The sequence below is a fragment of the Populus trichocarpa genome, chromosome 4 (genome assembly GCF_000002775.5).
Source record: "Populus trichocarpa isolate Nisqually-1 chromosome 4, P.trichocarpa_v4.1, whole genome shotgun sequence".
Lineage (NCBI taxonomy): Eukaryota > Viridiplantae > Streptophyta > Magnoliopsida > Malpighiales > Salicaceae > Populus > Populus trichocarpa.
In genome coordinates this window covers 13,969,555-14,257,912 of record NC_037288.2, presented here as the reverse complement: position 1 = coordinate 14,257,912, position 288,358 = coordinate 13,969,555, and the positions used below count along the sequence as shown (strand labels likewise).

The following is a 288,358-nucleotide window of genomic DNA, read 5'->3' as shown; positions in this document are numbered from 1 at the left end:
AGTCCGAATCTGTCCTGGCAGCCCAGACACTATTCAGTGTTCAGGCCCATATCTCGAGTTCTAGAAGTTCAAATGATCTCACATTTTTACCCTGGAAAGATGAGAGCAATTTCCTAGACCTTTCATGATTGAAGTCTGTTCAAATTATGACGTTAATCAATGACGTTTTTGGCAGACAAGAAGATAAGAATTGTCACCCAAGTCAAGATGTGCCACCCATTCATCAATTAGTCAACAATTAATAGTTCCGAATTTTGGCCTATAAAAGGAGGCATTTGCCATGTATTTAGGCAATCTTGGTGTTCAGATCAAGATCATGCTCTTTGCTCTCTCGTTTATATTTTCTAATGCTTAAGTTTTGCTTATATTAATTTCTTCTTATGCTTTTCATTTCCTTTCCTTGTTTATTTATGTCTTTCTTTCATTATGTGTTGCATAAGTTAATTATGTCAAGGTTGAAAAGGGTACACTAATGGTGTAAGAATAAGTATAATATAAACTTAACATGGACCTTAATGTTGGATACTAACATGCTTTATATTTGTTATCTTGTTCACTTTTAATACTTTGCTTGTTAAATGGTTAATCTAGATTTATGTTGTATAACACTTGGTACACAAATACTTGGCACTTTCATAGCCCATACTGTATGGTATAACCGACACCTGAGCTATGAAAGAGACTTGATTTGTTGTAACATAAGTTATAATCATGAATGTCCGACAACATTTACAAGTATTAGCATTATTCGAATAAGATAATGTAATCATGTTAACAATTTATAATCTGATTGGAACCTCCTTTGTGTGTGGTGTCCAATTGAATAAAAAAGAGTTTTATACTATACTTGTTTTGAAATACCATTAGTGGATCCTCTACCTTGACATTTGTTGTTATCATTGTTTAATCCTTACATTAATCTTCCATCTCAAAGTTCTCATCAACTTCTTCTTCTTCATCATCTTTATTATTATCATTATTCAATAGTATTATTGTATTATTATTAGTATATTGATTGTTTTGTTGTTGTTGTTGTTGTTGTTTGTTGTTGTTGTTGTTGTTGGTGCTGTATTATTGTTGTTTATAATTTATACAATTAACCTCCCTGTGGTTCGACCCCGGTCTGCCGGGTTATTTATTACTGTCGACACTCCTTGCACTTGGAGGAAGACATCAATCTTTGGGGTCGTGTCACTTTGATTACTAGGGACTAGTAATAAGCTGGTTGGGGGTGTGATTTAGTACTTAAAAGTGCATTTTTATCAAGGTTTTATATCATCATTTTGCCACTTGAAGTATCAATAACTACTTAACGAAATCATGTTTTATAATAACATATCTATAATATAAGATACCTTTAATTTATGGTAAATGTTCATCTTAAAATGCAGTGCCTATCACATAAATGAAAGAATTGATTGATGAGTTGAAGTACTGAATTTTAAAGGACAAAGAGATGGGCCCAAACTTAGAAAAGAGATGTTGGTGCAGTCCACAACTGGAACACTTGTCGGTAATCGGTTCATATCTGGAGCTGTAGATCTCGAATTTAGTATCCACTTTATATGGATGGGAAAGGTAAGACCATAGGCCTACAACTTTCATGAGGAGCCCAAGATTTAACAAGGCCGTTTTCAAGTCCAAATTGTAGCAACAACGAAGAAGTCCGAATCTGTCCTGCAGCCCAGACACTATTCAGTGTTCAGCCCATATCTCGAGTTCTAGAAGTTCAAATGATCTCACATTTTTACCCTGGACAGATGAGACAATTTCCTAGACCTTTCATGATTGAAGTCTGTTCAAATTATGACGTTATCAATGACGTTTTTGGCAGACAGAAGATAAGAATTGTCACCAAGTCAAGATGTGGCCACCCCATTCATCAATTAGTCAACAAATTAATAGTTCCGAATTTTGGCTATAAAGGAGGGCATTTGCCATGTATTTAGGCATCTTGGTGTTCAGATCAAGATCATGCTCTTGCTCTCTCTTTATATTTCTAATGCTTAAGTTTTGCTTATATTAATTCTTGCTTATGCTTTTCATTTCCTTTCCTTGTTTATTTATGTCTTTCTTTCATTATGTGTTGCTAAGTTAATTATGTCAGGTGAAAAGGGTACACTAATGGTGTAAGAATAAGTATAATATAAACTTAACATGGACCTTAATGTTGGATACTAACATGCTTTATATTTGTTATCTTGTTCACTTTCAATACTTTGCTTGTTAAATGGTTAATCTAGATTTAGTTGTATAAACTTGGTACAACAAATTACTTGGCACTTTCATAGCCCATACTGTATGGTATAACCGACACCTGAGCTATGAAGAGACTTGATTTGTTGTTTAACATAAGTTATAATCATGAATGTCCGACAACATTTTACAAGTATTAGCATATTCGAAATAAGATAACTAATGTAATCATGTTAACAATTTATAATCTGATTGGAACCTCCTTTGTGTGTGGTTGTCCAATTGCATAAAAAAGAGTTTATACTATACTTGTTTGAAATACCATTAGTGGATCCTCTAACCTTGACATTTGTTGTTATCATTGTTTAATCCTTACATTAATCTTCCATCTCAAAGTTCTCATCAACTTCGTCTTCTTCATCAATCTTTATTATTATCATTATTAATAGTATTATTGGTATTATTATTAGTATTATTATTGTTGTTGTTGTTGTTGTGTTGTTGTTGTTGTTGTTGTTGGTATTGTTGTTTTATAATTTATACAATTAACCTCCCTGTGGTTCGACCCCCGGTCTTGCCGGGTATTTATTACTTCGACACTCCTTGCACTTGGGAGAAGACCTCAATCTTTGGGTCGTGTCACTTTGATTACTAGGACTAGTAATAAGCTGGTTGGGGGTGTGATTAGTACTTAAAAGTGCATTTTTTATCAAGGTTTTATATCATCAATTTTGCACTTGAAGTATCAATAACTCCTTAACTAAAGCATGTTTTATAATACATATCTAATAATATAAGATACCTTAATTTATGGTAAATGTTCAATCTTAAATACAGGCCTATCACATAAATGAAAGAATTGATTGATGAGTTGAAGTACTGAAATTGAAAGGACCAAAGAGATGGCCAAACTTAGAAAAGAGATGTTGGTTGTAGTCCAAACTGGAACATTGTTCGTAATCGGGTCATATCTAGAGCTGTAGATCTCGGATTTAGGTCTACTTTATATGGATGGAAAGGTAAGACATAGGCCTACAACTTCCATGCGGAGTCCAAGATTTAACAAGGCCGTTTTCAAGTCCAAATTGTAGCAACAACGAAGAAGTCCGAATCTATCCTGCAGCCCAGACACTATTCAGTGTTCAGCCCATATCTCGAGTTCTAGAAGACCAAATGATCTCAATATTTTACCCTGGAAAGCTGAGACAATTTCCTAGAACTTTCATGATTGAAGTCTGTTCAAATTATGACGTTATCAATGATATTTTTGGCAGACAAGAAGATAACAATTGTCACCAAGTCAAGATGTGGCCACTCATTCATCAATTAGTCAACAAATCAATAGTCAAGATTTGGCATGTATTTAGGCATCTTGGTTTTCAGATCAAGATCATGCTCTTGCTCTCTCTTTATATTTTGTAATGCTTGAGTTTTGCTTATATTAATCTCTTGCTTATGCTTTTTATTTTCTTTCCTTGTTTATTTATGTTTCTCTCTTTTATTTTGTTTAGCTAAGTTTATCATGTCAAGGTGAAAAGGGTACACTAATGGTGTAAGGATAAGTATAATATAAACTCAACATGGACCTTAATGTTTGATACTAACATGTTTTATATTTGTTATCTTGTTCACTTTTAATACTTTGCTTGTTAAATGGTTAATCTAGATTTATGTTATATAACACTTGGTACAACAAATACTTGGCACTTTCATAGCTCATACTGTATGGTATAACCGACACCTGTGCTATGAAAGGAACTTGATTTGTTGTTAACATAAGTTATAATCATGAATGCCTGACAACAGTTACAAGTATTGGCATTATTCGAATAAGATAACTAATGTAATCATGTTAAAAATTTATAATCCGATTGGAACCTCCTTTGTGTGTGGTTTCCAGTTGAGTAAAAAAGAGTTTATACTATACTTGTTTGAAATACCATTAGTGGATCCTCTAACCTTGACATTTGTTTTTCTTATTGTTTAATTCTCATATTGATCTTCCATCTCAAAGTTCTCATAAACTTCTTCTTCTTCTTCTTCTTCTACTTTATTATTATTATTATTATTATTATTATTATTATTATTATTATTATTATATTATTATTATTATTATTATTATTAGTATTAGTATTAGTAGTAGTATTAGTATTATTATTAGTATTATTATTATTGTTGTTGTTGTTGTTGTTGTTGTTGTTATTGTGTTACTGTTATTTATAATTTATACAATTAACCTCCCTGTGGTTCGATCTCGGTCTTGCCGGGTTATTTATTACTTCGACACTTCTGCACTTGGAAGAAGACATCAATCTTTTGCTCGTGTTAGTTTCTGTTCGAGAAACCAATCAAAGATTCAAGCTGTTGAATACCCAATGAATATTCATGGAAACTCGAAATCTAATTAAGTCAGTTTTAATCTATACCCAATCAAATTCAGGTAAAAATTTTAAGTTCAAGTTCAGGTAAAAATATTACTCGCTGCCATCCGTAGGGATCTCTTTGTGTGTGGATCTTAAGATCCATGGCTCTCGCTTGAGATATTAGCCGCTTAGGGCTAGCAATATTGGCACCATTTTGTATATATGCCCTTTAAGGAGGTAGTCATGATAAGCTCTTATGATATTTTTTACGGTACAAGAAAATATACGTCGTTTCAGTATATATAAAAAAAAGGTCGGGTCTCAGCCGAGTTTCCCCGGGTCGCCCGGGTTCCGGGTCGATCAGGTTTCGCCGGGCCAACTCCTCGGCGGGTTTTTACTTAGACCCGGACCGGTCCCAAGCCCGGGTCGACCCGCTGGGCAGGTCCGAGTTTCAAAACTATGATCAAAACCCAACAAGAGGGGACAACGAACAAACTCGTTTACCCTAAATGCAACAAACAAAGAAATCTGGGGCAATAGATGAAGAGTACGAGGAGCATCACTATGAAGTTGAGCATTCCTTTCCCTCCAAATATAATAAACAACAGTAAAATAGCATCAATCTCGTAATAACAGAATGAAGAGAGCAACCTCCACTCAAATTAGAGAGCCAAGAAACAGTGCTAACCCAAGAGCAACACCGAAAAGGAATGAAGCATCTAGAGCATAGATCATACCAAATGTGATCAAAGAATGAGCAGTCAAAAAATAAGTGATCAACATCTTTCCTATCACCTCTATATAAAAGGCAACAAATAGAGTTCCAAACACTAGGAATAGAGAAAATACCCCTTGGAGCATCCTTCCAACACACAATGTCACGCCTCCCATCATCCGAGAGAAAAAGAGGTTGGGGGGTACATCGAATAAGCTTAATCCACTCAAGGGATCTAGGAGGAGGCAAAATCCACTCCTTACCAGCAATAAGACAACTCAACCTCGCATCCCTCCCCAAGCTAGAGTCAATAATAATCTTATCCCCAAAAAACTCCACTAGAAGGCCTAAAGGGTTCAAATTATCAAACAATAGAGAAATAGAATGTCCATCTCCTACACAGAAGTCGATGAACTTTCAAACATTACGATGAAGTCTAAGGATCTTCCTCCAACTCCAGAAACAATTTTCAGGGCAAGGAACCTCCCAAATACTCCTACCTTGCAACAAGTAAAAAGATATCTAGGATGACTAAATATTGGCCGGATTACATATAGTCTATAAGTGTTTAACCATACCTCTAGATTTTTTTTATTAAACCCCCCTCCTCCTTAGGCAAACAAACTGTATCCAAGCAACTTTTGCATTACCAGAAGAAAGATCACTACCATTCCATAAAAAAGACCTCAATAAAGAGGTGATTTTCACTATAATAGCTTTAGAAAAAATAAAAAGAAAAGATGGAATTGAGAAGTTGAAGTCTACCCGCATGTGAAAGAGTGCGGTTCATCAAACTCCTAGCTTTAGCCATGATACGGTCCACAAGGATCAAACAATCATGAGAACAAAGCTTTGTAGTAATAAGAGGAACACCAAGATACCTAACCGACAACTTCCCTTCCCTACAGTCGAGAGCATAAAGAAAGTGCAATTCAGTATTAGGATCAACACCACACAAAAACATGCTACTCTTATCAAGATTAGCAGATAAACCCGAAGCAACCCGAAATTGATCAAGGCAATTCCTAACCAAGGAAACCAAGCCCACCTCAGCTCTACAAAAGATCACCAAATCATCAGTGAAGCATTAACGAGTAATCTCTTCCCTTTCACAGCGCCAATGAAACCTGAAATCAATATGTCTATTCATCTGACCCATCAAACCCGAGAACACATCCATAGTAATCTCGTTGTGCTATGAAAGTTGATCTGATGAAGGCTTACGACTCGGTGCGGTGGGATTTCGTTGACGCTATGTTAATAAAAATGGGATTCCCTAGAACAGTCATTGATTGGATCATGGTTTGTGTTACATCATGTCAATTCTCTATCAACGTCAATGGTGAGCTTGCAGGTTACTTTCAAGGGGGAAGAGGGCTGAGACAAGGGGATCCATTGTCCCCATATTTGTTTGTCCTATGTATGGAAATCCTTTCGGGGCTATTCTGCAAGATGAGTGCCAACCAAGAATTCAAGTTCCACTGGAGATGCAAGAAGGACAAAATTTCTCATCTTTGTTTTGCTGATGACTTGATGATTTTTAGCAACGGGGATGTAAACTCAATTCGTATGATCAGAACTGTGCTCACAAAGTTTCAAGATCTATCAGGTCTGTATCCAAATCCAAACAAAAGTGACATCTTCTTGAGCGGTGTGTTAAATGCTGAGAGGGAACAAATTATTCATATTCTTGGGTTTAGAGAGGGGGAGCTCCCTATGAAATATTTGGGAGTACCTCTTCTCTCGTCCAGACTAAAGGCTATTTATTGTAAGGGCCTCGTGGATCGAATCACCTCTAAAGTTCGACATTGGACTTGTAGAACACTCTTGTATGCAGGACAGGTACAACTGATTAATTCAGTCTTATTTTCTATACAGGTCTATTGGGCATCTCTTTTTCTCTTACCTGGGCAAGTAATTAAAAATGTGGAGCAAATTATGAAATCCTTTCTTTGGTCAGGTTCAGATATGAGAACTACTGGGGCTAAAGTGGCTTGGGATCAGGTATGTCTTCCAAAAAAGGAGGGGGGGCTAGGAATAAAAAGGATAACAGAATGGAACAAGATTGCTTTGTTGAAACACATTTGGAACCTGTGCAATGACTCAGATGGCTCAATATGGTCTACTTGGATCAGATCCAATCTGTTGCGAGGTAGGCATTTCTGGACAATCAAGACGCCACAGAATTGCTCTTGGTCTTGGGGAAAGATTCTAAAGCTCAGATCCTTAGCATGGCCGAAGATGAAGTACATCATAGGAGATGGAATGACAACCTCTCTATGGTTTGATAATTGGCATCCTCACAGCCCACTCGCGGATTCTTACGGGGAAAGATTCATCTATGATTCAGGTATGGCCAAGAACGCGAAGGTGAATGTGCTAATTCAGAACTCAGAATGGAAAACTCCTACCACCCAAGCTATTGGCTGGCACCCCATTATAGAAGCTATTCCTTCCAATTCTAATCCTAAGATGGGGCAAAGGGATGAGATAGTTTGGTTGGATTCGCCAAATCACAGATTCTCGGTCAAAGTAGCTTGGGAACAACTAAGACGTCATCGTCAGATGGTTGAATGGCATGACATTGTGTGGTTCAAGAATGCTGTTCCAAGACATTCACTTCTTCTATGGATGGCTGTCCAACAGAAACTCACAACTCAAGATAAACTTCATCGGTTTGGTATACATGGTCCCAATAGATGTTCACTCTATCTCCGCAACAATGAGAATCACAACCACTTGTTCTTTGAATGCTCCTATACTAAAGCGATCTGGTGGGATGTTTGTGACAGATGCGACATTCCAAGAATGACAAAAGGCTGGGATGAATGGATTCAATGGGCCACTGTATCTTGGCATGGCAAGAGTTTCGTCAATTTTTCTCGTAAACTGAGTTTCGCAGCTATAGTGTATCATGTATGGCAAGAACGGAATGCAAGGATCTTTGCTGGACTGTCTAGAACTTCGAATTTGGTCTTCAATCAAATCGAATACATCATTCGTGATAAGCTTGATTTGATGAGGAATGTCGTACCAACAAATGAAAACAAAAGGATCCAACGAGCTTGGAGGGTGAATACCATAGATTCTTAATTTGTTAGTTAGCTGGTTGTTTTGGTTTCCCTAACGAATCTAGTGAGGTTTCAGTTTTATGGTCGGTGGCTAGCCTGTAGCCATCTGTTGTTTTATGTTTCTGTTATCATTGTAAATCTGGGGTATGCCCCTTATAATGTTTGTATCTTCTTTTTTTAATGCATACGTCAATTTACCAAAAAAAACAATTAGGGAGATATAGGATCTCCCTGTCTTAACCCTCTAGAACTAGCAAAGAAACCATGAAGCCATTGATAGAAACCAAAAATCTAGTAGTTTAGACACAATCACCAATTCAATTAACCATGAAAGCAGGAAAACCAACTATCTAAAGAATAGCCAATAAGAAATCCCACCTCACCGAATCATAAGCTTTCATCAGATCCACCTTCAAAAAACACCTAGGAGGACCCCCTTTCGGTAAAATATTATCACTAATATTTCTCCCCTTAACAAACACTGATTCAAAAGGCCTAATCAAATCCAAAATACTCTTTTGATTCTATTAGTGATGCGAACCTCATGATCACATGGTCACACAACTCACACGGAAAGACACTAATTTCCGGAAAGCCAAGTAAATCAGGTTTGATAGGAGTGTGACACAAAGATAAATTGTACTTAGGCGCTAGCATTATCATAAACGGAAACCTCCACCCAACGAATATTGATTCGCGAACAAGTATAAGAACTGAAAAATGACTTATCGAAGAACAACTGACTTCATGGCGTCATTCTTATACTTCTTGTTTGCAAATCAATATTTGTTGGGTGGGGGTTTCCATTTCCAATAGTGGTGGTACCTAGGTACAAGTTATCTTTGTGCCACACTCCTATCAAACCTGATTTACTTGGCTTCCTGGGAATTTGGTGTCTTGCATTTGGGTTGCTTGACCGCGTGTTCCAGAGGTTCACATCATTTGGTATCAAAGCTTGGCTTCATTAATCAGGTTATATCCTTTTATTTCTTGTATTTTTGTTTTTACCTTCCGCATCAATTTTTCTTTGTGTTGACTTTGTTTCAGGTCTGATCGTGTTTCAAATCAATTTCGGTCAGATTGTCTTCTTCCTATATTATTCTTGATAAGTTGTGTTGAATTGAGTCTTTTGGGATTAAAACAAAAACAAAAGGGTGTCATATTGTTCTTTCTTTCCAGATTTTCTTTTAAGAATAAAAAAAATCAGAAAATATTATTTAGGACAAAGGGGTTTGTTTCGCTTCTATTTTGCGTCCACTTATCAAACCATATTGTAATTGTGTCAAAATTGATATTCTGGTTATTTAGGGTGAAATTGCACAATATATCAATTTTCAACTCATTTGGAACATCGTTTGGTTTAGGTTTCAAATTCGGGTTTTAAACATTCATGTCAGTTTCACGTCTATATCAAATCAATTCAAAATTAAATCACACTTGATATTCTGGTATTCAGACGAGGTATTATGGCAAAAGAAGAGGAGGATTCAAAAGAAGAGGTGGTATCAAAGGGAGAGAAATAAAGAGATTAGTGTTCTAAAAAAAGAAACCAAGAGTACATCACGCATTCCAGGGGAGATGCAACAAGAACTTGATGTGTTAACGACATTATTTAATGCCCAACAAGTTTCAGAAAGAGAGGAGCAAAAACACCGTAATGATGATAGACGAAGAGAAGGGGTGCTACCTTCATCCAAAGTTGTTGGCGACTATTGTTGGCAAGCAAAAAACTTCAAAGGCTTCAAAAAGAAGCTAAAACTTTATCCCTTAACCTTGTAAATGATTCGAAGATGATTCATCTTGAAAAGAGAGGGAATGATATGATCCGGGCAACGAAAAAACAATCAGATTCGAATTCTGACGTAAAATACGCAGCTGTCTAGTTTCACGGCAACAATCATAATTCCCAATCCGATCGTTGGATCGAGCTGAATGTTTACATGTAGTCTCCTGACATGTTCCCTACCTTGGGTTAAAATTTCAGGTCAATGGGAGTTCGAGAAGACATCACAATACTATTCAACAGAGGCTGTACGAATTTTGTTATTTACTTTCTTTTGACTTGTGGACTTCCTATTTGGCTAGGATTCTTTTCATACAACGATGTGACAGCTGGTTTTGGGAATTTCCTAGTCTTGCAAGGATATTTAATGGGCAACATAGTTTCCATGTGGGGTATGGACTCCATATTTATGTGAAATCCTTATGGTGTATGGAAACAATTATTTATCCTTATTGTAGTATGAATCTATCATTAAATAAGTCTCCAAGTCATCTAAGAATACTTTGCAAACAAGGAAACTAAAGGCAACTTCAAATTTGATTCTCCTAACTCATATGAGACTTCTAAAGGGCAGCAAATCTGATCCTATAATATTTATGATATTAAATTCAGATTTATTATTGTTATTATTATTTTCTTCTTAGTTTAGGGTTTATTTATATTATTTGGGTGTAATTGTAAGTGGACATCATATAAGTCCACATAAGGGGTTCATTAGGGTTTGTTTCAGTCTAGAGTCAATATAAATAAAGGCATAACCAGACATGTAACTTACACAATTCAGATTAATAAAACTTCTTGTTTGCCGCACTTGTTATGTGTTGGTGTGATATCCCTTGCTTGGTTCTCTAAAGAACTGAAAAACGACTTATCGAATAACAACTGACTTCGTGGCATCATCCTTATACTTCTCGTTCGCGAATCAATATTTGTTAGGTGGGGGTTTCCGTTTCCAATAGTGTTGGTGCCTAGGTACAAGTTATCTTTGTATCACTCTTATCAAACCTGATTAATTGGCTTTCCGGGAATTTGGTGTCTTTGTGTATGGGTTACTTGACCGTGTGTTCAAGAGGTTCGCATCACTTCAACTTCTCAACTCCATCCTCTTCTCTATTTAGGTGTATTGGTCTTCTCTTTTTATTCTTCCAAACGCTGTTATTGAGAAAATAACCTATTTATTGAGGTCTTTTTTTATGGAAGGGTAGTGATCTTTCTTATGGTAATGCAAAAGTTGCTTGGAATACAATTTGTTTGGCTAAAAAGGAAGGGGGTTTGGGTGTAAAAAATCTTGAGGTGTGGAACCGGGCAGCCATGTTTAAACATTTATGGTCTATTTGTAATCCGACCAAATCTATATGGTCCTCCTTGATATCTTCATATTTGTTGTGTGGTATGAGTATTTGGGAGATTCCTTGCCTCAAAAATATTCTTGGAGCTAGGTAAAGATTCTTGGTCTTCGTGGTGATGTTCAGAAATTTATCTACTTTCATGTTATAGATAGTGATGCGAACCTCGTGATCACATGGTCACGCAACCCACACGCAAAGACACCAATTCCTGGAAAGCCAAATAAATCAGGTTTGATAGGAGTGTGACACAAAGATAACTTGTACCTAGGCATCGACACTATTGGAAAAGGTAAACCCTCACCCAATGAATATTGATTCGCGAACGAGAAGTACTAGGATGACGCCACGAAGCTAGTTGTTCTTTGAAAAGTCGTTTTCAGTTCCTTAGAGAACCATGGAAGGGAGATTATCTCACCAACACACACACACACACAAAGTGCGACAAACAAGAAGTTTTATTAATCTGAATTGTCTAACTTACATGTCTGGTTATGCCTTTATTTATACTAACTCTAGACTTAAATAAACCCTAATGGACCACCCTTAGGTGGACTTATATGATGTCCACTTACAATTGACCCAAATAAGAAATAATAACCCAAAGACTAAGAAGAAAATAATTCAAATCCAAAAATTACCATCCTAATATGCTAGAATCAGATTTGTCACCATTAAGAAGTCCCAAATAGACTAGGAAATCTGATATGAAGGTAGAATTTATTCTGAAGTCTTCTTTCCTTTTGTAGCTAGGATGAATAAGGAATCCTTGTAAGAAAAGAATTCTGAAACATTCATGAATCCTTGCCACATATGGAAACTATGCTGCAGCCCATTAAAGATCTTTGAAGAATTAGGAGATTCCCAAAATAAGCTGCCACATCCTTTTAGGAAAAGAATCTTAGCCAAATAGGAAGTCCACAAGTCAAAAGGAAGTAAATAACAAAATTCATACAACCTTTTTTGACCCATATTTCGATGCCTTCGCAAACTTAGATTGATCTGAAATTTGAACCCAAGGTAGGACAACATGTCAGGAGACTCCATGTAAAATTTAAGCCTGATCCAATGGTCGGATTGAGAATTATGACTTTTTCTGTAAAACTGGATAGCTGTACATTTTACATCAAAATCCCATATTGCTCTATGGTTTGATAATTGACATCTGTTGGGCCCCTTAGTGGAGTTCTTTGGGGATAAGATTATTATTGATTTTGGTTTAGGAAGGGATGCGAGGTTGAGTTTTATTATTGCTGGTAAGGAGTGGATTTGGCATTCTCCATTCATCCTGTTCGGGACAAAGTGGATTGGTGGAAACTTGTTTGCCATAAACATGTTATTCCACGATTTTTATTTTTTCTTGTGGATTGCTATTTATGAAGCTCTCTCCACTCAGGATAAGCTCAGGGGTGCTATGGTGTTATTTAGATTATTTGATGCCATTTATGTGGAGGTGATAGGAAAGATGTTGATCACTTATTCTTTGAGTGCCCATTCTCCCATCGCATTTGGTTTGATCTATACTCTAGATGTCTCATTCCCTTTCATTGTTGCTCTTGCGTTAGCACCATCTCTTGGCTCTTTGATTTGAGCGGAGGTTGCTTTTGTCAATCTATGCTTAGGAGATTGATGTTAGCTACTGTCGTATATTATATTTGGAGGGAAAGGAATGCTCGTCTCCATGGTGATGCTCCTTATACTAGTTTGATGTTTTTTAGAGACATTGTTAGTTGTATTATTTAAAAAGTTAATTATATTCATAATATGGCTTCTTCGATTACTAATAGAAGACTTCATATTGCATGGGAATTTTCTGATGATATTTTCAATTCTATTTGATTTGTTTATTGGCTATTTAGGTTTTGAGAACATTTTCTCTTAGTTGTTCCCGGGATATGCCCCTGTTGTTTAGGTTGTTTTTTTGTTTTTCATAGGGTAAACAGGTTTGTTCGCTATTGCCTCTTGTAGGGTTTTGACCCTTTATTGTATTTTGCTATTTTTTTGGTTAATATATTTACCTTATCCAAAAGAAAGGGCCCCTGAGAGCATTATTTCTGATAAAGATGTTAAGTTACTTAGCTATTTATGGAAGGTGTTATAGGAAAAAATTATACTAAATTGATGTTTTCAACTACTTGTCATCCTCAAACAAATGGACAACCTGAAATAGTTAATAGGACCTTAACATAACTTTTGTATAGTGTCATTTAAAAAATCTTAAAGAATTGGGAAGATTGTTTGTCTTTCGTAGAGTTTGCATATAATCATAGTGTGCATTCTATTTTTGGATCTTCACCATTTAAAATTGTGTATGGATTTAACCATTGAACTCAATGGGGATTTGATTCCTTTGCCTGTTGATAAAAGGGTTAGTTTGGATGGTCATCGTAAAGCACAAGTAGTGAAGACGCTTCATGAGAGTGTGCAACAACAAATTGAAAAGAGGAATTGTGTGTATGCAACTAAAGCCAATAAAGGGAGCAAACATGTTGTCTTTTAGCCAGGTGATTGAGTTTGGGTGCATATGCGTAAGGAGAGATTCCAACCCATAGGAAATCCAAGCTACAACCATGAGGAGATGAGCCATTTCAGATCCTTGAAATGATCAATGACAATGCTTATAAAATTGATTTGCTAGGTGAGTATGGTGTTAGTACTCCGTTTAATGTTTATGATCTTACTTTGTTTGATATAGGTGATGATTCGAGGTCGAATCTTTTTGAAGAGAGAGAGGATGATGAGGATCAACCCAGCATCAAGCTTAATCAGCCACAAACCCATTGGAGGTTTCAAGTGAGTTAATTACAAGGAAAAGAAGCTTAAAGAGGCATTGAATGAGCTTATTAAGAGCATATGGAGCAAGATGAACCTAGAGGAGCTTGGGATGCCTATGGAGCATGAAAGACAACCTCTAATTCATTTAATCTAAGTCCAAGAATAGCCCACTTCGTGTGGATCAAAAGGTTGATGTGTCCAGCCCCATAATAACCTTGATAGGCTTGTTTTTTCTAATGTTACAATGATAGAAAAGTCAGCAACTTATTCTCCTAAACAAGCAAGGAAAGTAATTAAATCAACAACAAATGGGAAAATTGGCTTTATTATTTGTCCAAGTTACAGGAAATCCAACTTAATCAAGGAATTAAAGGGGCGGCAACAGAGGAATCCAAATCATATCAGATTTTCACCTAGTCTATAAGGGACTTATAGTGGAGACAACTATTTTTATGCATGCAAGGAAGGTTTATTTAGCTATAACAACTTATAAACTAGGGAAATTAGATGATTTAGCTTTTATTTTCTCTGTTATATGCAACAACAATATTAGACTTTATTTTATTCTTATTTCTTTATGTTTTGGGTTATATTTGGGTTTAATTGTAAATGGGCCTCATATAAGTCCGCATAAGGGGTCCATTAGGGTTTATTTCAATGTAGAGTCAGTATAAATAAATCCATAACTAGACGTGTAGGGCACACAATTCTGATTAATAAAACTTTGTCGCACTTTGTTGTGTGAGTTGGTGAGATATTCTCATTTGTTTTGTTCTTTAAAGAACTGAAAATGACTTATCAAAGAACAACTGACTTTGTGATGTCATCCTTATACTTCTCGTTTGCGAATCAATATTTGTTGGGTGGGGGTTATTCGTTTCCAATAGTGTTGGTGTCTAGATACAAGTTATCTTTGTGTCATACTCGTATGAAACCTGATTTACTTGGCTTTTCCAGGAGGTGGTGTCTTTACGTGTGGGTTGCTTGACCGCGTGTTTAAGAGATTTGCATCATGAATGCTTGTTGTTATGTGCCCTCAACTACATTTATCAACAAAATGATTATGGTCTATAAAACATTATGCAAATGTTAACCTCCAGTGCCAGCATGCACAGATTCATTTGAAGGAACAACATCAGTTTCATCATAAACCAAACTTCCAACAGTTTCACCCAGCTTATGATGTGCTTCTGATCTTAATCAGGGAACACCTTGGCTTACAACGATGAAGCAATGTTATTCATATGTAATCATGCAAGTTCCCACAAGTTATCCCCACCTAAAGCACTTCTTTGCACAAGCACTCCCAAACTCATTACAAGCAAGGTGTTTTTAAGTAGCTCAGGCACCGTTTCCTAAATATTTTCATTATTCTTCCATTTTACTTTTACCTCAGATATGTTTCCATTCAGCAAAGGACTCCCATCCATAATTTGCAGAAAGTTGTGATGCAATCATGTTATTTGATAGTTTTACCCATATTTACCTAGTATTTTGCCTATGTTTTATATAGAAAATGCTTTGATATTCTTTGTTTTATGTTTTGAAGGCACTTTTGAATGTAAGATTCAAAAAGAAGTAAATTGAAGATAATTGGCAGATTTGACCTCTGATCGATGTTTTGTGCAGAGCTTGAGTTTTAGAAGTCAAAACGAAGTGATTCTAGTGGAATTAGAAAGCTAACATCCATACCTTTCTATACATATATGGAAAAAAAAAGAGCATGGAAATCGTAGCCTCCAAAGTCAAATCTCGCATTCTGCCTATTCCGATTTGAATATATGGAGCTACAAAAGTTCATTTGATGTAAAATCAATGTTTTTGGATTCCTGACTCGAAGACCTATCAGCTGACCAAATTTCAGCAGAAATCAAGTTCATATGAGAGATATATGAAGGAAAAGAACGCGAAGGTGAATGTGCTGATTCATAACTTAGAATGGAAAATTCCTACCACCCAAGCTATTGGCTGGCACCCCATTGTAGAAGCTATTCCTTTCAATTCTAATCCTAAGATGGGCAAAAGGATGAGATTGTTTGGTTGGATTCGCCAAATCATAGATTCTCGGTCAAAGTAGCTTGGGAGCAACTAAGAATTCATCATCAGATGGTTGCATGGCATGACATTGTGTGGTTCAAGAATGCTGCTCCTAGACATTCGTTTCTTCTATGGATGGTTGTCCAACATAAACTCACAACTCAAGATAGACTTCATCGGTTTGATATACATGGTCCTAATAGATGCTCACTCTATCTCCGCAACAATGAAGATCACAACCACTTGTTATTTGAATGCTCCTATACTAAAGCGATCTGGTGGGATGTTTGTGACAGATGCGACATTCCAAGAATGACAAAAGGCTGGGATGAATGGATTCGATGGACCACTGTCACTTGGCATGGCAAAAGTTTCGTCAATTTTTCTCGTAAACTGAGTTTCGCAGCTACAGTGTATCATATCTGGCAAGAACGGAATGCAAGGATCTTTGTAGGAATGTCTAGAACTTTGAATTTGGTCTTTGATCAAATTGAATGTATCATTCGCGATAAGCTTGATCTGATGAGGAATGTCCTACCAACAGATGAAAACAAAAGGATCCAAAGAGCTTGGAGGGTCAATAACATAGATCCTTAATTTGAAACAAAAGGATCCTTGTTTTGGTTTCCCTAACGAATCTAGTTGGTCTTTTATTGTCTGTTCGATGGCTAGCCTGTCGCCATCTGTTGTTTTATGTTTCTGTTCTCATTGTAAATCTGGGGTATGCCCTTTATAATTTTTGTATCTTCTTCTTTTAATACATACGTCAACTTACCAAAAAAAAAAGATATGATTTTTCTAAGATGATATATGAATTATGCCAGCAGACAGGTTTTGTGAAGAAACAAGTCCAAATTACATCCCAAAGCATTCAATCCAAGTCTTTATTTCAACAATTTAGCTCCTCTAAGTCAAAAGTCAAAGCTTGAAGATTTTATGCAAGACTATTTCTTCTTTTTTAGAAAAATAGGTATTGAACTACTTAAATATAAATTGTCTACTTAGAAAATGACTATTTTTGTAGAAAAGAGATTAGGGTTTCTTGGGATATAAAAAGAAAGAGAGAAAGGAAAGGGGGGTAGCCAACCAAGAGAGAAAAAACGCACCTTCCTTCAAGAAACCCGAAACCATACATTCTTCTTTCTTTTTTATTAGTTGTTCAATAGACATGCAAGGCTAAACTCTTTTTCTTGGTTAGTTTCTTAGGATTGTTTATTTTAATTGCTAGAGCGGACTCTAAGTTATTATTGTGAACAATCTATTGCTAAGTTTGCTATCAAAATCGGAGTTGTGATATATAAACTTGTAAAGCAACCAAGTTTAATAATCGCAGTGGATCTTAAGAATCTTCATTTGATAGTTGGCTGGTTGTATTGGTTCCCCTAACGAATCTAGTGAGGTCTCAGTTTTCTGTTCGGTGGCTAGCCTGTAGCCATCTATTGTTTTTATGTTTCTATTCTCATTGTAAATCTGGGTTATGCCCCTTATAATCTTTGTATCTTCTTCTTTTAATACATACGTCAACTTACCAAAAAAAAATCTTAGGAAAAAACATTCGATCAAGTCAAACATGAACTGCGAACAGTAATGTTGTCTAGATTAATTAATTTATTTAGTTCTTAAGGCTGCCATTGAATTAAATTACTAGTGCAGACAGTGTGTGATGTGCATCATGGGAATTATAATCCATCTTGTAAGGCTAAAACTAATGTGCAAGAGGATTCAGATGGTCCAATGACAAGAGCGAGAGCGAAACAACTACAAAGGGCCTTGACGAGTCAAATTGGAATGATTGAAGCTGCGTCAGAGTTAAAAATTAGCAATCAGTTTGAAATTGGTTCAAGGATGTTTATTTGCCTACAATTGGAACTTAGAGATGAGAAAAGCCCTTAATTGTTCTTTTGATGCTGGGCTATTCGAATTTGGGTTGATATGCAAATAAGTGAAGGAATTGAAGCTGTTTATGGTCAGAACAGCAAATGAATTTGAACCCGAATTTGAAGTCATCCATTGCATGTGAAAACAAGACTAATCAAGGTGGATTTCAAGTTCAGAACGTGTTCTTTCTAGATTGTCAAACCATGATTGTATTGGACTTTTGTGTAAGAAGATATGGTTGTTTTAAATTTGGTCTGTTTGTGTTAGAAAGGTCAAAAAACGTGTGCTAGTTAATTTGTCTAGGTTAGTTTGTCAAAGTCTGTTTTTTGGGCTTGACTTCTGCCATGTTGAATTATTCCTAACTTTGGAGGTATGTTCCAATTATAAATATAGTATCAGAATATGTAATAAACAACTTTTGGCCAAGATTTGAAACTTAATTCACAGAATTAAGAGTTGTTCTTCCAAATTGATTTTGTGAAGAACCCTACCTGACTTATCACTCTTCAATCACAAAGAGTGTGGCGTCGAAATCCTAGATTGATCTTTGTGGCGTCCAGATCGACTTATCAAAGTATCATTCTAGTCTATCCTCCATCTTATTTACCTTGAAATCACTATAATCCAGCCTAAACACCAAAAGAAAGACAACACAACCAGACCCATCCTTCATCCATTTTCGTCAGATTCATTGTTGCCGATTTTCGAATCATTCACGGCACATCATCTGGTATCAGAGCATCAGTTGCGATCTAAGGCAGGAGCCAAAAACAGAAGAAAGGCTTGCTGGAATTGAGGTTGATAAACTTAATTATGGCTGGAGATTTGTTGGTTGTGCAACGGGTTCTGAATGCACAAATTGACGTTAGTGATGAGCAACGCGAGAACATCTTTCATACTCGATGTCAGATTCGAGATAAGGTGTGTGGGATGATCATTGACAATGGAAGTTGCACTAATGTTGCGTCAACTACCTTGGTGGAGAAATTGGGTTTAACTACCCTTCCACATCCCAGGCCGTACAGTTTGCGATGGCTGAATGAGAATGGGGAGATTCGGGTGACAAAGCAAGTTCGTGTACCTTTTTCCATTAAAACCTATCATGACGAGGTTTTGTGTGACGTTGCGCCAATGTCAGCTAGCCATTTGTTGCTGGGTCGTCCATGGCAGTTTGATAAGGATGTGACCTACAATGGACGAAAGAACACTTATTCTTTTATGCTGAATGGAAAGAAGGTGAACTTGTTACCATTGAGTTCTCAACAGGTTAGAGAGGATCAGATACGAAGCCAACAAAAGGAGGTGAAATCACGTAAGGGGCTGTTGTTAGCCAAAAAAGGAGACATCAAACAAGCATTAGCTTCAGCAGGGGTTGTTTTCATGATCTGGGCAAAGCAATTACTACAAGTAGAAGGATTGGACTTACCAATACAGATTAAAGAATTGCTTGAAGAATTTAAAGATGTGTTTCCAGATGAATTACCTAAAGGGTTACCACCTATTCGTGGAATTGAGCATCAAATTGATTTGGTGCCGGGAGCTTCACTTCCTAACAGACCAGCATACAGATGTAATCCAGAGGAAGCAAAAGAGATTCAAAGGCAGGTTGGTGAGCTCTTAGAGAAGGGCTATGTGCGAGAATCACTTAGTCCATGTTCCGTACCTACTTTGCTTGTACCGAAGAAAGATGGTACCATGAGGATGTGTATGGACAGCCGCGCTATCAACAAAATAACAGTTAAGTATCGATTTCCTATACCCAGACTTGATGATTTGCTTGATGAGTTGCATGGAGCTGCATTGTTTTCTAAAGTCGATTTGATGAGTGGTTATCACCAAATTAGAATGAAAGAAGGAGATGAATGGAAAACAGCATTTAAAACTAAACAGGGGTTATATGAATGGATGGTAATGCCGTTTGGGTTATCTCATGCGCCTAGTACATTTATGAGGCTTATGAATCATGTTTTGAGGAAGTATATTGGGCTGTTTGTTGTAGTATATTTTGATGATATCCTGGTGTATAGCAAGACCTTTGATGATCATATGAAGCATCTTAGAGTTGTGTTTGAAACTTTGCGAGATTCTAAGTTGTATGGGAAACTCACAAAGTGTTACTTCTGTAAAGAAAGTGTCGTGTTTCTTGGGTATATTATCTCTAGCAGGGGAGTTAAGGTTGATGAGGAGAAAATTGAGGCAATTCGGGACTGGCCAAAACCTGCTAGTATCGCTGATGTGAGGAGTTTCCATGGTTTAGCTTCTTTCTACAGGCGATTTATGAAAGACTTCAGCTCTATTGTTGCTCCTATGACAGAATGCTTGAAAAAAGGGAACGACTTTAGATGGAGTGAAGATGCGCAGAAAGCATTTGAGCTAATTAAGGAGAAGTTGTGTACTGCTCCAGTTTTAGCACTTCCAGACTTTGCTAAAACATTCGAAATAGAGTGCGATGCTTCCGGAGTTGGAATTGGGGCTGTCTTGCTGCAAGAAAAAAGGCCGATTGCATTCTTCAGTGAAAAGTTAAATGGAGCACGTTTGAACTACTCTATTTACGACAAGGAGTTCTATGCTTTGATTCGGGCTCTAGAGGTATGGCAGCACTACTTGTTGCCTAAAGAATTTGTTATACATACTGATCATGAATCCTTGAAGTATCTTAAGGGGCAAAGCAAGCTAAATCGCAGACATGCTAAATGGGTGGAGTTTATGGAGTCATTTCCTTATGTCATAAAGTACAAGAAAGGGCAAGTTAATGTGGTTGCTGATGCTCTTTCTAGGAGGTTTGCACTGATCTCTATGTTGAATGCAAAGCTGATGGGTTTTGAACAAGTGAAGGAACAGTATGCTAATGATTCCTACTTTGCTAATGTGGTTGTTGAATGTGCAAAGGGAGCTTGTGATGGGTTCTTTATGCATGAAGGTTACTTGTTCAAAATGGGCAGAATGTGTATTCCTTCAGGATCGTTACGGGAGTTGCTTGTGCGAGAGGCTCATGGTGGTGGTCTTAGTGGTCATTTTGGGGAGAAGAAGACTTATGAGCTGCTGAAAGAACATTTCTTTTGGCCTAGCATGTTACGGGATGTGCACAAGGTGATTGAGAGATGTGCTATTTGCAAGAAAGCTAAGGGTAAAGAGAATGCATATGGACTGTATATGCCATTGCCTATTCCAGAGCAACCATGGATGGATGTTAGCATGGACTTTGTACTTGGGTTACCAAGAACACAGCGTGGAAAGGATTCAATAATGGTCGTGGTTGATCGATTCTCCAAAATGTCTCATTTCATTCCTTGCAACAAAACTGATGATGCAGTACATGTTGCTGATTTGTTCTTTCAAGAGATTGTTCGTTTGCATGGAGTTCCTAAAAGCATTGTCTCTGATCGTGATACAAAGTTCTTAAGCCACTTTTGGAAGACTCTTTGGAGGAAGCTTGGAACGAAGTTACTTTTCAGTACGGCATGTCATCCACAAACTGATGGACAAACTGAGGTAGTAAACCGAACTTTATCTTCTTTGTTACGAGCTGTTATACATAAGAATTTGAAGAGTTGGGATACTTGTTTGCCTATTGTGGAGTTTGCATATAATCGTAGTGTGCATGGGGCTACAAAATTTTCACCATTTGAGGTTGTGTATGGCTTTAATCCTTGTGTTCCTATTGATCTTATTCATATTCCAATTGATGAGAGGACATCTATGGATGGAATTAGAAAGACAGAATTGATGAAGAAACTACATGAGCAGGTTCGATTACATATTGAGGAGAAAACGATAAAGTATGCTAAACAGGCTAACAAGGGGCGGAAAATGGTTAGGTTTGAACCTGAAGATCTTGTTTGGATTCATATTAGCAAGGGCAGATTCCCAAGCAAACGTAAGTCCAAGTTGATGCCAAGAGCTGATGGTCCATTTCGGATTATAGAGAAGGTGAATGACAATGCGTATAAGGTAGATCTTCCTGGTAATTACAACGTATCAGCTACTTTTAATGTGAAAGACTTGACTCCATACTTGGATGACGATGACGATTCTGATTTGAGGACAAATCATTTTCAACCCGGGGCTGATGATGTGCATCATGGGAATTATAATCCATCTTGTAAGGCTAAAACTAATGTGCAAGAGGATTCAGATGGTCCAATGACAAGAGCGAGAGCGAAACAACTACAAAGGGCCTTGACGAGTCAAATTGGAATGATTGAAGCTGCGTCAGAGTTAAAAATTAGCAATCAGTTTGAAATTGGTTCAAGGATGTTTATTTGCCTACAATTGGAACTTGGAGATGAGAAAAGCCCTTAATTGTTCTTTTGATGCTGGGCTATTCGAATTTGGGTTGATATGCAAATAAGTGAAGGAATTGATGCTGTTTATGGTCAGAACAGCAAATGAATTTGAACCCGAATTTGAAGTCATCCATTGCATGTGAAAACAAGACTAATCAAGGTGGATTTCAAGTTCAGAACGTGTTCTTTCTAGATTGTCAAACCATGATTGTATTGGACTTTTGTGTAAGAAGATATGGTTGTTTTAAATTTGGTCTGTTTGTGTTAGAAAGGTCAAAAAACGTGTGCTAGTTAATTTGTCTAGGTTAGTTTGTCAAAGTCTGTTTTTTGGGCTTGACTTCTGCCATGTTGAATTATTCCTAACTTTGGAGGTATGTTCCAATTATAAATATAGTATCAGAATATGTAATAAACAACTTTTGGCCAAGATTTGAAACTTAATTCACAGAATTAAGAGTTGTTCTTCCAAATTGATTTTGTGAAGAACCCTACCTGACTTATCACTCTTCAATCACAAAGAGTGTGGCGTCGAAATCCTAGATTGATCTTTGTGGCGTCCAGATCGACTTATCAAAGTATCATTCTAGTCTATCCTCCATCTTATTTACCTTGAAATCACTATAATCCAGCCTAAACACCAAAAGAAAGACAACACAACCAGACCCATCCTTCATCCATTTTCGTCAGATTCATTGTTGCCGATTTTCGAATCATTCACGGCACATCATCTGGTATCAGAGCATCAGTTGCGATCTAAGGCAGGAGCCAAAAACAGAAGAAAGGCTTGCTGGAATTGAGGTTGATAAACTTAATTATGGCTGGAGATTTGTTGGTTGTGCAACGGGTTCTGAATGCACAAATTGACGTTAGTGATGAGCAACGCGAGAACATCTTTCATACTCGATGTCAGATTCGAGATAAGGTGTGTGGGATGATCATTGACAATGGAAGTTGCACTAATGTTGCGTCAACTACCTTGGTGGAGAAATTGGGTTTAACTACCCTTCCACATCCCAGGCCGTACAGTTTGCGATGGCTGAATGAGAATGGGGAGATTCGGGTGACAAAGCAAGTTCGTGTACCTTTTTCCATTAAAACCTATCATGACGAGGTTTTGTGTGACGTTGCGCCAATGTCAGCTAGCCATTTGTTGCTGGGTCGTCCATGGCAGTTTGATAAGGATGTGACCTACAATGGACGAAAGAACACTTATTCTTTTATGCTGAATGGAAAGAAGGTGAACTTGTTACCATTGAGTTCTCAACAGGTTAGAGAGGATCAGATACGAAGCCAACAAAAGGAGGTGAAATCACGTAAGGGGCTGTTGTTAGCCAAAAAAGGAGACATCAAACAAGCATTAGCTTCAGCAGGGGTTGTTTTCATGATCTGGGCAAAGCAATTACTACAAGTAGAAGGATTGGACTTACCAATACAGATTAAAGAATTGCTTGAAGAATTTAAAGATGTGTTTCCAGATGAATTACCTAAAGGGTTACCACCTATTCGTGGAATTGAGCATCAAATTGATTTGGTGCCGGGAGCTTCACTTCCTAACAGACCAGCATACAGATGTAATCCAGAGGAAGCAAAAGAGATTCAAAGGCAGGTTGGTGAGCTCTTAGAGAAGGGCTATGTGCGAGAATCACTTAGTCCATGTTCCGTACCTACTTTGCTTGTACCGAAGAAAGATGGTACCATGAGGATGTGTATGGACAGCCGCGCTATCAACAAAATAACAGTTAAGTATCGATTTCCTATACCCAGACTTGATGATTTGCTTGATGAGTTGCATGGAGCTGCATTGTTTTCTAAAGTCGATTTGATGAGTGGTTATCACCAAATTAGAATGAAAGAAGGAGATGAATGGAAAACAGCATTTAAAACTAAACAGGGGTTATATGAATGGATGGTAATGCCGTTTGGGTTATCTCATGCGCCTAGTACATTTATGAGGCTTATGAATCATGTTTTGAGGAAGTATATTGGGCTGTTTGTTGTAGTATATTTTGATGATATCCTGGTGTATAGCAAGACCTTTGATGATCATATGAAGCATCTTAGAGTTGTGTTTGAAACTTTGCGAGATTCTAAGTTGTATGGGAAACTCACAAAGTGTTACTTCTGTAAAGAAAGTGTCGTGTTTCTTGGGTATATTATCTCTAGCAGGGGAGTTAAGGTTGATGAGGAGAAAATTGAGGCAATTCGGGACTGGCCAAAACCTGCTAGTATCGCTGATGTGAGGAGTTTCCATGGTTTAGCTTCTTTCTACAGGCGATTTATGAAAGACTTCAGCTCTATTGTTGCTCCTATGACAGAATGCTTGAAAAAAGGGAACGACTTTAGATGGAGTGAAGATGCGCAGAAAGCATTTGAGCTAATTAAGGAGAAGTTGTGTACTGCTCCAGTTTTAGCACTTCCAGACTTTGCTAAAACATTCGAAATAGAGTGCGATGCTTCCGGAGTTGGAATTGGGGCTGTCTTGCTGCAAGAAAAAAGGCCGATTGCATTCTTCAGTGAAAAGTTAAATGGAGCACGTTTGAACTACTCTATTTACGACAAGGAGTTCTATGCTTTGATTCGGGCTCTAGAGGTATGGCAGCACTACTTGTTGCCTAAAGAATTTGTTATACATACTGATCATGAATCCTTGAAGTATCTTAAGGGGCAAAGCAAGCTAAATCGCAGACATGCTAAATGGGTGGAGTTTATGGAGTCATTTCCTTATGTCATAAAGTACAAGAAAGGGCAAGTTAATGTGGTTGCTGATGCTCTTTCTAGGAGGTTTGCACTGATCTCTATGTTGAATGCAAAGCTGATGGGTTTTGAACAAGTGAAGGAACAGTATGCTAATGATTCCTACTTTGCTAATGTGGTTGTTGAATGTGCAAAGGGAGCTTGTGATGGGTTCTTTATGCATGAAGGTTACTTGTTCAAAATGGGCAGAATGTGTATTCCTTCAGGATCGTTACGGGAGTTGCTTGTGCGAGAGGCTCATGGTGGTGGTCTTAGTGGTCATTTTGGGGAGAAGAAGACTTATGAGCTGCTGAAAGAACATTTCTTTTGGCCTAGCATGTTACGGGATGTGCACAAGGTGATTGAGAGATGTGCTATTTGCAAGAAAGCTAAGGGTAAAGAGAATGCATATGGACTGTATATGCCATTGCCTATTCCAGAGCAACCATGGATGGATGTTAGCATGGACTTTGTACTTGGGTTACCAAGAACACAGCGTGGAAAGGATTCAATAATGGTCGTGGTTGATCGATTCTCCAAAATGTCTCATTTCATTCCTTGCAACAAAACTGATGATGCAGTACATGTTGCTGATTTGTTCTTTCAAGAGATTGTTCGTTTGCATGGAGTTCCTAAAAGCATTGTCTCTGATCGTGATACAAAGTTCTTAAGCCACTTTTGGAAGACTCTTTGGAGGAAGCTTGGAACGAAGTTACTTTTCAGTACGGCATGTCATCCACAAACTGATGGACAAACTGAGGTAGTAAACCGAACTTTATCTTCTTTGTTACGAGCTGTTATACATAAGAATTTGAAGAGTTGGGATACTTGTTTGCCTATTGTGGAGTTTGCATATAATCGTAGTGTGCATGGGGCTACAAAATTTTCACCATTTGAGGTTGTGTATGGCTTTAATCCTTGTGTTCCTATTGATCTTATTCATATTCCAATTGATGAGAGGACATCTATGGATGGAATTAGAAAGACAGAATTGATGAAGAAACTACATGAGCAGGTTCGATTACATATTGAGGAGAAAACGATAAAGTATGCTAAACAGGCTAACAAGGGGCGGAAAATGGTTAGGTTTGAACCTGAAGATCTTGTTTGGATTCATATTAGCAAGGGCAGATTCCCAAGCAAACGTAAGTCCAAGTTGATGCCAAGAGCTGATGGTCCATTTCGGATTATAGAGAAGGTGAATGACAATGCGTATAAGGTAGATCTTCCTGGTAATTACAACGTATCAGCTACTTTTAATGTGAAAGACTTGACTCCATACTTGGATGACGATGACGATTCTGATTTGAGGACAAATCATTTTCAACCCGGGGCTGATGATGTGCATCATGGGAATTATAATCCATCTTGTAAGGCTAAAACTAATGTGCAAGAGGATTCAGATGGTCCAATGACAAGAGCGAGAGCGAAACAACTACAAAGGGCCTTGACGAGTCAAATTGGAATGATTGAAGCTGCGTCAGAGTTAAAAATTAGCAATCAGTTTGAAATTGGTTCAAGGATGTTTATTTGCCTACAATTGGAACTTGGAGATGAGAAAAGCCCTTAATTGTTCTTTTGATGCTGGGCTATTCGAATTTGGGTTGATATGCAAATAAGTGAAGGAATTGATGCTGTTTATGGTCAGAACAGCAAATGAATTTGAACCCGAATTTGAAGTCATCCATTGCATGTGAAAACAAGACTAATCAAGGTGGATTTCAAGTTCAGAACGTGTTCTTTCTAGATTGTCAAACCATGATTGTATTGGACTTTTGTGTAAGAAGATATGGTTGTTTTAAATTTGGTCTGTTTGTGTTAGAAAGGTCAAAAAACGTGTGCTAGTTAATTTGTCTAGGTTAGTTTGTCAAAGTCTGTTTTTTGGGCTTGACTTCTGCCATGTTGAATTATTCCTAACTTTGGAGGTATGTTCCAATTATAAATATAGTATCAGAATATGTAATAAACAACTTTTGGCCAAGATTTGAAACTTAATTCACAGAATTAAGAGTTGTTCTTCCAAATTGATTTTGTGAAGAACCCTACCTGACTTATCACTCTTCAATCACAAAGAGTGTGGCGTCGAAATCCTAGATTGATCTTTGTGGCGTCCAGATCGACTTATCAAAGTATCATTCTAGTCTATCCTCCATCTTATTTACCTTGAAATCACTATAATCCAGCCTAAACACCAAAAGAAAGACAACACAACCAGACCCATCCTTCATCCATTTTCGTCAGATTCATTGTTGCCGATTTTCGAATCATTCACGGCACATCATCTGGTATCAGAGCATCAGTTGCGATCTAAGGCAGGAGCCAAAAACAGAAGAAAGGCTTGCTGGAATTGAGGTTGATAAACTTAATTATGGCTGGAGATTTGTTGGTTGTGCAACGGGTTCTGAATGCACAAATTGACGTTAGTGATGAGCAACGCGAGAACATCTTTCATACTCGATGTCAGATTCGAGATAAGGTGTGTGGGATGATCATTGACAATGGAAGTTGCACTAATGTTGCGTCAACTACCTTGGTGGAGAAATTGGGTTTAACTACCCTTCCACATCCCAGGCCGTACAGTTTGCGATGGCTGAATGAGAATGGGGAGATTCGGGTGACAAAGCAAGTTCGTGTACCTTTTTCCATTAAAACCTATCATGACGAGGTTTTGTGTGACGTTGCGCCAATGTCAGCTAGCCATTTGTTGCTGGGTCGTCCATGGCAGTTTGATAAGGATGTGACCTACAATGGACGAAAGAACACTTATTCTTTTATGCTGAATGGAAAGAAGGTGAACTTGTTACCATTGAGTTCTCAACAGGTTAGAGAGGATCAGATACGAAGCCAACAAAAGGAGGTGAAATCACGTAAGGGGCTGTTGTTAGCCAAAAAAGGAGACATCAAACAAGCATTAGCTTCAGCAGGGGTTGTTTTCATGATCTGGGCAAAGCAATTACTACAAGTAGAAGGATTGGACTTACCAATACAGATTAAAGAATTGCTTGAAGAATTTAAAGATGTGTTTCCAGATGAATTACCTAAAGGGTTACCACCTATTCGTGGAATTGAGCATCAAATTGATTTGGTGCCGGGAGCTTCACTTCCTAACAGACCAGCATACAGATGTAATCCAGAGGAAGCAAAAGAGATTCAAAGGCAGGTTGGTGAGCTCTTAGAGAAGGGCTATGTGCGAGAATCACTTAGTCCATGTTCCGTACCTACTTTGCTTGTACCGAAGAAAGATGGTACCATGAGGATGTGTATGGACAGCCGCGCTATCAACAAAATAACAGTTAAGTATCGATTTCCTATACCCAGACTTGATGATTTGCTTGATGAGTTGCATGGAGCTGCATTGTTTTCTAAAGTCGATTTGATGAGTGGTTATCACCAAATTAGAATGAAAGAAGGAGATGAATGGAAAACAACATTTAAAACTAAACAGGGGTTATATGAATGGATGGTAATGCCGTTTGGGTTATCTCATGCGCCTAGTACATTTATGAGGCTTATGAATCATGTTTTGAGGAAGTATATTGGGCTGTTTGTTGTAGTATATTTTGATGATATCCTGGTGTATAGCAAGACCTTTGATGATCATATGAAGCATCTTAGAGTTGTGTTTGAAACTTTGCGAGATTCTAAGTTGTATGGGAAACTCACAAAGTGTTACTTCTGTAAAGAAAGTGTCGTGTTTCTTGGGTATATTATCTCTAGCAGGGGAGTTAAGGTTGATGAGGAGAAAATTGAGGCAATTCGGGACTGGCCAAAACCTGCTAGTATCGCTGATGTGAGGAGTTTCCATGGTTTAGCTTCTTTCTACAGGCGATTTATGAAAGACTTCAGCTCTATTGTTGCTCCTATGACAGAATGCTTGAAAAAAGGGAACGACTTTAGATGGAGTGAAGATGCGCAGAAAGCATTTGAGCTAATTAAGGAGAAGTTGTGTACTGCTCCAGTTTTAGCACTTCCAGACTTTGCTAAAACATTCGAAATAGAGTGCGATGCTTCCGGAGTTGGAATTGGGGCTGTCTTGCTGCAAGAAAAAAGGCCGATTGCATTCTTCAGTGAAAAGTTAAATGGAGCACGTTTGAACTACTCTATTTACGACAAGGAGTTCTATGCTTTGATTCGGGCTCTAGAGGTATGGCAGCACTACTTGTTGCCTAAAGAATTTGTTATACATACTGATCATGAATCCTTGAAGTATCTTAAGGGGCAAAGCAAGCTAAATCGCAGACATGCTAAATGGGTGGAGTTTATGGAGTCATTTCCTTATGTCATAAAGTACAAGAAAGGGCAAGTTAATGTGGTTGCTGATGCTCTTTCTAGGAGGTTTGCACTGATCTCTATGTTGAATGCAAAGCTGATGGGTTTTGAACAAGTGAAGGAACAGTATGCTAATGATTCCTACTTTGCTAATGTGGTTGTTGAATGTGCAAAGGGAGCTTGTGATGGGTTCTTTATGCATGAAGGTTACTTGTTCAAAATGGGCAGAATGTGTATTCCTTCAGGATCGTTACGGGAGTTGCTTGTGCGAGAGGCTCATGGTGGTGGTCTTAGTGGTCATTTTGGGGAGAAGAAGACTTATGAGCTGCTGAAAGAACATTTCTTTTGGCCTAGCATGTTACGGGATGTGCACAAGGTGATTGAGAGATGTGCTATTTGCAAGAAAGCTAAGGGTAAAGAGAATGCATATGGACTGTATATGCCATTGCCTATTCCAGAGCAACCATGGATGGATGTTAGCATGGACTTTGTACTTGGGTTACCAAGAACACAGCGTGGAAAGGATTCAATAATGGTCGTGGTTGATCGATTCTCCAAAATGTCTCATTTCATTCCTTGCAACAAAACTGATGATGCAGTACATGTTGCTGATTTGTTCTTTCAAGAGATTGTTCGTTTGCATGGAGTTCCTAAAAGCATTGTCTCTGATCGTGATACAAAGTTCTTAAGCCACTTTTGGAAGACTCTTTGGAGGAAGCTTGGAACGAAGTTACTTTTCAGTACGGCATGTCATCCACAAACTGATGGACAAACTGAGGTAGTAAACCGAACTTTATCTTCTTTGTTACGAGCTGTTATACATAAGAATTTGAAGAGTTGGGATACTTGTTTGCCTATTGTGGAGTTTGCATATAATCGTAGTGTGCATGGGGCTACAAAATTTTCACCATTTGAGGTTGTGTATGGCTTTAATCCTTGTGTTCCTATTGATCTTATTCATATTCCAATTGATGAGAGGACATCTATGGATGGAATTAGAAAGACAGAATTGATGAAGAAACTACATGAGCAGGTTCGATTACATATTGAGGAGAAAACGATAAAGTATGCTAAACAGGCTAACAAGGGGCGGAAAATGGTTAGGTTTGAACCTGAAGATCTTGTTTGGATTCATATTAGCAAGGGCAGATTCCCAAGCAAACGTAAGTCCAAGTTGATGCCAAGAGCTGATGGTCCATTTCGGATTATAGAGAAGGTGAATGACAATGCGTATAAGGTAGATCTTCCTGGTAATTACAACGTATCAGCTACTTTTAATGTGAAAGACTTGACTCCATACTTGGATGACGATGACGATTCTGATTTGAGGACAAATCATTTTCAACCCGGGGCTGATGATGTGCATCATGGGAATTATAATCCATCTTGTAAGGCTAAAACTAATGTGCAAGAGGATTCAGATGGTCCAATGACAAGAGCGAGAGCGAAACAACTACAAAGGGCCTTGACGAGTCAAATTGGAATGATTGAAGCTGCGTCAGAGTTAAAAATTAGCAATCAGTTTGAAATTGGTTCAAGGATGTTTATTTGCCTACAATTGGAACTTGGAGATGAGAAAAGCCCTTAATTGTTCTTTTGATGCTGGGCTATTCGAATTTGGGTTGATATGCAAATAAGTGAAGGAATTGATGCTGTTTATGGTCAGAACAGCAAATGAATTTGAACCCGAATTTGAAGTCATCCATTGCATGTGAAAACAAGACTAATCAAGGTGGATTTCAAGTTCAGAACGTGTTCTTTCTAGATTGTCAAACCATGATTGTATTGGACTTTTGTGTAAGAAGATATGGTTGTTTTAAATTTGGTCTGTTTGTGTTAGAAAGGTCAAAAAACGTGTGCTAGTTAATTTGTCTAGGTTAGTTTGTCAAAGTCTGTTTTTTGGGCTTGACTTCTGCCATGTTGAATTATTCCTAACTTTGGAGGTATGTTCCAATTATAAATATAGTATCAGAATATGTAATAAACAACTTTTGGCCAAGATTTGAAACTTAATTCACAGAATTAAGAGTTGTTCTTCCAAATTGATTTTGTGAAGAACCCTACCTGACTTATCACTCTTCAATCACAAAGAGTGTGGCGTCGAAATCCTAGATTGATCTTTGTGGCGTCCAGATCGACTTATCAAAGTATCATTCTAGTCTATCCTCCATCTTATTTACCTTGAAATCACTATAATCCAGCCTAAACACCAAAAGAAAGACAACACAACCAGACCCATCCTTCATCCATTTTCGTCAGATTCATTGTTGCCGATTTTCGAATCATTCACGGCACATCATCTGGTATCAGAGCATCAGTTGCGATCTAAGGCAGGAGCCAAAAACAGAAGAAAGGCTTGCTGGAATTGAGGTTGATAAACTTAATTATGGCTGGAGATTTGTTGGTTGTGCAACGGGTTCTGAATGCACAAATTGACGTTAGTGATGAGCAACGCGAGAACATCTTTCATACTCGATGTCAGATTCGAGATAAGGTGTGTGGGATGATCATTGACAATGGAAGTTGCACTAATGTTGCGTCAACTACCTTGGTGGAGAAATTGGGTTTAACTACCCTTCCACATCCCAGGCCGTACAGTTTGCGATGGCTGAATGAGAATGGGGAGATTCGGGTGACAAAGCAAGTTCGTGTACCTTTTTCCATTAAAACCTATCATGACGAGGTTTTGTGTGACGTTGCGCCAATGTCAGCTAGCCATTTGTTGCTGGGTCGTCCATGGCAGTTTGATAAGGATGTGACCTACAATGGACGAAAGAACACTTATTCTTTTATGCTGAATGGAAAGAAGGTGAACTTGTTACCATTGAGTTCTCAACAGGTTAGAGAGGATCAGATACGAAGCCAACAAAAGGAGGTGAAATCACGTAAGGGGCTGTTGTTAGCCAAAAAAGGAGACATCAAACAAGCATTAGCTTCAGCAGGGGTTGTTTTCATGATCTGGGCAAAGCAATTACTACAAGTAGAAGGATTGGACTTACCAATACAGATTAAAGAATTGCTTGAAGAATTTAAAGATGTGTTTCCAGATGAATTACCTAAAGGGTTACCACCTATTCGTGGAATTGAGCATCAAATTGATTTGGTGCCGGGAGCTTCACTTCCTAACAGACCAGCATACAGATGTAATCCAGAGGAAGCAAAAGAGATTCAAAGGCAGGTTGGTGAGCTCTTAGAGAAGGGCTATGTGCGAGAATCACTTAGTCCATGTTCCGTACCTACTTTGCTTGTACCGAAGAAAGATGGTACCATGAGGATGTGTATGGACAGCCGCGCTATCAACAAAATAACAGTTAAGTATCGATTTCCTATACCCAGACTTGATGATTTGCTTGATGAGTTGCATGGAGCTGCATTGTTTTCTAAAGTCGATTTGATGAGTGGTTATCACCAAATTAGAATGAAAGAAGGAGATGAATGGAAAACAGCATTTAAAACTAAACAGGGGTTATATGAATGGATGGTAATGCCGTTTGGGTTATCTCATGCGCCTAGTACATTTATGAGGCTTATGAATCATGTTTTGAGGAAGTATATTGGGCTGTTTGTTGTAGTATATTTTGATGATATCCTGGTGTATAGCAAGACCTTTGATGATCATATGAAGCATCTTAGAGTTGTGTTTGAAACTTTGCGAGATTCTAAGTTGTATGGGAAACTCACAAAGTGTTACTTCTGTAAAGAAAGTGTCGTGTTTCTTGGGTATATTATCTCTAGCAGGGGAGTTAAGGTTGATGAGGAGAAAATTGAGGCAATTCGGGACTGGCCAAAACCTGCTAGTATCGCTGATGTGAGGAGTTTCCATGGTTTAGCTTCTTTCTACAGGCGATTTATGAAAGACTTCAGCTCTATTGTTGCTCCTATGACAGAATGCTTGAAAAAAGGGAACGACTTTAGATGGAGTGAAGATGCGCAGAAAGCATTTGAGCTAATTAAGGAGAAGTTGTGTACTGCTCCAGTTTTAGCACTTCCAGACTTTGCTAAAACATTCGAAATAGAGTGCGATGCTTCCGGAGTTGGAATTGGGGCTGTCTTGCTGCAAGAAAAAAGGCCGATTGCATTCTTCAGTGAAAAGTTAAATGGAGCACGTTTGAACTACTCTATTTACGACAAGGAGTTCTATGCTTTGATTCGGGCTCTAGAGGTATGGCAGCACTACTTGTTGCCTAAAGAATTTGTTATACATACTGATCATGAATCCTTGAAGTATCTTAAGGGGCAAAGCAAGCTAAATCGCAGACATGCTAAATGGGTGGAGTTTATGGAGTCATTTCCTTATGTCATAAAGTACAAGAAAGGGCAAGTTAATGTGGTTGCTGATGCTCTTTCTAGGAGGTTTGCACTGATCTCTATGTTGAATGCAAAGCTGATGGGTTTTGAACAAGTGAAGGAACAGTATGCTAATGATTCCTACTTTGCTAATGTGGTTGTTGAATGTGCAAAGGGAGCTTGTGATGGGTTCTTTATGCATGAAGGTTACTTGTTCAAAATGGGCAGAATGTGTATTCCTTCAGGATCGTTACGGGAGTTGCTTGTGCGAGAGGCTCATGGTGGTGGTCTTAGTGGTCATTTTGGGGAGAAGAAGACTTATGAGCTGCTGAAAGAACATTTCTTTTGGCCTAGCATGTTACGGGATGTGCACAAGGTGATTGAGAGATGTGCTATTTGCAAGAAAGCTAAGGGTAAAGAGAATGCATATGGACTGTATATGCCATTGCCTATTCCAGAGCAACCATGGATGGATGTTAGCATGGACTTTGTACTTGGGTTACCAAGAACACAGCGTGGAAAGGATTCAATAATGGTCGTGGTTGATCGATTCTCCAAAATGTCTCATTTCATTCCTTGCAACAAAACTGATGATGCAGTACATGTTGCTGATTTGTTCTTTCAAGAGATTGTTCGTTTGCATGGAGTTCCTAAAAGCATTGTCTCTGATCGTGATACAAAGTTCTTAAGCCACTTTTGGAAGACTCTTTGGAGGAAGCTTGGAACGAAGTTACTTTTCAGTACGGCATGTCATCCACAAACTGATGGACAAACTGAGGTAGTAAACCGAACTTTATCTTCTTTGTTACGAGCTGTTATACATAAGAATTTGAAGAGTTGGGATACTTGTTTGCCTATTGTGGAGTTTGCATATAATCGTAGTGTGCATGGGGCTACAAAATTTTCACCATTTGAGGTTGTGTATGGCTTTAATCCTTGTGTTCCTATTGATCTTATTCATATTCCAATTGATGAGAGGACATCTATGGATGGAATTAGAAAGACAGAATTGATGAAGAAACTACATGAGCAGGTTCGATTACATATTGAGGAGAAAACGATAAAGTATGCTAAACAGGCTAACAAGGGGCGGAAAATGGTTAGGTTTGAACCTGAAGATCTTGTTTGGATTCATATTAGCAAGGGCAGATTCCCAAGCAAACGTAAGTCCAAGTTGATGCCAAGAGCTGATGGTCCATTTCGGATTATAGAGAAGGTGAATGACAATGCGTATAAGGTAGATCTTCCTGGTAATTACAACGTATCAGCTACTTTTAATGTGAAAGACTTGACTCCATACTTGGATGACGATGACGATTCTGATTTGAGGACAAATCATTTTCAACCCGGGGCTGATGATGTGCATCATGGGAATTATAATCCATCTTGTAAGGCTAAAACTAATGTGCAAGAGGATTCAGATGGTCCAATGACAAGAGCGAGAGCGAAACAACTACAAAGGGCCTTGACGAGTCAAATTGGAATGATTGAAGCTGCGTCAGAGTTAAAAATTAGCAATCAGTTTGAAATTGGTTCAAGGATGTTTATTTGCCTACAATTGGAACTTGGAGATGAGAAAAGCCCTTAATTGTTCTTTTGATGCTGGGCTATTCGAATTTGGGTTGATATGCAAATAAGTGAAGGAATTGATGCTGTTTATGGTCAGAACAGCAAATGAATTTGAACCCGAATTTGAAGTCATCCATTGCATGTGAAAACAAGACTAATCAAGGTGGATTTCAAGTTCAGAACGTGTTCTTTCTAGATTGTCAAACCATGATTGTATTGGACTTTTGTGTAAGAAGATATGGTTGTTTTAAATTTGGTCTGTTTGTGTTAGAAAGGTCAAAAAACGTGTGCTAGTTAATTTGTCTAGGTTAGTTTGTCAAAGTCTGTTTTTTGGGCTTGACTTCTGCCATGTTGAATTATTCCTAACTTTGGAGGTATGTTCCAATTATAAATATAGTATCAGAATATGTAATAAACAACTTTTGGCCAAGATTTGAAACTTAATTCACAGAATTAAGAGTTGTTCTTCCAAATTGATTTTGTGAAGAACCCTACCTGACTTATCACTCTTCAATCACAAAGAGTGTGGCGTCGAAATCCTAGATTGATCTTTGTGGCGTCCAGATCGACTTATCAAAGTATCATTCTAGTCTATCCTCCATCTTATTTACCTTGAAATCACTATAATCCAGCCTAAACACCAAAAGAAAGACAACACAACCAGACCCATCCTTCATCCATTTTCGTCAGATTCATTGTTGCCGATTTTCGAATCATTCACGGCACATCAGTGTGGTTGTTTGATGGTTAGGATTAGTTATACAGCAGATCTGTTAACTAATCAACGTAACAAAAGATAAATATTCAGAGTATAAATTGACGTTTTATTTCCATGAGCAGTTTTGATTTTTGTAGGTGGACGTTTACTTATGACCAAGGTTTGTTTTCTTGATAGTTTTTTTATTTAGTTTGATTGTTTAATTCTGCTATATCCTAGATAACCTCAATCCCCCATAATTACATATCGTGTAGTATAAAAATTTAAACTAAACCTTCCTCATGGGATCGACCCCTTGCTTGCTATGTACAATCTTGTTTATTTAAGCTAGGGTAATTAATTAGTGCGACTGAGACATTACAACAAGTTGTTAGCTGTAAAAGTTCATCAAGCAACTATAAAAACACTTTTGACAAGAGTTTTAAAGCAATGATAAGTATCCCTTCCAAGTTTTGGTAGTCTTTTTGGTGCCCCTAAACAATTTCAAGCGAGTCATCTAGCATAGTTAAGATCACCAGATCAAAACACAGTAACCGGAGACTATGTGGAAGTTTGATTCCATCTACTCCAGTGATGTGAACCTCATGATCACGTGGTCACACAATCCACATGCAAAGACACCAATTCCCAGAAAGCCAAGTAAATCAGGTTTGATAAGAGTGTGATACAAATATAACTTGATGCGAACCTCGTGATCACATGGTCACGCAACCTACACGCAAAGACACCAATTCTCGGAAAGCCAAGTAAATCTGGTTTGATAGGAGTGTGACACAAAGATAACTTGTACCTAACCACCAGCACTATTGGAAACGGAGACCCCCACCCAACAAATATTGATTCGCGAACGAGAAGTATAAGGATGACACCATGAAGACAATTGTTCTTTGATAAGTCATTTTTCAGTTCTTTAGAGAACCATGAAAGGGAGATTATCTCTCCAACACACACACACACACACACACACAAGTGCGACAAATAAGACATTTTATTAATCTGAATTATCTAACCTTACATGTCTGATTATGCCCTTATTTATAGTGACTCCAAACTAAAATAAACCCTAATGGACCCCTTATGTGGACTTATATGATGCCCACTTACAATTAAACCCAAATAATATAAATAAACCCTAAACTAAGAAGAAAATAATAATAACAATAATAAATACGAATTTAATATCCTAAATATGATAGGATCAGATTTGTTGCCCTTTAGAAGTCTCATATAAGCTAGGAGAATCAAATCTGAAGGTAGAATTAATTCTGAAATCTTCTTTCCTTTTTGTAGCTAGGATGAATATGGAATCCTTATAAGAAAAGGATTCTGAAATATTTATAAATCCTTACCACACGAAACTATGTTGCAGCCCATTAAAGATCTTTGAAGAATTAGGAGATTCCAAAATAAGCTGCCACATCCTTTTAGGAAAAGAATCCTAGCCAAATAGGAAGTAAATAACAAAATTCATACAGTCTCTGTTGACCCGTATTGCGATGCCTTCTCGAACTCTGATTGATCTAAAATTTTAACTCAAGGTAGGAAAACATGTCAGGAGACTCCATGTGAACTTTCAGCTCAATCCAACGGTCGGATTGTGAATTATGATTGTTGCTGTAAAAGTGGATAGTTGCACATTTTACAGCAAAATCCGAATTTGACCTTGCCTAGATTGTATCATTCCCTCTCTCTTCAAGATGATTCCTCCTCGAATCACCAACAAGTTGAATGGAAAATTCCTTAGCCTCCTTTTGAAGCCTTTGGAGTTCTTTTCTTGCCAAAAATCGTCGCCCACAACTTTGGATGAAAGTTGCAGCCATTTTATTTTGTATATCATCACTGCAGCCTTTTTTCTCGTCTCTTTCTGAAGCTTGCTGGGCATTGATTGCTGTCGTTAACACATCAAGTTCTTGTTTCATCTCCTCTAGAATACGGGATAGACTCTTGGATTCTTTTTTTAGAACACTAATCTCTTTATTTCTCTCCCTTTGATACCACCTCTCCTTTTGAATCTGCCTTTTCTTTTGCCATAGCACCTTATCAAAATACATGAAATCCCTTCGGTTTATAGGTTGCCGAAAACCTTCCCGATAGCCTATGGTCTCATCCTTAAAACCACCATAAGCAATATCATCAATGTCCTCCTCAAAATCCTCATAATCAGCCCACCTTGGCCTTTCGGCCCCACTGCCATTGTTTGATTTCGGTTTAGCCCCAAACTTTCTCACGTCTTGGGTACATGTCCCAGCCACGTTTCCATGTTTTCCCACCTTCTCAAGTCTGTCACACACGTTCCCCATCACGGAATTCATTCTTTCCATCATCTTCGTCATGGCTTGCATTTGGAATTTAAGTTCTACATTGGGAGGGGGTGGTGTTTTGTTCTGATCTGACATGATAGTACCTGCAAGAATTGGTTAGTGGTAAAAAAAATCCTCACATCGCTCGTGTTTCGCTCAAACACTCTTAATATCCTCACACGCTCACACCTCTCGTCTCACCTTTTTGCGGTTCTTGCGCAACTGAAACCAACACAAAATAGAACCAACTTGGCAGCGCAATCCAAATATATATATATATATATATATACACCAATAAAAACCAGAAAACAAGCAAAATAAAACTGCGATGAATCTCGCGAGTAGCGTGCGAATCTATCCGAAATATAAACGAAACTGAAGACTCGAATAAAAATAGAAACGAAATATGAAAAACGATGAAACAACACCCAAATATGTTGGATATGATGAAAATAAACTGCAAGAATCGAAAACAACAGAAAGAAACCGAATTTTAATAGTTGACGCAAAACAGACTCGTTTACGACGAGTTAAGTCGGAATCTGGAACCTTAAGTAAATAATGTCCAATTGATCTAAAATTTTAGATGTTGTGCTATATCACCCAAAACAACAGAATATAAAGTTTGAGCAATTTATGATAAGGTTTGATACACTGACGCAAAAACGTTATGAATGAGACCTGATTAGACCCGAAATTGAAACCCAAAGAAAACGATATGAAATTAACCCCAAACTTAATATGTGATGTGATTAGGAACCCAGTAATAAGAGTATCAAATTTGAGCTAATTCCTAGTTGATTTAGTCCAATTTTCCCTTGTTTAGTTTTCTGCGGTAGAAACCAATAAACGTCTCTTTGAACGATTTTTTTTCTTTGTTCTTTTCTTTTTTTTATGCTACTGATATATTATTTTAGACAGTAACCAAACAAAATAACTAATTTTTTTCTTTTGATATGCTGCAAAATCAAGGAGAAGAAGAAATTGGACACTAAGTAATTTTTAAGGAAATAACAAGAACAAAAAATTCAAAAGGATATAACCTGATCAATGGAGCCAAGCTCTGATACCAAATGATACGAACCTCGTGATCACATGGTCACCCAACCCACACGCAAAGACACCAATTCCCAAACAGCCAAGTAAATCAGGTTTGATAGAAGTGTGACACAAAGATAACTTATACCTAGGCACCAACACTATTAGAAACGGTAAACCCTCACCCAACAAATATTAATTCACGAATGAGAAGTATTAGGATGAAGCCACGAAGCCAGTTGTTCTTCGAAAAATCGTTTTCAGTTCTTTAGAGAACCATGGAAGGGAGATTATCTCACCAACACACACACACACACACACAAAGTGCAGCAAACAAGAAGTTTTATTAATCTGAATTGTCTAACTTACATGTCTGGTTATGCCTTTATTTATAGTGACTCCAAACTAAAAATAAACCCTAATGGACCCCTTATGTAGACTTATATGATGATGCCCACTTACAATTAAACCCAAATAATATAAATAAACCCTAAACTAAGAAGAAAATAATAAAAATCCAAAAATTACTATCCTAAATATGCTAGAATTAGATTTGTTACCATTAAGAAGTCCCAAATAGACTAGGCAACACCATCATGAGCCACCATCAGCGTCAGTGACCAGTGACCTTCATTCCATGTGACTTTCTTCTGCTTTCTTTAAGCTTTTGTTGCCTGCTTTACTTGTTGTATAATGTTAATTCATGTTCTGCAGCAAGTAACAATTAATTAACCTGGCTACTATGTTTAGCCCAGTAATCAGGTAGTTTGTTCTAGGCAGACCTCTAACCCGGCCTATATGGTTGGGCCGGGTCCAGCCCTCCCCTATAAAAAAGAGTTTTGTTAGGCCTTCGGTCGGCCCAACTCGCTGGGCCAAGTTTGGGTTTCAGGCCCAATCAACTTAGCCCCTAGGCTAAAGGTGTGTTTGACAAACACACTCTTGTGTCTTTCCTTTAGTTTTAAACCTGGAAAGGTCTTAAGATCTGGCCAAATAGGCCCTTAAAAAACCTCAAACAATTTCAAAACAAATCATGGACCATTTTAAATTTATTTGTGGTACTTAACATGTTTTCCTTAATTGTTTCACTTCATATCGGGGTTGTGGACTTATATTGTAAAGATACTGACCCGATATCAAAGTACCTGCTTTTCGCTGAAATTTCAAGAGATTCCAAAAAGTTCTCTAAAACTTTTCTCATTTCAAAAAAATACAAAAATATGTTTTATGGGTATGCATATGGCTAGGTCTCTCAAAAATATAAAAAATCATATCATATTTCCACGCAAAAATTCAAAAAAATACGTATTTGCATGTATTTTTGGATTTAGTAACCAGTTTAGTAAAACCATGAGAACAGCGTCTATATTTCAAAAATACCAAAAACTTATTTTATTTTTTATTAGTATCTGGGATTATGAACTTATACGTGAGATATATTTTCGATATTAAATAAAAAAGATAGTTTCTTTTGTTTTATATTGGCATTAGACGGTTTTTAACCTGATAAGATAAGTATCTCTTAATGGGGAAGACTTTTCTTAAACCTTAGACAGTCCAATGATTAGAAAACACAACAATACTTTAGTTTATATCAGACAAATAAATAATGCATCTTGCCTCAGGTAAGACGTATTAGGGGTTCTAATACCTTCTCTTTATGCAACTAGTCCCCTTACTCGAACTCTAAGATTAATTAGGGTTACTAGTGACCAAAATACTAGGTAGCGACTCTCATTTCCTTTTTTTACTGATAAAGGACAATAATTACTTGTCCTTTCCATTCCCGACCATTCCTGATCTAAGAGGATGATCTCCACGATACCGCACATGTGCTATAGAATGGAGACTCCACTTGGAACTGCTCATGGACTAAGCTTTGTTTTTGTCTGATTATTGAGTTTTTGTGTTCGGTTTGTGTGTTTGTTGTTTACATTCATTTCTTTTTGTTATTTGCTTATATTGTACATATTGCTCATGCATTGTATAATAATGCCTTATGCATCTATTTTAATTTTTGAAAGCACACACATGATTCTAAGTTAGGTGGAGGATTAATAGTTTGCCCTATGACTATGAGCCAAGGTTTAGATTCGTGAAACACCCAACTCATGTATGGGTTGGTAATGGTGAGCATATGTGCCTTCATCATTTCTCGCAATGCCCCTATACTGTCTTTACGAAGATCATCACTGGGCAGATATGAGACTCTTTTGAGACTAGGTAGAAAACTTGAGCTCACTTAATGAATAAAACCTGTCTTGAGGTTGTATGTGCTACCTTCATTTTGCATTATGGCAAACCCTTCTTAAAGCATCTTGAACTCATGACTTGCGGGTGACATAATAGTCGTCACTCAGGAAATTATTGTTGTAGAGTTTGGGCAAGAATTGTGCGATCATGTGTCACCCCTTGAAAGACGAGTTAATCATATAAAAACATACTCATACATTTAACATGCATGCTCCCAAGTTGAAATGTAGGTCCCCCACCTAAGGTTTACTATACCTGACTACGAGAAAAGATGGAACATGAAGAAAAGGCTCATTATCAAAAGGAAATTGAGAGCATCAAGTGTGACATAGCTAGACTCACAAATCTGCTCGAACAAGTGCTGAGTTTCAAGAATGGAACGGGAACGTCTGTACAACCTCTCATGGAAGCTTCGTCAGCCCACGTCCCTCACACATCTCAGAAATTAGGGGCAGACTCCGAAACTGGGTAGCATTTTATCCTTTTTCCCCTCATCTATCTAACTCAAGCTCAAATCACAGTGGATCTAACAGCGGAAGGACCTTTTGACAATAGGTCTCTTGGTCCCATAAACCATGATAAATGAGTTGCTCTTGAATTGAGAGCAGTTAAAGGAAATAATCTGACTGACCTTATATTAGCAGTTGAAGTTTGTTTGGTTCTAAACATTGTGGTGCCAAAGGAGTTTAGAGCACTGGACTTTGTCAAGTATACTAGACTAGAATGCCCAAATACCCACCTCCGGTTATACTACAACAAGATGGCTCAAATGATCTATAAAAATGTTGATATATTTTTTCTAAGATAGTCTCACCGGATCCACTTTGAGCTAGTACATGAGACTAGACAAACCAGAATCAAAAAATGGAAAGACCTGATGGATGCCTTCTTGAAGAAGTATAAATTCAATATGGAAAGTGCTCCTAACAGAACTAGCCTGATGGCCATAAAGAAGGGAAATCAAGAGTCTGTGAAGGCATATACGCAAAGATGATGAAATAAGGCAACACATTGATAGAGACAGAAATGGTGATGTTGTTTGCCAACACCTTCCATTCCCTTATTATGAGCATTTGATGAGAAGCTCAACTCAACATGTCCATGAAGCTGTAGGATTGCCGAAAGAATTGAACAAGCTATCAAGATGGGAAAGATTAAAGGTCCTAGCATGGATTCCATAACAATGAAGAGAGATGAATCAGAAGATGGCTCCCAGGTGAGAAACCTTAGTTATGTGGTCCAACCAGGCTCGCTGTAGCATCAACTACTCAAATGTCTTTGTCAAAGATTGACATTCCTCTGTCATTCGAGTTTATCTACTAGCATCTATTAGACTCGAGACTTATTGCCCCGATGATTAGTACTTAAAAGTGCATTTTTATCAAGGTTTTATATCATCATTTTGCACTTCCAGTATCAATAACTCCTTAACTAAAGCATGTTTTATAACAACAAGTCTGATACTATAAGATACCTTTAATTTATGGTAAATGTTCATCTTAAATGCAGGCCTATCACATAAATCAAAAGATTGTTTGATGAGTTGAACTACTGAAATTGAGAAGACAAAGAGAGGGTTAAGCTTAGAAAAGAGATGCTGGTTCAGTCCAAGTTGGAACACTGTTTAGTATTGGGTCATATCTGGAGTTGTAGATCTTTGATTTCAATTTGGTTTATATGGCTAGAAAGCTAAGACATAGGCCTAAAACATTCATGAGGAGTGCAAGAATCAATTATGTTGTTTGGAAGTCTAAATCTTAGCAACAACGGAGAAGTCAGAATCTGTCCTGCAGCCCAGACATTGTTCAATGTTCAGCCCATATCTTGAGTTCTAGAAGTCCAAATGCACTGATTCTTTTTTTTTTTGGAAAGCTGACAATTTCCTAGAACTTTCATGATAAAAATCTGGTCAAATTCTGATGTTATCAATGATATTTTGTTCAGACAAGAAGATAAGGATTGTCACCAAGTCAAGATGTGGCCATCCACTCAACAATTAGTCATCAAATCAGTAGTTCCAAATTTTGGCCTATAAAAGGAGGCATTTTCCATGTATTTAGGCATCTTGTTTTCCAGATCAAGATCATGTTCTTTCTCTCTCTTTATATTTTTGTAATGCTTAAGTTCTGTTTATATTAATATCTTGTTTATGCTTTTCATTTCCTTTCCTTTACTTAGTTAACTTATATTAATATTTATGTTCTTATCTTGTTTATTTATGTTTCTCTTCTTCATTATGTTTAGCTAAGTTTATTATGTCAAGGTGAAAAGGTTACACTAATGGTGTAAGAATAAGTATAGTATAAACTCAACATGGACTTTAATGTTTGATACTAACATGTTTTGTATTTGTTATCTTATTCACTCTTAATACTTTGCTTGTTAAATGGTTAATCTAGATTTATGTTGTATAACCTTGGTACAACAAATACTTGGCACTTTCATAGCCCAAACCGTATGGTATAACCGACACCTGTGCTATGAAAGGAACTTGATTTGTTGTTAACATAAGCTATAATCATGAATTCCTGACAACATTTACAAGTATTAGCATTATTCGAATAAGATAACTAATGTAATCATGTTAACAATTTATAATCTGATTGGAACCTCCTTTGTGTGTGGTTTCCAGTTGAGTAATAAGAGTTTATACTATACTTATTTGAAATACCATTAGTGGATCCTCTGACCTTGACAATTGTTTTTATCGTTGTTTAATCCTTATATCAATATCACATCTTAAAGCTCTTTTCAACTTATTATTATTATTATTATTTATAATTTATATAGTTAACCTCCTTGTGGTTCGACCCCGGTCTTGCCGACTCTGTAAAATCTTGTGGTCGTGTCACCCGACTCTGTAAAATCTCATGCAACCACCGTTTTCTAAGTGGTACAATCCAAACAAGAGATGTGAATATCAAGGTGGGGTCCTAGGGCATTCAATAGAAGAACTACAAAAATTTAAGTATCAAATTCGGAAGTTGGTAAGCAATGGACGAATTGAGTTTGTGAAGAAAGGTGGTACCTACCATATAGTCACCCTTATCTTCAGCAATGACCAGTAGCTTGTAAAATGCTAAAAAGGCATAGATAATATGCAATTACTTAAAGAATGAGCATTGTATTTTGCTTCAATATGTTTTCATATATCGTGAGTGCATCACATATTTGCAATGAATTGTACTTTGTTCTTTGTCTTATTATTGTCTTAAAATGAAAAGATGTTTCTTTCAAATGGTATTTTGACAAAATATTTTGATCAAACTCCAACATGAGAAATTAAAGCTAATCAATCTTGAAAGATTAAAAACGTTTTAATTGTAGAAATGACTCGATGTTTGTTAAAATATCATGATAAACAATGTGGGGTGACTAAACTAATTTTGAACTCACACATGAAATTGAGTCCCACATCATGTAGTTAAGTTTTAGCAGTATGCATAATGACATGTAGTGGATTCGGTAGTTATGAACTCGTGAATCATGATTACTTGCAAGTCCAAATCATTACAATTTATTCACAATTCTTGATATATAAATATATATATATATCCCTTGCAATCCCATCCATTTTGATCCTCATAGAATATTTCTTTTTAAAAAAGAAACCTTGACATGGATCATACCCCACATTGAGGACAAATTAGGGATCTTCAAAAGACAATAGTATAATCAATGGTAAAAGGAATGTTAAAAATGAAAGTCTAACGATTGAGAAAGAGCTAAGGGTTCAAAAAGCCAGACTGAAGGGCATCCAAGAAAACTTTGAGGAAGGCTATGTGAAAGCCAAAAAGTGGAAATTGTCTGCACTTAAAAGGCAAGTTATAGTTAAAGGTAGAAAAACACCTATCAAGTCTAGGAGGGGCAATAAAGGTTTTTAATTGAGGATAGGCACAATAAATGCAAAACGTAGATACAAAAAAAAAATTAAGCTACAAACATGTCTTTTATTAATAAAGCCTCTTCTGTCTTCAAATGATTGGATTGTTTATCAATCAAAGAAAAAAGTTGGATTTGTCTTATGGCCTCTATTAAGAGAATTTAGATCCTTTAGGTTTAACTATAGCCTGCATTATGTGCTTTTAAAAGCCCTTTTTAATCAAGTACGCAATTAAATACCTCTTGATGATAAACAAAAGAATGAGCACATTCAGATCAATTGAGGGTATTGTTGCTCAAAAGACAACCTATGATTTAATGAACTTCAACATCAGTTGATAGTAACGCTGCACTTGAAAGACATCATCATATCTTCATCTTGGTTTACCCTCTGAAACATGGCTATGACTCTTAATATATGTTATCGCATAGGTGCATTTGAATGAATGTTAGAAGGATGCACACCACTAAGACCACCAAGACTGACTGTGGGACAATTTGCTTTGAAGCTCATTGATTCAAGGTGCATTTCACCAATAAGAGTATGGGTGATAAAAGGAACATCATTGATGATGACAATGCATTTCTTTTCACGATCTGATTAGACGAGCTGAGAGGAATTCATTGAGAAGAACACTAGGTATATAACAATGAGGCTTTACTGCAAGTTATGATATGCATGCCTAGACGACTTGATGGTTCTATCGTGGGGCGACATCGAAATGGTGTGCTTTAAGAGCCTTCAAAGAGGTAGGTTGTTTGGAAAGGAAAGGATTTTTAGTATAATCATAATGTTATGATTATAAAGTTCATGAATTGCCACTAGTATTATGGTTACTAGGAAACCTATGTGAAAGTCTGAGTAATGCATTGCATTGTTATTTGATTGTTTGTTTAGGTCAAGTTTTTATTCACTGGTCATTTTCTAATGTCTAAGGTGGTTCTCTCTTCACAAGGGAATCTGTATATCATTGAGTGAAATCCTAACCGTTCTAAAGTCCAAATTTTAGCATTGCATTTATTTTTCACTTTGTATTTTTAATACTTAAGAGTGTACTATGTAGTTTTTACACCCCTAAATATTAAAGTCTACATCTAAACCCTAATATAAAATGAACAAAATGATTAGTGAAGAGTTTTAGACATTTTGACTAAATTCTAACCAATAATCATAAACTAGTTATAATATCCTCTCTTTTTTTGCATTTTTAAAACATGAGAAAATTGTAATTTTTTGTTTTTTATGAAAACATGGTTGGAAAACTTTTAGGATCTGGTTGTATGCATGAAAACAAAATATATTTTTTCTTTTGAAACGTGAAATTAATTTAAAAATTTTGAGATTTTTTTTAATTTTTTAATTTTTTTAAGAAACCTTTTGGAGAAAACCAGATATTTCGAAACATGCGAAATTATTATGACCCTAGGAATTGGTAGAGAAACATGCGAGAAAATCATAAATATTTCGAAATGACCCTAGGAATTTTTTTCATTTTTTTAATATATTATTATTATTATTATTATAGGGCAGGACTCGGCCCAACCATTCGGGCTAGGTCGACACGGGTCAAGTCCGATCTTCTTTGTTTTTTTTCTCGATGGGCTGGGCTTGGCCCAACCATTTGGTTTTGGCCAAATTAGGTCGGGCCCACCTGAAGAGTTAATTATTTTGCAGAACATGAATCACTATTCACGTTTTGCATGCCACAAAAAAGGATGTAGGTCGCAAGGGCGAAGAGAGGGATGGAAGGAGGAGAAGCTCACCTGACACAAAAGTTTCAGCTGTGATTAGGAGGTTTAGAGGGGGTTGATTGTTTGCCAACTTTCAACTCAAATTTCTCCTCCTTCAGGCCATGAAATTCACCCTTATTTATAGGGGGTGGAAGAGGGTCACTTTGTCTCATATGGTGTCAAATATTGGCCCTTGAATCGACCCATAAGTATACCAACCTTTGGTTTAAAATGGCTATCATGGGCTGTCAAATTTGTTGCAGGAAAAGAGTTGGTTGGGTTTGGCCACTTTAAAGCGGTGCCACAACCATTATGGTGTCAAATGGCCAGAACATACCACACTAGGGTGTAGTCAAATGTTAGGTGATCATTTACGTGTAATTTTTGTCCAATTTGGTGGCTAGAGGAAGCATTAAACGCCTTGGAAATGAGGCTACTTGAGCAGCTTTTTGATGAAAAGCTGAAAAAGAAGATAAATAGTCAACCCCAAAACGATGTTATTTTGGTAAAGTTCATTTTAGTCCTTCGATTTCTGATTTCTCTCAATTACACTCATGATTTGCTTCAAACTTTAAGTTTTGTTTAATTTTGCCCCTAACAAACTTCAATTTCAGCCCTGAATTTCAGTGTCTTTTTTTTATTTCGGTCCTTGGTTTTGGTTTTTTTCAATTTAACCTTTCTCAACCCAAATTAGGCTCCCAAACTTAATTTTCACCAATTATGCCCCTAATAAAATTAATTTGACCCATTTAAAGTATCATTAAGTTCTTGCACCAAATGAAATCCTTCAATTGGATCCAAATTAATTTTTAAATATAATTATTAAACTTTAAATTTGCCGATGATTAAATCAAATTGACCTATGAAAAATCTAATTATATCTCTAGGCTTAATTGTTATGCAAATTCGTCCAATAATCATGTAAGACCTTGAATTTGCATGGTCTCTCTAGTTTTGGGTAAAATGGGGTACAATTAGGCTTCCAATTCCATCCAAAATTGCAACTTGATTTTTTTCTACATGTGAAATCCTCTCATCTTGCTTTTGCCAAAATGCTAGTCTTTATTTTATTTTGGGAAAAAAAGATGAATTTGGAGAATAACCAAGAAATGGGTTGTGACAGTTACCTCCTCTGTAAAATGCTTACGATAGATAGTCTAATAAGATATTTTAGATAATAAGCTTTGTAAAGAAGAAAAAAGAATGAGAGATAATAGACTCACCAAAAGGAGTTAATGTCAACGATCCTGACAACCCCTCAAACCCTGAATTCCACCGAAAGGGAAACTGTTAATCAGTTAGCTATTAAGGCTAGAGACTCTCTAGAGAAAAAGAAAAAGGGTTCAAAAGCCTCTTCAAAGAAGAATAAGAAATCTGGCTCCTCTCCAGGAGGCACGTCAAGGTAATCTTTGTGTTGCTGTTTGCACTCCTCTCTATTTTCCTATGATTATTGGATGTTGGAATATTAGAGGTTTGAATGATCCTATAAAGCATTCAGAATTGCGTCGGCTCATCCATCAAGAGAGGATAGCTCTTTTTGGTCTGGTTGAAACTCGAGTTATAGACAAGAATAAAGATAATGTTTCTCAACTTCTTCTGCGTTCTTGGTCCTTCTTGTATAATTATGATTTCTCTTATCGTGGGCGTATTTGGGTTTGTTGGAATGCTGATACGGTGAAGGTGGATGTTTTTGGAATGTCAGACCAGGCTATTCATGTTTCTGTCACTATATTAGCTACCAATATCAGTTTCAATACTTCAATTATTTATGGAGACAATAATGCTTCCTTACGTGAGGCATTCTGGTCTGATATAGTGAGTCGTAGTGATGGATGGGAGTCAACCCCGTGGATTCTTATGGGTGACTTTAATGCTATCCGCAACCAGTCGGACAGGTTAGGAGGGTCTACTACGTGGGCTGGTACTATGGACAGATTGGATACATGTATTCGAGAAGCGAAAGTAGATGATCTTCGGTATTCAGGTATGCATTATACTTGGTCGAACCAATGTCCTGAGAATCTGATTATGCGGAAACTAGATAGAGTGCTTGTCAATGAGAAGTGGAATCTAAACTTCCCATTATCAGAAGCGAGATTTTTACCTTCGGGTATGTCAGACCATTCTCCTATGGTGGTAAAGGTTATTGGCAATGATCAGAACATAAAGAAACGAAAAACAAAATGGATAAGGCTCAACAGGCTCTGCATACAGCGCATGAGAATCAAATTTTGTGCATGCGAGAAAGGGATGCTGTTCATAAATACGCTTCTACCGTCAGGGCTGAAGAGAGTTTTTTCAAACAGAAGGCAAGGATACAATGGCTTAGCTTGAGGGATCAGAATACTAGCTACTTTCACAAATCAGTAAATGGAAGACAGAATAGAAATAAGCTTCTATCACTTACAAGGGAGGATGGAGAGGTTGTCGAAGGACACGAGGCAGTCAAATCAGAAGTAATTGCATACTTCCATCGTGTGTTAGGAGTGGATCAGATGCCTAGGGTTCTGAACGAGAAAGTGATTGAATCGGCAATTAACTTGAAACTGTCTTCAACGCAACAGCATGTACTCGCACAAGATGTAACAAAGGAGGAGATTAAGCATGCTATGTTTAGTTTGAAGAACAACAAAACCCCTGGTCCGGATGGCTTTAACGCAGGTTTCTTCAAAAGAATGTGGCACATAGTTGGGGAAGATGTAATCAACGCTGTTAGATCCTTCTTTCAGACTCGTAGAATGCTTAAAGAAATGAATGCTACATCCATTTCCCTTATTCCTAAAGTTGCTAATCCTACAAGGTTGACAGATTTTCGTCCTATATCTTGCTGCAATACAGTGTACAAATGCATCGCTAAGATTCTAGCTGGGAGAATCAAAGTTGTTTTGCCATCCTTAGTTGGTCCATATCAGACTGCTTTTATCTCAGGACGGAGAATCAGTGATAACATTGTTTTGTCTCAGGAACTAATGAAAGGCTATCATAAATCTACGGGACCTGCTCGTTGTGCTATAAAAGTTGATCTGATGAAGGCTTATGACTCGGTGCGGTGGGATTTCGTTGACGCTATGTTAAAAAAATGGGATTCCCTAGAACAATCATTGATTGGATCATGGTTTGTGTTACATCATGTCAATTCTCTATCAACGTCAATGGTGAGCTTGCAGGTTACTTTCAAGGGGGAAGAGGGCTGAGAGAAGGGGATCCATTGTCCCCATATTTGTTTGTCCTATGTATGAAAATCCTTTCGGGGCTATTCTGCAAGATGAGTGCCAACCAAGAATTCAAGTTCCACTGGAGATGCAAGAAGGACAAAATTTCTCATCTTTGTTTTGCTGATGACTTGATGATTTTTAGCAACGGCGATGTAAACTCAATTCGTATGATCAGAACTGTATCCAAATCCAAACAAAAGTGACATCTTCTTGAGCGGTGTGTTAAATGCTGAGAGGGAACAAATTATTCATATTCTTGGGTTTAGAGAGGGGGAGCTCCCTATGAAATATTTGGGAGTACCTCTTCTCTCGTCCAGACTAAAGGTTATTTATTGTAAGGGCCTCGTGGATCGAATCACCTCTAAAGTTCGACATTGGACTTGTAGAACACTCTCGTATGCAGGACGGGTACAACTGATTAATTCAGTCTTATTTTCCATACAGGTCTATTGGGCATCTCTCTTTCTCTTACCTGGGCAAGTAATTAAAAATGTGGAGCAAATTATGAAATCCTTTCTTTGGTCAGGTTCAGATATGAGAACTACTGGGGCTAAAGTGGCTTGGGATCAGGTATGTCTTCCAAAAAAGGAGGGGGGGCTAGGAATAAAAAGGATAACAGAATGGAACAAGATTGCTTTGTTGAAACACATTTGGAACCTGTGCAATGACTCAGATGGCTCAATATGGTCTACTTGGATCAGATCCAATCTGTTGCGAGGTAGGAATTTCTGGACAATCAAGACGCCACAGAATTGCTCTTGGGCTTGGGGAAAGATTCTAAAGCTCAGATCCTTAGCATGGCCGAAGATGAAGTACATCATAGGAGATGGAATGACAACCTCTCTATGGTTTGATAATTGGCATCCTCACAACCCACTCGCGGATTCTTATGAGGAAAGATTCATCTATGATTCAGGTATGGCCAAGAATGCGAAGGTGAATGTGTTAATTCAGAACTCAGAATGGAAAACTCCTACCACCCAAGCTATTGGCTGGCACCCCATTATAGAAGCTATTCCTTCCAATTCTAATCCTAAGATGGGGCAAAAGGATGAGATAGTTTGGTTGGATTCGCCAAATCACAGATTCTCGGTCAAAGTAGCTTGGGAACAACTAAGACGTCATCGTCAGATGGTTGAATGGCATGACATTGTGTGGTTCAAGAATGCTGTTCCAAGACATTCATTTCTTCTATGGATGGCTGTCCAACAGAAACTCACAACTCAAGATAAACTTCATCGGTTTGGTATACATGGTCCCAATAGATGCACTCTGTCTCCGCAACAATGAGGATCACAACCACTTGTTCTTTGAATGCTCCTATACTAAAGCGATCTGGTGGGATGTTTGTGACAGATGCGACATTCCAAGAATGACAAAAGGCTGGGATGAATGGATTCGATGGGCCACTGTCTCTTGGCATGGCAAGAGTTTCGTCAATTTTTCTTGTAAACTGAGTTTTGCAGCTACAGTGTATCATGTATGACAAGAATGGAATGCAAGGATCTTTGCTGGACTGTCTAGAACTTCAAATTTGGTCTTTAATCAAATCGAATGCATCATTCGTGATATGCTTGATTTGATGCGGAATGTCGTACCAACAAATGAAAACAAAAGGATCCAACGAGCTTGGAGGGTGAATACCATAGATTCTTAATTTGTTAGTTAGCTGGTTGTATTGGTTTCCCTAATGAATCTAGTGAGGTTTCAGTTTTATGGTCGGTGGCTAGACTGTAACCATCTGTTGTTTTATGTTTCTGTTATCATTGTAAATCTGGGGTATCTTATAATGTTTGTATCTTCTTCTTTTAATACATACGTCAACTTACCAAAAAAAAAGATAATAGACTCACCAAATCAAGAAATGGTCACTCCTTCTAAAAGTGTTTGAAGTGAAGGCTCAAAAGCGCAATTAGAGGAAAAGGAGATAAAGGCTAGAAAGCGCATTATCCAAAGGACGAGGGCTAGAATGCGCACTCGAAGGAAAAGGAGATTGGGTTTGTAAAGAAAAAGATGATCTTTGAAAAACTGAAAGACACTTTTTTTGAAGTAGTATAGTTATACCAGGAAACCTGCCTATTAGTAAAATTCAAAAAAATGAAATGGTTAAAGTATCATGGGTGACCTGCCTAGATGAAGAATACAAAGGTTTTTTCAAAGTGGTCTCATTGTAATTGGGTGACCTACCCAAATAAAAAATACAAAAGTTTATCCAAACTTGATGCGAACCTCATAATCTGGTCACGCAACTCACAATCAAGATTGAGATATGATCTTGAAAAGTCAAAATAGGTCTAATAAGAGTGTGACACATAGAAACCTTCCCTAAGGCACCAACCCTATTGGAATGAAGTAGAATGATGCCATAAAACCAGTTAATCTTCTATAAGTCAAATTTTGTTTGTTACATGAGTTTAAATAGTTCTTGAAAAATTAACCCTAATGGATCTACTATAGTGAATTGATTTGACCCACTTACAAAACTGATCAAAAAACCTTAAACAAAAAAACCCTTAACTTGATCCAAACAAGCCTTGGATCCTAGCTAATTCAGTCCAAACAAGCATTGGGTTGTATTTAACAAAATAAAATAAAGCTCATAATATTAAATCCATGTTCTGCCATGAGAAGAAAAGAAGGAAATAAAATATTACATAACTGATTCAAGGCTTATTTATAGCCTTACATGCAGCCCATTAATCCCAGAAACGAAAGGAAAAGGTAGCGAACCACCCATGTTGTTTCCAAGTTGTTGTAGGATTCTTTTGTTTACTTTGTTCACACCTCATGGCCCAAATCAAGTTGGATTGGGCCCCTCTTGTACATGGATAAGATGTACCAGGGCATTCTCTTGATACTCTAATGAACCCTTCAAATATGACTTGGTTGAAACCTTCAAAACCAATGAATTTAATGTCTTTGTCTTGGACCGAGTCATTGGACCATTTGGAACATGTAATGAGTCCTTGCTGGTGTTTCTGAGCTGGTCCACATCATCCCCTCTCTCATAAAAAAGATTTGACCTCGAATCAAAATCTGTGTCAAACAAAGTAAGATAAACAACATTAAAGGCAACACTAACACCATACTCACCTAGAAGATCAAATTTATATGTGTTGTCATTGATCCTCTCTAAAACTTGAAATGGGCCATCACCACGAGGTTGTAATTTTGATTTCTTTTGGTTAGAAAATCGTTCCTTACGCATGTGCACCCAAACCCAATCACCTTGTTAGAAAACAACCTGTTTATGCCCCTTATTTGCTTTAGAAGCGTACAATCTGTTCTTTTTTTCTATTTACAGTTGAACTCCCTCATTGAGTTGTCTCACAATCTTTGCCTTCTTTCGACCATCTAAACATACCCTTTCATCAAAAGGTAAAGGAATTAAGATTATAGGAGTTAGTGGATTACACCCATAAACAATTTCAAAAGGAGAAAAGCTTGTGGTCAAATGCACAGTTCTTATAAGCAAACTCAACAAAAGGCAAACATTCTTCCTAACTTTTCAGATTCTTTCGAATAACAACACGCAAAAGTTGGGATAAAGTTCTATTCACTACCTCAGTTTGTCCATCTGTTTAGGATGACAAGTTGTCAAAAATAAGAGTTTAGTTCCTAATTTTCCCCACAAAGTCTTCCAAAAGTAGCTAAGTCCCCAAAGAACAAGTCTGCGATATGAGATGCATAATCTATTTTATGGCATGCAATAAATCTACCTTTCTTTGACCTAGGTAAACCTAAAATAAATCTAGAGTATAGTTCATGCGGTTGTACTCTAGATTTTGCCTTTCTACAAGCAATGCGTTGTTCACAGATTCATGGCACATCCCTTTTCATCTTTGGCCAATAAAATGCTCATGCAATGCATCCAAGATTTTTGAAACCCAAAGTGACCCATTAAACCACCCCCATGAGCTTCATGAAAAAGCAAGTCACGCAAAGAACTTCTTTGAACAAGTAACCATTTATAAAAAAAACTTACCTGATGCGAACCTTGTGATCACGTGGTCACGCAACTCACAATCAAGATTGAGATATGATCCCGGAAAGCCAAAATAAGTCTGATAGGAGATGCCACGAAGCTAGTTAATCTTCGATAAGTCAAATTCAATTCGTTCAAGAACTGAAGATTGCAAGAATCACTCTCACACGTTAAAACTGAAAAATTCAGAAGTAATAATCATCAAAAGCTGCCGAAATTTTGGTTACATGAGTTTAAATAGTTCTTGAAAAATTAACCTTAATGGACCCCTTATGTGGACTTATATGAGGTCCACTCAAAACTGACCCAAATCCTAAACTGAAAAGCTCATAACTTAATCCAAACAAGCCTTGGATCCTAACTGAAAACAAAATATCAATTAAGTCTAAACATGAAAGAAAATAATAAAAATAACAAACCTGCCATCAAAAACCACCAACCCTTCTTTTATTTTATAGCTAGGATGAATAATGAATTCTTATAAGAAAAGGATTCTGAAACATTAATGAATCCTTACCTCACTTGGAGATTATATTGCAGCTCATTAAAGATCTTGTACCAAGGCAAGTAAATCAGGTTTGATAGGAGTGTGACACAAAGATAACTTGTACCAAGGCACCAACACTATTGGAAACGAAAACCCCTACCCAACGAATATTGATCCGTGAACGAGAAGTATAAGGATGACACCACGAAGACAATTGTTATTCGATAAGTCATTTTTTCAGTTCTTTAGAGAACCGTGGAAGGGAGATTATCTCACCAACACACACACACACACACACACAAAGTGCGGCAAACAAGAAGTTTTATTAATTTGAATTGTCTGAACATGTCTGGTTATGCCCTTATTTATAGTGACTCCAAACTAAAATAAACCCTAATGGACCCTTTATGTGGACTTATATGATGCCCACTTACAATTAAACCCAAATAATATAAATAAGCCCTAAACTAAGAAGAAAATAAAAATAACAATAATAAATCTGAATTTAATATCCTAAATATAATAGGATCAGATTTGTTGCCCTTTAGAAGTCCCAAATAGACTAGGAAATCTGATCTGAAGGTAGAATTTATTCTGAAGTCTTCTTTCCTTTTTGTAGTTAGGATGAATAAGGCATCCTTGTAAGAAAAGGATTCTGAAATAATTATGAATCCTTGCCACACTTGGAAACTATGTTGCAGCCCATTAAAGATCTTTGTAGAATTAGTAGATTTCCAAAATAAGCTGCCACATCATTTTAGGAAAAGAATCCTAGCCAAATAGGAAGTCTACAAGTCAAAAGGAAGTAAATAACAAAATTCGTACAGCCTCTGTTGACTCGTATTGAGATGCCTTCCCGAACTCCGATTGATCTGAAATTTAAACCCAAGGTAGGAAAACATGTCAGAGATTCCACGTAAAATTGCAGCCCGATCCAATGATTGGATTGAGAATTATGACTGTTGCCATAAAACTGGATAGATGCACTTTTTAGATGAGTTGATGATGAAGGGGTACATTCGTGAGAGTATGTGTCCTTGTGATGTGCCAATGTTACTTGTGCCTAAAAAGGATGGAACATGGAGGATATGGTTGATTGTCGTTTCGTCAATAACATAACGGTAAAGTATCGACTTCCTATTCCTAGGCTTGATGACATGCTAGATGAGTTACATGGATCATGTATTTTCTCTAAGATTGACCTAAAAAGTGGGTACCATCAGATTAGGATGAAAGATGGTGATGAGTGGAAAACTGCATTTAAGACTAAGCATGGTTTGTATGAATGGTTAGTCATGCTGTTTGGACTTATAAATGCGCCTAACACGTTTATACGTTTAATGAATCATGTATTGCGTGCGTTTAATGAATAGGTAAGTTTGTTGTTGTGTATTTTGATGACATTTTGATCTATAGCAAGAACTTAAATGAGCATCTTGATCATTGCGTAATGTACTTAGTGTGTTGCGTAGTGAGCAATTATATGCTAATCTTAAGAAGTGCACCTTATGTATGGAAAAAATTGTGTTTCTTGGCTATGTCGTAACTGCGCAGGGTATCGAGATGGACAAGGAGAAAGTTAAGGCCATCCGGGATTGACCTCCACCAAAATCGGTAAGTGAGGTAAGGAGTTTTCATGGACTTGCTAGTTTTTATAGAAGGTTTATGAAGGATTTTAGTACTATTGTTGCACCTTTAACTGAAATTATGAAAAAGTTTGTTGGATTCAAATGGAATGATGAACAGATAAGGCTTTTAATTTGTTGAAAGATAAACTTTGTTCGGCGCCTGTTTTAGCTTTGCCAGACTTTACGAGAGCTTTTGAAGTTGAATGTGATGCGTCAGGTATTGGTATAGGAGCTGTGTTAATGCAGGATAAGAGGCCCATTGCGTATTTCAGCAAAAAACTTAATGGGGCAGCTTTGAATTACCCTACATATGACAAGGAGCTCTATGCCTTGGTAAGAACTCTAGAGACGTGGCAGCATTACCTGTGGCCTAAGGAGTTTGTGATACATTCTGATCATGAAGCACTTGAAAGTGGTAAGTTGAGTAGGAGACATGCCAAATGGGTGGAATTTATTGAAACCTTTCCGTATGTGATCAAGTATAAGCAAGGAAAAGAAAACATTGTGGCTGATGCACTTTCGCGCAGGTATGTTCTTTTTATCTACTTTGGATGCTAGATTTCTAGGATTTGAACACATAAAAGAATTGTACAAGGATGATAGTGATTTTGCTAATGTTTACAATACTTGTGAAACTTCAGCTTTTGGAAAGTTTTATAGACTTGATGGATATTTGTTTAAAGAGAGTTGATTGTGTGTTCCATTAAGTTCTATGCGTGAATTGCTTGTACGTGAAGCACATGGGGGCGGGTTGATGGGGCATTTTGGTGTTGTTAAGACTTTGGATACGTTGCATGAGCATTTTTATTGGCCTAAAATGAAAAAAGATGTGCAACACATGTGATAAATGCATAACTTGTAGGAAGGCAAAGTCTAGGACTCAACCACATGGCTTGTATACCCCTTTGCCTGTACCTAAGGAACCATGGGTAGACATTTCGATGGATTTCATCTTAGGTTTACCTAGGTCAAAACGGGGTAGGGATTCAATTTTTGTAGTTGTTGACAGGTTTTCAAAGATGGCACACTTTATTCCATGTCATAAAACTGATGATGCCACTAACATTGCTGATTTGTTCTTTAGGGAGATAGTACGTCTTCACGGGGTCCCTAAGAGCATTGTTTGTGATAGAGATGTTAAGTTCCTTAACTATTTTTAGAAGGTGTTATGGGGAAAATTGGGTATTAAACTGTTGTTTTCAACTACTTGTCACCCCCAAACAGATGGACAAACTGAAGTAGTTAATAGGACCTTAACACAACTTCTGCGTGCTGTCATTCAAAAGAACTTAAAGAATTGGGAAGATTGTTTGCCATTTATAGAGTTTGCATATAATCGTAGTGTGCACTCTACCACTGAATTTTCACCATTTGAAATTGTGTACGGATTTAACCCTTTAACTCCAATGGATTTGATTCCTTTGCCTATTGATGAAAGAGTTAGTTTGGATGGTAATCGTAAAGCACAGGAGGTGAAGACACTCCATGAGAGTGTGTGGCAACATATTGAAAAGAGGAATCGTGTGTATGCGACCAAAGCCAATAAGAGGCGCAAACATGTTGTCTTTCAGCCCGACGATTGCGTTTGGGTGCATATGCGCAAGGAGAGATTTCCGGCCCATAGGAAATCAAAGCTACAACCACGAGGAGATGGGCCATTTCAGATACTTGAGAGGATCAATGACAATGCTTATAAAGTTGATTTGCCAAGTGAGTATGGTGTTAGTGCTACCTTTAATGTTTCTGATCTTACTCTGTTTGATGTAGGCGATGATTCGAGGTTGAATCCTTTTAAAGAGAGAGGGGATGATGCGGATCAGCCCAACACCAAGCGTAATCATGCCAACGACCCATTGGAGGTGCCAATTGGGCCAATCACAAGAGCTAGGGCAAAGAAGCTTAAAGAAGCATTGAATGGGCTTGTTCCGAACTTATGGAGCAAGATGGACCTAGAGGGGCTTAGGACATTTAAGTAGCATGATGGACAACCTTTAATTCAACTAGTTCATGTCCAAGAAGAGCCCAATTCGTGTGGAACAAGGGGTTGATATGTCCGGCCCAATACTAGCCTTGTTAGGCTTTTTTTTTTCCTAATGCTATAAGGATAAAAAATCAGCAATTTATTCTCCTAATTAAGTAAGGAAGTTCGCCATATCTTATTTCTAAAGAGGGGAGGACTATTTAATGCTTTTCCTAATATAGAAAGGAAAGTAATTAAATCAGTAACAGAGGAAATTTATTTTCTTATTTGTCCAAGTTAAACAAGAAAATCCAAACTAATCAAGGACATCAAAGGAAAGGGGGTAGCAACACAAATTTTTCAAATCAGATTTTTCCTAGTTTATGTAAGACTTCTTAAGGGTGACAAATCTGATTCTAGCATATTTAGGATGGTAATTTTTGGATTTTTATTATTTTTATTATTTTCTTCTTAGTTTTTGGGTTATTATTACTTATTTGGGTCAATTGTAAGTGAGCTTCATATAAGTCTACCTAGGGGGGGTCCATTAGGGTTTCTTTAAGTCTAGAGTCAATATAAATAAAGGCATAACCAAACATGTAAGGTTACATAATTTTCAGATCAATAAACTTCTTTATTGCACTTGTTGGGTGTTGGTGGGATAATCTCCCTTCCTTGGTTCTCTAAAGAACTGAAAATGACTTATCGAAGAACAACTGGCTTCGTGGCGTCATCCTTATACTTCTCGTTCAGGAATCAATATTTGTTGGGTGGGGGTTTCCGTTTCCAATAGTACTGGTGCCTAGGTACAAGTTATTTTTGTGTCACACTCCTATCAAACCTGATTTACTTGGCTTTCCGGAATTGATGTCTTTGCGTGTGGGTTGCGTGACCACGTGATCACGAGGTTCGCATCAACCATGAGCCTCTCGCACAAGCAACTCCCGTAAAAAACCTGAAAGAATATACATTCTGCCCATCTTGAACAAGTAACATAGAAATCAGAGCATAAAGACAGGTCTGCGTTGAGGTCGACAAATGGTTCGACGAATTCATGTTTTAGTTTGGTAGGCCCCTCCAATTCAACCCAACCCCTATCCCCATCACAAGCTCTTTTAGCACATTCGACAATCATATTGGCAAAGTAGGAATCATTAGCATATTGATCCTTCACTTGTTCAAAACCCATCAACCTTGCATTTAACATAGAAATCAGTGCATACCTCCTAGAAAGAGCATCAACATCAACAACTACATTACCTTGCCCTTTCTTATACTTGTTGGCATATGAAAATGACTCCATAAACTCTACCCACTTAGCATGTCTTTGGTTCAGCTTGCTTTGACCCTTAATATGCACAACAAACTCCTTTGGTAAGAAGTAGTGATGGCATACCTCTAAAGCTCAAATTAAGACATAGAACTCCTTGTCATAAGTTGAGTAGTTCAATTGTGCACCATTAAACATTTCACTAAAGTATGCAATAAGGCTCATTTCTTGCTACACAACCCCAATTCCAACCCCGAAAGTATCACACTTTATCTCAAATGTCTTAGCAAAATCTGGAAGTGCTAAAACAGGCACAGTACATAACTTATCTTTAATCAACTCAAAAGACTTCTATGCATTTTCGCTCCACCAAACTCACTTCTCTTTTTCAAACATTCAGTCAAGGAACTATAGAACTAAAGTTCTTCACAAATCGCTGATAAAATGAAACAATACTAAAGGGTTTCAGCCAATCTTTAATCGCTTTTATCTTTTCTTCGTCAACCTTAATACCACTACTAGAAATGATATAACCAAAAAACACAACACCTTCCTAATAGAATTGACACTTCTCTAGTTTCCCATATAATTTAGCATCTCGTAAAGTTTCAAATACAACCCTAAGATGCTCCACATGAATATTAAAATTTCTACTATACACCAAAATATCATCAAAATACACGACAACAAATAATCCAATATGCTTCCTCAAAACATGATTCATAAGTCGCGTAAATATACCAGGTGCATTATAGCCCAAATTGAATTACCAACCATTCATACAACCTTTGTTTAGTTTTAAATGTTGTTTTCCACTCAACCCCATCTTTCATCCTAATCTAATGATAACCACTCATCAAATCAATTTTAAAAAACAACGCAGCACCATGCAACTCATCAAGCAAATCATCAAGTCTGGTATAGAAAATCGATACTTAATTGTTATCTTATTGGTTGCACGGCTGTCCACACACATCTGCATAGTTCCATCCTTCTTCGGCACAAGCAAGGTAGGCACGGAACATGGACTAAGTGACTCTCGCACGTAACCCTTCTCTAAGAGCTCACCAACCTGCCTTTGAATCTCTTTTACCTCCTCTGGATTATGCCCATAGGCTGGTTGATTAGGAAGTGAAGCTCCTGGCACCAAGTCAATTTGATGCTCAATCCCACGAATAAGTGGTAAACCTTTAGGTAACTCTTTTGAAAACACATATGAAAACTCCTCAAGCAACTTCATAATATGTGTTGGCAATTCCACATTCTTTACTTGCAATAATGGTTTTGCCTATACCATGAAAACAACCCCAATCAACGCTAATGCTTGCTCGATGCCTCCCTTCTTGACCCAATTTCATCTCATTTTGTTTACTTCACAACTGATCCTCTCTAACTTGTTGAGAACTCAATGACAACAAATTCATCTTCTTCCCATCCAACATAAACAAGTAAGCATTCTTTCGTCCATTGTAGGTTTCTTTATCAAATTGCCACGGACACTGCAATAAGACATGGCTAGCTGACATTAGAGCCACGTCACACAAAACCTAATCATGATAGGTTTTGATGGAAAAGGCACACGAACCTGCTTTGTCAAATCTCTCCATTCTCGTTAAGCCACCGTAAACTATCAATTTAGGATTTGAAACAGTAGTTAAACCCAACTTCTCCACCAAGGTAGTGGACACGACATTAGTGCAACTTCCATTGTTAATAATAATTCCACACACCTTATCCCGAATCTGACACCTTGAATGAAAGATGTTCTCACGTTGTTCTTCACTAACGTTAATTTGTGCATTCAAAACCTGTTGCACCACTGACAAATCCCTTTCCGCTGGCTTAAAATCTTCTTCACGCTCATCCTCAACTTCAAATTCGACCTCATCGCTATTGACCAACTCTCCATCTTTCCCATGCACCACCATAACTCTCTTGTTCGGACATTCAAAAACAATATGTATGGCCCCAAACATTTGAAACACTTAATGTCTCGCGACCTCTTAGGATGTTGAGGTTCGATCACCTTTTTCTTTACCCTTTGTAAAGTCTGAACTTGTACTCTCCTTACTAAACCCCACTTTCTCATCCTTTTTAGGAGCATTCCATGTTCGTAAAGATGTGGAAATAGATTTTGAAGCATTCGGTGTTGTTATGCCAGCTTGGAAACTTCCTTTCTTCTGTTGTCTCTCTATCCTTGTCGCAAGTTTTATCACATCCTCAAGGAAGATATATGGCTACAACTCGACAACATTAGCAATAAACCTAGCTATGGTTTGTTCTTGGGGTTCTATCAACATTAGCAATAAACCTAGATATATGGCTGCAACGTATCATTAGTAGCTCCTCCACACTAAAAAAACCTTGTCGTAAGGTCTGAAGTTTTATGTATAACTCCAGTTTGTAGTAATCTAGTACAAACCTCTTCTTAATCACCCTTTTCATAGCCGTCCAAATGGTGATATCCTCTTCATCATCCCTTCTCATCTGAATTTTAAAGTTCTCCCACCATAACAAAGTATAATCAGTAAACTCCAACGCAACCACCTTACACTTCTTTTCGTCAGTATACTCGTACCAATAGAACACCTTCTCAACTTTCTGAACCCACTCCAAGAACTCCTCAGGTGAGCTACTACCTCTAAATGATGGAACTTTAAGTTTAATTCGACTAGGAGGATGATTATTTTGTCTTCTCGATCTACCCCTTTCATCAGCCTCGTCATCTCCATTTGACTCCAATTCAGCCTCTACAACAGCATTTTGTTGCATCCTACAGGCTTGCCTTTGTTGGGGTTGCAAATTGTTCCTTTGCATCATTTGCATGAGTGCATCAATCTAATCATAAATTCCCATCATTTCTTCCTGAATCTCATCATGAGATCGTTGAACCCATTAAGTTGCGCTTGTTCCAAACTGATTTCTCTTGGAATCTCATCTCTTTCACCAGCCATAGTATATCAATTCCCACAATTCACAGACAAATCCAAGCAACAAAGTCTTTCAACTCAGTTCACAAACAGCCACAACAATCAGCAAGTGAAACTCAGATGAGAGAAGAATAACCACAAATCAATAGAATTCAAATCAAACCTTAGCAAAAAAAAAAAAAAGATGTGGCAACTGGTTTTGGGAATTTCCTAGTTCCACTAGGATCTTCAATGAGCTGCAGTATAATCTCCAAGTGTGGCAAGGATTCATTAATGTTTCAGAATCCTTTTCTTATAAGGATTCCTTATTCATCCTAGCAACACAAGGAAAGAAAAGCTAGTGGTATTTAATGACAAATTAGCTATTTTTATTATTTTCTTTCATGTTTGGGCTTAATTAAAACTTTGTTTTGAGCTAGGATCCAAGGCTTGTTTGGATCAGGTTATGGGCTTTTTAGTTTAGGGTTTTTAGGTCAGTTTTGAGTGGACCTCATATACATAAGAGGTCCATTAGGGTTAATTTTTCAAGAACTATTTAAACTCATGTCAGCCAAAATTTCGGCAGCTTGGATGATAATTAATTCTGAATTTTTCAGTTTTAACGTGTGAGAGTGATTTTTGCATTCTTCAGTTCTTGAATGAACTGAATCTCACTTATCGAAGATTAACTTGCTTCGTGGCGTCATTCTACTTAATCCAATAGTGTTGGTGCCTTGGGGCAGGTTTCCATTGTGTCACACTCCTATCAGACCTATTTCGGCTTTCCGGGATCAGATCTTAATCTTGATTGTGGGTTGCGTGACCACGTGATCAGGAGGTTCGCATCAATATTATTGCCAAAAGTCACAAAACATGGTCTGAAACATTATTATATGCTTGGAATAATCCCCAAAGTTTAGGAAATACCAAAATGGAGACCCAAATAAATGACTTTATTCAGAAAACGAGACAAATAATAAATAACACATGTTTTTTACTTATAGAAGACAGAAACAGGCACACAAAACTAAAACAACCATAACTTTTTGTAAAAAACACCAATGCATGCGGTTAGACAATCTGGAAAGATGACATTTTGAACTTGAAAAACATATAGAATAGGATTTAATTGCCCATGCATTATACAGGAACAAATTAGGCTAAAATTGATCCATGGGCTGACAGCAAACCAAAACTCATCAAAACTCCCAAATCATGACCCAAGCATTATTTGTAGACAAGCAAACATATTTGAACCATTTCCATTCAGTTCGCAAGCCCTCAAACTCATCGAAGTTTCAGTCGTGCTAATCTGACATGTTAAGGCACTTTGTAGTTTTTTTGCTTGAGCTCTCGTCATTGGACCATCAAAATGCCCATACGCATTAGAATCATGACGATGAGTCTGGACGGGCATTTTGATGTCACTGCGAAGTCACTTTGTTTTCAGTATACTTATTCATTCTTGAGTCTAAAAATTATAATTGGATTGCACTGCGAAGTCTACTAACTTTGATTTGTTGATTTTAGTTCCTAAAGAACCAAATGAAAGCAAGTTGTGAGCTTATTAAAGTGAAAAGCTTTGATTTTTATGTGAAACACAAGAGGTGTGAGGATATATTTTGTGCTACTAACCAAATTTTGCAGATTGAAAGAATGTTTGAAAACAACAAATCAATGACATAAAACTCTGACGTCGCTTTCCAATTGCAAGCTATAGGCCACCAAATCGAGCTCTTGTCTAGGACATACAAGGATCTGAAAGATGAGGTCAACTCAATAAAGCAACATAATAGTGGGGCTCATCACTGAGGAAATATTGTCTGTAGGGCCGTACAAAATGTCAGATCTGATTTTGACAAGTTGAAGAAAACGCACATACGGGGTGAAGATGACTATGATTTTGAATCTGTTGGCCAAGGAATCAGGTCTATACCAAATAGAGCTAGGAGGAATGTGAATTTTCGTGGCATGGGGAATTATGAAGATGTGGACAAGGACTTGGATTCCATTAAACTTAAAATTCCTAACTTCCAAGGTAAAAATGATTCCATTTGCAGTGGGAGAAAAATGTGGATTCGATTTTTGAATGTTGTAGTTATACAGAGGCGAGGAAGGCGAAATTGGTAGTCATTGAATTTACAGATTATGCATTGATTTCGTGGGATCAGAATGTGATTAGTAGGAGGAGGAATAGAGAAAGGCTAATAGCAACGTGGGAGGAGATGAAAGTGTTGATGGGGAGGCGATTTGTGCCTAACCATTATTATAGGGATTTGTATATGAAATTACAGAGTCTGAATTAGGGTTCTAACTTAGTAGATGAATATTACATGGAAATGGAGATGACAATGGTTTGGGGCAATGTAATTGAGGATAGGGAGGTCATGATGGCTAGATTTCTTAATAGGCTGAATAGGGAGATTGCGAATGTGGTGGAATTACAACATTACATGGAGTTGGAGGATATGATCCATATAGCGATAAAGGTGGAAAGGCAAATAAAGAGAAGGGGCAGCACATGTTTTCAAACCAATTTGGCTTCATCTTCATCAGCATAGAGGCCGAATCAGAGAAGCGATGAGGCTACCCAACCAAAGACTTTTGTCCCTACTAAAGCCGAACCACTTGATGTTAAGGTTGATAAGTATAGAAGATTATTCTAACCTTCAAGCTTCGATGGAAAATGAGGAACAATTTTTTTTTTTTGGTAAGTTGACGTATGTATTAAAAGAAGAAGATACAAACATTATAAGGGGCATACCCCAGATTTACAATGATAACAGAAACATAAAACAGCAGATGGCTACAGGCTAGCCACCGACCGTAAAACTGCAACCTCACTAGATTCGTTAGGGAAACCAATACAACCAGCTAACTAACAGATTAAGAATCTATGGTATTCACCCTCCAAGCTCGTTGGATCCTTGTGTTTTCATTTGTTGGTACGGCATTCCTCATCAAATCAAGCTTATCACGAATGATACATTCGATTTGATTAAGGACCAAATTCGGAGTTCTAGACATTCCAGCAAAGATCCTTGCATTCCGTTCTTGCCATACATGATACACTGTAGCTGCAAAACTCAGTTTACGAGAAAATTGACGAAACTCTTGCCATGCCAAGAAACAGTGGCCCATCGAATCCATTCATCCCAGCCTTTTGTCATTCTTGGAATGTCGCATCTGTCACAAACATCCCACCAGATCGCTTTAGTATAGGAGCATTCAAAGAACAAGTGGTTGTGATCCTCATTGTTGCGGAGACGGAGTGAGCATCTATTGGGACCATGTATACCAAACCGATGAAGTTTATCTTGGGTTGTGAGTTTCTGTTGGACAGCCATCCATAGAAGAAATGAATGTCTTGGAACAGCATTCTTGAACCACACAATGTCATGCCATTCAACCATCTGACGATGACGTCTTAGTTGTTCCCAAGCTACTTTGATCGAGAATCTGTGATTTGGCGAATCCAACCAAACTATCTCATCCTTTTGCCCCATCTTAGGATTAGAATTGGAAGGAATAGCTTCTATAATGGGGTGCCAGCCAATAGCTTGGGTGGTAGGAGTTTTCCATTCTGAGTTCTGAATTAGCACATTCACCTTCGCGTCCTTGGCCATACCTGAATCATTGATGAATCTTTCCCCGTAAGAATCCGCGAGTGGGCTGTGAGGATGCCAATTATCAAACCATAGAGAGGTTGTCATTCCATCTCCTATGATGTACTTCATCTTCGGCCATGCTAAGGATCTGAGCTTTAGAATCTTTCCCCAAGCCCAAGAGCAGTTCTGTGGCGTCTTGATTGTCCAGAAATTCCCACCTCGCAACAGATTGGATCTGATCCAAGTAGACCATATTGAGCCATCTGAGTCATTGCACAGGTTCCAAATGTGTTTCAACAAAGCAATCTTGTTCCATTCTGTTATGCTTTTTATTCCTAGCCCCCCCTCCTTTTTTGGAAGACATACCTGATCCCAAGCCACTTTAGCCCCAGTAGTTCTCATATCTGAACCTGACCAAAGAAAGGATTTCATAATTTGCTCCACATTTTTAATTACTTGCCCAGGTAAGAGAAAGAGAGATGCCCAATAGACCTGTATGGAAAATAAGACTGAATTAATCAGTTGTACCAGCTAGAATCTTAGCGATGCATTTGTACACTGTATTGCAGCAAGATATAGGACGAAAATCTGTCAACCTTGTAGGATTAGCAACTTTAGGAATAAGGGAAATGGATGTAGCATTCATTTCTTTAAGCATTCTACGAGTCTGAAAGAAGGATCTAACAACGTTGATTACATCTTCCCCAACTATGTGCCACATTCTTTTGAAGAAACCTGCGTTAAAGCCATCCGGACCAGGGGCTTTGTTGTTCTTCAAACTAAACATAGCATGCTTAATCTCCTCCCTTGTTACATCTTGTGCGAGTACATGCTGTTGCGTTGAAGACAGTTTCAAGTTAATTGCCGATTCCATCACTTCCTCGTTCAGAACCCTAGGCATCTGATCAACTCTTAACACACGATGGAAGTATGCAATTACTTCTGATTTGACTGCCTCGTGTCCTTCGACAACCTCTCCATCCTCCCTTGTAAGTGATAGAAGCTTATTTCTATTCTGTCTTCCATTTACTGATTTGTGAAAGTAGCTAGTATTCTGATCCCCCAAGCTAAGCCATTGTATCCTTGCCTTCTGTTTGAAAAAACTCTCTTCAGCCCTGACGGTAGAAGCGTATTTATGAACAGCATCCCTTTCTCGCATGCACAAAATTGGATTCTCATGCGCTGAATGCAGAGCCTGTTGAGCCTTATCCATTTTGTTTTTTGCATCTTTCACTCTATCTGAAATATTGGAGAAGTGAGCCATATTGAAAAGTTTCAATTCCTGCTTTAGCTTTCTTAGTTTGCAACACAGCTGATACATTGGACAACCCCTCGAATTCTGATCCCATACCTTCTTCACCGAGGGCATGAACTCGTCATGATCCATCCACATATCGAAGAATCTGAATGGTTTCTTTATGTTCTGATCATTGCCAATAACCTTTACCACCAAGGGCTTGTTTGGGTTTAATTAATTCTTTGTTTTCAGCTAGGATCCAAGGCTTGTTTGGATCAAGTATGGGCTTTTCAATTTAGGGTTTTTAGGTTAGTTTTGTATGTAGGTCAGTTTAGCTCATAAGGGTAGATCCATTAGGGTTAATTTTTCAAGAATTATTTAAACTCATGTAACCTAAATTTCAGCAGCCATTGATGAATATTACTTCTAAATTTTTCAGTTTTAACATGTGAGAGTGCTTCTTGCATTCTTCAATTCTTGAACGAACTGAATCTGACTTATCGAAGGTTAACTGGCTTCATGACATCATTCTACTCATTCCAATAGTATTGGTGTCTTGGGGCAGGTTTCCATTTTGTCACTCTCCTAGGTTTGCATCATTATAAAATAGGATGGCATCAAATTACACAACTACAAACTTACCAATAAATGCACGCAAAACATGATTCATCAATCTCATAAATGTGCTAAGTGCATTTGTAAGCTCAAATGGTATTGACCAACCATTTATACAAACCATCTTTTCAGTTTTATCACATTGTTTCATCAACAGGAATTGAGGTTCACAAATCTAAAATTGAGTTAATTGCCAACTTGTCAACACCAAAATCTGTTAAAGATGTTAGATCATTCTTAGGACATGCTGGTTTTTACAGAAATTTCATCAAAGATTTTAGTGTAATATCAAAGCCATTATGTAACCTCCTAACAAAGGATAATGTTTTTGAATGGACTGAACATTGTGAAGAAGCCTTTGTTAAATTCAAGAACTTGCTTACTTCTGCTCATGTCATTCAACCTCCTAATTGGTCAATACCTTTTGAAATAATGTGTGACGTTAGTGATTATGTCGTGGGTGCCGTCTTGGGACAAAGAAAAGATAAGAAACCTTATGTGATTTATTATGCAAGTAAAACTTTAAATAGTGCTTAAATGAATTACACAACCACTGAAAAGGAATTACTTGCAATAGTATTTGCATGTGAGAAATTCAAATCTTATCTTGTTGGCTCAACTGTCGTTGTTTTTAGTGATCATGCAGCATTGAAATATCTTCTTTCTAAGAAAGATTCTAAGGCTAGATTGATGCGGTGGATTTTATTACTTCAAGAATTCAATATCACAATCAAGGATAAGAAAGGTGACACGATCAAAAGATTGATGTCTTATCCTAAGTGCAGGAGTGTCGAAGTAATAAATAATCCGGTAAGACCGGGGTCGAACCACAGGAAGGTTAACTATATAAGCTAAAAATAAAAAAATAGATAATAACAGAAAAGGAGTTGAAGTACATCATAGGAGATGGAATGACAACCTCTCTATGGTTTGATAATTGGCATCCTCACAGCCCACTCGCGGATTCTTACGGGGAAAGATTCATCTATGATTCAGGTATGGCCAAGAACGCGAAGGTGAATGTGCTAATTCAGAACTCAGAATGGAAAACTCCTACCACCCAAGCTATTGGCTGGCACCCCATTATAGAAGCTATTCCTTCCAATTCTAATCCTAAGATGGGGCAAAAGGATGAGATAGTTTGGTTGGATTCGCCAAATCACAGATTCTCGGTCAAAGTAGCTTGGGAACAACTAAGACGTCATCGTCAGATGGTTGAATGGCATGACATTGTGTGGTTCAAAAATGCTGTTCCAAGACATTCATTTCTTCTATGGATGGCTGTCCAACAGAAACTCACAACTCAAGATAAACTTCATCGGTTTGGTATACATGGTCCCAATAGATGCTCACTCTGTCTCCGCAACAATGAGGATCACAACCACTTGTTCTTTGAATGCTCCTATACTAAAGCGATCTGGTGGGATGTTTGTGACAGATGCGACATTCCAAGAATGAAAAAAGGCTGGGATGAATGGATTCTTAATCTGTTAGTTAGCTGGTTGTATTGGTTTCCCTAACGAATCTAGTGAGGTTTCAGTTTTACGGTCGGTGGCTAGCCTGTAGCCATCTGTTGTTTTATGTTTCTGTTATCATTGTAAATCTGGGGTATGCCCCTTATAATGTTTGTATCTTCTTCTTTTAATACATACGTCAACTTACCAAAAAAAAAAGAAAAGGAGTTGAAGAGAGCTTTGAGATGTGATATTGATATAAGAATTTAAACAAATATAAAACAATTGTCAAGGTTAGAGGATCCACTAATGGTATTTCAAATAAGTATAATATAAACTCTTTTTATTACTCAACTAGAAACCACATACAAAGGAGGTTCCAATCGGATGATTTGTCATTAATAGCTCATTATAAATTATTAACATGATCATATTAATTATCTTATTTAAGTAACACTAAACTTTTAAATATTTTCAGGAATTCATGATGCTAACTTATGTTAACAACAAATCAAGTTCCTTTCATAGCACAAGTGTAGGTTATACCATACGGTTGCCAAGTATTTGTTGTACCAAGAGTTATACAACACAAATATAGATTAATCATTTAACAAGTAAGGTATTAAGAATTAATAAGATAAAAATGATAAGACATGTTAATAGCAAGTTGTTAAGGATATAATCATTGAAGTCCATATTGAGTTTATATTATACTTATCCTAACACCATTAGTGAAACCTTTTCACTTTGACATTATAAACTTAGCTAAACATAATTAAGAAGAGAAACAAGAGGAGAACATGATTATACAAGTATAGTAAAGGAAATGAAAGGCATAAATAAGAGATTAATGAAAGCACAACTTAAGCATTAAAAATTATAAAGAGAAAGAGCAAGAACATGATCTTGATCTGAAAACCAAGATTCCTAAATGCATGGCAAATGCCTCCTTTTATAGGCCAAAATTCATAACTATTGATTTGATGACTAATTGTTGAGTGGGTGGCCACATCTTGACTTGGTGACAATCCTTATCTTCTTGTCTGAACAAAACGTCATTGCTAACATCAGAATTTGAACAGATAGTCTTCATGAAAGTTTTGGAAAATTGTCTCAGTTTTCCAACAAAACAAGAATCGGTGCATTTAGATTTCTAGAACTCGAGATATGGGCTGAACACTGAATAGTGTCTGGCTGTAAGATAGATTCCGACTTCTCCGTTGTTGCTACCATTTGAACTCAAAATGGCACTTTTAAATCTTGGACTCTTCATGAAAGTTTTAGGCCCATGTCTCAGCTTTCCATACATATAAACCAGACCTAAATCCAAGTTCTACAGCTACAGTTATGATCCAATAATCGAATGGTGTTCCAGTTTGGGCTGAACCAGCATCTCTTTCCTAAGCTTAACCCTCTCTTTGTCTTCTCAATTGCAGTAGTTCAACTCATCAATCAATCCTTTGATTTATGTGATAGGCCTGCATTTAAGATGAACATTTACCATAAATTTAAGGTATCTTATATTATTAGACATGTTAAGATGCAAGCCTCGTGATCACGTGGTCACGCAATCGACAATCAAGATTGAGATCTGATCCCGGAAAGCCAAAATAGGTCTGATAGGAGTGTGACACAATGGAAACCTGCCCCAAGGCACCAAACACTATTGGATTGAGTAGAATTACACCACGAAGCCAGTTAATCTTCGATAAGTCAAATTCAGTTCGTTCAAGAACTGAAGAATGCAAGAATCACTCTCACACGTTAAAACTGAAAAATTCAAAAGTAATTATCATTAAAGCTACCGAAATTTTGGCTCACATGAGTTTAAATAGTTCTTGAAAAATTAACCCTAATGGACCCCTTATGTGGACTTATACGAGGTCCACTCAAAATTGACCCAAAAGCCTAAACTGAAAAGCCCATAACTTAATCCAAACAAGTCTTGGATCCTAACTAAAAACAAAGTATTAATTAAGCCCAAACATGAAAGAAAATAATCAAAATAACTAACTTGTCATTAAATACCACCAGCCCTTCTTTCCTTGTGTAGTTAGGATTAATAAAGAATTCTTATAAGAAAAAGATTCTGAAACATTAATGAATCTTTACCACACTTGGATATTATATTGTAGCTCATTAAAGATCTCTGTGGAACTAGGAAATTCCCAAAGGAAGTAAGAAAAGGAAAGGATCTTTGTGGAACAAACTCCCATATTCTTGTAAGAAAAGGATCCTTGCCAAATAGGAAGTCTACAAGTCAAAAGGAAGTAAATAACAGAATTCGTATAGCCTGTTCGAACCTATATTGCAAGTCCTTTCCGAACGTGGATTCTCCTGAAAATGTACCCCAACATAGACAAACATCTCTGGAATCGTCTGGTAAAGTTTCATCTTGATCCAACGGTTGGATTTGAAGTTATGCTCAATAGCATAAAATTAAACGGTAGAAAATTTTACGCCAAAATCCGAATCTGACCTTGCTTGGTTCATATCACAAGGCTGAACCGTATCATGTTATTATAAAATATGCTCTAGTTAAGGAGTTATTGATACTTCAAGTGCAAAATGATGATATAAAACCTTGATAAAAATACACTTTTAAGTACTAATCACACCTCCCAACCAGCTTATTACTAGTCCCTAGTAATCAAAGCGTTAAAATAGAAAAACAATTTGCAAGTTCCACAAAGTAAGGCATTCATCATTCAACTTCTATTAATCTATCCAGATAAACAAACTCTCATTAAATTTATATATCTGCTCAATACCTCTTAAACAAAATATTAATAAACCTTCTTTTTATGTGCTCAATGTATGAAAACATAGATGACGAGGCTTTTATTGGAAGAAAACAATATTCTGTTATAATGTTTTTTTAAGGTTAACCTTCTTTGGGTTGGGATTATTATCTTTTTTTTAATATATATATATATATATATATATATATATATATATATATATATATATAACTTAAAACACAATGCATCTTTAACCCATGTAACGAGCTTTCAGCTAATGACTCCCGGACCAGTTGGTCTTAGGGCATTAGGTGTTGAGGTGTCCTTACGAGCTTTGTAACTCGGGTTGCAGATACTGATACGTAGATGGTGCAATGTTTGATTCCCTTAACCTTTTCTCCTTAACCCATGTAACGAGCACTGGGCAATAGATCCCAAGTCAGTTGACTTGAGGGTATTAGGTGTTAAAACTCCCCTTCGGGCTTAATTGTTTAGGTTAGGGAGACTACGAAACCAAACTTATCTACATTTTTATTATCATCAAATTTTATTTATTTATTTTTTGCAAAATATATACTATCCCTTTCCCTTAGTTGTTACCTTTAACAAAAGAACATAAATAATGTACTAATCCAATGTGCAACCCACAATCATATGTTAAAGTGTGTGTGTGAAAATGAAGGTTTAAGAATACTTGTTAAATGAGTATATGAGCAGAATCAAGTGATAACAGTGCGAGAGTTTGTAAACCTGAATATTTCAAGAACTATTCCGATAGACCTTGATAAGAATATTTATTAAGATGCGTCTCAAGAGTCAATAAAATTCCTCCTTACTCTGCTATCCTAATAACAGTTTTGTCAAATGGTTTTAATAATAGCAAAAAAACAATTAGTAAGATATTTTTTTTTTAATGTCAACTACTACCCTTTCCCCCCAACCAAAACGAGACAATATCCTCAATGTTCTAAGGTCGAAAGATAGAGTATAGAAGACATCACCTGAAACAGTGAACACTGACAAACCTGAAACACACTTAAACAAATATAAGAAATAACAAAACAAAATAATATGCTATTAATAAAATCAAATTTGACATATGATGTGATCTCACCCTCAATGAAGTTTCAATTGATTCCGAGGTGGTTTGCTTATTGTTAACCAAGAGTTGTGTTTCTGCGACAAAAATTGAATGATCCTTCAAATTTCAACTAATCCCTCTCTCTCTCTCTCTCTTTTTCTTTTTAATATACTGATATGATTAGAGACAATATTAAGATGAAATATAACCTTTTTTTTCTTAGATGACGCAGACACGAAGAACAAGAAGATGGACGCAAACACTGAAAAACTTAAAGGAACACTAAAAAACAAAAATAACAGAAGGATATGACCTTGTTTCGGAGCCTAGCTCTGATACCAACTGATGCAAACCGTGTGGTCACGCAACCCACAATCAAGATTAAGATCTGATCCCGGAAAGCCAAAATAGGTCTGATAAGAGTGTGACACAATGGAAACCTGCCCCAAGGCACCAATACTATTGGATTGAGTAGAATGATGCCACGAAGCCAGTTAATCTTTGATAAGTCAGATTCAGTTCGTTCAAGAACTGAAGAATGCAAGAATCACTCTCACACGTTAAAACTGAAAAATTCAGAAGTAATTATCATCCAAGCTGCCGAAATTTTGGCTTACATGAGTTTAAATAGTTCTTGAAAAATTAACCCTAATGGACCCCTTATATGGACTTATATGAGGTCCACTCAAAACTCACCCAAAACCCTAAACTGAAAAGCCCATAACTTAATCCAAACAAGCCTTGGATCCTAATTGAAAACATAGAATTAATTAAGCCCAAACAAGTCTTGGGTTGTAGCTAACAAAATAAAATAAGGACCCTAATATTAAATTCATGTTCTGCCATGAGAAGAAGAGAAGAAAGTAAAATATTACTGAACTGATTCAAGGCTTATTTATAGCCTTCCATGCAGCCCCTTAATCCTAGAAACAAAAGGAAAAGGTAGCCACCCATGTTGTTTCCAAGTTGTAGTAGGATTCTTTTGATTCCTTCGCTATCCTCACCTCATGGCCCAAAAGGCATCAATTCGTAATCCAATTTGAAATAACTTATAGAACCATGTTTAGAACTCCTTACCTGGTAAGAATCATGGTCTCGATCCTCAACCAGTCAAAAATTTTCGACTCCCCCATTTCTAATGACAGTCAGCCCTCCCTTCTCTATCTACCTTTAAAATTTTTTGTTAATCCCTTGTCCACATGTGTTTAATCTACCGATAAATCCTTAATCTTGGATGGGTTCTTGGGATGTCTGGTGTTTCTCTCTTGAATTGGCAAGAACAAAATAAAAAACTCCCTCCCTCTCTCTTAATAGCTGCTGCTGGTTTTGATGAGCAAGGAAAAAGGGTATTTATACCCCATAATTTCTCTTATTTGCACTTAGGCCTCATTTTCTTTAAGTGTATTATTTTTATCCCCACATCTTTTCTTCTTATAATTAAGCTATACCTCTTTTTATTTTTTTATAATTCAACCCCTCAACTTTTTAGTTTAGTTCATTTTCTTTAATTTAATCTAACCCTCAATATTTCTCGATTAAATTTATAATATCTCAAAATATTTCGTTTGAAAATTTATATCTGGAAATTTCTGAATTCCTGTTTTATTTAAATGTACATGAATTTCTTCATTTTTATTTTTTATTTATTTAGTTTGCAATTTATTTCCCGAGGTTTACATGGCAACTCTTCCTCAACATGCAAGGAAGGCTTATTCAGCTATACCACTTTATAAACTAGGAAAATCAGACTTATTATCTTTTAATTTTTCTTTGTTACTTACGATAACAACTATGAACCTTTATTTTAATTTTAAGGGTTTGAGTCTAATTTTAAGTGGGCCTTATACAAGTCTACAACTTGGGTCTATTAGGTTTTAGAAGCTTAAGTATCAGTATCTATAGCTTTCTTATCAGACATGTATAAGGTTGAGACCATAGGAACAACCCAACACCAATAATAATCACACCACAGACCCATTGGAGGTGCTAAGTGGGCCAATTACAAGAGATAGGCAAAGAAACTTAAAAAGGCATTAATTAGACTTGTTCAGAACATATAGATCAAGAAGGACCTAGATATCGTTTGCTTGAGATTTTAATTCGAGGTTCAATTATGCCGTAAATTGATCATACAAGGGGTTTGGGTACGTAGACATAAAAGAACAACCTATAAACTGGGTTTTGTTGTTTGTTTGGTATCAGAATAATAAATATTGAAATTGAGGTAATTTCAAGATTGTTTGGTTTGGGTTTCAATTCTGTTACGTAAAAATTGCTTAACATGATAGATTTGCGCAAGTTCCAAAATGTGATCCTTACTATTTGTTTAGGAGTCAAAATCTTTTTAATTATATTATAATTGGGTTATTTAGGAGTCCAGTAATCATAGTTTTGTTTTGCTTTGTTTTCAGTATATTTATTGATTCTTGAGTCTAAGAATTATAATTGGATTGCACTAAGAATTATAATTGACTTTGATTTGTTGATTTTAGTTCCTAAAGAACCAAAACAAAGCAAGTTGTGAGGTAAATGGCATAGTGAGCATATTTGATGCGAACCTCTTGAACACGCGGTTAAGCAACCCACACGCAAAGACACCAATTCCCGGAAAGTCAAGTAAATCAGGTTTGATAGGAGATTAAGCATGCTATGTTTAGTTTGAAGAACAACAAAGCCCCTGGTCCGGATGGCTTTAACGCAGGTTTCTTCAAAAGAATATGGCACATAGTTGGGGAAGATGTAATCAACGTTGTTAGATCCTTCTTTCAGACTCGTAGAATGCTTAAAGAAATGAATGCTACATCCATTTCCCTTATTCCTAAAGTTGTTAATCCTACAAGGTTGACAGATTTTCGTCTTATATCTTGCTGCAATACAGTGTACAAATGCATCGCTAAGATTCTAGCTGGGAGAATCAAAGTTGTTTTGCCATCCTTAGTTGGTCCATATCAGACTGCTTTTATCTCAGGACGGAGAATCATTGATAACATTCTTTTGTCTCAGGAACTAATGAAAGGCTATCATAAATCTACGGGACCTGCTCGTTGTGCTATGAAAGTTGATCTGATGAAGGCTTATGACTCGGTGCGGTGGGATTTCATTGACGCTATGTTAATAAAAATGGGATTCCCTAGAACAGTCATTAATAAAAAGGCTATCATGGTTTGTGTTACATCATGTCAATTCTCTATAAACTTATGATGTGCTGGACACCAAGCATGTGGGGTGAGGAATCAGGTAGTTAGGAGGACTAATATCATGATACTCTTCTAAGACCATACTTATATCTCCATAGGTGATTCCACTGAAGAGTTTCCTAAAACTTCCTCTACCATTAAAGTAGACATATCAGACTCTTCCCTAACATTATTCTCAAGCTCACGTGGACTCATTGTGTTAAGTCCCTCTTCTTGCACATCCTCGTCATCTAGGTCACTAAAATCCTCAAGATTAGGCTCATACACTTCAATACTACAATATTCCTCTTTACCTATATCCTTATATTTTTGGATGACTAAAGGTTTAGAGGTACAATCTAAATAGATATGACCAAAACCTAGACAATTAGTACACTTAACCATTGAACTCACCATAGACACTTCATTAACAACTCATTTGCCTGTATATTTCTTATAAAGTTGGGAGTTACTAGGATTAGGTCTGTGGGGTGGAGCACCTAACAAAGAATCACTACTTCTGAATTGGGACCTAATAGGGATACTATAAGAGTCCTGACGATTCTTCCACTGATTCTTTGTGACCAACTTGTAGTCTTTAACTAAGGTATAAGCTTGGTCAAGGGTAGATACACCTTGAAATACAACTTCTCTTCTAAAATCATCTTTCAAGCCTCTATAAAATCTATGCAAAGTCATGGCTTCATTCTCTCTTATGGCACATCTCATCATGTAATCGTTAAACTGTGTTATATACTCATTGATAGACTTATTCCCTTGTCTTAGATTGTTCCATTGGTCTAAGAGTTTGTTCCTATTAGACTGGGGTAGGTACTTCTCCTGAAGGTTTTGTTTCATTTTGATCCAATCAGTTATAAGAGGTTTATCTCTCATCTCTAAACAATCTTCAACTTCTCTCCAATAAGTTTTGGCTTTACCAATAAGCTTCATCTCAGCAAATCTAACTTTCCTATTATCAGACAGGTTTTGCCACTCAAAGAATCGATCCATATCACGAATCCACATATCAAATATCCAAGGGTCATGACGACCGTCAAAAGTTGGGGCTTCTATTTTGTTAGGACTCAAGACTCGCTCATCAAAGTCATCATGTTTAGAGTAACCTAAATGATAGTCATACTGGTGGCACTCAGAGTGAACTTGTCCATAATGATTATTCTTGTGATATTTATTGGTCTTTGAGTGCCTTATTCGAAAACTCTCTTAGGGCTCAATTCTTTTAAACATGTTGATCACCTAAGTTTGCAGTTCCCTTTCAATTGTCATAAGAGGATCACTAAAGGTTGAGTCTACATTAAATGTAAACTTAAACTTGAACACTAGATGATCATGACACAAATGCATGCAACACTAACTTATAAATGGAATTGAGATCACAAATGGTTCTTGTACGTAAAATCACAATACAAAAATAAAGCTAATTTTTTTTTATCTTTTTTTTTAAATGTGGAGATTAATCAAGAACAAATTTACACTAACAAAATTGTAAGCAAGTAATGCTAGATTCTTAAGTGTAAATGATTAATCAAACATGATGTCACAAGCAAGAACTCATAATTATCAAATAGAATAAGATACTAGCTATCACTGATGAAAGAGGTTGATGAACAAAAATTAACAATTAAAAATGCTAGGTGAGATTTTTTTTTATTATGATTTGTTTTTCTTTTGGGCACAAAAGTAATATTAATGATAACTTTAAATGAAAATTGCAAAACCAGAGAAGGTAAAATTCAATAAATCAAAAGCTAGACTGATTCACTAACTATATTTGATGGAAGGAGCTGAAACTTGCTGCCGCTGACGTGGAAGAATGGATGATGTGGTGGAGTCTGCTGACGTGGTAGTAAAAGATTGTGTGGCAGATGACATGGCAGGATAAGTTGATGTGGCTAATGACGCAGATGCTGCTTTAGCGTGTTGACGTGGTAGGGTTAATTATTTTGCCAACTTCTGTTTCCTTCTTCCTTACCTCCTGTGATCTATTGCCGCTGCTGACGACGATGGCGCAAGAAATGGGGCTTTGTGATTTTGCTTGAGCCTAGCGGTGCGAGGGAAGAGGTGTGTCTGTTGTGTCGCTGCTGGACGGGGGCCTGTTGATGCGTTGATCCGTTGTCGCTGCTGAAGGCGAGGGCACTGTGGATGGTTGCGTTGCAGCTGGTGCTGTTGCCGGAGGGTGTGAGTCAGTGGTGGTTGCGACAGATGGTTTGTAACGCTGATTTGGGTTGCTGAAGACAAAGACCTGCTGTGGCTGCGGCGCTACGGGTTGTTGAAGGCAGTAAATCGACGTGTACATATGTCTAGGTTGTGATCATTGGCTGTGATAGGCGTTGATGTAGAATTGCCAATCGCTCTGTGGGAGTGATGTGCAAGTCTTCTCGGTGGTGGGTTTGCTGCTGTGATTGGCTGAGGAGCCACTGATGGCGGCGGCGCCGCCGTTGAAAATCGTTGTCGTTGATGATGAACAATGTTGATGAACAATGTTTTTTTTTAGATCAAACCAGATCTAAGTTTAGCATAAACATGTGAATCGTGTAATTGTAGTAAGAACAATTAAAACCCTGGCTCTAATACCAAATTTGATGCTTGACAATAAATAATAAGAATTAAAGCAAGAAAATGAAGAAGCTTTTAGAGAAGAAGCTGGGAAGTGAAAGCAAAAAAAGAGAAGAATAGGGATTGGAGATATGCAAAGTCTACAAATTTTTCATTAATCATCAAAAACTGTCTAACATTTAGAAAAGTAGGATATAAATACTAAAACCCTAACTAGAATAAGCGTTTGGGCTTATGGCCCACTAAATAAAATAACCAACAATAATTAAATCAAACTCAACAAATAAAACCAAATTAATAAACCTTAACTAAAAGTTCATATAAATTAAACCCAAAAACATAAGCTAAAGTCCAATTTCTCAATGGTTTGGGCTATCCTTCATCATCTATGATCATACGCGTGCGTAAATAATGTTTCCGGTTAGGTGTAGGCATGAGATGTTTTTTGGCAGCAAAGAATGTATTTTGGGTTTGGTTTAGTCCCTATTAATGAATATGGGTTTAGGCCACATAGGTTCAAAGTTGGCTTGGGTTAATTTAAGAGATGTAAGGATCAGATCAGATTTGTTTGGGATTGATTTCCTAATTCTACAAGGACTTAAATCTGCAAAATATTCTCCTAAAATTTAAGAAAATTTCATTCATTATTTTACCTATTATGATGCGAACCTCGTAATCCCGTGGTCACGCGACCCACACGCAAAGACACCAATTCCTGGAAAGCCAAGTAAATCAGGTTTGATAGGAGTGTGACATAAAAATAACTTGTACCAAGGCACCGGCACTATTGGAAATGAAAACCCCTACCCAACGAATATTGATTCGTGAACGAGAAGTATAAGGATGACACCACGAAGACAATTGTTATTCGATAAGTCATTTTTTCAGTTCTTTAGAGAATCGTGAAATGGAGATTATCTCACCAACACACACACACAAAGTGCGGCAGACAATAAGTTTTATTAATCTGAATTGTCTAACTTATATGTTTAGTTATGCCTTTATTTATACTAACTCTATACTTAAATAAACCCTAATGGATCCCCCTTTAGGTGGACTTATATGAGGCCCACTTACAATTGACCAAAATAAGTAATAATAACCCAAAGACTAAGAAGAAAATAATAAAAATAACAAAAATCCAAAAATTACTATCCTAAATATGCTAGAATCAGATTTTTCACCATTAAAAAGTTCCAAATAGACTAGGAAATCTAATATGAAGGTAGAATTAGAACATGTTTGGTTACGTGGGAGCGTCCACGTTTCCTACGGTTCTATTAAAACAAGCTGTTTGGTTAACAGCTACCCACGTTTTCAAACTTCATGGGGCCCACACAAATTGCGTTCCAAACGCAGGATAAACAAAAGCAACTATCTGTTGCTTTTTGTCGTGGCTGTTGTTCAGAAAACGCTGCAACCTTTACCAAAAAATTAATAGCCCTATCTGTCCTCAACATCACGGTCGTCTCCCCTCCTCCACATTCGCATCCTAATAGCCCTATTTGTCCTCAACATCACGGTCGTCTCCCCTCCTCCACATTCGCATCCCAGGGCTCTCCTCCTCCACAACTGCCCTCTTCTCAAAAAATCAGTACTCCTCATCGCGCTTTCAGTACACACACTCTTCGTCCATTCTCTCACACACTCTAGAGAGTGTCACCAGTGTTTGTAGCCAAGTGTAGATCAAGCCCATCTGCCACCGATCTGCTGCCATGATGAACTCCTTTCACGGTTGAAGAAGACACGCACTGAACCAGGTAATTTTATTCGCACTTGACCTAAAAAAATGTATAGATCTTGCCTTATCAGTTAAAACAAACTGTTTTCTCTAACCAAAATTGTCTCTTGCTGTGTGTTTTCTTTGCCGGAACCAAAGAGAGCTTCGAAATCAGCCTCCTGGAAAGCTCAAGCACAAGCATCTTACCAATCTCTGTCTCGGTTGCACAAGAAAATTCAAGGTCAGTTGGTCTGTTTCGGTTGCACAGTTACTTTATATCTCTGATTCTCTTTTTACATGTGATTTTGGCTGTGCGTGGTGTGAAACCATCAAAATGTTAACATTTCTTTACGCTGTTATGCATAGCTAGTCACAAATATATGTGCTTTCGTGTTAAAGACTTTGGTTTTGATGTGGATTTTTTATTTAAATGGGAGCTAGCTAGTCATTACCTTCATTGTCTCTGCTAAATTTGGTTTAGCATTAGTAGAATGATTCTTTGTTTTTTTTAAAAAAAATTATTAAATTTAATCAAGAAAAGGTTATTCATTGCTTCAAAGGAAGGTTTGAAGAGAGTGGAGTAATACTTTATGTTAGCTAGAATTGCTGCAAAAAAAAATTTTCATCAACTGGGACAGGATAAAAATTATAGGATTTTGTCAAACATAAAGGATGTGATTGCGGAGTGCTGAATGTGAAAAGGGGATGGTCTTTTTTTCTTAGGAAAGAAGAGAGCATAGGATTTTTCAATATGTGGATATTGGTGTTGTGGAAATTAAGAGTTTCTTTTGCACCGGTTTATTAGTTTAGAGTGGCAATTGAAATTAATCTGTTAATTGTATATTAGACAAAACATTTTAGCCGAGAACATGGACGATTCTCAATCACAAGATAAGGCTTGTTGGACTAGAGAGATGTTGCACGCTTTTTGTGACATATGTATTAAAGCAATTGAGCAAGGTATGCGACCCAACACACATTTCGACAAAGCTGGGTGGAAATATGTTATGAATTGCTTTAAGGATAAAACTGGCCATGCATTAACGAAAGCACAATTAAAGAATAAGTGGGACGTAATTAAAAAAGATTGGAGAATATGGAAAAAGTTGATTTCCGAAACAGGAGTAGGATGGAGTGCTGAACTGGGAACAATTGCGGCTCCTGATGAATGGTGGAAAGCTAAAAACCAGGTCTGTTTTTTTCAGTATGTTTAGAGCTGTAATAAATTGTTTGATTGCGTGCTTTTACATCATTTTTTATGCATTTGTTTCTTCATTGTCCCTTTGTTATAGGAGATACGCGGAGCAAGAAAGTTTAGGCATGTTGGCATCGATCCAACATTGTGTAGTAAATATGATATCATGTTTACAAACACTGTTGCTACCGGTCAGTATGCTTGGGCTCCATCACAGGGTCTGAATTCTGATGAAGATGGTGTCGGTGAAAGGCAAACTAACGTAGGAAATGAGGACCCTGAGCTGCAGGAAGGTAGTGGAGATTCTGAGGAGGATAGTCTACCAAATTTTGTTGCCAATGTCAATAATATGGTGGCTGGTGTCAATTTTTCCAACAGCACAAGCAATCCCACTGGTAGTAGTGGGAAGAGAAAAGGTGTGCAACAAAGTTCCCAACAAAATTTGAAAAAAAAAAGGGGTGCCGGAAGGGGATCGCATTTGTTTGCGCGATTAGATAAGTTAGTTGATAGTGTGTCTACCAAGAGTGAATGCACGTCAAATGTTTTTGATAAAAAAGGATGTAGCATAGAAGAGTAAGGAGTTTCACTCCATTGAGGAAGTGGTGTTCGGCAGTGAGCTGTATTGTTTTGCAACTGAGTTTTTCATGGTTAGAAGTAGGAGGGAAATGTGGGCAGCAATTGGTGATATGGACCGAAAATTTCAGTGGCTGAAATTAATGTTCGATCGAAGGGCAACCTACAGACCTTGAAGTAAGTTTACATTTGCTTTAGGGAAAAATAACAGTTATGTATGTTATTTTATGTTATATGTCGCAACAATTAAATTTTGTTGTGTGTCATATGTTTTGGTAATTATTGCATGCATTTCATATTTCAAGTGTTTTTGAATGTTTAGCACACTTCTAATGTTTGATTTGTATTCCAATGAGCTGTTAACATGTTGTATGGTTATGTGTTTTCTCACAGTTAAAAGTCCACAAAAAGGTTAGGTGCATGAGGTGTTGCTGCGGCTGTAGAATTGCCAAATGGTTGATGCAAATGGTTATGCCTTTGCTGTTTTTTCCCAGGTTTCTTAACTTGTAACGTATCATATGTTGAGCAATTCCTTTGTATTTGTAGTTGTCGGCTCATTGGTTATGTTTGAGATGTTTTTAACAGCTATTGTTGTACCTTTTACAAGCTGTAATTGTAGGTTTCATGTTGACTTCTATAGCCTAGTTTGAATGGCTGGAACACTTTGTGTTCAGTTTGCTTTTTCAGCCTTGAATTTCATATTGTAACTGGAGGGATTTCATGGTTTTTTATGAGTTGAATGGCAGTTGATTGGTGGAATGTTAGTTCACTTGAATTGCTGCTACAGCCTTGAATTATTGTTCCTTACTTGAATGTTTGATTGTGGGTTGAATGACAGTTGCTGGGTTGAATGGTTGGTCATGGTACAAATACTGGTTTGCTGATGGGTATGGCAGTAAATATATGTTGGTTTGTGCTGTGTGTGTGTTTCTATTTAAGATGCATTATCATTCCAAAACATTTTCATTGGCTGGCCACAAATTTTGCAAGCATTCCCACGTGTATTGAGGGCTGTTTTCAGGAGGTTTTGTTGCTGTTTTTACACTGCAACGTCAACTTCATTGACTTTAGAAGGTTAGTTGTTGATTTTAGGGCTGTTTTTTAGTTAATACAACTTTATCTTTATGTTTTGTTATCAAATTTAGATGGTAAATCTGATAGGGCTGTTATTATTGTCAATAAAGCAAGTTTATTTTTTGTTTTTTCCCTATTTATACAGCAGTCCCTTATCTTTAGTTTTTTTTCCTCATGAAACATTAATGGCCTGCCACCACATATTTCAAGCATGCCAACGTGTATAAACACTGTTTTGAGGGTTGAATTTAAGTTTGTGCTGTAAAATATTGAATGCGTTACTTATAAGTAAAAAGTGTGTGATTCGTTGGGGTTGCTTCAATTTAAATGTTTTTTGCTAAAATTAATTTCGCTGTAAATAAGTTTGATTATTAGGGATTGCTGCAATGAAGATGTTTTGGGATAAGTTAATGTCGCCATTAATGTTTAAAATAATGTAAACAAATTACGCAGTGAAAACTGTCATGTTACCGTTACGTTGCAGGTTGAAAATTACAATTCTTGTTTTGTTGAAAAATATTGAATGAGTTACGTATAAGTTAAAGATGTTCGATATTTAGCGCTTCATCAAGCATAAATGTTTTGTGTTAAGATCGCCATTAATTACACAACAAATCAAAAAATATTATTCAATGAACATTTATTATTTACCGATACTGTGCAGGTTGGAAATTGATATTAAGTTGTGTTTGTAGATATGGATCCGAATTGGTTTAATGTGCTTTTTGATGACCATTATAAAAATGTTATGAATAATGTTGGTCGATATGTGTCGGATGGGTTTGCTGGTACAAGTTCAGTAAGTGGTTTTGGAGGTAGTGTCGGTGATGGTTATGGGAACTATAACAGTGAGTTTCAGGACGACGACCTAAATCAACAGGATGACAATGACAGTGGTGATTTATTCTGGCTTAGAGAGTGTGATCGAACTAAATTAGTCATATGCACTGCTGGAGCACTGACGATGTATTACAATACGTATATTTACAAAGAGCCATGTATGAATTCATACAACACTGGCATGCGATGGTTGACGGAAATTTTAAATGGGCATTGGATGCGTTGTGTGAACATGTTTCGGATGGATGCGGACACATTGAAGAGTTTGGCTTTAGAGTTGGAAACGATGTACAGGTTGAAACCGTCTAGACAGATGAGTGTTATTGAGAAAGTAGGCATGTTTCTCTACACTTTAGCTCTAGGTGCTTCAAATAGAGAGGTGCATGAGCGTTTTCAGCATTCAGGTGAAACAGTTTCCAGAAATTTCAAAGAGGTTCTTCGTTCTGTGTGCTTGCTAGCAGCTGATTTCATCAGACCAGTAGATCCGGAATTCACAACAACACCATTGGAAATTGAAATGAATCCGAGATACATGCCCTATTTCAAGGTAAGCAATACTATGTACAAGTAGTTAAATATTTCAAAAGGTTAAAAATCAAATATTTAAGTTTAATTAAATTGCTTCGGCAACAAATTTTTTGTTTTTGTAGAATTGCATTAGAGCGATTGATGGAACACATGTACGTGCATATGTTTCACAAGAAATTCAAATACCATTTATTGGTAGAAAAGGTATACCGACGCAAAATATAATGGCAGCATGTAGCTTTGACATGCAATTTACATTTGTTTGGGCTGGGTGGGAAGGTAGTGCTCACGATACAAGAATATTTTATGAGGCGATTGGAAATACAAACATACAATTTCCGCGGCCACCGGAAGGTATTAACCCGAAAAAAAATTATGGTTGTTGTTCAGCTGGTCTAATTTCTTTTTCTATGAAGTATTTTGTAAGCGTTAAATTTATGCAGGGAAGTATTATCTCGTTGATTCGGGATATCCGAATGAATATGGTTACTTGGGTCCATATAGAGGGGAGAGATATCATCTTCCAGAATTTCAGCGACGAGGACAACCGCGAAGTCGGGAGGAACTATTCAACCGAGTGCATTCATCATTACGATGTGTTATCGAACGTACATTTGGAGTTTGGAAGAAAAGATGGTGAATCTTGCAAACCATGCCTGAGTTTCCTTACAAATCACAGGTTAAAATTGTTGTCGCATCAATGGCGCTGCACAACTATATTCGACGGAAGTCAGGCCAAGATGTTGCATTCAACAAGTTTGATAGCTATCCTGATTTCGTTCCTCCAGATATTTTTCCCGATGTCGTTCCACAATCACAAAGAACTGGACACCAGAGTGCGTCGCGTATGGATTATATTCGTGATGGCATTGCAAATAGTTTGATGGGGCAATAATGTTTAATTGTAATAACAAATCACGCTTTTCTTATGTTGCTGGTATTTATGTGGACAAAATGTTTTATTTTCTCTTAACACAAAGAATTATTTTATTTATGTCATTTTTCATCATTTTGTGTACCAAAGCAACCGCAACCACAGGTTTAACCAAACATGTTTTTAACAACAATAAAGTCAAACCACACTTTTAACCAAACACTCAAATTATATACACAAACCACAGAAAAAGTGCTTTTTGAAAAAATCACTTTTTTCCAACCGCAACCACAACAGCAACAGCAATACCAAACACACTCTAAATTCTAAAGTCTTCTTTCCTTGTAGCTAGGATGAATAAGGAATCCTTGTAAGAAAAGGATTCTGAAACATTTATGAATCCTTGCCACACTTGGAAACTATATTGCAGTCCATTAAAGACCTTTGTAGAATTAGGAGATTCCCAAAACAAGCTATCACATCCTTTAGGAAAACAACCCTAGCCAAATAGAAAGTCCACAAGTCAAAGGAAAATAAATAACAAAATTCGTACAGCCTTTATTGACCAGTATTGCGGTGCCTTTCCGAACTTCAATTGACTTGAAATTGTAACCCATGGTAAGACAACATGTCAGGAGACTATACGTAAAATTTGAGCCCAATCCAATGGTCGGATTGAGAATTATAACTATTGTCGTAAAACTACATAGTTGCGCATTTTACGTCAGAATCTGAATCTGATTGTTTTTTCATTGCTTGGATCATATCATATTATTTAGGAGAATATTTGCCAACAAAGGAGGAAGTTTCCTAGTCAACAAAGGATGCTAGGTGGGTTGTCAGATCTGATTTCCTAAACTAGAAAGGATTAATTAATGATTCTCCTAGTCTAGGAAGAAAACTAAATTGACAGGTATAAAAGAGGGAGATTTTCTTCATTAATTGTTAATGTAAAACAAGGAAACTAATTACAACAAGGCAAGAAGACTTCAAAATCAATTCCACATTCAGATCAGATTTCCTAGTCTATTTAGACATTTTATGGGTGGCAAATATGATTCTAGCATATTTAGGATATTAATTTCGGATTTTTATTATTTTCTTCTTAGTCTTTGGTTTATTATTATTTATTTGGGTCAATTTTATAAATGGACTCAAATCAGCCCACATATGGGATCCATTAGGGTTATTAGAAACATTATATAAGTTTTTTGTATGCTGAAAAGCATCACATGATGAATTTATGGAATAAACTTGTGTTTTGCATGATGCAACACGTTATTTTTGCTGGGACAAAGATTAAATCTGACTTATCAAGGTATAACTGACATTGTGGCGTCATTTTACTTCATTACAATAGTATTGGTGCCTGGGGGCAGGTTTCCATTGTGTCACACTCTTATCAGATCTATTTCGGCTTTCCGGGACCAGATTTCAATTTTGATTATGGGTTATGTGACCATGTAATCATGAGGTTCGCATCAAGCTACATTGGTGAAGAAGGTTGGGTCGCTCTTAGTCAAGACAATGCTGAGGTGGAAGTGGGGGAGAGAGAGAGAGAGGGGAGAGAAATGTCGGGCATATGCTAATTGGTTTTCTTTTGTACCGGGCATATGCTTTCTTAGCGCAGCACAAGGTTTTGTTATCAAAATGTTTCTCTGATGTCTTCAACTTGTGTCATCAGCAGTGAGCAAAGGAAATGCAATGGGTTTGGTTTAATGAAGACATTCTAATAGTGAAAAATTATTTATGTAAGTCTCAGGTGTGTATTTTGTTACAAATGTATGTTGTATATATCGATGTTTGAATGATTTTTATGTCCTGGGATTTCAGCCACGCCTCAATGAAACAGAACACTGTTGAATTTAAGTTTGAGTAATCCATGTATTGTGATTTATTAGCAGAGATGCCTCCACACAACCTTGTGAGATATTTTCTTCTGCTTTATTTTTTGCTCTGTTTTTCCTTTTGCTGTAGTGCTTTTTTAGGTAAAGCTATACTTCTGTTGTAGTCCTACTTTCTAACTTATCATTGAGTGGTGAAGACAATATTCACTGTTACTGTATCATAACGTGCAAAAAAGTGGTCAATTATGTTGAGACAATATTCACTGTTACTGTATCATAGAGAACTCGTTAAGCAGCAATTATATTTGATAGGTTAAACATAAGAAAGACAAGTAACTGATGGATTATGTGCACGAACATTTCACTGTATCTCCTTGTTACTAGTCTCTTGAAGTGAAAAACTTATGGTATAATTTTGCTGCCATTCACTGATAAAGAGTAGATGAGAATGATACGAGTACTGGGCCACTCACTGTCTTGATCTATGATATCACCAGCATTCGACAATCCAGTCAACTTCGTACCTTTTCCTTCGCATTCCTAGATATTTCTACCATTACATCCTCCTCATAAGATATTTTCCTATGCAATTATATCTTCATGTCTTTATAATACAAGCATGATTTTATCGTCAAATCCACTGATAAACACTAAACAAATATCAATTAACCAAATGAGCACAGTGCAAACTTAATAGTTACAACTTGCCTTACAAATGGAAGGTGAAAAGGCCACAGAATCCTTCAATGAATGAATGGGAACAAATCCAATGCTCAACAAACCAATCAAGAGAATGGGAAATGGTTGCTTTTGGAGACAACAAGAACCATCTTCAGGCTGACGACCTCTCTATCTTTCCACCAAGCAACCATGAAGGCCTTCAAATCCCAAAACCACCTTAGACTCGCAAACTATTCCTAGCCAATCGAGTTCAAGTGCTGTATATAATGTGAAAGCTGAGGAAATAGCAGGGTCAGACTTGAGGTCAAAAGTGGTGCGAAATGGATTCATGAAGCTTTTAAGGTCTGGGGGATCTTGGATAGCTAGCAGAGTTCGTTATCATGTGATTTGTAAAGGTGGATTTGCTCATCTGCCTCGCTTGCTGTATTAGTAAGCAGCAAAGGTGGCGTGAATGGCTCATGTAACAGAGAAAGAACCGTCTCATCCTTCTTATCAAAGAGAGAGACCAGGTTCCTTGCGAATTCAATCACTTTCACCTTTTTCTTGAAATTCTAATCATATTAGAAGTCAATTTGCTTTAGCTTGGAAACAGGATATTTGAATCTTGAGGACTTGTTCTTATAGTTCACTACTGTTAACAACAAAGAATAATGCATGGTGGGACTTGCATTTTAGCTAGAAATTGGATGCTAGAGTTCATAGGTGAATAGCTAATTCATAGGTTAATGTTTTTATTAGTTCTGCATATTGAAGAAACAAACTCCATTTTGATTATTCCGACTCATAGTTGTTAGCTAGGCAATTAACATACAAAAATGATGAATTAATGTTTTTAGCAAAATAACACACTTTTGGATGTCATGATTCAAAACAACAACAAATACTTGATGTCGTGTTTCTGAACATTGAAATTAATTAAATACCGTGGTTCTGAACCGGGACATCAATTTAATTGATGTGGCGTTTCTGAAGGTGATATTAATTAAATGTCGTAATTCTGAACTGCAAAAGAAATTAAATATTGTTGTTCAAAACCGTAACATCAATTAAATTACAATAGCCATCTCAATCATTCCATGAAAATCCTAGCAACAAATTCCCCTGCTTTTAAATCTACCAAAAAATAATTTTTATGATATTTATTATTTAGTTTGTTAATTTGACTGTTTGTCTGACTTTTTTCACAACACTTGGTTTATCCCTACTCATTGTCAATTCAACTTGAATATAGAGGCTAAATTATTCCATGTTGAATTAAATCATTTGCTTTACGTCTTCGCTTGACCCACTTGTAAAATATCAATTGAACTCAATCTGAAACAGGCATTACACGAGTACTTTTTAGAACATGATGAAATGATTCTGAAAGATTAGTTGTCATATTACCATACCGATGACCTCCATTATAACATAATTCCCATTTTTCTTTTGGTTCCTGTTCAAGTCATTATAAATATGTTGGGTCCAACTTACATATTCTTTTATACCACAAATTAAATTTGCGTCTTGAAGGTTCACAACACATCCTCATCAAATCTTTTTTCATAGCTGGGTCTTTAGGTTATTATTACTTATTTGGGTCAATTGTAAGTGGGTTTCATATAAGTCCACCTAAGGGGGGTCCATTAGGGTTTCTTTAAATCTAGAGTCAGTATAAATAAAGGCATAACCAAACATGTAAGGTACGCAATTTTCATATCAATAAACTTCTTTACCGCACTTGTTGTGTGTTGGTGGGATAATATCCCTTTCTTGGTTCTCTAAACAACTGAAAATGACTTATCCAAGAACAACTGGCTTCATGGCGTCATCCTTATACTTCTCCTTCGCGAATCAATATTCATTGGGTGAGGGTTTTCCATTTTTAATAATGCCGATGCCTAGGTACTTATCTTTGTGTCACACTCCTATCAAACCTGATTTACTTGGCTTTTCGGGAATTGGTGTCTTTGCGTGTGGGTTGCGTGACCATGTAATCACGAGGTTCGCATCATTTGATATCAGAGCTTGGCTCCATTAATCAGGTTATATCCTTCTGAAATTTTCGTTTCTTGTTGATTTCGCAAAAATTCCTTAGTATCCAATTTCTTCTTCTCCTTGAATTTGTGGCATATATAAAAAATTGTTATTTCATTTTGTTATTGTTCAAAATATATCTGTAGCATCAAAAACAAAAAAAATTGCGTGACCAACAAAAATTGTGTGTTGGTGGGATAATATCCCTTTCTTGGTTCTCTAAACAACTGAAAATGACTTATCCAAGAACAACTGGCTTCATGGCGTCATCCTTATACTTCTCCTTCGCGAATCAATATTCATTGGGTGAGGGTTTTCCATTTTTAATAATGCCGATGCCTAGGTACTTATCTTTGTGTCACACTCCTATCAAACCTGATTTACTTGGCTTTTCGGGAATTGGTGTCTTTGCGTGTGGGTTGCGTGACCATGTAATCACGAGGTTCGCATCATTTGATATCAGAGCTTGGCTCCATTAATCAGGTTATATCCTTCTGAAATTTTCGTTTCTTGTTGATTTCGCAAAAATTCCTTAGTATCCAATTTCTTCTTCTCCTTGAATTTGTGGCATATATAAAAAATTGTTATTTCATTTTGTTATTGTTCAAAATATATCTGTAGCATCAAAAACAAAAAAAAAACAGAGAAAAGAGAACAGCAAAAAAAATTGTTCAAAAAGACGTTTATTGGTTTCTGCCGTAGAAAACTAAACAAGGGAAAATTGGATCAAATCAACTCGGAATTAGATCAAATTTGATAATTGGGTCATAATCGCACAACATATTAATTTTGGGGTTAATTGGATATCGTTTTCTTTGGCTTTCAATTTCGGGTCTAATTAAGTCTGATTCATAACGTTTTTGCGTCAATATCAAACCTTATCGTAAATTTCTCAAACTTTATATTCTATCTATTTGGGATGATATCGCACTATATCTGAACTTTTAACTCAATTGGACATCATTTACTTTAGGTTCTAGATTCGGACTTAACTCGTCGTAAACGACTCTGTTTTGCATCAACTTTTGAAATTCACTCTCTTTCTGTTGTTTTCATTTCTTGCAGTATATTTTCAACATATCCAACATATTTCATCATTTTTCATATTTTATTTTTGTTTTTTATTCGAGTCTTCAATTTCGTTCATATTTCGGATAGATTCGCTTGCTACTAGCAAAACTATCATCGCATTTTTTGTTTTTGCTTTTTTTTTGTTTTTATTGCTTCTTGAGTCATATATATATATATATATATATATTTGAATTGCGCTTCTAAGTTGGTTCTATTTGGAACAGAAACTCAGTTTTGCAAGAACCGTAAGAACGTAAGACGAGAGGTGTGAACGTGTGAGGATATTAAGAGTGTTTGAGCGAAACACGAGCGAGGTGAAGATATTTTTTTACCACTGACCAATTTTTTCAGGTACTATCATGTCAGATCAAAACAACACACCACCCCATCCCGAGGGAGAACTTAAGTTCCAAATACAAGCCATGACGCAGATGATGGAAAGGATGAATTTTGTGATGGGAAATGTGTGTGACAGACTTGATAGGGTGGAGAAACATGGTGACGAGGCTGGTACAAGCACCCAAAATGTGAGGAAGCTTGGGGCTGAACCGAAAGCAAACAATGGTAGTAGGGCCGAAAGGCTAAGGTGGGCTGATTATGAGGATTTTGAGGAGGCGGTTGATGATATTAGTGATGGTGGTTTTGAGGATGAGGCCATAGGCCATCGGGAAGGTTTCCGGCAGCCTAGAAACCGAAGGGATTGTGGGAATAGAACTAGGGGCCAATTCGGGCAAAGGGAAAAGTTCCGTAGTGTTGGGGGACATGCTGATTTAGATGATGATTTGGATGCTATCAAACTGAAAATACCTTCTTTTCAAGGTAAAAACGATCACGAGGCATATTTGGAGTGGGACAAAAAGGTACATTGGATTTTTGATTGCCATAACTATTCGGAGGAGAAGAAAGTGAAATTAGTAGTCATTGAATTCATGGATTATGCACTGATTTGGTTGGATCAGAATGTTATTAGTAGAAGGAGTGGAGAGAGGCCGGTAGCATCGTGGGAAGAGATGAAAGTGTTGATGAGAAGGCGATTTGTGCCTAACCACTATTATAGAGATTTGTATCTGAAATTGCAGGGTTTGAATCAGGGTTCTACGACCGTGGATGAGTATTTCAAGGAGATGGAGATTGCCATGATTCGGGCCAATGTGATTGAGGATCGGGAAGCTACTATGGCTAGATTTCTAAATGGGCTGAATAGGGACATTGCGAATGTTGTAGAATTACAACATTGTGTGGAATTGGAGGACATGGTCCATATGGAAACGAAGGTGGAGAGGCAAATAAAGAGAAGGGGCAGTACACGTTTTCAGACCAATTCGGCTTCATCTTCCTTAACATGGAGGCCGAATTTGAAGAGAGAGGGGGTTGTCCAACGAAAGCCTTTTGCAAAGGTCGAACCACCTAATGCCAAAAAGGATACTCATACGGATGGGAAAGGTAAATCTGAATCTCAACCTACTCGTGATAGAGATATTAAATGCTTTAAGTGTTTAGGGAAGGGGCACATTGCATCTCAGTGTCCAAACCGAAGAGTCATGCTTACAAGAGACAATGGGGAGGTTGAATCTGAAAGTGACAAATCTGAAAGTGAAGAGATGCCACCTTTGGTGGATTGTAGTGATGAGGAGATTGCATATCCTGTTGAGGGGGAGGCCTTGGTTATAAGGCGTGCGCTGAATATGCAAATCGAAGAAGATGATGTAGATCAGCAACGGGAAAATATATTTCACACTCGATGTCACATCAAAACAAGGTATGTAGCATGATAATTGATGGTGGTAGTTGTGCTAATGTTGCTAGTGATACTCTTGTGAAGAAATTGAATCTGAGTTGTATTAAGCATCCTAGGCCTTATAGATTGCAATGGTTGAATGATTGTGGTGAAGTGAGGGTTACTAAGCAGGTTTTGATTGCGTTTGCTATTGGGAAGTATTCCGATGAGATTTTGTGTGATGTAGTCCCAATGCATGCTAGTCACTTACTTTTGGGGCGTCCATGGCAGTTTGATCGGAAAGTGATTCATGACGGGTTTAGAACTAGGTTCACTATTGTAAAGGATGGTAAAACCATCACTCTTGTACCTCTTTCTCCAAAACATGTGTATGATGATCAAATGAATTTAAAAAAGGAATGTGAGGATGGGAAGAGTGAAAATTCACGTGAGGACAATGGTGAGAGAAAACCATCAGATTCGGCTAAACCTAAATCATTAATTAAACTGGTTGAGAGTGGAGGTAAAAACCGAGGAGTGAAGAAAGTAAGTTTGTGTGATGATAATAGTGTGGCCCAAGGAGTTTGTAATACATTCTGATCATGAATCATTGAAGCACTTGAAAGGGCAAGGTAAGTTGAGTAGGAGACATGCCAAATGGGTTGAATTTATTGAAACCTTTCTGTATGTGATCAAGTATAAGCAAGGGAAAGAAAACATTGTGGCTGATGCACTTTCGCGCAGTTGTGTTCTTTTATCTACTTTGGATGCTAGATTTCTAGGATTTGAACACATAAAAGAATTGTACAAGGATGATAGTGATTTTGCTAATGTTTGTAATACAATGCTTGCGAAACTTCAGCTTTTGGAAAGTTTTATAGACTTGATGGATATTTGTTTAAAGAGAGTCGTTTGTGTGTTCCATTAAGTTCTATGCGTGAATTGCTTGTATGTGAAGCACATGGAGGCGGGTTGATAGGGTATTTTGGTGTTGTTAAGACTATGGATGTGTTGCATGAGCATTTTTATTGGCCTAAAATGAAAAAAGATGTGCAACGCATATGTGATAAATGCATAACTTGTAGGAAAGCAAAGTCTAGGACTCAACCACATGGCTTGTATACCCCTTTGCTTGTACCGAAAGAACCATGGGTAGACATTTCGATGGACTTCGTCTTAGGTTTACCTAGGTCAAAACGGGGTAGGGATTCCATCTTTGTAGTTGTTGATAGGTTTTCAAAGATGGCACACTTCATTCCATGTCATAAAACTGATGATGCAACTAACATTGCTGATTTGTTCTTTAGGGAGATAGTACGGCTTCACTTACCAAAAAAAAGAGATAGTACGGCTTCACGGGGTCCCTAAGAGCATTGTTTCTGATAGAGATATTAAATTCCTTAGCTATTTTTGGAAGGTGTTATGGGGCAAATTGGGTACTAAACTGTTGTTTTCAACTACTTGTCACCCCCAAACAAATGGACAAACCGTAGTTAATAGGACCTTAACACAACTTCTGCGTGCTGTCATTCAAAAGAATTTAAAAAATTGGGAAGATTGTTTGTCATTTATAGAGTTTGCATATAATCGTAATGTGCACTCTACTACTGAATTTTCACCATTTGAAATTGTGTATGGATTTAACCCTTTAACTCCAATGGATTTGATTCCTTTGCCAATTGATGAAAAGTTTAGTTTGGATGGTAATCGTAAAGCACGGGTGGTGAAAACACTTCATGAGAGTGTGCGACAACAAATTGAAAAGAGGAATCATGTGTATGCGACCAAAGCCAATAAGGGGCGCAAACATGTGGTCTTTCAGCTCGGCGATTGGGTTTGGGTGCATATGCACAAGGAGAAATTTCCGGCCCATAGGAAATCAAAACTACAACCACGAGGAGATGGGCCATTTCAGATCCTTGAGAGGATCAATGACAATGCTTATAAAGTTGATTTGCCAGGTGAGTATGGTGATAGTGCTATCTTTAATGTTTCTGATCTTACTCTGTTTGATGTAGGTGATGATTCGAGGTCGAATCCTTTTGAAGAGAGAGGGGATGATGCGGATCAGACCAACACCAAACGCAATCATGCCAACGACCCATTAGAGGTGCCAATTGGGCCAATCACAAGAGCTAGGGCAAAGAAGCTTAAAGAAGCATTGAATGGGCTTGTTCAGAACATATGGAGCAAAATGGACCTAGAGAGGCTTGGGACATTTAAGGAGCATGAAGGACGGCCTTTAATTCATCTAGTTCAGGTCCAAGAAGAGCCTAATTCGTGTGGAACAAGGGGTTGATGTGTCCGGCCCAATACCAGCCTTGTTAGGCTTGTTTTTTCCTGATGCTACAAGGATAGAAAGTCAGCAATTTATTCTCCTAATTAAGTAAGGGAGTTGGCCAGATCTTATTCCTAAAGAGGGGAGGATTATTAATGCTTTTCCTAACCTAGAAAGGAAAGTAATTAAATCAGCAACAAAGGAGGAAATTTGTTTTTTTATTTATCCAAGTTAAAGAAGGAAATCCAAGCTAATCAAGGACATTAAAAGGGGCAGCAATATAAATTTTTCAAATCAGATTTCTCCTAGTTTATTTGGGACTTCTGAAGGGTGACAAATCTGATTCTAGCTTATTTGTGATGGTAATTTTTGGATTTTATTATTTTCTTCTTAGTCTTTAGGTTATTATCACTTATTTGGGACAATTGTAAGTGGGCTTCTTATAAGTCCACCTAAGGGGGGGTCCATTAGGGTTTATTTAAGTCTAGAGTTATTATAAATAAAGGCATAACCAGACATGTAAGCTAGATAATTTAGATTAATTAAACTTCTTATTTGCCACTCTTTGTGTGAGTGTGTTGGTAAGATAATTTCCCTTCCATGGTTCTCTAAAGAACTGAAAACGACTTATCGAATAACAACTGGCTTCGTGAATTCCAATCAGGATAAATGCGCCACACTCTTTGTGATTAAGAGTGATAAGTTTGATTTGTTCTTCAAACAATTCTGAAAATGAAAGAAGGAAGATGGGCAGATCTTATTCCTAAAGAGGGGAGGATTATTTAATGCTTTTCCTAACTTAGAAATGAAAGTAATTAAATCAGCAACAAAGGAGGAAATTTATTTTCTTATTTGTCCAAGTTAAACAAGGAAATCCAAGCTAATCAAGGATATCAAGGGGGGCAGCAACACAAATTTTCCAAATCAGATTTTTCCTAGTTTATTTAAGACTTCTTAAGGGTGAAAAATCGATTCTAGCATATTTAGCATGATAATTTTCGGATTTTTATTATTTTTATTATTTTCTTCTTAGTTTTTGGGTTATTATTACTTATTTGGGTCAATTGTAAGTGGGCTTCATATAAGTCCACCTACAGGGAGTCCATTAGGGTTTCTTTAAGTCTAGAGTCAGTATAAATAACGGCATAACCATACATGTAATGTTACGTAATTTTCAGATCAATAAACTTCTTTGCTGCACTTATTGTGTGTTGGTGGGATAATCTCCCTTCCTTGGTTCTCTAAAGAACTGAAAACGACTTATCGAAGAATAACTGTCTTCGTGGCGTCATCCTTCTCGTTCGCGAATCAATATTCGTTGGGTGGGGGTCTCCGTTTCCAATAGTGCTGGTGCCTAGGTACAAGTTATCTTTGTGTAACACTCATATCAAACCTGATTTACTTGACTTTCCGGGAAATTGTGTCTTTGCGTTTGGGCTGCGTGACCACGTGATCACGAGGTTCGCATCATGATTTGCTTGATGAGTTGCATGGTGCTGCATTGTTTTGTAAAGTTGATTTGATGAGTGGTTATCACCAAATTAGAATGAAAGAGGGAGATAAATGGAAAATAGCATTTAAAACTAAACAGGGGTTATATGAATGGATGGTAATGCCGTTTGGGTTATCTAATGCGCCTAGTACATTTATGAGGCTTATGAATCATGTTTTGAGGAAGTATATTGGGTTGTTTGTTGTAGTATATTTTGACAATATCCTGGTGTATAGCAAGACCTTTGATGATCATGTGAAGCATCTTAGAGTTGTGTTTGAAACTTTGCGAGATTCTAAGTTGTATGGGAAACTCACAAAGTGTTATTTATGTAAAGAAAGTGTTGTGTTTCTTGGATATATGAACTCTAGCAGGGGAGCTAAGGTTGATGAGAAGAAAATTGGGGCAATTCGAGACTGGCCAAAACCTGTTAGTATCGCTGATGTGAGGAGTTTCCATGGTTTAACTTCTTTCTATAGGCGATTTGTGAAAAGACTTCAGCTCTATTGTTGCTCCTATGATAGAATGCTTGAAAAAGGGAACAAGTTCAGATGGAGTGAAGATGCAAAAAAAGCTTTTGAGCTAATTAAGGAAAAGTTGTGTACTGCTCCAGTTTTAGCACTTCCACTTTGCTAAAACATTCAAAATAGAGTGATGCTTCCGGAGTTGGAATTGGGGCTGTTTTGATGCAAGAAAAGAGGCCGATTGTATTTTTCAATGAAAAGTTAAATGGAGCACGTTTGAACTACTCTATTTACAACAAGGAGTTCTATGCTTTGATTCGAGCTTTGGAGGTATGGCATCACTATTTGTTTCCTAAAGAATTTGTTATACATATTGACAATGAATCCTTGAAGTATCTTAAGGGGCAAAGCAAGCTGAATCAGAGATATGCTAAATGGGTGGAGTTTATAGAGTCATTTCCCTATGTCATAAAGTACAAAAAAGGGCAAGTTAATGTGGTTGGTGATGCTCTTTCTAGGAGGTATGCACTGATCTTTATGTTGAATACAAGGCTGATGGGTTTTGAACAAATGAAGGATCAGTATGCTAATGATTCCTACTTTGCTAATGTGGTTGCCGAATGTGCAAAGGGAGCTTGTGATGGGTTCTTTATGCATGAAGGTTACTTGTTCAAAATAGAAAAAATGTCTACTCCTTCAGGTTTGTTACGGGAGGTGCTTGTGCGAGAGGCTCATGATGGTGGTCTTAATGGTCATTTTAGGAAGAAGAAGACTTATGAGTTGCTGAAAGAACATTTTTTTTTTTTGCCTAGCATGTTACAGGATGTGCATAAGGTGATTGAGAGATGTGCTATTTGCAAGAAAGCTAAGGGTAAAGAGAATGCATATGGGCTGTATATGTCGTTGCCTATTCCAGAGCAACCATGGATGGATGTTAGCATGGACTTTGTACTTGGGTTACCAAGAACACAGCGTGGAAAGGATTCAATAATGGTTGTGGTTGATCGATTCTCTAAAATGTCCCATTTCATTCCCTGCAACAAAACTAACGATGCACTACATGTTGCTGATTTGTTCTTTCAAGAGATTGTCCGTTTGCATGGAGTTCTTAAAAGCATTGTCTCTGATCGTGATACAAAGTTCTTAAGTCACTTTTGGAAGACTCTTTGGAGGAAGCTTGGAACAAAGTTACTTTTCAGTACGGCATGTCATCCACAAATTGATAGACAAACTGAGGTAGTAAACCGAACTTTATCTTCTTTGTTACAAGCTGTTATACATAAGAATTTGAAGAGTTGGGTTACTTGTTTGCCTATTATGGAGTTTGCATATAATCGTAGTATGCATGGGGCTACAAAATTTTCACCATTTGAGGTTGTGTATGGCTTTAATCCTTGTGTTCCTATTGATCTTGTTCATATTCCAATTGATGAGAGGACATCTGATGTGCACCATGGGAATTATAATCCATCTTGTAAAGCTAAAACTAATGTGCAAGAGGATTCAGATGGTCCAATGACAAGAGCGAGAGCGAAACAACTACAAAGGGCCTTGACGAGTCAAATTGGAATGATTGAAGCTGCGTCAGAGTTAAAAATTAGCAATCAGTTTGAAATTGGTTCAAGGATGTTTATTTGCCTACAATTGGAACTTGGAGATGAGAAAAGCCCTTAATTGTTCTTTTGATACTGGGCTACTCGAATTTGGGTTGATATGCAAATAAATGAAGGAATTGATGCTGTTTATGGTCAGAACAGCAAATGAATTTGAACCCGAATTTGAAGTCATCCATTGCATGTGAAAACAAGACTAATCTAGGTGGATTTCAAGTTCAGAACGTGTTCTTTTTAGATTGTCCAACCATGATTGCATTGGACTTTTGTATAAGAAGATATGGTTGTTTTAAATTTGGTCTGTTTATGTTAGAAAGGTCAAAAAACGTGTGCTAGTTAATTTGTCTAGGTTAGTTTGTCAAAGTCTGTTTTTTGGGCCTGACTTCTGCCATGTTGAATTATTCCTAACTTTGGAGGGATGTTCCAATTATAAATATAGTATCAGAATATGTAATAAACAACTTTTGGCCAAGATTTGAAACTTAATTCACAGAATTAAGAGTTGTTCTTCCAAATTGATTTTGTGAAGAACCCTACCTGACTTATCACTCTTCAATCACAAAGAGTGTGGCGTCGAAATCCTAGATTGATCTTTGTGGCGTCCAGATCGACTTATCAAAGTATCATTCTAGTCTATCCTCCATCTTATTTACCTTGAAATCACTATAATCCAGCCTAAACACCAAAAGAAAGACAACACAACCAGACCCATCCTTCATCCATTTTCGTCAGATTCATTGTTGCCGATTTTCGAATCATTCACGGCACATCAACATCTATGGATGGAATTAGAAAAGGCAGAATTGATGAAGAAACTACATGAGCAGGTTCGATTATATATTGAGGAGAAAACGACAAAGTATGCTAAACAAGCTAACAAAGGGCGGAAAATGGTTAGGTTTGAACAAGGAGATCTTGTTAATGCAAATAAGTGAAGAATTGATGCTGTTTACAGTCAGAATAGTAGATGAATTTGAACCCGATGTTGAAGTCATCCATTGCATGTGAAGACAAGACTAATCTAGGTGGATTTCAAGTTCAGAACGTGATCTTTCTAGATTGTCCAACCATCATTGGACTTTTGTGCAAGAAGTTATATCCATTTTAAATTTGGTCTGTTTATGTTTCAATTAAGGTCAAAAAATGTGTGCTAGTTAAATTTGTCTAGTTCCTTTGTCAAAGTCTAATTTTTGGGCTTGATTTCTGTCATGTTGAATTTTCCTAACTATGGAGGGATGTTCCAATTATAAATATAGTATCAGAATATGTAATAAATACTTTTGGTCAACACATGAATCATCATGATTTCATGCCCCCAATCACATACAACACATGAATTAACTTAATTTTAACAATCAATACAATTCCCCTAATTCAAGTCTAAGAACCCTAATTAAAATTCAACACTAAGGCATCAATACGTAATCGAATTCGAAATGACTTATAGAACCATGTTTAGAACTCCTTACCTGGTAAGAATCAAGGTCTCGATCCTCAACCAGTCAAAAATTTTCGACTCCCCCTTTTCTAATGATAGTCGGCCCTCCTTTCTCTCTCTACCTTTAAAATTTTTTGTTAATCCCTTGTTCACATGTGTTTATTCTACCTATAAATCCTTAATCTTGGATGGGTTCTTGGGATGTTTGGTGTTTCTCTCTTGAATTGGCAAGAACAAAATAAAAAACTCCCTCCCTCTCTCTTAATAGCTGCTGTCGGTTTTGATGAGCAAGGAAGAGCGTATTTATACCCTATAATTTATCTTATTTGCACTTAGGCCCCATTTTTCTTAAGTGTATTATTTTTATTCCCACATCTTTTCTTCTTATAATTAAGCCATATCTCTTTTCATTTTTTATAATTCAACCCCTCAACTTTTTAGTTTAGTTCATTTTCTTTAATTTAATCCAACCCTCAATATTTCCTGATTAAATTTATAATATCTCAAAATATTTCATCTAAAAATTTATATCCGAAAATTTCTGAATTCCTGTTTTATTTAAATATACATGAATTTCTTCATTTTTATTTTTTATTTATTTAGTTTGTAATTTACGCAAACATTTATTTCCCGGGGTTTACATGACAACTCTTCCTAAACATGCAAGGAAGGCTTATTCAGCTATAAAACTTTATAAACTAGGGAAATCATACTTATTATCTTTTAATTTTTCTGTGTTACTTACGGCAACAACTAGGAACCTTTATTTTAATTTTAAGGGTTTGAGTTTAATTTTAAGTGGGCCTTATACTAGTCTAGAACTTGGATCCATTAGGTTTTAGAAGCTTAAGTATCAGTATCTATAGCTTTCTTATCAGACGTGTATAAGGTTGAGACCATAGGACCAACCCAACACCAATATTAATCACACCTAGACCCATTGGAGGCGCTAAGGGGGCCAATACAAGAGATAGGGAAAAGAAACTTAAAAAGGCATTAAATAGACTTGTTCAGAATATATAGATCAAGATGGACCTAGAGATATCATTTGCTTGAGGTTTTAATTAAAGGTTCAATTTTACCGCAAATTGATCATACAAGGGGTTTGGGTACGTAGACATAAAAGAACGACCTATAAACTGCGTTTTGTTATTTGTTTGGTATCAGAATAATAAATATTGAAATTGAGGTAATTTCAAGATCGTTTGGTTTGGGTTTCAATTCTGTTCCAAAACATGATCCTTACTGTTTGTTTTTGTCCAAATCTTTTTAATTATATTATAATTGGGTTATTTAGGAGTCAAGTAATTTTTTTTGCTAATATTCATTATTGTTTTATTTCATGTCTTCGTTCCATCCACAATTCATATGAATTTGCATTGCTTTTCACGAAATCGTAATCATAGTTTTGTTTTGCTTTGTTTTCAGTATCTTTATTGATTCTTAAGTCTAAGAATTATAATTGGATTGCACTGCGAAGGCTGCTGACTTTGATTTGTTGATTTCAGTTCCTAAAGAACCAAAAGAAAGCAAGTTGTGAGGTAAAAGGCATAGTGAGCATATTTGATGCGAACCTCTTGAACACGCGGTCAACCCACACGCAAAGACACCAATTCCTAGAAAGCCAAGTAAATCGGGTTTGATAAAATTGTAACACAAAGATAACTTGTACCTAGGCACACCAGCACTATTAAAATTGTAACACCACCCAACAAATATTGATTCGCGAATGAGAAGTATAAAGATGATCCCACGAAGTCAGTTGTTCTTTGATAAGTGATGTGCCGTGAATGATTTGAAAATCAGCAATAATGAATCTGATGAAAAATGGATGAAGGATGGGTATGGTTGGTTGTCTGATTTAGCTTTACGAGATGGATTATAATTTCCATGATGCACGTCATTTTTCAATTCTTTAGAGAATCAAGGAAGAGAGAGTATCTCACAAACACACACACAAAGTGCAGCAAACAAGAAGTTTTATTAATATGAATTATCTAACTTACATGTCCACTTATGCCTTTATTTATGCTCGCTCTATACTGAAACAAACCCTAATGGACCTTTTATGTGGACTTATATTATGCCCACTTATAATTAAACCCAAATGATATAAATAAACCCTAAACTAAGAAGAAAATAATAATAACAATAATAAATCTGAATTTAATATCCTAAATATGATAGGATCAGATTTGCTGCTCTTTAGAAGTCCCATATAAGTTTCCTTGTTTGCAAAGTATTCTTAGCTGATTTGAAAACTTATTTAATGATATATTCCTATTATAATAAGGATAGAATAATGATGAGGATCAGCCCAACACCAAGCGTAATCATGCCAAATTTTGCAGATTGAAGAATGTCTGAAAACAACAAATCAATGACACAAAACACTGACATCGCTTTCCAATTGCGAGCCATAAGCCAGCAAATCGAGCTCTTGTCTAGGATGTACAAGGATCTGAAAGATGAGGTCAACTAAATAAAGCAACATAATAGTGGGGCTCATCACTGAGGAAATTTTGTCAGTAGGGCCGTACAGAATGTCATATCTGATTTTGACGAGTTTGTTGATGAAAACGCACATACGGGGTGAAGATGACTATGATTTTGCATCTGTTGGCCAAGGAATCAAGTCTAGACCGAATAGGGCTAAAAGGAATGTGAATTTTTGTGGCATGGGTAATTATGAAGATGTGGACAGGGACTTGGACTCCATTAAACTTAAAATTCCTAACTTCCAAGGTAAAATTGATTCCAAGGTTTATTTGGTGTGGGAGAAAAAGGTGGATTCGATTTTTTAATGTTGTAGTTATTCAGAGGCAAGGAAGGTGAAATTGGTAGTCATTGAATTTACAAATTACGCATTGATTTGGTGGGATCAGAATGTGATTAGTAGGAGGAGGAGTGGAGAAAGGCCAATAGCATCGTGGGAGGAGATAAAAGTGTTGATGGGGAGGCGATTTGTGCCTAACCATTATTATATGGATTTGTATCTGAAATTACAAAGTCTGAATTAGGGTTCTAACTTAGTAGATGAATATTACATGGAAATGGAGATGAGAATGGTTCGGGGCAACGTAATTGAGGATAGGGAAGTCATGATGGCTAGATTTCTTAATGGGCTAAATAGGGAGATTGCGAATGTGGTTGAATTATAACATTACGTGGAGTTGGAGGATATGATCCATATAGCGACAAAGGTGGAAAGACAAATAAAGAGAAGGGGCAACACATGTTTTCAAACCAATTTGGCTTCATCTTCATCAGCATGGAAGCCGAATCAGAGAAGAGATGAGGCTACCCAACCAAAGACTTTTGTCCCTACTAAACCCGAGCCACTTGATGCTAAGGTTGATATGTATAGAAGATTATTCTAACCTTCAAGCTTTGATGGAAAATGAGGAACAACACCAAAAAGATGAAAAATAAAAGAGGGCAGTAGTGGTTACTACTTTCATATATACGTAAGTGGATGGCAAGGGGTGCTTATTTGAAATTATTATCGGCTACTACTTTCATACAATGTTATTGGATGCAAGTGCGTGCAAGAAAATAACTCCAAAGGCTTCAACAAGAGGCTAATGAATTGTCCATTAAATCGTCAATGTTTGAACATGTTGACGCCTTTATTGCCTTACCAGTTGGTCTAGGCACATTAGAGGAGATATTTCATATGTCCTCTTAGGCCCAACTAAACATTCACCATAAACCTATAGGTTTGTTAAATGTAATGGTTTTTATGATAATTCATTGTCTTTTCTTGATCATGCTGTGGAACATAAATTTCTAACATCTTTGGCATGAGAAATCGTAATCTCTGCTGTTGTTGCTGAACATTTGATTGATCAACTACAATCTTTCATACCTGTAATTGATTCCTACATGAGTCGAATAGACTAGTCAAACGTGGAAAGCCGTAAAAAGTTTAGATTGGATTTGAGCCTTAGTTTGTAAAAACTTGTGTCTTTTGGTTTTATTAATAACATAATATTTTTTTTTTCTGTTTTGTTATTTCTTATATTTGTTTAAGTGTTTTCCAGGTTTGTTAGTAGTCATTGCTTCAGGTGATGTCTTTTATACTCTACCTTTTTACCTTAGAACATTGAGGACAAGTCTCATTTTAGTTGGGGGGAGAGGGTAGTAGTCGTAAGTTAAAAAAAAAACTAACTTTTTGTTGTTATTAAAACCATTTAACAAAACTGTTATTGTTAGGATGACAGAGTAAGGAGAAATTGTATTGACTCTTAAGATGCATCCTAGTAAACATTCAAGAACAAGGTTATATCACACACTTCTTATGATATATTCAGGTTTACAAACTCTTGCATTTAATTCACTTGATTTTGATCATATATTTTTTAACAAGTATTTATAAACCATCATTTTCACACACACACTTTAATACATGCTTGTGGGTTGCACATTGAATCATTACGTTAATTATATTCTTTTGTTAAAGGTAACAACTAAGGGAAATTGATGTTTTAACACCTAATACCCTAAAGTCAACAGACTTGAGAGCTATTGACCCAGTGCTTGTTACATGGGTTGAGGAGAAAGCTTAAGGGAATCAAACATTGCACTATCTACAACCCGAGTTACTAAGCTCATAGAGGTGTCTCAACACCTAATGCCCTAAGACCAACTGGTCTGGGAGTCGTTAGCCCAAAGCTCGTTACATGGGTTAAGGATGCATAGTGTTTCAAGTTATCAAAAAAATAAAATAAATAATATATAATAATAATAATAATAATAATAATAATAATAATCTCAACCCATTGAAGTTAACCTTTAGAAAAACATTTGAACAAATTTTGTTTTCTTTCAAGCAAAACTCCATAACTGTGTGTTGATAGATTGAGCATAAAAGAAAGGTTTATTAATATCTTGATTAAGAAGTATGTAGCAGATATATAAATATAATGAGAGTTTGTTTATTTAAATAGATCAATGGAAGTTAAATGTTGAATGTCTTGCTTTTGGATCTTGCAAATTGTTTTTCTATTTTAAAGCTTTAATTACTAGGGACTAGTAATAAGCTGGTTGGGGGGTGATTAGTACTTAAAAGTGCATTTTCATCAAGGTTTTATATCATCATATTGGACTTAAAGTATCATTAAATTCCCTAACTTGAGTATGTTATAATAACAAGTTCGATAACATAAGATATCTTTAATTTATGGTAAGTGCTAATTTTGAATGCAAGCATATCTCACATTTCAAAGGATTTATTGATGTGTTTAACTATTGAAATTGAGAAGACAAAGGGAGGGCTAAGCTTAGAGAAGAGATGCTGGTTCAATTCAAACTGGAACACCATTAAGTTATTGGGTCATAACTGGAGCTGTAGATCTTGGATTTAGGTCTGGTTTATCTTGATGGAAATCCAAGACATAGGGATTCAATCTATCCTGTAGCCCAGACACCATTTAGTGTTCAGCCCATATCTCGAATTCTAGAAGTCCAAATGAGCTTATTTTTTTTTTATGGAAAACTGAGATAAATTCTCACAACTTTCATGAAGACTATTTGTTCAAAATCTGATGTTAGTAATGATGTTTTGTCCAGACAACAAGTCAATAGCTAGCCACCAATTCAATAATTAGTCATCAAATCAATAGTTCTAAATTTTAGCCTATTAAAGGAGGCATTTACCATATATTTAGGTATCTTGTTTTTCAGACCAAGATCATGCTCTTGCTTTCTTTCTTTGTATTTTTGTAATGTTCAAGTTTTATTTCATGTTATACTTTTATTAATCTCTTGTTTATGCTTTTCATTTCCTTTACTATACTTAGTTAACTTATATAATAAATTTGTTCTTATCTTGTTTATTTATGTTTTCCCTCTTCATTATGTTTAGTTAAGTTATATTTTGTCAAGCTGAAAAGGTTTCACTAATGGTGTTAGAATAAGTATAATATAAACTCAACATGGACTTTAATGTTTATATATAAAAAAGTTTGCTATTAACATGTTTTATAATTGTTATCTTACTCATTCTTAACACCTTGCTTGTTAAATGGTTAATCTAGATTTGTGTTGTACAAACCCTTGGTACAACAAATACTTGATCCTTTCATAGTTAACTGTATGGTTACCTATGCTATGCAAGGAACTTGATTTGTTGTTGACATGAGTTAACATCATGAATACTTGACAATAATTACAAGTATTGACATTACTCAAATAAGATAATTAATATGATCATGTTAATAATTTATAATGAGCCATTAATGATAAATCATCCAATTGGAACCTTCTTTGTGTGTGGTTTCCAGTTGAGTAATAAAATGAGTTTATACTATGCTTATTTGAAATACCATTAGTGGATCCTCTAACCTTGATAATTATTTTATCCTTGTTTAATCTTCACATCAATATCACACCTAAAAGTTCTCTTGAACTCATTTTCTTTTATTATGTGTGATTTTATATAGTTGACCTCCATGTGGATCAACCCCGGTCTTGTTGAGTTATTTATTACTTTGGCATTCCTACACTTGGGATAAGACATCAATTATTTGAGCGTCTCAAGTTTTTGGGACCGTTGTAGGGGAGGTAAGTTACTGTATAAATTATGTATTTTTTTTTTCTTTTCACTTTTATTGTTTTTCTAATTTTTGTTTCTTTTTTTTTCTTTTCTTTTCTTTTGCACTTGCATGAGAGTTTGGTTACGCATATTAAGTGGTAGACTGTTTAGGAAATCTTCATCCTCTTCGAAAAATATAGCCGAAGAAGATAACCAATCACTTCATAATGAGAATAATGAGATTAATTGATGCGAACCTCGTGATCATATGGTCATGCAACCCACACGCAAAGACACCAATTCCCGGAAAGCCAAGTAAATCATGTTTGATAGGAGTGTGACATAAGGATAACTTGTACTTAGGCACCAACAATATTGGAAACGGAAAACCCCCTACCAATGAATATTGATTGGCGAACGAGAAGTATTAGGATGACGCCACGAAGCTAGTTGTTCTTCGATAAGTCGTTTTTAGTTCTTTAGAGAACCAAGGAAGGGAGATTATCTCACCAACACACAACAAGCGCGGCAAAGAAGTTTATTTATCTAAAATTGCTAAACCTTACATGTTTGGTTATGCCTTTATTTATACTGACTCTAGACTTAAAGAAACCCTAATGGACCCCCCTTAGATGGACTTATATGAAGCCCACTTACAATTGACCCAAATAAGCAATAATAACCCAAAGACTAAGAAGAAAATAATAAAAAATAATAAAAATTCAAAAATTACCATCCTAAATATGCTAGAATCAGATTTGTCACCCATAAAAAGTCCCAAATAAACTAGGAGAAATCAGATTTATCCTAAGACGAAGTCCATTAAAATGTCTACCCATGGTTCTTTCGGTACAGGCTTAGGGGTATACAAGCCATGTGGTTGAGTCCCAGACTTTGCTCTCCTGCAAGTTATGCATCTATCACATATACGTTGCACATCTTTTTTCATTTTACGCCAATAAAAATGCTCATGCAACACATCCAAAGTCTTAACAACACTAAAATGCCCCCATCAACCCGCCTCCATGTGCTTCACGTACAAGCAATTCACTCATAGAACTTAATGGAACACACAAAAGACTCTTTAAACAAATATCCATCAGGTCTATAGAGCTTCCCAAAAGCTGAAGTTTCGCAAGCATTGTAAACATTAGCAAAATCAGTATCATCATTGTACAATTGGTTTATGTGTTCAAATCCTAGAAACCTAGCATCCAAAGTAGATAAAAGAACATAACTGCACGAAAGTGCGTTAGCCACAATAATTTCTTTTCCTTGCTTATACTTGATCACATACGGAAATGTTTCAATAAATTCTACCCATTTGGCATGTCTCCTACTCAACTTACCTTGCCCTTTCAAGTGCTTCAATGATTCATTATCAGAATGTATCACAAACTCCTTGGGCCACAGGTAATGTTGCCACATCTCTAAAGTGTTTACCAAGGCATAAAGCTCCTTGTCATATGTAGGGTAATTCAAGGCTGTCCCATTAAGTTTTTTTGCTGAACTACGCAATGGGCCTCCTATCTTAACACAACTCCTATACAAATACCTGACGCATCACATTCAACTTCAAAAGCGCTCGTAGAGTCTGGTAAAGCTAAAGCAGGCGCCGAACAAATTTTATCTTTCAACAAATTAAAGGTCTTATCCTGTTCATCATTCCATTTGAATCTAACAGACTTTTCACAATTTCAGTTAAAAGTTGTTGAAAGTCCATGAAAACTTCACAAACCTTCTATAAAAACTTGCAAGTCCATGAAAACTCCTTACCTCACTTACCGATTTTGGTGTAGGCCAATCCTGGATGGCCTTAACTTTCTCCTCGCCCATCTCGATACCCTGCGCGGTTATGACATAACCAAGAAACACAATTTCAATGATGTTGGTTATGGTGGTTTTAAGGATGTGACCATAGGCCGTTGGGAAGGTTTTCATTTTTCACATGCAAATACTACTGCAAGTAATTCTTTTTCAGTGGTAGTGTAATTCATTTGAGCACTATTTAAAGTTTTACTTGCATAGTAAATCACATAAGGTTTCTTATCTTTTATTTGTCACAGGACAGCACCCATGGTATAATCACTAGCGTCACACATTATTTCAAAAGGCAATGACCAATCAGGAGGTTGAATGACAGGAGCAGAAGTAAGCAAGTTTTTAAGTTTAACAAAGGCTTCTTCACAATGTTCAGTCCATTAAAAAATTTTATCCTTTGTTAGAAGGTTACTCAAGGGCTTAGATATTACACTAAAATCTTTGATGAACCTTCTATAAAAACCAATTGTCCTAAGAATGATCTAACATCTTTAATAGATTTTGGTGTTGGCAAGTTAGCAATTAACTCGATTTTAGATTTGTCAACCTCAATTCCTTTCGATGAAACAATGTGACCAAGGATAATGCCGTTTGTTACCATAAAATGATATTTTTCTCAATTCAGCACAAGATTCTTCTCTTCGCACATGCTCAAAACCTTTTCTATGTTAGTCAAACAATCATCAAATGAATCGCCAAAAAACAGAAAAATCATCCATAAAAATTTCAAGAAAACGTTCAACCATATCACTAAATATAATGAGCATGCATCTTTGAAATGTGGCTGGTGCATTACATAATCCAAAAGGCATTCTTCGATATGCAAAAATACCAAACGGACATGTGAACGTGGTTTTCTCTTGATCTTCTAATGCAATTTCAATTTGGTTGTAACCTGAATAGCCATCTAGGAAACAATAAAATTCATGGCCTACAACTCTTTCTAGGATTTGATTCATGAAAGGTAAAGGAAAATGATCTTATCTAGTCATTGAATTAAGTTTGCTATAGTCAATGCACATGCGCCAACCAGTAATAGTCCTAGTTGGAATTAACTCATTTTTCTCATTTGTTATCACAGTGACTCCAGACTTTTTAGGTACAACTTGGGTAGGACTTACCCATTTGCTATCAGAAATAGGATAAATGATTCCATTATCCAGAAGCTTAATGACTTTATTTTTCACTACTTCTTTAATATTAGGATTAAGCCTTCGTTGCATTTCTCTAGAGGGTTTAGCATTTTCCTCCAACTAAATCCTGTGTGTGCAAATCAAAGGACTAATTCCATTTATGTCAGCTATGGTCCATACTAATGCATTTTTGTGCATTTTCAGAGTTTGTAATAACTTACCTTCTTGATGTGCATTAAGTTTGGAAGAGATTATTACCGGAAAAGTTTCATTTTCTTCCAAAAATGAGTATTTGAGATTGAATGGTAATGGCTTCAAATCAAGTTTTGGTGGTTGAACATTTGAAGGTATGGACTCAATTGATCGTGGTGGCAATTCCTCAATTTTTGGTCTCCAACTATTTGCCTTTAATTCTTCCTGAAAATAAACCATTTGCAAATCATTAGATTCATCAATCTCAGTTTCACTGGTAGTGGTTTGAAATTGATCATAAACTAATTTTTCAAAAAATTCCACTTCCTATAAATCATTATCATATTCAGGTTGCTTGCAAATGTTGAAAATATTCATCTCCAATGTCATATTTTCAAAAGATAACTTCATCACTCCATCCCTACAGTTAATTAATGCATTAGAAGTTGCAAGAAATGAACATCCTAAAATAACAGGAATTAAATTACATGCTTCAACAGGTTGTGTATCCAAGACAATAAAATCCACAGGATAAATGAATTTATCAACTTGTACTAACACATCTTCAACTATTCCTCTAGGCACTTTTACAGATCTATCAGCAAGTAAAAGAGTTTGAAAAACCGAATATGGAAGTAAATTCACACTAGCTCCAAGATCAAGTAAAGCTTTTTCAATTTTATGTTCTCCAATAAAGCATGAAATTGTAGGACAACCAAGGTATTTATATTTCAAAGCATTATTGTTTTGAAGAATATCACTTACTTGTTCGGCTAAAAAGGCTTTCTTTTTCACATTCAGTTTTCTCTTTACAGTGCACAGATCTTTCAAAAATTTAGCATAAAAAGGTACTTGTTTAATAGCATCGAACAAATGTATATTGATCCTTACCTGCTTGAAAGTTTCAAAGATTTCAGAGTTGTGATTGACTTTCCTTTGTTTGGTCATCGCATGAAGAAATGGAAGTGCTGACGGGGAATCAGTCTTTTCTTTGCTATGTTCAGATTCAACCCCTTCCTTACCCTCAGAGATTGACTCATCATCTCTCTCACAAGGTTCAAGAGTGGGTTTTTCAATAACCTTACCACTGCGAAGAGTGATTACTGATTTGACTTGATCCATGTGTTGGCTTCCGGAACTACTTGCATTTGCATTGTATTGCCCCTTGGGATTTTGTTGTGGTTGAGATGGAAAATTACTTTTTTCTTGAAAACTGAGGGCAGATGTGAACTTTGCAAGAGTATCTTTAAAATATGTCATGCTTTGAGCAAGTTGAGTGTTAATTGTCTCATGCTTTTCAATGAATGCATGCAATGTTTCCTCAAGATTTCTTCTAGGAGGTGGAGCATAAGGAGGTGCATATCCATGAGAATTTTGAAAATTATGGTGTGCTTGAAATGGTGGCTGTGAAGTTTGTGCATCACTCTTCCAACTGAAATTTGGGTGATTTCTCCAACCAGGGTTGTATATTTGTAAGTATGGGTTATGATTGGGTCTTTGGAAACTGTTTAAAGCATAGGCTTGTTCATGGAGGCATTCCCTAAAAGAAGGCAAAGTTGGACAATCATTTGTTGAGTGTTCATTGGTTTCACAGATTTTACATACAATTTCTTGAACAGATTTTAATTGACCACTCTTTTTCAATTCTAGTGCCTCAACTTTTCTAGCTAAAAATGCAAATTTAGCTTGGAGGTCATGATCTTCCCTAAGGTTGTACATTCCTCCACTACATGTATGAGGTTGAGTTTTACTTGGTGCCTCATAAGTTCCTACAGTGTCCCAATTTTGAGCATTTTCAGCTAGTAAGTCTAGGTACACTCCATTGCTTCATTAGGGTCTTTATCTTCAAAAGTTCAATTGCACATCAATTCCACCATTTGTCTATTTTTAAGTGTTAACCCTTCATAAAAATGTGAAACCAATCTCCATGTTTCAAAACCATGATGAGAGCAAGTATTAAGCAAGTCTCGATACCTATCCCAATATTGGTAAAATGTTTCTCCTGGTTTTTGAGTGAAAGTAGTGATTTGTCTTTTGAAAGAGTTTGTTCTGTGAGACAGAAAAAACTTGTTTAAAAATTATTGTTGCATTTCATTCCAAGCACGAATGGATCCTGACCTAAGATTTTGTAGACATGTTTTAGCTTTATCTTTTAATGAAAAAGGAAAAAGCTTTAATCTGATGATGTTCATGCTACAATTTAAGTCATTATAGGTGTTACAGACTTCCTCAAATTCTCTCAAATACAAGTATGGATTTTCTAGATCTAAGCCATGAAAAGAAGGTAAAAGTTGAATAATGTCTGGCTTAAAATTAAAATGAGATGTATCAGGGGAGAACTATGCATGATGGTGCACTTGTTCTTGTTAGATTCATATGGTCTCTAAGTGTTCTAACACAGTTATTCTCATTATGAAGCGACTGGTTATCTTCTTCGGCCATATTTTTTAAAAATGATGAGGATACCCTACAAAGTCTATCACTTAATGTACATGACCAAACTCTCATGCACGTGTAGGAAGAGAATAAAATGGAAGAAAGGAAAAAAAAACAAAACAAAACAAAAAAAACAAAAGTTAGATAAAGGAAAGAAAAGAAAAGACAATAAAATAAAATATATAATTTATACAGTAATTTACCACCCCGGCAACGGCGCCAAAAACTTGACATGATCAAAAGATTGATGTCTTCTCCCAAGTGTAGGAGTGTCGAAGTAATAAATAACCCGGCAAGACTAGAGTCGAACCACAGAAAGGTTAACTGTATAAACTACAAATAAAGAAATAGATAATAACATAAAAGGAGTTGAAGAGAGCTTTGAGATGTGATATTGATGTAAGGATTTAAACAAATATAAAATAATTGTCAAGGTTAGAGGATCCACTAATGATATTTCAAACAAGTATAGTATAAATTCTTTTTATTACTCAACTAGAAACCGTACAAAGGAGGTTCCAATCGGATTATAAATTATTAATATGATTACATTAGTTATCTTATTCGAATAATGCATTAACTTGTAAATATTGTAAGGTATTCATGATTATAACTTATGTTAACAACAAATCAAGTTCCTTTCATAGCACAGGTTCATAGCACAGGTGTCAGTTATACCATACGGTTGGGCTATGAAAGTGCCAAGTATTTGTTGTACTAAGGGTTATACAACATAAATCTAGATTAACCATTTAACAAGCAACGTAATAAAAGTGAATAAGATAACAAATACAAAACATGTTAGTATCAAACATTAAAATCCATGTTGAGTTTATACTATACTTATTCTTACACCATTAGTGTAACCTTTTCACCTTGACATAATAAACTTAGCTAAATATAATGAAAGAGAGAAACATAAATAAACAAAATAAAAACATAAATAAGATATAAGTTTACTAAGTAAAGGAAAGGAAATGTCATAAACAAAAGATTAATATAAACAAAACTTAAGCATTACAAAAATAGAGAGAGAGCAAGAACATGATCTTGATCTGAAAACCAGATGCCTAAATGCATGGTAAATGCCTCCTTTTATAGGCCAAAATTCGGAACTATTGATTTGATGACTAATTGTTGAGTGGGTGGCCACCTCTTGACTTGGTAACACTCCTGATCTTCTTGTTTGCAGAAAACGTCACTGCTAACATCAGAATTTGAATAGATAGTCTTCATGAAAGTTCTGGGAAATTGTCTCAGCTTTCCAACAAAACAAGAATCGGTGCATTTGGACTTCTAGAACTCGAGATATGGGCTAAACACTGAACAGTGTCTGGGCTGCAGGATAGATTCCGACTTCTCCGTTGTTGCTACCATTTAAACTCGAAAATGGCACTTTTAAATCTTGGACTTTTCATGAAAGTTTTAGGCCTATATCTTAGCTTTCCATACATATAAACCAAACCTAAATCCAAGTTCTACAACTCTATTTATGATCCAATAACCGAATGGTGTTCCAGTTTGGATTGAAGCAACATCTCTTTTTTTAGCTTAGACCTCTCTTTGTCTTCTCAATTTCAGTAGTTAAACTCATCAATCAATCATTTGATTTATGTGATAGGCCTGCATTTAAGATGAATATTTACTATAAATTAAAGGTATCTTATATTATTAGACATGTTATTATAAAACATGCTCTAGTTAAGGAGTTATTGATACTTTAAGTGCAAAATGATGATATAAAACCTTGATAAAAATACACTTTTAAGTACTAATCAATTCAATCTTTTTAAAATATTTAGAAATTTATATTTTTATTAAAACTAAAATATAGATTACATAACAACTAAATATGAACAAACAAGCATGCAAAATCATTTGATTTACATGATCAAGAGGTTCACATCACGTTCCTACAAATTTCCAGGTGTTCATCCCTACAAATAGTCGACCAGTTTAACTTAAAACTTAGATTTGATAGTTTTAAACCTGGTGAAACTTAAATCGACTAAATACATGTCAATCCTATAATGTATGTGTATTGTGTGAATTCATTTTAATTTGTGCTGTCAAGATATAAAAATTTATACAATTTGCAATACAATAAATTCTTAAGAACTAAGTCTTCACTTACATTGCATCTTGGACTGGTTGATTGAATTCTTGATTCAATTCTTCATGCTTGTTGATGTGTTTTTTGTATAAAATACGTTTAAACTTATTCTCAACCAAACATATCATTAGTCTAATTTTATTTAATGGTTATTATCAAAATATATAAATATATGTGACCCAAAGGTCAACATTTCTTGCCCCTAATCAATTTGGTAATAACTAAAGCACCAAGTGAAAAGATCTTAATGCCCTAATAGCTAGGTTTAAGTTTTTTGACAAGAAGAGCAAAACCATCCTTCTATTATTCTAGTTAACAGTGTCTCTAAATTTACAGCTATAGTGTTTTTCCAAACATGTAAGCTTTCATTAATTTATGATATCGAAAATTAATCAAGGGAAAGTCATCCTCCTTCAGCCAACAAGTAGTAAAATTGTTGTTTAATATGTGTATACTTTACAAAAGCTCTAATTTGATAATTATTTCTTTTTACCCCAATTAAAATAATTTTGTACCAACCAAAATAATTTTAATGAAGGGCGTGATGGATAAGGGTTTTTTTCCTTTAGAAATTTAACTCATTCAATTTTATTTAGTTGTATTTTTTGAAAGTATTAAAAAAACCTTATATTAGTTGTATTTCCAACACACCCTTCATTAAAATTATTTTGATGGGTGTGTAAATAGAAATTATTATCAAATTAAAGCTTTTTGATGGATCCACGTATTGAACAATAGTTTTGCTAATTTAAGATGTTTTGGTGCTAACTCTAATGGATTGGTCCAGTAGTTAAAACATGTATGCTTTCTTCTTCTTTTTCGAGATCAAACCTTCAGAATAGTATCTAAGAGAATTTATTAAGTTTTTTTAAATACACCAAGTTGATGTGGATCGTGTATCCTTGAGATCCTTTAAAGAAAAGGACTTAATCTTGATTAATATATAAGTTAGATCAAACCTTCTTTATGTGCATGTTCTTGGAAGCAATTCAAATGAAAGATCTGGGAAATAATTTTCTACCTAGTTAATTTTGAATTAAGAGCACAACTTTCATATTAATTGTGCTGCTTCCGGAATTACAGATTAGTTAAAAAGAATAACCCCAGTATAGTTGGTCCTTGTTTCATGAGGTACATACATCAGTTAAAAGTGTCATGGTTATACTCGGAGCTATCCCAATCGTCATCAATACGAATTGGATGCTGACCCTTGTCTTGCAGTTCAATTTACTAGGAATTTAGTTCAGCCATGAAATTTTTTAAAAGTTGAACCGTATTTTTGGAAGCCAATTATTGTTTCAACTTTTTATGCATGGCAACGAGTTCTAATCACCAAGCACCGAGGAAGCCTAGCCAGAATGCAATGGCCTAGCTTCTAAGAAATCAAACCATCCCACAAGAAACAAGCTATTTGTAAGCTATAAAATAGAACAAATTCAAGGGCTATACCGTTTCAATCTCTCCAGTTATATTCAAGTACAATATAACTAAAGTCTAATGTTGCCCCCGCCTCATGTAATGTAATCCCGATAGTGTCCCTTATGGTCAAGCCATACTGGGAGAAATTCCAGAAAGGAAATGGGATCCCATCTAGCCATCCCCATTCCAAATGTAACGCTAGAAAAATATTAAATCCACACCGTATCAGACCACATAATTTTCATTATCATAAAGCAAACCCTTAAGTTCGGGATTTTATTCAGAAGTACAACAGATTGCAGAGACTCAATGGAAGCCATCTATACTGGGAGAAATTCCAGAAAGCAAAGGGGGTCCCATTTAGCCATCCCCATTCCAAATGTAACGCTAGTGAAGGATTAAATCACCATATCAGACCACATAATTTTCATTATCATAAAGCTTAGATTAAAGAACACACCACAAACCCTTTAAGTTCGGGATTTTATTCAGAAGTACAACAGATTGCAGAGATATGACAGAACCCTTTATTTAGTAGCAGCTAATGGTGCCATAAATCCCATTAACAGTTGATTGATCACTCATCATCATAATTCTTTCGGTGGTGGCGGTGCTTCTTCTCCGCATCATCATCAGAATTGTCATCTCCCTGCCAATTTCAACAATATGATTAAGATAATGACAGATACCAGAAAAGAAAGGCAAATTTCTATGCACGACTTTGTTGATAGCAGTTCTATTTCACAGAGAGATGGGCACTCAAACATTGTATTCTTCTCGAGGTAAACTAGAAATGGAAATTTTGATTATTTGTCTTCCCTAAGACCCCCAAGAAGACAAGCATATAGTAATTTCATAATGAAACTTAAAAAGTTAAGATCCTCAATGCAATAAACAATGAATTAATCATGTAAGATACCAGAGTTGTGACTGTTCAGTACTCCTAATTTTAAACAGGTGATGCTGGAAATATCTATGTGTTGGGCATTTCGATCATCAATTCCAAACTAGAAGGTCCAGGACTTGAAGCAAACAATAAGTGAAATTTTTTGTAAAATGACTAGACATCCTGTTGCAATTCATTACATATTCTCATCACCAGTAAAACATTATAGAGAGTAACAAAACTAAGGAGTGGGTAGCAGCCTCACAGGGCAATAATTTATTCTATTTTTTTCTGCTTATATAGGATTACTGGAAAAATATAATAAAAAGGGAACTCATCCACGGAAATTGTGGCTAGAATATTTTGAGCTTGGCACCACAGGACTGAGCAAAATCTTTTGAGCTTGGCAAAAAAGATCAATGGACCAAAAAGTGGATTGCAGTGACAAACAAACAAACAAAAAAATACCATAAATCTTCTTGATGCAGTCATAGGATGCGCACGACCAAGCACCTTCTTAACTTTCCTGATGTATTGCTAACCAAGTAAGAACTTCTAACGTATATACTTAAAGCTGGAACATAAAGTCTGAGCAGCAACAAACAAAAACAGAAAAGCAAAACCATAAACTCCTTGGAGCATTTGTAGGATGTGCATACACTAAGCATTTACCAAGTTTTCCTGATGAAATTCTAAGAAATCCAGAATTCGCGAGTCCAAACAAGAAAACCACTTAAATTTGTTATACTAATTGAATTGGTAATTAAATGTTTTTCAAGCCAAGCCGCCGGTTTGAAGTTTAAATTTATTCTCAACTTAAACTAAACTTTCAGAAACAACCCACTAAACTAATGCAAACATGTCCTACTTATGAGCATAATCATATCCTGCCTGTGGGACCGAAGTCAAGTGCAATACTTTTCCAGATCATTGTTTCTCCTAATTTTCGTCAATCCTTGTTTTAGATCACTAAGACATAAAGAGAGCTAAGCCAAAAATCTAACACAAGGCAGCAACTCAAAACATCATAAATGGAAATGCAACACAAAATCCTACATTACCAAGAAACAGAAAATGATCACACGTTGCATCAAAAACCATAAGCATAAAAAGTAAAAAGTCCGAGAATTTGAGAGAACCCTACATATTTCTTGCGGCCATAGCCCTCTTCACCACCATCACGATACTTATTATGACGATCCTCGTCGTCCTCATCACTACGACGACTCCCATAAGAAGGCCTCTCATACTCTCCTCCTTCCTCCTGTCTCGCATAACTAGACCTCTTAGGTGAATCATCTCCATAACTTGGCTTCTCATATTGGCTCCTTCCCCCATGCCCTTCTCCCTCTTCCCCATAACTCTCCTTCCTCCCGTACCGAGAACCATACTCTGACCCACTTCCTTCATTTTCGGATCCTGGCCTCCTCCCATACCCGGATCCGTATTCCACAGTCCCCCCTCCATATTCGCTGGGCTTCTCATACCCAGATCCATATTCAGTTTCGGATTTCCTACCATAACCCGACCCATACTCAGTTGGCTTCTCATATCCAGACCCATATTCAGAGTCCGGTCTCCTGCCATACCCAGATCCATATTCATCACTCTGTGGCTTCTCATACCCAGACCCGTACTCCGATTCTTTTCTGCGCCCATAACCAGTCCCATACTCGCTCGGCTTCTCATACCCACCAGACTCATATTCGCCCTCGGGTCTCCTTCCATACCCAGATCCATATTCCTCACTCTGTGGCCTCGCATTCCCAGACCCGTACTCTGATTCTTGTCTGCGCCCATCACCAGACCCGTACTCGCTTGGCCTCACATGCCCACCAGACTCATATTCACTTTCGGGTCTCCTTCCATACCCAGATCGATATTCTTCACTTTGAGGCTTGCCATACCCACCAGACCCATATTCAGATTCGGGTCTCCTTCCATATTCCTCATTGGCCGGCTTCACATAGCCATCAGACTCATACTCCAATCCGGGCCTATTCATTCCAGGCTGGAAACCGTATGCCGGTTGAGGTTCACCATAAGTGGATCCAGGTCGGGGCTTGGGACGAGCATAGCTGCTGTATTCAGTTTCAAGAGCTTCATCAGCGTAAGCAGATGGCTCAGAGTAAGAGGAGTAATTGGGGCGATCGTAGTCAATTTCACCGGAGGCTGAGCTGATTGGATAGCAGGTCTCATCAGACGGTGGGATTGGGCGACCGTACGTTAAGGCAATGTCGTATCCGCCACCGTATGGGGTGGGATCGTACTCATCGTAATCGTCGACCTGGTCATCATCACCTCGAGAAAAGAACGGCATCGTTTTTTTTTTTCTTTTCTGGTTTTGTCTGAATGAAGATCAGGGAGGGGGGGGGGGGGGGGTTATATTGTATTTTGGTGGTAAGGAAACGATGTCGCTTATGATGGGAATGCTTGCCACGAATTGAAATATGTGGTGGGGTATAATAATGGAAATCGAAAGGTATGCGGGTACGTGGATGTGTTAATTGGAGGTGTGGTCTTATCAGAGGTTCTGTCACAAAAACATTTATTGGGAGACGCGGTCGATACCCTGGGGCGACATATCCCGAGTCTATAGTCTATAGCCTTGCCCGAATCTCTTTTGATTCGGGGTGTGGTTTTATTATTATTTTTTTTTCTTTTTTTTTTTATCCAACGAGCTAACTAAGGTGTTTGTTACAAAATATTATGGATATTATTTATTTAAAAATATATTAAAATAATATTTTTTATAATAATACACTAAAATAATAAAAAAAACTAAAAAATATATGAATTTAAAATTAAAAAAATTTAAAATTTTCAAAAACATAATTAGATAATAATATTACCGTTTCAATTTTATTTTACCTCTCTTAAACCGTGGTTGTTTACAATTACATTATATAACATATCAAAACAACTAAAACATAAGGCATATTCATTAACACTTGCACATATTTTACTATTTATTATGATAATGGATTTATAGTTTAACTTTTTCTTAAAAAATCAATAATTTTTAAGTTGGTGATGTTTTTGGTCTTTTTGTCTGGCTCATGAATCATTTAATGTACATGTTTTTTTTCATAATTTTTTAAACAGATAAATGATTTAATTACTGTATTCTTAAAAAAAATTAAAGTTATTAACCAAGGGTATTTGAGTCTTTTTTTTAAAAAAATATAATAGAAAATCAACTTTTCCATTGCAATTAAGAAAAAATGAACCTTGGACCTAGGAAACTTTTGGTATTTTCAAACAGGTTTAATGGTTAATTTCAAAAACATTAAGGGTAATTTGATATTTTTATTCTGAATTATTATTTTTCTTAATCAATAAAATTGTTAGCGCGTGCTTACCACACGCTAGTGTGTAGGCGTTTGCGCCATTTGAGCAGCATGTGTAGCACCTCCTAGCGGCAGAACCAGCCTTTCCACCTTGTTGTTGGATGCTTCATCACGCCCTCTTCCTCCAAGTACAACACGTGTTGTCGATTGTAGGGCGGTTTGTCGGCGTGGTCCATTTCTTTTTTATACTCTTGTAACATACTCGAAATAAAACTATTTTCTATAGTAAAAACTTGTGATTTTTTTTTATCTATTAAAATTTCAACAGAGTTTCCTTTGTATTTATATGATACCAAGTTATCGACTATGAATCACCATTCTCAAAAAAACAAATTCATGCAATATCACATCAACATCATTTATACTTAAATTCATTTTCAGTACATCTTAGTACACACATCAACAATGTGATTTCTCTTTTATCAAAAACTTTACATAAATTTCTAACATTCAATTTAGTATATGAATATGAGAAATAAAAGCAAATGGAAATATTCAGTTTAGTATATTCATTTAGCATTATGAAAGGGATTAAACTTTAATAACAAAAAGAAACAGTATTAACATAAAACACAAGATAACATTACATTAAGTTTTAGTCTAACATATTGTATGTTTGATTATAAAATTATTTAATTACAACCAAAAGCAAAATTTTCACCTCATAATTCCTGATACAATCTAAGTAAGGTCATATTCAGATTTTGATGTAAAATTTTTTTTATTGTCCAGTTTTACGCTATTGAACATAACTTCAAATCCAACCGTTGGATCGAGCTGAAATTTGACATGAAAATTCCAGAGGTATTGGTTTATGTTGGGGTAAAGTTTCAGTTGAATTAGATTACGGGAAGAACATGTGATATAAGTCAGAATAGGATGCACGAATTTTATTATTTACTTCATTTTGACTTATGGACTTCCTATTTAGCAAGGATCCTTTTCCTACAAGGATGTGGCAGCTTGTTTTAGAAATCTACTAATTCTACAAAAATCTTTAATGGGTTGCAGCATAGTTTCCAAGTGTGGCAATGATTCATAAATGCTTCAGAATCCTTTTCTTACAAGGATTCCTTATTCATCCTAGCTACAATAAGGAAAAAAGACTTCAGAATTAATTCTACCTTCAGATCAGATTTTCTAGTCTATTTGGAAATTCTTAAGGGTGACAAATCAGATTCTAGCATATTTCAGATAGTAATTTTTGGATTTTTATTATTTTCTTCTTATATAGTCTTTGAGTTATTATTACTTATTTGGGTCAATTGTAAGTGGGCATCATATAATTCCACCTAAAGGGGTCCATTAGGGTTTATATAAGTCTAGAGTTAGTATAAATAAAGGCATAACCAGACATGCAAATTAGACAATTCAGATTAATAAAACTTCTTGTTTACCGCACTTGTTGTGTGTTGGTGGAATATTCTCCCTTCCTTGGTTCTCTAAAGAACTAAAATGACTTATCGAAGAACAACTGACTTCGTGGCATCATCTTATACTTCTTGTTCGTGAATCAATATTCGTTAGGTGGGGGTTTTCCATTTCCAATAGTGTTGCTGCCTTGGTACAAGTTATCTTTGTGTCACAGTTTTATCAAACCTGATTTACTTAGCTTTTCGGGAATTGGTGTCTTTACGTGTGGGTTGCGTGGCCACGTGATCACGAGGTTCGCATCAATTCCTAATACAACTACGATAGGATATATCATATATCAAAAGGTGGAGTTCAACCAAAGTTATTCCATGCAAAGTTGTGAAGCACCTGAATCAGACATTAGAATACATGAAATTAGCTAATGTAGCAACAATTAACAATTCCTATATATATATTATTTTGTTAGCTACAGCCCAAGGCTTATTTGGGCTTAATTAATACTTTGTTTTCAGTTAGGATCCAAGACTTGTTTGTATTAAGTTATGGGCTTTTTAGTTTAGGGTTTTGGGTTAGTTTTCAGTGGACCTCATATAAGTCCACATAAGGAGTCTAATATGGTTAATTTTCAAGAACTATTTAAACTCATGTAAGCCAAAATTTTGGCAGCTTTGATGATAATTACTTCTTAATTTTTCAGTTTTAATGTGTGAGAATGATTCTTGCATTCTTCAGTTCTTGAACGAACTGAATCTGACTTATCGAAGATTAACTGGCTTCGTGACGTCATTCTACTCAATCCAATAGTGTTGGTGCCTTGGGGCAGGTTTCCATTGTGTCACACTCCTATCAGACCTATTTCGGCTTTCCGAGATCAGATCTCAATCTTGATTGTGGGTTGCGTGACCACGTGATCACGAGGTTCGCATTACAAACTGACAGGTCTAGTTTTAAAATAATGATATGTCTAGTTATCCCGATCCTATTACCTAGGTTATAGGTTTTGTGGGTTTAATCAAAGTTGGTTTGTCCTTTATTACTTATGTTGTAGATATATCACACAACCTCGAGTTTCCTCGAGCCAAGCTTTGTTGTCTTCTTTTTATTCAATTACATGCTTCCAAATGTTTTTTTTCCTAGGTTATTGTGGTTATTATTTTTTTAAAAAATTGTATGTTCATTAGTGTTGCCAATTTTTTTTAATCTTTTTATTAAAATAAAATCGACTTATTTAACTCGGTTGGGGGTATGATTTAGTATTTATTCTTTTGAATTTTTTTTTTCCTTTTGTTATTTTTTCACATTTTAACCCTCTGATCAAAGAATTGTTCTTTCCCTCTAATATATTTCTAATTTTGATTTTCACCTTTATTTTTTAATTGATATTTTTCATTTTAGATCTTTTCATGTAATTGATTTGTTGAGGATTGGACTTCTTGGTTTTTCATTTTTGGTGTAATGACAAGTGTCACGAGCTTTAAAAGTTATATATCACATAGTTTTTAAACTCGACTCGAGGGTTGACTCAGGGCAAGTCCTAAGCCACAGGTCATGTGGGTTGATTTGAGTTAACCCAAGTCAGGTGGTTGACCTAAGTTCACCAGGGTCAACTTAATTTCTTTAATTTTTTTAAATGTAAAAGTGATATATCATTTTGGAAAAAAAAAAGAGAGATCAACGGGTTTTGACTAGGTTTTTCTAAGGCTTATTAGGTTGCAAGTCCACCATACCAAATCAATTTCCCCTTTTTTGATGAAACCTAACCTGACCCAGACATAGATCACCCAAGTCACGAGTAAAAATACTAGGTTTTATAGGTTCACCCGAGTTGGCTCGTCCCTTATTACTCGGGTTATATATTTATCACGCAACCTCGGGCTTATTTAAGCTGGGTTTTTTTTGTCTTTTTTTATCCAATTATGTAAGCACCTAGAAGTTGAGAATTTATAATAACTGGTAAATAAAAGAGAAATTTTTAAATGAAATTAAATGAATAAAATAGAAAGAAAGAAAGACATGAAAAAGTTTTAGTGTAAACCCCAGATGAAACTAATAACGTTACCGTGAGATGATACTAAACTTGAAAATGAAATAAAGGATGAAAATGCAAAATGGATATATTATGGAATAAGAAAATGGTCCTTAGGACTTAGTTTAGAAATTAATATGATCTATGCAAGGATGGCTTGAGAAATTTTGAATTTTTGGTGTAAAACCACCCACTGACAAGTTTTTCACTAACAAGTATAAGTCTCAATCCGACAGACAGATCAGGCTAAAATTTTACAAGAATTCTTCTAACATATTGTTCTATCTTTGAGTGTAATATTAAGACAATCAAAGTTCAGGAAAACTATAAGAAACCATCAGCAGTTGGGTAGAAAAGTAAAATAGAAACTCATTAATGTCATTTTCATAAATAAAGGAAAAAACTAGAAATTTCAGTTCCTTTTCCTTTATATACGGCTAGTCAGAGTTGTAAAGAGAGTGAGGAGGATAAAAGAAAAATCTGGAGAGTTCCATAATAAAAACTTTGAGAGAAACTAAAGATTTAGATAAGATAATGAGGGGATAATAATCTAAACACAAGGAAGCCCTATGGGGGCTGCCATAAGGGAACAATGTGAGAATTGTTACATTCATGATATCAATTATAAATTGTGCTATAATTGTATGCATGATTATGTGGATGATGATTTTAAAATGAGTTGAATTAATTATGCAATAAAGAGTTAAGTGATTGAATGGTCGTCTTAGAGGGATGAAATTGTGAAATTTTAGGGATTAGATGATTGTATGGAATCGTGTAAATTCAATGTGTTTGGCATGTAATAGACTTGAATTAGCCGAATAATGAATAGACAAGAAAAGAAAGCCTATTGTAATGAGGAAATTGATGCCGACTAAGATGAACGAAAAAGGGAAAGAATTTTGAAATTTCAGGAATTAATTGATAAATAATATGTGGACTATATATATATATATGGATGTGCTGGTAATGATTTTTGGAATTCAAAAGAATTTCTATGATTTTTATAAGTAATGAAACCCTTTGTGTACATTGAAATATTATGGAAATGAGAATATTATGGAAATTGAGTGTGAAATTGAAATAATGACTTTAGTTGTAGATGAATAAATGAGTGAAATTTATAAAATATATTACGATGAATTACGAGTATGTTTGGATACAATAATAACTGGTTGAAAACCTATCGATGCAGGAGAGATCATTGGGGTGGTACACTGGACTGGAGGAGCTGGACATAGATAGATTGCAGGTAGGTACTTAGTACTTGTAAATAACTATTTCAGAAAATTCTTTATTTTCCTTAAATGTGATTATGTCTTATGTAAAATATGACATTGTGTTGTTTGATCAGTATTTATTAAAAGAAAGATTTTTATATCTGGAATGACTGATAACCATGATGGGTTAGCTAGATTGATTGGCTTTAAGAGAGTATCGTGACACTTTTTATTCATCCAAGAAGGATGAATTAGAATATGACATAGATTAAATGACATAATGTAGTGGTGAATTATTTAAGGATTAAAATGAATAGATATAACTATGACAAGGTAAAGTCTTAGGAAAATCCTTTAAAAATTCAAAATTAATTGTTAATACTCTAGACTTGACAGATGAAATTTATCTTTATTTCAGGTACCTCACGAGTTCGTCAAGAGTAGCTATTAGTTGGTACTTTCTTGTTTAGAATTTAAATGGGCATTATATATGATGTTACATGAATAGTCTTTTGGTTGTAATTTTTGAATATTTCCTATGGATATGTAAGCTATGACGTGTAAAGGTTTAAATACCTACAACTAGTGACTGGTTATTGTAATGTACTGATTATGTCTTTTGGAATTATGTAAACTTAAAGTTTTAAGTGTTTATCATTAATGTTTTAGTATCTTCTATAAGAATCTTATATTAACGAATGTATATAAATGTTATAAGTTTTTCTATTATTGTGAATATGGAATTGATAAAGATTGGGAGTATTGTGTGACGATGAGAATGAATGAGTATGATCCAGAATGATTGGATCGTAATTTGAGATGAGGAGATGTGTTTGTTGTTGATAATAAAAGTGTTATGATTGTGTTTTTAAATTGTTATCCACACTTGGGATGGTCAAAATACAAAGGAGTTTCTACTAAAATTTCAGCAAAATCTTAAACAAGTTAAAGAATATGAAATTGTGTGTTACTTCAGTATCGATATTGGGGGTGTTACAAATTACATGCTTCCAGAAGTTTTTTCCAATGTTATCGCAGTTATTTAAAAAAAAATATTGTTTACCATCATTGCCAAATTTTCTTATCATCTCATTAAAATAAAACCAACTTATTCAACTCGGTCGGACTATAATTTGGTTGTTATTCATTTGATATATTTTTTGTTATTTTTTTTCAATTTAACTCTCTAATCAAAGAATTGTTCTTACCCTATCATTTATTTTTTATTTTGATTTTCACCCTCTTTCTTTTATGATGAGAATCAGCCCAACACCAAGCGTAATTATGCCAACGACGCATTGGAGATGCCAATTGAGCCAATTACAAGAGCTAGGGCAAAGAACCTTAAAGAAGCATTGAATGGGCTTGTTCAGAATATATGGAGCAAAATGGACCTAGAAGGGCTTGAGACATTTAAGGAGCATGAAGGACAACCTATAATTCATCTAATTTAGGTCCAAGAAAAGCCCAATTTGTGTGGAACAAGGGGCAGATGTGTCCGGCCCCATACCAGCCTTGTTAGGCTTGTTTTTTCCTAATAAGTCAACAATTTATTCTTCTAATTAAGGAAGGAAGTTGGCCAGATCTTATTCCTAAAAAGGGGAGGATTATTTCATGTTTTTCCTAACTTAGAAAGCAAAGTAATTAAATCAGTAACAAAGGAGGAAATTTGTTTTCTTATTTGTTCAAGTTAAACAAGGAAATCCAAGCTAACCAAGGACATCAAAGGGGGCAGCAACACAAATTTTCTAAATCAAATTTCTCCTAGTTTATTTGGAACTTCTTAAGGGTGACAAATCTGATTCTAGCATATTTAGGATGGTAATTTTCATATTTTTATTATTTTCTTCTTAGTCTTTGGGTTATTATTATTTATTTGGGTCAATTGTAAGTGGGCTTCATATAAGTCCACCTAAGGGGGGTTCATTAGGGTTTCTTTAAGTCTAGAGTCAGTATAAATAAAGGCATAACCAGACATGTAAGGTTATACAATTTCAGATCAATAAATTTCTTTGCCACACTTGTTGTGTGTTGGTGGGATAATCTCCCTTCCTAGGTTCTCTAAAGAACTGAAAACGACTTATCGAAGAACAACTAGCTTCGTGGCGTCATTCTTATACCTCTCGTTCGCGAATCCGTATTTGTTGGGTGGGGGTTTTCCATTTCCAATAGTGTTGGTGCCTTGGTATAAGTTATATTTATGTTACACTCCTATCAAACCTGATTTACTTGGCTTTCCAGGAATTGTTGTCTTTGCGTGTGGGTTGTGTGACCACATGATCACGAGGTTCGCATCATTTGGTATGAGAGCTTGGCTCCATTAATCAGGTTATATCCTTCTGAAATTTTTGTTTCTTGTTGATTCCGCAAAAATTCCTTAGTATCCAATTTTTTCTTCTCGAATTTGCGGCATATAAAAAAAATAATTTATTTCATTATGTTACTGTTCAAAATATATCAGTAGCATCAAAAACAAAAAAAACAAGAAAAGAGAAAAGCAAAAAAAAAATCGTTCAAAAAGACGTTTATTGGTTTCTGCCGTAGAAAACTAAACAAGTGAAAATTGGATCAAATCAAGTCAAACTTAGCTCAAATTGGATACACTGATTACTGGGGTCCTAATAGCATCACATATTAATTTTAGGGTCAATTAGATATACTTTTCTTTGGTTTTTGATTTTGGGTCTAATCAGGTCTAATTCATAATGTTTTTGCGTTAGTATATCAAACCTTATCTTAAATTGCTCAAACTTTATATTCTGTCTATTTGGGTTGATAGCGCACTATATCTGAAATTTTAGTTCAATTGGACATCATTTACTTTAGGTTCCAGATTCATACTTAACTCGTCGTAAACGAGTCTGTTTTGCATCAACTTTTGAAATTCGCTTTTTTTCTATTGTTTTCATTTCTTGCAGTATATTTTCAACATATCCAACATATTTGGGTGTTGTTTCATCATTTTTTCATTTCTTTTTTTTTCGAGTCTTCAGTTTCGTTCATATTTCAGATAGATTCGCTTGCTACTCGCGAGACTATCAATGCAGTTTTGTTTTGCTTGTTTTCTGGTTTTTATTGCTTCTTGAGTCATATTTACATATTCGGAATCCGCTGCTAAGTTGGTTCTACTTGGTGTTAGTTTCAGTTCTATAAGAACCGCAAGAAGATGAGACGAGAGGTCGCGTGTGAGGATATATTAAGAGTGTTTGAGCGAAACACGAGCGATGTGAGGATATTTGTTTTTACAACTAACTAATTTTTACAGGTATTATCATGTCAGATCAAAACAACACACCACCCCATCCCGATGGAGAACTTAAGTTCCAAATGCAAGCCATGACGCAGGTGATGGAGATGATGAGTTTTTTGATGGGGAACGTGTGTGACAGACTTGATAGGGTGGAGAAATGTGGTAACGATGCTGGTACAAGCACCCAAGACATGTGAGGAAGGGGTTGTATCGAAAGCAAACAGTGGCAGTAGGGCCGAAAGGCCAAGGTGGGCTGATTATGAGGATTTTGAGGAGGATGTTGATGATATTGGTGATGATGGTCTTAAGAATGAGACCATAAGCCATCGAGAAGGTTTTAAAAACCGAAGGGATTTTGGGAATAGAACTAGGGGCCAATTCGGCCAAAGGGGAAATAACAAACATGATGATTTAGAGGGTGATTTGGATGCTATCAAACTGAAAATACCTTCCTTTCAAGGTAAAAACGATCCCGAGGCGTATTTGGAGTGGGAGAAAAAGGTGGATTGGATTTTAGATTGCCATAGCTATTCGGAGGCGAAGAAAGTAAAATTGATAGTCATCGAATTCATGGATTACACACTGATTTGGTGGGATCAGAATGTGATTAGTAGAAGGAGGAGTAGAGAGAGGCCGGTAACGTCGTGGAAGGAGATGAAAGTGTTGATGAGAAGGTGATTTGTGCCTAACCACTATTATAGAGATTTGGATCTAAAATTGCAGGGTTTGAATCAGGGTTCTAGGTCCATGGACCAATATTTCAAGGAGATGGAGATCGCAATGATTCAGGCCAATGTGATTTCTAAATTTCTAAATGGATAGGGAAGTTACTATGGCTAGATTTCTAAATGGACTGAATAGGGACATTGCGAATGTTGTAGAATTACAACATTGTGTGGAATTGGAGGACATGGTCCATAAGGCAATGAAGGTGGAGAGGAAAATAAAGAGAAGGGGCAGTATGCATTTTCAGACCAATTCGACTTCATCTTCCTCAACATGGAGGCCCAATTTAAAGAGAGAGGGGGTTGTCCAACCAAAGCCTTATGCAAAGGTCGAACCACCTAATGCCAAAAAGGATGCTCAGAAGGATTGAAAAGGTAAATTTGAATCTCAACCTACTCGTGACAGAGATATTAAATGGGGAAAGGGCACATTGCATCTCAGTGTCCAAATTGAAGAGTTATGCTTACAAGAGACAATGGGGAGGTTGAATATGAAAGTGACAAATATGAAAGTGAAGAGATGCCACCTTTGGTGGATTGCAGTGATGAGGAGATTGTATATCCAATTGAGGGGGAGGCCTTGGATAAAAGACGTGCGTTGAACATCCAAATGAAAGAAGATGATGTAGATCAGCAACGGGAAAACATATTTCGCACTCGATGTCACATCCAAAACAAGGTATGTAGCATGATAATCAATGGAGGTAGTTGTGGTAATGTAGCTAGTGATACTCTTGTGAAGAAATTGAATATAAGTTGTGTTAAGTATCCTAGGCCTTATAGATTGCAATGGTTGAATGAATGTGGTGAAGTGAAGGTTACAAATCAAGTATTGATTGTGGTTGCTATTGGGAAGTATTTTGATGAGGTTATGTGTGATGTAGTCACTTACTTTTAGGGCGTACATGACAGTTTAATCGGAAGGCGATTCATGATGGATTTAGAAATAGGTTCACTATTATAAAGGATGGTAAAACCATCACTCTTGTACCTCTTTCTCCAAAACAAGTGTATGATGATCAAATGAAATTAAAAAGGGAATGTGAGGATGAGAAGAGTGGAAATTCACATGAGGATAATGGTGAGAAAAGACCATCATATTCGGCTAAACCTAAATCACTAATTAAACCGGTTAAGAGTGGAGGTAAAACCCGAGGAGTGAAGAAAGTAAGCTTGTGTGATGATAATAGTGTGGAAAAATTAAAGAAACAAACTAATTTTTATACAAAAGGAGCTCAAATCAGATCTAAGTTTTTCACTAAGAAGCCGATGATCTTACTTGTGTATAACTAGACTTATTTTAACACTAACGATCTTGATTCTGCTATTCCTAGTGTGGCTGTTTCTTTGATGAAGGAGTTTGATGATGTATTATTCCCTGAAGACATCCCTAATGGATTACCACCAATAAGGGGAATTGAACATTAAATTGATATTGTGCCCGGAGCTTCGATTCCTAACTGTCCAGCCTATAGAAGCAACCCCGAGGAGACGAAGGAGCTTCAAAGGCAAGTAGATGAGGTGATGATGAAGGGATACATTCGTGAGAGTATGAGGCCTTGTGTTGTGCCAGTGCTACTTATGCCTAAAAACAATGGAACATGGAGGATGTGTGTCGATTGTTGTGCCGTCAATAACATAATGGTAAAGTATCAACATCCTATTCCTAGGCTTGATGACATGCTAGATGATAACACATGGATAATGTATTTTCTCTAAGAGTGACTTAAAAAGTGGGTACCATCAGATTAGGATGAAAGAGGGTGATGAGTGGAAAACTGCATTTAAGACTAAGCATGGTTTCTATAAATGGTTAGTCAAGCCGTTTGGACTTACAAATGCGCCTAGTACATTTATGTGTTTAATGAATCATGTATTGCGTGTGTTTATAGGTAAGTTTGTTGTTGTATATTTTGATGACATTTTAATTAATAGCAAGAATTTAAATGAGCATCTTAATCATTTGCGTAATGTACTTAGTGTATTGCGTAGTGAGCAATTAATTGTATGCTAATCTTAAAAAGTGTACCTTTTGCATGGAAAAAATTGTGATTCTTGGCTATGTCGTATGATGCAAACCTCGTGATCACGCAACCCACACGCATAGCACCGATTCCAGGAAAGCTAAGTAAATCAGGTTTGATAGGAGTGTGACACAAAGATAACTTGTATCTAGGCGCCAACACTATTAGAAACGAAAACCCCCACCCAACGAATATTGATTCGCGAACGAGAAGTATAAGGATGACGCCATGAAGCCAGTTGTTCTTCGATAAGTCGTTTTCAGTCCTTTAGAGAACCATGAAAGGGAGATTATATTACCAACTCACACACACAAAGTGCGGCAAACAAGAAGTTTTATTAATCTGAATTGTCTAACTTACATGTCTGGTTATGCCTTTATTTATACTAACTCTAGACTTAAATAAACCCTAATGGACCCCCCTTAGGTGGACTTATATGAAGCCTACTTACAATTAATCCAAATAAGTAATAATAACCTAAAGACTAAGAAGAAAATAATAATAAAACAATAAAAATCTGAAAATTACCATCCTAAATATGCTAGAATCAGATTTGTCACCCTTAAGAAGTCCTAAATAAACTAGGAAACATTTCAGGAGACTCCACGTAAAATTTGAGCCCGATCCAACGTTCGGATTGAGAATTATGACTGTTGCCATAAAATTGATAGTTGTGATTTTACGTCAAAATCCAAATTTGACCTTGCCTGATCGTATCTTTATAATCTCCTTTCCATGGTTCTCTAAAGAACTAAAAATGACTTATCAAAGAACCACTGGATTCGTGGCGTCATCCTTATACTTCTCGTTCACGAATCAATATTCGTTGGGTGGGGGTTTTCGTTTCCAATAGTGCTGGTGCTTAGGTACAAGTTATCTTCGTGTCACGCTCCTATCAAACCTTATTTACTTGGCTTTCCTGGAATTGGTGCTTTGTGTGTGGGTTGCGTAACCACGTGATCATGAGGTTGGCATCATATATCGTAACTGCGCAAGGTATCGAGATGGACGAAGAGAAAGTTAAGGTCATTCAGGATTGGCCTACACCAAAATCGCTAAGTGAGGTAAGGAGTTTTCATTGATTTGCTAGTTTTTATAGAAGGTTTGTAAAGGATTTTAGTACTATTGCTGCACCTTTAACTGAAATTATGAAAAAGTCTGTTGGGATGAACAGGATGAGGCTTTTAATTTATTGAAAGATAAACTTTGTTCAGCGCGTATTTTAGCTTTGCCAAACTTTACAAAAGCTTTTGAAGTTGAATGTGATGCGTCAGGTATTGGTATAGGAGCTTTGTTAATGCAGGATAAGAGGAATCATGTGTATGCGACCAAAACTAATAAGGGGCGCAAACATGTTGTCTTTTAGCCCGACGATTGGGTTTGGTTGCATATGCGCAAGGAGAGATTTCCAGCCCATAGGAAATCAAAGCTACAAGCATGAGGAGATGAGCCATTTTAGATCCTTGAGAGGATCAATGCCAATGCTTATTAAGTTGATTTGCCAGGTGAGTTTTGTGTTAGTGCTACCTTTAATGTTTATGATCTTACTCTGTTTAATGTAGGTGATGATTCGAAGTCGAATCCTTTTGAATAGAGAGGGGATGATGAGGATCAACCCAACACCAAGCGTAATAATGTCAACGACCTATTGGAGGTGCTAATTGGGCCAATTACAAGAGCTAGGGCGAAGAAACTTAAAAAAGCTTTGAATTGTCTTGTTCAAAACATATAAAGCAAAATGGACCTAGAGGGGCTTGAGACATTTAAGGAGCATGAAGGATAGCCTATAATTCATCTAATTCAGGTCCAAGAAGAGCCCAATTTGTGTGGAACACGGGGCTGATGTGTCTGGCCTCATACCAGCCTTGTTAGGCTTGTTTTTTTCCTAATGCTACAAGCATAGAAAGTCAGCAATTTATTCTCCTAATTAAGTAAGGAAGTTGGCCAGATCTTATTCCTAAAGAGGGGAGGATTATTTAATGCTTTTTCTAAATTAGAAAGGAAAGTAATTAAATCAGCAATAAAGGAGGAAATTTGTTTTCTTATCTAACCAAGTTAAAGAAGGAAATCCAAGCTAATCAAGGACATCAAAGGGGGTAGCAGCACAAAATTTTCAAATCAGATTTCTCCTAGTTTATTTGGAACTTCTTAAGGGTAACAAATCTGATTCTAGCATATTTAGGATGGTAATTTTCAGATTTTTATTATCTTTTATTATTTTCTTTTTTTTGGTAAGTTGACGTATGTATTAAAAGAAGAAGATACAAACATTATAAGGGGCATACCCCAGATTTACAATGATAACAGAAACATAAAACAACAGATGGCTATAGGCTAGCCACCGACCATAGAACTGAAACCTCACTAGATTCGTTAGGGAAACCAATACAACCAGCTAACTAACAAATTAAGAATCTATGGTATTCACCCTCCAAGCTCGTTGGATCCTTTTGTTTTCATTTGTTGGTACGACATTCCTCATCAAATCAAGCTTATCACGAATGATACATTCGATTTGATTAAAGACCAAATTCGAAGTTCTAGACAGTCCACCAAAGATCCTTGCATTCCGTTCTTGCCATACATGATACACTGTAGCTGCAAAACTCAGTTTACGAGAAAAATTAACGAAACTTTTGCCATGCCAAGATACAGTGGCCCATCGAATCCATTCATCCCAGCCTTTTGTCATTCTTGGAATGTCGCATCTGTCACAAACATCCCACCAGATCACTTTAGTATAGGAGCATTCAAAGAACAAGTGGTTGTGATCCTCATTGTTGCGGAGACAGAGTGAGCATCTATTGGGACCATGTATACCAAACCGATGAAGTTTATCTTGAGTTGTGAGTTTCTGTTGGACAGCCATCCATAGAAGAAATGAATGTCTTGGAACAACATTCTTGAACCACACAATGTCATGCCATTCAACCATCTGACGATGACGTCTTAGTTGTTCCCAAGCTACTTTGACCGAGAATCTGTGATTTGGCGAATCCAACCAAACTATCTCATCCTTTTGCCCCATCTTAGGATTAGAATTGGAAGGAATAGCTTCTATAATGGGGTGCCAGCCAATAGCTTGGGTGGTAGGAGTTTTCCATTCTGAGTTCTGAATTAGCACAATCACCTTCGCGTTCTTGGCCATACCTGAATCATAGATGAATCTTTCCTCGTAAGAATCCGCGAGTGGGCTGTAAGGATGCCAATTATCAAACCATAGAGAGGTTGTCATTCCATCTCCTATGATGTACTTCATCTTCGGCCATGCTAAGGATATGAGCTTTAGAATCTTTCCCCAAGCCCAAGAGCAATTCTATGGCGTCTTGATTGTCCAGAAATTCCTACCTCGCAACAGATTGAATCTGATCCAAGTAGACCATATTGAGCCATCTGAGTCATTGCACAGGTTCCAAATGTGTTTCAACAAAGCAATCTTGTTCCATTCTGTTATCCTTTTTATTCCTAGCCCCCCCTCCTTTTTTGGAAGACATACCTGATCCCAAGCCACTTTAGCCCCAATAGTTCTCATATCTGAACCTGACCAAAGAAAGGATTTCATAATTTGCTCCACATTTTTAATTACTTGCCCAGGTAAGAGAAAGAGAGATGCCCAATAGACCTGTATGGAAAATAAGACTGAATTAATCAGTTGTACCCGTCCTGCATACGAGAGTGTTCTACAAGTCCAATGTCGAACTTTAGAAGCTTGGACAGTAGAGTGTTTCTCTATACTAACATCAGAATCAGCTTGAAACTGAGAAATCCTCATCCCATGGCTATTCAACATATCTTGCAGTTCTAATCTTAATGTATGTCCAGACTTAACTTGATTGTGTTGTTCAATGTTAGAGCTAACCATTGGAACATTTTCCACAGAAGAGCATAGAAACATTATGGTAGCATACAAATACTAGAGAGAACCAAATTCTAAGAAGATAAACTGAGTCCAAGAAGCAACCTAAGCTCAGAAATAACAGCAACTTAACTCAGAAACAACAAGATGCAGATTAGTTCATGAAGGAAGAAGAGAATTACAGAATTACGAGGCCAATATCTCCCAACACACTGATTGTAACAATGATCCGTTCGGTCAAGATGTAGAGTAGTTTCCGAAGAACAACATACTCAAAAATGGTAACGATCCAACGGTGAACAAAGGAGATCAAGCTACGACAAACCACTCTGAAACTAGCAAGAAAAAATGAAACTTTTTTCAAAGAACTGTGATTTAATCTTCACATATGGCAAAGGCCTTCATGTCTATGACAGCCATAAGAGAAATCATGAAGAAAATCCATTCACTATGCTGCAACTTCACCACTTCTCCATAGTTTCAGAACTGAAAATGCAGAATAGTAGAAATATTGCGAGATCAATATCTCTTACCTCGTTGATTGGATAACAAATCCGTTCGGTCAATGTTGAGAGAAGGTTGGAAGGAACAACATAGTCAGAAATGAGAACAATCCAACGGTGGACGGAGTAGATGTAGCTCCGACAGCACCACACTCTCTCTCTTTCTCTCTTTTCTCTCTCTCTCTCTCTTTTTTTTTTCTTCTTAGTCTTTGGGTTATTATTATTTATTTGGGTTAATTGTAAGTGGGCTTCATATAAGTTCACCTAAGGGGGGTCCATTAGAGTTTCTTTAAGTCTAGAGTCAGTATAAATAAAGGTATAACCAGACATGTAAGGTTACATAATTTTCAGATCAATAAACTTCTTTACCACACTTTTTGTGTGTTGGTAGGATAATCTCCCTTCCTTGGTTCTCTAAAGAACTGAAAACAACTTATCGAAGAACAACTGGCTTCATGGCGTCATCCTTATACTTCTCATTCGCGAATCAATATTCGTTGAGTGAGGGTTTTCCGTTTCCAATAGTGTTGGTGCCTGGGTATAGGTTATCTTTGTGTCACACTCCTATCAAACCTGATTTACTTGGCTTTCCGGGAATTGGTGTCTTTGCGTGTGAGTTGCGTATTCACAAGGTTCACATCATTTTAATTGTTATTTTTCATTTTAGATCCTTTCATGTAATTAATTTTTTTCCTTGATTTCATCCTTTAACATTTGATTTGTTGATGATTGGACTTCTGGATTTTTCCATGTATGGTGCTTTTGGTCTAATGACTCGTGTCTTGGGTTTAAAAAGTTATATTCTTATAGTTTTCAAGCCTGACCCGAGGATTGACCTAGGGCAAGTCCCGAGTCCCAGGTCAAGTCCCGTGTCTTTTGGTTATGGCAAATTAAAAAAAAAAATCAACAGGTTTTTACTATGTTTTCCTTAGGCTAATTGGGTTGTAGATCAATTTGATTTTTTGGCCAGATCATACTGGGTTTATTCTCCCCTATTTTTGTTGAAACCTAGCCTAGCCTAAGCCTCGAATCACTTGGATCACGAGTTTGGAAAGTTGATGTGGGTCAACATCTTTTTTTTTTACTTGTTTTATCATATATTATTTTTTCTATTTTGATCTTTAATCTTTTGATTTATGATTTTTTTTCCTTAGCCCTTTTATAGAAGTTTTATTGGTTTTCAATTCTATTCTTCAACCCAAATTCATGGTTTTTTTTTATTTAGTTCTAATTCTTTTGATTTTTTAATCCTTAGTTAAGGTTATTATTGTTTTCAATTTAACCCTTAAATTTAAAATTTATTGTTGCTTCTAATTTATTTTTATTTTTATTTTTATTTTTACCCTCATTCTTTTTATTGCCATTTTTATTTTAAAACTTTTTATGTGATTTTTTTTATTTTGTCCTTTAACATTTATTTTCTTGAGGATTGGACTCCATAATTTCCCCATGCATGGTACTTCTGGTCTAATGACCCGGGTCACGAGTTCAAAAAGTTAACATCTTTTTTTTTCAACTTATTTTCTTTTACTATTTTGTTGTTCAACATTTTTTTTTTAAATAGACTTTGTGGTTTTTTTTCATATCTTTTCTCATCTCATGACTTAGAGATGCGAACCCCATGGATATAGATCCCATAACCTATAATGAAGATTGACACAATTCTAGAAAGCTAAAAATCAAGTTTGTGGTAGATAAACCTTGACCCTAAGATGACCCTGAGATAACCCTGTACCTAAAAACAAATGGTATCGGATATTAAACTTGGGGACCCCTTGATTATAAAGAATCAAGAACCTGAAGTATGCGAAGATGCCAAAGGTCAGTTATACTTTGATAATAAGGCATTATTGTTTTTTGTCACAATAAAAAGAAAAGTGTTACATCATGTTAACACAAGTTTATTAAAACAATTATGGCTGCTTAATTTTGCAACAAAGAAAATAATATATAGTCATACATCTAATAACCCTAATGAGCCTCTTTTGGGCTGCAAACTAAAAGACCCAAACTAAAACAAAGCTCTAAACTAAAGTTAAAATCCAAAAATAATTAAAATAAAACAACAATAAAGACCCAAATAAATATTCAGATTAATTCAAATAATTTGAACCGCCTCTACGTAATCTTCCTTCCTTGAATTTCTCCTTGTAGCCGAAATCACATCCTAGTAGAGATAGGAAAATGTTGCTACGATTAATATCCTCTCTAAGCACAAAAACTTTTGAATTTAATTACTAAGTTATTTCACTTAAGTAGCCACCCATAATAATTCTAGTACATTAGGAAATCCTTGCAAAATATGGACAAATAATAATGAGGCAAATTTCCCTTTATTTGCCACCTATAAGCTTTCCTTTTGTAGCAAGGATTTTTATTACATTAATCCTTACCACACATAAGGAAACCTGTATTGTTGCCATTAAGAGTCATTGTAGAATTAAAAAAATAACTCCAAAAATCAACGGCTTAATATCTTTGAATTATTAGGAAAGAAGTCCTCTTTTAATGGAAAGTTCACAAGTTAAAAGGTTGTACAAAATTTATATTGTATCTACTGACTTGTATTGTAAGACCTTTTCAAACACTAATTGACCTGAAATTTTATACTAATAGAAAAAGTATATCTAGAAACTCCTGGTAAAATGTCAGTCCGATCCAAAAGTTGGATTGAGAGTGATGCTTCTTTTTTTTTTTGGTGAGAGAGTGATGCTTGATAACATAGAACTAGATATTAGACACAATTACACTAAAATCCAAATTTTCTTATTCAACTTTTTTCTTAGATCGCATCATTCCATCTTTCTTAAAAATGATTCATCCTTGAGTCACCAATAAGTAAAATGAATTTTTTGTAAGCTTTTATTAAAGCCCTCTGAGCTGTTTTCTTACCAACACTAGCCTCCAATAACTTTATATGAAAGTAACATCCCTTTTCTTTTGTCTTTCATCCTTTCAGTGTTGTTGCTCATCTCTCTCTAAAGCTTGCCGTTCATAGATTAGTTCTTTTAACTTAACAAATTCTAATATGAAGTTCCTAAACATACGAGATAGGTTTTTGTGTTCTTGAGCGAGAACCCTTCTTTGTTCCCTCTTCCTTGATGAATACACGACACAAGTAGAAAATAAGATGAAAATACGCAAGATATGATGTAAAAACACTAAGGAATAACAATTATGACCCAAAAATTCAAATATAAAATTATAGGTACCTAATTGATTTTAGTGAGACAAACCCAAAAACTTCAATCCACCTTTTTACTCCAATGAATTAGCCCTATAAACCAAAATTTGCGATCTAATTTTTCTTTCACTCTAAGAATATAAATTGGACATAAATAAATGACTTAACTTCCTTTTGTTTTTATCATAGAATCCAAGACTTGTTTAGATTAGGGTTTGAGCTTACTAGTATAGGTTCTAGGTCAACTTTGTAAGTGCGTTATTTCAGCCCACAAGGGTAGATCCATTAGGGTTAATTATTCAAAAGTACTTAAAATCTTGTAAGCCTAAGTTGGTATCAGAGCGAGGTTTAACCCAACTAATATTTTTGGTGTGTAATTCTTTTTTTTTTACTCTAAGAAGAACAATAATAATGAAAATAAACAAGAGATCTTTCTTTGGATAAGGTAAGTATATTAGCCAAAATATAGCAAAATACAATAAAGGATAAAAACCCTACAAGGGGCACCAACAGACAAACCCGCTTACCCTAAACAAAAGTAGAAACAACATACACAATCGGGGTAAATCCTGGGAACAACTAGGAGAAAATGTCCTCAAAATCTAAAGAGCCAATAAACAAATCAAATAGGACTGGAAATATCATTAGAAAATCTTCACGCAATATGAAGTCTTCTATTAGAAATCGAAGAAGCCACATTATAAATAGAATTAACTTATGAAACAATACAACTAACAATGTCTCTAAAAACCATCGAACTAGTACAAGGAGCATCACCATGATGGCAAGCATTCCTCTCCCTCGAAATATAATAAACGACAGAAGCTAATATCAATCTCGTAAGCACATAATTAAGAGAGCGATCTCCACTCAAATTAGAAAGCCAAAAGATATTGCTAACCCAAGAATAATGATGAAAAGAATGAGACATCTGGAGCATAAATCAAACCAAATATAATGGGAGAATGGACAATTAAAGAATAAGTGATTGTCTAAATAACACTATAGCACCTGAGCTTATTCTAAGTGGACATCTTCCCTATCACCTCCATATAAATTGCATCGGATAGTCTAAATAACACTATAGCACCTGAGCTTATTCTAAGTGGAGAGAGCTTCGTGAATAGCAATCCACAAGATAAATGAAAATTACGGAATACATGTTTATGCTAAACAAGATTCCACCATTCCACTTTGTCCCAAACAGGACGAAAAGAGTTCCAAGCACAACGAATAGAGAACATATCCTTTGAAGCATCCTTCCAACATTGTGGCCACACCTTCTATCATCCGAAAGAAAAGAAGTGGAAGTACATTGAATAAGCTCAATCCATTCAGGGGATCTAAGAGGTGGCCAGATCAACTCCTTACTAGCTATAATAGAACTCAATTGCGCATCCCTTCCTAAGCCAAAATCAGTAATAATCCTATCCCCAAAGACCTCCACCAAGAGGCCCAACGGATGCCAATTATCAAACCATAATGAAATAGAATGCCCATCTCCAACACGAAAGTAGATAAATTTTTGAACAATACCACAAAGACCAAGAATCTTTCTCCAACTCCAAGAATAGTTTCAGGGCAAGGAATCTCCCAAGTACTCCTACCACACAACAAATAAGAAGATATCCATGAAGACCATATAGCTTTGGTCGGATTACAAATAGACCATAAATGTTTAACCATGGCTGCTCAGTTCCACACCTCAAGATTTTTAACACCCAAACCCCCTTCCTTCTTAGGCAAACAAATTGTATCCAAAGCAATTTTTGCATTACTATAAGAAAGATCACTACCATTCCATAAAAAAGACTTTAATAAAGAGGTTATTTCCTCAATAACAGCCTTATGAAGAATAAAAAGACAAGACCAATACACTTGAATAGAGAAGAGGATGGAGTTGATCACTTAAAGTTTTTGTTATATGAGGCCCACTTACAATTAAACCCAAATATAACCCTAATGGACCCCTTATATGGACTTATATGAGGCTCACTTACAATTAAACTCAAATATAACCCAAAACATAAAGAAATAAAAATAACATAAAGTATGGTATTGTTTTGCCACGTATAACTTGAGAAAATAAAACCTAATTAATCTGATTTGGTTTACTTTCTGCCGCCCCTTTCTTTTCCTCGATTAGCTTGGATTTCCTTGTATAACTTGGACAAATAACAAAGCAAATTTCCTTCTGCGTTGCTGATTTAATTACTTTCCTTCCTAGTTTAGGAAAAGCACTGAATAATCCTCCCCTCTTTAGGAACAAGAGCTGGCCGACTTCCTTACTTAATTAGAAGAGTAAATTGTTGACTTTTAATCCTTGTAGCATTAGGAAAAACAAGCCTAACAAGGTTGTTATGGGGCCAGACCATCAGTCATTTGTTCCACACGAATTGAGTTCTTCTTGGACCTGAATTAGATGAATTAGAGGTTTCCCTTCATTCTCCTTAGGTCTCTCAAGCTCCTCTAAATCCATCTTGCTTCATATATTCTATACAAGCTCATTCAATGCTTTTTTAAGCTTCTTTGCCCTGGATCTTGTAATTGGCCCAATTAGGACCTCTAATGAGTCGTTGGCATGATTACGTATGTTGTTGGGTTGATCCTCATCATTTGAAGTAATAATTCACCAAGATACCTAACTAGTAATTTTCCTTCCCTATAACTGAGAGCACCGAGGAGCTGCAATTTAGTATTAGGATCAACACCACACAATAACATACTACTCTTATCAAGGTTTAATGATAAATCTGAAGCAAACTGAAATTGATCAAGGCAATTCCTAACCAATGAAACCGAGGCCACCTTCGTTTACAAAAGATCATTAAATCATCAGCGAAGCATAAATGGGTAATTTCCTCCCCCTCGCAATGCCAATGAAACCTAAAATCATTATGTCTAGCCATTTGACCCAACAAACGAGTCGGGCGATAGCGGCTCACCCTGTCTTAAACCTTTAGATCCAGCAAAGAAACTATGCAGTTCTCCTTTGATAGAGACTAAAAATCTAGTAGTAGAGATACATTCACCAATCCAATTAACCATACGAGAAGGAAAGCCAATCGTCCGAAGAATAGCCAATAAGAAATCCCATCTTACCGAGTCATAAGCTTTCATTAGATCCACCTTCAGAGAGCATCTGGAAGGCCCCCCCTTTCTGTGATAATTATGGAGAAGCTTTTAAGAAAGTAAGATATTATCACTAATATTTATCCCCACAGCAAAAGCAGATTGGAAAGGCCCAACCAGATTCGGTAAAACTCCTTTAATTCCATTAGCGATGAACTTAGCAACGCATTTGTAAATGGTATTACAACATGAGATAGGCTAAAGTCTGTAACCTTTGATGGGTTAGGAACTTTAGGGATTAAAGATATAGTTGTAGCATTTACTTGCTTGAGAAGCCGACCAAAAGAGAAGACCGAATAGAATTAATAATGTCTAAGCCGACAATACTCCAAGTTTTCTTAAAGAAACTTACATTGAAACCATCCGGACCGAGAGCCTTATTATCCTTAAGAAAGAAGAAAAAATCTATGATTGAAACTGACTCTTTGGATTCTGATCGAAAATAAAGATGCAAGGACAAAGATGAAACAGACACTAAGAAAAACACAGAAACAAAAACGCAAGAAATAAAGCCCTTAACTAAAATTAAATTCCAAAAACAATTAAAATAAAGCAACAATATAGTCCAAAATAAATATTCAGATTAATTCAAATAATTTAAGCCAACTGCAATATATTCTTCCTTCTTTGAGTTTCTCCTTGTAGCAAAAAATCACATCCTAGTAGAGATAGGAAAGTCTTGTTGCCAGTAATGTCCTTTCCATACTTGGAAACTTTTGAATTTAATTGTTAATTTCTCCCTTTAAGTAGCCGCTCATAATAATCCTTATATGTTAGGAAATTCTTGCAAAATATGGACAAATAATAATAAGGCAAATTTTCTTTTATTATCACCTATAAGCTTTCCTTTTATAGCAAGAATTTTATTAAATAATCCTTACCACATAAGGAAACCTTTATTGTTGCCATTAAGAGTCGTTATAGAATTAAGAAAACTCCTAAAATTAGTTGTTGGATATCCTTTCATTATTAGGAAAAGAATCCTCTATAAACAAGAAGTCCACAAGTCAAATGACAATAAATAACAAAATCTATTAACCTGTCTTATAAGACCTTCTTGAACTATAATTAACTTGAAATTGTAACCTAATATAAAACAATATGTTTGGAAAATCCTAGTAGAATTTTAGCCTTATCCAATTATTGAATTGAGAGTTATGCTCGATAGCGTAAAACCAGACAGTAGGCAGAATTACGCAATAATATGGTGAGATCATCTTATGTTGAATAGGAGGAGGAACCAAGAGAGGCCTATAAAGTTTATTCCTAATCACCATTATAGGGAGCTGTTTCAAAAACTATAGAGTTTGAATCAGGGTTCTAAGAGTGTAGATGATTACTATAAAGAGATGGAGATTACAATAATTCAAGTTAATGCAATTGAGGATAGGAAGGCCACCATGGCGAGGTTTTTTAATGGGATAAAATGAGATATTGCTAATATTATGTGGAGTTAAAGGGCATGGTTGATATGGTTGTGAAGGTGGAAAAACAATTTAAAATGAAGGGTAGTACATGACCACAATTCAATTTAGGTTCTTTTTTTTTTTTAATCTTTTTGGATGCTAAATTTGAGGAGTGAAGAAAGTCAGGAAGGGTGGTGAGAATTGTGTGGAAAAACTAAAAAAACAACCCAATTTTTATGCTAGAGAGGGTGAGGTCAGATTTGTATTTTTCACTAACATGCCAATGATTTTACTTTCGTACAAAGAGGCTTACTTTAATACTAATGATCTTGATCATATTTTGCCTAGTGTTGCTATTTCTTTGTTACAAGATTTTGATAATGTGTTCCCCAATATAATCCTAGCAGATTACCACCATTGAGGGAGATAGAACATCAGATTGATTTCGTACCCGGAACTTCAATTCCTAACCGACCAGCCTATAGAAGCAATCCCAAGGAGACGAAGGAGCTTCAAAGGCAAGTTGATGAGCTGATGGAAAAGGGGTACATTCATAAGAGTATGAGCCTGTATGTTGTACCTGTGCCTAATAAGGATGGAACATGAAGGATGTGTGTTGATTGTCGAGCCTGTATGGTAAAGTATAGACACCTCATTCCTAAGCTTGATGACATGTTAGATGAGGTACATGGATCCTGTATTTTCTCTAAAATTAACTTGAAAAGTGGGTACCATCAGATTAGAATCAAAGAAGGTGATGAGTGGAAAACAACATTTAAGACGAAGCACCAGCAAGCACTATTGGAAACGAAAAACCCCCACCGAACGAATATTGATTCACGAACGAGAAGTATAACGATGACGCCACGAAGCCAGTTGTTCTTCGATAAGTCATTTTTAGTTCTTTAGAGAACCAAGGAAGGGAGATTATCCCACTAACACACAACAAGTGCGGCAAAAAAGTTTATTGATCTGAAAATTACGTAACGTTACATGTTTGGTTATGCCTTTGTTTATAGTGGCTCTAGACTTAAAGAAACCCTAATGGACCCCATATGAAGCCCACTTACAATTGACCCAAATAAGTAATAATAACTCAAAGACTAAGAAGAAAATAATAAAAATCTGAAAATTATCGTCCTAAATATTCTAGAATCAGACTTACTAGGAGAAATCTGATTTGGAAAATTTGTGTTGTTGCCCCCTTTGATGTCCTTGATTAGCTTGGATTTTCTATTTAACTTGGACAAATAAGAAAACAAATTTCTTCCTTTGTTGCTGATTTAATTACTTTCCTTTCTAAGTTAGGAAAAACATTAAATAATCATCCCCTCTTTAGGAATAAGATCTGGCCAACTTCCTTACTTAATTAGGAGAATAAATTGCTGACCTTTTATCCTTGTAGCATTAGAAAAAAACAAGCCTAACAAGGCCAGTATGGGGCGGACACATCAGCCCTTTGTTCCACATCCTTATACTTCTCGTTCACGAATCAATATTTGTTGGGTGGGTGTTTTCCGTTTCCAATAGTGTTGGTGCCTAAGTACAAGTTATCTTTGTGTCACACTCCTATCAAACCTGATTTACTTGGCGTTTCGGGAATTGGTGTCTTTGTATGTAGGTTGCGTGACCACGTGATCACGACGTTCGTATCACTCTACAACTTAAATGAATGTCCAGTATTTAAGAGAGTTTCGACCAAGAACATTTTAGGAACAATGTTTTGATGCAATAGAAATCTCATAATTATAACAACTTTATAACTTCTTTTGCAAAAAGTTTTTGTCTCATGGATTTTATCTTTACTCTAGATTCATAAATCAAATATTAGATTCATTAATCTAATATTGTATGAATATTAAATATAAATTAAGCCTTTATTAATAATAAATATGCATTTATATGAATATAATAATGCCATGTGTAACCAACTAATTGGCTGTAAGGTATATCAAACTAAAAGGATTATATGGGAGTAAAGTTCCCTATTTATTTGTCCATTACAAACAAGGATTCCTTTCCTTACAAGGATAAAATGAGGCAGCAAGATTTGGATGGCTTTCTTTGTTGTTTTCTTTCCTTTCTCTTGTAGGATTTCCTTACTTTAAGGGAGATTATGGAAGGCTTTTTAAAAAGGAAGAATTCAGCAACTCTCTTCCTTATTTTTGAGAGCATTAATTCAAGCAAAATAAGGGAATATTACCAAGCATGGAAAGAGGTCTAATAGGGGCTGCAAGCACATATTATTACTATGCAAGTCAACTCCGACTACACAAGGAAATTAATTAAGCATTAGATGGTTTTGGGTGCTGGTTGTTTCCTTGTATTGTTATGAATATTTTACTTAGTTTTTATATTGTTTTAAGTATTATTTGAACCATAATATTTTAATTTAGGTTTTTAAGTTTAGTTGGGTTTGTTTTGGCCCAAATTAAGTGTTTGATGTTTTTTTTAGCCATTAGGCTTGTTTTAGCTGAAAGTCCAATGATTGCAATCCAATATGGGTCCATTAGGGTTAATTATCTTAGGACTATATAATGTTTTCCTTTCTAGGAATTTCATCAACCTTCAGATTAATAATATTATTGTGTTTTGCTTGAAGCAAACATGTTCTTTGTGGTGACAAAGAAGAAAACATGACTTATGTATAATTGACCTTGTGATGTTAATTTGTAAATTCCAATACCTCTAGTTCTTAGTTACAGGTTAACTTTGGGTCAAGGTTCTCAAACCTTATTTTAAGATTTCTTGGGGAAGTATCATCTTCGTTGGGGGTTGCTTGACTATATGATCAAAAGGTTTGCATAAAAAAGATATAGTCTTAATAGGTTGCAAATTAGCTTAACATAAGCCTAATGCCTAAAACAATTCTAGAACATTGATTTTCAGCCAAAAAAATCCAAACTAAAACCCAAGTGATGTGAACCTCGTGGTCATGCAACCCACAATCAAGATTGAGATTTGATCACGAAAAACCAAAATAGGTCATATAGGAGTGTGACACAATGGAAACCAGTCCCAAGGCACCAACACTATTGGAATGAAGTAGAATGACACCACGAAGCCAGTTAATCTTTGATAAGTCACATTCAATTCGTTCAAGAACTGAAGAATTCAAGAATCATTCTCACACATTAAAACTAAAAAATTCAGAAGTAATATTCATGAATGGTTGCCGAAATTTAGGTTACATGAGTTTAAATAGTTCTTAAAAAATTAACCCTAATGGATCTATCCTGGTGGACTGATTTGGCCCACTTACAAGACTGACCAAAAAACCATAAACTGAAAAGCCCATAAAATGATCCAAATAAGCATTGAATCCTAGCTGAAAATAAAATATTAATTAAGCCCAAACAAGTCTTGGGTTGTGGCTAATAAAAATAAAGATGAAACGCAAAAGTCTTTATCTGCCCATTGATACTAGAAACCAAGATGTCATTAAATACCATCAACCTTCTTTCTTTGTGTAGCTAGGATGAATAAAGAATCCTTGTAAGAAAAGAATTTTGAAACATTAATGAATCCTTGCCATATTTGGAAACTATGTTGCAGCCCATTAAAGATCCTTGTAGAACTAGAAGATTCCCAAAACAAGCTGTCACATCCTTGCAAGAAAAGGATCCTTGCAAGAAAAGAAAGTTCACAAGTAAAAAGAAAGTAAATAACAAAATTCGTATAGTTCTGACCAATATTGCAAGTTCTTCATGATCTCTGATTCACCTGAAAATTTACCCCAACATAGAAATATACCTTTGAAATCTTCTAGTATAGTTTCAGCTCAATCCAACGGTTAGATTTGGAGATAGCTCAATAGCATAAAACTGGACGGTAGGAAATTTTATGCCAAAATCTGAATCTGACTTTGCTTGGATTGTATTATTCTCTCTCTTTTCAAGATGATTTGTCCTCGAATCACTAACAATTTTAATTCATTAGCCTGTCTTTGAAGCCTTTGGAGTTCTTTTCTTGCACGCAGTTGCATCCAACAACATTGTATAAGAAAGTAGTAGTGATGCGAACCTCTTGAACACGCGATCAAGCAACCCACACGCAAAGACACCAATTCCCGAGAAGCCAAGTAAATCAGATTTGACAGGAGTGTGACACAAAGATAACTTGTACCTAGGCACCAGCAATATTGGAAAAGGAAACTCCCACCCAACGAATATTGATTCGCGAATCAGAAGTATAAGGATGATGCCACGAAGTCAGTTGTTCTTCAATAAGTTATTTTTCAGTTCTTTAGAGAACCAATGAAGGGAGATTATCCCCCCAACACATTATCGAAGAACAACTAGCTTCCTGGTGTCATCCTCTATTGGTTATGTCTTTTAATTATTATATTTGGATTATGAAATTGAATAATATTATGCAAATCATGCTAGTAGGGCAGAGAAAAAAATTATATGAGAATTTAATGACATGCAATGGTGGAAAATATAATACGAAAAACTAAATAGATCACAACAATGGAATATAATACGTGAGAAAATTGAATGGACTGCAATGATGACATATGGTGCGTGAAAACTTAAATGGATTGCAATGACGAAACTTTATTATGTGATATTTGAATGGGTCGTAACAATGGAATTTAACTTATGATATCTAAATTGTCTGTAATATGAAAATTTATTATATGATGTTTGAAAATGCGGTAAATGAACCAAAGATTGTGAATGAAAAATATGTAGATGAGCCATAAAAGAGCCAAATTAATTATAAAGGAAACATATATATGCATGAGTTATAAATGGGGCCCATGAATAATTGAATACAAAAATATATAGATGACTTGTAAAATGACATAATGAAAATTGAGGATGAAAATTAGACAAGTGAGCTATGAATGAGCATGAGTAATAAAGGGAAAATAAAATTCCAAATAAATTTAGGTCACAAACTAAGGGTGTTTTGATGATTGCACGGAAATGGTAGGAATTCAATGTGTTGTTAGATGGAATCAACACTATAATAGTGTAAATTAGATACGATCGTGAAACAAAATAGGGTTTGGATTAATTGTGTTTGTGAAATGAAACCAGTGTATGAATTTAAATATGTTTAAGGAAACAAATGGTGGTATGAGTCAAATACATTATGAACAAGAGAGTTTCTACGATGTAAGTATAATGGTTAATGCATATGATGATGAATAGAGAGTTTTTTTAAAGTGATTGAAAATGGTATTAAATTAGAAACTGTCATAAATTGATGTACTCACATAAAGATTAAAGGATAATGGCTTTGCTTATATAATTACCTAATGATAGTAAATATGATAATTTAAATGTTTATTAAGATTTGATGATCCTATGTGTCTTACAGGTATCTTCCCTGAAGGCTTCAGTTCTTCAAAACATACTATCATTGTCTTTCATATTGGTTAGGTTTTGTACCAATGAATGTTCTGTAAATAAGTGTTTGTATGAAATTTTAAAAAGCATTTTATATTTAATAATATGTAAAATTAATTACCGTATTATTGAACTTATGAATAAAAATTATTAAATGGTGACCTTGTGATTCTTATGGTGTAAAAAGGAAAAAAAATTCTATATTTCCCGAACACAACAATTGAAAAGGCAATTTATATAGAAATTTTTGGGCATTATAGTAGACTTGGGTTCCCTAGGGTTAGATGGGTTGACCCATGTTAACCTTATATTTTTTTTTTTATCTTATAAACATGTAAAAATAACATCATTTTGTTTTTTTAAAAGGTCAACGGGTTTTGACCAAGCTTTTCAAGGGCTAATTGGGATGTGCTTCAACTCAATTTTTTGACCAGATCATACCAGATCAATTCTCCCTCTATTTTTGTTGAAACACAGCCCAGGGCTATATATATATCACTCAACCTCATGTTTCCTAAAGCCAAGTTTCGTTGTCTCTTTTTATCCAATCACATACTTCCATATGTTTTTTTCCTAGGTTACTGTGGTTATTGTTTTTTTTTTTTTAAATGTATGTTTACTAGTGTTGCCAATTTTTTTATATCTTTTTATCAAAATAAAATCGACTTTTTTTAACTTTGTTGGGGGTATGATTTAGTCCTTATTCTTTTGAATTTTTTATCCTTTTGTTACTTTTTTACAATTTAACCCTCTAATCAAAGAATTGTTCTTTCCCTCTAATATATTTCTAATTTTGATTTTCATCTTTATTCTTTTAATTGTTATTTTTCATTTATCCTTTCATGTAATTGATTTGTTGAGGATTGGACTTCTTGGTTTTCCATGTTCGGTCTAATGACAAATGTCACGAGCTTTAAAAGTTATATATCACATAGTTTTCAAACTTGACTCGGGGCAAGTCCTAGGTCATGAGTCATGTGGGTTGATTCGAGTCAACCTAAGTCAGTAGTTTGACCCGAGTTAACCATGGTCAGCCTAATTTCTTTAATTTTTTAAAAATGTAAAAGTGATATCATTTTGGAAAAAAAAAAGATCAAATGATAATAAACTTGAAAATTAAATAAAGGATGAAAATGCAAAATGGATATAATTTGGAATAAGAAAATGGTCCCTAGGACTTAGTTTAGAAATTAATATGATCCATGCAAGGATGGCACGATAAATTTTCATTTTTTGGTGTAAAAGCACCTACTGACAAGTTTTTCACTAACTGGTATAAGTCTCAATCCGACAGATAGATCAGGTTGAAATTCTACAATTATTCTTCTAACGTATTTTTCTACCTTCAAGTCAAATTTTAGGATGATCGGAGTAAACCATCAACAGTTGTATAGAAAAGTAAAATAGAAACTCACTAATGGCATTTTCAATATAAAGTGAAAATTTTGGAGGGTTCCACACTAAAAACCTTGAGAAAAACTAAAGATTTAGACAAGATAGTGAGGGGATAATAATCTAAACACAAAATGTGATTGGATTGTATCAATCTACTTCATTCCAATAGTGTTGGTGCCTTAATGCAGGTTTTCATCATGTTACACTCATATTAAACATATTTCGGCTTTTTGCAATCACGTGATCACGAGGTTCGCATCAGTTGGTATTAGAGTTAGGCTCTAAAACAAGGTCATATCTTTTGTTATTTTTTTTTTAGTATTCCTTTAAGTTTTTCAGTGTTTGCGTCGTTCATCTTCTTATTCCTTGTGTCTGTGTCATCTAAAAAAATAGTGTTATATTGTCATCTTATCGGTGACATAAAATAAAAGAGAGAGAGATTAGACAAAATTTGAAGGATGATTCAATTCTGCTGTAGAACTCTTAGTGAATAATAATAAAACCATCGTAGAATCAATTTAAACTTCACATTCTGTCTACAGGGGGTGAGATCGCACCATATATTAAATTTGAGCTTATTTTAATATCTTTTTTTTTTGGTAAGTTGACGAATGCATTAAAAGAAGAAGATACAAATATTATAAGGGGCATACCCCAGATTTACAATGATAACAGAAACATAAAACAACAGATGGCTACAGGCTAGCCACCGACCGTAAAACTGAAACCTCACTAGATTCGTTAGGAAAACCAATACAACCAGCTAACTAACAGATTAAGAATCTACGGTATTCACCCTCCAAGCTCGTTGGATCCTTGTGTTTTCATTTGTTGGTACGACATTCCTCATCAAATCAAGCTTATCACGAATGATACATTCGATTTGATTAAGGACCAAATTCGGAGTTCTAGACATTCCAGCAAAGATCCTTGCATTCTGTTCTTGCCATACATGATACACTGTAGCTGCAAAACTCAGTTTACGAGAGAAATTGACGAAACTCTTGCCATGCCAAGAGACAGTGGCCCATCGAATCCATTCATCCCAGCCTTTTGTCATTCTTGGAATGTCGCATCTGTCACAAACATCCCACCAGATCGCTTTAGTATAGGAGCATTCAAAGAACAAGTGGTTGTGATCCTCATTGTTGCGGAGACAGAGTGAGCATCTATTGGGACCATGTATACCAAACCGATGAAGTTTATCTTGAGTTGTGAGTTTCTGTTGGACAGCCATCCATAGAAGAAATGAATGTCTTGGAACAGCATTCTTGAACCACACAATGTCATGCCATTCAACCATCTGACGATGACGTCTTAGTTGTTCCCAAGCTACTTTGACCGAGAATCTGTGATTTGGCGAGTCCAACCAAACTATCTCATCCTTTTGCCCCATCTTAGGATTAGAATTGGAAGGAATAGCTTTTATAATGGGGTGCCAGCCAATAGCTTGGGTGGTAGGAGTTTTCCATTCTGAGTTCTGAATTAGCACATTCACCTTCGCGTTCTTGGCCATACCTGAATCATAGATGAATCTTTCCCCGTAAGAATCCGCGAGTGGGCTGTGAGGATGCCAATTATCAAACCATAGAGAGGTTGTCATTCCATCTCCTATGATGTACTTCATCTTCGGCCATGCTAAGGATCTGAGCTTTAGAATCTTTCCCCAAGCCCAAGAGCAATTCTGTGGCGTCTTGATTGTCCAGAAATTCCTACCTCGCAACAGATTGGATCTGATCCAAGTAGACCATATTGAGCCATCTGAGTCATTGCACAGGTTCCAAATGTGTTTCAACAAAGCAATCTTGTTCCATTCTGTTATCCTTTTTATTCCTAGCCCCCCCTCCTTTTTTGGAAGACATACCTGATCCCAAGCCACTTTAGCCCCAGTAGTTCTCATATCTGAACCTGACCAAAGAAAGGATTTCATAATTTGCTCCACATTTTTAATTACTTGTCCAGGTAAGAGAAAGAGAGATGCCCAATAGACCTGTATGGAAAATAAGACTGAATTAATCAGTTGTACCCGTCCTGCATACGAGAGTGCTCTACAAGTCCAATGTCGAACTTTAGAGGTGATTCGATCCACGAGGCCCTTACAATAAATAGCCTTTAGTCTGGACGAGAGAAGAGGTACTCCCAAATATTTCATAGGGAGCTCCCCCTCTCTAAACCCAAGAATATGAATAATTTGTTCCCTCTCAGCATTTAACACACCGCTCAAGAAGATGTCACTTTTGTTTGGATTTGGATACAGACCTGATAGATCTTGAAACTTTGTGAGCACAGTTCTGATCATACGAATTGAGTTTACATCCCCGTTGCTAAAAATCATCAAGTCATCAGCAAAACAAAGATGAGAAATTTTGTCCTTCTTGCATCTCCAGTGGAACTTGAATTCTTGGTTGGCACTCATCTTGCAGAATAGCCCCGACAGGATTTCCATACATAGGACAAACAAATATGGGGACAATGGATCCCCTTGTCTCAGCCCTCTTCCCCCTTGAAAGTAACCTGCAAGCTCACCATTGACGTTGATAGAGAATTGACATGATGTAACACAAACCATGATCCAATCAATGACTGTTCTAGGGAATCCCATTTTTATTAACATAGCGTCAACGAAATCCCACCGCACCGAGTCATAAACCTTCATCAGATCAACTTTCATAGCACAACGAGCAGGTCCCGTAGATTTATGAATGCCTTTCATTAGTTCCTGAGACAAAAGAATGTTATCACTGATTCTCCGTCCTGAGATAAAAGCAGTCTGATATGGACCAACTAAGGATGGCAAAACAACTTTGATTCTCCCAGCTAGAATCTTAGCGATGCATTTGTACACTGTATTGCAGCAAGATATAGGACAAAAATCTGTCAACCTTGTAGGATTAGCAACTTTAGGAATAAGGGAAATGGATGTAGCATTCATTTCTTTAAGCATTCTACGAGTCTGAAAGAAGGATCTAACAGCGTTGATTACATCTTCCCCAACTATGTGCCACATTCTTTTGAAGAAACCTGCGTTAAAGCCATCCGGACCAGGGGCTTTGTTGTTCTTCAAACTAAACATAGCATGCTTAATCTCCTCCCTTGTTTGTTTTTGGTAAGTTGACGTATGTATTAAAAGAAGAAGATACAAACATTATAAGGGGCATACCCCAGATTTACAATGATAACAGAAACATAAAACAACAGATGGCTACAGGCTAGCCACCGACCGTAAAACTGAAACCTCACTAGATTCGTTAGGAAAACCAATACAACCAGCTAACTAACAGATTAAGAATCTACGGTATTCACCCTCCAAGCTCGTTGGATCCTTGTGTTTTCATTTGTTGGTACGACATTCCTCATCAAATCAAGCTTATCACGAATGATACATTCGATTTGATTAAGGACCAAATTCGGAGTTCTAGACATTCCAGCAAAGATCCTTGCATTCTGTTCTTGCCATACATGATACACTGTAGCTGCAAAACTCAGTTTACGAGAGAAATTGACGAAACTCTTGCCATGCCAAGAGACAGTGGCCCATCGAATCCATTCATCCCAGCCTTTTGTCATTCTTGGAATGTCGCATCTGTCACAAACATCCCACCAGATCGCTTTAGTATAGGAGCATTCAAAGAACAAGTGGTTGTGATCCTCATTGTTGCGGAGACAGAGTGAGCATCTATTGGGACCATGTATACCAAACCGATGAAGTTTATCTTGAGTTGTGAGTTTCTGTTGGACAGCCATCCATAGAAGAAATGAATGTCTTGGAACAGCATTCTTGAACCACACAATGTCATGCCATTCAACCATCTGACGATGACGTCTTAGTTGTTCCCAAGCTACTTTGACCGAGAATCTGTGATTTGGCGAGTCCAACCAAACTATCTCATCCTTTTGCCCCATCTTAGGATTAGAATTGGAAGGAATAGCTTTTATAATGGGGTGCCAGCCAATAGCTTGGGTGGTAGGAGTTTTCCATTCTGAGTTCTGAATTAGCACATTCACCTTCGCGTTCTTGGCCATACCTGAATCATAGATGAATCTTTCCCCGTAAGAATCCGCGAGTGGGCTGTGAGGATGCCAATTATCAAACCATAGAGAGGTTGTCATTCCATCTCCTATGATGTACTTCATCTTCGGCCATGCTAAGGATCTGAGCTTTAGAATCTTTCCCCAAGCCCAAGAGCAATTCTGTGGCGTCTTGATTGTCCAGAAATTCCTACCTCGCAACAGATTGGATCTGATCCAAGTAGACCATATTGAGCCATCTGAGTCATTGCACAGGTTCCAAATGTGTTTCAACAAAGCAATCTTGTTCCATTCTGTTATCCTTTTTATTCCTAGCCCCCCCTCCTTTTTTGGAAGACATACCTGATCCCAAGCCACTTTAGCCCCAGTAGTTCTCATATCTGAACCTGACCAAAGAAAGGATTTCATAATTTGCTCCACATTTTTAATTACTTGTCCAGGTAAGAGAAAGAGAGATGCCCAATAGACCTGTATGGAAAATAAGACTGAATTAATCAGTTGTACCCGTCCTGCATACGAGAGTGCTCTACAAGTCCAATGTCGAACTTTAGAGGTGATTCGATCCACGAGGCCCTTACAATAAATAGCCTTTAGTCTGGACGAGAGAAGAGGTACTCCCAAATATTTCATAGGGAGCTCCCCCTCTCTAAACCCAAGAATATGAATAATTTGTTCCCTCTCAGCATTTAACACACCGCTCAAGAAGATGTCACTTTTGTTTGGATTTGGATACAGACCTGATAGATCTTGAAACTTTGTGAGCACAGTTCTGATCATACGAATTGAGTTTACATCCCCGTTGCTAAAAATCATCAAGTCATCAGCAAAACAAAGATGAGAAATTTTGTCCTTCTTGCATCTCCAGTGGAACTTGAATTCTTGGTTGGCACTCATCTTGCAGAATAGCCCCGACAGGATTTCCATACATAGGACAAACAAATATGGGGACAATGGATCCCCTTGTCTCAGCCCTCTTCCCCCTTGAAAGTAACCTGCAAGCTCACCATTGACGTTGATAGAGAATTGACATGATGTAACACAAACCATGATCCAATCAATGACTGTTCTAGGGAATCCCATTTTTATTAACATAGCGTCAACGAAATCCCACCGCACCGAGTCATAAACCTTCATCAGATCAACTTTCATAGCACAACGAGCAGGTCCCGTAGATTTATGAATGCCTTTCATTAGTTCCTGAGACAAAAGAATGTTATCACTGATTCTCCGTCCTGAGATAAAAGCAGTCTGATATGGACCAACTAAGGATGGCAAAACAACTTTGATTCTCCCAGCTAGAATCTTAGCGATGCATTTGTACACTGTATTGCAGCAAGATATAGGACAAAAATCTGTCAACCTTGTAGGATTAGCAACTTTAGGAATAAGGGAAATGGATGTAGCATTCATTTCTTTAAGCATTCTACGAGTCTGAAAGAAGGATCTAACAGCGTTGATTACATCTTCCCCAACTATGTGCCACATTCTTTTGAAGAAACCTGCGTTAAAGCCATCCGGACCAGGGGCTTTGTTGTTCTTCAAACTAAACATAGCATGCTTAATCTCCTCCCTTGTTTGTTTTTGGTAAGTTGACGTATGTATTAAAAGAAGAAGATACAAACATTATAAGGGGCATACCCCAGATTTACAATGATAACAGAAACATAAAACAACAGATGGCTACAGGCTAGCCACCGACCGTAAAACTGAAACCTCACTAGATTCGTTAGGAAAACCAATACAACCAGCTAACTAACAGATTAAGAATCTACGGTATTCACCCTCCAAGCTCGTTGGATCCTTGTGTTTTCATTTGTTGGTACGACATTCCTCATCAAATCAAGCTTATCACGAATGATACATTCGATTTGATTAAGGACCAAATTCGGAGTTCTAGACATTCCAGCAAAGATCCTTGCATTCTGTTCTTGCCATACATGATACACTGTAGCTGCAAAACTCAGTTTACGAGAGAAATTGACGAAACTCTTGCCATGCCAAGAGACAGTGGCCCATCGAATCCATTCATCCCAGCCTTTTGTCATTCTTGGAATGTCGCATCTGTCACAAACATCCCACCAGATCGCTTTAGTATAGGAGCATTCAAAGAACAAGTGGTTGTGATCCTCATTGTTGCGGAGACAGAGTGAGCATCTATTGGGACCATGTATACCAAACCGATGAAGTTTATCTTGAGTTGTGAGTTTCTGTTGGACAGCCATCCATAGAAGAAATGAATGTCTTGGAACAGCATTCTTGAACCACACAATGTCATGCCATTCAACCATCTGACGATGACGTCTTAGTTGTTCCCAAGCTACTTTGACCGAGAATCTGTGATTTGGCGAGTCCAACCAAACTATCTCATCCTTTTGCCCCATCTTAGGATTAGAATTGGAAGGAATAGCTTTTATAATGGGGTGCCAGCCAATAGCTTGGGTGGTAGGAGTTTTCCATTCTGAGTTCTGAATTAGCACATTCACCTTCGCGTTCTTGGCCATACCTGAATCATAGATGAATCTTTCCCCGTAAGAATCCGCGAGTGGGCTGTGAGGATGCCAATTATCAAACCATAGAGAGGTTGTCATTCCATCTCCTATGATGTACTTCATCTTCGGCCATGCTAAGGATCTGAGCTTTAGAATCTTTCCCCAAGCCCAAGAGCAATTCTGTGGCGTCTTGATTGTCCAGAAATTCCTACCTCGCAACAGATTGGATCTGATCCAAGTAGACCATATTGAGCCATCTGAGTCATTGCACAGGTTCCAAATGTGTTTCAACAAAGCAATCTTGTTCCATTCTGTTATCCTTTTTATTCCTAGCCCCCCCTCCTTTTTTGGAAGACATACCTGATCCCAAGCCACTTTAGCCCCAGTAGTTCTCATATCTGAACCTGACCAAAGAAAGGATTTCATAATTTGCTCCACATTTTTAATTACTTGTCCAGGTAAGAGAAAGAGAGATGCCCAATAGACCTGTATGGAAAATAAGACTGAATTAATCAGTTGTACCCGTCCTGCATACGAGAGTGCTCTACAAGTCCAATGTCGAACTTTAGAGGTGATTCGATCCACGAGGCCCTTACAATAAATAGCCTTTAGTCTGGACGAGAGAAGAGGTACTCCCAAATATTTCATAGGGAGCTCCCCCTCTCTAAACCCAAGAATATGAATAATTTGTTCCCTCTCAGCATTTAACACACCGCTCAAGAAGATGTCACTTTTGTTTGGATTTGGATACAGACCTGATAGATCTTGAAACTTTGTGAGCACAGTTCTGATCATACGAATTGAGTTTACATCCCCGTTGCTAAAAATCATCAAGTCATCAGCAAAACAAAGATGAGAAATTTTGTCCTTCTTGCATCTCCAGTGGAACTTGAATTCTTGGTTGGCACTCATCTTGCAGAATAGCCCCGACAGGATTTCCATACATAGGACAAACAAATATGGGGACAATGGATCCCCTTGTCTCAGCCCTCTTCCCCCTTGAAAGTAACCTGCAAGCTCACCATTGACGTTGATAGAGAATTGACATGATGTAACACAAACCATGATCCAATCAATGACTGTTCTAGGGAATCCCATTTTTATTAACATAGCGTCAACGAAATCCCACCGCACCGAGTCATAAACCTTCATCAGATCAACTTTCATAGCACAACGAGCAGGTCCCGTAGATTTATGAATGCCTTTCATTAGTTCCTGAGACAAAAGAATGTTATCACTGATTCTCCGTCCTGAGATAAAAGCAGTCTGATATGGACCAACTAAGGATGGCAAAACAACTTTGATTCTCCCAGCTAGAATCTTAGCGATGCATTTGTACACTGTATTGCAGCAAGATATAGGACAAAAATCTGTCAACCTTGTAGGATTAGCAACTTTAGGAATAAGGGAAATGGATGTAGCATTCATTTCTTTAAGCATTCTACGAGTCTGAAAGAAGGATCTAACAGCGTTGATTACATCTTCCCCAACTATGTGCCACATTCTTTTGAAGAAACCTGCGTTAAAGCCATCCGGACCAGGGGCTTTGTTGTTCTTCAAACTAAACATAGCATGCTTAATCTCCTCCCTTGTTTGTTTTTGGTAAGTTGACGTATGTATTAAAAGAAGAAGATACAAACATTATAAGGGGCATACCCCAGATTTACAATGATAACAGAAACATAAAACAACAGATGGCTACAGGCTAGCCACCGACCGTAAAACTGAAACCTCACTAGATTCGTTAGGAAAACCAATACAACCAGCTAACTAACAGATTAAGAATCTACGGTATTCACCCTCCAAGCTCGTTGGATCCTTGTGTTTTCATTTGTTGGTACGACATTCCTCATCAAATCAAGCTTATCACGAATGATACATTCGATTTGATTAAGGACCAAATTCGGAGTTCTAGACATTCCAGCAAAGATCCTTGCATTCTGTTCTTGCCATACATGATACACTGTAGCTGCAAAACTCAGTTTACGAGAGAAATTGACGAAACTCTTGCCATGCCAAGAGACAGTGGCCCATCGAATCCATTCATCCCAGCCTTTTGTCATTCTTGGAATGTCGCATCTGTCACAAACATCCCACCAGATCGCTTTAGTATAGGAGCATTCAAAGAACAAGTGGTTGTGATCCTCATTGTTGCGGAGACAGAGTGAGCATCTATTGGGACCATGTATACCAAACCGATGAAGTTTATCTTGAGTTGTGAGTTTCTGTTGGACAGCCATCCATAGAAGAAATGAATGTCTTGGAACAGCATTCTTGAACCACACAATGTCATGCCATTCAACCATCTGACGATGACGTCTTAGTTGTTCCCAAGCTACTTTGACCGAGAATCTGTGATTTGGCGAGTCCAACCAAACTATCTCATCCTTTTGCCCCATCTTAGGATTAGAATTGGAAGGAATAGCTTTTATAATGGGGTGCCAGCCAATAGCTTGGGTGGTAGGAGTTTTCCATTCTGAGTTCTGAATTAGCACATTCACCTTCGCGTTCTTGGCCATACCTGAATCATAGATGAATCTTTCCCCGTAAGAATCCGCGAGTGGGCTGTGAGGATGCCAATTATCAAACCATAGAGAGGTTGTCATTCCATCTCCTATGATGTACTTCATCTTCGGCCATGCTAAGGATCTGAGCTTTAGAATCTTTCCCCAAGCCCAAGAGCAATTCTGTGGCGTCTTGATTGTCCAGAAATTCCTACCTCGCAACAGATTGGATCTGATCCAAGTAGACCATATTGAGCCATCTGAGTCATTGCACAGGTTCCAAATGTGTTTCAACAAAGCAATCTTGTTCCATTCTGTTATCCTTTTTATTCCTAGCCCCCCCTCCTTTTTTGGAAGACATACCTGATCCCAAGCCACTTTAGCCCCAGTAGTTCTCATATCTGAACCTGACCAAAGAAAGGATTTCATAATTTGCTCCACATTTTTAATTACTTGTCCAGGTAAGAGAAAGAGAGATGCCCAATAGACCTGTATGGAAAATAAGACTGAATTAATCAGTTGTACCCGTCCTGCATACGAGAGTGCTCTACAAGTCCAATGTCGAACTTTAGAGGTGATTCGATCCACGAGGCCCTTACAATAAATAGCCTTTAGTCTGGACGAGAGAAGAGGTACTCCCAAATATTTCATAGGGAGCTCCCCCTCTCTAAACCCAAGAATATGAATAATTTGTTCCCTCTCAGCATTTAACACACCGCTCAAGAAGATGTCACTTTTGTTTGGATTTGGATACAGACCTGATAGATCTTGAAACTTTGTGAGCACAGTTCTGATCATACGAATTGAGTTTACATCCCCGTTGCTAAAAATCATCAAGTCATCAGCAAAACAAAGATGAGAAATTTTGTCCTTCTTGCATCTCCAGTGGAACTTGAATTCTTGGTTGGCACTCATCTTGCAGAATAGCCCCGACAGGATTTCCATACATAGGACAAACAAATATGGGGACAATGGATCCCCTTGTCTCAGCCCTCTTCCCCCTTGAAAGTAACCTGCAAGCTCACCATTGACGTTGATAGAGAATTGACATGATGTAACACAAACCATGATCCAATCAATGACTGTTCTAGGGAATCCCATTTTTATTAACATAGCGTCAACGAAATCCCACCGCACCGAGTCATAAACCTTCATCAGATCAACTTTCATAGCACAACGAGCAGGTCCCGTAGATTTATGAATGCCTTTCATTAGTTCCTGAGACAAAAGAATGTTATCACTGATTCTCCGTCCTGAGATAAAAGCAGTCTGATATGGACCAACTAAGGATGGCAAAACAACTTTGATTCTCCCAGCTAGAATCTTAGCGATGCATTTGTACACTGTATTGCAGCAAGATATAGGACAAAAATCTGTCAACCTTGTAGGATTAGCAACTTTAGGAATAAGGGAAATGGATGTAGCATTCATTTCTTTAAGCATTCTACGAGTCTGAAAGAAGGATCTAACAGCGTTGATTACATCTTCCCCAACTATGTGCCACATTCTTTTGAAGAAACCTGCGTTAAAGCCATCCGGACCAGGGGCTTTGTTGTTCTTCAAACTAAACATAGCATGCTTAATCTCCTCCCTTGTTTGTTTTTGGTAAGTTGACGTATGTATTAAAAGAAGAAGATACAAACATTATAAGGGGCATACCCCAGATTTACAATGATAACAGAAACATAAAACAACAGATGGCTACAGGCTAGCCACCGACCGTAAAACTGAAACCTCACTAGATTCGTTAGGAAAACCAATACAACCAGCTAACTAACAGATTAAGAATCTACGGTATTCACCCTCCAAGCTCGTTGGATCCTTGTGTTTTCATTTGTTGGTACGACATTCCTCATCAAATCAAGCTTATCACGAATGATACATTCGATTTGATTAAGGACCAAATTCGGAGTTCTAGACATTCCAGCAAAGATCCTTGCATTCTGTTCTTGCCATACATGATACACTGTAGCTGCAAAACTCAGTTTACGAGAGAAATTGACGAAACTCTTGCCATGCCAAGAGACAGTGGCCCATCGAATCCATTCATCCCAGCCTTTTGTCATTCTTGGAATGTCGCATCTGTCACAAACATCCCACCAGATCGCTTTAGTATAGGAGCATTCAAAGAACAAGTGGTTGTGATCCTCATTGTTGCGGAGACAGAGTGAGCATCTATTGGGACCATGTATACCAAACCGATGAAGTTTATCTTGAGTTGTGAGTTTCTGTTGGACAGCCATCCATAGAAGAAATGAATGTCTTGGAACAGCATTCTTGAACCACACAATGTCATGCCATTCAACCATCTGACGATGACGTCTTAGTTGTTCCCAAGCTACTTTGACCGAGAATCTGTGATTTGGCGAGTCCAACCAAACTATCTCATCCTTTTGCCCCATCTTAGGATTAGAATTGGAAGGAATAGCTTTTATAATGGGGTGCCAGCCAATAGCTTGGGTGGTAGGAGTTTTCCATTCTGAGTTCTGAATTAGCACATTCACCTTCGCGTTCTTGGCCATACCTGAATCATAGATGAATCTTTCCCCGTAAGAATCCGCGAGTGGGCTGTGAGGATGCCAATTATCAAACCATAGAGAGGTTGTCATTCCATCTCCTATGATGTACTTCATCTTCGGCCATGCTAAGGATCTGAGCTTTAGAATCTTTCCCCAAGCCCAAGAGCAATTCTGTGGCGTCTTGATTGTCCAGAAATTCCTACCTCGCAACAGATTGGATCTGATCCAAGTAGACCATATTGAGCCATCTGAGTCATTGCACAGGTTCCAAATGTGTTTCAACAAAGCAATCTTGTTCCATTCTGTTATCCTTTTTATTCCTAGCCCCCCCTCCTTTTTTGGAAGACATACCTGATCCCAAGCCACTTTAGCCCCAGTAGTTCTCATATCTGAACCTGACCAAAGAAAGGATTTCATAATTTGCTCCACATTTTTAATTACTTGTCCAGGTAAGAGAAAGAGAGATGCCCAATAGACCTGTATGGAAAATAAGACTGAATTAATCAGTTGTACCCGTCCTGCATACGAGAGTGCTCTACAAGTCCAATGTCGAACTTTAGAGGTGATTCGATCCACGAGGCCCTTACAATAAATAGCCTTTAGTCTGGACGAGAGAAGAGGTACTCCCAAATATTTCATAGGGAGCTCCCCCTCTCTAAACCCAAGAATATGAATAATTTGTTCCCTCTCAGCATTTAACACACCGCTCAAGAAGATGTCACTTTTGTTTGGATTTGGATACAGACCTGATAGATCTTGAAACTTTGTGAGCACAGTTCTGATCATACGAATTGAGTTTACATCCCCGTTGCTAAAAATCATCAAGTCATCAGCAAAACAAAGATGAGAAATTTTGTCCTTCTTGCATCTCCAGTGGAACTTGAATTCTTGGTTGGCACTCATCTTGCAGAATAGCCCCGACAGGATTTCCATACATAGGACAAACAAATATGGGGACAATGGATCCCCTTGTCTCAGCCCTCTTCCCCCTTGAAAGTAACCTGCAAGCTCACCATTGACGTTGATAGAGAATTGACATGATGTAACACAAACCATGATCCAATCAATGACTGTTCTAGGGAATCCCATTTTTATTAACATAGCGTCAACGAAATCCCACCGCACCGAGTCATAAACCTTCATCAGATCAACTTTCATAGCACAACGAGCAGGTCCCGTAGATTTATGAATGCCTTTCATTAGTTCCTGAGACAAAAGAATGTTATCACTGATTCTCCGTCCTGAGATAAAAGCAGTCTGATATGGACCAACTAAGGATGGCAAAACAACTTTGATTCTCCCAGCTAGAATCTTAGCGATGCATTTGTACACTGTATTGCAGCAAGATATAGGACAAAAATCTGTCAACCTTGTAGGATTAGCAACTTTAGGAATAAGGGAAATGGATGTAGCATTCATTTCTTTAAGCATTCTACGAGTCTGAAAGAAGGATCTAACAGCGTTGATTACATCTTCCCCAACTATGTGCCACATTCTTTTGAAGAAACCTGCGTTAAAGCCATCCGGACCAGGGGCTTTGTTGTTCTTCAAACTAAACATAGCATGCTTAATCTCCTCCCTTGTTTGTTTTTGGTAAGTTGACGTATGTATTAAAAGAAGAAGATACAAACATTATAAGGGGCATACCCCAGATTTACAATGATAACAGAAACATAAAACAACAGATGGCTACAGGCTAGCCACCGACCGTAAAACTGAAACCTCACTAGATTCGTTAGGAAAACCAATACAACCAGTGATGTGCCGTGAATGATTCGAAAATCGGCAACAATGAATCTGACGAAAATGGATGAAGGATGGGTCTGGTTGTGTTGTCTTTCTTTTGGTGTTTAGGCTGGATTATAGTGATTTCAAGGTAAATAAGATGGAGGATAGACTAGAATGATACTTTGATAAGTCGATTTGGACGCCACAAAGATCAATCTAGTCTATCCTCCATCTTATTTACCTTGAAATCACTATAATCCAGCCTAAACACCAAAATAAAGACAACACAACCAGACCCATCCTTCATCCATTTTCGTCAGATTCATTGTTGCCGATTTTCGAATCATTCACGGCACATCATCTGGTATCAGAGCATCAGTTGCGATCTAAGGCAGGAGCCAAAAACAGAAGAAAGGCTTGCTGGAATTGAGGTTGATAAACTTAATTATGGCTGGAGATTTGTTGGTTGTGCAACGGGTTCTGAATGCACAAATTGACGTTAGTGATGAGCAACGCGAGAACATCTTTCATACTCGATGTCAGATTCGAGATAAGGTGTGTGGGATGATCATTGACAATGGAAGTTGCACTAATGTTGCGTCAACTACCTTGGTGGAGAAATTGGGTTTAACTACCCTTCCACATCCCAGGCCGTACAGTTTGCGATGGCTGAATGAGAATGGGGAGATTCGGGTGACAAAGCAAGTTCGTGTACCTTTTTCCATTAAAACCTATCATGACGAGGTTTTGTGTGACGTTGCGCCAATGTCAGCTAGCCATTTGTTGCTGGGTCGTCCATGGCAGTTTGATAAGGATGTGACCTACAATGGACGAAAGAACACTTATTCTTTTATGCTGAATGGAAAGAAGGTGAACTTGTTACCATTGAGTTCTCAACAGGTTAGAGAGGATCAGATACGAAGCCAACAAAAGGAGGTGAAATCACGTAAGGGGCTGTTGTTAGCCAAAAAAGGAGACATCAAACAAGCATTAGCTTCAGCAGGGGTTGTTTTCATGATCTGGGCAAAGCAATTACTACAAGTAGAAGGATTGGACTTACCAATACAGATTAAAGAATTGCTTGAAGAATTTAAAGATGTGTTTCCAGATGAATTACCTAAAGGGTTACCACCTATTCGTGGAATTGAGCATCAAATTGATTTGGTGCCGGGAGCTTCACTTCCTAACAGACCAGCATACAGATGTAATCCAGAGGAAGCAAAAGAGATTCAAAGGCAGGTTGGTGAGCTCTTAGAGAAGGGCTATGTGCGAGAATCACTTAGTCCATGTTCCGTACCTACTTTGCTTGTACCGAAGAAAGATGGTACCATGAGGATGTGTATGGACAGCCGCGCTATCAACAAAATAACAGTTAAGTATCGATTTCCTATACCCAGACTTGATGATTTGCTTGATGAGTTGCATGGAGCTGCATTGTTTTCTAAAGTCGATTTGATAAGTGGTTATCACCAAATTAGAATGAAAGAAGGAGATGAATGGAAAACAGCATTTAAAACTAAACAGGGGTTATATGAATGGATGGTAATGCCGTTTGGGTTATCTAATGCGCCTAGTACATTTATGAGGCTTATGAATCATGTTTTGAGGAAGTATATTGGGCTGTTTGTTGTAGTATATTTTGATGATATCCTGGTGTATAGCAAGACCTTTGATGATCATATGAAGCATCTTAGAGTTGTGTTTGAAACTTTGCGAGATTCTAAGTTGTATGGGAAACTCACAAAGTGTTACTTCTATAAAGAAAGTGTCGTGTTTCTTGGGTATATTATCTCTAGCAGGGGAGTTAAGGTTGATGAGGAGAAAATTGAGGCAATTCGGGACTGGCCAAAACCTGCTAGTATCGCTGATGTGAGGAGTTTCCATGGTTTAGCTTCTTTCTACAGGCGATTTGTGAAAGACTTCAGCTCTATTGTTGCTCCTATGACAGAATGCTTGAAAAAAGGGAACGACTTTAGATGGAGTGAAGATGCGCAGAAAGCATTTGAGCTAATTAAGGAGAAGTTGTGTACTGCTCCAGTTTTAGCACTTCCAGACTTTGCTAAAACATTCGAAATAGAGTGCGATGCTTCCGGAGTTGGAATTGGGGCTGTCTTGCTACAAGAAAAGAGGCCGATTGCATTCTTTAGTGAAAAGTTAAATGGAGCACGTTTGAACTACTCTATTTACGACAAGGAGTTCTATGCTTTGATTCGGGCTCTAGAGGTATGGCAGCACTACTTGTTGCCTAAAGAATTTGTTATACATACTGATCATGAATCCTTGAAGTATCTTAAGGGGCAAAGCAAGCTAAATCGCAGACATGCTAAATGGGTGGAGTTTATGGAGTCATTTCCTTATGTCATAAAGTACAAGAAAGGGCAAGTTAATGTGGTTGCTGATGCTCTTTCTAGGAGGTTTGCACTGATCTCTATGTTGAATGCAAAGCTGATGGGTTTTGAACAAGTGAAGGAACAGTATGCTAATGATTCCTACTTTGCTAATGTGGTTGTTGAATGTGCAAAGGGAGCTTGTGATGGGTTCTTTATGCATGAAGGTTACGTGTTCAAAATGGGCAGAATGTGTATTCCTTCAGGATCGTTACGGGAGTTGCTTGTGCGAGAGGCTCATGGTGGTGGTCTTAGTGGTCATTTTGGGGAGAAGAAGACTTATGAGCTGCTGAAAGAACATTTCTTTTGGCCTAGCATGTTACGGGATGTGCACAAGGTGATTGAGAGATGTGCTATTTGCAAGAAAGCTAAGGGTAAAGAGAATGCATATGGACTGTATATGCCATTGCCTATTCCAGAGCAACCATGGATGGATGTTAGCATGGACTTTGTACTTGGGTTACCAAGAACACAGCGTGGAAAGGATTCAATAATGGTCGTGGTTGATCGATTCTCCAAAATGTCTCATTTCATTCCTTGCAACAAAACTGATGATGCAGTACATGTTGCTGATTTGTTCTTTCAAGAGATTGTTCGTTTGCATGGAGTTCCTAAAAGCATTGTCTCTGATCGTGATACAAAGTTCTTAAGCCACTTTTGGAAGACTCTTTGGAGGAAGCTTGGAACGAAGTTACTTTTCAGTACGGCATGTCATCCACAAACTGATGGACAAACTGAGGTAGTAAACCGAACTTTATCTTCTTTGTTACGAGCTGTTATACATAAGAATTTGAAGAGTTGGGATACTTGTTTACCTATTGTGGAGTTTGCATATAATCGTAGTGTGCATGGGGCTACAAAATTTTCACCATTTGAGGTTGTGTATGGCTTTAATCCTTGTGTTCCTATTGATCTTATTCATATTCCAATTGATGAGAGGACATCTATGGATGGAATTAGAAAGGCAGAATTGATGAAGAAACTACATGAGCAGGTTCGATTACATATTGAGGAGAAAACGATAAAGTATGTTAAACAGGCTAACAAGGGGCGGAAAATGGTTAGGTTTGAACCTGGAGATCTTGTTTGGATTCATATTAGCAAGGGTAGATTCCCAAGCAAACGTAAGTCCAAGTTGATGCCAAGAGCTGATGGTCCATTTCGGATTATAGAGAAGGTGAATGACAATGCGTATAAGGTAGATCTTCCTGGTAATTACAACGTATCAGCTACTTTTAATGTGAAAGACTTGACTCCATACTTGGATGACGATGACGATTCTCATTTGAGGACAAATCATTTTCAACCCGGGGCTGATGATGTGCATCATGGGAATTATAATCCATCTTGTAAGGCTAAAACTAATGTGCAAGAGGATTCAGATGGTCCAATGACAAGAGTGAGAGCGAAACAACTACAAAGGGCCTTGACGAGTCAAATTGGAATGATTGAAGCTGCGTCAGAGTTAAAAATTAGCAATCAGTTTGAAATTGGTTCAAGGATGTTTATTTGCCTACAATTGGAACTTGGAGATGAGAAAAGCCCTTAATTGTTCTTTTGATGCTGGGCTACTCGAATTTGGGTTGATATGCAAATAAGTGAAGGAATTGATGCTGTTTATGGTCAGAACAGCAAATGAATTTGAACCCGAATTTGAAGTCATCCATTGCATGTGAAAACAAGACTAATCAAGGTGGATTTCAAGTTCAGAACGTGTTCTTTCTAGATTGTCAAACCATGATTGTATTGGACTTTTGTGTAAGAAGATATGGTTGTTTTAAATTTGGTCTGTTTGTGTTAGAAAGGTCAAAAAACGTGTGCTAGTTAATTTGTCTAGGTTAGTTTGTCAAAGTCTGTTTTTTGGGCTTGACTTCTGCCATGTTGAATTATTCCTAACTTTGGAGGGATGTTCCAATTATAAATATAGTATCAGAATATGTAATAAAGGACTTTTGGCCAAGATTTGAAACTTAATTCACAGAATTAAGAGTTGTTCTTCCAAATTGATTTTGTGAAGAACCCTACCTGACTTATCACTCTTCAATCACAAAGAGTGTGGCGTTGAAATCCTAGATTGATCTTTGTGGCGTCCAGATCGACTTATCAAAGTATCATTCTAGTCTATCCTCCATCTTATTTACCTTGAAATCACTATAATCCAGCCTAAACACCAAAAGAAAGACAACACAACCAGACCCATCCTTCATCCATTTTCGTCAGATTCATTGTTGCCGATTTTCGAATCATTCACGGCACATCAACCAGCTAACTAACAGATTAAGAATCTACGGTATTCACCCTCCAAGCTCGTTGGATCCTTGTGTTTTCATTTGTTGGTACGACATTCCTCATCAAATCAAGCTTATCACGAATGATACATTCGATTTGATTAAGGACCAAATTCGGAGTTCTAGACATTCCAGCAAAGATCCTTGCATTCTGTTCTTGCCATACATGATACACTGTAGCTGCAAAACTCAGTTTACGAGAGAAATTGACGAAACTCTTGCCATGCCAAGAGACAGTGGCCCATCGAATCCATTCATCCCAGCCTTTTGTCATTCTTGGAATGTCGCATCTGTCACAAACATCCCACCAGATCGCTTTAGTATAGGAGCATTCAAAGAACAAGTGGTTGTGATCCTCATTGTTGCGGAGACAGAGTGAGCATCTATTGGGACCATGTATACCAAACCGATGAAGTTTATCTTGAGTTGTGAGTTTCTGTTGGACAGCCATCCATAGAAGAAATGAATGTCTTGGAACAGCATTCTTGAACCACACAATGTCATGCCATTCAACCATCTGACGATGACGTCTTAGTTGTTCCCAAGCTACTTTGACCGAGAATCTGTGATTTGGCGAGTCCAACCAAACTATCTCATCCTTTTGCCCCATCTTAGGATTAGAATTGGAAGGAATAGCTTTTATAATGGGGTGCCAGCCAATAGCTTGGGTGGTAGGAGTTTTCCATTCTGAGTTCTGAATTAGCACATTCACCTTCGCGTTCTTGGCCATACCTGAATCATAGATGAATCTTTCCCCGTAAGAATCCGCGAGTGGGCTGTGAGGATGCCAATTATCAAACCATAGAGAGGTTGTCATTCCATCTCCTATGATGTACTTCATCTTCGGCCATGCTAAGGATCTGAGCTTTAGAATCTTTCCCCAAGCCCAAGAGCAATTCTGTGGCGTCTTGATTGTCCAGAAATTCCTACCTCGCAACAGATTGGATCTGATCCAAGTAGACCATATTGAGCCATCTGAGTCATTGCACAGGTTCCAAATGTGTTTCAACAAAGCAATCTTGTTCCATTCTGTTATCCTTTTTATTCCTAGCCCCCCCTCCTTTTTTGGAAGACATACCTGATCCCAAGCCACTTTAGCCCCAGTAGTTCTCATATCTGAACCTGACCAAAGAAAGGATTTCATAATTTGCTCCACATTTTTAATTACTTGTCCAGGTAAGAGAAAGAGAGATGCCCAATAGACCTGTATGGAAAATAAGACTGAATTAATCAGTTGTACCCGTCCTGCATACGAGAGTGCTCTACAAGTCCAATGTCGAACTTTAGAGGTGATTCGATCCACGAGGCCCTTACAATAAATAGCCTTTAGTCTGGACGAGAGAAGAGGTACTCCCAAATATTTCATAGGGAGCTCCCCCTCTCTAAACCCAAGAATATGAATAATTTGTTCCCTCTCAGCATTTAACACACCGCTCAAGAAGATGTCACTTTTGTTTGGATTTGGATACAGACCTGATAGATCTTGAAACTTTGTGAGCACAGTTCTGATCATACGAATTGAGTTTACATCCCCGTTGCTAAAAATCATCAAGTCATCAGCAAAACAAAGATGAGAAATTTTGTCCTTCTTGCATCTCCAGTGGAACTTGAATTCTTGGTTGGCACTCATCTTGCAGAATAGCCCCGACAGGATTTCCATACATAGGACAAACAAATATGGGGACAATGGATCCCCTTGTCTCAGCCCTCTTCCCCCTTGAAAGTAACCTGCAAGCTCACCATTGACGTTGATAGAGAATTGACATGATGTAACACAAACCATGATCCAATCAATGACTGTTCTAGGGAATCCCATTTTTATTAACATAGCGTCAACGAAATCCCACCGCACCGAGTCATAAACCTTCATCAGATCAACTTTCATAGCACAACGAGCAGGTCCCGTAGATTTATGAATGCCTTTCATTAGTTCCTGAGACAAAAGAATGTTATCACTGATTCTCCGTCCTGAGATAAAAGCAGTCTGATATGGACCAACTAAGGATGGCAAAACAACTTTGATTCTCCCAGCTAGAATCTTAGCGATGCATTTGTACACTGTATTGCAGCAAGATATAGGACAAAAATCTGTCAACCTTGTAGGATTAGCAACTTTAGGAATAAGGGAAATGGATGTAGCATTCATTTCTTTAAGCATTCTACGAGTCTGAAAGAAGGATCTAACAGCGTTGATTACATCTTCCCCAACTATGTGCCACATTCTTTTGAAGAAACCTGCGTTAAAGCCATCCGGACCAGGGGCTTTGTTGTTCTTCAAACTAAACATAGCATGCTTAATCTCCTCCCTTGTTTGTTTTTGGTAAGTTGACGTATGTATTAAAAGAAGAAGATACAAACATTATAAGGGGCATACCCCAGATTTACAATGATAACAGAAACATAAAACAACAGATGGCTACAGGCTAGCCACCGACCGTAAAACTGAAACCTCACTAGATTCGTTAGGAAAACCAATACAACCAGCTAACTAACAGATTAAGAATCTACGGTATTCACCCTCCAAGCTCGTTGGATCCTTGTGTTTTCATTTGTTGGTACGACATTCCTCATCAAATCAAGCTTATCACGAATGATACATTCGATTTGATTAAGGACCAAATTCGGAGTTCTAGACATTCCAGCAAAGATCCTTGCATTCTGTTCTTGCCATACATGATACACTGTAGCTGCAAAACTCAGTTTACGAGAGAAATTGACGAAACTCTTGCCATGCCAAGAGACAGTGGCCCATCGAATCCATTCATCCCAGCCTTTTGTCATTCTTGGAATGTCGCATCTGTCACAAACATCCCACCAGATCGCTTTAGTATAGGAGCATTCAAAGAACAAGTGGTTGTGATCCTCATTGTTGCGGAGACAGAGTGAGCATCTATTGGGACCATGTATACCAAACCGATGAAGTTTATCTTGAGTTGTGAGTTTCTGTTGGACAGCCATCCATAGAAGAAATGAATGTCTTGGAACAGCATTCTTGAACCACACAATGTCATGCCATTCAACCATCTGACGATGACGTCTTAGTTGTTCCCAAGCTACTTTGACCGAGAATCTGTGATTTGGCGAGTCCAACCAAACTATCTCATCCTTTTGCCCCATCTTAGGATTAGAATTGGAAGGAATAGCTTTTATAATGGGGTGCCAGCCAATAGCTTGGGTGGTAGGAGTTTTCCATTCTGAGTTCTGAATTAGCACATTCACCTTCGCGTTCTTGGCCATACCTGAATCATAGATGAATCTTTCCCCGTAAGAATCCGCGAGTGGGCTGTGAGGATGCCAATTATCAAACCATAGAGAGGTTGTCATTCCATCTCCTATGATGTACTTCATCTTCGGCCATGCTAAGGATCTGAGCTTTAGAATCTTTCCCCAAGCCCAAGAGCAATTCTGTGGCGTCTTGATTGTCCAGAAATTCCTACCTCGCAACAGATTGGATCTGATCCAAGTAGACCATATTGAGCCATCTGAGTCATTGCACAGGTTCCAAATGTGTTTCAACAAAGCAATCTTGTTCCATTCTGTTATCCTTTTTATTCCTAGCCCCCCCTCCTTTTTTGGAAGACATACCTGATCCCAAGCCACTTTAGCCCCAGTAGTTCTCATATCTGAACCTGACCAAAGAAAGGATTTCATAATTTGCTCCACATTTTTAATTACTTGTCCAGGTAAGAGAAAGAGAGATGCCCAATAGACCTGTATGGAAAATAAGACTGAATTAATCAGTTGTACCCGTCCTGCATACGAGAGTGCTCTACAAGTCCAATGTCGAACTTTAGAGGTGATTCGATCCACGAGGCCCTTACAATAAATAGCCTTTAGTCTGGACGAGAGAAGAGGTACTCCCAAATATTTCATAGGGAGCTCCCCCTCTCTAAACCCAAGAATATGAATAATTTGTTCCCTCTCAGCATTTAACACACCGCTCAAGAAGATGTCACTTTTGTTTGGATTTGGATACAGACCTGATAGATCTTGAAACTTTGTGAGCACAGTTCTGATCATACGAATTGAGTTTACATCCCCGTTGCTAAAAATCATCAAGTCATCAGCAAAACAAAGATGAGAAATTTTGTCCTTCTTGCATCTCCAGTGGAACTTGAATTCTTGGTTGGCACTCATCTTGCAGAATAGCCCCGACAGGATTTCCATACATAGGACAAACAAATATGGGGACAATGGATCCCCTTGTCTCAGCCCTCTTCCCCCTTGAAAGTAACCTGCAAGCTCACCATTGACGTTGATAGAGAATTGACATGATGTAACACAAACCATGATCCAATCAATGACTGTTCTAGGGAATCCCATTTTTATTAACATAGCGTCAACGAAATCCCACCGCACCGAGTCATAAACCTTCATCAGATCAACTTTCATAGCACAACGAGCAGGTCCCGTAGATTTATGAATGCCTTTCATTAGTTCCTGAGACAAAAGAATGTTATCACTGATTCTCCGTCCTGAGATAAAAGCAGTCTGATATGGACCAACTAAGGATGGCAAAACAACTTTGATTCTCCCAGCTAGAATCTTAGCGATGCATTTGTACACTGTATTGCAGCAAGATATAGGACAAAAATCTGTCAACCTTGTAGGATTAGCAACTTTAGGAATAAGGGAAATGGATGTAGCATTCATTTCTTTAAGCATTCTACGAGTCTGAAAGAAGGATCTAACAGCGTTGATTACATCTTCCCCAACTATGTGCCACATTCTTTTGAAGAAACCTGCGTTAAAGCCATCCGGACCAGGGGCTTTGTTGTTCTTCAAACTAAACATAGCATGCTTAATCTCCTCCCTTGTTTGTTTTTGGTAAGTTGACGTATGTATTAAAAGAAGAAGATACAAACATTATAAGGGGCATACCCCAGATTTACAATGATAACAGAAACATAAAACAACAGATGGCTACAGGCTAGCCACCGACCGTAAAACTGAAACCTCACTAGATTCGTTAGGAAAACCAATACAACCAGCTAACTAACAGATTAAGAATCTACGGTATTCACCCTCCAAGCTCGTTGGATCCTTGTGTTTTCATTTGTTGGTACGACATTCCTCATCAAATCAAGCTTATCACGAATGATACATTCGATTTGATTAAGGACCAAATTCGGAGTTCTAGACATTCCAGCAAAGATCCTTGCATTCTGTTCTTGCCATACATGATACACTGTAGCTGCAAAACTCAGTTTACGAGAGAAATTGACGAAACTCTTGCCATGCCAAGAGACAGTGGCCCATCGAATCCATTCATCCCAGCCTTTTGTCATTCTTGGAATGTCGCATCTGTCACAAACATCCCACCAGATCGCTTTAGTATAGGAGCATTCAAAGAACAAGTGGTTGTGATCCTCATTGTTGCGGAGACAGAGTGAGCATCTATTGGGACCATGTATACCAAACCGATGAAGTTTATCTTGAGTTGTGAGTTTCTGTTGGACAGCCATCCATAGAAGAAATGAATGTCTTGGAACAGCATTCTTGAACCACACAATGTCATGCCATTCAACCATCTGACGATGACGTCTTAGTTGTTCCCAAGCTACTTTGACCGAGAATCTGTGATTTGGCGAGTCCAACCAAACTATCTCATCCTTTTGCCCCATCTTAGGATTAGAATTGGAAGGAATAGCTTTTATAATGGGGTGCCAGCCAATAGCTTGGGTGGTAGGAGTTTTCCATTCTGAGTTCTGAATTAGCACATTCACCTTCGCGTTCTTGGCCATACCTGAATCATAGATGAATCTTTCCCCGTAAGAATCCGCGAGTGGGCTGTGAGGATGCCAATTATCAAACCATAGAGAGGTTGTCATTCCATCTCCTATGATGTACTTCATCTTCGGCCATGCTAAGGATCTGAGCTTTAGAATCTTTCCCCAAGCCCAAGAGCAATTCTGTGGCGTCTTGATTGTCCAGAAATTCCTACCTCGCAACAGATTGGATCTGATCCAAGTAGACCATATTGAGCCATCTGAGTCATTGCACAGGTTCCAAATGTGTTTCAACAAAGCAATCTTGTTCCATTCTGTTATCCTTTTTATTCCTAGCCCCCCCTCCTTTTTTGGAAGACATACCTGATCCCAAGCCACTTTAGCCCCAGTAGTTCTCATATCTGAACCTGACCAAAGAAAGGATTTCATAATTTGCTCCACATTTTTAATTACTTGTCCAGGTAAGAGAAAGAGAGATGCCCAATAGACCTGTATGGAAAATAAGACTGAATTAATCAGTTGTACCCGTCCTGCATACGAGAGTGCTCTACAAGTCCAATGTCGAACTTTAGAGGTGATTCGATCCACGAGGCCCTTACAATAAATAGCCTTTAGTCTGGACGAGAGAAGAGGTACTCCCAAATATTTCATAGGGAGCTCCCCCTCTCTAAACCCAAGAATATGAATAATTTGTTCCCTCTCAGCATTTAACACACCGCTCAAGAAGATGTCACTTTTGTTTGGATTTGGATACAGACCTGATAGATCTTGAAACTTTGTGAGCACAGTTCTGATCATACGAATTGAGTTTACATCCCCGTTGCTAAAAATCATCAAGTCATCAGCAAAACAAAGATGAGAAATTTTGTCCTTCTTGCATCTCCAGTGGAACTTGAATTCTTGGTTGGCACTCATCTTGCAGAATAGCCCCGACAGGATTTCCATACATAGGACAAACAAATATGGGGACAATGGATCCCCTTGTCTCAGCCCTCTTCCCCCTTGAAAGTAACCTGCAAGCTCACCATTGACGTTGATAGAGAATTGACATGATGTAACACAAACCATGATCCAATCAATGACTGTTCTAGGGAATCCCATTTTTATTAACATAGCGTCAACGAAATCCCACCGCACCGAGTCATAAACCTTCATCAGATCAACTTTCATAGCACAACGAGCAGGTCCCGTAGATTTATGAATGCCTTTCATTAGTTCCTGAGACAAAAGAATGTTATCACTGATTCTCCGTCCTGAGATAAAAGCAGTCTGATATGGACCAACTAAGGATGGCAAAACAACTTTGATTCTCCCAGCTAGAATCTTAGCGATGCATTTGTACACTGTATTGCAGCAAGATATAGGACAAAAATCTGTCAACCTTGTAGGATTAGCAACTTTAGGAATAAGGGAAATGGATGTAGCATTCATTTCTTTAAGCATTCTACGAGTCTGAAAGAAGGATCTAACAGCGTTGATTACATCTTCCCCAACTATGTGCCACATTCTTTTGAAGAAACCTGCGTTAAAGCCATCCGGACCAGGGGCTTTGTTGTTCTTCAAACTAAACATAGCATGCTTAATCTCCTCCCTTGTTTGTTTTTGGTAAGTTGACGTATGTATTAAAAGAAGAAGATACAAACATTATAAGGGGCATACCCCAGATTTACAATGATAACAGAAACATAAAACAACAGATGGCTACAGGCTAGCCACCGACCGTAAAACTGAAACCTCACTAGATTCGTTAGGAAAACCAATACAACCAGCTAACTAACAGATTAAGAATCTACGGTATTCACCCTCCAAGCTCGTTGGATCCTTGTGTTTTCATTTGTTGGTACGACATGGATGTAGCATTCATTTCTTTAAGCATTCTACGAGTCTGAAAGAAGGATCTAACAGCGTTGATTACATCTTCCCCAACTATGTGCCACATTCTTTTGAAGAAATCTGCGTTAAAGCCATCTGGACCAGGGGCTTTGTTGTTCTTCAAACTAAACATAGCATGCTTAATCTCCTCCCTTGTTACATCTTGTGCGAGTACATGCTGTTGCGTTGAAGACAGTTTCAAGTTAATTGCCGATTCCATCACTTCCTCGTTCAGAACCCTAGGCTTCTGATCAACTCCTAACACACGATGGAAGTATGCAATTACTTCTGATTTGACTGCCTCGTGTCCTTCGACAACCTCTCCATCCTCCCTTGTAAGTGATAGAAGCTTATTCCTATTATGTCTTCCATTTACTGATTTGTGAAAGTAGCTAGTATTCTGATCCCCCAAGCTAAGCCATTGTATCCTTGCCTTCTGTTTGAAAAAACTCTTTTCAGCCCTGACGGTAGAAGTGTATTTATGAACAGCATCCCTTTCTCGCATGCACAAAATTGGATTCTCATGCGCTGTATGCAGAGCCTGTTGAGCCTTATCCATTTCGTTTTTTGCATCTTTCACTCTATCTGAAATGTTGGAGAAGTGAGCCATATTGAAAAGTTTCAATTCCTGCTTTAGCTTTCTTAGTTTGCAACACAGCTGATACATTGGACAACCCCCCGAATTCTGATCCCATACCTTCTTCACCAAGGGCATGAACTCGTCATGATCCATCCACATATCGAAGAATCTGAATGGTTTCTTTATGTTCTGATCATTGCCAATAACCTTTACCACCATAGGAGAATGGTCTGACATACCCGAAGGCAAAAATCTCGCTTCCGATAATGGAAATTTCAGATTCCACTTCTCATTGACAAGCACTCTATCTAGTTTCTGCATAATCAGATTCTCAGGACATTGGTTCGACCAAGTATAATGCATACCTGAATACCGAAGATCATCTACTTTGGCTTCTCGAATACATGTATCCAATCTGTCCATAGTACCAGCCCACGTAGTAGACCCTCCTAACCTGTCCGACTGGTTGCGGATAGCGTTAAAATCACCCATAAGAATCCACGGGGTTGACTCCCATCCATCACTTCGACTCACAATATCAGACCATAATGCCTCACGTAAGGAAGCATTATTGTCTCCATAAATAATTGAAGTATTGAAACTGATATTGGTAGCTAATATAGTGACAGAAACATGAATAGCCTGGTCTGACATTCCAAAAACATCCACCTTCACCGTATCAGCATTCCAACAAACCCAAATACGCCCACGACAAGAGAAATCATAATTATACAAGAAGGACCAAGAACGCAGAAGAAGTTGAGTAACATTATCTTTATTCTTGTCTTTAACTCGAGTTTCAACCAGACCAAAAGGAGCTATCCTCTTTTGATGGATGAGCCGACGCAATTCTGAATGCTTTATAGGATCATTCAAACCTCTAATATTCCAACATCCAATAATCATAGGAAAATAGAGAGGAGTACAAACAGCAACACAAAGATTACCTTGACGTGCCTCCTGGAGAGGAGCCAGATTTCTTATGCTTCTTTGAAGAGGCTTTTGAACCCTTTTTCTTTTTCTCTAGAGAGTCTCTAGCCTTAATAGCTAACTGATTAACAGTTTCCCTTTCGGTGGAATTCAGGGTTTGAGGGGTTGTCAGGATCGTTGATGTTGACTCCTTATCGGTTTGTTCCCCATCTGTATCACCTCCCATTGCGTCCATATCTTGATCTAAAGCAGTACTTGCAGCCCCTTGCTCCTGATTCATGTCTTCTCGTAAACTCTTCAAGGCAAGAGGAGAGGAAGGATTTTCATCTTCATGACAAGCTGCATTGTGCACATCTGATGCCGCATGATCAATCATCTTACAATCAGACATATTTATACCAGATGTTGAACAACCATTCTCATTACAATTACCCACTTTAGATGCCAAGGGGGCATTCTCCCCACTCACAGAACCCTTGTTTCGTTTACCAACTACCTGCCACTGAAACTGATTCTGCTTGTTATCCGCAGATTTAGAGTTCATAGCTCCTAGATTCCTCTTACCCTCTGCCACCACTTTAAGATTATCAATGTTATTAGTAGCACATAGCGCTGTGGTATGTCCAAAGACATTGCAATTACTGCACTTCGACGGTATCCATTCGTACTCAGCTGAAATTGTTATGAATAACCCATTTGGACAGCGAAGATCATATTCCTTAACCAACGTCTTCGAAGCATCTATCTCAACGCAAACTCTTGCGTAACTAAGCCTTTTACGCAACAATGTCGTATGATCCGCATGAAGGGGGACTCCAACAGCACTCGCTACACAGCTCAACCCCTTAATAGTCCAATACTCGAGAGGGACATTATACAGCCGAACCCATACCGGAACTCTGGCCAAATCATCTTTCAAAAATTGCATGTTCGGCTGCCAACGTTTAAGCACCAAAGGCCTGTTGGCCATGTGCCATGGGGCTCTTTCCAGCACATTAGTGGCATGATCAACATAATCAAAATTGAAGATGAAGAAACCGTTATCCGAAGACAAAACTTCTGATAGACCGTAGGAGCTCCATATTCTTTTGGCAATAGAATTAACCACGGGATACGGTAATTTCTGCCCCACAAAATGACCAACTAGGGTGGATTTCCAAAATTCGCAGCCATCTTCAAACACATCAAGTGGAGGAGCTACTGTCACACGACCATCCGTCGTAGTAGGGGGAGCAAAGTGCATATTACGGACTGAACTAATGCCAAGGGTCTTGCTACCCTCATTGTCATCAACATCAGAACCCTTCAAAGCAGTTAAAAAATTCAATTTGGGTCTAGGTTTTAGTTGTTCTTGTTGATGAGACCCTACCTTCACCTCATCAACTTTAGAACCCAACACATGGTTCATTTCTGGAACAACATTAGAAGCTTGGACAGTAGAGTGGTTCTCTATACTAACATCAGAATCAGCTTGAAATTGAGAAATCCTCATCCCATGGCTATTCAACATATCTTGCAATTCTAATCTTAATGTATGTCCAGACTTAACTTGATTGTGTTGTTCAATGTTAGAGCTAACCATTGGAACATTTTCCATAGAAGAACATAGAGACATTATGGTAGCATACAAATACTAGAGAGAACAAAATTCTAAGAAGATAAACTGAGTCCAAGAAGCAACCTAAACTCAGAAATAACAGCAACCTAACTCATAAACAACAAGATGCAGAATAGTTCATGAAGGAAGGAGAGAATTACAGAATTACGAGGCCAATATCTCCCAGCACACTGATTATAACAATGATCCGTTCAGTCAAGATGTAGAGTAGGTTCCGAAGAACAACATACTCAAAAATGGTAACGATCCAACGGTGAACAAAGGAGATCAAGCTATGACAAACCACTCTGAAACTAGCAAGAAAAAATGAAACTTTTTCCAAAGAACTGTGATTTAATCTTCACATATGGCAAAGGCCTTCATGTCTATGACAATCCATTCACTATGCTGCAACTTCACCACTTCTTCATAGTTCCAGAACTGAAAATGCAGAATAGTAGAAATATTGCGAGATCAATATCTCTTACCTCGTTGATTGGATAACAAATCCATTCGGTCAATGTTGAGAGAAGGTTGGAAGGAACAACATAGTCAGAAATGAGAACACTCCAACGGTGGACGGAGTAGATGTAGCTCCGACAGCACCACTCTCTCTCTCTCTCTCTCTCTTTCTCTATTCCACGTGTTAATCTCCTCCCTTGTTACATCTTGTGCGAGTACATGCTGTTGCGTTGAAGACAGTTTCAAGTTAATTGCCGATTCCATCACTTCCTCGTTCAGAACCCTAGGCATCTGATCAACTCCTAACACACGATGGAAGTATGCAATTACTTCTGATTTTGACTGCCTCGTGTCCTTCGACAACCTCTCCATCCTCCCTTGTAAGTGATAGAAGCTTATTTCTATTATGTCTTCCATTTACTGATTTGTGAAAGTAGCTAGTATTCTGATCCCCCAAGCTAAGCCATTGTATCCTTGCCTTCTGTTTGAAAAAACTCTCTTCAGCCCTGACGGTAGAAGCGTATTTATGAACAGCATCCCTTTCTCGCATGCACAAAATTGGATTCTCATGCGCTGTATGCAGAGCCTGTTGAGCCTTATCCATTTCGTTTTTTGCATCTTTCACTCTATCTGAAATGTTGGAGAAGTGAGCCATATTGAAAAGTTTCAATTCCTGCTTTAGCTTTCTTAGTTTGCAACACAGCTGATACATTGGACAACCCCCCGAATTCTGATCCCATACCTTCTTCACCAAGGGCATGAACTCGTCATGATCCATCCACATATCGAAGAATCTGAATGGTTTCTTTATGTTCTGATCATTGCCAATAACCTTTACCACCATAGGAGAATGGTCTGACATACCCGAAGGCAAAAATCTCGCTTCCGATAATGGAAATTTCAGATTCCACTTCTCATTGACAAGCACTCTATCTAGTTTCTGCATAATCAGATTCTCAGGACATTGGTTCGACCAAGTATAATGCATACCTGAATACCGAAGATCATCTACTTTGGCTTCTCGAATACATGTATCCAATCTGTCCATAGTACCAGCCCACGTAGTAGACCCTCCTAACCTGTCCGACTGGTTGCGGATAGCGTTAAAATCACCCATAAGAATCCACGGGGTTGACTCCCATCCATCACTTCGACTCACAATATCAGACCATAATGCCTCACGTAAGGAAGCATTATTGTCTCCATAAATAATTGAAGTATTGAAACTGATATTGGTAGCTAATATAGTGACAGAAACATGAATAGCCTGGTCTGACATTCCAAAAACATCCACCTTCACCGTATCAGCATTCCAACAAACCCAAATACGCCCACGACAAGAGAAATCATAATTATACAAGAAGGACCAAGAACGCAGAAGAAGTTGAGTAACATTATCTTTATTCTTGTCTTTAACTCGAGTTTCAACCAGACCAAAAGGAGCTATCCTCTTTTGATGGATGAGCCGACGCAATTCTGAATGCTTTATAGGATCATTCAAACCTCTAATATTCCAACATCCAATAATCATAGGAAAATAGAGAGGAGTACAAACAGCAACACAAAGATTACCTTGACGTGCCTCCTGGAGAGGAGCCAGATTTCTTATGCTTCTTTGAAGAGGCTTTTGAACCCTTTTTCTTTTTCTCTAGAGAGTCTCTAGCCTTAATAGCTAACTGATTAACAGTTTCCCTTTCGGTGGAATTCAGGGTTTGAGGGGTTGTCAGGATCGTTGATGTTGACTCCTTATCGGTTTGTTCCCCATCTGTATCACCTCCCATTGCGTCCATATCTTGATCTAAAGCAGTACTTGCAGCCCCTTGCTCCTGATTCATGTCTTCTCGTAAACTCTTCAAGGCAAGAGGAGAGGAAGGATTTTCATCTTCATGACAAGCTGCATTGTGCACATCTGATGCCGCATGATCAATCATCTTACAATCAGACATATTTATACCAGATGTTGAACAACCATTCTCATTACAATTACCCACTTTAGATGCCAAGGGGGCATTCTCCCCACTCACAGAACCCTTGTTTCGTTTACCAACTACCTGCCACTGAAACTGATTCTGCTTGTTATCCGCAGATTTAGAGTTCATAGCTCCTAGATTCCTCTTACCCTCTGCCACCACTTTAAGATTATCAATGTTATTAGTAGCACATAGCGCTGTGGTATGTCCAAAGACATTGCAATTACTGCACTTCGACGGTATCCATTCGTACTCAGCTGAAATTGTTATGAATAACCCATTTGGACAGCGAAGATCATATTCCTTAACCAACGTCTTCGAAGCATCTATCTCAACGCAAACTCTTGCGTAACTAAGCCTTTTACGCAACAATGTCGTATGATCCGCATGAAGGGGGACTCCAACAGCACTCGCTACACAGCTCAACCCCTTAATAGTCCAATACTCGAGAGGGACATTATACAGCCGAACCCATACCGGAACTCTGGCCAAATCATCTTTCAAAAATTGCATGTTCGGCTGCCAACGTTTAAGCACCAAAGGCCTGTTGGCCATGTGCCATGGGGCTCTTTCCAGCACATTAGTGGCATGATCAACATAATCAAAATTGAAGATGAAGAAACCGTTATCCGAAGACAAAACTTCTGATAGACCGTAGGAGCTCCATATTCTTTTGGCAATAGAATTAACCACGGGATACGGTAATTTCTGCCCCACAAAATGACCAACTAGGGTGGATTTCCAAAATTCGCAGCCATCTTCAAACACATCAAGTGGAGGAGCTACTGTCACACGACCATCCGTCGTAGTAGGGGGAGCAAAGTGCATATTACGGACTGAACTAATGCCAAGGGTCTTGCTACCCTCATTGTCATCAACATCAGAACCCTTCAAAGCAGTTAAAAAATTCAATTTGGGTCTAGGTTTTAGTTGTTCTTGTTGATGAGACCCTACCTTCACCTCATCAACTTTAGAACCCAACACATGGTTCATTTCTGGAACAACATTAGAAGCTTGGACAGTAGAGTGGTTCTCTATACTAACATCAGAATCAGCTTGAAATTGAGAAATCCTCATCCCATGGCTATTCAACATATCTTGCAATTCTAATCTTAATGTATGTCCAGACTTAACTTGATTGTGTTGTTCAATGTTAGAGCTAACCATTGGAACATTTTCCATAGAAGAACATAGAGACATTATGGTAGCATACAAATACTAGAGAGAACAAAATTCTAAGAAGATAAACTGAGTCCAAGAAGCAACCTAAACTCAGAAATAACAGCAACCTAACTCATAAACAACAAGATGCAGAATAGTTCATGAAGGAAGGAGAGAATTACAGAATTACGAGGCCAATATCTCCCAGCACACTGATTATAACAATGATCCGTTCAGTCAAGATGTAGAGTAGGTTCCGAAGAACAACATACTCAAAAATGGTAACGATCCAACGGTGAACAAAGGAGATCAAGCTATGACAAACCACTCTGAAACTAGCAAGAAAAAATGAAACTTTTTCCAAAGAACTGTGATTTAATCTTCACATATGGCAAAGGCCTTCATGTCTATGACAATCCATTCACTATGCTGCAACTTCACCACTTCTTCATAGTTCCAGAACTGAAAATGCAGAATAGTAGAAATATTGCGAGATCAATATCTCTTACCTCGTTGATTGGATAACAAATCCATTCGGTCAATGTTGAGAGAAGGTTGGAAGGAACAACATAGTCAGAAATGAGAACACTCCAACGGTGGACGGAGTAGATGTAGCTCCGACAGCACCACTCTCTCTCTCTCTCTCTCTCTCTCTCTCTCTCTTTCTCTATTCCACGTGTTAATCTCCTCCCTTGTTACATCTTGTGCGAGTACATGCTGTTGCGTTGAAGACAGTTTCAAGTTAATTGCCGATTCCATCACTTCCTCGTTCAGAACCCTAGGCATCTGATCAACTCCTAACACACGATGGAAGTATGCAATTACTTCTGATTTTGACTGCCTCGTGTCCTTCGACAACCTCTCCATCCTCCCTTGTAAGTGATAGAAGCTTATTTCTATTATGTCTTCCATTTACTGATTTGTGAAAGTAGCTAGTATTCTGATCCCCCAAGCTAAGCCATTGTATCCTTGCCTTCTGTTTGAAAAAACTCTCTTCAGCCCTGACGGTAGAAGCGTATTTATGAACAGCATCCCTTTCTCGCATGCACAAAATTGGATTCTCATGCGCTGTATGCAGAGCCTGTTGAGCCTTATCCATTTCGTTTTTTGCATCTTTCACTCTATCTGAAATGTTGGAGAAGTGAGCCATATTGAAAAGTTTCAATTCCTGCTTTAGCTTTCTTAGTTTGCAACACAGCTGATACATTGGACAACCCCCCGAATTCTGATCCCATACCTTCTTCACCAAGGGCATGAACTCGTCATGATCCATCCACATATCGAAGAATCTGAATGGTTTCTTTATGTTCTGATCATTGCCAATAACCTTTACCACCATAGGAGAATGGTCTGACATACCCGAAGGCAAAAATCTCGCTTCCGATAATGGAAATTTCAGATTCCACTTCTCATTGACAAGCACTCTATCTAGTTTCTGCATAATCAGATTCTCAGGACATTGGTTCGACCAAGTATAATGCATACCTGAATACCGAAGATCATCTACTTTGGCTTCTCGAATACATGTATCCAATCTGTCCATAGTACCAGCCCACGTAGTAGACCCTCCTAACCTGTCCGACTGGTTGCGGATAGCGTTAAAATCACCCATAAGAATCCACGGGGTTGACTCCCATCCATCACTTCGACTCACAATATCAGACCATAATGCCTCACGTAAGGAAGCATTATTGTCTCCATAAATAATTGAAGTATTGAAACTGATATTGGTAGCTAATATAGTGACAGAAACATGAATAGCCTGGTCTGACATTCCAAAAACATCCACCTTCACCGTATCAGCATTCCAACAAACCCAAATACGCCCACGACAAGAGAAATCATAATTATACAAGAAGGACCAAGAACGCAGAAGAAGTTGAGTAACATTATCTTTATTCTTGTCTTTAACTCGAGTTTCAACCAGACCAAAAAGAGCTATCCTCTTTTGATGGATGAGCCGACGCAATTCTGAATGCTTTATAGGATCATTCAAACCTCTAATATTCCAACATCCAATAATCATAGGAAAATAGAGAGGAGTACAAACAGCAACACAAAGATTACCTTGACGTGCCTCCTGGAGAGGAGCCAGATTTCTTATGCTTCTTTGAAGAGGCTTTTGAACCCTTTTTCTTTTTCTCTAGAGAGTCTCTAGCCTTAATAGCTAACTGATTAACAGTTTCCCTTTCGGTGGAATTCAGGGTTTGAGGGGTTGTCAGGATCGTTGATGTTGACTCCTTATCGGTTTGTTCCCCATCTGTATCACCTCCCATTGCGTCCATATCTTGATCTAAAGCAGTACTTGCAGCCCCTTGCTCCTGATTCATGTCTTCTCGTAAACTCTTCAAGGCAAGAGGAGAGGAAGGATTTTCATCTTCATGACAAGCTGCATTGTGCACATCTGATGCCGCATGATCAATCATCTTACAATCAGACATATTTATACCAGATGTTGAACAACCATTCTCATTACAATTACCCACTTTAGATGCCAAGGGGGCATTCTCCCCACTCACAGAACCCTTGTTTCGTTTACCAACTACCTGCCACTGAAACTGATTCTGCTTGTTATCCGCAGATTTAGAGTTCATAGCTCCTAGATTCCTCTTACCCTCTGCCACCACTTTAAGATTATCAATGTTATTAGTAGCACATAGCGCTGTGGTATGTCCAAAGACATTGCAATTACTGCACTTCGACGGTATCCATTCGTACTCAGCTGAAATTGTTATGAATAACCCATTTGGACAGCGAAGATCATATTCCTTAACCAACGTCTTCGAAGCATCTATCTCAACGCAAACTCTTGCGTAACTAAGCCTTTTACGCAACAATGTCGTATGATCCGCATGAAGGGGGACTCCAACAGCACTCGCTACACAGCTCAACCCCTTAATAGTCCAATACTCGAGAGGGACATTATACAGCCGAACCCATACCGGAACTCTGGCCAAATCATCTTTCAAAAATTGCATGTTCGGCTGCCAACGTTTAAGCACCAAAGGCCTGTTGGCCATGTGCCATGGGGCTCTTTCCAGCACATTAGTGGCATGATCAACATAATCAAAATTGAAGATGAAGAAACCGTTATCCGAAGACAAAACTTCTGATAGACCGTAGGAGCTCCATATTCTTTTGGCAATAGAATTAACCACGGGATACGGTAATTTCTGCCCCACAAAATGACCAACTAGGGTGGATTTCCAAAATTCGCAGCCATCTTCAAACACATCAAGTGGAGGAGCTACTGTCACACGACCATCCGTCGTAGTAGGGGGAGCAAAGTGCATATTACGGACTGAACTAATGCCAAGGGTCTTGCTACCCTCATTGTCATCAACATCAGAACCCTTCAAAGCAGTTAAAAAATTCAATTTGGGTCTAGGTTTTAGTTGTTCTTGTTGATGAGACCCTACCTTCACCTCATCAACTTTAGAACCCAACACATGGTTCATTTCTGGAACAACATTAGAAGCTTGGACAGTAGAGTGGTTCTCTATACTAACATCAGAATCAGCTTGAAATTGAGAAATCCTCATCCCATGGCTATTCAACATATCTTGCAATTCTAATCTTAATGTATGTCCAGACTTAACTTGATTGTGTTGTTCAATGTTAGAGCTAACCATTGGAACATTTTCCATAGAAGAACATAGAGACATTATGGTAGCATACAAATACTAGAGAGAACAAAATTCTAAGAAGATAAACTGAGTCCAAGAAGCAACCTAAACTCAGAAATAACAGCAACCTAACTCATAAACAACAAGATGCAGAATAGTTCATGAAGGAAGGAGAGAATTACAGAATTACGAGGCCAATATCTCCCAGCACACTGATTATAACAATGATCCGTTCAGTCAAGATGTAGAGTAGGTTCCGAAGAACAACATACTCAAAAATGGTAACGATCCAACGGTGAACAAAGGAGATCAAGCTATGACAAACCACTCTGAAACTAGCAAGAAAAAATGAAACTTTTTCCAAAGAACTGTGATTTAATCTTCACATATGGCAAAGGCCTTCATGTCTATGACAATCCATTCACTATGCTGCAACTTCACCACTTCTTCATAGTTCCAGAACTGAAAATGCAGAATAGTAGAAATATTGCGAGATCAATATCTCTTACCTCGTTGATTGGATAACAAATCCATTCGGTCAATGTTGAGAGAAGGTTGGAAGGAACAACATAGTCAGAAATGAGAACACTCCAACGGTGGACGGAGTAGATGTAGCTCCGACAGCACCACTCTCTCTCTCTCTCTCTCTCTCTCTCTTTCTCTATTCCACGTGTTAATCTCCTCCCTTGTTACATCTTGTGCGAGTACATGCTGTTGCGTTGAAGACAGTTTCAAGTTAATTGCCGATTCCATCACTTCCTCGTTCAGAACCCTAGGCATCTGATCAACTCCTAACACACGATGGAAGTATGCAATTACTTCTGATTTTGACTGCCTCGTGTCCTTCGACAACCTCTCCATCCTCCCTTGTAAGTGATAGAAGCTTATTTCTATTATGTCTTCCATTTACTGATTTGTGAAAGTAGCTAGTATTCTGATCCCCCAAGCTAAGCCATTGTATCCTTGCCTTCTGTTTGAAAAAACTCTCTTCAGCCCTGACGGTAGAAGCGTATTTATGAACAGCATCCCTTTCTCGCATGCACAAAATTGGATTCTCATGCGCTGTATGCAGAGCCTGTTGAGCCTTATCCATTTCGTTTTTTGCATCTTTCACTCTATCTGAAATGTTGGAGAAGTGAGCCATATTGAAAAGTTTCAATTCCTGCTTTAGCTTTCTTAGTTTGCAACACAGCTGATACATTGGACAACCCCCCGAATTCTGATCCCATACCTTCTTCACCAAGGGCATGAACTCGTCATGATCCATCCACATATCGAAGAATCTGAATGGTTTCTTTATGTTCTGATCATTGCCAATAACCTTTACCACCATAGGAGAATGGTCTGACATACCCGAAGGCAAAAATCTCGCTTCCGATAATGGAAATTTCAGATTCCACTTCTCATTGACAAGCACTCTATCTAGTTTCTGCATAATCAGATTCTCAGGACATTGGTTCGACCAAGTATAATGCATACCTGAATACCGAAGATCATCTACTTTGGCTTCTCGAATACATGTATCCAATCTGTCCATAGTACCAGCCCACGTAGTAGACCCTCCTAACCTGTCCGACTGGTTGCGGATAGCGTTAAAATCACCCATAAGAATCCACGGGGTTGACTCCCATCCATCACTTCGACTCACAATATCAGACCATAATGCCTCACGTAAGGAAGCATTATTGTCTCCATAAATAATTGAAGTATTGAAACTGATATTGGTAGCTAATATAGTGACAGAAACATGAATAGCCTGGTCTGACATTCCAAAAACATCCACCTTCACCGTATCAGCATTCCAACAAACCCAAATACGCCCACGACAAGAGAAATCATAATTATACAAGAAGGACCAAGAACGCAGAAGAAGTTGAGTAACATTATCTTTATTCTTGTCTTTAACTCGAGTTTCAACCAGACCAAAAAGAGCTATCCTCTTTTGATGGATGAGCCGACGCAATTCTGAATGCTTTATAGGATCATTCAAACCTCTAATATTCCAACATCCAATAATCATAGGAAAATAGAGAGGAGTACAAACAGCAACACAAAGATTACCTTGACGTGCCTCCTGGAGAGGAGCCAGATTTCTTATGCTTCTTTGAAGAGGCTTTTGAACCCTTTTTCTTTTTCTCTAGAGAGTCTCTAGCCTTAATAGCTAACTGATTAACAGTTTCCCTTTCGGTGGAATTCAGGGTTTGAGGGGTTGTCAGGATCGTTGATGTTGACTCCTTATCGGTTTGTTCCCCATCTGTATCACCTCCCATTGCGTCCATATCTTGATCTAAAGCAGTACTTGCAGCCCCTTGCTCCTGATTCATGTCTTCTCGTAAACTCTTCAAGGCAAGAGGAGAGGAAGGATTTTCATCTTCATGACAAGCTGCATTGTGCACATCTGATGCCGCATGATCAATCATCTTACAATCAGACATATTTATACCAGATGTTGAACAACCATTCTCATTACAATTACCCACTTTAGATGCCAAGGGGGCATTCTCCCCACTCACAGAACCCTTGTTTCGTTTACCAACTACCTGCCACTGAAACTGATTCTGCTTGTTATCCGCAGATTTAGAGTTCATAGCTCCTAGATTCCTCTTACCCTCTGCCACCACTTTAAGATTATCAATGTTATTAGTAGCACATAGCGCTGTGGTATGTCCAAAGACATTGCAATTACTGCACTTCGACGGTATCCATTCGTACTCAGCTGAAATTGTTATGAATAACCCATTTGGACAGCGAAGATCATATTCCTTAACCAACGTCTTCGAAGCATCTATCTCAACGCAAACTCTTGCGTAACTAAGCCTTTTACGCAACAATGTCGTATGATCCGCATGAAGGGGGACTCCAACAGCACTCGCTACACAGCTCAACCCCTTAATAGTCCAATACTCGAGAGGGACATTATACAGCCGAACCCATACCGGAACTCTGGCCAAATCATCTTTCAAAAATTGCATGTTCGGCTGCCAACGTTTAAGCACCAAAGGCCTGTTGGCCATGTGCCATGGGGCTCTTTCCAGCACATTAGTGGCATGATCAACATAATCAAAATTGAAGATGAAGAAACCGTTATCCGAAGACAAAACTTCTGATAGACCGTAGGAGCTCCATATTCTTTTGGCAATAGAATTAACCACGGGATACGGTAATTTCTGCCCCACAAAATGACCAACTAGGGTGGATTTCCAAAATTCGCAGCCATCTTCAAACACATCAAGTGGAGGAGCTACTGTCACACGACCATCCGTCGTAGTAGGGGGAGCAAAGTGCATATTACGGACTGAACTAATGCCAAGGGTCTTGCTACCCTCATTGTCATCAACATCAGAACCCTTCAAAGCAGTTAAAAAATTCAATTTGGGTCTAGGTTTTAGTTGTTCTTGTTGATGAGACCCTACCTTCACCTCATCAACTTTAGAACCCAACACATGGTTCATTTCTGGAACAACATTAGAAGCTTGGACAGTAGAGTGGTTCTCTATACTAACATCAGAATCAGCTTGAAATTGAGAAATCCTCATCCCATGGCTATTCAACATATCTTGCAATTCTAATCTTAATGTATGTCCAGACTTAACTTGATTGTGTTGTTCAATGTTAGAGCTAACCATTGGAACATTTTCCATAGAAGAACATAGAGACATTATGGTAGCATACAAATACTAGAGAGAACAAAATTCTAAGAAGATAAACTGAGTCCAAGAAGCAACCTAAACTCAGAAATAACAGCAACCTAACTCATAAACAACAAGATGCAGAATAGTTCATGAAGGAAGGAGAGAATTACAGAATTACGAGGCCAATATCTCCCAGCACACTGATTATAACAATGATCCGTTCAGTCAAGATGTAGAGTAGGTTCCGAAGAACAACATACTCAAAAATGGTAACGATCCAACGGTGAACAAAGGAGATCAAGCTATGACAAACCACTCTGAAACTAGCAAGAAAAAATGAAACTTTTTCCAAAGAACTGTGATTTAATCTTCACATATGGCAAAGGCCTTCATGTCTATGACAATCCATTCACTATGCTGCAACTTCACCACTTCTTCATAGTTCCAGAACTGAAAATGCAGAATAGTAGAAATATTGCGAGATCAATATCTCTTACCTCGTTGATTGGATAACAAATCCATTCGGTCAATGTTGAGAGAAGGTTGGAAGGAACAACATAGTCAGAAATGAGAACACTCCAACGGTGGACGGAGTAGATGTAGCTCCGACAGCACCACTCTCTCTCTCTCTCTCTCTCTCTCTATTCCACGTGTTAATCTCCTCCCTTGTTACATCTTGTGCGAGTACATGCTGTTGCGTTGAAGACAGTTTCAAGTTAATTGCCGATTCCATCACTTCCTCGTTCAGAACCCTAGGCATCTGATCAACTCCTAACACACGATGGAAGTATGCAATTACTTCTGATTTTGACTGCCTCGTGTCCTTCGACAACCTCTCCATCCTCCCTTGTAAGTGATAGAAGCTTATTTCTATTATGTCTTCCATTTACTGATTTGTGAAAGTAGCTAGTATTCTGATCCCCCAAGCTAAGCCATTGTATCCTTGCCTTCTGTTTGAAAAAACTCTCTTCAGCCCTGACGGTAGAAGCGTATTTATGAACAGCATCCCTTTCTCGCATGCACAAAATTGGATTCTCATGCGCTGTATGCAGAGCCTGTTGAGCCTTATCCATTTCGTTTTTTGCATCTTTCACTCTATCTGAAATGTTGGAGAAGTGAGCCATATTGAAAAGTTTCAATTCCTGCTTTAGCTTTCTTAGTTTGCAACACAGCTGATACATTGGACAACCCCCCGAATTCTGATCCCATACCTTCTTCACCAAGGGCATGAACTCGTCATGATCCATCCACATATCGAAGAATCTGAATGGTTTCTTTATGTTCTGATCATTGCCAATAACCTTTACCACCATAGGAGAATGGTCTGACATACCCGAAGGCAAAAATCTCGCTTCCGATAATGGAAATTTCAGATTCCACTTCTCATTGACAAGCACTCTATCTAGTTTCTGCATAATCAGATTCTCAGGACATTGGTTCGACCAAGTATAATGCATACCTGAATACCGAAGATCATCTACTTTGGCTTCTCGAATACATGTATCCAATCTGTCCATAGTACCAGCCCACGTAGTAGACCCTCCTAACCTGTCCGACTGGTTGCGGATAGCGTTAAAATCACCCATAAGAATCCACGGGGTTGACTCCCATCCATCACTTCGACTCACAATATCAGACCATAATGCCTCACGTAAGGAAGCATTATTGTCTCCATAAATAATTGAAGTATTGAAACTGATATTGGTAGCTAATATAGTGACAGAAACATGAATAGCCTGGTCTGACATTCCAAAAACATCCACCTTCACCGTATCAGCATTCCAACAAACCCAAATACGCCCACGACAAGAGAAATCATAATTATACAAGAAGGACCAAGAACGCAGAAGAAGTTGAGTAACATTATCTTTATTCTTGTCTTTAACTCGAGTTTCAACCAGACCAAAAAGAGCTATCCTCTTTTGATGGATGAGCCGACGCAATTCTGAATGCTTTATAGGATCATTCAAACCTCTAATATTCCAACATCCAATAATCATAGAAAAATAGAGAGGAGTACAAACAGCAACACAAAGATTACCTTGACGTGCCTCCTGGAGAGGAGCCAGATTTCTTATGCTTCTTTGAAGAGGCTTTTGAACCCTTTTTCTTTTTCTCTAGAGAGTCTCTAGCCTTAATAGCTAACTGATTAACAGTTTCCCTTTCGGTGGAATTCAGGGTTTGAGGGGTTGTCAGGATCGTTGATGTTGACTCCTTATCGGTTTGTTCCCCATCTGTATCACCTCCCATTGCGTCCATATCTTGATCTAAAGCAGTACTTGCAGCCCCTTGCTCCTGATTCATGTCTTCTCGTAAACTCTTCAAGGCAAGAGGAGAGGAAGGATTTTCATCTTCATGACAAGCTGCATTGTGCACATCTGATGCCGCATGATCAATCATCTTACAATCAGACATATTTATACCAGATGTTGAACAACCATTCTCATTACAATTACCCACTTTAGATGCCAAGGGGGCATTCTCCCCACTCACAGAACCCTTGTTTCGTTTACCAACTACCTGCCACTGAAACTGATTCTGCTTGTTATCCGCAGATTTAGAGTTCATAGCTCCTAGATTCCTCTTACCCTCTGCCACCACTTTAAGATTATCAATGTTATTAGTAGCACATAGCGCTGTGGTATGTCCAAAGACATTGCAATTACTGCACTTCGACGGTATCCATTCGTACTCAGCTGAAATTGTTATGAATAACCCATTTGGACAGCGAAGATCATATTCCTTAACCAACGTCTTCGAAGCATCTATCTCAACGCAAACTCTTGCGTAACTAAGCCTTTTACGCAACAATGTCGTATGATCCGCATGAAGGGGGACTCCAACAGCACTCGCTACACAGCTCAACCCCTTAATAGTCCAATACTCGAGAGGGACATTATACAGCCGAACCCATACCGGAACTCTGGCCAAATCATCTTTCAAAAATTGCATGTTCGGCTGCCAACGTTTAAGCACCAAAGGCCTGTTGGCCATGTGCCATGGGGCTCTTTCCAGCACATTAGTGGCATGATCAACATAATCAAAATTGAAGATGAAGAAACCGTTATCCGAAGACAAAACTTCTGATAGACCGTAGGAGCTCCATATTCTTTTGGCAATAGAATTAACCACGGGATACGGTAATTTCTGCCCCACAAAATGACCAACTAGGGTGGATTTCCAAAATTCGCAGCCATCTTCAAACACATCAAGTGGAGGAGCTACTGTCACACGACCATCCGTCGTAGTAGGGGGAGCAAAGTGCATATTACGGACTGAACTAATGCCAAGGGTCTTGCTACCCTCATTGTCATCAACATCAGAACCCTTCAAAGCAGTTAAAAAATTCAATTTGGGTCTAGGTTTTAGTTGTTCTTGTTGATGAGACCCTACCTTCACCTCATCAACTTTAGAACCCAACACATGGTTCATTTCTGGAACAACATTAGAAGCTTGGACAGTAGAGTGGTTCTCTATACTAACATCAGAATCAGCTTGAAATTGAGAAATCCTCATCCCATGGCTATTCAACATATCTTGCAATTCTAATCTTAATGTATGTCCAGACTTAACTTGATTGTGTTGTTCAATGTTAGAGCTAACCATTGGAACATTTTCCATAGAAGAACATAGAGACATTATGGTAGCATACAAATACTAGAGAGAACAAAATTCTAAGAAGATAAACTGAGTCCAAGAAGCAACCTAAACTCAGAAATAACAGCAACCTAACTCATAAACAACAAGATGCAGAATAGTTCATGAAGGAAGGAGAGAATTACAGAATTACGAGGCCAATATCTCCCAGCACACTGATTATAACAATGATCCGTTCAGTCAAGATGTAGAGTAGGTTCCGAAGAACAACATACTCAAAAATGGTAACGATCCAACGGTGAACAAAGGAGATCAAGCTATGACAAACCACTCTGAAACTAGCAAGAAAAAATGAAACTTTTTCCAAAGAACTGTGATTTAATCTTCACATATGGCAAAGGCCTTCATGTCTATGACAATCCATTCACTATGCTGCAACTTCACCACTTCTTCATAGTTCCAGAACTGAAAATGCAGAATAGTAGAAATATTGCGAGATCAATATCTCTTACCTCGTTGATTGGATAACAAATCCATTCGGTCAATGTTGAGAGAAGGTTGGAAGGAACAACATAGTCAGAAATGAGAACACTCCAACGGTGGACGGAGTAGATGTAGCTCCGACAGCACCACTCTCTCTCTCTCTCTCTCTTTCTCTATTCCACGTGTTAATCTCCTCCCTTGTTACATCTTGTGCGAGTACATGCTGTTGCGTTGAAGACAGTTTCAAGTTAATTGCCGATTCCATCACTTCCTCGTTCAGAACCCTAGGCATCTGATCAACTCCTAACACACGATGGAAGTATGCAATTACTTCTGATTTTGACTGCCTCGTGTCCTTCGACAACCTCTCCATCCTCCCTTGTAAGTGATAGAAGCTTATTTCTATTATGTCTTCCATTTACTGATTTGTGAAAGTAGCTAGTATTCTGATCCCCCAAGCTAAGCCATTGTATCCTTGCCTTCTGTTTGAAAAAACTCTCTTCAGCCCTGACGGTAGAAGTGTATTTATGAACAGCATCCCTTTCTCGCATGCACAAAATTGGATTCTCATGCGCTGTATGCAGAGCCTGTTGAGCCTTATCCATTTCGTTTTTTGCATCTTTCACTCTATCTGAAATGTTGGAGAAGTGAGCCATATTGAAAAGTTTCAATTCCTGCTTTAGCTTTCTTAGTTTGCAACACAGCTGATACATTGGACAACCCCCCGAATTCTGATCCCATACCTTCTTCACCAAGGGCATGAACTCGTCATGATCCATCCACATATCGAAGAATCTGAATGGTTTCTTTATGTTCTGATCATTGCCAATAACCTTTACCACCATAGGAGAATGGTCTGACATACCCGAAGGCAAAAATCTCGCTTCCGATAATGGAAATTTCAGATTCCACTTCTCATTGACAAGCACTCTATCTAGTTTCTGCATAATCAGATTCTCAGGACATTGGTTCGACCAAGTATAATGCATACCTGAATACCGAAGATCATCTACTTTGGCTTCTCGAATACATGTATCCAATCTGTCCATAGTACCAGCCCACGTAGTAGACCCTCCTAACCTGTCCGACTGGTTGCGGATAGCGTTAAAATCACCCATAAGAATCCACGGGGTTGACTCCCATCCATCACTTCGACTCACAATATCAGACCATAATGCCTCACGTAAGGAAGCATTATTGTCTCCATAAATAATTGAAGTATTGAAACTGATATTGGTAGCTAATATAGTGACAGAAACATGAATAGCCTGGTCTGACATTCCAAAAACATCCACCTTCACCGTATCAGCATTCCAACAAACCCAAATACGCCCACGACAAGAGAAATCATAATTATACAAGAAGGACCAAGAACGCAGAAGAAGTTGAGTAACATTATCTTTATTCTTGTCTTTAACTCGAGTTTCAACCAGACCAAAAAGAGCTATCCTCTTTTGATGGATGAGCCGACGCAATTCTGAATGCTTTATAGGATCATTCAAACCTCTAATATTCCAACATCCAATAATCATAGGAAAATAGAGAGGAGTACAAACAGCAACACAAAGATTACCTTGACGTGCCTCCTGGAGAGGAGCCAGATTTCTTATGCTTCTTTGAAGAGGCTTTTGAACCCTTTTTCTTTTTCTCTAGAGAGTCTCTAGCCTTAATAGCTAACTGATTAACAGTTTCCCTTTCGGTGGAATTCAGGGTTTGAGGGGTTGTCAGGATCGTTGATGTTGACTCCTTATCGGTTTGTTCCCCATCTGTATCACCTCCCATTGCGTCCATATCTTGATCTAAAGCAGTACTTGCAGCCCCTTGCTCCTGATTCATGTCTTCTCGTAAACTCTTCAAGGCAAGAGGAGAGGAAGGATTTTCATCTTCATGACAAGCTGCATTGTGCACATCTGATGCCGCATGATCAATCATCTTACAATCAGACATATTTATACCAGATGTTGAACAACCATTCTCATTACAATTACCCACTTTAGATGCCAAGGGGGCATTCTCCCCACTCACAGAACCCTTGTTTCGTTTACCAACTACCTGCCACTGAAACTGATTCTGCTTGTTATCCGCAGATTTAGAGTTCATAGCTCCTAGATTCCTCTTACCCTCTGCCACCACTTTAAGATTATCAATGTTATTAGTAGCACATAGCGCTGTGGTATGTCCAAAGACATTGCAATTACTGCACTTCGACGGTATCCATTCGTACTCAGCTGAAATTGTTATGAATAACCCATTTGGACAGCGAAGATCATATTCCTTAACCAACGTCTTCGAAGCATCTATCTCAACGCAAACTCTTGCGTAACTAAGCCTTTTACGCAACAATGTCGTATGATCCGCATGAAGGGGGACTCCAACAGCACTCGCTACACAGCTCAACCCCTTAATAGTCCAATACTCGAGAGGGACATTATACAGCCGAACCCATACCGGAACTCTGGCCAAATCATCTTTCAAAAATTGCATGTTCGGCTGCCAACGTTTAAGCACCAAAGGCCTGTTGGCCATGTGCCATGGGGCTCTTTCCAGCACATTAGTGGCATGATCAACATAATCAAAATTGAAGATGAAGAAACCGTTATCCGAAGACAAAACTTCTGATAGACCGTAGGAGCTCCATATTCTTTTGGCAATAGAATTAACCACGGGATACGGTAATTTCTGCCCCACAAAATGACCAACTAGGGTGGATTTCCAAAATTCGCAGCCATCTTCAAACACATCAAGTGGAGGAGCTACTGTCACACGACCATCCGTCGTAGTAGGGGGAGCAAAGTGCATATTACGGACTGAACTAATGCCAAGGGTCTTGCTACCCTCATTGTCATCAACATCAGAACCCTTCAAAGCAGTTAAAAAATTCAATTTGGGTCTAGGTTTTAGTTGTTCTTGTTGATGAGACCCTACCTTCACCTCATCAACTTTAGAACCCAACACATGGTTCATTTCTGGAACAACATTAGAAGCTTGGACAGTAGAGTGGTTCTCTATACTAACATCAGAATCAGCTTGAAATTGAGAAATCCTCATCCCATGGCTATTCAACATATCTTGCAATTCTAATCTTAATGTATGTCCAGACTTAACTTGATTGTGTTGTTCAATGTTAGAGCTAACCATTGGAACATTTTCCATAGAAGAACATAGAGACATTATGGTAGCATACAAATACTAGAGAGAACAAAATTCTAAGAAGATAAACTGAGTCCAAGAAGCAACCTAAACTCAGAAATAACAGCAACCTAACTCATAAACAACAAGATGCAGAATAGTTCATGAAGGAAGGAGAGAATTACAGAATTACGAGGCCAATATCTCCCAGCACACTGATTATAACAATGATCCGTTCAGTCAAGATGTAGAGTAGGTTCCGAAGAACAACATACTCAAAAATGGTAACGATCCAACGGTGAACAAAGGAGATCAAGCTATGACAAACCACTCTGAAACTAGCAAGAAAAAATGAAACTTTTTCCAAAGAACTGTGATTTAATCTTCACATATGGCAAAGGCCTTCATGTCTATGACAATCCATTCACTATGCTGCAACTTCACCACTTCTTCATAGTTCCAGAACTGAAAATGCAGAATAGTAGAAATATTGCGAGATCAATATCTCTTACCTCGTTGATTGGATAACAAATCCATTCGGTCAATGTTGAGAGAAGGTTGGAAGGAACAACATAGTCAGAAATGAGAACACTCCAACGGTGGACGGAGTAGATGTAGCTCCGACAGCACCACTCTCTCTCTCTCTCTCTCTTTCTCTATTCCACGTGTTAATCTCCTCCCTTGTTACATCTTGTGCGAGTACATGCTGTTGCGTTGAAGACAGTTTCAAGTTAATTGCCGATTCCATCACTTCCTCGTTCAGAACCCTAGGCATCTGATCAACTCCTAACACACGATGGAAGTATGCAATTACTTCTGATTTTGACTGCCTCGTGTCCTTCGACAACCTCTCCATCCTCCCTTGTAAGTGATAGAAGCTTATTTCTATTATGTCTTCCATTTACTGATTTGTGAAAGTAGCTAGTATTCTGATCCCCCAAGCTAAGCCATTGTATCCTTGCCTTCTGTTTGAAAAAACTCTCTTCAGCCCTGACGGTAGAAGCGTATTTATGAACAGCATCCCTTTCTCGCATGCACAAAATTGGATTCTCATGCGCTGTATGCAGAGCCTGTTGAGCCTTATCCATTTCGTTTTTTGCATCTTTCACTCTATCTGAAATGTTGGAGAAGTGAGCCATATTGAAAAGTTTCAATTCCTGCTTTAGCTTTCTTAGTTTGCAACACAGCTGATACATTGGACAACCCCCCGAATTCTGATCCCATACCTTCTTCACCAAGGGCATGAACTCGTCATGATCCATCCACATATCGAAGAATCTGAATGGTTTCTTTATGTTCTGATCATTGCCAATAACCTTTACCACCATAGGAGAATGGTCTGACATACCCGAAGGCAAAAATCTCGCTTCCGATAATGGAAATTTCAGATTCCACTTCTCATTGACAAGCACTCTATCTAGTTTCTGCATAATCAGATTCTCAGGACATTGGTTCGACCAAGTATAATGCATACCTGAATACCGAAGATCATCTACTTTGGCTTCTCGAATACATGTATCCAATCTGTCCATAGTACCAGCCCACGTAGTAGACCCTCCTAACCTGTCCGACTGGTTGCGGATAGCGTTAAAATCACCCATAAGAATCCACGGGGTTGACTCCCATCCATCACTTCGACTCACAATATCAGACCATAATGCCTCACGTAAGGAAGCATTATTGTCTCCATAAATAATTGAAGTATTGAAACTGATATTGGTAGCTAATATAGTGACAGAAACATGAATAGCCTGGTCTGACATTCCAAAAACATCCACCTTCACCGTATCAGCATTCCAACAAACCCAAATACGCCCACGACAAGAGAAATCATAATTATACAAGAAGGACCAAGAACGCAGAAGAAGTTGAGTAACATTATCTTTATTCTTGTCTTTAACTCGAGTTTCAACCAGACCAAAAAGAGCTATCCTCTTTTGATGGATGAGCCGACGCAATTCTGAATGCTTTATAGGATCATTCAAACCTCTAATATTCCAACATCCAATAATCATAGGAAAATAGAGAGGAGTACAAACAGCAACACAAAGATTACCTTGACGTGCCTCCTGGAGAGGAGCCAGATTTCTTATGCTTCTTTGAAGAGGCTTTTGAACCCTTTTTCTTTTTCTCTAGAGAGTCTCTAGCCTTAATAGCTAACTGATTAACAGTTTCCCTTTCGGTGGAATTCAGGGTTTGAGGGGTTGTCAGGATCGTTGATGTTGACTCCTTATCGGTTTGTTCCCCATCTGTATCACCTCCCATTGCGTCCATATCTTGATCTAAAGCAGTACTTGCAGCCCCTTGCTCCTGATTCATGTCTTCTCGTAAACTCTTCAAGGCAAGAGGAGAGGAAGGATTTTCATCTTCATGACAAGCTGCATTGTGCACATCTGATGCCGCATGATCAATCATCTTACAATCAGACATATTTATACCAGATGTTGAACAACCATTCTCATTACAATTACCCACTTTAGATGCCAAGGGGGCATTCTCCCCACTCACAGAACCCTTGTTTCGTTTACCAACTACCTGCCACTGAAACTGATTCTGCTTGTTATCCGCAGATTTAGAGTTCATAGCTCCTAGATTCCTCTTACCCTCTGCCACCACTTTAAGATTATCAATGTTATTAGTAGCACATAGCGCTGTGGTATGTCCAAAGACATTGCAATTACTGCACTTCGACGGTATCCATTCGTACTCAGCTGAAATTGTTATGAATAACCCATTTGGACAGCGAAGATCATATTCCTTAACCAACGTCTTCGAAGCATCTATCTCAACGCAAACTCTTGCGTAACTAAGCCTTTTACGCAACAATGTCGTATGATCCGCATGAAGGGGGACTCCAACAGCACTCGCTACACAGCTCAACCCCTTAATAGTCCAATACTCGAGAGGGACATTATACAGCCGAACCCATACCGGAACTCTGGCCAAATCATCTTTCAAAAATTGCATGTTCGGCTGCCAACGTTTAAGCACCAAAGGCCTGTTGGCCATGTGCCATGGGGCTCTTTCCAGCACATTAGTGGCATGATCAACATAATCAAAATTGAAGATGAAGAAACCGTTATCCGAAGACAAAACTTCTGATAGACCGTAGGAGCTCCATATTCTTTTGGCAATAGAATTAACCACGGGATACGGTAATTTCTGCCCCACAAAATGACCAACTAGGGTGGATTTCCAAAATTCGCAGCCATCTTCAAACACATCAAGTGGAGGAGCTACTGTCACACGACCATCCGTCGTAGTAGGGGGAGCAAAGTGCATATTACGGACTGAACTAATGCCAAGGGTCTTGCTACCCTCATTGTCATCAACATCAGAACCCTTCAAAGCAGTTAAAAAATTCAATTTGGGTCTAGGTTTTAGTTGTTCTTGTTGATGAGACCCTACCTTCACCTCATCAACTTTAGAACCCAACACATGGTTCATTTCTGGAACAACATTAGAAGCTTGGACAGTAGAGTGGTTCTCTATACTAACATCAGAATCAGCTTGAAATTGAGAAATCCTCATCCCATGGCTATTCAACATATCTTGCAATTCTAATCTTAATGTATGTCCAGACTTAACTTGATTGTGTTGTTCAATGTTAGAGCTAACCATTGGAACATTTTCCATAGAAGAACATAGAGACATTATGGTAGCATACAAATACTAGAGAGAACAAAATTCTAAGAAGATAAACTGAGTCCAAGAAGCAACCTAAACTCAGAAATAACAGCAACCTAACTCATAAACAACAAGATGCAGAATAGTTCATGAAGGAAGGAGAGAATTACAGAATTACGAGGCCAATATCTCCCAGCACACTGATTATAACAATGATCCGTTCAGTCAAGATGTAGAGTAGGTTCCGAAGAACAACATACTCAAAAATGGTAACGATCCAACGGTGAACAAAGGAGATCAAGCTATGACAAACCACTCTGAAACTAGCAAGAAAAAATGAAACTTTTTCCAAAGAACTGTGATTTAATCTTCACATATGGCAAAGGCCTTCATGTCTATGACAATCCATTCACTATGCTGCAACTTCACCACTTCTTCATAGTTCCAGAACTGAAAATGCAGAATAGTAGAAATATTGCGAGATCAATATCTCTTACCTCGTTGATTGGATAACAAATCCATTCGGTCAATGTTGAGAGAAGGTTGGAAGGAACAACATAGTCAGAAATGAGAACACTCCAACGGTGGACGGAGTAGATGTAGCTCCGACAGCACCACTCTCTCTCTCTCTCTCTCTCTCTCTCTTTCTCTATTCCACGTGTTAATCTCCTCCCTTGTTACATCTTGTGCGAGTACATGCTGTTGCGTTGAAGACAGTTTCAAGTTAATTGCCGATTCCATCACTTCCTCGTTCAGAACCCTAGGCATCTGATCAACTCCTAACACACGATGGAAGTATGCAATTACTTCTGATTTTGACTGCCTCGTGTCCTTCGACAACCTCTCCATCCTCCCTTGTAAGTGATAGAAGCTTATTTCTATTATGTCTTCCATTTACTGATTTGTGAAAGTAGCTAGTATTCTGATCCCCCAAGCTAAGCCATTGTATCCTTGCCTTCTGTTTGAAAAAACTCTCTTCAGCCCTGACGGTAGAAGCGTATTTATGAACAGCATCCCTTTCTCGCATGCACAAAATTGGATTCTCATGCGCTGTATGCAGAGCCTGTTGAGCCTTATCCATTTCGTTTTTTGCATCTTTCACTCTATCTGAAATGTTGGAGAAGTGAGCCATATTGAAAAGTTTCAATTCCTGCTTTAGCTTTCTTAGTTTGCAACACAGCTGATACATTGGACAACCCCCCGAATTCTGATCCCATACCTTCTTCACCAAGGGCATGAACTCGTCATGATCCATCCACATATCGAAGAATCTGAATGGTTTCTTTATGTTCTGATCATTGCCAATAACCTTTACCACCATAGGAGAATGGTCTGACATACCCGAAGGCAAAAATCTCGCTTCCGATAATGGAAATTTCAGATTCCACTTCTCATTGACAAGCACTCTATCTAGTTTCTGCATAATCAGATTCTCAGGACATTGGTTCGACCAAGTATAATGCATACCTGAATACCGAAGATCATCTACTTTGGCTTCTCGAATACATGTATCCAATCTGTCCATAGTACCAGCCCACGTAGTAGACCCTCCTAACCTGTCCGACTGGTTGCGGATAGCGTTAAAATCACCCATAAGAATCCACGGGGTTGACTCCCATCCATCACTTCGACTCACAATATCAGACCATAATGCCTCACGTAAGGAAGCATTATTGTCTCCATAAATAATTGAAGTATTGAAACTGATATTGGTAGCTAATATAGTGACAGAAACATGAATAGCCTGGTCTGACATTCCAAAAACATCCACCTTCACCGTATCAGCATTCCAACAAACCCAAATACGCCCACGACAAGAGAAATCATAATTATACAAGAAGGACCAAGAACGCAGAAGAAGTTGAGTAACATTATCTTTATTCTTGTCTTTAACTCGAGTTTCAACCAGACCAAAAAGAGCTATCCTCTTTTGATGGATGAGCCGACGCAATTCTGAATGCTTTATAGGATCATTCAAACCTCTAATATTCCAACATCCAATAATCATAGGAAAATAGAGAGGAGTACAAACAGCAACACAAAGATTACCTTGACGTGCCTCCTGGAGAGGAGCCAGATTTCTTATGCTTCTTTGAAGAGGCTTTTGAACCCTTTTTCTTTTTCTCTAGAGAGTCTCTAGCCTTAATAGCTAACTGATTAACAGTTTCCCTTTCGGTGGAATTCAGGGTTTGAGGGGTTGTCAGGATCGTTGATGTTGACTCCTTATCGGTTTGTTCCCCATCTGTATCACCTCCCATTGCGTCCATATCTTGATCTAAAGCAGTACTTGCAGCCCCTTGCTCCTGATTCATGTCTTCTCGTAAACTCTTCAAGGCAAGAGGAGAGGAAGGATTTTCATCTTCATGACAAGCTGCATTGTGCACATCTGATGCCGCATGATCAATCATCTTACAATCAGACATATTTATACCAGATGTTGAACAACCATTCTCATTACAATTACCCACTTTAGATGCCAAGGGGGCATTCTCCCCACTCACAGAACCCTTGTTTCGTTTACCAACTACCTGCCACTGAAACTGATTCTGCTTGTTATCCGCAGATTTAGAGTTCATAGCTCCTAGATTCCTCTTACCCTCTGCCACCACTTTAAGATTATCAATGTTATTAGTAGCACATAGCGCTGTGGTATGTCCAAAGACATTGCAATTACTGCACTTCGACGGTATCCATTCGTACTCAGCTGAAATTGTTATGAATAACCCATTTGGACAGCGAAGATCATATTCCTTAACCAACGTCTTCGAAGCATCTATCTCAACGCAAACTCTTGCGTAACTAAGCCTTTTACGCAACAATGTCGTATGATCCGCATGAAGGGGGACTCCAACAGCACTCGCTACACAGCTCAACCCCTTAATAGTCCAATACTCGAGAGGGACATTATACAGCCGAACCCATACCGGAACTCTGGCCAAATCATCTTTCAAAAATTGCATGTTCGGCTGCCAACGTTTAAGCACCAAAGGCCTGTTGGCCATGTGCCATGGGGCTCTTTCCAGCACATTAGTGGCATGATCAACATAATCAAAATTGAAGATGAAGAAACCGTTATCCGAAGACAAAACTTCTGATAGACCGTAGGAGCTCCATATTCTTTTGGCAATAGAATTAACCACGGGATACGGTAATTTCTGCCCCACAAAATGACCAACTAGGGTGGATTTCCAAAATTCGCAGCCATCTTCAAACACATCAAGTGGAGGAGCTACTGTCACACGACCATCCGTCGTAGTAGGGGGAGCAAAGTGCATATTACGGACTGAACTAATGCCAAGGGTCTTGCTACCCTCATTGTCATCAACATCAGAACCCTTCAAAGCAGTTAAAAAATTCAATTTGGGTCTAGGTTTTAGTTGTTCTTGTTGATGAGACCCTACCTTCACCTCATCAACTTTAGAACCCAACACATGGTTCATTTCTGGAACAACATTAGAAGCTTGGACAGTAGAGTGGTTCTCTATACTAACATCAGAATCAGCTTGAAATTGAGAAATCCTCATCCCATGGCTATTCAACATATCTTGCAATTCTAATCTTAATGTATGTCCAGACTTAACTTGATTGTGTTGTTCAATGTTAGAGCTAACCATTGGAACATTTTCCATAGAAGAACATAGAGACATTATGGTAGCATACAAATACTAGAGAGAACAAAATTCTAAGAAGATAAACTGAGTCCAAGAAGCAACCTAAACTCAGAAATAACAGCAACCTAACTCATAAACAACAAGATGCAGAATAGTTCATGAAGGAAGGAGAGAATTACAGAATTACGAGGCCAATATCTCCCAGCACACTGATTATAACAATGATCCGTTCAGTCAAGATGTAGAGTAGGTTCCGAAGAACAACATACTCAAAAATGGTAACGATCCAACGGTGAACAAAGGAGATCAAGCTATGACAAACCACTCTGAAACTAGCAAGAAAAAATGAAACTTTTTCCAAAGAACTGTGATTTAATCTTCACATATGGCAAAGGCCTTCATGTCTATGACAATCCATTCACTATGCTGCAACTTCACCACTTCTTCATAGTTCCAGAACTGAAAATGCAGAATAGTAGAAATATTGCGAGATCAATATCTCTTACCTCGTTGATTGGATAACAAATCCATTCGGTCAATGTTGAGAGAAGGTTGGAAGGAACAACATAGTCAGAAATGAGAACACTCCAACGGTGGACGGAGTAGATGTAGCTCCGACAGCACCACTCTCTCTCTCTCTCTCTCTCTCTCTCTCTCTTTCTCTATTCCACGTGTTAATCTCCTCCCTTGTTACATCTTGTGCGAGTACATGCTGTTGCGTTGAAGACAGTTTCAAGTTAATTGCCGATTCCATCACTTCCTCGTTCAGAACCCTAGGCATCTGATCAACTCCTAACACACGATGGAAGTATGCAATTACTTCTGATTTTGACTGCCTCGTGTCCTTCGACAACCTCTCCATCCTCCCTTGTAAGTGATAGAAGCTTATTTCTATTATGTCTTCCATTTACTGATTTGTGAAAGTAGCTAGTATTCTGATCCCCCAAGCTAAGCCATTGTATCCTTGCCTTCTGTTTGAAAAAACTCTCTTCAGCCCTGACGGTAGAAGCGTATTTATGAACAGCATCCCTTTCTCGCATGCACAAAATTGGATTCTCATGCGCTGTATGCAGAGCCTGTTGAGCCTTATCCATTTCGTTTTTTGCATCTTTCACTCTATCTGAAATGTTGGAGAAGTGAGCCATATTGAAAAGTTTCAATTCCTGCTTTAGCTTTCTTAGTTTGCAACACAGCTGATACATTGGACAACCCCCCGAATTCTGATCCCATACCTTCTTCACCAAGGGCATGAACTCGTCATGATCCATCCACATATCGAAGAATCTGAATGGTTTCTTTATGTTCTGATCATTGCCAATAACCTTTACCACCATAGGAGAATGGTCTGACATACCCGAAGGCAAAAATCTCGCTTCCGATAATGGAAATTTCAGATTCCACTTCTCATTGATAACATTCTTTTGTCTCAGGAACTAATGAAAGGCTATCATAAATCTACGGGACGTGCTCGTTGTGCTATGAAAGTTGATCTGATGAAGGCTTATGACTCGGTGCGGTGGGATTTCGTTGACGCTATGTTAATAAAAATGGGATTCCCTAGAACAGTCATTGATTGGATCATGGTTTGTGTTACATCATGTCAATTCTCTATCAACGTCAATGGTGAGCTTGCAGGTTACTTTCAAGGGGGAAGAGGGCTGAGACAAGGGGATCCATTGTCCCCATATTTGTTTGTCCTATGTATGGAAATCCTGTCGGGGCTATTCTGCAAGATGAGTGCCACCCAAGAATTCAAGTTCCACTGGAGATGCAAGAAGGACAAAATTTCTCATCTTTGTTTTGCTGATGACTTGATGATTTTTAGCAACGGGGATGTAAACTCAATTCGTATGATCAGAACTGTGCTCACAAAGTTTCAAGATCTATCAGGTCTGTATCCAAATCCAAACAAAAGTGACATCTTCTTGAGCGGTGTGTTAAATGCTGAGAGGGAACAAATTATTCATATTCTTGGGTTTAGAGAGGGGGAGCTCCCTATGAAATATTTGGGAGTACCTCTTCTCTCGTCCAGACTAAAGGCTATTTATTGTAAGGGCCTCGTGGATCGAATCACCTCTAAAGTTCGACATTGGACTTGTAGAGCACTCTCGTATGCAGGACGGGTACAACTGATTAATTCAGTCTTATTTTCCATACAGGTCTATTGGGCATCTCTCTTTCTCTTACCTGGGCAAGTAATTAAAAATGTGGAGCAAATTATGAAATCCTTTCTTTGGTCAGGTTCAGATATGAGAACTACTGGGGCTAAAGTGGCTTGGGATCAGGTATGTCTTCCAAAAAAGGAGGGGGGGGCTAGGAATAAAAAGGATAACAGAATGGAACAAGATTGCTTTGTTGAAACACATTTGGAACCTATGCAATGACTTAGATGGCTCAATATGGTCTACTTGGATCAGATCCAATCTGTTGCGAGGTAGGAATTTCTGGACAATCAAGACGCCACAAAATTGCTCTTGGGCTTGGGGAAAGATTCTAAAGCTCAGATCCTTAGCATGGCCGAAGATGAAGTACATCATAGGAGATGGAATGACAACCTCTCTATGGTTTGATAATTGGCATCCTCACAGCCCACTCGCGGATTCTTACGGGGAAAGATTCATCTATGATTCAGGTATGGCCAAGAACGCGAAGGTGAATGTGCTAATTCAGAACTCAGAATGGAAAACGCCTACCACCCAAGCTATTGGCTGGCACCCCATTATAGAAGCTATTCCTTCCAATTCTAATCCTAAGATGGGGCAAAAGGATGAGATAGTTTGGTTGGACTCGCCAAATCACAGATTCTCGGTCAAAGTAGCTTGGGAACATCTAAGACGTCATCGTCAGATGGTTGAATGGCATGACATTGTGTGGTTCAAGAATGCTGTTCCAAGACATTCATTTCTTCTATGGATGGCCGTCCAACAGAAACTCACAACTCAAGATAAACTTCATCGGTTTGGTATACATGGTCCCAATAGATGCTCACTCTGTCTCCGCAACAATGAGGATCACAACCACTTGTTCTTTGAATGCTCCTATACTAAAGCGATCTGGTGGGATGTTTGTGACAGATGCGACATTCCAAGAATGACAAAAGGCTGGGATGAATGGATTCGATGGGCCACTGTCTCTTGGCATGGCAAGAGTTTCGTCAATTTTTCTCGTAAACTGAGTTTTGCAGCTACAGTGTATCATGTATGGCAAGAACGGAATGCAAGGATCTTTGCTGGAATGTCTAGAACTCCGAATTTGGTCCTTAATCAAATCGAATGTATCATTCGTGATAAGCTTGATTTGATGAGGAATGTCGTACCAACAAATGAAAACACAAGGATCCAACGAGCTTGGAGGGTGAATACCATAGCTTCTTAATCTGTTAGTTAGCTGGTTGTATTGGTTTCCCTAACGAATCTAGTGAGGTTTCAGTTTTACAGTCGGTGGCTAGCCTGTAGCCATCTGTTGTTTTATGTTTCTGTTATCATTGTAAATCTGGGGTATGCCCCTTATAATGTTTGTATCTTCTTCTTTTAATACATACGTCAACTTACCAAAAAAAAAGACGTGAGGATATTTTTTTCAATCCACTAACCAATTTTTACAAGTACTATCAGTCCACCACCCCCTCCCGAGGCAGAACTTAAGTTTCAATCACATAGTTTGGGCCCCTAGAATATGGAGCCCTTGGGCTTTCTATTTGATTGTATCGAAAGGCCCAATTCATTGGGATTTCCCTATTGGGCCAGGTCATTTCAGGGTAAGCGGATCATTTATGATGAAGAGGAGCTTTAAGAGAATGATTCGAAGTTCTTGCAGAGTGGAACCATGCAGTACCATATACAATATAGATCTTCCAAAGAACAAGGTGTTTTTTTGAATAAACCAATTCATTTGGGACCCTTCAAATCCACTCTTTTTCCTATTTAAAGACCAGCCCTTGTCTCTGTGTTTTCAAATTGAGAATTCTTTGCAGATGAAGAGATGTCAAAAGGGCTTCTTACTTCTCAAACAGATCCTCCTACATCTATATACAAACGCTGGTTTATCAAGAATACGCAAGAAAAACACTTTAAATTATTGATTCATCGCCAGAGATGGCTTAGAACCAAGAGTTCATTATTTAATGGATTTTTTCATTATAGTACTCTATCCGAGAGTTATCAGTATTTATCAAATCTGTTCCTATCTAAAGGAAGGCTGTTGGATCAAATGACAAAGGCATTGTTGAGAAAAAGATGGCTTTTCCCAGATGAAATGAAAATTGGATTCAGTAATAGGAGAAAGGTTTCCCATTCCTTAGCCTGAAAGATATGTGGCCATGAAATAGGGATTAAGTGGAGCAAAATTGATTGGGTGGTAGAGTCATGGAAACACCTCCTTCTTCCATATTTTGGACACGGAACAATATGTTAATGCTGAAACATGGAAGAATTGAAATCTTATATCAAAACACTATGTATGGATGGTATGAACTGCCTAAATAAGAATTCTTAAACGGCGAGCAACTAGAGCGATTCCTCACTACATCAAAAAAATTCCATTAATGAAAGATGTAAATCCATTGGAAAAATAAAAAATATGTCAGATGAAATGGTGGTTGTTGCTATCTGCTCCAATAACGAATCGTTGGTTTAACTGAATAACTAAATAAAATAGATAGAACCTTCTCTTCGTCTTAGGTCAATGGATCTTCTCAATTGGAAGATCCCTTATATGGATAATATACACATTCCAGTTGGCCTGGCCAAATTCTAATTCTTTTGTTTTGAGGCAAAGATATTCACGGGACGGTTCATCCTATTCAGATATTCACGACTAAGAAGTATTGGATTCTCTTTTGGATAGGCTCTAAAAGGAGAAAAAGAAGGAAGGCTGGAATGCCAACATATGCCTATTATTGAATTCACCTGACCCGATAGTACCCATTTTATTTTGGGAACATAACATCCAGTGGGTAAGTCGTCAATCCCTAAAATGGACTATGTACTGTACTTTATATATTGAGTTACGGGCGGACATTTTTCCAAATGTTTCTATTGTATCAATCTACCCTTGTGTAATTCCTGTTAAAGACATAGACTCGTGGTTGGTTCCAGGGAGAACGATTTAAAGCAGACTCCCCATTCATTTTTCATTAGATAGAAAAAGATCACCAAGATTTCGTGATCCGCAACCGAACTTATTCCAATTCCATAAAAGATCTCAAATCGAATCGGTATATCAATATTGATTTGATCCGAGATCTCTTATTGAATTGCTCATTCAATGAGCGTACTTAATATTAGGATTGCGCTGCCAAGTTGGTTTTATTTGGTGTTGATTTCAGTTTCGCAAGAACCACAAGAAGGTGAGACGAGAGGCGTGAGCGTCTGAGGATATTAAGAGTGTTTTGAGCGAAACACAAGCGACGTGAGGATAATTTTTTTTCTACCACTAACCGATTTTTGCAAGTACTATCATGTCAGATCAAAACAACACACCACCCCATCCCGAGGGAAAACTTACGTTCCAAATGCAAGTCAAGCCATGGCGTAGATGATGGAGAGGATGAATTTTGTGATGGGAAATGTGTGTGACAGACTTGATAGGGTGGAGAAACGTGGTAACAAGGCTGGTACAAGCACCTAAAATGGGAGGAAGCTTGGGGCTGAACCGAAAGAAAATAGTGGCAATAGGGCCGAAAGGCTAAGGTGGGCTGATTGTGAGGATTTTGATGAGGCCGTTGATGATATTGGTGATAGTGGTTTTGAGGATGAGGCCATAGGCCATCGGGAAGGTTTTTGGCAGCTTAGAAACCGAAGGGATTATGGGAATAGAACTAGGGGCCAATTCGGCCAAAGGAAAAATTTACGTAGTGTTGGGGGACATGCTGATTTAGATGGTGATTTGGATGCTATCAAACTGAAAATACCTTCTTTTCAAGGTAAAAACGATCCTTAGGCATATTTGGAGTGGGAGAAAAAGGTGGATTGGATTTTTTATTGCCATAACTATTCGGAGGCGAAGAAAGTGAAATTGGTAGTCATTGAATTCATGGATTATGCACTGATTTGGTGGGATTAGAATGTTATTAGTAGAAGGAGGAGTGGAGAGAGGCCGGTAGCGTTGTGGAAGGAGATGAAAGTGTTGATGAGGAGGCGATTTGTGCCTAACCACTATCATAGAGATTTGTATATGAAATTGCAGGGTTTGAATCAGGGTTATAGGTCCGTGGATGAGTATTTCAAGGAGATGGAGATCGCCATGATTCGGGCCAATGTGATTGAGGATCGGGAATGGGTTGAATAGAGACATTGCAAATGTTGTAGAATTACAACATTGTGTGGAATTGGAGGACATGGTCCATATGGCAATGAAGGTGGACAGGCAAATAAAGAGAAGGGGCAGTACACGTTTTAAGACCAATTCGGCTTCATCATCCTCAACATGGAGGCCAAATTTGAAGAGAGAGGTGGCTATCCAACCAAAGCCTTATGCAAAGGCTCCCTAAGGCCAAAAAGGATACTCATACGGATGGGAAAGGTAAATCTTAATCTCAACCTACTCGTGATAAAAATATTAAATGCTTTAAGTGTTTAGGGAAGGGGCACATTGCATCTTAGTGTCCAAACCGAAGAGTTATGCTTACAAGAGACAATGGGGACGTTGAATCCGAAAGTGACAAATCTGAAAGTGAAGAGATGCCACCTTTAGTGGATTGTAATGATGAGGAGATTGCATATCCTGTTGAGGGGGAGGCCTTGGTTATAACGCGTGCACTGAACATGCAAATCAAAGAAGATGATGTAGATCAGCAACGGGGAAATATATTTCACACTTCGATGTCACATCCAAAACAAGGTATGTAGCATGATAATTGATGGAGGTAGTTGTGCTAATGTTGCTAGTGATACTCTTGTGAAGAAATTGAATCTGAGTTAAGCATCCTACGCCTTATAGATTGCAATGGTTGAATGAATGTGGTAAAGTGAGGGTTACTAAGCAGGTTTTGATTGTGTTATGGGAAAAATTAGGTACTAAACTGTTGTTTTCAACAACTTGTCACCCCTAACCAGACGGACAAACCGAAGTAGTTAATAGGACCTTAACACAATTTCTGCGTGCTGTCATTCAAAAGAACTTAAAGAATTGGGAAGATTGTTTGCCATTTATAGAGTTTGCATATAATCGTAGTGTGCACTCTACTACTGAATTTTCACCATTTCAAATTGTGTATGGATTTAACCCTTTAACTCCAATGGATTTGATTCCTTTGCCTATTGATGAAAAGGTTAGTTTGGATGGTAATAGTAAAGCACAGGTGGTGAAAACTCTTCATGAGAGTGTGCGGCAACAGATTGAAAAGAGAAATCGTGTGTATGCGATCAAAGCCAATAAGGGGTGCAAACATGTTGTCTTTCAGCCCGGCGATTGGGTTTGGGTGCATATGCGTAAGGAGAGATTTCCGGCCTATAGAAAATCAAAGCTACAACCACAAGGAGATGGGCCATTTCAAATCCTTGAGAGGATCAATGACAATGCTTATAAAGTTGATTTGCCAGGTGAGTATGGTGTTAGTGCTACCTTTAATGTTTCTGATCTTACTCTGTTTGATGTAGGTGATGATTCGAGGTCGAATCCTTTTGAAGAGAGAGGGGATGATGCGGATCAGCCCAACACCAAGCGTAATCATGCCAACGACCCATTGGAGGTGCCAATCACAAGAGCTAGGGCAAAGAAGATTAAAGAAGCATTGAATGGGCTTGTTCAGAACATATGGAGCAAAATGGACCTAGAAGGGCTTGGGAAATTTAAGGAGCATGAAGGACACCCTTTAATTCATCTAGTTCAGGTCCAAAAAAAGTCCAATTCGTGTGGAACAAGGGGTTGATGTGTCCGGCCCAATACCAGCCTTGTTAGGTTTGTTATTTTTCCTAATGCTACAAGGATAAAAAGTCAGCAATTTATTCTCCTAATTAAGAAAGGTAGTTGGCCATATTTTATTCATAAAGAGGGGAGGACTATTTAATACTTTTCCTAACTTAGGAAGTAAAGTAATTAAATCAGCATTAGGAAATCCAATTAAGGACATCAAAAGGGGGCAGCAACACTAATTTTCCAAATCAGATTTTTCCTAGTTTATTTAAGACTTTTTAAAGGTGACAAATCTGATTCTAGCATATTTAGCATGATAAATTTTGGATTTTTATTATTTTCTTCTTAATTTTTGGGTTATTATTACTTATTTGGGTCAATTGTAAGTGGGCTTCATATAAGTCCACCTAAGGGGGGTCCATTAGGGTTTCTTTAAGTCTAGAATCAATATAAATAAAGGCATAACCAAACATGTAAGGTTACGCAATTTTCAGATCAATTCTTTGCTGCACTTATTGTGTGTTGGTGGGATAATCTCCCTTCTTTGGTTCTCTAAAGAACTGAAAATGACTTATCGAAGAACAATTGTCTTCGTGGCGTCATCCTTATACTTCTCGTTCGCAAATCAATATTCGTTGGGTGGGGGTCTTCGTTTCCAATAGTGCTGGTGCCTAGGTACAAGTTATCTTTGTGTCACACTCCTATCAAACCTGATTTACTTTGCTTTCCGGGAATTGGTGTCTTTGCATGTAGGTTGCGAGACCAGATGATCACGAGGTTCGCATCATATTTTGTAGTAGCCTCGTTAGACCGTACATCTTTCTTGGTATATCCAGATAATAGGTATGAGCATAAATTGAAATATTCTAGAGCTACATAGATAGTTATTAAATCGTTAGCACCGCATAAAAACATTCTTTCTAGAGTAGTTGTTAATACGAATAAGAGAAACTCTATTATAGCCATTTCTGTATAATCAATGTACTCTACGGATAAAGGAATACATAGAGTTGAACATAGTAAATTAAGAAATTGAAAGATTTCGTTTAAATAATTCGTTTGGAAATTTCCCGAAAAGTTAATCATAGGTTCTTGTCTCCATCAGAACAATAGGGATACTCATTACTAAACTTGTTGAAGAGATGAAATATAACCAAGGCGTATATCTTTTTTATCAGAGGTTGAATCGATCATCAGAAGAAGAATTAGGCCAAAATTAGGATACATTCTAGGAAAATAAGACTTTCATCGAAGAGAAGCAAGCTTTCATACAAATTCTCATAGAATCGAGAATGTAGTTTTCATTTTGTACATGCCAAATCATGAATTAGTAACTGCGTCCAATCTCTAAAAAAATCCCAATTGTTTTGGACTTTTTTTTTTTTGGAATGGAATATTTACGGAGTCCCCATAAATAGGTAAATAGGATCAAACCTTATTCCATGGTATTTCAAGTCTCCGAGAGGGCTTAATTGATCCATGATTTATGTTTCATCTTTCGTTTCCTTTTCGTTTGTTTCGAGAAATATAGCGATCAATTCCGATTCTTTCCTTTTCTATTGATTCTTTTCCGATCAAGATGTATGGCTCCATGAGTCTATGTGTCTATATAAATATAGATATAGATATAGATCTTTTTTTTTGGTAAGTTGACGTATGTATTAAAAGAAGAAGATACAAACATTATAAGGGGCATACCCCAGATTTACAATGATAACAGAAACATAAAACAACAGATGGCTACAGGCTAGCAACCGACCATAAAACTGAAACCTCACTAGATTCGTTAGGGAAACCAATACAACCAGCTAACTAACAAATTAAGAATCTACGGTATTCACCCTCCAAGCTCGTTGGATCCTTTTGTTTTCATTTGTTGGTACGACATTCCTCATCAAATCAAGCTTATCACGAATGATACATTCGATTTGATTAAAGACCAAATTCGAAGTTCTAGACAGTCCAGAAAAGATCCTTGCATTCCGTTCTTGCCATACATGATACACTGTAGCTGCAAAACTCAGTTTACGAGAAAAATTAACGAAACTCTTGCCATGCCAAGATACAGTGGCCCATCGAATCCATTCATCCCAGCCTTTTGTCATTCTTGGAATGTCGTATCTGTCACAAACATCCCACCAGATCGCTTTAGTATAGGAGCATTCAAAGAACAAGTGGTTGTGATCCTCATTGTTGCGGAGACAGAGTGAGCATCTATTGGGACCATGTATACCAAACCGATGAAGTTTATCTTGAGTTGTGAGTTTCTGTTGGACAGCCATCCATAGAAGAAATGAATGTCTTGGAACAGCATTCTTGAACCACACAATGTCATGACATTCAACCATCTGACGATGACGTCTTAGTTGTTCCCAAGCTACTTTGACCGAGAATCTGTGATTTGGCGAATCCAACCAAACTATCTCATCCTTTTGCCCCATCTTAGGATTAGAATTGGAAGGAATAGCTTCTATAATGGGGTGCCAGCCAATAGCTTGGGTGGTAGGAGTTTTCCATTATGAGTTCTGAATTAGCATATTCACCTTCGCGTTCTTGGCCATACCTGAATCATAGATGAATCTTTCCCCGTAAGAATCCGCGAGTGGGCTGTGAGGATGCCAATTATCAAACCATAGAGAGGTTGTCATTCCATCTCCTATGATGTACTTCATCTTCGGCCATGCTAAGGATATGAGCTTTAGAATCTTTCCCCAAGCCCAAGAGCAATTCTGTGGCGTCTTGATTGTCCAGAAATTCCTACCTCGCAACAGATTGGATCTGATCCAAGTAGACCATATTGAGCCATCTGAGTCATTGCACAGGTTCCAAATGTGTTTCAACAAAGCAATCTTGTTCCATTCTGTTATCCTTTTTATTCCTAGCCCCCCCTCCTTTTTTGGAAGACATACCTGATCCCAAGCCACTTTAGCCCCAGTAGTTCTCATATCTGAACCTGACCAAAGAAAGGATTTCATAATTTGCTCCACATTTTTAATTACTTGCCCAGGTAAGAGAAAGAGAGATGCCCAATAGACCTGTATGGAAAATAAGACTGAATTAATCAGTTGTACCCGTCCTGCATACGAGAGTGGTCTACAAGTCCAATGTCGAACTTTAGAGGTGATTCGATCCACGAGGCCCTTACAATAAATAGCCTTTAGTCTGGACGAGAGAAGAGGTACTCCCAAATATTTCATAGGGAGCTCCCCCTCTCTAAACCCAATAATATGAATAATTTGTTCCCTCTCAGCATTTAACACACCGCTCAAGAAGATGTCATTTTTGTTTGGATTTGGATACAGACCTGATAGATCTTGAAACTTTGTGAGCACAGTTCTGATCATACGAATTGAGTTTACATCCCCGTTGCTAAAAATCATCAAGTCATCAGCAAAACAAAGATGAGAAATTTTGTCCTTCTTGCATCTCCAGTGGAACTTGAATTCTTGGTTGGCACTCATCTTGCAGAATAGCCCCGAAAGGATTTCCATACATAGGACAAACAAATATAGGGACAATGGATCCCCTTGTCTCAGCCCTCTTCCCCCTTGAAAGTAACCTGCAAGCTCACCATTGACGTTGATAGAGAATTGACATGATGTAACACAAACCATGATCCAATCAATGACTGTTCTAGGGAATCCCATTTTTATTAACATAGCGTCAACGAAATCCCACCGCACCGAGTCATAAGCCTTCATCAGATCAACTTTCATAGCACAACGAGCAGGTCCCGTAGATTTATGATAGCCGTTCATTAGTTACTGAGACAAAAGAATGTTATCACTGATTCTCCGTCCTGAGATAAAAGCAGTCTGATATGGACCAACTAAGGATGGCAAAACAACTTTGATTCTCCCAGCTAGAATCTTAGCGATGCATTTGTACACTGTATTGCAGCAAGATATAGGATGAAAATCTGTCAACCTTGTATAAGGGAATAAGGGAAATGGATGTAGCATTCATTTCTTTAAACATTCTACGAGTCTGAAAGAAGGATCTAACAGCGTTGATTACATCTTCCCCAACTATGTGCCACATTCTTTTGAAGAAACCTGCGTTAAAGCCATCCGGACCAGGGGCTTTGTTGTTCTTCAAACCTAAACATAGCATGCTTAATCTCCTCCCTTGTTACATCTTGTGGATATATTTACTTCGTTTTTATATTGTTTTAAGTATTATTTGCACCGTAATTTTTCAGTTTTAGGTTTTTAAGTTTAGTTGGGTTTGTTTTGGCTTAAATTAAGTGTTTTAGGTTTTTTTAGGCATTAGGCTGAAAGTCGAATGGTTTGCAATCCAACATGGGTCCATTAGGGTTAATTATCTTAGGACTATAAATTGTTTTCATTGCTGAGAATTTCAGCAGCCTTTAGATTAATAATATTATTGTGTTTTGCTTGAAGCAAACGTGTTCTTTGCTGTGACTATGAAGAGAACCTGACTTATCAAGGTATAACTGAACTTGTGATGTGAATTCATAAATTTCAATACATCTGGTTCTTAGTTACAGGTTAACTCTGTGTTAAGGTTCTCAAACTTGATTTTAAGCTTTGTTGGGAAAGTATTATCTTTAATGGTGGTTGCTTGACAATGTGATCAAGATGTCCGCATAAAAAATATATAGTCCTTATAAATAACTCTAATGGACCCTTATTGGGTTGCAAATTAGCTTAACACAAGTCTAATGCCTAAAACAATCCTATACCATTGATTTTGGGCCAAAATAAATCTAAACTAAAACCCAACCCCGAAACTAAATGTAAATATCCAAATAATGAAATAAAATAACAAATAAATTAGATTAATAGAAAAAAATAATTCAGCCTAAATGTCATCCCTTGTAGCTTAAAATCCTTTGTAGCTGAAATCTGAATCCTTGTGTGCGGGTTGTCTTAGTCATCCCTTGAAGTCCTTTCCCTGCATGGAAGATTCTGAATTAATTGGCCGATAATATTTCCTTATTTGCCACCCTTCAACCTCTCAAATTTACGAAGAAATAAGGCTGACTTGATCTCCTTAAAATAAATTTCCATAAGAATCCTTGTAGACTAAGAAATCCTTGTAAAATAAGAAAAAACAATGGCAAAGAATCTCTCCCTCTTGTAATCGCCTCTTACTTTCCAAGTTATGTTTGGAAACCTTGTGATACGATCTAAACAAGGTTAGATTCGGATTTTGGAGTAAAATTTCTTACCATCCAGTTTTACGCTATTGAGCATAACTCCAAATCAGATAATTGGATCAAGTTGAAACTTTACCAGAAAGATTCCTAAGGTATTTTTCTATGTTGGGATAAAATTTCAAGTAATTGGAGTTCGAGAAGGACTTGCGATATAGGTCAAAATAGGACGTATGAATTTTGTTATTTACTTCCTTTTGACTTGTGGAGTTTCTATTTGGGAAGCAACCTTTTCCTACAAGGATGTGAGAGCTTGTTTTGGGAATTTTTTAGTTCTACAAGGATCTTTAATGGGTTGTAACAAAATTTCCAAGTGTGACAGTAATTCATTAATGTTTCGAAATCTTTTTCTTACAAGGATTCTTTATATCAGACTTGTTTCTTTTCTTTTCTTCTTCTTTTCTCACAACAACATAAGGAATTAACTTATGAGTTTTTATTTTTATTATTTTAGATATAGCCCAAAGCTTGTGATACGATCCGGGCAATAAAAAAACAATCAGATTTGGATTCTAAATCAATATTTGTTGGGTGGGGGTTTCCGTTTCCAATAGTGCTGGTATCTAGGTACAAGTTATCTTTGTGTCACACTCCTATCAAACCTGATTTACTTGACTTTTCAGGAATTGATGTCTTTGTGTGACCGCGTGCTCAAGAGGTTCACATCATTTGGTATCAAAGCTTGGCTTCATTAATCAGGTTCTGATATAGAAAAAAAAAAAAAGAAGCAAAGGGATTTCAAGTATTCTAATGAGGTATTATAGCAAAAGAAGAGGAGGATTCAAAAGGAGAGGTGGTATCAAAGGGAGAGAAATAAAAAGATTAGTATTCGTTATCTTTATGTCACACTCCTGTCAAACCTGATTTACTTGGCTTTCTGGAAATTGATGTCTTTGCATGTGGGTTGCTTGACCGCTTGTTCAAAAGATTCACATTAGCTTATTTGAACTTAATTAATACTTTGTTTTCCACAAAGATCCAAAACGTATTTAGATTTAGCCCACAAGGGTAGATCCATTATAGTTAATTTTTTAAAAGTACTTAAACTCTAGTAAGCCCAAGTTTCAGAAAACATTTGATGAATAATACTTCCAAACTTTTCAGTTTAACACGATCATTGCATTCTTGGTTCTTGAACTATGAAAATCTGATAAATTATAATCCGAACAAAATAAATAAAATAATGAATATATTAAATAAAAGGATTTTAGGTGTTGTGAAGGGATACAAGAGACTAAACGAGGAGGTGTTACGGTGTAAATTAAGTAAAAAGGAGAATTGTGGGACAAAAATAGAAATAAGAAATAATGAGGGCCAATGTGTAAACACAAGAAAAATTGGACTATAAATGCCCCATTTTTCTCTCTTGGCCGACGATTTGAAACAAAGAGATGGGGAGGATTTGTGTGATTTTTCTACTTGAATTATTATTGATTTTATTAATAAAAGTGTGTAATTGAAGTGATTAACTTAGTTAAACAAATTAAGATTGGTGATTTTAGTGTTGTGAGTGTTTTGGAAGAAGAAGTTCAAGCTAGGTTTTGAAGAGGGAGTAGAAGAAAACTTGATTTTTTTTTATAAAGTATATTAACTAAAAGGAAACAAAAACTACAGTAAAGGCCCATAGGCAAGTATAGCCGAATAAGACCCGCCTAACCAAAAACTCAAAAAATTAAAACCATAAACACAAGGCATACCTCAAAGTAAGGCTAAAAGGATATTCTCTCAAAACCTAGTCACCGAAGCCCAACTAAAACTATGTAAATGAAACAAACATAAAGAAAACCAGGGCATACCCCAAGGAAATGTACATCAATCTTTTGGTCGTGTCAAGTTTTTGGCGCCGTTGCCGGGGAGGTAAATTCTTGTACAAATTGTAGTATTTATTTTATTTTCACTTTTCACTTTTCTTTTATCTAACTTTGTTTATTTGTTTGCTTTGTTTTGTTTTCTTCTTCTTTTTATTCTCTTTTTACGCGTGCATGAGAGTTTGGTCACGTATATTAAGTGGTAGACTTTGTAGGGTATCCTCATCATTTTCAGAAAATATGGCCGAAGAAGATAACCAATCACTTCATAATGAGAATATTCGGGTTAGAACACTTAGAGACCACATGAATCCCACAAGAACAAGTGCACCCTCATGCATAGTTTTTCCTCCTGATGCATCTCATTTTAATTTTAAGCCAGACATTATTCAACTTTTACCTTCTTTTCATGGCTTAGATTTAGAAAATCCATACTTGCATTTAAGGGAATTTGAGGAGGTCTGTAACACCTATAATGACTCAAATTGTAGCATGAACACCATTAGGTTAAAGCTTTTTCCTTTTTCATTAAAAGATAAAGCTAAAACTTGGCTACAAAATTTGAGACCTGGATCTATTCGTGCTTAGGATGAAATGTAATAACAATTTTTAAAGAATTTTTTTCATCTCACAGAACAAACTCTTTCAAAAGACAAATAATCACTTTCACTCAAAAATCAGGACGAATAAGAAAGCCTTGAAATATAAAGAAAGTCTTTTTAGCCGAACAAGTAAGTGCTATTCTTCAAAACAATAAATGCTTTGAAATATAAAGACCCTGGTTGTCCTACAATTTCATGCTTTATTGGAGAACATAAAATTGAAAGAGCTTTACTTGATCTTGGAGCTAGTGTGAATTTACTTCCATATTCAGTTTTTCAAAGTCTCAATTTAGGTGAGTTAAAACCAACTTCTGTAACTCTTTTACTTGCCGATAGATCTGTAAAAGTTCCTAGAGGAATAGTTGAAGATGTGTTAGTACAAGTCGATAAATTCATTTATCCTGTGAATTTTATTGTCTTGGATACACAACCTGTTGAAGCATGTAATTCATTTCCTGTTATTTTAGGACGTCCGTTTCTTGCAACTTCTAATGCATTGATTAATTGTAGGAATTGACTAATGAAGCTATCATTTGGAAACGTGACATTGGAGATGAATATTTTCAACATTTGCAAACAACCTGGAGATGATAATGATTTACAAGAAGTAGATCTTATTGAAGAATTAGTTCATGATCAACTTGAATCTACTTTGAGTAAAATTGAGTTGGATGAATCTGAAGATTTGCAAATGATTTATTCTCAGGAAGAAATCACGGATGAAAAAGACACCGAAAATGTTGATGCGGATCTTTTATCAAGAGTGACAACAGATTCGACATCCGACATCACACTAATCGACGATTACTTTCCTGATGAATCCTTACTTTCTCTTAGTTCAATGCCTTGGTTTGCTAAAAATATCAATTTTCTTGCAATAGGAGATTTGCCAACTCACTAGAGTACCAAAGACAAAGGAAAGTTTTTGAACGAAGTGAAGAACTTTTATTGGGATGACCCTACCTTATTCAAATATTGTCCTGATCAAATATTTCAAAGATGCATTCCTGACAATGAGGTAAGTAGTGTCATTAAACATTGTCATTCTGAAGCATGTGGGAATCATTTCTCGTCACAAAAGACAGTTGCGAAAATCTTTCAAAATGGATTTTATTGGCCCACCATGTTTAAGGACACGCATGCATTCTGCAAAACTTGTGGGAATTGTCAAAAAGTTGATACTGGTCAAAAAGTTTTGAATTATAATTCTCGACTCCATTTATTTCCTGGAAAGCTAAGATCAAGATGGAGCGGTCCATTTATTGAGAAACATGTGTATCCTTATGGGGCCTTTGATATTGAGAATCCAAAGAATGACAATGTTTTGAAGTCTCTCTCACCCCGGTCAAATGGCGGATAACGGTACTCCGTGACTTCAGTCGGTTCTTTCAGTTTCCCATAATAACTGATATATGTATATATTTGTTTAATTCTTTGCTCTTTCTCCCTTCTTTGAATCTCTTCTCCAATTCTCATTTGAAAATGGACACCACTCTTGAAAAATTGAAAAAGTACTTTCCCGCTCTACCTCAGAATGCGATTAAAAAAATTTACCGTGCTAGGTGTGTAAGATTGAGGTTGTTAATGAATCATGGAACTTCTGAAGATATCCGTTGGTTGATTGAAGCAAAGGTCCGATTATCAGGTGAGTCCTCCAATTCTTTCATCTCATACATGCCTGGAACAGGTAAAAGCACTTTTGCAAAGAAACGTCGTGCAAAACGACTGAAAGTCTGTCACAGATGTGCCAGATGGACTTGTAATGCAACACGTCGTTTTTTAGGAATGGTGAAGATAAAATACAACTCATTAAGGATGGCCTGAGTAAGGGGTCTTTAGATAATCTTCTATTAACCCTTGAGACGCATCCTAGTGGAGATGTGCATCGTGCTATTCATGATTTATGGCCACAATTCCATAAAGAACATGATCAACTTAGTCTTGGGAATCTGACTATAAAAGACCCTGTTTGCCAGTTTTTAAGAAAACTGGATGGGAAGCCTATCCCCGACCCATAGAGGGCGTTCAAGCCGTTCTTGGACGTAAAACCAAGGGAAGATGTGAGCCACAATCACAACTACTTGTACATACACATGCTTTTTCAAAATAAATAAATAAATGAAGAGAGAGAGAGAGAGAGAGAGAGAGAGAGAGAGAGAGAGACTCCAGCTGGCCTACATATAGGTGGTATGATTGCATCTTCAATTTCTCATCTATAAAATCTTCTCTTCCTTCCTGATGTGCATCATGGGAATTATAATCCATCTTGTAAGGCTAAAACTAATGTGCAAGAGGATTCAGATGGTCCAATGACAAGAGCGAGAGCGAAACAACTACAAAGGGCCTTGACGAGTCAAATTGGAATGATTGAAGCTGCGTCAGAGTTAAAAATTAGCAATCAGTTTGAAATTGGTTCAAGGATGTTTATTTGCCTACAATTGGAACTTGGAGATGAGAAAAGCCCTTAATTTTTCTTTTAATGCTGGGCTACTCGAATTTGGGTTGATATGCAAATAAGTGAAGGAATTGATGCTGTTTATGAGCAGAACAGCAAATGAATTTGAACCTGAATTTGAAGTCATCCATTGCATGTGAAAACAAGACTAATCTAGGTGGATTTCAAGTTCAGAACGTGTTCTTTCTAGATTGTCCAACCATGATTGCATTGGACTTTTGTGTAAGAAGATATGGTTGTTTTAAATTTGATCTGTTTATGTTAGAAAGGTCAAAAAACGTGTGCTAGTTAATTTGTCTAGGTTAGTTTGTCAAAGTCTGTTTTTTGGGCTTGACTTCTGCCATGTTGAATTATTCCTAACTTTGGAGGGATGTTCCAATTATAAATATAGTATCAGAATATGTAATAAAGAACTTTTGGCCAAGATTTGAAACTTAATTCACAGAATTAAGAGTTGTTCTTCCAAATTGATTTTGTGAAGAACCCTACCTGACTTATCACTCTTCAATCACAAAGAGTGTGGCGTCGAAATCCTAGATTGATCTTTGTGGCGTCCAGATCGACTTATCAAAGTATCATTCTAGTCTATCCTCCATCTTATTTACCTTGAAATCACTATAATCCAGCCTAAACACCAAAAGAAAGACAACACAACCAGACCCATCCTTCATCCATTTTCGTCAGATTCATTGTTGCCGATTTTCGAATCATTCACGGCACATCATCTGGTATCAGAGCATCAGTTGCGATCTAAGGCAGGAGCCAAAAACAGAAGAAAGGCTTGCTGGAATTGAGGTTGATAAACTTAATTATGGCTGGAGATTTGTTGGTTGTGCAACGGGTTCTGAATGCACAAATTGTCGTTAGTGATGAGCAACGCGAGAACATCTTTCATACTCGATGTCAGATTCGAGATAAGGTGTGTGGGATGATCATTGACAATGGAAGTTGCACTAATGTTGCTTCAACTACTTTGGTGGAGAAATTGGGTCTAACTACCCTTCCACATCCCAAGCCATACAGTTTGCGATGGCTGAATGAGAATGGGGAGATTCGGGTGACAAAGCAAGTCCGTGTACCTTTTTCCATTAAAACCTATCATGACGAGGTTTTGTGTGACGTTGCGCCGATGTCAGCTAGCCATTTGTTGTTGGGTCGTCCATGGCAGTTTGATAAGGATGTGACCTACAATGGACGAAAGAACACTTATTCTTTTATGCTGAATGGAAAGAAGGTGAACTTGTTACCATTGAGTTCTCAACAGGTTAGAAAGGATCAGATACAAAGCCAACAAAAGGAGGTGAAATCACGTAAGGGGCTGTTGTTAGCCAAAAAAGGAGACATCAAACAAGCATTAGCTTCAGCAGGGGCTGTTTTCATGATCTGGGCAAAGCAATTACTACAAGTAGAAGGATTGGACTTACCAATACAGATTAAAGAATTGCTTGAAGAATTTAAAGATGTGTTTCCAGATGAATTACCTAAAGGGTTACCACCTATTCGTGGAATTGAGCATCAAATTGATTTGGTGCCGGGAGCTTCACTTCCTAACAGACCAGCATACAGATGTAATCCAGAGGAAGCAAAAGAGATTCAAAGGCAGGTTGGTGAGCTCTTAGAGAAGGGCTATGTGCGAGAATCACTTAGTCCATGTTCCGTACCTACTTTGCTTGTACCGAAGAAAGATGGTACCATGAGGATGTGTATGGACAGCCGCGCTATCAACAAAATAACAGTTAAGTATCGATTTCCTATACCCAGACTTGATGATTTGCTTGATGAGTTGCATGGAGCTGCATTGTTTTCTAAAGTCGATTTGATGAGTGGTTATCACCAAATTAGAATGAAAGAAGGAGATGAATGGAAAACAGCATTTAAAACTAAACAGGGGTTATATGAATGGATGGTAATGCCGTTTGGGTTATCTAATGCGCCTAGTACATTTATGAGGCTTATGAATCATGTTTTGAGGAAGTATATTGGGCTGTTTGTTGTAGTATATTTTGATGATATCCTGGTGTATAGCAAGACCTTTGATGATCATATGAAGCATCTTAGAGTTGTGTTTGAAACTTTGCGAGATTCTAAGTTGTATGGGAAACTCACAAAGTGTTACTTCTGTAAAGAAAGTGTCGTGTTTCTTGGGTATATTATCTCTAGCAGGGGAGTTAAGGTTGATGAGGAGAAAATTGAGGCAATTCGGGACTGGCCAAAACCTGCTAGTATCGCTGATGTGAGGAGTTTCCATGGTTTAGCTTCTTTCTACAGGCGATTTGTGAAAGACTTCAGCTCTATTGTTGCTCCTATGACAGAATGCTTGAAAAAAGGGAACGACTTTAGATGGAGTGAAGATGCGCAGAAAGCATTTGAGCTAATTAAGGAGAAGTTGTGTACTGCTCCAGTTTTAGCACTTCCAGACTTTGCTAAAACATTCGAAATAGAGTGCGATGCTTTCGGAGTTGGAATTGGGGCTGTCTTGCTGCAAGAAAAGAGGCCGATTGCATTCTTCAGTGAAAAGTTAAATGGAGCACGTTTGAACTACTCTATTTACGACAAGGAGTTCTATGCTTTGATTCGGGCTCTAGAGGTTTGGCAGCACTACTTGTTGCCTAAAGAATTTGTTATACATACTGATCATGAATCCTTGAAGTATCTTAAAGGGCAAAGCAAGCTGAATCGCAGACATGCTAAATGGGTGGAGTTTATGGAGTCATTTCCTTATGTCATAAAGTACAAGAAAGGGCAAGTTAATGTGGTTGCTGATGCTCTTTCTAGGAGGTTTGCACTGATCTCTATGTTGAATGCAAAGCTGATGGGTTTTGAACAAGTGAAGGAACAGTATGCTAATGATTCCTACTTTGCTAATGTGGTTGTCGAATGTGCAAAGGGAGCTTGTGATGGGTTCTTTATGCATGAAGGTTACTTGTTCAAAATGGGCAGAATGTGTATTCCTTCAGGATCGTTACGGGAGTTGCTTGTGCGAGAGGCTCATGGTGGTGGTCTTAGTGGTCATTTTGGGGAGAAGAAGACTTATGAGCTGCTGAAAGAACATTTCTTTTGGCCTAGCATGTTACGGGATGTGCACAAGGTGATTGAGAGATGTGCTATTTGCAAGAAAGCTAAGGGTAAAGAGAATGCATATGGACTGTATATGCCATTGCCTATTCCAGAGCAACCATGGATGGATGTTAGCATGGACTTTGTACTTGGGTTACCAAGAACACAGCGTGGAAAGGATTCAATAATGGTCGTGGTTGATCGATTCTCCAAAATGTCTCATTTCATTCCTTGCAACAAAACTGATGATGCAGTACATGTTGCTGATTTGTTCTTTCAAGAGATTGTTCGTTTGCATGGAGTTCCTAAAAGCATTGTCTATGATCGTGATACAAAGTTCTTAAGCCACTTTTGGAAGACTCTTTGGAGGAAGCTTGGAACGAAGTTACTTTTCAGTACGGCATGTCATCCACAAACTGATGGACAAACTGAGGTAGTAAACCGAACTTTATCTTCTTTGTTACGAGCTGTTATACATAAGAATTTGAAGAGTTGGGATACTTGTTTGCCTATTGTGGAGTTTGCATATAATCGTAGTGTGCATGGGGCTACAAAATTTTCACCATTTGAGGTTGTGTATGGCTTTAATCCTTGTGTTCCTATTGATCTTATTCATATTCCAATTGATGAGAGGACATCTATGGATGGAATTAGAAAGGCAGAATTGATGAAGAAACTACATGAGCAGGTTCGATTACATATTGAGGAGAAAACGATAAAGTATGTTAAACAGGCTAACAAGGGGCGGAAAATGGTTAGGTTTGAACCTGGAGATCTTGTTTGGATTCATATTAGCAAGGGCAGATTCCCAAGCAAACGTAAGTCCAAGTTGATGCCAAGAGCTGATGGTCCATTTCGGATTATAGAGAAGGTGAATGACAATGCGTATAAGGTAGATCTTCCTGGTAATTACAACGTATCAGCTACTTTTAATGTGAAAGACTTGACTCCATACTTGGATGACGATGACGATTCTGATTTGAGGACAAATCATTTTCAACCCGGGGCTGATGATGTGCATCATGGGAATTATAATCCATCTTGTAAGGCTAAAACTAATGTGCAAGAGGATTCAGATGGTCCAATGACAAGAGCGAGAGCGAAACAACTACAAAGGGCCTTGACGAGTCAAATTGGAATGATTGAAGCTGCGTCAGAGTTAAAAATTAGCAATCAGTTTGAAATTGGTTCAAGGATGTTTATTTGCCTACAATTGGAACTTGGAGATGAGAAAAGCCCTTAATTTTTCTTTTAATGCTGGGCTACTCGAATTTGGGTTGATATGCAAATAAGTGAAGGAATTGATGCTGTTTATGAGCAGAACAGCAAATGAATTTGAACCTGAATTTGAAGTCATCCATTGCATGTGAAAACAAGACTAATCTAGGTGGATTTCAAGTTCAGAACGTGTTCTTTCTAGATTGTCCAACCATGATTGCATTGGACTTTTGTGTAAGAAGATATGGTTGTTTTAAATTTGATCTGTTTATGTTAGAAAGGTCAAAAAACGTGTGCTAGTTAATTTGTCTAGGTTAGTTTGTCAAAGTCTGTTTTTTGGGCTTGACTTCTGCCATGTTGAATTATTCCTAACTTTGGAGGGATGTTCCAATTATAAATATAGTATCAGAATATGTAATAAAGAACTTTTGGCCAAGATTTGAAAATTAATTCACAGAATTAAGAGTTGTTCTTCCAAATTGATTTTGTGAAGAACCCTACCTGACTTATCACTCTTCAATCACAAAGAGTGTGGCGTCGAAATCCTAGATTGATCTTTGTGGCGTCCAGATCGACTTATCAAAGTATCATTCTAGTCTATCCTCCATCTTATTTACCTTGAAATCACTATAATCCAGCCTAAACACCAAAAGAAAGACAACACAACCAGACCCATCCTTCATCCATTTTCGTCAGATTCATTGTTGCCGATTTTCGAATCATTCACGGCACATCACTTCCCTTCATTTATACTCAACCCATACATTTAACAAATATAGAAGTGTGTAGAAATGGCAGGTTCCTCAAGTCATCACATCAGAAATATTTGTGTTTTCGGTGGATCCAATCCTGGGAAAGAAAAGGAGTTTTTAGAATCAACAAATCATCTTGGTCAGGTATTAGCTGAGAGAAAGATTCATTTAGTGTATGGAGGAGGCAGCCTTGGGTTAATGGGGGGGTGTCAATAGCTGTATTTTTAGGAGGTAGTCAAGTTTTGGAGGTCGTCCCCAAGGCTTTTAGCAAAAGGGGACATCATTGGAAAAACAATTGGAGAGGAACTACAGGTCTCCACAATGTTTGATCGAATGAATACAATGTTTAACCATGCTGACGTCTTCATTGCCTTACCAGGTGGTCTGGGCACATTGGAAGAGATCTTTCATATTACCTCTTGGGCCCAACTGCACATTCACCATAAACCTATAGGTTTGTTAAATGTTAATGGTTTTTATGATAATTTGTTGTCTTTTCTTGATCAAGCTGTGGAACAGGAATTTCTAACATCTTCGGCACGACAAATCATAATCTCTGCTACTACTGTTGAACAATTGATTGACCAACTACAATCTTTCATCCCTGTACTTGATCCCTCCATGAGTCGCATAAATTGGTCAACTAAGGAAAGCCGTGAAAAGCTTAGATTGGATTTGAGCCTTCGTTTGTGAATCCTCGTGTCTTTTGGTTTTATTTTTAGCATAGTATTTTGTTTTGTTATTTCTTATATTTGTTTAAGTGTGTTTCAGGTTTGTCAGTGTTCGTTGTTTCAGGTGATGTCTTCTATACTCTATCTTTCTATTACCCTGGAAAGATGAGACAATTTCCTAAAACTTTCATGATTGAAGTCTATTCAAATTATGACGTTATCAATGATGTTTTTGGCAGACAAGAAGATAAGAATTGTCACCAAGTCAAGATGTGGCCACCCATTCATCAATTAGTCAACAAATTAATAGTTCCGAATTTTGGCCTATAAAAGGGGCATTTGCCATGTATTTTGGCATCTTGTTGTTCAGATCAAGATCATGCTCTTGCTCTCTCTTTATATTTTGTAATGCTTAAGTTTTGCTAATATTAATTTCTTGCTTATGCTTTTCATTTCATTTCCTTTCCTTGTTTATTTATGTTTCTCTCTTTCATTATGTCTAGCTAGGTTAATTATGTCAAGGTGAAAAGGGTACACTAATGGTGTAAGAATAAGGATAATATAAACTTAACATGGACCTTAATGTTGGATACTAACATGCTTTATATTTGTTATCTTGTTCACTTTTAATACTTTGCTTGTTAAATGGTTAATCTAGATTTATGTTGTATAACACTTGGTACAACAAATACTTGGCACTTTCATAGCCCATACTGTATGGTATAACCGACACCTGAGCTATGAAAGGAACTTGATTTGTTGTTAACATAAGTTATAATCATGAATGCCTGACAACATTTACAAATATTAGCATTATTCGAATAAGATAACTAAGGTAATCATGTTAACAATTTATAATCTGATTGGAACCTTCTTTGTGTGTGGCTTCCAATTGAATAATAAAAGTTTATACTATACTTGTTTGAATACCATTAGTGGATCCTCTAACCTTGACATTTGTTGTTATCATTGTTTAATCCTTAGATCAATATCACATCTCAAAGCTCTCTTTATTATTATTATTGTTGTTGTTGTTGTTATTATTGTTACCATTGTTGTTGTATTATTGTTGTTTATAATTTATACAATTAACCTCCCTGTGGTTCGACCCCGGTTTTGTCGGGTTATTTATTACTTTGACACTCCTACACTTGGAAAAAGACATCAATCTTTTGGTCGTGTCACTGAGAAAGGGGCAAAGAGCATTCCAAGCATAATGAATGGAGAAAATACCTGTAGGAGCATCTTTCCAGCAAACAATATCATACCTCTTATCATCTAGAAGAAAAGAAATTGGGGTACATCTAGCAAGCTCAATCCACCTAGGAGATTTAGTAGGAAGCCATCTCCACTCTTGACTGTCTATAATACAGCTCGCCCTAGCATCTCTACCCAAACAATAATCAATAATAATCCTTTCCCTCGAAAAGCTCCACCAAAGGACCCACAGGATGCCAGTTATCAAACCAAAGAGAAGTAGAACGGCCACCACCTACACGGTGACATATAAGTCTACGAGTGATACTACGTAAACCAAGAATCTTCCTCCAACTCCAAGAACAATTGCCAGGACATGACACCTCTCAAATACTCCTACCTTGTAACAAGTAAGTATGAATCCAAGATGATCAAATAGAATGGCCCGGTGTAGAACATAAATTCCATGTGTTTAACCATGACTACCTAATTCCAAACCTCCATATTAAAAACTCTTAAACCCCCTTCTTCATTTGGAAAGCAAATCTTCTCCAAGCAACTTTAGCACCGTCTGAGGCAAGATCACTACCCCTCCATAAAAAGCTACGTAGCAAGGATGTGATCTTCACTATAATAACCTTCAAAAGAATGAAAGAGAAGACTAATACACCTAACCTTAGTCACAATATGGTCTACAAGGATCAAGCAATTAGAAGTTGTGAGCTTTATAGTGATAAGAGGAACACCTGGGCACCTGACTAGCAAATTCCCAAAGAGCTCAAAAAGCTGAGTTTTAGAAACATGATCAACACCACTAAAAAAGATGCTACTTTTTTCATGGTTTGAAGAAAAACTACAAAAAAACCGAAATTGATCAATACGCTTCTTGAATAAGGAGACCGTTCCCACTTCAACCCGATAAAAAATCATCAAATCATTAGCAAGACACATGTTAGTAAGTTGGTCCCTCTCATACCGCCAATGGTATTTGAAATTCTGACGTCTACCCAACCAACCCATTAACCCGAAGAATACTCCAAGCTTTCATAAAGAAATGCCACACTGAATTCCTCTAGACTAGGAGCCTTATTATCCTTAAGTGAGAAAAGAAACTTCTAAATCTCATCATCACTAATTTGATTATCAAGGCTTGTGATTTGAGATTAAGACGACCACCAAGGAAGAACCTCACCAAGAAAAGAGAGATCAATATATTTTGACCGTGGCCCTCCCAAAAGGTTTTGGAAGTAATTAACAATGGTGTCATTTACCTCCTTTGCTTCAATAATACAAGTGTCATCATCACCTTGAATTGAGAGAATTTTGTTACGACAGTGATGATTCTTATCCCCTAGATTCAGCCATTGAACTCTAGATTTTTGCCTAGCTCTCCTCGGCTTGAGCATGTCTCTTTTTTTTTTTTGGTAAGTTGACGTATGTATTAAAAGAAGAAGATACAAACATTATAAGGGGCATACCCCAGATTTACAATGATAACAGAAACATAAAACAACAGATGGCTACAGGCTAGCCACCGACCATAAAACTGAAACCTCACTAGATTCGTTAGGGAAACCAATACAACCAGCTAACTAACAAATTAAGAATCTATGGTACTCACCCTCCAAGCTAGTTGGATCCTTTTGTTTTCATTTGTTGGTACTACATTCCTCATCAAATCAAGCTTATCACGAATGATACATTCTACTGCATGTCTCACATACTCCTTAACCAATATCTAAATCATGAGGATTCTACTGCATCATACTTTGAACATCTTTGCTATCTAAACCCTATCTCTTTGCAAATATTTCTTATTAAAGTCTCTCAATGCAATCTTAACATGCTTAAACTTCTTACACAAGATAAACGTAAGACTACCAAAAACTTCCACCTCCCAAGCCTTTTGCAATTGTTTGATTAAATTATGGGAAAATATAGGTTTATAAATGTTAATAGATGAAATGAATAAGGATTTTTCAAAGAGAGAAGAAAAATCCTCACGTCTTTTAGGTGAATTTTGGTTAAGAAAAAGAAAATTGGGATGATTAAGTTTTGATAAAATTATTTAGAAATCTTACCAAATTGTAGATAATTGATGTTGATAGGTTAATTAAATAATTATTTTTGTAAGAAGGGATATAATGATGCGAACCTCGTGATCACGTGGTACGAACCTATAATCAAGATTGAGATCTGATCCTGGAAAGCCGAAATAGGCTTGATAGGAGTGTGACACAATGGAAACCTGTCTCAAGGCACCAACACTATTGGAATGAAGTCGAATGACACCACAAAGCCGGTTAATCTTTGATAAGTTAGATTCAGTTCATTCAAGAACTGAAGAATGCAAGAATCACTCCCACACAAATTAAAAAAAACATTATGAATTATTATTGATAAAAAAATAAAGTCACATCTTTAAATACTTATGAAAATATAACCCTATTGGACTGATTTGGCCCATTTACAAAATTGATCCAAAAATCCTAAACTGAAAAGCTGATAACTTGATCCAAACAAGCCTTGGATCCTAATCGAAAACAAAGTATTAATTAAGCCTAAACATGATGCAAACCTCTTGAACACGCGGTCAAACAACCCATACGTGCACAGACATCAATTCTTGAAAAACCAAGTAAATTAGGTTTGATAAAAGTGTGACAGAAAGATGATTGAAGTATAAGGATGACACATACCCTAGGCACCAGCACTATTGGAAACAGAAACCCCCACCCAACGAATATTGATTCGCAAACAAGAAGTATAAGGATGACGTCACGAAGGCAGTTGTTCTTCGATAAGTCGTTTTTCAGTTCTTTAGAGAACCAATGAAGGGAGATTATCCCACCAACACACAACAAGTGCGGCAAAAAAAGTTTATTGATCTGAAAATTATGTAACCCTTACATGTCTGGTTATGCCTTTATTTATAACTCTAGACTAAAACAAATCTTAATGAACCCCTTATGGGGACTTATATGAGGTACACTTACAATTAAAACCAAATAATATAATTAAAACCCTAAACTAAGAAGAAAATAATAATAACAATAATAAATTCGAATTTAATATCCTAAATATGATAGGATCAGATTTGCTACCCTATAGAAGTCCCATATAAGCTAAGAGAAATCTGATTTGGAAAATTTATGCTGCCACCCCCTTTAGGTCGTCGATTAGCTTGGATTCCCTTGTTTAAATTGGATAAATAAAAAAATAAATTTTCCACTTTGTTGCTGATTTAATTACTTTCCTTCTTAGGCTATGAAAAGCATTAAATAATCCTTTCCTCTTTAGGAATCAAATCTGCCAAAACTTCCTTGATTGTTTAGGAAAAACAAGCCTAACAAGGTTGGTATGGGGTCGGACCATCAGCCCTTTGTTCCACACGAATTAGGCTCTTCTTGGACCTGAATTAGATGAATTAGAGGTTGTCCTTGATGCGCATTAGATGTCCCAAACTCCTCTAGGTCCATCTTGCTCCATATATTCTGTACAGGCCCATCAATGCTTCTTTAAGCTTCTTTGCCCTAGCTCCCCAATTGACACCTCCAATGGGCTGTTGGCATGATTATGCTTAGTGTTGGGCTAATACTCATCATCGCCTTTCTCTTCCAAAGGATTCAACATCGAATCATCACCTACGTCAAATAGAGTAAGATCAGAAATATTAAAGGTAGCACTAACACCATACTCACCTAAAAAATCAACTTTATAAGCATTGTCATTGATCCCTTCAAGGATCTAAAATGGCCCATCTCCTCGTGGTTGTAGTTTTGATATCCTATGGGTCGAAAATCTCTCCTTGCGCCTATGCACCCAAACCCTATCGCCGGGCTGAAAGACAACATGTTTGCACCCCTTATTGGCTTTGGTCGCCTACACACGGTTTCTCTTTTTAATTTGTTGCTGCACACTCTCATGGAGTGTCTTCATCACCTGTGATTTATGATTATTGTCCAAATTAACCGTTTCATCAACAACAAAGGAATCAAAACTATGGGAGTTAAAAAGGTTAAATCCATACACAATTTCAAATGGTGAAAATTCAGTAGTAAAATGCACACTACGATTATATGCAAACTGATACGATCCGGGCAATAAAAAACATTATTTGAAATGGTGAAAAAAACTGATACAATTTCATCAAACAGATTCGAATTCTGACGTAAAATGCACAATTGTACAGTTTCACGGCAACAGTTATAATTCTCAATTCGACTGTTGGATATGGCTGAAATTTTACGTGGAGTCTCCTAATATGTTTTCCTAAAATTTTAGAACAGTCTGGTCTAAAATTTTAGAATAGTTTGTAACAACACAACCTGAAAGGAAGCCATTCCTAATAGGAAGTTTCTAGTCGTCTTTCTGGAGGAGCGAGAAAAGTGACTAATAACCAAACAACTCTCACTATGAAAAAGAGAAAAGTCTAGACTTTCTTCTTTTGACCCTTATCTTCTATCTAGACTGTCTGACTGTAGCCATGTCGGTTTCAGGGGAAGAATTAAAATTTTAGGTCAAACGGATTTCAGGAAGTCATTGCAATACTAGTCAACAGAGGTTATACGAATTTTGTTATTTACTTCCTTTTGGCTAAAATTCTTTTCCTACAAGGATGTGGCAGCTTGTTTTAGGAATCTCCTAGTTCTAAAAGGATCTTTAATGGGCTGCAATATAGTTTCCAAGTGTGGCGCAAGGATTTATAAATGTTTCAAAATCCTTTTCTTACAAGGATTCCTTATTCATCCTAGTTACAACAAGGAAAGAAGACTTCAGAATTAATTCTACCTTCAGATCAGATTTCCAAGTCTATTTGGAACTTCTTAAGGAAGACAAATCTGATTCTAGCATATTTAGGATAGTAATTTTCAAATTTTTATTATTTTCTTCTTAGTCTTTGGGTTATTATTACTTATTTGGGTCAACTGTAAGTGAGCCTCATATAAGTCCACCTAAGGGGGGTCCATTAGGGTTTATTTAAGTCTAGAGTTAGTATAAATAAAGGCATAACCAGACATGTAAGTTAGGCTTTGCATTAGGATGACTGATACGAACCTCGTGATCACGTGGTCACGCAGCCCACAATCAAGATTGAGATCTAATCTCGAAAAGTCAAAATAGGTCTGATATGAGTGTGACACAATGAAAACATGGCCCAAGGCACCAACACTATTGGAATGAGTAGAATGACGCCACGAAGCCAGTGAGTCTACGATAAGTCAAATTCAGTTCGTTTAAGAACTGAAGAATGCAAGAATCACTCTCACATGTTGAAACTGAAAAATTCAGAAGTAATAATCATCAAAGGCTGCTGAAATTTTGGTTACATGAATTTAAATAGTTCTTGGAAAATTAACCCTAATGGACCCCTTATGTGTCCTATGAGGTCCACTCAAAACTGACCCTAAACTGAAAAGCTTATAACTTAATCCAAACAAGCCTTGGATCCTAGCTGAAAACAAAGTATTAATTAAGCCCAAACATGAAAGAAAATAAAAAAAAATAACAAATCTATCATTAAATACCACCAAGCCTTCTTTCCTTGTGTAGCTAGGATGAATAATGAATCCTTATAAGAAAAGGATTCTGAAACTTTAATGAATCCTTGCCTCACTTAGAGATTATATTGCAGCTCATTAAAGATCTTTGTGGAACTAGGAAATTCCCTAAACAAGCTCCCGCATCCTTGTAGGAAAAGGATCCTTGCCAAATAGAAAGTCCACAAGTCAAAAATAAGTAAATAACAGAATTCGTATAGCCTGTTTCGACCTATATTGCAAGTCCTTTTCCAAGCGTGGATTCTCCTGAAAATGTACCCCAACATAGACAAACACCTTTGGAATCTTCTAGTAAAGTTTCAGCTCGATCCAACGTTTGGATTTGAAGTTATGCTCAATAGCGTAAAACTGAATGGTAGAAACTTTTACGCCAAAAATCTGACCTTGCTTGGTTCGTATCACAAGGTTGAACCGTATCAATGATGCCACGAAGTTAGTTCTTCTTTGAAAATTTATTTTTCAGTTCTTTAGAGAACTAAGGAAGGGAGATTATCCCACCAACACACAACAAGTGTAGCAAAAGAAGTTTATTGATCTGAAAATTACGTAACCTTATATGTCTGGTTATGCCCTTATTTATACTGACTCCAAACTAAAATAAACCCTAATGGACCCCTTATATGAATTTATATGAGGCCCAATTACAATTAAACCCAAATGTAACCCAAAACATAAAGAAATAAAATTAACATAAAGTCTGGTATTGTTTTCCCGCATATAACTTGAGAAAATAAAACCTAATTAATCTGATTTGATTTCCTTGCTGTCGCCCCTTTCTTTTACTTTATTAGCTTGCATTTCCTTGTATAACTTGGACAAATAACAAAGCAAATTTCCTCCTTTGTTGCTGATTTAATTACTTTCCTTTCTAGGTTAGGAAAAACACTAAATAATCCTCCTCTCTTTGGGAACAAGAGCTGGCCGACTTCCTTACATAATTTGGAGAATAAATTGCTGACTTTCTATCCTTGTAGCATTACGAAAAACAAGCCTAACAAGATTGTTATAGGGCCGGACCATCAGCCCTTTTTTCCACACAAATTGGGCTCCTCTTGGACCTGAGTTAGATGAATTAGAGGTTGTTCTTCATGCTCCTTAGATCTCCCAAGCTCCTCTAGGTCCATCTTGCTCCATATATGATGTGCAATCCCATTCAATGCTTCTTTACCTTAGCTCTTGTAATTGGCCCAATTGGCACCTCTAATGGGTTATTGCCATGATTACGCTTGGTGTTTGGCTGATCCTTATCATTACCTATAGAAAATGGAACCACAACCTGCTTAGTAACCTTCACTTATCCGCTATCATTCAACCATCGCAATCTATATGGTTTAGTATGTTTAACAGTACACAAATTCAGTTTCCTACCAAGGGTAATGCTAACCATATTAGTACAACTTCCACTATCAATAATCAAACTATACATCTTATTTTGACATAGCATGCGAGTATGGAAGATGTTTTCCCTTTGTTGATAACTGTCATCTTCCTTGACCTCAACCTGAAGTGTGCGCCTTATAACCTAGGACTCCTCAACAGGTAATGTTAACTCATCCCCTTCACTATCCTCTAATGGTGTCATTTTTTCACAATCACATCTGCCACTTTCAAATTCGATATTACCATTATCTATAACCATCATGAATCTCTTGTTTGGACACTCCTCAATAGGTAATAAGTCCTTGCTGGTGTTTGTGGGCATCACCACAACAGATAAAAAAATCTCACCTTTTTTCTTTATTGAGCTATGACACAAAAAAAAAGAAAAAAAAAGGTTTTGATTTGGAATTTGTTAATATAGGGGAGTGGTTTTAGATGAATCGAGTGAATCGTTGGAGAATTCAGCGACTTATATCGATAAAAGGGGATTTTATCTGTTTTGATTTAAAAGTTTAATCAAACTTATTTAAGGGTGTTGGATTTAATAAAAAAAATATATAATTAGTATTAGAATTGTACCGGTTCAAATGAATGAGCAATGACATGGTAAATTGTGTTGGTAAAGAGGAGGCCGCAGAACCTAATTAGCAACAAGGGACCTTTACGCGCTCACAAACACCAAGTAGGTGTTCAACACTTTGAAGTAACTTAATAGCTTTTTTTAAATGATTGTAGAATGAATTTTGATTCGAACCTCGTGATCACGTGGTCACACAACCCACAATCAAGATTGAGATCTAATCCCGGAAAGCCGAAATAGGTCTGATAGGAGTGTGACACAATGAAAACTTGTCCCAAGGCACCAACACTATTGGAATGAGTAGAATGACGCCACGAAACCAGTTAGTGTTTGATAAGTCAAATTCAGTTCGTTCAAGAACTGAAGAATGCAAGAATCATTCTCACATGTTGAAACTGAAAAAATCAGAAGTAATAATCGTTAAAGGCTGCCGAAATTTTGGTTACATGAGTTTAAATAGTTCTTAGAAAATTAACCCTAATGGACCCCTTATGTGGACTTATATGAGGTCCACTCAAAACTGACCCTAAACTGAAAAGCTCATAACTTAATCCAAACAACTCTTGGATCCTAGCTGAAAACAAAGTATTAATTAAGCCCAAACATGAAAGAAAATTAAAAAAAATAACAAATCTATCATTAAATACCACCAAGCCTTCTTTCCTTGTGTAGCTAGGATGAATAATAAATCCTTATAAGAAAAGGATTTTGAAACTTTAATGAATCCTTGCCTCACTTGGAGATTATATTGCAGCTCATTAAAGATCCTTGTGGAACTAGGAAATTCCCTAAACAAGCTCCCGCATCCTTGTAGGAAAAGGATCCTTGCCAAATAGGAAGTCCACAAGTCAAAAGGAAGTAAATAACAAAATTCGTACAGCCTGTTCTGACCTATATTGCAAGTCTTTTGCGAACTCCGTGTCACTTGAAACTTGACCCCAACATGCACCAATATATCTGGAATCTTTTGGTAAAGTTTCAGCTCGATCCAACGGTTCAATAGCATAACGATGTTTTCCCATGTTACCATGTTTTCCCACCTTCTCAAGTCTGTCACACACGAAATTCATCTTTGTCATGGCTGGCATTTGGAATTTAAGTTCTACATCGGGAGGGGACAATGTGTTGTTTTGATCTGACATGATAGTACCTGCAAAACTTGGTAGTGGTAAAAAAAAATTCTCAGCTCAAACACTCTTAATACCTCACACTTCTCGTCTCACCTTCTTGCGGAACTTAAACCATCACCAAATAGAACCAACTTAGCAGCACAATTCAAATATGTATATATACTCAAGAAGCAATAAGAACCAGAAAACAAGCGAAACACAACTGCAATGATAGTCTTGCGAGTAGCAAGCAAATCTATCCGAAATACGAACGAAAATGAAGACTCGAATAAAAACATAAATCAAATATTCAAAAAAGATCTGCAACACCCAAATATATTGGAAATATAATGCAAGAAACAAAAACAATAGAAAGAAAGCGAATTTCAAAAGTTGACGCAAAACATACTCGTTTACGACGAGTTAAGGCTGAATCTGGAACCTAAAGTAAATGATGTCCACTTGAGCTAAAATTTCACTTAAAGAGCGATCTCAACCAAAATAGACAGAATATAAAGTTTGAGCACTTTATAATAAGGTTTGATATACTGACGCAAAGACGTTATGAATCAAACCTGATTAGACCCGAAATTGAAAACCAAAGCAAGTGATATCAAATTGACCCGAAACTTAATATGTAGTGCGGATAGGACCCGGGAAATAAGATTATCAAATTTGAGCAATTTTCGAGTTGATTTTGTCCAATTTTTCCTTGTTCAGTTTTCTGCGGCAGAAACCAATAAACGTCCTTTTGAAGTAATTTTTTTTCCTTTTTTCTTTTTGTTTATGCTACTGATATATTTTAGACACTAACCAAATGAAATAACAAAATTGCTTTATTTTTTTTTCATATGCTGTAAAATCAAGGAGAAGAAGAAATTGGACACTAAGGAATTTTTGTGGAAACAATAAGAAACCAAAATGTCAGAAGGATATAACCTGATTAATGGAGTCAAGCTATGATACCAAATGATGCAAACCTTGTGATCACGTGGTTACGCAACCCACACACAAAGACACCAATTCCCGGAAAGCCAAGTAAATCAGGTTTGATAGTAGTGTAACACAAAGATAACTTGTACCTAGGTACCAGCACTATTGAAAACAAAAACCCCCACGCAATGAATATTGATTCGCGAACGAGAAGTATAAGGATGACACCACGAAGACAGTTGTTCTACGATAAGTCTTTAGTTCTTTAGAGAACCGTGGAGGGGAGATTATCTCACCAACACACACATATTGCGGCGAACAAGAAGTTTTATTAATCTAAATTGTCTAACTTACATGTCTGGTTATGCCTTTATTTATACTAACTCTATACTTAAATAAACCCTAATGGACCCCCCTTAGGTGAACATATATGAAGCCTACTTACAATTGACCCAAATAAGTAATAATAACACAAACACTAAGATGAAAATATAAAAAAAAACGACAACTCTTGTTGGAGAGAGAGAGTGAAACCGGAGAGAGAAAGAGAGAGAGAGAGAGAGAGAGAGTGGTGCTGTCGGAGCTACATCTACTCCCTCCACCGTTGGATTGTTCTCATTTCTGACTATGTTGTTCCTTCCAACCTTCTCTCAACATTGACCGAACGGATTTGTTATCCAATCAACGAGGTAAGAGATATTGATCTCGCAATATTTCTACTATTCTGCATTTTCAAGCTGATTCTGATGTTAGTATAGAGAACCACTCTACTGTCCAAGCTTCTAATGTTGTTCCAGAAATGAACCATGTGTTGGGTTCTAAAGTTGATGAGGTGAAGGTAGGGTCTCATCAACAAGAACAACTAAAACCTAGACCGAAATTGAATTTTTTAACTGCTTTGAAGGGTTCTGATGTTGATGACAATGAGGGTAGCAAGACCCTTGGCATTAGTTCAGTCCGTAATCTGCACTTTGCTCCCCCTACTACGACGGATGGTCGTGTGACAGTAGCTCCTCCACTTGATGTGTTTGAAGATGGCTGCGAATTTTGGAAATCCACCCTAGTTGGTCATTTTGTGGGGCAGAAATTACCGTATCCCGTGGTTAATTCTATTGCTAAAAGAATATGGAGCTCCTACGGTCTATCAGAAGTTTTGTCTTCGGATAACGGTTTCTTCATCTTCAATTTTGATTCTGTTGATCATGCCACTAATGTGCTGGAAAGAGCCCCATGGCACATGGCCAACAGGCCTTTGGTGCTTAAACGTTGGCAGCCGAACATGCAATTTTTGAAAGATGATTTGGCCAGAGTTCCGGTATGGGTTCGGCTGTATAATGTCCCTCTCGAGTATTGGACTATTAAGGGGTTGAGCTGTGTAGCGAGTGCTGTTGGAGTCCCCCTTCATGCGGATCATACGACATTGTTGCGTAAAAGGCTTAGTTACGCAAGAGTTTGCGTTGAGATAGATGCTTCGAAGACGTTGGTTAAGGAATATGATCTTCGCTGTCCAAATGGGTTATTCATAACAATTTCAGCTGAGTACGAATGGATACCGTCGAAGTGCAGTAATTGCAATGTCTTTGGACACACCACAGCGCTATGTGCTACTAATAACATTGATAATCTTAAAGTGGTGGCAGAGGGTAAGAGGAATCTAGGAGCTATGAACTCTAAATCTGCGGATAACAAGCAGAATCAGTTTCAGTGGCAGGTAGTTGGTAAACGAAACAAGGGTTCTGTGAGTGGGGAGAATGCCCCCTTGGCATCTAAAGTGGGTAATTGTAATGAGAATGATTGTTCAACATCTGATATAAATATGTCTGATTGTAAGATGATTGATCATGCGGCATTAGATGTGCACAATGCTGCTTGTCATGAAGATGGAAATCCTTCCTCTCCTCTTGCCTTGAAGAGTTTACGAGAAGACATGAAACAGGAGCAAGGGGCTGCAAGTACTGCTTTAGATCAAGATATGGACGCAATGGGAGGTGATACAGATGGGGAACAAACCGATAAGGAGTCAACATCAACGATCCTGACAACCCCTCAAACCCTGAATTCCACCGAAAGGGAAACTGTAAATCAGTTAGCTATTAAGGCTAGAGACTCTCTAGAGAAAAAGAAAAAGGGTTCAAAAGCCTCTTCAAAGAAGCATAAGAAATCTGGCTCCTCTCCAGGAGGCACGTCAAGGTAATCTTTGTGTTGCTGTTTGTACTCCTCTCTATTTTCCTATGATTATTGGATGTTGGAATATTAGAGGTTTGAATGATCCTATAAAGCATTCAGAATTGCATCGGCTCATCCATCAAGAGAGGATAGCTCTTTTTGGTCTGGTTGAAACTCGAGTTAAAGACAAGAATAAAGATAATGTTACTTAACTTCTTCTGCGTTCTTGGTCCTTCTTGTATAATTATGATTTCTCTTGTCGTGGGCGTATTTGGGTTTGTTGGAATGCTGATACGGTGAAGGTGGATGTTTTTGGAATGTCAGACCAGGCTATTCATGTTTCTGTCACTATATTAGCTACCAATATCAGTTTCAATACTTCAATTATTTATGGAGACAATAATGCTTCCTTACGTGAGGCATTATGGTCTGATATTGTGAGTCGTAGTGATGGATGAGAGTCAACCCCGTGGATTCTTATGGGTGATTTTAATGCTATCCGCAACCAGTCGGACAGGTTAGGAGGGTCTACTACGTGGGCTGGTACTATGGACAGATTGGATACATGTATTCGAGAAGCGAAAGTAGATGATCTTCGGTATTCAGGTATGCATTATACTTGGTCGAACCAATGTTATGCGGAAACTAGATAGAGTGCTTGTCAATGAGAAGTGGAATCTGAACTTTCCATTATCGGAAGCGAGATTTTTGCCTTTGGGTATGTCAGACCATTCTCCTATGGTGGTAAAGGTTATTGGCAATGATCAGAACATAAAGAAACCATTCAGATTCTTCGATATGTGGATGGATCATGACGAGTTCATGCCCTTGGTGAAGAAGGTATGGGATCAGAATTCGGGGGGTTGTCCAATGTATCAGCTGTGTTGCAAACTAAGAAAGCTAAAGCAGGAATTGAAACTTTTCAATATGGCTCACTTCTCCAACATTTCAGATAGAGTGAAAGATGCAAAAAACGAAATGGATAAGGCTCAACAGGCTCTGCATACAGCGCATGAGAATCCAATTTTGTGCATGCGAGAAAGGGATGCTGTTCATAAATACGCTTCTACCGTCAGGGCTGAAGAGAGTTTTTTCAAACAGAAGGCAAGGATACAATGGCTTAGCTTGGGGGATCAGAATACTAGCTACTTTCACAAATCAGTAAATGGAAGACAGAATAGGAATAAGCTTCTATCACTTACAAGGGAGGATGGAGAGGTTGTCGAAGGACACGAGGCAGTCAAATCAGAAGTAATTGCATACTTCCATCGTGTGTTAGGAGTTGATCAGATGCCTAGGGTTCTGAACGAGGAAGTGATGGAATCGGCAATTAACTTGAAACTGTCTTCAACGCAACAGCATGTACTCGCACAAGATGTAACAAGGGAGGAGATTAAGCATGCTATGTTTAGTTTGAAGAACAACAAAGCCCCTGGTCCGGATGGCTTTAACGCAGGTTTCTTCAAAAGAATGTGGCACATAGTTGGGGAAGATGTAATCAACGCTGTTAGATCCTTCTTTCAGACTCGTAGAATGCTTAAAGAAATGAATGCTACATCCATTTCCCTTATTCCTAAAGTTGCTAATCCTACAAGGTTGACAGATTTTCGTCCTATATCTTGCTGCAATACAGTGTACAAATGCATCGCTAAGATTCTAGCTGGGAGAATCAAAGTTGTTTTGCCATCCTTAGTTGGTCCATATCATACTGCTTTTATCTCAGGATGGAGAATCAGTGATAACATTCTTTTGTCTCAGGAACTAATGAAAGGCTATCATAAATCTACGGGACCTGCTCGTTGTGCTATGAAAGTTGATCTGATGAAGGCTTATGACTCGGTGCGGTGGGATTTCGTTGACGCTATGTTAATAAAAATGGGATTCCCTAGAAGAGTCATTGATTGGATCATGGTTTGTGTTACATCATGTCAATTCTCTATCAACGTCAATGGTGAGCTTGCAGGTTACTTTCAAGGGGGAAGAGGGTTGAGACAAGGGGATCCATTGTCCCCATATTTGTTTGTCCTATGTATGGAAATCCTGTCGGGGCTATTCTGCAAGATGAGTGCCAACCAAGAATTCAAGTTCCACTGGAGATGCAAGAAGGACAAAATTTCTCATCTTTGTTTTGCTGATGACTTGATGATTTTTAGCAACGGGGATGTAAACTCAATTCGTATGATCAGAACTGTGCTCACAAAGTTTCAAGATCTATCAGGTCTGTATCCAAATCCAAACAAAAGTGACATCTTCTTGAGCGGTGTGTTAAATGCTGAGAGGGAACAAATTATTCATATTCTTGGGTTTAGAGAGGGGGAGCTCCCTATGAAATATTTGGGAGTACCTCTTCTCTCGTCCAGACTAAAGGCTATTTATTGTAAGGGCCTCGTGGATCGAATCACCTCTAAAGTTCGACATTGGACTTGTAGAGCACTCTCGTATGCAGGACGGGTACAACTGATTAATTCAGTCTTATTTTCCATACAGGTCTATTGGGCATCTCTCTTTCTCTTACCTGGGCAAGTAATTAAAAATGTGGAGCAAATTATGAAATCCTTTCTTTGGTCAGGTTCAGATATGAGAACTACTGGGGCTAAAGTGGCTTGGGATCAGGTATGTCGTCCAAAAAAGGAGGGGGGGCTAGGAATAAAAAGGATAACAGAATGGAACAAGATTGCTTTGTTGAAACACATTTGGAACCTGTGCAATGACTCAGATGGCTCAATATGGTCTACTTGGATCAGATCCAATCTGTTGCGAGGTAGGAATTTCTGGACAATCAAGACGCCACATAATTGCTCTTGGGCTTGGGGAAAGATTCTAAAGCTCAGATCCTTAGCATGGCCGAAGATGAAGTACATCATAGGAGATGGAATGACAACCTCTCTATGGTTTGATAATTGGCATCCTCACAGCCCACTCGCGGATTCTTACAGGGAAAGATTCATCTATGATTCAGGTATGGCCAAGAACGCGAAGGTGAATGTGCTAATTCAAAACTCAGAATGGAAAACGCCTACCACCCAAGCTATTGGCTGGCACCCCATTATAGAAGCTATTCCTTCCAATTCTAATCCTAAGATGGGGCAAAAGGATGAGATAGTTTGGTTGGTTTCGCCAAATCACAGATTCTCGGTCAAAGTAGCTTGGGAACAACTAAGACGTCATCGTCAGATGGTTGAATGGCATGACATTGTGTGGTTCAAGAATGCTGTTCCAAGACATTCATTTCTTCTATGGATGGCTGTCCAACAGAAACTCACAACTCAAGATAAACTTCATCGGTTTGGTATACATGGTCCCAATAAATGCTCACTCTGTCTCCGCAACAATGAGGATCACAACCACTTGTTCTTTGAATGCTCCTATACTAAAGCGATCTGGTGGGATGTTTGTGACAGATGCGACATTCCAAGAATGACAAAAGGCTGGGATGAATGGATTCGATGGGCCACTGTATCTTGGCATGGCAAGAGTTTCGTTAATTTTTCTCGTAAACTGAGTTTTGCAGCTACAGTGTATCATGTATGGCAAGAACGGAATGCAAGGATCTTTGCTGGACTGTCTAGAACTTCGAATTTGGTCTTTAATCAAATCGAATGTATCATTCGTGATAAGCTTGATTTGATGAGGAATGTCGTACCAACAAATGAAAACAAAAGGATCCAACGAGCTTGGAGGGTGAATACCATAGATTCTTAATTTATTAGTTAGCTGGTTGTATTGGTTTCCCTAACGAATCTAGTGAGGTTTCAGTTTTATGGTCGGTGGCTAGCCTGTAGCCATCTGTTGTTTTATGTTTCTGTTATCATTGTAAATCTGGGGTATGCCCCTTACTTTTAATACATACGTCAACTTACCAAAAAAAAAAAGGTTGGGGCTGAATTGAAATTCAAGCCTTGATGAAGATGATGGAGAGAGGGTGAATTTTGTAATGGGGAACGTGTGTGACAGACTTGAGAAGGTGGAGAAATGTGGTAATGAAGCTGGAACAAGTACCCAAGATGTGAGGAAGGTTGGGCTGAATTGAAATCGAACAATGGCAGTAAAGCCCACATGATACGATCCGGGCAACGAAAAAGCAATCAGATTTCGATTTTGATGTAAAATTCACAACTGTTCAGATTCATGGCAACAACAATTGATACGATTCGGGCAATGAAAAAACATTTAAATTCAGATTCTGATGTAAAATGCACAACTATCCAGTTTCACGGCAAAAGTTATAATTCCCAATTCAACCATTGGATCAGGCTGAAATTTTACGTAAAGTCTCCTGACATGATTTCCAACCATGGGTTAAAAGTTTAGGTCCACATTCGAAGTGTGGCAAGGATTCATAAATGTTTCAGTATATTTTCAACATATCCAACATATTTGGGTGTTCTTTCATCGTTTTGCATATTTCATTTCTATTTTTATTCGAGTCTTCAGTTTTGTTCATATTTCGGATAAATTTGCTTGCTACTCGCAAGACTATCATCATAGTTTTGTTTTTGCTTGTTTTCTGGAGGCATATATACATATTTGGATTGCGCTGCTAAGTTGGTTCTATTTGGTGTTGGTTTTAGTTCCACAAGGACCGCAAAAAGGTGAGACGATAGGTGTGAGGATATTAAGAGTGTTTGAGCAAAACACGAGCGATGTGAGGATTTGTTTTACCACTAACCTATTTTTGCAGGTACTATCATGTCAGATCAACTCAACACACCACACCCCCTCCCGAGGGAGATCTTAAGTTCCAAATGCAAGCCATGACGCAGATAATGGAGAGGATGGATTTTGTGATGGGGAACGTGTGTGACAGACTTGATAGGGTGGAGAGACATGGTAACGAGGCTGGTACAAGCACCCAACATGTCAGGAAGGTTGGGGCTGAACCGAAAGCAAAATAGTGGTAGTAGGGCCAAAAGGCTAAGGTGGGCTGATCGGAGGAGATTCAATATGAGTAAGAGAAACGGGGGTTACAAGTTTCAAATATTTATGCTCATAATGCTTTTATGATGTTAGATAAAGAGCGCAAGGCTAAATGACTTGCAAAGGTTGATAAAGAAACAAATAAAAAACATGAAGAATGGAGAGCTTCAGTTCAGCGTCAATTAGGGTTTATTTAAGTCTAGAGTTAGTATAAATAACGGCATAACCAGACATGTAAGTTAGACAATTTAGATTAATAAAACTTCTCATTTGCCGCACTTTTGTATTTGTGTATTAGTGAGCTAATCTCCCTTCCATGGTTTTCTAAAGAATTGAAAACGACTTATCGAAGAACAATTGGCTTTGTGGTGTCATCCTTATACTTCTCGTTCGCGAATCAATATTCGTTAGGTGGGGGTTTCTCGTTTCCAATGCCTAGGTACAAGTTATCTTTGTGTCACACTCCTATCAAACCTGATTTACTTGGCTTTCCAGGAATTGGTGTCTTTGCGTGTGGGTTGCGTGACCACGTAATCACGAGGTTCGCATTAATAATAATTCTTGATCCGACTGTTGGATCGGTCTGAAATTTTACTTGTAGTCTTCTGACATGTTTTCCTTCGACCTTAGATTAAAATTTCATGTCACTCAGAGTTAGGGAAGGCATCGCAATAAAGATCAACAAAAGCTGTATGAATTTTGTTATTTTTTTTGGTAAGTTGACGTATGTATTAAAAGAAAAAGAAGATACAAAGATTATAAGGGGCATACCCTAGATTTACAATGAGAACAGAAACATAAAACAACAGATGGCTACAGGCTAGCCACCGAACAGAAAATAGAGACCTAACTAGATTCGATAGGGAAACCAATACAACTAGCTAAATATCAAATTAAGAATCTATGTTATTGACCCTCCAAGGTCTTTAGATCCTTTTGTTTTCATCTGTTGGTAGAACATTCCTCATCAAATCAAGCTTATCGCGAATGATACATTCGATTTGATCAAAGACCAAATTCAAAGTTCTAGACATTCCTGCAAAGATCTTTGCATTCCGTTCTTGTTCTTGCCAGATATGATACACTGTTGCTGCGAAACTCAGTTTACGAGAATTTTGTTATTTACTTTCTTTTGACTCGTGAACTTTCTATTTGGCTAGGATTCTTTTCCTAGAAGGATGTGGCAGCTGGTTTTGGGAATTTTCTAGTCTTGCAAGGATATTTAATGGGCAACAACATAGTTTCCATGTTTGGAATGGACTCCATATTAATGTGGAGGAATCCTTATGGTGTATGGAAACAATTATTCTATCCTTATTATAGTAGGAATCTATCATTAAATAAGTTTCCAAGTCAGCTAAGAATACTTTGCAAACAAGGAAACTAAAGAGGAGGCAACTTCAAATTTGATTCTCCTAGCTTTTATGGGACTTTTAAAGCGCATGAAATCTGATCCTATCATATTTGGGATATTAAATTCGGATTTATTATTTTTATAATGATTTTCTTCTTAGTTTAGGGTTTATTTATATTATTTGGGTTTAATTGTAAGTGGACATCATATAAGTCCACATAAAGAGTCCATTAGGGTTTGTTTCATTCTAGAGTAGTATGAATAAAGGCATAACCAAGCATATAAGGTTAGACAATTCAGATTAATAAAACTTCTTGTTTGCTGCACTTTTTGTGTGTGTTGGTAGGGATACTTACCCTTCCTTGGTTCTTTAAGAACTGAAAAATGAATTATCAAAGAACAACTGACTTCGTGGCATCATCCTTATACTTCTTGTTGGTGTATCAATATTTGTTAGGTGGGGGTTTTCGTTTCCAATAGTGCTGGTGCCGAAGTACAAGCTATCTTTGTGGTACTCCAATCAAACTTGATTTACTTGGCTTTCTGGGAATTGGTGTCTTTATGTGTGGGTTGCTTGACCGCGTGTTCAAGTGGATTGCATCATTTGGTATTAGAGCTTGGCTCCATTAATCAGGTTATATCCTTTTATTTCTTGTATTTTTGTTTTAATCTTCCACGTCAATTTTTCTGTGTTGTTTTTGTTTCGGGTCTGATCTTGTTTCAAATAAGTTTTGGTCATATTGTCTTCTTCTTATGTTATTCTTGATTAGTAGCGTTGAATTGAGTCTTTTGGGATTAAAAAAAAATGGTGTCATATTATTCTTTCTTTCAGAATTTCTTTTTAGAGTAAAACAAACTAAAATCACAAAATGTTATTTAGGAAAAAGGGATTTGTTTTGCTTCTGTTTTGCATCCACTTATTAAACCATATTTCATTATGCGAAACTCTTTAAATTGGGGTTTAAATTGTCTTGTTGGGCTAAATTTATAGGCTTTTTAATCAAAACTCTTTAAATTTTTCTAATTTGGTTTAGTTTGTTATAAGCTTTTCAATCAAATTAGAATATTGATATTTTTTTTAATTTAACTTTCCTTGTTAACCTTAAATATATATCAGTATAGTAACAATAAATTTGAAATGCTTCACATCTTGCTATCTTTAATATGCAAAGAAATAGGCTATAAAAATTTAAATCAATGCAATATGCAAGATGCATGATCAAATTTGGGCACCTCGAATTAAAAGAGGTCTTTACACTAAAAAAGTTTACAGTAGCAAACATATATATACATTAGTAACCAGTAATAAATTATCATAAACATCCAACATAATTTGAAAAAAAAAATCCAGCACCAACAGTACAGCAGTCAGCAGCATCCAAAACTTCCAGCAACAACAAAAGCCAAAAGATCCAAGTAAGGATAATGCTATAAAGAAACACTAGCAAATTAACAACATATTGGAGTTCGACTATTAAAAGAATTAACAATGCAAAATTTTAAGGGGAATTAACAAGGTAAAGTAAATTAATTACTCAAAACAATTATATTTCATGATTGCACCAACATCATCAATACAACTTACAAACATGAATCTTAAAGTTAAAGCTAACACGTTCAAATGAGAGAGCATGAATATCTACTTTAGCATGACAAGTAAGTTGACAATAGAGTCTAACAAGAAGTGTAAAGAGGATTTAAGGACCAACAATTATTTCCATTTGCAAAAGCAAGAAAAAAGCCTACTATTCTGCCCAATTGCCCACCATTCTGCCAGTTAATGCAAAAGCAAGAAAAAACCCTACTATTCTGCCCAATTGACCACTATTATGCCAGTTAATGCAAAAGCAAGAAAAAAGCCTTCTGGTGAATCAAGCAGATCATACATGGAAAAGGTTTTGCAAAAACACACAATAATTTTAACTGAACAAAGCAATTAATATCTAAAAATTCAACAAATCATGAAGCTAAAAAAATCAATAGGAAACTTGAACTTATTATAAAGCTAACACCCGATAACCATGTTTTCACAAAATAGCCTAATAAGCTAACAATATCTACTGTAATGTTTTCATCCGACAACCATGTTTTCACAAAATCAACAGCAAACAGAAAACGTTTTGAAATCAAATAGCCTTACAAGAGTTCGAAACATTATTTATGAGCAAATAAGTAAAATATAAAAAGCACAACTGATCTCTATCCTGCCTCCTGTAGATATGGACACATGATTTTATACGATGAGCATTCAGTATCTTAGTTTAAAACCTAATGTAATTAGATCCCTAGTAAGATCGGTTCAAGATCATGAGATTGTTTGCCAGAAAGCTTTGCTGTCATTCACTGTGCAGTTTATTGTGTAATCTACTTGATACTACCATAGATCTGGATTAGTGAAGAAGCAAAGATATCTGATTAAAGGAGCCAGAGGGATAAAAATTTACCTTGTTGTCTTTTCTTTAATAAAGGAGACCTCTCCTTCTGCTGCAGCTTGCAAGAATGGAGGAGGATCGTCGATCGTGATGACTTGCACAGAAGTTAAGAGAGAAGAGAAGCCAGAACAGAGGATCGTGTTATTTGTGCAGAGCAATTGAAAACTTGAAAGGGAAAGGAAGAATGATTTTTGAAGTGGAGAGGAGAGATGGTTCGCACAGTCTGTTGTCTTTGCATAGACAGCGGCTTGTTGTGATGGAAGAGAAGTTTGTGAGGGCAGGGGAGAGGCGGGGTAATGTTAGGTAGGGTTAGGTTAATTAACTATTTATACTCCTTGGCTGACAGCGGGTTTGATTGATTATTTGGTTGGTCCGATTCGGTTTGTAAGTTTTATAACTAAAACCGAAACCGAACTGGACAGTTAAAATTTATGGTTTCAAAAATCGGTTTAATCAGTTTTTCATCTCAGTTCGGTTTTTTCGGTTAATTTTTCTTCGGTTTTTTTGATTTTCTCGGTTGATCTGTTTTTTTAAACACCCCTAATAAGAATGACACCACGTAAACAGTTGTTCTTCAATAAGTCGTTTTTCAGTTCTTTAGAGAACCATGGAAGAGAGATTATCTCACCAATACACACACACACACACACACACACAAAGTGCGGTAAACAAGAAGTTTTATTAATATGAGTTGTCTAACTTACATGTCTGGTTATGCTTTTATTTATACTAACTCTAGACTTAAATAAACCCTAATGGACCCCTCTTAGGTGGACTTAGATGAAGCCCACTTATAATTGACCCAAATAAGTTATAATAACTCAAAGACTAAGAAGAAAATAATAAAAATCTGAAAATTACTATCCTAAATATGTTAGAATCAGATTTGTCATCATTAAGAAGTCCCAAATAGACTAGAAAATCTGATCTGAAGGTAGAATTAATTCTGAATTCTTCTTTCCTTGTTGTAGCTAGGATGAATAAGGAGTCCTTATAAAAAAAGGATTATGAACATTTATGAATCCTTGCCACACTTGGAAACTATGTTGCAGCCCATTAAAGATATTTGTAGAATTATGAGATTCCCAAAACAAGTTGCCACATACTTTTAGGAAAAGAATCGTAGCCAAATTGGAAGTTCACAAGTCAAAAGGAAGTAAATAACAAAATTCGGACAATCTATGTTGACCGGTATTGTTATGTTTTTCCGAACTCCAACTGATCTGAAATTTTAAACCTAGGTAGAACAACATGCCAGGAGACCCCACGTAAAATGTCAGGCTAATCCAACAGTCGGATTGAAAATTATGACACTTGCCGTAAAACTGGATAATTGCACATTTTACATCCAAAATCCGAATTTGACCTTGCCTGGATCGTATCATTCCCTCTCTCTTCAAGATTATTCATCCTCGAATCACCAACAAGTCAAATGGACAATTCCTTAGCCTCCTTTTGAAGCCTTTGGAGTTCTTTTCTTACCAACAATCGTCGGCTAGGAATAAAAAGGATAACAGAATGGAACAAGATTGCTTTGTTGAAACACATTTGGAACCTGTGCAATGACTCAGATGGCTCAATATGGTCTACTTGGATCAGATCCAATCTGTTGCGAGGTAGGAATTTCTGGACAATCAAGACGCCACAGAATTGCTCTTGGGCTTGGGGAAAGATTCTAAAGCTCAAATCCTTAGCATGGCCGAATATGAAGTCAATCATAGGAGATGGAATGACAACCTCTCTATGGTTTGATAATTGGCATCCTCACAGCCCACTCGCGGATTCTTACGGGGAAAGATTCATCTATGATTCAGGTATGGCCAAGAACGCGAAGGTGAATATGCTAATTCAGAACTCATAATGGAAAACTCCTACCACCCAAGCTATTGGCTGGCACCCCATTATAGAAGCTATTCCTTCCAATTCTAATCCTAAGATGGGGCAAAAGGATGAGATAGTTTGGTTGGATTCGCCAAATCACAGATTCTCGGTCAAAGTAGCTTGGGAACAACTAAGACGTCATCGTCAGATGGTTGAATGGCATGACATTGTGTGGTTCAAGAATGCTGTTCCAAGACATTCATTTCTTCTATGGATGGCTGTCCAACAGAAACTCACAACTCAAGATAAACTTCATCGGTTTGGTATACATGGTCCCAATAGATGCTCACTCTGTCTCCGCAACAATGAGGATCACAACCACTTGTTCTTTGAATGCTCCTATACTAAAGCGATCTGGTGGGATGTTTGTGACAGATGCGACATTCCAAGAATGACAAAAGGCTGGGATGAATGGATTCGATGGGCCACTGTATCTTTGGTGGACTGTCTAGAACTTCGAATTTGGTCTTTAATCAAATCGAATGTATCATTCGTGATAAGCTTGATTTGATGAGGAATGTCGTACCAACAAATGAAAACAAAAGGATCCAACGAGCTTGGAGGGTGAATAGCATAGATTCTTAATTTATTAGTTAGCTGGTTGTATTGGTTTCCCTAACGAATCTAGTGAGGTTTCAGTTTTATGGTCGGTGGCTAGCCTGTAGCCATCTGTTGTTTTATGTTTCTGTTATCATTGTAAATCTGGGGTATGCCCCTTATAATGTTTGTATCTTCTTCTTTTAATACATACGTCAACTTACCAAAAAAAAAACAATCGTCTCCAACAACTTTGGATGAAAGTAGCAGCCGTTCTATTTTGAATATCATCATTGCAGCATTTTTTCTCCTCCCTTTCTGAAGCTTGCTAGGCATTGACTGCTGTTGTTAACATGAAATCCCTTCAGTTTCTAGGCTACCAAAAACCGCTGGGCATTGACTGATGTTGTTAACATGAAATCCCTTCGGTTTCTAGGCTGCCAAAAACCTTCCCAATGGCCTATGGTCTCATCCTTAAAACCACCATCACCAATATCATCAACGTCCTCCTCCTTATAATCAACCCACCTTGGCCTTTCGGCCTCACTGCCATGATTTGATTTTGCTTCAACCCCAACCTTTCTCACGTCTTGGGTGCATGTTGCAGCCGCGTTACCATATTTTCCCACCTTCTCAAGTCTGCCACATATGTTCCCCATCATGAAATTCATTATTTTCATCATCTTTGTCATCATGGCTTGCATTTGGAATTTAAGTTCTACATCGAAAGGGGGTGGTGTGTTGTTTTGATTTCACATGATAGTACCTGCAAAAATTGGTTAGTGGTAAAAAAAAAATCCTCACATCGCTTGTGTTTCGCTCAAACACTTTAAATATCCTCACACGCTCACACATCTCGTCTCACCCTTTTTCAGTTCTTGCAGAACTGAAACCAACACCGAATAAAACCAACTTAGCAGCGCAATCCAAATGTATATATGACTCAAGAAGCAATAAAAACCAGAAACACAAGCAAAAACAAAATTGTGATGATAGTCTCGCGAGTAGCAAGCGAATCTATTCTAAATATGAACGAAATTGAAAATACAAATAAAAACATAAACAAAATATGCAAAATGATGAAACAACATCCAAATATGTTAGATATGTTGAAAATATACTGCAACATATCTGTTAAAATTTCAAAACTATGGTTACAGAAAGAAAGCAAATTTCAAAATTTGACGCAAAACAAACTCGTTTACGACGAGTTAAGTCCAATATGGAACCTAAAGTAAATGAAGTCCAATTGAGCTAAAATTTCAGATATAGTATGATATCAACCCAAATAGACCGAATATAAATTTTGAGAAATTTATGATAAGGTTTGATATATTGACGCAAAAACATTATGAATCACACACACACAAAGTGCGGCAAACAAGAAGTTTTATTCATTTGAATTGTCTAACTTACATGTCTAGTTATACCTTTATTTATACTAACTCTAGACTTAAATAAACCCTAATGGACCCCATTAGGTGGACTTATATGAAGCCCACTTACAATTGACCCAAATAAGTAATAATAACTCAAAGACTAAGAAGAAAATAATAAAAATCTGAAAATTACTATCCTAAATAGGCTAAAATCAGATTTGTCACCATTAAGAAGTCCCAAATAGACTAGAAAATCTGATCTGAAGGTAGAATTAATTCTAAAGTCTTCTTTCCTTGTTGTAGCTAGGATAAATAAGAAATCCTTGTAAAAAAACGAATTCTGAAACATTTATGAATCCTTGCCACACTTTGAAAATATGTTGCAGCACATTAAAGATATTTGTAGAATTAGGAGATTCCCAAAACAAGCTGCCACATCCTTTTAGAAAAAGAATCTTAGCCAAATAGGAAGTCCATAATTTGAAAGGAAGTAAATAACAAAATTCGTACAACCTCTGTTGACCAGTATTGTAGTGCCTTCCCGAACTCCGATTTATCTGAAATTTTAACCTTAGGTAGAATAACATGTCAGGATACACACGTAAAATTTTAGCCCGATCCAACAGTCGGATTGAGAATTATGACTATTGCCGTAAAATTGGATAGTTGCACATTTTACATCAAAAATCAGAATTTGACCTTGCCTGGATCGTATCAGTGTAATTGTGTCAAAATTAATGTTCTGGTTATGTAGGGTGAAATTGCACAATATATCATTTTTCAACTCATTTAGACATCGTTTGGTTTAGATTCCAAATTCAGATTTTAAAGGGATTGTTTCGCATCCATATATCAAATCTATTCGGAATTAAATCAAACTTGATATTCTGTTCTTTTTTGTGTCAATTCACTCTAAATGTCAAATGTCAGACCATTTGGAAGTCATAATTTTAGGGTCCTTTTTGTTTTTGGTCTAAAGGGCTTTGTTAAGTTCATCAATTGAAAGTCCATGTAATTTTTGTGTCCGTTTTCAGTCCTCGGTGTCTTACTTTCTTTACCATCATGAAGAAAATAAACCAAGAGTCTATCCCGTATTCTAGGAGAGATGCAGCAAGAACTTGATGTGTTAGTGGCATTAGTCGATGCCCAACAAACTTCATTAGAAGGAGAAAAAATACCGCAATGATGATAAAACTTTGTTGGGCTGCTACCTTCATCCAAAGTTGTTGGCAACAATTGTTGGTAGGAAAAGAACTCCAAAGACTTCAAAAAGAGGCTAAAACTTTGTCCCTTATCCATGTTAATGATTTGAGGATGAATCATCTTGAAGAGAAAGGGAATGATACGTTCCTCCGTAGTATCATCATGACTCTCAAAGTCATGCGCGGTAGCAATACCAAACCAAATACGATGAGTAGTGGGGTCCTGAGCTAAGCCTTTGCTAAAGCTTGGAAATCTTAATGCCATAATGCCTTTCAAATCATCCTAGCCATTATCCTACTGCAATAATTCTTACTAAGAAGAACACCCATGTTGTGGCAATTCCACCCAGAAGGTAATGAGTTACTCCTATAGCACGTTGTATAATGCTCAAGGTTCTAGGCTGAGTAGCAGGAGCAACTTTTAATTTATTATGAGCCTAAACGATTGATTCAATAAGTTCTTGCCAATAACCACAACCAATGAATAGAAATATTAAACTAAAAGCCCATACAAATTGGGCAATGAAAAAACAATCAGATTCGGATTCTGATGTAAAATGCGCAACTGTGTAGTTTTATAAAAACAGTTATAATTCTCAATCCGAGCGTTGAATTGAGCTGAAAGTTTATGTGGACTCTCTTGACATGTTTCCCCACCTTGGGTTACAATTGCAGGTCAATCAAAGTTCGAGAAGGCATCGCAATACTGGTCAACTGTACGAATTTTGTTATTTACTTCCTTTTGACTTGTGGACTTCCTATTTGGATAGGATTCTTTTCCTACAAAAATGTGGTAGCTGGTTTTGGAAATTTCTTAGTCTTGCAAGGATATTTAATGGGCTCAATGTATGGCATGGACTCCATATTATTGTGGAGGAATCCTTATGGTGTATGGAAACAATTATTTAACCCTTATTATAGTAGGAATCTATCATTAAATAAGTTTCGAAGACAGCTAAGAATACTTTGCAAACAAGGAAACTAAAGAAGAGACAACTTCAGATTTGATTCTCCTACCTTATATGAGACTTTTAAAGGGTAGCAAATCTGATCCTATCATATTAGGATATTAAATTTGGATTTATTATTATTTTCTTCTTAGTAGGGTTTATTTATATTATTTGGGCTTAATTGTAAGTGGACATCATATAAGTTGACATAAGGGGTCCATTAGGGTTTGTTTTAGTCTAGAGTCAGTATAAATAAAAGGGATAACTAGACATGTAAGTTAGACAATTCAGATTAATGAAACTTCTTATTTGTCGCACTTTGTGTGTGTGTTGGTGAGATAATTTCCCTTCCTTGGTTCACTAAAGAACTGAAAAATGACATATCAAAGAACAACTGACTTCGTGGTATCATCCTTATACTTATCGTTCGCAAATCAATATTCGTTAGGTGGGAGTTTCCGTTTCCAATAGTGCTCGTGTCTATGTACAAGTTATCTTTGTGTCACACTCCTATCAAACCTAATTTGGTTGGCTTTTTCGGAATTGGTGTCTTTGCGTGTGGGTTGCTTGACCACGTGTTCAAGTGGTTCGCATCAAGATATGCCTAGTATCAAATGTAGAGGTACCCAAGGAGTTTAGAGTACCATAATTTGTCAAGTACATGGGGTTGGAATTCCCTAATACACACTTGAGGTCATATTGCAACAAATTAGCGGAGGTCATACACAATGACAGGATGCTCATCCATTTCTTCAAAGATAGCTTGACTGGTTTCGCATAAAGCTAGTATACAAGGGTTAAGAAACGGATTGATTCTCGTTGATGCCTTCTTAAGGTAATACAAATTCAATATTGATGTCGCTTCAAACCGGGCGAGTCCGATGGTGATGGAGATGGGCAACAAGTAAACAATTAGCGAGTATGCTCAAAGATAGAAAAACAAGGCAATGCATGTACAACCGCCTTTGTTAGAGAAAGAGATGGTGACTCTATTTGCTAATACTTTCAAGTCTCCATACTATGAGTACCTGATGGTTAGCTCTGCCCAACACTTTTATGATGTCATGGTTATTTCTTAGAGAATAGAGCAAGGAATAAGAACCGGTAGAATATCAAAACCTACCAAGAAGAAATGTTTTACTATGAGGAAGAAGGATGCTGAGGTAAGCAATATAGAAGAAGAGTACAGGGGTAAAAGGATTTCTATTCCCAAAGCTACCAAGCCCCGTCTCCCAAAATACTTAATATCAACTTTACCAAGCTTTTTCCGGTAAACCAGCCCACCAACCCATTAAAAAACCAAGCTGAAAACAACCCAAAGAGAACATACCAAAGAAACCAAGAACAACTCCTGCCTTTACCAATGCCCATAGGGGAAATGTATGCAAAATTGTTAAACATAGGTCATGTAGCCCCTCTTCATTTTTCTCTATTTAAGCCTTCCTTTCCAAGTTGGTACAAGCTAGATCTAACATGTCAGTACCATGCTAAAAATCATGGCCACAACATTGATACTTGCTTAGCATTCAAATGGAAGCTCTCGCATTTATTCAAGGCATGATGGATAACTTTTGAAGATACACCTAACATCAATTCCACCCCTGCCCCAATCATACTTCTAATAATTGGGAGGGGGTGGTAAATGTTGTGAAGTATAGAGGAAAGGAGTAGATTTTGAGGGTAACCATGGATCAGCTATATGACATATTAGTGCAGACCGATTATTTGCCAGCAAAAAATAAATCAGGTCCAAGAAAAGATGGTTTTTGTAGGTTCCACGAAGAGATGAGACAACATTAAGGGATATGAGGAGTTTAACTAGAAAGTGATACAATTGATGACTTGTGGTCTTTTACAAATAGAGAAGGAGGAAGAGGATGATGCCATGGGCATGATAAGTTTCCAAGAGAAGAAAGCAGAAGTGTGTAGGATCCAGGGTACTGAGAGTGGTCCACCAAAGCTTGTTATGACAAGGCTTGCCTTTATAACACGACCAAAAGATTGATGTCTTCTCCCAAGTGCAGGAGTGTCGAAGTAATAAATAAACCGGCAAGACCGGGGTCGATCCACAGGGAGGTTAATTGTATAAATTATAAATAACAATAACAACAACAACAACAATAGTAATAATAAAGAGAGCTTTGAGATGGAAGATCAATATGAGAATTAAACAATGATAAAAACAGATGTCAAGGTTAGAGGATCCACTAATGGTATTTCAAACAAGTATAGTATAAACTCTTTTTATTACTCAACTGGAAACCACACACATGGGAGGTTCCAATCGGATTATAAATTGTTAACATGATTACATTAGTTATCTTATTCGAATAATGCTAATACTTGTAAATGTTGTCAGGCATTCATGATTATAACTTATGTTAACAACAAATCAAGTTCCTTTCATAGCTCAGGTGTCGGTTATACCATACAGTATGGGCTATGAAAGTGCCAAGTATTTGTTGTACCAAGTGTTATACAACATAAATCTAGATTAACCATTTAACAAGCAAAGTATTAAAAGTGAACAAGATTACAAATATAAAGCATGTTAGTATCCAACATTAAGGTCCATGTTAAGTTTATATTATACTTATTCTTACACCATTAGTGTACCCTTTTCACCTTGACATAATTAACTTAGCAACACATAATGAAAGAAAGAAACATAAATAAACAAGGAAAGGAAATGAAAAGCATAAGCAAGAAATTAATATAAGCAAAACTTAAGCATTACAAAATATAAAGAGAGAGCAAGAGCATGATCTTGATCTGAACACCAATATGCCTAAATACATGGCAAATGCCTCCTTTTATAGGCCAAAATTCGGAACTATTGATTTGTTGACTAATTGATGAATGGGTGGCCACATCTTGACTTGGTGACAATTCTTATCTTCTTGTCTGCCAAAAACATCATTGATAACGTAATAATTTGAACAGACTTCTTTTTTTTTTGGTAAGTTGACGTATGTATTAAAAGAAGAAGATACAAACATTATAAGGGGCATACCCCAGATTTACAATGATAACAGAAACATAAAACAACAGATGGCTACAGGCTAGCCACCGACCATAAAACTGAAACCTCACTAGATTCGTTAGGGAAACCAATACAACCAGCTAACTAACAAATTAAGAATCTACGGTATTCACCCTCCAAGCTCGTTGGATCCTTTTGTTTTCATTTGTTGGTACGACATTCCTCATCAAATCAAGCTTATCACGAATGATACATTCGATTTGATTAAAGACCAAATTCGAAGTTCTAGACAGTCCAACAAAGATACAGTGGCCCATCGAATCCATTCATCCCAGCCTTTTGTCATTCTTGGAATGTCGCATCTGTCACAAACATCCCACCAGATCGCTTTAGTATAGGAGCATTCAAAGAACAAGTGGTTGTGATCCTCATTGTTGCGGAGACAGAGTGAGCATCTATTGGGACCATGTATACCAAACCGATGAAGTTTATCTTGAGTTGTGAGTTTCTGTTGGACAGCCATCCATAGAAGAAATGAATGTCTTGGAACAGCATTCTTGAACCACACAATGTCATGCCATTCAACCATCTGACGATGACGTCTTAGTTGTTCCCAAGCTACTTTGACCGAGAATCTGTGATTTGGCGAATCCAACCAAACTATCTCATCCTTTTGCCCCATCTTAGGATTAGAATTGGAAGGAATAGCTTCTATAATGGGGTGCCAGCCAATAGCTTGGGTGGTAGGAGTTTTCCATTATGAGTTCTGAATTAGCATATTCACCTTCGCGTTCTTGGCCATACCTGAATCATAGATGAATCTTTCCCCGTAAGAATTCGCGAGTGGGCTGTGAGGATGCCAATTATCAAACCATAGAGAGGTTGTCATTCCATCTCCTATGATGTACTTCATATTCGGCCATGCTAAGGATCTGAGCTTTAGAATCTTTCCCCAAGCCCAAGAGCAATTCTATGGCGTCTTGATTGTCCAGAAATTCCTACCTCGCAACAGATTGGATCTGATCCAAGTAGACCATATTGAGCCATCTGAGTCATTGCACAGGTTCCAAATGTGTTTCAACAAAGCAATCTTGTTCCATTCTGTTATCCTTTTTATTCCTAGCCCCCCCTCCTTTTTTGGAAGACATACCTGATCCCAAGCCACTTTAGCCCCAGTAGTTCTCATATCTGAACCTGACCAAAGAAAGGATTTCATAATTTGCTCCACATTTTTAATTACTTGCCCAGGTAAGAGAAAGAGAGATGCCCAATAGACCTGTATGGAAAATAAGACTGAATTAATCAGTTGTACCCGTCCTGCATACGAGAGTGTTCTACAAGTCCAATGTCGAACTTTAGAGGTGATTCGATCCACGAGGCCCTTACAATAAATAGCCTTTAGTCTGGACGAGAGAAAAGGTACTCCCAAATATTTCATAGAGAGCTCCCCCTCTCTAAACCCAAGAATATGAATAATTTGTTCCCTCTCAGCATTTAACACACCGCTCAAGAAGATGTCACTTTTGTTTGGATTTGGATACAGACCTGATAGATCTTGAAACTTTGTGAGCACAGTTCTGATCATACGAATTGAGTTTACATCCCCGTTGCTAAAAATCATCAAGTCATCAGCAAAACAAAGATGAGAAATTTTGTCCTTCTTGCATCTCCAGTGGAACTTGAATTCTTGGTTGGCACTCATCTTGCAGAATAGCCCCGAAAGGATTTCCATACATAGGACAAACAAATATGGGGACAATGGATCCCCTTGTCTCAGCCCTCTTCCCCCTTGAAATTAACATGCAAGCTCACCATTGACATTGATAGAGAATTGACATGATGTAACACAAACCATGATCCAATCAATGATTGTTCTAGGGAATCCCATTTTTATTAACATAGCGTCAACGAAATCTCACCGCACCGAGTCATAAGCCTTCATCAGATCAACTTTCATAGCACAACGAGCAGGTCCCGTAGATTTATGATAGCCTTTCATTAGTTCCTGAGACAAAAGAATGTTATCACTGATTCTCCGTCCTGAGATAAAAGCATCTGATATGGACCAACTAAGGATGGCAAAACAACTTTGATTCTCCCAGCTAGAATCTTAGCGATGCATTTGTACACTGTATTGCAGCAAGATATAGGACGAAAATCTGTCAACCTTTAGTGTATGTTAGGATCCCGGGTAAGGGGATCACCATGTATTGGCCAGTATACATTTAGTGTATGTTAGGATCCCGGGTAAAGGGATCGTCTTATATCGACTCCTATGGGGTGGTGATGACGATACCAGTGAAATTGGTATCAGTAATGTGATAAGCAAAAGTAATCACGTTGATCTTATAAGGTCTGGAATGAAGGTTGATAGTGGCAGAGGGAACGGTTATTAATAGTTTGAATAAGGAAGAGATTTTAATAAAAAAAACTAGAAGGGAGAAGTAAATAAAATATGAATGCATGTTACCCTGTTGAAATTATTAGATATTCATATTGTTATATTTATTATAATATTCACCTTGCAATAATATGTATTTTGTTTCAGGATCATCGCATGCACGACAGGAGTAGATCCTAGTTTATGTTCCCTTTTTGAAATCTAGGTTCTAGGGAGTATACCCTTGTATTTTGTAAACATGAAAATGTTTGTATAACTTAATTTGTATAATAAATGTTTAAACTTGATTGGATGAATTTAACGCTGTAGTTTATATAACCATATTTCATGTCTATGTATCTATATTTATTTAAATTATCCATCCATAATGATATTTTTGTTATATAATGCATATCATAAATATTATGGTTGATAGGTGTGAGTATAATTGTGGAATTGAAACCCAGGATGATTGGGTCGGGAATTAAGTTATGAGATGCGAACTGTTAGAAGTGTAAATAGGTTACATGTCGGTAACTTGGGACCTTCCGGTATAGGGGGGACTCCGTTGAAATTCCGGTAGATGTTAATACGAAGACCATGAATACGTATATACAAAAAAAAAATTAACTACTCTGTTTTTCTATTGACATGAGATTGTTGTTTTATCCCAGAAATGGGGGATGTTACATTTGGTATAAGAGCTCATGTTGCTATTCCGGGGATAGGAATGATTATATGGTTTTGGAATGTGTTTCAGGATGGTGAGAACAAGGCAAGGAGCCAGGACTGATCCATCCCCAGTTCGGGGAGGTGGCCAGAGTATTCGTAATGAAAGTGATCCAGACTGGGATCCCTTGGCAGACACCTCCTCTCATATACCTGCAACATCAGTGTACTCAGAAGGGGGCGAGTCAGTGAGACTTCGAGATGATTCATCGTTCCGTCAGGCAGATGTATCCATGCCCGAGGGATCAGACAGACAGGGGGGAGATAATATACCTCCACCAGTGGCACCGGTAGCTGAATCAAACCTATTTTCGGATCCTACTTTTATGGAACATATAGTGAGAGCTGTGGCAGCAGGAATGGTAGCGGGGGCCTCCAATACGACTCCTAGATCATTGGGAATAGTCACCATAGTGCAATGGGTGAAGGGTATGAGAGAGATGGGTTGTATGACTTACCGGGGCGAAGAGGATGCTGAGGTTGCTGGGCATTGGCTGAGGAAAGTGGAAAGAGTTATAAATCAGATGCAGGTGCCAGAGGAGCTACGGGTGGATTGTGTGACTCAGCTATTGGTTTAAAGTGCCCACTTTTGGTGGGAGACCATTAGAGAAAGGAGATCAAGGGAGGTATTGAGATGGAGGGATTTTCGTGAAGAGTTTGAGGAGAGGTACTATTCTTGGGAGCATAAGAGGGAGAAAGAACGGGAGTTTTTGGAATTGAAGCAGGGAGATTTGACAGTGCTGGAGTATGAGTGGAGATTTCAGGATTTAGCAGCTTTTGCCTCCACTTACCTTCCCACAGAGCACCACAGGGTGGAGAGGTTTCATGATGGACTGAGGCGGGAATTGAGGATGATATTGATAGCCATGCAGTTTCAGTCAGTACGGGAATTGGTACGTGTTGCTCAGGGTATGGAGAGGGTAATAAAGGATACCCCGAAGCCAGTGGTCGAGCAGAGTCAGGCAATGGGAGCTAAGAGGAGAGATTTTGAGTTTATAACTGGGAGACCTCCTCTCCCAAAGAAGGGGAAGAACGGGCCATCATCAGGACAGTTCCAGAGAAGGGGTGGGAGTTTCACCCCAGGAGGGAGCTCAGGAGGATCTAGACAAGTCAGTGGAAGAGGAGCTTGGGGAGGACAGTCTAGACCGGGAGTCAAAACTGCTGGAGGGTCTACAGAGCAAAAGGGACCAGTATATCCGTTTTGTCAGAGGTGTGAGCAGCGACACCCGGGAGATTGCTCTGCGATGCCGGGGAGATGTTATATTTGTAGAAGTGAGGGGCATCGATGGAAAGAGTGCCCGTATGTAGGAAGAGGTTGTTACTATTGTGGGGACACGAGTCACCGGAAGAAGGATTGTCCTCGTAGAACTACCGAGGGAGCCCATGGTCAGAGGATTGAGGTTCAGAGCCAACAGCAATCGGTGACAGTCAATCGTCCTATCAGGCCTACCCAGTCAGGGACGAGTGCTACTCGTGGGAGGCCCAGAAATCAGGAGGGGAGGACTCAGGGTCGGGTATATCACATGACCTACGAGGATATGGGAGCTGTACCTGATGTGGTGGCAGGTACTTTACAGTTAGATACAATGCAAGTTTATGCTTTAATTGATCCTGGAGCTAGTCATTCCTTTGTATCTTATAGAATTGTGAATAACTTGCATGTGCTATCTAGTAACTTGGGTGTAGGGGTGACGGTTAGTACACCTTTGGGGGAGAATATACATATTGATGATATTTATAGAGGGGTAAAACTATATATTGGAGGATTAGAGTTGAGGGCAGATTTTATGACGTTGGACTTATATGATTTTGATGTGATTCTGGGCATGGATTGGTTAAGTAAACATAAGGCACAAGTGGATTGTTTCACCAAGACGGTGACAATCCAAGGAATAGGTGATAAAAGAGTAGTGTTTAAAGGGGAAAGAAAAGTAATTCCAAGTTGTGTAATCTCAGTCTTGGTGGCTAGAAAATTACTGAGGAAAGGTTGTTCTGCTTGGTTAGCCCATGTAAGAGAGATGGAGAAGGGTAGCATAGATTTGGCTAGTATTCCTGTTGTGAGGGAGTTTCAAGATGTATTCCCAGAAGAGTTGCCTGGATTACCTCCAGTTAGAGAAATTGAAGTTTCTATAGAAACTATTCCAGGAGTTTCTCCTATAGCCCAGTCTCCTTATAGGATGGCACCTATGGAATTGGCGGAACTGAAGGTTCAGCTTCAGGAATTGTTAGATAAAGGCTTCATCCGGCCTAGTAACTCACCCTGGGGAGCTCCGGTATTGTTTGTAAAGAAGAAGGATGGCACCTTTCGTTTGTGTATTGATTATCGTTAATTGAATAAAGTGACGGTGAAGAACAGGTACCCACTCCCACGAATAGATGACTTGTTTGATCAGTTGAAGGGTGCTAGGGTATTTTCTAAGATAGATCTGAGATCTGGATATCACCAGTTGAGAATCAAGGAACAAGACATACAAAAGACTGCCTTCCGAACCCGTTATGGGCATTACGAGTTTTCGGTGATGCCTTTTGGGTTAACCAATGCTCCGGCCATGTTTATGGACTTGATGAATCGGGTGTTTCAGCCTTACCTAGACCAATATGTGGTTGTATATATTGATGATATTTTGGTGTATTCAAACTGTCACTTGGAGCATGAACAACATCTAAGGGTTGTGCTAAAGACTTTAAGGGAAAATCAATTATATGCAAAGCTGGATAAGTGTGAGTTCTGGCTCAAGGAAGTGGTATTTTTGGGCCATGTAATATCCGTAGAAGGAATATTTGTAGATCCAAGAAAGGTTGAGGCCGTGTTAAAATGGGAAAGGCCTACCAACGTGACAGAAATCTGGAGTTTCTTAGGTCTTGCTGGATATTACTGAAGGTTTATTGAAGGATTCTCCACCATAGCATCACCTTTAACTAAGCTGACCCGCAAGGAAGTCCGGTTTGTTTGGTCGGAAGAGTGTGAAGCAAGCTTTCAAGAACTGAAGGAGAGGCTCACTTCTGCTCCTGTGTTGGCCCTTCCATTAGGGACAGAAGGGTTTGTGGTATATAGTGATGCCTCAAAAAGGGGTCTGGGATGTGTATTGATGCAAAATGGACGTGTGATTGCTTATGCATCAAGACAGTTAAAGTCGCATGAGGTGAATTACCTGATTCATGACCTAGAACTTGCAGCGGTGGTGTTTGCCTTAAGAGTATGGAGACATTATTTATATGGGACACAAGTTCAAATCTTTACAAACCATAAAAGTTTGAAGTATTTGATGTCACAGAAGGAGTTAAACATGCGGCAGAGAAGATGGGTAGAGTTAATAAAAGATTACGATTGTGTTATTGACTACCATCCTGGTAAGGCTAATGTAGTAGCCGACGCCTTGAGTAGGAAGGGAAAAACAGTGATGAATGATATGGAGCTTAAGGAACAAGAAAGTATAGTGGAATTAAAAAAAATGGGCTTGCGGCTAAGTGTAGGGTCCGAAGGATCACTGTTAGCTCAGTTAAAGATCCAATCTGTGCTTCGAGACAGGGTCTTGGTGGCTCAACAAGCAGATGGGAAAGTAAAAGAGATCAAGGAGAGGGTAAACAAGGGTATAGAGACATCATTTCAAATGTTATCCGATGGGCTAATAGCTATGGGTAGGCGAATTTATTTGCCTGAGGATAAGATTTTGAAAGACGAAGTATTAAGAGAAGCTCATGAATCTCGATTTGCTACTCATCCTGGGAGTACAAAGATGTATAGGTATTTAAAGGAAAACTACTGGTGGCCAAATATAAAGAGGGAAATAGCAGAATTTGTGTCGAATTGTGGGATCTGTCAACAAGTAAAGATAGAACACTAGAAACCTGCAGGGGAATTACAGTCATTATCAATTCCGGAATGGAAATGGGAGGATATTTCTATGGATTTTGTGACGGGATTACCCAGGGGAAAGAAGGGGAATGATGCCATATGGGTGGTCGTGGATCGACTAACAAAATCTGCTTTGTTTTTGCCAATGAAGATGACTGATTCGGTGGATAAGCTGGCAAAATTATATGTAAATGAAGTAATCAGACTTCACAGAGTGCCGGTTTCGATTATATCGGATCGGGATCCAAGGTTCACATCAAGATTGTGGCCTAGCTTACAACGGGCAATGGGGACAAAGTTGAATTTGAGCACGACATTTCATCCTCAGACAGATGGTCAATCTGAAAGGACCATCCAAACTTTTGAGGATCTCTTGAGGTCCTGTGTGCTGGAGTTTGGAGGGAATTGGGAGGATCTCTTGCCATTGGTGGAGTTTACCTATAATAATAGCCATCAAACTACCATTGGTATGGCTCCATATGAAGCATTGTATGGGAGGAAATGTCGTACCCCAATTTGTTGGGAGGAAGTAGGAGAAAGGAAGCTTTTGGGACCTGAGATGGTACAACTGGCAACTGACAAGGTGAGGGTGATCAAAAAGAGAATGAAGGAAGCCCAAGATAGACAAAAAAAGTTACGCAGATCGCCGAAGAAGGCCGTTGGAATTGCAAGTAGGGGATAAAGTATTTTTGAAGGTGGCTCCTTGGAAAGGCATCATTCGATTTGGAGTAAAAGGGAAATTAGCCCCGAGATATATTGGCCCCTTTGAGATTAAAGAAAGAATTGGGCCAGTTGCATATCGATTAGAATTGCCTGTATATTTGGATAAGATTCACAATGTGTTCCATGTATCATTGCTGCGAAAGGCCAAGATAGACCCCTCACGGGTATTGCCACAAGTTCGTATGAAGATAAAAGGGGATCTAACCATGAAAACTAAGCCTGTCAAGATCCTAGATCGAGATGAGAAATTGTTGAGGAATAAAAGAGTTTCCTTGGTGAGAGTATTGTGGAGAAGCTCTCGAATAGAAGAAGAAACATGGGAAAGAGAATCCGAGATGAAGGAAAAGTTTCTGCACTTATTCTCCGACATAGGTACGTAACTTGAATTTCGAGGACGAAATTTTTATTAGGAGGGGAGATTGTAAATCCCGAGAAAAACCAAGGCTGGATTAAATTAAAGAAAATAAACTAAACTAAAAAGAAGTGGGGGCAAGAACGAATACACTTAAAGAAAATGGGGGCCTAAATGCAAATAAGAATAATTATAGAGCATAAATACTCCTATTCTCACCAAAAACAGATCTGCAGCTACGTAAAGAAAAAAAAAAGAGGGAGTTTTTATATCTATTTTTTTTACAAATCAAGAGAGAAACACCAAAATTTCAAGAACCCATCCCAGATTGAGGGTTATAGGTAAAATAAACCCTGGTGGGAAAGGGATTAACAAGAAAAAATTGAACAAGAAGAGGGGAGGGTCGGCTGTCATTAAAAAGAAAAGGAGGGATCGAAGCCTTGATTCGCACCAGGTAAGATATTATAAACCTGGTCTTATGAGTCATTTCAAGTCGATTATGAATTGATGCCTGGATGTAAATTTATATATTGAGTTCTTAGACTTGAATTGAGGAAAAAAAAAGTAAGAGTTGTTAAAGTAAAGAACTTCGTGTGTTGTGTGTAAACGGAAAGGTGATGAATCTGGACAGTTTCGTCTCTTGACCTTCAAAGAGATTTTGGGTAGGAGAATGAAGGAATTAGGATCAAGTTCCTTCATAGAAATTGTAGTTTTGGGGATCCAATTGAAAATAAGAGTGAAACCGGAGAGAGAAAGAGAGAGAGAGAGAGATAGAGAGAGAGAGAGAGAGAGTGGTGCTGTTGGAGCTACATCTACTCCGTCCACCGTTGGATTGTTCTCATTTCTGACTATGTTGTTCCTTCCAACCTTCTCTCAACATTGACCGAACGGATTTGTTATCCAATCAACGAGGTAAGAGATATTGATCTCGCAATATTTCTACTATTCTGCATTTTCAGTTCTGGAACTATGAAGAAGTGGTGAAGTTGCAGCATAGTGAATGGATTGTCATAGACATGAAGGCCTTTGCCATATGTGAAGATTAAATCACAGTTCTTTGGAAAAAGTTTCATTTTTTCTTGCTAGTTTCAGAGTGGTTTGTCGTAGCTTGATCTCCTTTGTTCACCGTTGGATCGTTACCATTTTTGAGTATGTTGTTCTTCAGAACCTACTCTACATCTTGACCGAACAGATCATTGTTATAATCAGTGTGCTGGGAGATATTGGCCTCGTAATTCTATAATTCTCTCCTTCCTTCATGAACTATTCTGCATGTTGTTGTTTATGAGTTAGGTTGCTGTTATTTCTGAGTTTAGGTTGCTTCTTGGACTCAGTTTATTTTCTTAGAATTTTGTTCTCTCTAGTATTTGTATGCTACCATAATGTCTCTATGTTCTTCTGTGGAAAATGTTCCAATGGTTAGCTCTAACATTGAACAACACAATCAAGTTAAGTCTGGACATACATTAAGATTAGAATTGCAAGATATGTTGAATAGCCATGGGATGAGGATTTCTCAATTTCAAGCTGATTCTGATGTTAGTATAGAGAACCACTCTACTGTCCAAGCTTCTAATGTTGTTCCAGAAATGAACCATGTGTTGGGTTCTAAAGTTGATGAGGTGAAGCCTAGTCTCATCAACAAGAACAACTAAAACCTAGACCCAAATTGAATTTTTTAACTGCTTTGAAGGGTTCTAATGTTGATGACAATGAGGGTAGCAAGACCCTTGGCATTAGTTCAGTCCGTAATCTGCACTTTGCTCCCCTTACTACGACGGATGGTCGTGTGACAGTAGCTCCTCCACTTGATGTGTTTGAAGATGGCTGCGAATTTTGGAAATCCACCCTAGTTGGTCATTTTGTGGGGCAGAAATTACCGTATCCCGTGGTTAATTCTATTGCCAAAAGAATATGGAGCTCCTACGGTCTATCAGAAGTTTTGTCTTCGGATAACGGTTTCTTCATCTTTAATTTTGATTCTGTTGATCATGCCACTAATGTGCTGGAAAGAGCCCCATGGCACATGGCCAACAGGCCTTTGGTGCTTAAACGTTGGCAGCCGAACATGCAATTTTTGAAAGATGATTTGGCCAGAGTTCCGGTATGGGTTCGGCTGTATAATGTCCCTCTCGAGTATTGGACTATTAAGGGGTTGAGCTGTGTAGCGAGTGCTGTTGGAGTCCCCCTTCATGCAGATCATACGACATTGTTGCGTAAAAGGCTTAGTTACGCAAGAGTTTGCGTTGAGATAGATGCTTCGAAGACGTTGGTTAAGGAATATGATCTTCGCTGTCCAAATGGGTTATTCATAACAATTTCAGCTGAGTACGAATGGATACCATCGAAGTGCAGTAATTGCAATGTCTTTGGACACACCACAGCGCTATGTGCTACTAATAACATTGATAATCTTAAAGTGGTGGCAGAGGGTAAGAGGAATCTAGGAGCTATGAACTCTAAATCTGCGGATAACAAGCAGAATCAGTTTCAGTGGCAGGTAGTTGGTAAACGAAACAAGGGTTCTGTGAGTGGGGAGAATGCCCCCTTGGCATCTAAAGTGGGTAATTGTAATGAGAATGGTTGTTCAACATCTGGTATAAATATGTCTGATTGTAATAAGATGATTGATCATGCGGCATCAGATGTGCACAATGCTGCTTGTCATGAAGATGAAAATCCTTCCTCTCCTCTTGCCTTGAAGAGTTTACGAGAAGACATGAATCAGGAGCAAGGGGCTGCAAGTACTGCTTTAGATCAAGATATGGACACAATGGGAGGTGATACAGATGGGGAACAAATCGATAAGGAGTCAACATCAACGATCCTGACAACCCCTCAAACCCTGAATTCCACCGAAAGGGAAACTGTTAATCAGTTAGCTATTAAGGCTAGAGACTCTCTAGAGAAAAAGAAAAGGGTTCAAAAGCCTCTTCAAAGAAGCATAAGAAATCTGGCTCCTCTCCAGGAGGCACGTCAAGGTAATCTTTGTGTTGCTGTTTGTACTCCTCTCTATTTTCCTATGATTATTGGATGTTGGAATATTAGAGGTTTGAATGATCCTATAAAGCATTCAGAATTGCGTCGGCTCATCCATCAAGAGAGGATAGCTCTTTTTGGTCTGGTTGAAACTCGAGTTAAAGACAAGAATAAAGATAATGTTACTCAACTTCTTCTGTGTTCTTGGTCCTTCTTGTATAATTATGATTTCTCTTGTCGTGGGCGTATTTGGGTTTGTTGGAATGCTGATACGGTGAAGGTGGATGTTTTTGGAATGTCAGACCAGGCTATTCATGTTTCTGTCACTATATTAGCTACCAATATCAGTTTCAATACTTCAATTATTTATGGAGACAATAATGCTTCCTTACGTAAGGCATTATGGTCTGATATTGTGAGTCGTAGTGATGGATGGGAGTCCACCCCGTGGATTCTTATGGGTGATTTTAATGCTATCCGCAACCAGTCGGACAGGTTAGGAGGGTCTACTACGTGGGCTGGTACTATGGACAGATTGGATACATGTATTCGAGAAGCGAAAGTAGATGATCTTCGGTATTCAGGTATGCATTATACTTGGTCGAACCAATGTCCTGAGAATCTGATTATGCGGAAACTAGATAGAGTGCTTGTCAATGAGAAGTGGAATCTGAACTTTCCATTATCGGAAGCGAGATTTTTGCCTTCGGGTATGTCAGACCATTCTCCTATGGTGGTAAAGGTTATTGGCAATGATCAGAATATAAAGAAACCATTCAGATTTTTCGATATGTGGATGGATCATGACGAGTTCATGCCCTTGGTGAAGAAGGTATGGGATCAGAATTCGGGGGGTTGTCCAATGTATCAGCTGTGTTGCAAACTAAGAAAGCTAAAGCAGGAATTGAAACTTTTCAATATGGCTCACTTCTCCAACATTTCAGATAGAGTGAAAGATGCAAAAAACAAAATGGATAAGGCTCAACAGGCTCTGCATACAGCGCATGCGAATCCAATTTTGTGCATGCGAGAAAGGGATGCTGTTCATAAATACGCTTCTACCGTCAGGGCTGAAGAGAGTTTTTTCAAACAAAAGGCAAGGATACAATGGCTTAGCTTGGGGGATCAGAATACTAGCTACTTTCACAAATCAGTAAATGGAAGACAGAATAGAAATAAGCTTCTATCACTTACAAGGGAGGATGGAGAGGTTGTCGAAGGACACGAGGCAGTCAAATCAGAAGTAATTGCATACTTCCATCGTGTGTTAGGAGTTGATCAGATGCCTAGGGTTCTGAACGAGGAAGTGATGGAATCGGCAATTAACTTGAAACTGTCTTCAACGCAACAGCATGTACTCGCACAAGATGTAACAAGGGAGGAGATTAAGCATGCTATGTTTAGTTTGAAGAACAACAAAGCCCCTGGTCCGGATGGCTTTAACGCAGGTTTCTTCAAAAGAATGTGGCACATAGTTGGGGAAGATGTAATCAACGCTGTTAGATCCTTCTTTCAGACTCGTAGAATGCTTAAAGAAATGAATGCTACATCCATTTCCCTTATTCCTAAAGTTGCTAATCCTACAAGGTTGACAGATTTTCGTCCTATATCTTGCTGCAATACAGTGTACAAATGCATCGCTAAGATTCTAGCTGGGAGAATCAAAGTTGTTTTGCCATCCTTAGTTGGTCCATATCAGACTGCTTTTATCTCAGGACGGAGAATCAGTGATAACATTCTTTTGTCTCAGGAACTAATGAAAGGCTATCATAAATCTACGGGACCTGCTCGTTGTGCTATGAAAGTTGATCTGATGAAGGCTTATGACTCGGTGCGGTGGGATTTCGTTGACGCTATGTTAATAAAAATGGGATTCCCTAGAACAGTCATTGATTGGATCATGGTTTGTGTTACATCATGTCAATTCTCTATCAACGTCAATGGTGAGCTTGCAGGTTACTTTCAAGGGGGAAGAGGGCTGAGACAAGGGGATCCATTGTCCCCATATTTGTTTGTCCTATGTATGGAAATCCTGTCGGGGCTATTCTGCAAGATGAGTGCCAACCAAGAATTCAAGTTCCACTGGAGATGCAAGAAGGACAAAATTTCTCATCTTTGTTTTGCTGATGACTTGATGATTTTTAGCAACGGGGATGTAAACTCAATTCGTATGATCAGAACTGTGCTCACAAAGTTTCAAGATCTATCAGGTCTGTATCCAAATCCAAACAAAAGTGACATCTTCTTGAGCGGTGTGTTAAATGCTGAGAGGGAACAAATTATTCATATTCTTGGGTTTAGAGAGGGGGAGCTCCCTATGAAATATTTGGGAGTACCTCTTCTCTCGTCCAGACTAAAGGCTATTTATTGTAAGGGCCTCGTGGATCGAATCACCTCTAAAGTTCGACATTGGACTTGTAGAGCACTCTCGTATGCAGGACGGGTACAACTGATTAATTCAGTCTTATTTTCCATACAGGTCTATTGGGCATCTCTCTTTCTCTTACCTGGGCAAGTAATTAAAAATGTGGAGCAAATTATGAAATCCTTTCTTTGGTCAGGTTCAGATATGAGAACTATTGGGGCTAAAGTGGCTTGGGATCAGGTATGTCTTCCAAAAAAGGAGGGGGGGCTAGGAATAAAAAGCATAACAGAATGGAACAAGATTGCTTTGTTGAAACACATTTGGAACCTGTGCAATGACTCAGATGGCTCAATATGGTCTACTTGGATCAGATCCAATCTGTTGCGAGGTAGGAATTTCTGGACAATCAAGACGCCACAAAATTGCTCTTGGGCTTGGGGAAAGATTCTAAAGCTCAGATCCTTAGCATGGCCGAAGATGAAGTACATCATAGGAGATGGAATGACAAACTCTCTATGGTTTGATAATTGGCATCCTCACAGCCCACTCGCGGATTCTTACGGGGAAAGATTCATCTATGATTCAGGTATGGCCAAGAACGCGAAGGTGAATGTGCTAATTCAAAACTCAGAATGGAAAACGCCTACCACCCAAGCTATTGGCTGGCACCCCATTATAGAAGCTATTCCTTCCAATTCTAATCCTAAGATGGGGCAAAAGGATGAGATAGTTTGGTTGGACTCGCCAAATCACAGATTCTCGGTCAAAGTAGCTTGGGAACATCTAAGACGTCATCGTCAGATGGTTGAATGGCATGACATTGTGTGGTTCAAGAATGCTGTTCCAAGACATTCATTTCTTCTATGGATGGCCGTCCAACAGAAACTCACAACTCAAGATAAACTTCATCGGTTTGGTATACATGGTCCCCATAGATGCTCACTCTGTCTCCGCAACAATGAGGATCACAACCACTTGTTCTTTGAATGCTCCTATACTAAAGCGATCTGGTGGGATGTTTGTGACAGATGCGACATTCCAAGAATGACAAAAGGCTGGGATGAATGGATTCGATGGGCCACTGTCTCTTGGCATGGCAAGAGTTTCGTCAATTTTTCTCGTAAACTGAGTTTTGCAGCTACAGTGTATCATGTATGGCAAGAACGGAATGCAAGGATCTTTGCTGGAATGTCTAGAACTCCGAATTTGGTCCTTAATCAAATCGAATGTATCATTTGTGATAAGCTTGATTTGATGAGGAATGTCGTACCAACAAATGAAAACACAAGGATCCAACGAGCTTGGAGGGTGAATACCATAGATTCTTAATCTGTTAGTTAGCTGGTTGTATTGGTTTCCCTAACGAATCTAGTGAGGTTTCAGTTTTACGGTCGGTGGCTAGCCTGTAGCCATCTGTTGTTTTATGTTTCTGTTATCATTGTAAATCTGGGGTATGCCCCTTATAATGTTTGTATCTTCTTCTTTTAACACATACGTCAACTTACCAAAAAAAAAAAGAAATTGTAGTTTTGGATGTTTACTAACTAATGAAATTGGTCTTGCTCAATTTGGAGTCATAGAACTCCAGTTATGGGTCACCAATCGAGACTGGGTCATGACAGACCCTATAGGGTAGTAGGTCTGGTTCATTGATGAGCAATTTTGACTATATTAGAGGTAGAACTGGGTTCTCCTCAAAACATAGAACTTGTAGCCTCATGTCTTGCCTTTCCAACACCACAAATTTCGCTTGAATCAGAGTTCTATTACTCCAGATATAGTTAAAAATCTGAGGAAAGGTCAGACAGTAGCAGTTCAAAAACAAGATAGTAGTTCGATGTCTAGACAGTAACAGTTGGATAGTAACAGTTCAATGTCTAGACAGTAACGGTTCAAAAACAAGACAGTAACAGTTCAATGTCTAGGCAGTAACAGTTCAATGTCTAGACAGTAACGGTTAAAAAATAAGACAGTAACAGTTCAAAAATGGACAGTAACAGTTGGACAGTAACAGTCCAAGTAATTGTTAATGAGCGATTTTGACTATCTTAGATGTAGAATTGGGTTCTTCCCAAAACATAGAACTTGTAGCCTCATGTCTTACCTTTCCAAAGCCACAAATTTCGCTTGAATCGGAGTTCTATAACTCCAGATATAGTTAAAAATATGAGAAGAGATCAGACAGTAACAGTTCAAAAATGGACAGTAACAGTTGGACAGTAACAGTCCAAGTGTTTGTTAATGAGGAATTTTGACTATCTTAGAGGCAGAACTGGGGTTTTCTCAAAACATAGAACTTGTAGCCTCATGTCTTACCTTTCCAAAACCACAAATTTCGCTTGAATCGTAGTTCTATAACTCCAGATATAGTAAAAAATCTGAGGAGAGGTCAGACAGTAACAGTTCAAAAACGAGACAGTAACAGTCCAAGTGTTTGTTAATGAGCGATTTTGACTATCATAGAGGCAGAACTGGGTTCTTCTCAAAACATAGAACTTGTAGCCTCATGTCTTACCTTTCCAACGCCACAAATTTTGCTTGAATCGGAGATCTATAACTCTAGATATAGTTACAAATCTAAGGAGAGGTCAGACAGTAACAGTTGGACAGTAACAGTCCAAGTGTTTGTTAATGAGCGATTTTGACTATGTTAGAGGCAGAACTGGGTTCTTCTCAAAACACAGAACTTGTAGCCTCATGTATTACCTTTCCAACGCCACAAATTTTGCTTGAATCGAAGTTCTATAACTCTAGATATAGTTAAAAATCTGAGAAGATGTCGGACAGTAACAGTTCAAAAACAAGACAGTAACAGTCCAAGTGTTTGTTAATGAGTGATTTTGACTATCTTAGAGGCAGAACTGGGTTCTTCTCAAAACACAGAACTTGTAGCCTCATATCTTACCTTTCCAACGCCATAACTTTTGCTTGAATCAGAGTTCTATAACTCTAGATGTAGTTAAAAATCTAAGGAGAGGTCAGACAGTAACAGTTCAAAAACGAGACAGTAACAGTTGGACAGTAACAGTCCAAGTGTTTGTTAATGAGCGATTTTGACTATCTTAGAGGCAGAACTGGGTTCTTCTCAAAACACAGAACTTGTAGCCTCATGTCTTACCTTTCTAACGCCACAAATTTAGCTTGAATCGGAGTTCTATAACTCCAGATATAGTTAGAAATCTGAGAAGATGTCAGACAGTAACACATCAAAAACAAGACAGTAACAGTCCAAGTGTTTGTTAATGAGTGATTTTGACTATCTTAGAGGCAGAACTGGGTTCTTCTCAAAACATAGAACTTCTATCCTCATGTCTTACCTTTCCAACGCCACAAATTTCGGTTGAATCAGAGTTCTATAACTCTAGATATAGTTAAAAATCTGAGGAGAGGTCAGACAGTAACAGTTCAAAAACGAGACAGTAACAGTCCAAGTGTTTGTTAATGAGCGATTTTGACTATCTTAGAGGCAGAACTGGGTTCTTCTCAAAACATAGAACTTGTAGTCTCATGTCTTCCCTTTCCAACGCCACAAATTTCGCTTGAATCGGAGTTCTATAACTCTAGATATAGTTAAAAATCTGAGGAGAGGTCAGACAGTAACAGTTCAAAAACGAGACAGTAAGAGTTGGACAATAACAGTCCAAGTGTTTACTAATGAGCGATTTTGACTATCTTAGATGCAGAACTGGGTTCTTCTCAAAGCACAGAACTTGTAGCCTCATGTCTTACCTTTCTAACGCCACAAATTTTACTTGAATCGGAGTTCTATAACTCCAGATATAGTTAAAAATCTGAGAAGATGTCAGACAGTAACACTTCAAAAACAAGACAGTAACAGTCGAAGTGTTTGTTAATGAGGGATTTTGACTATCTTAGAGGCAGAACTGGGTTCTTCTCAAAACATAGAACTTGTATCCTCATGTCTTACCTTTCCAACGCCACAAATTTTGCTTCAATCGCAATTCTATAACTCTAGATATAGTTAAAAATCTGAGGAGAGGTCAGACAGTAACAGTTCAAAAACAAGACAGTAACAGTCCAAGTGTTTGTTAATGAGCGATTTTGACTATCTTAGAGGCAGAACTGGGTTCTTCTCAAAACATAGAACTTGTAGCCTCATGTCTTACCTTTCCAACACCACAAATTTCGCTTGAATCGTAGTTCTATAACTCCAGATATAGTTAAAAATCTGAGGAGAGGTGAGACAGTAACAGTTCAAAAACAAGATAGTAACAGTCCAAGTGTTTGTTAATGAGCGATTTTGACTATCTTAGAGGCAGAACTGGGTTCTTCTCAAAGCACAGAACTTGTAGCCTCATGTCTTACCTTTCTAACGCCACAAATTTTACTTGAATCGGAGTTCTATAACTCCAGATATAGTTAAAAATCTGAGAAGATGTCAGACAGTAACACTTCAAAAACAAGATAGTAACAGTCCAAGTGTTTGTTAATGAGTGATTTTGACTATGTTAGAGGTAGAACTGGGTTCTTCTCAAAACATAGAACTTGTAGCCTCATGTATTAACTTTCCAACGCCATAAATTTTGCTTGAATCGAAGTTCTATAACTCTAGATGTAGTTAAAAATCTAAGGAGAGGTCAGACAGTAACAGTTCAAAAACGAGACAGTAACTGTTGGACAGTAACAGTCCAAGTGTTTGTTAATGAGCGATTTTGACTATCTTAGAGGCAGAACTGGGTTCTTCTCAAAACACAGAACTTGTAGCCTCATGTCTTACCTTTCGAACGCCATAAATTTAGCTTGAATCGGAGTTCTATAACTCCAGATATAGTTAGAAATATGAGAAGATGTCAGACAGTAACACTTCAAAAACAAGACAGTAACAGTCCAAGTGTTTGTTAATGTGTGATTTTGACTATCTTAGAGGTAGAACTGGGTTCTTCTCAAAACATAGAACTTGTATCCTCATGTCTTACCTTTCCAACGCCATAAATTTCGCTTGAATCATAGTTCTATAACTCCAGATATAGTTAGAAATCTGAGAAGATGTCAGACAGTAACACTTCAAAAACAAGACAGTAACAGTCCAAGTGTTTGTTAATGAGCGATTTTGACTATCTTAGAGGCAGAACTGGGTTCTTCTCAAAACATAGAACTTGTAGCCTCATGTCTTACCTTTCCAACACCACAAATTTCGCTTGAATCGTAGTTCTATAACTCCAGATATAGTTAAAAATCTGAGGAGAGGTCAGACAGTAACAGTTCAAAAACAAGACAGTAACATTCCAAGTGTTTGTTAATGAGCGATTTTGCCTATCTTAGAGGCAGAACTGGGTTCTTCTCAAAACATAGAACTTGTAGCCTCATATCTTACCTTTCCAATGCCACAACTTTTGCTTGAATCAGAGTTCTATAACTCTAGATATAGTTAAAAATCTAAGGAGAGGTCAGACAGTAACAGTTCAAAAACGAGACAGTAACAGTTGGACAGTAAAAGTCCAAGTGTTTGTTAATGAGCGATTTTGACTATCTTAGAGGCAGAACTGGGTTCTTCTCAAAACATAGAACTTGTAGCCTCATGTCTTACCTTTCCAACACCATAAATTTCGCTTGAATCGTAGTTCTACAACTCTAGATATAGTTAAAAATCTGAGGAGAGGTCAGACAGTAACAGTTCAAAAACAAGACAGTAACAGTCCAAGTGTTTGTTAATGAGCGATTTTGACTATCTTAGAGGCAGAACTGGGTTCTTCTCAAAACATAGAACTTGTAGTCTCATGTCTTCCCTTTCCAACGCCATAAATATCGCTTGAATCGGAGTTCTATAACTCTAGATATAGTTAAAAATCTGAGTAGAGGTCAGACAGTAACAGTTCAAAAACGAGACAGTAAGAGTTGGACAATAACAGTCCAAGTGTTTGTTAATGAGTGATTTTGACTATCTTAGAGGCAGAACTGGGTTCTTCTCAAAACATAGAACTTGTAGCCTCATGTCTTACCTTTCCAACACCATAAATTTCGCTTGAATCGTAGTTCTATAACTCCAGATATTGTTAAAAATCTGAGGAGAGGTCAGACAGTAACAGTTCAAAAACAAGATAGTAACAGTCCAAGTGTTTGTTAATGAGCGATTTTGACTATCTTAGAGGCAGAACTGGGTTCTTCTCAAAACATAGAACTTGTAGTCTCATGTCTTCCCTTTCCAACGCCAGAAATATCGCTTGAATCGGAGTTCTATAACTCTAGATATAGTTAAAAATCTGAGTAGAGGTCAGACAGTAACAGTTCAAAAACGAGACAGTAAGAGTTGGACAATAACAGTCCAAGTGTTTGTTAATGAGTGATTTTGACTATCTTAGAGGCAGAACTGGGTTCTTCTCAAAACATAGAACTTGTAGCCTCATGTCTTACCTTTCCAACACCATAAATTTCGCTTGAATCGTAGTTCTATAACTCCAGATATTGTTAAAAATCTGAGGAGAGGTCAGACAGTAACAGTTCAAAAACAAGATAGTAACAGTCCAAGTGTTTGTTAATGAGCGATTTTGACTATCTTAGAGGCAGAACTGGGTTCTTCTCAAAACATAGAACTTGTAGCCTCATGTCTTACCTTTCCAACGCTACAAATTTAGCTTCAATCGGAGTTCTATAACTCTAGATATAGTTAAAAATCTAAGTAGAGGTCAGACAGTAACAGTTCAAAAACGAGACAGTAACAGTTGGACAGTAACAGTCCAAGTGTTTGTTAATGAGCGATTTTGACTATCTTAGAGGCAGAACTGGGTTCTTCTCAAAACACAGAACTTGTAGCCTCATGTCTTACCTTTCTAACGCCACAAATTTTGCTTGAATCAGAGTTCTATAACTCCAGATATAGTTAAAAATATGAGAAGATGTCAGACAGTAACACTTCAAAAACAAGACAGTAACAGTCCAAGTGTTTGTTAATGAGTGATTTTGACTATCTTAGAGGCAGAACTGGGTTCTTCTCAAAACATAGAACTTGTATCCTCATGTCTTACCTTTCCAACGCCACAAATTTCGGTTGAATCTGAGTTCTATAACTCTAGATATAGTTAAAAATCTGAGAAGAGGTCAGACAGTAACAGTTCAAAAACGAGACAGTAACAGTTGGACAGTAAAAGTCCAAGTGTTTGTTAATGAGCGATTTTGACTATGTTAGAGGCAGAACTGGGTTCTTCTCAAAACACAGAACTTGTAGCCTCATGTCTTACCTTTCCAACGCCACAAATTTTTCTTGAATCGGAGTTCTATAACTCCAGATATAGTTAAAAATCTGAGAAGATGTCAGACAGTAACAGTTCAAAAACAAGACAGTAACAGTCCAAGTGTTTGTTAATGAGTGATTTTGACTATCTTAGAGGCAGAACTGGGTTCTTCTCAAAACACAGAACTTGTAGCCTCATGTCTTACCTTTCCAACGCCACAAATTTTGCTTGAATCGGAGTTCTATAACTCCAGATATAGTTAAAAATCTGAGCAGATGTCAGATAGTAACAGTTCAAAAACAAGACAGTAACAGTCCAAGTGTTTGTTAATGAGCGATTTTGACTATCTTAGAGGCAGAACTGGGTTCTTCTCAAAACATAGAACTTGTAGCCTCATGTCTTACCTTTCCAACGCTACAAATTTCGCTTCAATCGGAGTTCTATAACTCTAGATATAGTTAAAAATCTAAGTAGAGGTCAGACAGTAACAGTTCAAAAACGAGACAGTAACAGTTGGACAGTAACAGTCCAAGTGTTTGTTAATGAGCGATTTTGACTATCTTAGAGGCAGAACTGGGTTCTTCTCAAAACACAGAACTTGTAGCCTCATGTCTTACCTTTCTAACGCCACAAATTTTGCTTGAATCAGAGTTCTATAACTCCAGATATAGTTAAAAATATGAGAAGATGTCAGACAGTAACACTTCAAAAACAAGACAGTAACAGTCCAAGTGTTTGTTAATGAGTGATTTTGACTATCTTAGAGGCAGAACTGGGTTCTTCTCAAAACATAGAACTTGTATCCTCATGTCTTACCTTTCCAACGCCACAAATTTCGTTTGAATCTGAGTTCTATAACTCTAGATATAGTTAAAAATCTGAGAAGAGGTCAGACAGTAACAGTTCAAAAACGAGACAGTAACAGTTGGACAGTAAAAGTCCAAGTGTTTGTTAATGAGCGATTTTGACTATCTTAGAGGCAGAACTGGGTTCTTCTCAAAACACAGAACTTGTAGCCTCATGTCTTACCTTTCCAACGCCACAAATTTTTCTTGAATCGGAGTTCTATAACTCCAGATATAGTTAAAAATCTGAGAAGATGTCAGACAGTAACAGTTCAAAAACAAGACAGTAACAGTCCAAGTGTTTGTTAATGAGTGATTTTGACTATCTTAGAGGCAGAACTGGGTTCTTCTCAAAACACAGAACTTGTAGCCTCATGTCTTACCTTTCCAAAACCACAAATTTTTCTTGAATCGGAGTTCTATAACTCCAGCTATAGTTAAAAATCTGAGAAGATGTCAGACAGTAACAGTTCAAAAACAAGACAGTAACAGTCCAAGTGTTTGTTAATGAGTGATTTTGACTATCTTAGAGGCAGAACTGGGTTCTTCTCAAAACATAGAACTTGTATCCTCATGTCTTACCTTTCCAACGCCACAAATTTCGCTTGAATCAGAGTTCTATAACTCTAGATATATAGTTAAAAATCTGAGGAGATGTCAGACAGTAACAGTTCAAAAACAAGACAGTAACAGTCCAAGTGTTTGTTAATGAACGATTTTGACTATCTTAGAGGCAGAACTGGGTTCTTCTCAAAACACAGAACTTGTAGCCTCATGTATTACCTTTCCAACGCCATAAATTTTGCTTGAATCGAAGTTCTATAACTCTAGATATAGTTAAAAATCTGAGAAGATGTCGGACAGTAACAGTTCAAAAACAAGACAGTAACAGTCCAAGTGTTTGTTAATGAGTGATTTTGACTATCTTAGAGGCAGAACTGGGTTCTTCTCAAAACAGAGAACTTGTAGCCTCATATCTTACCTTTCCAACGCCATAACTTTTGCTTGAATCAGAGTTCTATAACTCTAGATGTAGTTAAAAATCTAAGGAGAGGTCAGACAGTAACAGTTCAAAAACGAGACAGTAACAGTTGGACAGTAACAGTCCAAGTGTTTGTTAATGAGCGATTTTGACTATCTTAGAGGCAGAACTGGGTTCTTCTCAAAACATAGAACTTGTAGTCTCATGTCTTCCCTTTCCAACGCCACAAATTTCGCTTGAATCGGAGTTCTATAACTCTAGATATAGTTAAAAATCTGAAGAGAGGTCAGACAGTAACAGTTCAAAAACGAGACAGTAAGAGTTGGACAATAACAGTCCAAGTGTTTGTTAATGAGTGATTTTGACTATCTTAGAGGCAGAACTGGGTTCTTCTCAAAACATAGAACTTGTAGCCTCATGTCTTACCTTTCCAACATCACAAATTTCGCTTGAATCGTAGTTCTATAACTCCAGATATAGTTAAAAATCTGAGGAGAGGTCAGACAGTAACTGTTCAAAAACAAGATAGTAACAGTCCAAGTGTTTGTTAATGAGCGATTTTGACTATCTTAGAGGCAGAACTGGGTTCTTCTCAAAACATAGAACTTGTAGCCTCATGTCTTACCTTTCCAACGCCACAAATTTTGCTTGAATCGGAGTTCTATAACTCTAGATATAGTTAAAAATCTAAGTAGATGTCAGACAGTAACAGTTCAAAAACGAGACAGTAACAGTTGGACAGTAACAGTCCAAGTGTTTGTTAATGAGCGATTTTGACTATCTTAGAGGCAGAACTGGGTTCTTCTCAAAACATAGAACTTGTAGCCTCATGTCTTACCTTTCCAACACCAGAAATTTCGCTTGAATCGTAGTTCTATAACTCCAGATATAGTTAAAAATCTGAGAAGATGTCGGACAGTAACAGTTTAAAAACAAGACAGTAACAGTCCAAGTGTTTGTTAATGAGTGATTTTGACTATCTTAGAGGCAGAACTGGGTTCTTCTCAAAACATAGAACTTGTAGCCTCATATCTTACCTTTCCAACGCCATAACTTTCGCTTGAATCAGAGTTCTATAACTCTAGATGTAGTTAAAAATCTAAGGAGAGGTCAGACAGTAACAGTTCAAAAACGAGACAGTAACAGTTGGACAGTAACAGTCCAAGTGTTTGTTAATAAGCGATTTTGACTATCTTAGAGGCATAACTGGGTTCTTCTCAAAACACAGAACTTGTAGCCTCATGTCTGACCTTTCTAACGCCACAAATTTAGCTTGAATCGGAGTTCTAAAACTCCAGATATAGTTAGAAATCTGAGAAGATGTCAGACAGTAACACTTCAAAAACAAGACAGTAACAGTCCAAGTGTTTGTTAATGAGTGATTTTGACTATCTTAGAGGCAGAACTGGGTTCTTCTCAAAACATAGAACTTGTATCCTCATGTCTTACCTTTCCAACGCCACAAATTTCGCTTGAATCAGAGTTCTATAACTCTAGATATAGTTAAAAATCTGAGGAGAGGTCAGACAGTAAAAGTTCAAAAACGAGACAGTAACAGTCCAAGTGTTTGTTAATGAGCGATTTTGACTATCTTAGGGGCAGAACTGGGTTCTTCTCAAAACATAGAACTTGTAGTCTCATGTCTTCCCTTTCCAACGCCACAAATTTCGCTTGAATCGGAGTTCTATAACTCTAGATATAGTTAAAAATCTGAGGAGAGGTCAGACAGTAACAGTTCAAAAACGAGACAGTAAGAGTTGGACAATAACAGTCCAAGTGTTTATTAATGAGCGATTTTGACTATCTTAGAGGTAGAACTGGGTTCTTCTCAAAGCACAGAACTTGTAGCCTCATGTCTTACCTTTCTAACGCCATAAATTTTGCTTGAATCATAGTTCTATAACTCGAGATATAGTTAAAAATCTGAGGAGAGGTCAGACAGTAACAGTTCAAAAACAAGACAGTAACAGTCCAAGTGTTTGTTAATGAGCGATGTTGACTATCTTAGAGGCAGAACTGGGTTCTTCTCAAAACATAGAACTTGTATCCTCATGTCTTACCTTTCCAACGCCACAAATTTCGCTTGAATCAGAATTCTATAACTCTAGATATAGTTAAAAATCTGAGGAGAGGTCAGACAGTAACAGTTCAAAAACGAGACAGTAACAGTCCAAGTGTTTGTTAATTAGCGATTTTGACTATCTTAGAGGCAGAACTGGGTTCTTCTCAAAACATAGAACTTGTATCCTCATGTCTTACCTTTCCAACGCCACAAATTTCGCTTGAATCAGAGTTCTATAACTCTAGATATAGTTAAAAATCTGAGGAGAGGTCAGACAGTAACAGTTCAAAAACGAGACAGTAACAGTCCAAGTGTTTGTTAATTAGCGATTTTGACTATCTTAGAGGCAGAACTGGGTTCTTCTCAAAACATAGAACTTGTAGTCCCATGTCTTCCCTTTCCAATGCCACAAATTTTGCTTGAATCAGAGTTCTATAACTCTAGATATAGTTAAAAAAGCTGAGGAGAGGTCAGATAGTAACAGTTCAAAAACGAGACAGTAAGAGTTGGACAATAACAGTCCAAGTGTTTGTTAATGAGCGATTTTGACTATCTTAGAGGCAGAACTGGGTTCTTCTCAAAACATAGAACTTGTAGCCTCATGTCTTACCTTTCCAACACCACAAATTTCGCTTGAATCGTAGTTCTATAACTCCAGATATAGTTAAAAATCTGAGGAGAGGTCAGACAATAACAGTTCAAAAACAAGATAGTAACAGTCCAAGTGTTTGTTAATGAGCGATTTTGACTATCTTAGAGGCAGAACTGGGTTCTTCTCAAAACATAGAACTTGTAGCCTCATGTCTTACCTTTCCAACGACACAAATTTCGCTTGAATCGGAGTTCTATAACTCTAGATATAGTTAAAAATCTATGGAGAGGTCAGACAGTAACAGTTCAAAAACGAGACAGTAACAGTTGGACAGTAACAGTCCAAGTGTTTGTTAATGAGCGATTTTGACTATCTTAGAGGCAGAACTGGGTTCTTCTCAAAACATAGAACTTGTAGCCTCATGTCTTACCTTTCCAACACCACAAATTTCGCTTGAATCATAGTTCTATAACTCGAGATATAGTTAAAAATCTGAGGAGAGGTCAGACAGTAACAGTTCAAAAACAAGACAGTAACAGTCCAAGTGTTTGTTAATGAGCGATGTTGACTATCTTAGAGGCAGAACTGGGTTCTTCTCAAAACATGGAACTTGTAGCCTCATATCTTACCTTTCCAATGCCACAACTTTTGCTTGAATCAGAGTTCTATAACTCTATATATACTTAAAAATCTAAGGAGAGGTCAGACAGTAACAGTTCAAAAACGAGACAGTAACAGTTGGACAGTAAAAGTCCAAGTGTTTGTTAATTAGCGATTTTGGCTATCTTAGAGGCAGAACTGGGTTCTTCTCAAAACACAGAACTTGTAGCCTCATGTCTTACCTTTCCAACGCCACAAATTTTGCTTGAATCGGAGTTCTATAACTCCAGATATAGTTAAAAATCTGAGAAGATGTCGGACAGTAACAGTTTAAAAACAAGACAGTAACAGTCCAAGTGTTTGTTAATGAGTGATTTTGACTATCTTAGAGGGAGAACTGGGTTCTTCTCAAAACATAGAACTTGTAGCCTCATATCTTACCTTTCCAACGCCATAACTTTCGCTTGAATCAGAGTTCTATAACTCTAGATGTAGTTAAAAATCTAAGGAGAGGTCAGACAGTAACAGTTCAAAAACGAGACAGTAACAGTTGGACAGTAACAGTCCAAGTGTTTGTTAATAAGCGATTTTGACTATCTTAGAGGCAAAACTGGGTTCTTCTCAAAACACAGAACTTGTAGCCTCATGTCTTACCTTTCTAACGCCACAAATTTAGCTTGAATCGGAGTTCTAAAACTCCAGATATAGTTAGAAATCTGAGAAGATGTCAGACAGTAACACTTCAAAAACAAGACAGTAACAGTCCAAGTGTTTGTTAATGAGTGATTTTGACTATCTTAGAGGCAGAACTGGGTTCTTCTTAAAACATAGAACTTGTAGCCTCATATCTTACCTTTCCAACGCCATAACTTTCGCTTGAATCAGAGTTCTATAACTCTAGATGTAGTTAAAAATCTAAGGAGAGGTCAGACAGTAAAAGTTCAAAAACGAGACAGTAACAGTCCAAGTGTTTGTTAATGAGCGATTTTGACTATCTTAGAGGCAGAACTGGGTTCTTCTCAAAACATAGAACTTGTAGTCTCATGTCTTCCCTTTCCAACGCCACAAATTTCGCTTGAATCGGAGTTCTATAACTCTAGATATAGTTAGAAATCTGAGGAGAGGTCAGACAGTAACAGTTCAAAAACGAGACAGTAACAGTCCAAGTGTTTGTTAATGAGCGATTTTGACTATCTTAGAGGCAGAACTGGGTTCTTCTCAAAACATAGAACTTGTAGTCCCATGTCTTCCCTTTCCAATGCCATAAATTTTGCTTGAATCAGAGTTCTATAACTCTAGATATAGTTAAAAAAGCTGAGGAGAGGTCAGACAGTAACAGTTCAAAAACGAGACAGTAAGAGTTGGACAATAACAGTCCAAGTGTTTGTTAATGAGCGATTTTGACTATCTTAGAGGCAGAACTGGGTTCTTCTCAAAACATAGAACTTGTAGCCTCATGTCTTACCTTTCCAACACCACAAATTTCGCTTGAATCGTAGTTCTATAACTCCAATATAGTTAAAAATCTGAGGAGAGGTCAGACACTAACAGTTCAAAAACAAGAGAGTAACAGTCCAAGTGTTTGTTAATGAGCGATTTTGACTATCTTAGAGGCAGAACTGGGTTCTTCTCAAAACATAGAACTTGTAGCCTCATGTCTTACCTTTCCAACGACACAAATTTCGCTTGAATCGGAGTTCTATAACTCTAGATATAGTTAAAAATCTATGGAGAGGTCAGACAGTAACAGTTCAAAAACGAGACAGTAACAGTTGGACAGTAACAGTCCAAGTGTTTGTTAATGAGCGATTTTGACTATCTTAGAGGCAGAACTGGGTTCTTCTCAAAACAAAGAACTTGTAGCCTCATGTCTTACCTTTCCAACACCACAAATTTTGCTTGAATCATAGTTCTATAACTCGAGATATAGTTAAAAATCTGAGGAGAGGTCAGACAGTAACAGTTCAAAAACAAGACAGTAACAGTCCAAGTGTTTGTTAATGAGCGATGTTGACTATCTTAGAGGCAGAACTGGGTTCTTCTCAAAACATGGAACTTGTAGCCTCATATCTTACCTTTCCAATGCCACAACTTTTGCTTGAATCAGAGTTCTATAACTCTATATATACTTAAAAATCTAAGGAGAGGTCAGACAGTAACAGTTCAAAAACGAGACAGTAACAGATGGACAGTAAAAGTCCAAGTGTTTGTTAATTAGCAATTTTGACTATCTTAGAGGCAGAACTGGGTTCTTCTCAAAACACAGAACTTGTAGCCTCATGTCTTACCTTTCCAACGCCACAAATTTTGCTTGAATCGGAGTTCTATAACTCCAGATATAGTTAAAAATCTGAGCAGATGTCAGATAGTAACAGTTCAAAAACAAGACAGTAACAGTCCAAGTGTTTGTTAATGAGTGATTTTGACTATCTTAGAGGCAGAACTGGGTTCTTCTCAAAACATAGAACTTGTATCCTCATGTCATACCTTTCCAACGCCACAAAGTTCGCTTGAATCAGAGTTCTATAACTCAAGATATAGTTAAAAATCTGAGGAGATGTCAGACACTAACAGTTCAAAAACAAGACAGTAACAGTCCAAGTGTTTGTTAATGAGCGATTTTGACTATCTTAGAGGCAGAACTGGGTTCTTCTTAAAACATAGAACTTGTAGGCTCATGTCTTCCTTTTCCAACGCCACAAATTTCGCTTGAATCGGAGTTCTATAACTCTAGATATAGTTAAAAATCTGAGGAGAGGTCAGACAGTAACAGTTCAAAAACGAGACAGTAAGAGTTGGACAATAAGAGTCCAAGTGTTTATTAATGAGCGATTTTGACTATCTTAGAGGTAGAACTGGGTTCTTCTCAAAACATAGAACTTGTAGTCTCATGTCTTACTTTTCCAACACCACAAATTTTGGTTGAATCATAGTTCTATAACTCCAGATATAGTTAAAAATCTGAGGAGAGGTCAGACAGTAACAGTTCAAAAACAAGACAGTAACAGTCCAAGTGTTTGTTAATGAGCGATTTTGACTATCTTAGAGGCAGAACTGGGTTCTTCTCAAAACATAGAACTTGTAGCCTCATGTCTTACCTTTCCAACGACACAAATTTCGCTTGAATCGGAGTTCTATAACTCGAGATATAGTTAAAACTCTGAGGATAGGTCAGACAGTAACAGTTCAAAAACGAGACAGTAACAGTTGGACAATAACAGTCCAAGTGTTTGTTAATGAGCGATTTTGACTATCTTAGAGGCAGAACTGGGTTCTTCTCAAAACATAGAACTTGTAGTCTCATGTCTTCCCTTTCCAACGCCACAAATTTCGCTTGAATCGGAGTTCTATAACTCTAGATATAGTTTAAAATCTAAGGAGAGGTCAGACAGTAACAGTTCAAAAACGAGACAGTAAGAGTTGGACAATAACAGTCCAAGTGTTTGTTAATGAGTGATTTTGACTATCTTAGATGTAGAACTGGGTTCTTCTCAAAACATAGAACTTGTAGCCTCATGTCTTACCTTTCCAACGCCATAAATTTCGCTTGAATCGGAGTTCTATAACTCTAGATATAGTTAAAAATCTAAGTAGAGGTCAGACAGTAACAGTTCAAAAACGAGACAGTAACAGTTGGACAGTAACAGTCCAAGTGTTTGTTAATGAGTGATTTTGACTATCTTAGAGGCAGAACTGGGTTCTTCTCAAAACATAGAACTTGTATCCTCATGTCATACCTTTCCAACGCCACAAAGTTCGCTTGAATCAGAGTTCTATAACTCAAGATATAGTTAAAAATCTGAGGAGATGTCAGACACTAACAGTTCAAAAACAAGACAGTAACAGTCCAAGTGTTTGTTAATGAGCGATTTTGACTATCTTAGAGGCAGAACTGGGTTCTTCTTAAAACATAGAACTTGTAGGCTCATGTCTTCCTTTTCCAACGCCACAAATTTCGCTTGAATCGGAGTTCTATAACTCTAGATATAGTTAAAAATCTGAGGAGAGGTCAGACAGTAACAGTTCAAAAACGAGACAGTAAGAGTTGGACAATAAGAGTCCAAGTGTTTATTAATGAGCGATTTTGACTATCTTAGAGGTAGAACTGGGTTCTTCTCAAAACATAGAACTTGTAGTCTCATGTCTTACTTTTCCAACACCACAAATTTTGGTTGAATCATAGTTCTATAACTCCAGATATAGTTAAAAATCTGAGGAGAGGTCAGACAGTAACAGTTCAAAAACAAGACAGTAACAGTCCAAGTGTTTGTTAATGAGCGATTTTGACTATCTTAGAGGCAGAACTGGGTTCTTCTCAAAACATAGAACTTGTAGCCTCATGTCTTACCTTTCCAACGACACAAATTTCGCTTGAATCGGAGTTCTATAACTCGAGATATAGTTAAAACTCTGAGGATAGGTCAGACAGTAACAGTTCAAAAACGAGACAGTAACAGTTGGACAATAACAGTCCAAGTGTTTGTTAATGAGCGATTTTGACTATCTTAGAGGCAGAACTGGGTTCTTCTCAAAACATAGAACTTGTAGTCTCATGTCTTCCCTTTCCAACGCCACAAATTTCGCTTGAATCGGAGTTCTATAACTCTAGATATAGTTTAAAATCTAAGGAGAGGTCAGACAGTAACAGTTCAAAAACGAGACAGT

At 37.7% G+C, this 288,358-nt stretch overlaps 1 protein-coding gene and 1 pseudogene across 2 annotated transcripts; one reads left to right on the top strand and one right to left on the bottom strand.

The window, feature by feature from the left end:
* Positions 1 to 81,758: 81,758 nt before the first annotated feature.
* LOC127905257 (L10-interacting MYB domain-containing protein-like) lies at positions 81,759 to 82,834 on the top strand (annotated as a pseudogene).
* A 33,633-nt stretch (positions 82,835 to 116,467) lies between these two features.
* LOC18111113 (uncharacterized protein At5g39570) lies at positions 116,468 to 119,492 on the bottom strand. Of its 2 annotated transcripts, none has more exons than XM_006389408.3 (2): positions 118,271 to 119,492; positions 116,468 to 116,889 (listed from the first exon to the last, which is right to left on the bottom strand). In XM_006389408.3, exons 1-2 carry the CDS (start codon positions 119,444 to 119,446, stop codon positions 116,818 to 116,820), a joined length of 1,248 nt encoding a protein of 415 aa, XP_006389470.1. In that variant the 5' UTR covers positions 119,447 to 119,492; the 3' UTR covers positions 116,468 to 116,817. The 2 variants fall into 2 exon arrangements, with proteins under 2 accessions (XP_006389470.1, XP_052307990.1); XM_052452030.1 differs by lacking the exon at positions 116,468 to 116,889 and adding an exon at positions 117,595 to 117,652.
* Positions 119,493 to 288,358: the final 168,866 nt, after the last annotated feature.

What these genes read in the sequence shown, in the direction of transcription:
- LOC18111113 (XM_006389408.3), bottom strand. Translation starts at nt 119,446, where the DNA reads ATGCCGTTCTTTTCTCGAGGTGATGATGACCAGGTCGACGATTACGAT. An exon ending in GCTATGGCCGCAAGAAATAT is followed by an intron (nt 116,890 to 118,270) that starts GTAGGGTTCTCT and finishes TGAAATTGGCAG; the next exon opens with GGAGATGACAATTCTGATGA.